The sequence below is a fragment of the Artibeus jamaicensis genome, unplaced genomic scaffold, assembly GCF_021234435.1.
Source record: "Artibeus jamaicensis isolate MK-2021 breed Jamaican fruit bat unplaced genomic scaffold, CSHL_Jam_final scaffold_1019, whole genome shotgun sequence".
Lineage (NCBI taxonomy): Eukaryota > Metazoa > Chordata > Mammalia > Chiroptera > Phyllostomidae > Artibeus > Artibeus jamaicensis.
This window is the reverse complement of record NW_026522025.1, coordinates 15196623-15438649: the sequence shown is the minus strand read 5'-3', so window position 1 is coordinate 15438649 and position 242027 is coordinate 15196623. Positions and strand designations below refer to the sequence as shown.

Below are 242027 nucleotides of genomic sequence, written 5' to 3'. Positions count from 1 at the left end.
TGGGTGAAAAATGTTAGGGACTTGGCTGGACTGCAGCGTTTATCTGATTAACCTCTTTCCTGGATTCCAAATCCCTTACCTATACTTTTTCCTCCTCATAAGAAGGCTGACTTGAAAGGAAAGGTAAGAAGGCTTCTTAGGGTGCAAACCCACCGTCTTCTCAGATCCCCAGCCATCTGAGTAAAGCGCCCATTAACCAATTCAAACCCTGTCTCTGCTGATTGGATTTGGTGGGGACAGGCAGTATCAATGCCTTTTCCAGTTTCAAATCAACCTTCTAGTTGCATGTGCTCGTGCACATGAAGAAGGAAGAGAACATATAAATTCAAATGGACTCCAAGACAGGGAGAAATAAGCGGCAGTAAGCAAAAGCAGCGAAAGGAACTAAGAAAGAACAGAAGTGGGCAGAGGCGAGACATCTGAGTGGAAGAAGTGAAAAAACTGGCAGAGATTAGAAAAAAGAGGCTAAATTTGAAAAATGAATAGGACTTTATAATAAATGTGGACTTTAGGAGAAATTATTGGTCATTCAAAGACAGTAGTAGCAGATAATCAAAACTTTGAAAAGAAAAAAAACAAGTACTCTGAGGTATTATATTACATTGGGGAGCAGAAACTGCTAAAATATGTGCTCAATTCTTCAGAAAAACAGGTTCTACAGGAAGAAATTGGACATCAAGAGTAAGCTTCTATGATGGGTCAGACATCTTACGAACACTCTCCCCTTCATTCTGGATGGCAGGAGCAGAGCACTGATCACCGGTCAGTGAGAAGTCGTCTTCATTACTAGAATCGTTTTTACCTTTGAGAAAACCGAGGCTCAGGACACTGACCATTTCACCTACTGTCACACAAAGTAAAGTAAAGATCCAAAGCTCAAATAAGATGTCTGTCTGTCAAACATGTGTACAAACAAACAAACAAACAAACACAACCCCAGCCCAAAAGCCTGGATCACATTGCTGTTCAGGACAAATGAGCTCAGAAGACAGCCAGCCAAGGTGGAAGGCAGCGACTGTTTGAGGGACGTGGCTGGGGGACCAGACCACCTCTGCTGCTCGTTTAAACCACACACGGGAGGGTGTGAGAACCAGGTCACGGGAGGTGGAAGTGAAAGTAGCAAAGAAAATCTGAGGTAGTGGGTAGAGGCCACTTCCTTAAAAATGTGGGAGCAAAAAAGCATAGTAAGTTATCAATAGCTACTTAGTACTGAATTTTCTTAATGCACTTTTTGAAATAATATCTAGAAAGGTCAGGTAACAGTCCCAGCAAACAGTTTACTCTCTAAAATGCTAGATTTAAAACTTCGAATTTCTCAATTGTTGTTTTTTCAGTCACTGCCCTCTACTGAATTATTCTCAAGAGCTTTTTAAAAACTTTAAAAAATAATTTTATTTATTTATTTTTTAGATTTTATTTATCTTTAGAAGGGAAGGGAAAGAGAGAGGGAGAGAAATATCAATGTATGGTTGCTTCTCATGTGTCCCCTGCTGGGAACTGGCCTGTAACCCAAGCATGTGCCCTGACTGGGAATCAAACCACGATCCTTTGGTTCGCAGGCCCGCGCTCAATCCACTGAGCTATACCAGCCTGGCCTCAAGAGCTTTTTTAAAAAAAAAAATCAATAAACTGACGTAGTGTTTAATTTCCCAGCGCATAATCTACTGGACTGTATTGTAAGGGCCTCCTAGAATGCTTTCTTTAAAGTTCTTCTATTAACCTTGACAACAGACAACAAACAGCACTGATATTTTCATTCAAGATGCTAATATATTTCTGAGAGAGAATCTTTACATTTCCTTTGATGTCTGATAACAAAGACGGGTCATACAGAAATTTTTTAGAGTGAAGATCAAAAGGTAAGCATCATTTAATTTATTTGGGGGGAAATTTTTCCTGTTGATTTTGGGAGAGGGCTTCCTGCTAACATCTCCAGGGTTAGCTGAATTTTCCGTAATTTCCTCTTAGTTCTGACTGTGCTGCTGAAGCTGCTGCTAATGAATATTTTATAAAGCAGGAGGACGATGTTAGGTCTCAACCTGGGTGACTGCCAAGTCAAAATCTCTCACCTTGATGCTGTAGCTCAGCTCCACTTCCACTATTTCAGCTGCCTCAGAATATCTCTGTCTGAATGTCCCATTATCAACTTAAATTCAGCAAGTACAACAAAGTCAGACTTCGTATCCCAGTCCTCAAATTCTTCCTGTGACTTCCCTGTTTTTGCTGACAGGACCATTGAGGGTTCTAGTTGCCCAGACTCAAACTCTCAACTGCAATTATACGAGCTGCTTTCGATGGAGGGCTTCCTATCAGGCACTGAACGGTTAAGAGCTCAGCGAACATGTATTTTCACTTGTTTTTAGCAAGCAGAGGCAGTGATGCCCCTCTTGCCATCCCTTTGACCAAGCGCTCTGTCTCATGGGGCTGGCCCAGACAACAGCCGCCCCACCATCCTGAGCCTGACTCCAAAACCCTGTGAGGCGGGTACCAGCATGATCATTACTTTAAGGTAGAGAAGCTGTGGCTCAGTGAGGTTAATAATTTATTTAAGTTCCCTTAACTAGTGGCTGGGATAGCAGGACTCAGAGCTGAGATGGCAAGCATCCAGGGCTCAAAACTTCCAGCAACTTTGTCCTGTTCCCTTAAAGTCACCTGACTTCTCCTTCCCCTGTGACTGATCACGAAGACTTGGTCCTTACAACGTCCCATACAGGAACTGTCTTCTGCTTTGTGTTTCCACGACACCTCTTAGTTCAGCCTCTCATTATCTCTCACTTCTCCTGGGCGGTCTTTCGGTTCTCTTCTGACAGTTGATTCTAAGGACTCACTTCACGTATACAATTAGCTGAATGGAAATGAATGGCAAGCCTTCCATGACTACCCATCACATTTTCTAACCCAGACACTCAGGCTGTCCTCCATGGACCCTGCAGTCTCACCGCTTATGTTTGTGAACACTGCTTCTCACCCAGTCCGCACTTCCTCCTGTGCTCCGACCTCCTCTGTCTCTTGAAATTCTACTTATCACCTTCGTAGTCTAGACAAGTACTATCTCCTTCATGAATCTTCCCCGGACTCCTTTATCTAGATAAAGATATTCTGGAATTTTTAAATAAAAACATATTGGAGCCCATGCTGTGGTCATGTGTGTACTTGTCATCCCTCGAATACCCTGGTTCCTCCAGAGTTAAACTCTGTGTCCCTAGTATCTTTGGAGTTTGTAGTTAGATGGTATAGCTCAGTGGTTGCACATGCTTCTTGCTTGGAAAGTTAAGATGTGTTCGATTTTACTGTGAGGTGCTGTCAGGATGTGTGGTCCATACATTCACAATGTTTTCAGTCTAGTAAGGGGAAAAAACTATTATTTAAAAATTAGCTAGAGAAGAATCAGGAGGAGCTCAACTGGGAAAGTGATGAAAGAAGAGAGAACGAGAGGAAGGAATGGCCGGAGGAGGATTTTGAGAAAAGGTGAGACCTGGGTTTAATGCCGAACGTGCAGAAAGTTGCTGTAAGTGGAAGGGAAAAAAAGGCGGGAGTGAAGGCAGAGATGGGTGTGGCTGGTCTGGGAAGAACACCTGTTGAGAGAGAACAGTACCAGGGAAATTCAAGAAGTTTCAAAGGAAAACTATTCCCTCAAATTTAGAGTGTCATTTCATTTTTTAAAAGCTTAATTTAAAAAATTGATATAGAATTAACATTATGTAATTTTAAGGGGTCTTGTGCTGATTTGATACATTTTTATATTGCAATTTGCTTACCACTATGGCGTCAGCTAACGCATCCATCAGATTTCCTACCAGGAGGTTTTTTGTGATAACTAGTGTTCTTCCAAGTTAGCTACCATTAGTGAGTTTTGACTGTATGTTATTGTTCATTACCAACTATCTGAATTACATATGGTACATGGCGGTGCGCTGGGAAATGGCTTCCTTTTTGCTTTTTAATAGCCATCTTATTTTAAGGTTTGATTCCTAACACAGCCTGGGACAGATGGGAAGAAAGTATCATGGATAAGAGTTTAGAGCTCTAAAAAAACCCCATTTTTATAAAGAGGTTTCTACACACTAAAGAATGTTCTTCATTCTTATTTAGTCTTGCAACGTTGTTCTATGATTTCCCATTATTACTCCAAGAGAGGAGGTGTTTGCAATTGTGCGATGAAGCTATGAAGCTCATTTACTTACTGTGTTTATGACACAAGCAGGTTCCAGACTGGTCTGGGGAGGCTGACAGCTACTGGTTTTGATAAATTATTACACAGACGTAGTTCCACTAAGGCAGTAACAGAAAAAAAATAACAAAAATTGACTAATTCATTGTGAAAAACTCCCTTAAAAGCCAGAGCAAGCAGAAGGACAGGGATTTAGAAAGTATATGTGGTTTTACTACACGCCATTTTGGGGAAAAATAAGACATCAATATATTTTAAAACACTAAAGCACTGCCTATTTTCCCACTTGTTAAATTTGTTTTGATATGACTTACACATCATCCTTTTCTTAGAACTATCGCGTTGCTAATTTTCTCCATATGTGTACAATTTGCCTTTGACCTTGAACAATGTCCTCTAGGCAGTCCACTTACCGTCCAGAAACAATGCCACAGAATCGTTTTACCTGCACACAAATGGCTGAACGCCCCATAAAAGTAAATGATCCATGGCACAAGCTGCACTAACCAGCAGAATAATGAGCTGCCTCAGCCCTGTAAATTTTAGTGCTGTCCATTCAAAACCACACCAGGTCACTCAGTACTGGACTCGTAAGAACAAAATAGTAAACATGCGTTTTATTTGTTAAGCAGCCAGCTATGTGCTTTGTGTAAAAGTTGGTTAGCCCAGGAAAACTGGTTCGAAGGCACATCAGGCAGTGTATATTCAAACCCAGTGTCTCATTTGAATACATGATTTTATGTGTTACAAATACACTTCCTATGAAGCATCATGTATATTTAATACCACGGCGATTACTTCAGTGCCCTAAAAAGGCTTTGTTCATTTTATAGTTCCCATTATTGAAGAAGAGCCGGCATTCAGTTCTCCCACACTTTTGTAAAGTGCAGGTAATCCACAAGAGCTTCTACTTTTAGCTAGCAGCCCCATGGGACAATGATAATTGTTATGAAATCATTAATTCTACCTCAGCAGTTTCAACTGTCAGGTACATGTAACCGTAATTGCAGCTAATGAATGCTGCTCAATTTATTAACTAGAAAATGAAAGCCAGTATTCTTTTATATGCAGCACTGAGACATATGAACATTTACATTTGTGTATGCCATGTTGAATATCCTACTGCCATTTATTGGTCAGAGTATATAGCCATGTTTAAAAAAAACTTCTCATTAAAAAACAATGTGGGAAATTCTAACTTTTTAATTGAAGAGTAATCAAAATAATTAGGACCAAAAGTAATATTTAATAAGAATCTATGTCTATGGAAAAAGATCCAAAAGAACAAAAACTTAGTTCCTTCTTGAGGTAAACAAAATTCTTCCTTGTGCCACCCTCCCCTCCCCCAAACTTTACAAAAGTACAAAGAAAATCCAAAATCTTCCCATTGTTTGAAGTATCAGCGTTTCTTTCTAAAACTTTTAGTCAGTAAAACTTGTGTGCACTTAGGTATAGCCTATTTCTTGATTTAAAACAGTAATACTAGATTTCTTATTTTCAGTTACTCAAAGTAAACTGCATAGACATTTGCAAGAGCAAAGAGTGAAGAATTTCTAAAAACATAAGATGCGAAGTTATCACTTTCCGGGGTCCAGAGGCACCGGCTCCCAACGAGGATGCTCTGGCCGCTCAGTTGCCCGATGTAAACAATCACTATCAGCTTATACCGTGGGATCAGCAAGCCCTTCACCTGCGCTTTAATGACCTAGAATTTAAAAGGAAAAAAAGGCTCTCATTTACTATACCTACACTGAAACTTAAGAATATCAATCTTTGTCACAAATATAGTGTATCTGATTCAGGAAAATGGTATAATCCACTGCAGGTACTTTCAATAACTGTTATAGAGCCACAACTGTGATTTGCTTCAAGGACTGTCCTCACAAGATAGGACATTTAGGGGCAAAGTAATAGCACCAGCAATAAATCTACATTTTCTAAGGCACTTGAAAAAAACTATCATCCAGAAAGCAGAATTGAATAGGTTTATCACATTTTTTGAAAATCTTGTTAAGATGGTTTCCCTTCAAGAGATGTTGGCATTAGTGTTATGCCATCCGGTTCACGTCTCATTAAGAGCCCATATATCTGGAGTCCCCTGCAATATGATTAATCATACATGTTTATTAAAGACTTTGTTATAAAAAAGCAAGCAGAGAAGACTTGAGGGAGTGCCAGCATCTTAGTTGATAAAAATGGAAATGCATTTATATGTCTGTGGTTGGTGGCCATTGAAGCTGCCTTGGTGGAGAGACATGATCATTAAAATATTTTAGTTTTTATAATGATTTTTTAAAATAAATGGGCAGTTTTATACATTTTTAACACAAAAAAACATGTAAATGATGTATATAATGATTGTTTTAGACAAAGGCTTTTTACACGCACATAGAATATGACCTAATAAATATTTTAATAAAATGAAATATAAATAAGCAAATTTTTTCCTGCTACTGCAAATTAATTGCCTCCTTCAAAAAGTAGGGGGTTGTGCTTTTCAGCAAATACTCTAGTTACAGTTAACACTTTAGGCAAAATCATACATTACCTCAGAAATCGTTTTAGTCATCTGTCTGCAGAGCTCTGGTTCATATTGTTCTTCTTGCAGAGAGTTAGTTAACACATCCTTCAGAATATGATTGACAATAGCCACAGGAAAATGTTTGCTAGGGCCTGAAAATACAGACAGAATTCCTTTCTAAGAAGTTGTTTCATATTATCCCCACCCACCTCATTGGCTAATCAAGAGTACTGAAACACGAAGAGACAGTCAATCTTCCATGTGGCCTTCATTTAAGGAAAGAAGTAGCTGTAGTTATGTTTCCAGTCAGTTCTCTGGCAGAAGACAAGACAATGAACTCATCCATTTACCAGACTACCTAAAGAGTGTGCTCAGCCATTGAGGGCTCACACGGGCAAGTATCTCCCTTCCCAGTTTCCACTGTTAACGACTGACTTCCAAGTCTCAACACCTGTCTCCCCCTTCAGTCTATCTACTGCATTGCAACTAGATGGATTGCTCTGAACCCCCCAGCTCCTACTACGATACTCCCCTTAGCAAGGCCTAACGTTCAGCAAACACCCAACCCATAGCCTCTTCTCCCACCATCACGGTTCTCCCCACGGAGCCTGCCTCGTCTTGTGGACTTCAGCTCTCTTCTAAAGGATGCTTGTACATTGGCGCTTGCTCTTCTTTTTAAATAGAACACCCTTCCCATCTTGTTCATCTGAGAAATAGCCATTGTTTCGAGGCCAGCTCAAAAGCCTTCTCCAGGTAGCCTTCCTTCCTCTTCAGCTGAAAATCACTCCTCTCTTCTCTGTACTCCCAATGCAGCAAGCCCCCAGTGTTATCCTGGCTCCTGATCTGCCTAACAGCTAAGGCAATACCTCCCTGCCTTCCCAGTGGAATGATACGCTAGGTCAGATTTTATCCTCTTCAGAGTCTAATACAATGTGAAAGACACAAGAAGCATTTAGTATATGATTTCTGAAATAAAATAGAATCAAACACTTATAGATAACAATCATGATACAGATCATGGCCACTTTTATTGAGCATTTTCTACATGTTAAGCATTGCAAGAATTTCATATTCATTACCTTATATAATCTTCCAGTAAATCTCTGGGGGGAATCTGTTATCTTCATTTCCCAGGTGGGAAAACAGGTGGAAATGCATTGTGTAACTTGCCCAGAATCAAGCAGTTAGCAGAGCTGGGATGTACTCTCAGATTATTCTGACTCAACATTCTTAACCACATTTCATCCACATACAGAAGAGAAGCTTCAGGTGGATCTTCTTTATCCGGCAATCTTACCCGTACCCCCTGGGAATATTAACCCAATAGTCTCCCATGTAACCACACGGTACAACACATGTGTCCAGGCAGGCCCTGGAGCACAGAGACTCAACCACTATTTGCTGAATTGATACAGATAGAGGAATGAGATCAAGAATTATATTTAAGTAGTAGTCATCAGAATCTGTTAAGTGTTGATTTTTAACTACTGTATCAGTCAGGGCCTAAGGGAACACAGGACACACTCAAGGCAATTCCAAGAGGATCTGTAATAAAGAGACCACTGAGAGAAGCCGGAGCAGGATACAGGAAGTCACAAAGGAAACGACCTCTTGGCTGGCGAGAGTGAGGGTGTTGCCCTCACCCTACCCCAGGCTCCAGGGATCTGATGGAGGAACTCTTACGAGGTCCTACAAGAGGCATGTGAAGTAGACTCCCTTCGGAGCAGTTTGTGTCCTTCTATGGATGGATGAAAACAGCCTGACATGAACCCACAGCCAGGGTGGGGACTAAATACCTAGCTCACACTCCCTCCACGCTGTGACTCCCTACTGAAGTTTCCCATTGGCTGAACTTAACCAGACAGTTACAGCCCATGGTTATAGTTGCGTCGAGTCAGCCTCCTGAGGCTCAGTAAGTAGTATTTTAATTTTGATGATTATATAGAAATTGTTCAGTTAAATTTATATTAGTGTAGGGAACGAATCTGGACATGTAAAACAGAGTCATCCGATACAATGAGTGAGATGACCGATCCCAATATTTAGTGGGCAGGAGTCTCTGCTCTACAGGACAGACGTAAGCAGTTACCTGCCTGTGGGCGGATGGACCCCATTACTCCTGCCTCATGGGGTCAAAGGCAGAGCACCAGTCCCTGGCAGCCCTGCGGTGGCTTTCTGTGGATCTTTCAGATTTCTGCTCAGAGATTCTAGTGAAATGAGGCTAATTTTGGGGGTGATTCTCCCCCTTCCTATTTAAGAAATTCTAAAATATTGCAAGTTTGGACTAAACTTCTCTTTTTCACTCCCTCCTAACAAGTACTCATGTCCCACGTACATTCTGTGACCTTCATCCCTCACATGAAACTTGATCTAGTCGTGCGTTAGGGTGACCACGGGCATCGCTCCCTTACCAAAGTGGTGCATTCCTTCCGCGCAGGTGTTTGTCGGCCTCGAACACCTGCCTGTCCTCTGGGAGCAGCACCTCCCTTTCCAGGAGCAAGTTTGACGGACCCAGCAGCGGCCCTTGCCCCAGGCCAGGCCAATTAGTCCTTTCCTGGAATTTTTATTTCACACTGGAACTAAGGAGAAAGAAAATGTCAGGCTCTTTGTGTGGCAAAGTTATGATGTGGCCGTGAGCAACGCTGGAGGCCGAGTTCCTCAGGGCGGGAGGAGCGTGCAGTGCGGTGCCGGGAAGGGAGAATCCTGGTGGCTCTCCGGTCCCAGTTTCTAGAAGCTCCTGTTGCTCAGCTGCACCAATGTCCTTCTGGCGCTTCACTTAGTTTTTTTAAAATCTCATTAAGCAGGTTCTATTCTGAAGATATTTTGAAGTACAGGAATGAACTTTTCTTGCTTCTATGTGACTCTCCCCTGTGCAGCCAGAATCAGCACTGCCTTCCTTGCTCGGGCAGGGGTGCTGAGGAGCGAAGCCAGGGAAAGAATCAGTGTTCAGCCTTTGACTTCTCAAATACGCCCCTGAGGCTACTTTCAGAGTCGACTGATGTGAATGCCAAAGCTTTCTTTTCTTTTCTTTTTTCTGAACATTGTTTTTTCTTTAGGAGAAAAAAATTGTTTTGGAAGTCAAAAATTAAGGACCTGAAGATCAGATGAATAAGAAAGAAAGAAGGCGAGAAAGAAAGAAGGAAAGAAAGAAAGAAAGGAAGAAAGAAGAAAGAAAGAAAGAAAGAAAGAAAGAAAGAAAGAAAGAAAGAAAAGAAAGAAAGAAAGAAAGAAAAGCTTGTCAATAAAAATAGATTTAATAGAGAAGAGCTAAAAATTTGGTTAATATATCTGTGCTTCAGCTTCCTCAAATTGAGGTAATAAGAATTTCCACATTATTTTTTGTTAGGGGTAAATGAGGTAAACTATTTAAAGTGCTTACAAGCACTTACACAAAACCACTCATTAGATACATGACGTTTGTACAGAAAAAGTCCAGCCATTGTTAATATAATGAGAATGGTTTGCACAACACCAGTGTAACCTGGCAGCCAAGGAGAGGGGACTGGAATGCACAGGCATGAACAATGACGCCTTCACTGTACTAGTCAGTGGGGGAGGTAGATGCCACTAAGTGAACAGGTGTATTGTGTGGCCATCATACTAAAATGACTGAGCAAGTAGAACAATGAATCTCCATCAAATTTTGCATTAAGCTTGAACATTCCTCCACGGAAACTATTTGGATGATTCAGAAGGCTGCAGCTATAGGCAACTGGTGATTAGCTGCTTCATCACCATAATGAACCTGTTCCTGTAGAGTTTTTTTGGCAAAACAGCAAATCACTCAGGTGACTCACCCCACTTACGGCCCAGATTTGACACCCTGGAACATCTGGCTTTTCCCAAAACTAAAACCATCTTTGAAAGGCTTCCCTGAGTCTCGTAGATTTCAGAGCATCTGTGAGACTCAGGAAAATACAACTGGGCAGCTGATGGCGACCGTAACTGTGTGAGGTCCCAAGATGCCTACTTTGAAGGGGACTGAGGCGTCACTGTCCTATGTCCAGGGTTCCTTATATCTTGTATCTTTTCCCATAAATGTCTCTATTTTTCATAGTGCATGGCTGGATGCTTTCTGGACAAGCCTCATACATTATTGTTGTTCTTGTCACCTCATTCTGAGGGAGGATGGGGGAGCGCTTGTGCTTTGAGAAAGCAGCAATATCGGCGAGGCTGTGAGTAGGGAGGAAGGGAGGCCTCTGCACAGTGGGGCAGAGTCAGTGCTGAGAGACTCCGAGGCTCCGTCCAAGGCAGTATCTCGTGACAGGGCCCGACTGTCTCGTGGAAGCTGAATTCAAACGCTGAATTCAAGAGCTGAATTCTCTCCCTTCCTCTTCATCCTGAAGTTCTATTTTTCACTGTGTTGGCTTCGTTTTCAGGCAGGCACCTTGTCTCCGCGTGGCCATGCGCGTGGCCACCGGTAACTCACACCTGACTCGGTGCTCACAGTCAGTGTTTTTCAAGAATCAAGCACCCTCTTTAGTCTTTGCTCCAAAACAAGTCTTCTGGAGAATAGAAAATTGTATTGGATGTCACTGAGGGCTTTTCTTCCTAGTGATTCAAGGTAAAGTCTCAGAGTCAGTCATTTTGAAAAGCAGTAACATAATGAATAGAGAAGCAATTTAAATACATTACAGCATTTAATTCTCAGAGTATCCCTATGATATGTGGATTATTCCTGTTTACAGATGAAGAAACTGAGATTCAAGGATACCGAATGCCTTGCTTGAACATCATTTATTTAGTTTTAGCAGAACTAGTATTCAAATTCAAATACATTGGATCCTATAGCCTGTATTTTTCTACATGTATGTTTCAGTAACTAATGAGCAAATGTAAATGGTCATTATAATATTATAAGAAATATACTTTCATTTTTTCCATTCCCCATTTTCCTTCATTAATTTACATTCATGTTTTCTTATACATACAATGTTTCTTGTATCTTGTATCTTTTTCAATAAATGTCTCTATTTTTCATAGTGCATGGCTGAATACATTTACATTCATTCTTGGTGGCTATAATTACTCAGATAAAAGGAGGACAAATATGCTGAACATTTAAGATATGTTTAGATGATACAAATATTATTGGATAGAATGCAAAAAATTACACACCATAATGCTGGTGATTGATGATTGCCCCTCCCGTCCCACACTATTCTGGTCAGTAGGGCATTTTGTGTATATAAAACATCTTTACCAAAGGCCCATAGAGTAGCTTTCAGATACAAAACAAACCCAAAGTAGAAGCTGAAATATGTTTTTGGTTTTAATGAGATGTTAGTTGAATATATTTTAATAACATAGCTTAAAAATGTATTTCAAGCAAAAACTTTAATCTTAAGAGAATAATTCACATGACCTTTTACAAAAAATTAAAATACTATGTATAATTTTATTATATATATGTATATATATGTGTATATATACATACATATATATATACACACACACACGCACACACTCACACACACACTAAGGTATTCGGAAAATTACTTTTCTAACCTGTTTCAACACCCATTACTGCTAGAACTGATGAGACAATTTAGATTGTTTATCTGAGGAAATAAGTTATGAAAATATATCTTAGAAAAAAGAAACACTTGACTTTCTATTTCAGCTCCTTTATCTTATTGAAATCGGATCCCAGCCCGTTCATTATGCAGAGCCTGGAATCATAGGCACTGAATGGCTAAGATCTTTCCGTTATAAGTGGCGACAACCTCACCCAAACTCAGCTTGCCTCACTAAGACGGCGGAGAGTACTTGGGATCCAGGACTCAAACGATGACACCAGGGTTTAGTTCTTTCTCCATCTCAGGCTTCACGTGAGGGCAAGAGAGCAACAGCTGCCAGAACGCCTACGTTCTTTCAGGTTTCAGGGCCTGATCTCCGTCTTCACCAGCTGAAACAATGTTTCCTGAACTGAATACGGAGGCTTTGATGGACTTGGCCAGTCGAAGGGTTCTATGCCACCCCAGAATCAGTCACTGTTATGTCTCTGAGGCCAGTGTCAGCTTCAGCAGAACGTCATGGACCCAACGTGGTCACGATGGGTTCCCCTCCAAAACTGGGTAAGGTCACCAGAAGTAGCATAAAAGCATACTGGATGGCAGCAACATTAGCTGTCTAACCGTAGCACTGTGAAAATACCAGTAGACTGACTAATTACGGAGCCTCGCAATCCATGTAGTCTTTGGGGGTTACTGTAGCAAACTCACTACAAGGCCTAACAGGACGCGCTGATGGTCTGTAATTTTCTTGAGGTTACCTGTCACAGGTGGAACCACTCTGGCCCACGGAGTCTTCCTCTGGTCATTGGCAAAGCCTCTGTGGAATTTCTATATAGCAGTAATTACATATCTATTCAGATAATAGTGGGCAGGTACACACTTAGAGAAAACAAGTAGGTCTATGAGGAAACATCCATGGGAAAAGATAGTCACTGCGAACCCCCCGGGGAGCACAGGGGCAGGTGCAGCAATCTTTGTTTTGAAAGATCTAAAGCCTCGGCTGGAGGGATAAACACCTGTCAACAGGGGACTAGAAATCACCCGCCTCTGCCTGCGAGGCTTTCTCCCCCCCCCACCCGGCCACAGCACTGGTTGGTTTGGTTGGATAAAACTTGCATGCATACCTCTTTTATTTCAAATTGTAAATATATGCTTCATTTCAAGTATATATAAAACAGCTCCCCAAGGTGACCCCCAAATACTCAGTGAACTCCTTAGTTCCGTGACAAGAGTGCGTGTCAGTGCCTCCGGGGAGGGGCCTGGTGTTGAGGAAACAAGGACAGAGAAAAGTAGGCGATGGGAGTTGGCCCCATTTTGCAGAGGAAAAAAATTAAAGCAGCGTCAGGAGTCAAGTGTCTAAAGACCCACCCCCAGGTCCAGTAGAGGGCCAGGCAAAGGGGAGTCCCCCCTGGGTAAATAGGGGGCCCTCTGACCCCCTTGCCTGGCCATCGGACTCCTTTTAGGTGCAGGAACTGTTCAGAGTCAGGGAAGGTAGAATGCCTGACCATGGGAGAATGCAGGACACTTCGCCGGGTGTTGCAACACGGGTCCTGTGCTGAACTCAGCTTTGGCTAAGGAACAAAGACAAGTGTTTACGTGATATGGTTCTCAGTCCCCAAGCACGGACTCCTTTGCTGTTGGCCACAAATCTTCCCCAGATCAGCAAGCACCGAGCCCCGACTGCAGGCCCAGCTCTGCCCCCGACAAGCTGGCACGCAGCTCCCTCATCTGGAAAAGGGAAGGGTGGGTGATGTGAGTTCTTCCTGACAGGGACCTTCTGAGGATAAGGCGTGCTAGGTGGGAAGGACTAATGTAGATGTAGGTGTTACTTCTCCCTGAGCTGCGGCTTTCAGTGTCTTGCACCCTGGCTTTCCAAGACGCAGCACGGGCATCAGGCCCACACTGACCCTCCCTTCCCTGGTCACGGGGGCCCTGCCAGCTGCACTTCACCTTCTGGTGACCTCAAAGCATTTTCACGGTTGCCTCCAGGAGAGCAGGTCAGTAGTTCTGCATGAGCACAAGCAGCCCAGGAGATGGGGTGAAGGGATCCAGACTTGACCTGTCTCCACATGTGACCCTTTCAACCCCCCATATTTCTTTAAGATGCCCCCCTCCATTTTTCCCTATTGGCTCAGTCCAGCCTCTTGGGGGTGGGGGAAGCTGATTAGGACTCATGTAGCATTAATCAACTGTGAATTGTTGGGGTTGGGGGCCTCCTAGCCTCAGCCCCCAAGGGTGAGGGGGTATCTCGAGATTCTTCCTTGAGAAAAGCTCGTCCCCAGGTCTTGCCAAGGTGCTCTCTGTCCAGCTATCTCCATGGAGACAGACTGCTCCCTGGGGAGAGACCTGGACCTCCCGCCCATGGAGACCTGCAGCCTCAGTGCCGCAGAGTTCAAGACGTAAAGAACCCTCTGAAAGCAATAAAGTTTGGGGCGATGATATGTAAAAAAATGGAAGGCATCAAAGCAGCATCAAATCACTCAGTTCATTAAGATCCCTAGCAATGTACTAGCATTGAAGATAGTGCCAGATTAGCAGATATTAGCTTAAGTAAATGTCATTCAGGAAATTAGAAGTTTATGATAAAAGCAAATGATAAAATAACACACCGAGATGATAGGTGTTTTCCACCTGAACTGTAAGGCGAGAGGCAGCATCACACTGGCTAGGTTCGTCCATGTAAGACACAGTACTCAGAGAGCTAAAAGCAAGGAAGAAAACAAATTGCAATAGTTATTACAACAACAATAATAAAACACAACGTTGCTTTCAGCAAAAATGTTACCAAGGTAAAATTTTCTCTAAAAAATTTCAAGCCAGTCCCATCTAGACATCCTGGTGATCTGTATAAACCATTTGAGAAACACTGAAGTGTGAGGAGGTCTCAGTATAGTGTTCGAAGCCCAGTGCAGTGCTTGGGGCGTTCGATTGTTAAGAAAGTGTGCCGGGTTGGCCTGTGGGCAATGCAACAAAATCCGCATTTCAAAAGCCATTGAGAACTGCCTCTCTAGCAGGGACAAAAAGGTTCTCCTCAAAGTGGACGGAGCTCACAGAAGAGAAATGGGGAGTGCATGTGGAAGAAAGCTTAACGTGTTGGGAAACCACTCTGTATACAAAAGGGGGTTGTAAAGAGTGCTCTATTCTATGTCCCTCACAAATCCCTTTAGCAGAAAAAAGAAAAACAAGACACTCGTCTGCGTGGGGAGAGAAACCACAATTCACCCAAACTATCGTAAATCAATAAGCATCAATCACCCTTTTCAACGTTAAGAAAGGGTTTAGGCTTGGTTACCAAGGCAATATAAGCTTATCCAGGTGCTGCACAGGAGACCCAATTCAAGAGGAGCCCCTATGTCCCCCAGGCGCTACTTAATTCGACTTAATTCAGAGGCGACCCAGCTGCCACCAGTGGCAGTCCCGGAATGCTCTGCCCCCAGCCCTCTCCACCTGTGGAAATGGGGGTTGAGCCAGATGTCATTTCAAAGGAGGAGATATGATAGTTTGTGTGTGTTTTTGGAGTGACCACTTTTATAAGCAGACTGTGTTTTTGCTTTAGTTAAATGAGAAAGAGATATTTGTTCTTAATCTTCTGGGATTTTATCTTCTTCTTCGAGGAGTTTAACACACTTCGTTCTCAACTGTTTGGAATCAGTGAGCTTCTTGCAAAAATATGTTTTAAGACAATCACGGGTAACATATATTTTAAAAATCCTTTAATACAATAGAGTTTACACAATAAATTAAGGTTTACCCACCCAGCCCAAGAAGGTGGTGCAAGAAATTACGGCTGCCTTTTCACGATGGATTTCTGGATTAGTGATTGAGTCTTTATTCTTGTAGCACCTGCTGTCCTCAATTTTTTGCTGCCCTTTGAAGTAGCAACCAGCCCGTTTGGTTACACTGGCTGCAGGTGTTGTGGGCGGTGCCAGAGACGAAGGCTTCTGCTGAGAACACCCAGCATCGCATACGACCCTTGATTCTAAGATAAGCCAGCCTGTCCCAATATTATAAATGCTACCTTTAACTTTGCAAAACATTTCCTATGATGATCTTATCTTACCTGCACAATACTCTTAGAAGTAAAAGGTCACTATTCTACCCATTTCAGAGATGCTGGGAACCAATGCAAAGGCTTACTTTCATACATGTAGGAAAGGCGAACTTATTTCAAATATCCCATTTACCTCTCAGCGACAGAGTTGTATCTGACAGAATAGAAATAGGAGTAATGGCTACCTGAAAAATGAGTTATTGCAATGAAGACTTGCACACACATTAAGAAGGTATTAATTAAAAAATACGCTATTTCTTTCTTACTGAATACCATACTAAAAACTCACAGAAAAAGAAGTGGAGTTGGTACAAGCCAGCAGGATTAGAAGACAAAGATTAAAAAGCAAATAAAGATTTTTACAAACAGTCCTCACGATTGCTTTGGTCTTACCATGTTACTTAATTGATATTCACAGGTTTATAATATTTTCAGTATGAAATTGGTGTCAAAGGACAGCTTAAATCCCCCATTGGCTGAAAACTGTGTGCAAATAGAAACTTCTGCCGTGACTTTTTGATTTACTGAAGATAATTTCATTCAGTGTCTTTTTATTTCCACGGTAATCATGTGTAGGGTCATTGTAAGAACAAAGTAAAATGACACAAAAACCCTGCTAGCCTGCCTTCCTTCCTTTTTTCCTTCCTTTATAACAGAACCCTAAGTTTGTAGGAATGTTTCTCTCTAAATTAAAGACAAAATCTTAGACTTTTGTGGTGCTGTTGGGGCCATGGGGCTTGGGAGCCAATGAGATGTAAGTGAAAGTTTTGGGTGGAAGTTCTGAAAGAGCTTTCTTAAAAGAACTAATTCAGCCCTGGCTGGCATGGCTCGGTGGACTGAGCGCGGGCCTGCGAACCACAGTTTTGCGGTTCGATTCCCAGTCAGGGCACATGCCTGGGTTGTAGGCCAGTTCCCAGCAAGGGACGCATGAGAGGCAACCATACATTGATGTTTCTCTCCCACTCTTTCTCCTTCCCTTCCCCTCTCTCTCTCTCTCGGAAAAAAAAAAAAAAAAGAACTAATTCAATCAAGAGAAGCCCTCTGTGATGACTGGAATATGGTAATGATGGCAAGAGTTCAGCAACTATCTTGGGTCTTGAGGTGATATTATAGATTACAGATCAGAAAAATAGATGTCTAGGTCCCTGAACTCCTCCCCTACATATTTCTTATGTAGGAGAAAATGTATTTCTATTTGGTTTAAGTCACCGTTTTTGTTTTTTTAATTATTATTATAAGAAGCATTAGCTCTAACTGATTCAAATTCTAACTGACCCAGAGTTCGTTTCTTGGGAGTGGGATGCTACAAGTAATGGAACACAAAACTTGGAGTTAGTTAGTGGAGGACAGAAGGCTTCGGGGAGGGACGTTTCAGGAATTCTGCTGTACGCCTGCTGTCTCTTGTCATGCAGAAGGTAGATATTTGGTTACGCTATCAATTTCTCTACCTTGGATGGCTGATCATGTCCAAAACTTCCTGGAAAAATTATAAGAAATTATACTATAAAAAATTCCTATTTATGGTATTTTTTTGGAGCTGGAACCTGATAGTTCCAACACTAGGAAGAGATGGGTTGAAAGAGGGGAGAGAGAAGAGTAAAGAGAAGAATAAAGTGAACAGAAAAAATAAGATATTAATTCCTTGTAAAAAGACGAAATATTAAAAACACTTTCAATCTGGGCAATTAACATTAAACCAGAACACGAAGTCAGTACATTTTCAGAAATAGGAAAGATCCTATATTTGAAAATTGGGAATGACAAATGTCAATTCAGAATACTGACTCAGAAAGACATACATATTTTCAATTGAGAGACAGCTTTACTGAAGCCATTGGAAATGTGAGATGTTCAAAGAGAAAACTTATTTTAATCACCAATTTTTCACACACGGCACAATACATTTATTTAGTATATGTCACAACACTGCAAGCAGGGGCATTTCAGTTATGTATGACCAGCCGTTCTCTAATTTATAATACTAACTCTTCTAGAGCCATGATCTCATTGCACAGGGTGTGCTTTAATTGATGTTATTTTTTTCAATGTGAAAAATGTTCTTGCAATTTGTTTGTCATCCCCTTCTTGGCATAAATGAAGAAAAAGTTCAGTTGGCAAAATGTATGCAAGAGAGCTGTAAAGTTTTAGAAAAAAGGTAGATTAAAAGTAAATGCAGGAGACCCTGGCTGGGTAGCTGAGTTGGTTAGAGTGCTTTCCTGATACACCAAGGTGGCAGGTTTGATCTCCAGTCAGGGGATGTACGAGAAGCAGCTAATGAATGCATAAATAAGTGGAACATCAAATCAGTCAGTCTCTCTCTCTTTCTCTGTCCCCCTCCCCCCTCTTGAAAGTCAATTAAAAAATGTAAATACAGGAAAATGGTAAACCTAGTGTAAATGGGTCACAACACTGAACAAATCAACTAAAGTTATTGTAGAGAGAAGAGTAACAATAGATAATCCAATGAAAATTTCAGGTAATACTTGTTGTAATCATGTGTACTATTGCTGAGACAGACTTGAAATGAACCTGGATGCAGAAATAGCTGCTTAAACTTGGTCCACACAGATAAAAGTAACCCTTGCGTGCTGTACTTGACTGATTGGAAATGTGCCATTCTAAACCAACAGCCTGGTTCTGATTACACAGAAAAGGGGCATAACCTAAAAAAGTTAAATAGCTAAGGAATTGGAGTATATTTATTCTTCCATGAAATTCAGTTTCCTGAAAACATCTTAAATATTTGCTTGCTGACCATTCCACACAGAATAAACACAAGAACTCATGTCTTGTTCTGCCTGTTAGAGATAGCAACATTATTTCTTGAAATCTCACCAGCCACAAATACTATGTAATTATTATTGAGAATTCATTCCCAGACATTTTCACTGCCATTATTGCTTAGGAATTTTGAAACTGCAGTAAAAGAGAACATTTAAATGCCGAGGCAGCCTTGGGGCCAATAACTTAGCAGATTAAGAAGGTCAGAATATCATCTCTTCCTTTTATTTGTTACCATGAAATACCTGGAATTACATATTTTGAATATTGTTATTTAAGCATGACTTTTTCCTTAAAACTCATTATTAAAGTCAGGTGCTGCCCCCCAGTGGAGACATTTCACAGCACATGGAGTAAAAACAGGCTCCAGGATACAAATTAGCACTTTTTTGTTTGTTTTTGTTTTTTCTTTATTCTTTCAACAAATATTTCTTGCCCAGAATGTGGCAGGCAAAGTAGGAAGTACTGGTAATACAAAGAAAAATTACAGTTCTTGTGTTTGAGCAACAAGATGTAGAAAGCAAGATAAAATATGCATCGCAATGCACTTACTTAAGAACTTCCCATCTCAAAGTTTCTACGTACAATTTTATGTATGTTATGCTTAAAAGCAAAAGCATACCTACTCTACTCCCATCTGTAGAAGCTATGTTACCTGGAAAGGTAATTTAGTTTTATGATCATTTAATCTATAGTAAATTTGCTGTATTTTTATGTTGTGTTAAGGTATTTTACTGACATTATCGGTCCCATCCAACTACTGAGAGAAAAGTTAAAGTATAAACAAGAATCAGAATATTTTTTTCAGAAATTAAAGAGAAGAGAAAGACGACGTGACCTGTGTTCTTGTGAAATACATTTTTAAGAGGAGGAATGATTCTAAAGGACAAAGAATGAACCACGGGACCTATGAATCATCGGGCTCCAATGTGACTGAAGGTAACCTAAGAAAGGCAATTGCCTACAAAGTAGAACCATTTTTGAGTGCATAGAATAGAAAATCAAAGTGTCTGAAGTCTGTTGCGCTAATGTTCATCCAAGAAAAGGTAAGGGTAAGGTCCATGGCAGCTGTTGAAACTTCCGTTGCAACTCCCGGAGGAATGCGTAGTTTCAACGTCGCATTGCCCCCCGCAATCGGCAGGGAGGCGAGGCTGAGGGTGTGGGCAGCACAGCCGCCTCTGCAGTGCTGGGGTGATCATTGCAGAGAAGTGGGGTCTCTCTCTACAGGTTTTCACCACAGGTGCACCATGGAAGGATTCAACAAAGAGGTAAAAGTAGACCTTGTTTTAAAAATGTGAAAAAGCGCTTCTCCGCTTGCTGTAAATGCATCTTATGTCCACAAGATAAGAGCCATTAGCCACTCTGAACTTATTATAACACACATATCGAACCTGTGAAACTAACCTGTTTGTTAGCAAAAGAACTTGCTTGTTCATAAATTAGGCTAATGTACTAATTATTCCTTCAACTGTCAAAAAATGCTCATTGAAGTCACTGCTATGTGCCAGGTAGTATTCTGGGTCCTTGGGACACAATGGTGAAAAAAAGAAAAACGAACATCTCTGCCCTCATGGCACTTAGTGAGAAAAACAGACAATGAACAATAACATACTAAATAAGTAAACTATACTTTATGTTAGCAGGTGATAAATGCTACCGAGGAAAGAAGAGCTTAGGGAAGGGAAGCGGATGGGGTTGGGGGTGCTGTTAAGGTCTATATAGGATTCCATGAGCAAGGAATGGGAGGAGGGGAGGAAAGAGCCCTGTGGGTATCTGAGGGAAGAGGCTTCAATGGAGGGCGACCCTTGCACAGGCGTGGGGACGAGAGGCTGCCTGGTGCTTTGAAGGACTGCCGGGTGGCCGGAGTAGCTGGAGCGGGCGGGCAAACAGCAGGCTGCAGGAGATGGGGTTACCAAGGTGTCAGGTAGCTGCTAGACCATGTAGGACGTTGCCGGCCTTCGTAAAACCTTGGCTTTTACTCTGATAAAGCAGGATCCTGTAGAGAGTTCTGAGCACAGAAATAACAAGATTCACTTCATATTTTATAGTGATCACTTCAACTGTTGTGCTGAGAACAGACTGCAGGCTGGCATGGGTAAAAACAGGGTGAGCAGTTAGAAAGCTTAAAAAGTAATCTAGACTAGGGAGGACAGCAACTGCTAAGGGCTAAGCAGTGTCTCATTAAAATCCACGTGTTGAAGCCTTAACCCCCCCCGTGTATTGGAGATGGGGCCTTGAAGGAGTGGCTAAGGTTAAATGAGGTCCCAGGTGCGAGGCCCTGAGCAGGCAGAACTGGTTTCTTACAAAAGACGAAGAGACACCAGGGGTCTTGCTCGGCCATGTGAGGACACGGTGGAAAGGTGGCCATCTGTACGCCAGGAAGAGGGCCCTCACCCAAACCTGACGTTGCTGGCACCCTGACTCCAGACTCTAAACCTCCAGAACTGGGAGAAGATAAATTCCTATTGTCGAAGTCGCCCAGTCTACGCATTTTGTTAACAGCAGCTCCAGCTGATGAATCCACTGACTGAGACAGAGATGGCAGCAGTTGAGGGAAGTGGTCGGGAGTCGGGCCCTGGATATATTTTCAAAGTTGATCCAGAAGAATTTCCTGATAAATGGGAAGGAGTGCCATAGATAAAGAGTTAAGTTGTGGGCCCGGGCCAGGTAGCTCAGTTGGTTAGAATGTTGTCTTGATATGCCAGGGTTGCAGGTTTGATCCCCAGTCATGGCACATACATAATTTAAAGAGTTAAGTTGTGAGAATGTTGAGTTTGAGATGTATACTAGGTATTTTCCTTCACATGCTGAGCCAGTGTTCTCCCAATACAATCTATCAAAATCCATCATTTCCTCGTTGCTTACATGTTATATTTTCATATACTTATGCATCTATTTTTTAAAAAATTAAAAAAATACTTATCCAAAGATATGTTTATTGATTTTAGAGAGAGCAGAGAGAGAGAGAGAAAGTGACTGATGGGTTGCCCCCATACATGCCCTGACCTGGGATTGAACCTGCAACCTAGATACGTGCCGTGGCTGGAAACTGAACCTGCAACCTTTTGGCATATGGGACAACATTCCAACCGACCGAGTGACCCAGCCAGGGTACTTATGGGTCTACTTCTAAAATTTCGGTTCCATTGGTCAATTTGTATATTTCTGCATTTATTATCATTTTTAGTTACTACAGCTTTGTGGGCATATCTGAATATCTGATAGGAAAAATCCTTCCTCTACATTGATTCTTGAAAGTTAACTTAGTTATTTAGAATTCTTTTCTTTCTTTTTATATAATCTTTATCATATTTTTTTCCATGACCACTTTGCCCCTTATATCCCTCTCCCCCCCACAACCACCACACTGTTGTCCATGTCCATGAGTCCTTTTTCCTCCCTCCCCCACTAGCTTTCATCTATTCTCCATCTATGAGTCTGTCTCCGCTTTCCTTGTTAGTTCAGTTTGTTTGTTAGATTTCACATATGAGGGAAATCATATGGTATTTGTCCTTCTCTGACTGGCTTATTTCACTTAGCATTCTTTTCTTATTTATAAATTTTTATATTGTTTGCTGAGGACTTCTGGCCAAGATGGAGGCATAGGTAGACACACTGCGCCTCTTCCCACAACCAAAAGAAGGACAACAACAGTTAAAAAACCAAAAAACAACCAGAACTGACAGAAAAATGAACTATATGGAAGTCCGACAACCAAGGAGTTAAAGACACATTCGTTCAGACTGGTAGGAGGGGTGGAGATGGGCACCTGGGTGGAGATGGACACCCGGGTGGAGAGGACTCCCAGCAAGTGGTGGCTCGCGGACCCAGCAAGGCAATGGATTGAGGACTGGGAGGTCCCACCTTTGCGTGCAAATAAACTGGGAGAAACAACAGCGGAGCACAACAGACCATGCAACCCAGGGTCCCAGCGCCGGGAAATAAAGCCTCAAACCACTGACTGAAAACACCTGTGGAGTCGAGGGGCTGGAAGAGACTCCCAGCCTCACAGGAGAGCTCGTTGGAGAGACCCACAGGGTCCTAGAACATATGCAAACACACCCACGTGGGAATCAGCACCAGAAGAGCCCAATTTGCTTGTGGGAAACAGCAGAAGTGACTGAAATCTGGCAGAGAGTGGAGCAAGAGCCATTGTTCCCTTTCAGACCTCTCCCCCACATACAGCATCACAACGCAGCTACAGCTATGTGAGTTGTCCCACCGGGGTGAATACCTGAGGCTCCACCCCTCATTTGTAATAGGCGCAAGATAAAAAAAAAGGGCCCAAATGAAAGAACAGATCAAAGCTCCAGAAAAAATACAGCTAAGTGACGAAGAGATAGCCAACCTATCAAATGCACAGTTCAAAACACTGGTAATCAGGATGCTCACAGAATTGGTTGAATTTGGTTGCAAATTAGATGGGAAAATGAAGGCTATGCTAAGGGAAATAAAGGAAAATGTACAGGGAACCAATAGTGATGGAAAGAAAACTGGGACTCAAATCAATGGAGTGGACCAGAAGGAAGAAAGAAACATCAAACCAGAAAAGAATGATGAAACAAGAATTCAAATAAATGAGGAGAAGCTTAGGAACCTCCAGGACATCTTTAAACAATCCAACATCTGAATTATAGGGGTACCAGAAGGAGAAGAGGAACAGCAACAAGTGGAAAACTTATTTGAACAAATAATAAAGGAGAACTTCCCCAATCTGGCAAAGGAAATAGACTTCCGGGAAATCCGGGAAGCTCAGAGAGTCCCAAAGAAGTCGGACCCAAGAAGGAACACACCAAGGCACATCATAATTACATTAGCCAAGGTTAAAATTAAGGAGAGAATCCTAGAAGCAGTAAGAGAAAAGGAGACAGTTACCTACAAAGGAGTTCCCATAAGATTGTCAGCTGATTTCTCAAAAGAGAACTTGCAGGCAAAAAGGGGCTGGAAGGAAGTATTCCAAGTCATGAAAAGCAAGGACCTACATCCAAGATTGCTCTATCCAGCAAAACTTTCATTTAGGTTGGAAGGGCAGATAAAGTGCTTTTCAGATAAGGTCAAGTTAAAGGAGTTCATCATCACCGAGCCCTTATTATATGAAATGTTAAAGGGATTTATCTAAGAACAAAAAGATAAAAAATATGAAAAGTAAAATAACAGCAAACTCATAATCATTAACAACCACACCTAAAATAAAAACAAAAGCAAACTAAGCACAGTAGAACAGAAAAAAAACCACAGTTATCAACAGGGGAGTGACAGGAGGAAAAGGTACAGAGAATAAGTAGAATGGAAGGTAGAAAATAGGAAGGAGGATGGTGAGACTAGTATAGGAAATGTAGAAGCTAAAGAACTTATGACACATGGACGGGGGGAATGTGGGTGGGAGAGGGTGTGCAGGGTGGAGGGGAGTGAAGGGGAAAAATAAGACAACTGTAATAGCATAATCAATAAAATATATTAAAAAAATAAAATTGCTGAGTTTCTCAAAAGGTACAAATAAGTTTTGATTGAGATATGTTGACTTCATAGATTAATTTGAGAGGAATTGATATTTATTATTTAAGCACCTTCATCTATAGATTATTTCTCCAGTTCAGATCTTCCTTAATGTGAATGCTTTTACCTGGGATCACTTTCCTAGGCCAGCTTTTACAAAGATGCCAGTGAAGGATTATGGACAAAGATGTTCCCCATGGTACTGCGGGCTTTGGCAGGGGGTGAAAGCCACCTTTGGTGTTCGTCCTTCGGGGAAGGATAAGAACACGTGGGATGGATGGAGGTTAAGGACCACTATGCAGCAGTAAAAAGCGAGGAGCTAGATAGCCATAGTTGCATGGATGAATATATAAAATGCACGTGTAGACTGAGATATATGAGGCTGAGAAAACAAATGAAATTTATAGCACAACACCATTTATGTTGTCAAAAATGCTTATCTTTGATAAGTATTTGCTGTGTATTCTTTTATGAGATGGTCAAGTCAGGTGCAGCCACTAAAGAAGACAGAGGAGAGGCCCTGGTAAACATTAGACTCATAGGTCCTAGAGACCAGGGTCATGCTGTGTCGTGTAGGGCCACATAGAAAAATACCAGGTGGTCAGGATGCATGACAGGGGCAAGGGAGAACCAGGGAGGGAGCCTTTACTGGGGTTTCTGAGGGAAGGGCCAAGCGAGGCAGGGGAAACAGCTCAGGACTGGCTGGTCTGAATAATTTCTGGGAGCTCCAAGTCTAAGCTACAGGAGAGGTTCCTGGATGCTGGCACTGGCTCTGGGAGAATGAAGGCAGAGGAATACTGCCTCCTTCAGTGTGGGGTGTGTGTGTCAAGGGGGCACGGTTAGAAGAGGGCTGGCTCTGCATTGGTTAGTTCGCATATCAAAGGTACAAGGCGTATTCCCTGCTGGAGACCTTGACTGTCATTAACAATTGGTTAAGCCCAAGAGGGGAGCAGTTTCCTCCCATTCAGAAAGGTTTTTTTAAGATGTCAAAATATCATAATACACAGTAAGTAAATGAGTATATATGTATATAACACAGTGCTGAAATATGTACACGTGTGTTCTTGTAGTGTATGTGGTGCTGCCTGTATGAACACGGGTGCCCATGGGGGGAGGAGAGTGGGAGCGAGAATGGGAAGAAGAGGGTCAGTCGGGCAGACACAGGGTCTGGCCCACACTGACGGCGACAGTGTGCTGTGAAATAAGGGGGTATGTTCAACTCGGCTCTGCCCCAGAGATAAATAAGGTGATCAGTGAGATAAATGGACATAGTAAAATTACCTTCTGTTCTTAATCCACAAGGTTTTTATGAGAATCAGGTGGATGTTGTATGTGAAATGGTTTCAAAATCTAGACATACAACATAATATTAGTTATTGTTGTAGTTTAATCTCAGAAGAGGAACATTTCGGTTTTGCTAAACTTCTCTTTGGTGGGGAAGTTGTATCTCATGGAGATCCTGTTGGGGCTTGAGTTTGATTTAGTTGGCAATAGAAGTTATCGCAGTGAGGAAACAGGCTGGGTAACATCACGTTTAATGGCACACCGTAGAACGAATTCAGTAAATTTAAACACACTTGTTTACTGCCTTTCCTACCAGACTGTAAACCATGCAAGCAAGGATTATTTCTGTGTGGTTCTCCACTTAGCAAGTGCCTGGAATGTTCTCAGAATCAATACATATTTATTTCAAATCAAGTGATGAATACAATCTTTTTTATTTTTTACAGAAAAAAATTACCAGATGGTGTTTTGTTTACTTAAAAGATGAGCTTCTCCAGAGTGGAACCCTACAGTCGGTCGCCTTTACATGCCTAGCGAGGCACAATAATTCACACAGAGTACAAGCTCAAAGAACTTGAATAAATGAATAACTGAAAGAATATGTGTGTTAGATGCCACCAGTGGGAACCATATTCAAAGCTGTTGTAACAGGACATCACTGTAATTTTGGTCTGAGGCAAAGGAGAAACGTTTTCATCATTAACCTTAGGCCTGACCTACTAGATCAGATAATAAACCTGGATATCATGTCACATGATCCTGGGAAAGTAACTCAACCTCAGGCTTCAATGTCCATTTTAGGAACATGAGAATGGCACCTCTGTTCAAATTCTGTTTGAAGGCTGCTAAAGGCTGCTGAAGGCTGAGCTTCCAATAAGAAAGATGTCAGCGTAAGTACCTGCTCTTACCCGGGGATGGGAAACAGAAGCTCTGTTTCTATCATTCTGGTGAATGATAGAAGGCTTTCATCAATGCAAGTTACACAAAGATCGCCACTTTTCAAAGAATGCAAATAAACTTGACCATAAACAAAAGCCCATTTTGCCACTTCCTAATTCTGTGGCTTTGGAGGCTCACCCTCTCGGCATGCTTCCTCATTTATAAACTGGAGGTGATAATAGCATCTACCTTATAGAGCAGGGATAGAGAGTTGGCAAACGTTTCTGTACAATTCCATATAGCGATGTTTTCTGGCTTTCTGGGACCTATGGTTTCTACAGCAACTACTCAACTCTGTAGTTCTAGTGTGAAGCAGCCAGAGGCAATATACACATACAAAGGCATGGATACGTTCCAATAAAAATGTATTTATGGATACTGAAATTTGCGTTTCCGATTATTTTCACATAACAGAAAATATTACTCTCCTTTGGATTTTTTCCACCATGTAACAACCACACTTAGCTAGGGAACTGTTCAGAAACAGGTGTCAGGTTAAACTTGGCCCTTGAGCCATAGTTTGCCATCCTCTGTAAGAGATTCTATGAGGCTTAAGTGATGTCATAGTGAGGGCTCAATAAATGTCAGCTATTATCGCCCTTATTACTATTAATTATGTAGAAGAAATACAGAGTATGATGACAACCATGTAGATACATATATGAAGAAATTGTGACATGTTAACAGTTATATTAAGATAATAAGATCCAGCTTAAAATGTTTTTTAAAAATAAAACATAAAATTATATTAGAACAAAAACATAATTTGATTAAAAACACCCAACCCAAAAAACTTCTAACAATAATTATACTGATTATAAATTCTATCTTCCTTTCACAATTCAGGGGTCTCCTTGGATATCCATTATGCCCAGGGATCAGTGTTATGTATTAATTACCACTGTATAAGACAGTAGACATAGAAACCATAGGGTTAAATCTATGCTGATTTTATACCACACCAAAGAAGCTCCTTTCCTAGTAGATCTACATTCTACTCTTCTTTGCTCCCCTTATTTGTGTGTTTACTGTTATAAAGGAAAATAAGTCTATAATCTAAAGAGAGAGAAAGAAAAACACGGCCAAATACAGCACCACAGAGAAAGGGAAAGCAGTTGGAAGAGTGGCCAACCCAGTGTGGGAGGGCAGGTGGTTGTAGGTGGGTTGCTAGAGAGTTTCCTGGAGAGATGGAGATGCAGCTAAGTTCTGAAGGGGGAGAGCAGGATGCCAGAGTGTGAGAAAATATTCCAGATAAGGGTGTCCCATGGGAAAGCACCACCAGGCAATGGCTGGAGGCAAGGCAGGGCGCTGAGGGACTATAATGTGGGAGTTGGGTGTGGCTGGAGAGCAGGTGCGGCAGGACAGTGGGGAAGACGGTGCTAGAGAAGCAGGCGAGGATCTGTAGACTTTCTGTGTCAGCGATTTTCAATGGGTGTGCTGCAGGAATACCTAAAACATGCAATATCTGACTATTCAGTCAGGGGCACTGACCTCTAGTTCTTTAGATTGTCAAATAAAGAAAATGACAACAGCCAACACAAGAATAGCCATCTGGTGTGAATGAATAAAAATATACATATTTTTGGTGTGCTACAGACTTTTAGTAATCAGTTTAGGTGTGCCATGAGGTGAAAAAGGTTGAAAATCTCTGCTATATGCCACACTCATGATTTAGGATTGTATCCTAGTCATTAAATTGTCACTTGACTCCTGAGCTCCAGTTATTTCACAGTAAGATGGTAAAAAGGATGTCCACCTAGTAAGACTGATGCTGGGAGATGAAAACAGATAGTGTATTAGGTCCACAATATACTTTAGGGTATACTTCATCCTCCTGAAATCGATCTACTCAAAAATTGTTGTGAAATAACTTTCAACTGAAAGGTATATGCTTTTCCATAAAATATTGCAGTTTCAGAACGATGCCTGCATTTGATAGCCTCTAAGCTTTCAGAGTTGTTCTACAAGCTGATGACGGGTTGTTCATGGAGGAGAATCTCCTGGGCAGACTGGCCTAAGATGAAGACAGTGAAAAGTCTGCAGCAGCTGCAGTGGGGGGGGAGGGGGCAGCCTGCTCACCGGCCTCCGAACCACAAGGGGGCGTGGGACCCGTTCACAGTGCTACGTAAGAAAAGGTGCTAATAGAGGATCCATTCTGAATGTTTTGCTTGAGAGTTCAAATTTCTACTTTGTAATATATCAAAATAAATTTATCTATTAGTGAGAAATCTATCCTAATATGTTGATAAAATTATTTTTGTTATTTGTGTTACTTTAGTTTTTTATATTTCATCAATAAAGAGCTGTCTCTAATTCTTCAAACGGGGCCATGTTTTGATTCTATATGAGTTTCTAATTTGCTTTGAAAAAGAAGAGGTAAATGAAAATTATGTAAATAGGGATTATGGTTTAATCTTTGGATGGTAGAGGTTGTTTTTCATGAATCATGGGAACATGATTTATGTCAGATTGTTATTATAAATATTTTCTTGAAAAAAGTTGGATATGAGCTAACAATTATTTAAAAATAATTTTTAAAAGAACTGTTATGGCCCTGGCCAGGTGGCTCAGCTGGTTGGAGCACTGTCCCATGCATCAAAAGGTTGTGGGTTCGATTACCAGTCAGGGCACATACCTAGGTTGCAGGTTCAACCCCTTGTCAGGGCACATACAGGAGGCAAGCAACCAATATTTCTCTCTCATGCTGATTTTTTCTTTCTTTCTCCCTTCATCTCTCTCTAAAATTAATAAACATATCCTCAGGTAAGGATTAAAAAAACTCTTATACTTAAATATTGGAAATAGCATTCCAAATAGCTAGGGTCAGAAGCAAAAGTTACAGAGATTAATCATTCTCCCAGCTTTACTTCTGACATGCTAGGATTGCTACTGTTTTATATTTGTCGTCTATAAAAAAGAGAGATTGTACTTGTAAACCACAAACATCCAGGGTTAGAAAGTGGAATTTTAAAGAAGTGCATCAGTACATTCTTTCTTTCTTTCTTTCTTTTTAGATTTTGTTTCTTTATTTTTTAGAGAGGGGAAGGGACGGAGAAAGAGAAGGAGAGGAACATCAGTGTGTGGTTACCTCTGGCATACCCACCACTGGGGACCTGGCCTGCACCCCAGGCATGTGCCCTGACTGGGAATCAAACTGGTGACCCTATGATTCACTGGCCATCACTCAACCACTGAGCCACACCAGCAGGACATGCATCCATACACTCTGAGAGAGGGAAGATTCGGTTTCAGAGTCGTCATGTAAATCTAGTCCGGCGCTTCCGGCCTCTGTCCCACAGGACACCCTGGCTCTGGTTCCCACCCAGAGGGACTAACGCACCACACCCTTCAGTCCCTTAGAGACTGTTAAGAAGGAAAGTCTGTTATCTGTTTTCTCAGTTAATTGATCTCAGCACTGAATAATTTGTTTTGTTTTCTTCTCAATGGCAGTCAAAAAGAAATGGCATGAAAATATTAAAAAATTGATTTATCTCTCCAGGAGACCAAATGCAATATGCAACAAGAGCCAAAAAATGTAGTTATTACGTTTTGCCCAACTAATTCTACTGGGAAGAAAACAAGCAGAGGCATTATGCCCTGGAAGAGACAAACAATGGAAACAATCTTCAAATGCCCAATAATTGGCTACAGTGGTTAGATAACCCAGAATTATAAACCGACAAAATATTATGCAGCTACTTAAAAGGACACAAACAATGGCTATGGAAATACCTTACACGATGTGTATAAAATAATGCTAAATGCATTGTATATGTATATATTGATTGCAAAATGCAAAAAAACTTTGTCTTTATATAATACTGAAGATCAGAATTCAAAGTACTATGAGAAGTAGCCAGTCTACATTGTATACGGTGTTTCTTTTCAGCAGATGATTTGGGGGGTGGGTACTCTTTCAAATAGTGAAAAATGCTCCTGAAAACAACATATCACATGTTTTCTTACTTTCTCTTTCCTTTTAAAAATATGACCCCAAAAGGTGACCCGAACCTTGTATTGTCTATTTTCTCTCATCTTATTTCCCAAAGAAAATGTTTTATTTTTCTCCTGATAAACATTATGAACCTGTTTATTCAATAATTGAACTTAAGTCATTAGACATTCCGTTACTCACTCTTTGATGCGCCCAGGAAGTTCCTTCCTGCTTAGAGAAGACACACTCTCCCTTTTCTTCAATGAGTCACCCTTTCTGTCTTTAGCAATGTCTGACATCATCATAACCTATGGGAGAAAATCCCGTTGAAACAGCAAATGAAAGATCTGAAATCGTGTCACTTAGTATAACACAGAGATTCATTCTAAATAAAGTACACAGCTACTTTTCTACCATTTTTGAATGGAGAAGTGGGGTTTCCCTAAGAGTGATTTTTAATGTATGCTGTTATTTTGGACAATACAACTAGAAATATAATGACCCTGACGACTTTTATTTATGCAATAGTATTCTTACTTCACATAAGCAGATATTAAATCACAGCAAAGACGCTAAACTGCAGAAGAGGTTAAGATCATTGAGAAAAGAGAACCACGTGTAAAAGAAAGATATTATCCCACACCAGAAATCTCTAATTTTTATTGCCCCTTTTATTCTTGAGACAGTTTTGCTAATTAATATTTGTTGTTGTTGCTTTAAAAATTAAAATTCACTGTCTTCCCCAAAGGGTATTTTTTCAAGCAACCATGATTTACTTTGTAAAGAGTAAACAGAACTTTTAACTCAGTAATTTACTGGAACACCTACCTTCTTCTCACAACTGCTTGTTTAAAAGCTGGTGGTAGGAATGGACCTCCCAGACCTTAGACTTGACTGCCCTACTGCCTATATATGAATTTAGATAGTCGTTACAATTACTTTATAATTTTATCTGTAACTCTGAGGGCCCTAACAAGGAGACACTGGGCCTAACACTGAGACAGAACGAGGACAGCGTCTCTGCCCTGGAAGAGCTGGCAGCCCAGTGGACGGAGAACATGACCTACAGCCCAGGCACCCAGCGTCGGGGCAGAGGCAGAGGAAGGGTTCTGAGGGCACAGGAATATGGCAGAGGTGTATCGTGTCCTCGGAAGGGAGCCAGTGGTCTGTGTGTGTGTGTGACTGTGTGCCTGTGTATGAGGGTGTGTACTCTTTGTGTGTGTGTGCCTGAGTGTGTCTCTCTGTGGACATGTGCCTGTATGTGAGCTTGAGTGCACATGAGTGTGTGAAACTGTGTGTATCGGTGTGAGTGTTGTGTACATGAATACAAGTGTGTGCCTGGGTATGCCCCAGAGCATCTCTGTATGCACATCTGTGTGAATGAGTGATTATCTGTGTGTACCTGAGTGTGTGTGCCTTTGTATGTGTGAACCTTTGTGTGTGATGAGTTATGTGCGGAATGTGTGTGTGAACCTGTATGAGCATCTCTGTGCATACATGTGTGTGCTTGTGTGTGTGGATGAGTGTGAGCATCTGCATGTGTACACATGCCTGTGTGAGTGTGTCTATGTGGGTGGAAAAGACACTGAGAACAAGTGGGCCATTCAGGTTCCTATCCAAAGGGACACCAGCAGACCTCCATCTGCTCACCTCCGTCTCTCACCTGTTTCCCAGGCTGCCCCGAAGACTGGAGTTGCAACCTGGAGGCCCAGAGGGCGGCTGCCTGCAGTCGCAGGGTTGGCCTCTGGAAGACTTGAGCAGAATTCGGCCGCCGGTGAGCAGGCCGGGCTGGACCGCTCTGCACTGGGCATCACAGTAAAGCCCAGACATGCAGGGGGGGAGGGTGGGGGAGGGTGACCAGAAACCAGAACCCACTTCCAGTTCCCAAATTGGAGCCAAATTTGAGACCTTTTCTTATTTGTTGGGGGGCAAAGAGGAGTAAGGCGTCACAGAAGTCGTGGCCAATGCACCCCGGCCATTTCTCAACTCAGGGCCTTCCCTCTTCTGTCCCTGCGGTGCTCGAACTTGCAGTCCTCTTTTCCCTCAGGCTCCTGCGCGGGTGCGCTGCGGTAAGGGCGCGCGGACTCACCTGCACAAGGCCACAGCTGCAAGGGCGCCGCGACCGGGGTCTCCCACACCTTCTGTTCCTCCACTGCAGACACCGGCGCTCCTTGCTCCCAGGCCTTCCTTGCAGCCCCTTGGACTCCGCGGCCTGTCTCCAGGGTGACCTCCTCCAAACAGAGCCCTCCCCACTCCCCAGGCCGAAAGTGCCTGCGTGGTCCTCTAAGCTGCACAAGGGATGTCAAGGACTCATCGTCACCGCCCAGAGGGGGCGCCCTAAACCCGGCTGCGCCCTGGAGTGGATGCGAGATGGAGGGGAACCGGTTCGTGCTAAACCGAGGAGGACACCTGAAACTCAAGCTGCAGCCCCGCAGAGGCTTAGCCCAGTTCTTTCGCCCGCAGATGTCAGCAGCAGGAGTCGGAAATGCTGCGGTTTCCTATGACCAGAAATCCAAGGCGCAAAAAGTAAAGCAATGCCCCCACAGTCCTGCCGCTGCTTTCCAACACCCGCTTCCAAGGCATAGTGATAATTTAGTAAAAATGTACAATTACCTGATTCTGGCACAGTTTTTGCTTTATTTAATCTTCCCAACAGCTCTGTCAGAGAGCTGTTCTCCCTTTACAGATCTAGAAAGTGGAGATTCTAAGACATCAAACAGTAAGCCCAGGGCCCCCAGGAACTCGCGGGCTCATCTGTGCTTTGCAAACTGAATTCCTCCACATCACTCTCCCCAGCCTCTTAAAGGTTAAGAAGCTTTGAAATGGGGGTGGTTTGGGCTTGAGGACCTACTTGACATAATTAACAGGCTCTTTCCCCTTAATAACTTTCCCCTCCCTAACCCCAGAAGCCCTTCCCCAACCAACAGCAAATGAAACCAAACCTAATGGATCCTCACGTTTCCGGCCATCAGTGCAGGAACAAATATGGTAGCGCTTCCAAGCACCTAGCCTGGCGTGTGCCCCTTGATGAGTGAGTGCTCAATGCAGTTAGTATCAGCTGACAACAGCAATGCACCGAGATTGCAGTAGAGCCGCTAAGGGTTATTATGTTAGTGTTTGAGAAAGGACATTAACGTTTTCTGGCCTATTGCAGTCCCTATTCACAGAAAGATGAGAACAGGCAAGGATTGTTTATTGAAGATGTACTACACACTAGGTAGGAAGGGCGAGGGGACTGATAAATGTTATCTCATTTAATCTGTTCAATGGCCCTATCATAAGGGGACATTAATAACTCCATTTTTTAAGGTAAGGAAATGAAGAATCAGTAACAAGCTCAAGTCTTTCATTAAATTACACACCTGGGGTTTGTCCCCCTACAAAGCCCTTGCACCATGCCAGGCTTTTTTCCCATCTTGCCAACCTTAAACCCGAAATCAAATTTTCCAGAAATGTGGGCAAACTTGTAAGAGACTGGTATAATAAAAAAGGTTCACAGCTGAATTTATTTTTATGTTTCTCATTTATTTTTTCAAAAAAAAATCACATTTCAATAACCACTTACTCAGATATTTCATCCTGTTCTTGCATATAATTTAAACTTTGTTCTGAAATGGGAACCCTAGTTGCAATAACATGCCAAGATAAATAATTGCATATTTAGGATTTTGTGACATGGGTGATGGGGGAAATTATGAAGAAAAAAACATTTGTAAAATCATTATCTACGTAAAAACAATCTCCGCACCTTTTCTAATTTATAAGGGGAGTAATGTTGAAATGTTATCATGTTATCTTCAATGAGTCAATACCACACCTGCCTATCACCGTGGCTCAGCAGGGAGCCTTGCTGCAGGTCTGTTGGGGAACAGGCAGCTGCCAGCTTTGTCGGCTTTGCCTTGAGCACAGTAGAGAAGTAGTGAACCTTCCATCACAGGCAGCGTGGTCACGGCTGTAAGAATCAAGCATTCTCTGCTGAATTGTACCAGGAGGAAGAACAGCCAGCCATCGACATTTTAAGTCTAAAAAGCATACTTGAGCGTTAAAACCCACAATTCTCTTCATAAATATTTTATACCAAGACATTTTGTGGAAATTATATGCCCCATAACAAGGTCGTAAATTCAGTTAATGTTTGCTTCGAAGATCATAAAGAACTCTCAGTAAAGGCCACCAACTCAAAACATGGTATATACTAACAGCATTTTCCATAAGACAATGGACTGAGTTTTATTATGTTTACAAACACAGCAAAATTCTTCAGAGATTCTTTTCTGACTTTCTCTTAATTGTTTAAAAACAAAACATGCCTTACACTGTCACTGCATAGGCATGAAAGTTAAAATTTGATCATTTCATTCATACAGCTTTTTCTATACAAAGTGAAAACATTTTAAAATAATTTTATTGAAACCCAACAATATTCAAACAGTTTAAAAAGCCAGTTCTAGAAATTACTGCTTGCCCTGTAGTCCTGCTCATAGATGTGATTAATATATCATCATATGGACACTTGGCTTTTTCGAGTGTTTCAAAATTATTCAGCAGCAATTTTCCAAATCCCTTGTACTGAGAGATCAGACAGGAATGAATCTCTTTCACTTAATAAAGCAAGACTAGACACTAACCTGCAAAATCAACAGAGCTGTAAGAATCATCATTCTAGCATATCTCACAGAAAAGATAAAAGTATGGCTTTGGACTGTGGGGCATTGATCCCACAGTCCACCTGGTGCATCATCTAAAATAGTTTGAGCTAAAGATGTGTGAATAACATGAAACCCTTTTTGGGTTTTGCCCCCCAAAAAGAAAAAAATAAAAATGTTAGTGAAAGAATATACAACTGGACAAGTGAAATGGAATTAACATTTGCATAATACACTCACTCTATTAAATATTTTAAAATGATAAAAAGCTTGTGATCTACCAAGCTGCTTTAGAAACTCTGAATTAAACATTGAACTATATTTAGAGAAATATAGTTATTCAGCTTTACTCTTTTCTGTCTGAAAACAATTTACTCAGAAATTTTTTAAAGGAACTTTGTTGACTGTTTTGGGTAAAACAATTGATTTGAAGAATAAAGCAAAGCAAAAGAAATTGTGAAATGCTCATTAACAGAGGACACAATCTGCAGAATCTATGCTAACCAGTATATTCCTCATAGCCTAACTGTTTCTCCTGTCATTTCTAACGGGATTATATAAAGATACTGTCAGCATTAATCTATCATGATTTAATTTCTTAAAGCTGTTTCAAAAAATATCACCAAAGATTGCTCCCAAACGTTAATTCCACCCTGAAGGATCTTAGAACATGTTCAACAGGTGGTGGTCTGATGTGGTCATAGGTGCAGAACTTGAAAATGATACTTAAAATATTAAAACTGTTTCATTGTTTTGTTTCAAATATTTTGGGTGATAAAGTTAAATTTACTCTGATATACTATTGAAAGGATGTTCCTGCCATTTCAAATGAACTTAAATATGCAATTTAAGTTCATTTGAAATGGCAGGAACATCCCTTCAGGTTGAAATAAAAAACTAGAGCATCTATTCAAAACATTGCTGGCTATATCACCTGCAGTTGTTGAAAAATATGTAAGCTGGCATTAAAAGAAAAATTTTCTGAATTCTTCAAGGTGTGTATAGGAAAATGTCTTCCTGACCCAATAACTTTCTCAAGTTGCACACACTAACATTTATCATCAATGTCCAAGACATGGAGACTATCATATAGAATCATTTATTCTCAGAACACAATGAACATTTGCCAGAACCAGTATAACTGAACATGGTTTGGAAAATACTGGAATGCTGGGGATACAGCAGAAGCATCCTTGACTTATTTTCACATAAAAATATATTTGCTTTTCATTGAAATATCCTTTACGGTTAAATAGGCAATGTATTTAGAACAGACAATGTTACTCTAGGGATAGACAGGGGCAATCAGAAATACTAAATCAAAGGGAAAATAACCTTGGAAATTAAACCGAGAGAATAAATTTTTATATCCAGGTGAATGCCAACAAGGAGGTGCCTTTCTTTCATAGGAATACTCATTTGGCTATAAACCAGATATTAAATATAAGGGACAATCAAGAGGTCTGATCATGGTCAACTCAACAGATACTAAATTTTGACATTTCTTCAGGAAGAATATTTAGATTTTAATTATATATTAAAAATGCAACTCTAGCCTACAGAAGACAGAACATAAATGCCACAACAAAAGAGATAAGCTAGTGGGTTTTTCATTGTTGTTTTTGTTTGTTTTTAATATTTGGAGACTTAGACATTGTATTCCCAGCCCACTTTTCTTCCACACATTTCATGCACCAAAACTAATGTAATTACATTCAGTTCAATTCATGAATGAGTGAATGTCATTTAAATGTTATTTGCCAAATGAAAAAAAAAAGGAGCAAGAAAATACAACAAAGCTTCCAGAGAAGTGCGCTCAGTCGAAAAGGGTGGGCGGGTCATCTGAATAGAATCTTTGTTCGGTGTAACTTGAATTGATGTGTTTATACCACAATTTGACTCATTTCAAGAAAACATGTTTACTTGTAATATCAACTTCTAAAGCAATATCCAGAGATCACCCTTATTTTGATATCATAAAAATTATGCTTCCATTTTAAAAAATTGATAACCCTAAACCATGTACAAAGTGAGTACATTTGGATTGAATGGAACTGTGTCAAATGCATAATCTTTTGGGAAAAAGAAAGCTTAATAAAAAACAAACCCACACACTCATCTCCTTAGTAGATATCTGCACATTTTATGGTGTCATTCACTTTCATTGATAGCCTGCAATTGTTTTGGGGAAAAAAAAAGATTAGCACAACGCTTTTCGAAGGACACTAGTTCATGCTTATGAAGCTTCCAGTTCAAATGTCTGCAAAATAAATGGGTCCATTTCCAAGTTAGACACCTGGGTTTCCCTTGTGAGGAGGAGACATTTGTTAGGACTTTGTGTTCGGAATGAACCCCTGCTTACAATCTCCCTGCTGCTGCTTCTACTCTTTCAAGACATTGAGGAAAAGGAAACACAAAAATGAGAGGAGGCATTGTAGGTCACTTTGAGACAGCATAACAGGAGAGCTGTAAGGGAAAGATAAGAGATTTTCCTGGAAAAACCCCTTTCTACATTTCTAAGATTGGAGGATCTTCAATGGGCTGAGAAAAAGAAATTCACTAGAAAAAATGGTATTTGACTTAGAACTGAATGTTTAAAATCTGATATAATGTCAGAACTTAGAAGGGCCTGAGAGACCTGTGAGGGCAGTGATTCTCAAATTTGGGGGACTTGTCAAAATACATATTCCTAAATCCCCTTTCTAGAGATTTATTTATTCACTATAAATTTATCAATGCCGACTATTGCTGGGGCTCTGGGGATATAGTTGTGAGTAAGCCAAAATCACTGCCCTTTTAAAATACATGATAATACAAGTGATCCACATATCATACTTTGAGAAACACACTTTTCCCAACAGTTTTGCTACTGAGTTATCCTGATTTTGATACTAATTTTTCATAGCATCTTTACCTTGTCATTCAAGTAGAGTATGTACAGTAAAATAAAACAAAAGAATTTAGCTGCATCTGGCTGGTGTAGCTCAGTGGAATGAGGACTGGCTGGCAAGCTCAAGGGTGGCCAGTCCAGGGCACATGCCTGGGTTGTGGGCCAGCTTCCCAGTAAGGGGTGTGTGAGAGGCAACCACACATTGATGTTTCTCTTCCTCTTTCTCCTTCCCTTTCCCTCTGCCTAAAAAAATAAAATAATAAAATAAAACAAAATAAATAAAACATAAGAATTTATATCCCAGAATGAATGAGGAAAAACAGGTCAGGCATTCCCTCTGCAGTCAAAATAACTGGGCTGCTTCCGGCTGCTGTGTCACTTTGGGCAAATTAATTCCTCTGTCTGGGCCCCAGTGTCACCATTTGTAAAAATAGAAATTAAAAAAGAGTATCTACAATTTTGGGATTAATATAAGCATTAAATGAGCTACTATCTATAGTGGCTGGTACATGGTAAGCACTCAAGTAAATATTTTTTATTGTGTATCAGTTAGTTACTGTGACTGTACAAGTGTCCTTGTAAAGTCCCCAAAGGTGGATCTATCTGAGTCAACTAGAGTCACAACACTTCAGAGGTGGCAGAAACTTGACAGAGCATTGGAGGGTTGCTATGGTGTTGAAACAGTGCTGGGGGGTCGGCTGGGAGAGGGGCTGCGGGGGCAGATTGAAACTGCTGAAGGAACTCCTTCGTTGTTTTGGGCTCTTTTGCCTACCAGGACTCCACGAGCAATTCTAGCAGAAAAACTTCCCACAGTTAAGAAAAACTTGAAAACCACAGGTAATCCCCATCCCTCATTCTACGGATGCTGAAAAGGGCCATGATTTGCCTAAGGTCACAGCACAGGTCAGTGTCAGTGCTAATGCAGTTACCAGGCTTCTTTGAAAAGGGGAAATGAACATATGTATAATTACGGCTCCAAACACTGTAAATGGAGACGGAGTAAAAACACATGAAACATTTGTAGTCTGACTTCCTGGGTTACTCTCTACAGCCCACTTGAAACAACTGAAATGTGGCCATTCTTTCCTTACAGGTGAAAAAGAGTCCCAAATGCCATGCAGTGAATTTTCATTTTGGCTGTAGGTGTAGAGGAGAATAGAGCTTTAAAATAATTAAAATTTTAATTCTTAGGAATGATAAATTCCAATTATGATAAAATTCAGACTAATTTGTGATTAAGAATTTATTTTAAAAATATCATGAAAATATGGAATTTATTTGAAAAGAAAAACATATTTTCCATTTTGCCAAAATAAAGCAGTATCATCCATACTTTGTATCTTGTTAGAGGAGAAACTTTTGAAATCATTATGCTCAGGACATGGTGTCCGGTTAACAAGAACCCTTTTGATTTTAATCCACAGTATTGAAAATCTTGATAATAGCAGCCCACTTTGTTCTGTTTCAGGGATTGATTATAATAAACCTGACAGTGTTTCTTTTATAACTGAGACCCTTGAGTTACCTATAATCATTTTTTCTAACAGGAATTCTTATTGTACAGTACTAACAGGAGATTATAAACTGTATGAGTAAAATAGAAACACCCAAATCTCCCTGACATGAGTTTATTGTGTTATTCTTACACTGTTTTTCAAAAGGATGGATGGATATATCCTCCACTGAGGTTTGAACCAAACCTCAAGGGTCAGTAACTCTGAAATTGCTGGCTTTCATTCTGTTTTACAAAGACCAATTAAGGGCTTATAGGATGTCTTCAAAGTTTCAAATTTTAGTTCCTAGAAACATGTGGATAGTGTTAGGGATGATAGTAATCTATGTTTTAAAGTACAATTTTACAATATCAACAAAACTATTCTTTGACAGAAAAACCTTGTGCTGAATTACTAATTCACTCCAGAACTATATAAAATAAAATAAAATATAAAGAGCAAGACATGAGAGCAGTAATATTTACACATTTTTAATATGAGTTTTGTGTTAATTTTCAATATGTTTTTTCCATGAATTGATTACTTAAAAACACACTTTTATGTTCATATACTGGATAATTCTCAATTTTCTGCTGCATACTTTCCACTGGTTTTAGTGTTTGAAATTTCCCCATGTTTCCTGTTGTTTAAAAGTTTGTACTTTCTATTTTGGTTTCAAAATCAAATGGAATATCTTTACTCCAAATGAGTATATTAATTGTTTGTTTAAAAAACTTCAACATAAGACTTGAGGAGCCAATTGAGAGTATTCTTCTCATGTAAAACAGGGCAGTTCTGGGTAGCAAACACTTACTGAGAAGTGCAAATATTAATTTTAAAAGTTCCACCATAAACAACTGTCAGTCACATTCTCATTTTGAGAGTAAAACTTAAAAATTTCAATGTGATCTTAAAATTTAAAGGGGCTAAAGATTCTGTGTCAAATATGAGTAAATAGAAGGTAAAATTTAGCAACTAATGATAAACAAGTTAAAATTACAGTTATTTAATGGTAATAACCTAGAGTAGAAATTTGCTTATATTTAAAATAAATTCTATGACTTGAAGGAAGATTCACGTTTTCAGATTGTAAAGAAAGAAGGTTTTACAACCCGGATCCCTGAAGAAGTGCTTCTCTATTCTGAATTCCCATATTGCGAGGCCAAAGTCAGTAACTGAATTTTTTATTATATCTTGCAACAATGAAATCATAGCACATTTTTGATAACTCTTTTTGATTCCCCAAGAATGACAAAGATTTATAATTTCATACAATGAATCTTATCTAAAAGGAATTTATTGCACAATTATGTGGATAGAATTTCATTTATAAAGCTTATTTTCTCCTTCCCAAATGTTATAAATAATTTTGATTAAAATTCTCCCTCTGGATTTAAACAGGGGACAAATTTTTGTGTGTGAGATTCCTAGTCTCAATCTTGGATTCCTGTGGGTAAAGGGGCAGATACGTGGAACCATGCTGCATGCTGGATGGGAGAAATTCTGTTTAGAGTGATTGTGCAAAAGTTGTGAACCAGTTCCACTATGGAAAGTCTCGATGTTTTAAAATCACAGTTTTGGTTGTAGTCTGACCAATTATTTAATAGCCTCTATGTCTGCTAAACTGTAGAGACGAGGGAAGTAGTTAAGATGTCAACATCTTCTTTGCTCTTGATTATAATTTCATATACTTAAACTTTAAATATGAATTGCTTTCCCTTTTTACACAAGTTATAAAAATAAGAGGCCCTGTTTACACAGTTTGCATTTTTATGAAATTTGCAGTTTGAAAAAAAAGCTTTTTAAAAAGTGGTAATTAATGCTTTTCTTTGAATATGCTGTAACCTTAGAATTTTTTTGAAATAGTTTCTGAATTTAACCCACTAAACATCTGAAGATAGAATTTTTATTTAGCACTAGAATAAAACATACTAAGGACTGAAGAAAAGAAGTTTTTTTTCCTAGTTCCACTTAGTTCTCTTTGTGCGTGGCACCCCCTTTATGATAGCTATCAATATTATATTTAAATTTTATATATTGACAAAATTCAGTCTACCTCTGTAAGCACTGTGCCATTCAACAGTACTACTATTAAATTTACATACCACAGTTTAAATTACATCCATTTCAGGAATGGTAAAATGCTAGAACTCGAGTGTCTAACGACCTTACTGGAATGAGTACAATTTACAAATACAATAATTACATTTTAAAACCATAACAATATTACACCTAGAAGTAAATACTGTAGAACTGGTCGTCATGGTACTGTGTGAGGGAACCAGTGCTGAAAAGTCATGGACACTTCCAGCAGCTTTATCCCAAGTGCAGATTTTGATTTGTTTTCATCAAACCAAAATCGAAACTTGTGTCTCATACAATAGTTCTCCATTATAGGAATCCTCCAAATTCTTGCATAATATTTTATTAGTTATCTGCCAAGTATTTTCCTGCAAAACAAAACAACATATCAACAGGTTACCCATTAGCTCAGTAGTGTGACTAACTACATGTGGCTGGCGTTTCTATACCCCCACCTTGCTTCCCGGAGCCACACGCTACATGCTTCAGGGTGCAATGCTAATATAAGAGGTATCACATTTTCTAAGTTTTCAATTTTCCAGAAGCTAGTTGCTTTTTCACATATCCACATTTAAACATTTTTTGCAGAAGTTTGAGTTTTGCCCAGAATAGGTTGGGAGATTTGTTCCCAGATGTAAGAATCCAACTTATTATTATTAAGAAGAGTGGCCATATAATTACTTTCCAACCTGGGTCATTTCTGAGAGTGAAAGGGGTATAATTAGTGATTATATCAATATAGCAGGTGCAAAAACAGGACTTATCCCAATAAATCATTGACAAGTATAAGCACCCTTGTATAGGGAGTCCCCTGCCAACAAACAGTCTCAGGTGCCAAAACCCTGTCTCACAGATCACATTGGCTCATGGGTGACAAGATTCTGTGTCTGATATTCAAGGTTCCTATTAAAGAGGAAGCTGTATCCTCTGAAATCTCAGCTGAGCCTGACAAATCTAAACTCTATGAAGTTCTTTCTATTTGAGAAGAAACGTTTTCAGGTAAGAGATAATTGCCAAGGCAAAGAACATTTATCTTACTTGTCAATATAACCAACTTAGGATTTACTTCATTACCTCAGTGTACACATCTGTACAATGGGAATTACTGGTTAGCCCCACATAAGAAACAGAGTCACAGCTGTGATAAGTAGCTAGGGCCTTCCTAATTCCTAATTTCTAGTCCACTGTCCTAGTTTCTCTTCATTTAATGATTTGCTTTCTTGGTTTGCTTTCTTGGATACAGAGAGCATTCTGATGGCTGCCAGAGGAAGGGGAGTGTGGGGAAATGGGTGCAGAGATGAGGGAATTAAGAAGTACAAATAGGTAGTTACAGAGTAGCCATGAAGATGTAAAGTACAGTATAGGAAATTGAGAAGCCAAAGAGCTTATATGAATGACCCACAAACATGGACAATGGTGGGGGGATTGCCTAAGGGAGTAGGGGGTGTTGGGTTGAGGGAAGCGAGGGGAGAAACATCAGGTCAACTGTAATAGCATAATCAATACAATATAATTAAAAAAACAATCAGTTTGCTTTCTAATAAGGATGGAAAATGGGGATTGGGAGTGGGGAAGACAAATAGGAAAAAGATGAGAAAATCACAACCTATTCCTTCTTGAGGAACAGTAACTAAGGCAGCATTATATTTACAAATGAAATGTAGAAGATACACACTTACCTGCAGCAAACCTTTTTTTGATGAGTGAAAATCGATAGCCTGCTCCAACAAGTTCAATGTCACAGCCAGAAAGGGTGCTTCCTTCACTTGTAAACTGTACAACCAGTGGGGAAGGCTTGCTTGGGCCTTCAGATAACTGAAATCTTGCCAGCAAAGAACCCACGCCTATAAAAAGGGTATAGTATATTTCAAGAAAATAGTCAACAGCATTCTGGATATAACTTTGGAAATTGTATTCAAAATTTAATATACAAAACTTGACATTAGGGGTAGTATATGTTTCAGTGACATAATGGACATGGATAAGACTTGTCATTACATATTATAAGCGACTCCCTTTTCGCATGCAGATTCGAGTGTAATCAGTCAAATGGTACTTCAAAATTTGGGAGCATGCTACACGGAAGGTAATGGATTTTCCAACCTATGACTGGTATCAGAGGAAAGTGAAACATATCTAATCATCAGGGTGTATAAAATCTGATACAGAGTGGAAACATGCCTCATTAACAGCTTTTCTTTACAGAAAATATGTTCTATTTGATGTAGGGTTTGGGGCAGAAAAGAGGAAACAAGATTTATTGAGGAGTTATTTCCTTTTATTGGTTGAAATACATACATATGAAAATGAAGTAAATGTTTTGCTTGTTTTTAGTGCTAATGTGTATTTTGGTTAATAGTTGCCTGATCCTTGCAAGTTACTTCAGCCTTAGATATTAAATAAAGTAAGCCTGTGATTACCTTACCTCCATTTTCTGACTTCTGAGAAATGTCGGGAATTTTCCACAATATTCTTTGTTGTTCAGCATTCCTAAAAGTAAAATAGGTAAAAGACTTTTGCATATGTAAGGTGTTTTGTTTAACAATGCCATATTTTTCCAGATATCTATCTATCTATCTATCTATCTATCTATCTATCTATCTATCTATCTATCTATCTATCTATCTAATCTATCTATCTATCTACCTATCTATCTATCTATCTATCTATCTATCTACCTATCCATCCATCCATCCATCCATCCATCCATCCATCCATCCATCCACCCAGCCACCCACTCATCCATTCACACATAAATTCTCTCCTTTCCTCTTCTTTATTGTAACCAGCCACAGCACTGGCAGATAAGAAAATATTTAGAGGACAATGCAGTTGGCTCTTTAGAGCATATCTACTGAAAAAATAGGAAGGGTTAGTCAATCAGTTGATTCGGGTAATTTAGATTGGAGCTGTCACATGGCCGATATTCATTTTCTTTAATGTTCTATTTTTTGCTTTTGACAACCATATGGAAAACCTAGAGCATTTTTTCCCCCTAAAAGAGTAAGTCCTCGCAGCTCCTACTGGTACTCAGTGTCTGCTCAGTTTCTGTTCCCGCACCTTCTCTAGTGTGCCACTTTGTAGTTCAGAGGCTACAAATGAAAGGCGTTTCTCAGACTCCCCTGTAGTTAGGGCCCTAGAGGCAGGTTAGACTTCACCAGTTGCATGCACTGCTTGAGAGCTGGAGGACAGGAGGGAGGGCGAGGTCATTCTCCTGGGGCTTTCTCAGCCCTTTCCTGCTGCCAGCAACCTGAGAGGTGGGATCTTCTAACTGCAGTGCTCTAGGCCAGTCTCCAGTTTTGTGGGTGCTGAAAAGTAGTAAAGGTGGAGCCAGCAGGAACTCTCTCATCCTTGTCAGAGTGACAGTGAGGGGTTCTTGAATTCAGTAGCTCCACTGGTAGCCTTCTGATTCTTCTTCTTGGTTATGCCAGAGGTAAGCAGCTTCTCTGGCCACCAGTTCCACTGTCTTCTAGGAAACATTCCTTACGATCCCCCCTGCATCTTGTTTTTCTAGCGCTTCCACCATATACGTGGGAGCATCTAAATCCCTGTGTTAAACCATTTTTCTGCTTAAAACAGGGCCCCTGGTTTCTGTTTCCTCCCCTGAACCCTGACACACAGGCCTACTGTGACCTCCAGGAAGGGAACACTCGTGCTGAGGAGCCTGTAGTCCCTTTGTCCGGAAGGAGCTCTTTGGGAAGCAGAGGGGGTTGGGGTTTCTTACCAGACTGCTGGGGGGAGCACAGCCTGGAGCTTGGTCACTCCTCCGTCTATGGGGACCAGGAACTGCACATTGTTGAGGGCCACGGCGGTCGTCATTGCATCCGTGTTGTATTTGTAATCTATGCGCAGGTCAGTGCTCGCAGGCTCACACCGCCAGTTCACTGCCAAGTTCAGGGGTGTGGACTGAATGCCCTGGGCAGACACCTTGCCAAATGACAGGAAAGAGAATATTTAAGGCTTGGTCATTAATCTGAAACAAACCAGAAACTATGATTGTCCCCCGCTGGAATATTCTTAGATATCAAAAGGTCATCACATTGTTTGTGTTGATCACAAATGAACTCCCAGTAAAAACAAACCACTGTGAAAGGTGCCATGTGAGAGAGAGCTAGTGCTTTGGGGAAATTGGTACAGATTACAAAATAAAGTAAATTACTAAAATCGCTATAGCAGTTTAGAGTTTAGAATGCACTTTATGTCAGGAGGTGGTAGGAGAGGCCAAGGCGTTAGACAATTCTGGGTGTGAGTTCTGATTGCCACTTACAAGCTGAGTGATCCTGAACCCACTACCAAATCTCTCTGAGCCTCAGTTATTTCCTCATCTGCCAAATGGGAATAATAACAATAACATTTACCCACAGAGTTGTCAGGCAGACTGAAGGAGGTATTGATGGAGATGTTACTCTCCTGGACTTACTCTCTTAGGAGTAAGTCTTACTCATGGAGTATGAGTTTTACTGATTTTGAAGACTATAAACAGCTCTCTACTGGCCTACCGATCGCACGTTTGGACATCACGGGGGAGCGGCCCAAGGGCAGACTGAGCTCACAGGGCGGGAGCACCTGCTGCAGAAACAAGCCCAGAAATGGGTTCTTTTATAAAATGACAGGCACGGCTTTTGAGGACAACTTTAGTTAGGTAATCATTATAATTTAAAACTTTAAATATTTTTAACAGCACAATCCTCTGCCAGTGAACTTTTATTTAGGAACCTATTATATTTAAGGTGAATCAAAAGTAGGGCCGCCTCCTGCTGTTTCTGCACGCTGCTCTCTGCAGGGGTTTGCAAGTGGACTATTCAGTGAGATGCTTTCTGGCTACACGAGGGTGTATTTTTGACTGTCTCTATTACTGGGGGTTGGGAGGAAGCTACTGGTGACCAGAAACTAAACAAGCTGCCATTTCAGGGCAACCCCACAAAAAACTCTAGCTGTGCCTCAGTTCCTTACATAGTCGAAAACAACACATTTCAACAGAGATTCCTTAGAAAGGGTCTGAACTCAAAAAAGACAGGCCTAGGACCACTTACATTTTCCAAAGTACTTTGAAATATATTAGGCAATTAGCTCCTCACAACAACCTTGGGGGGAAAAAAACTAGGTAGGAATCATAATTATCTTTAACTGCAGATGAGGAAACTAGGGTTCAGGGAGATAAAGTGCTCAAGGTCGGTGACTAGCAGGAAGCTGACCTAATTCCAGAAATTAGTCTCTTGCTGACATTTTAATATTTACACACCAAGCTCATAGGTGAATTTTATTTCCTAGGCTCACTTAATAACAAATATGGATACTCCTGGCTGGTGTAGCTCAGTGGATTGAGCACGGGCCTGCGAACCAGACAATTGCAATTCGATTCCCAGTCAGGGCACATGCCTGGGTTGCAGACCAGTTCCCTGCAGGTCAATTCCCAGCAGGGGATGCATGAAAGGCAACCATACATTGATGTTTCTCTCCCTCTCTTCTTCCCTTCCCCTCTAAAGATAAATAAATAAAATCTTAAAAAAAAAACAAAAAACAAAAAAACAAATATGGATACTTAAAAAAAATCTCACAGGATTTAAAATTTCCAAAAAAGATTAATCTAAATTGAAAATATAGATGCAAGATTTGAAATGAAAGCTCAGTTTTAGTTTCACTCTTTTGGGCATAAGAACTATGCATGTAATTTAACTTGTTATCAGAGAAAAATTACATGGAGTTCCTTTTACCTCACTGCTTTTCATTTCTTAATGCTTTTCATTTTCTTCACTGCTTAAAGCAATTACTAAATGTGTTACATGTTTTGGGGAAAAACAGTTAAATAAAAATGCAATTTTATATTATATTTAATTATAAAAGTGATGTGTTTTTGTGATATCATGTGTTTATTTAGTATTACTCATAAAAAGCTTAGATAATCCTAGCCTTACAGAAAAAACATTATAGTCATTTGCATTTTTGCAAAATGCACCATCATATAAACACTTCACTTTCAGTGGTTTTCAACCTGTAGGGCGTATTAGAACCACCTGGAGAACTTGTAGTAAATGCAAAACCTGGGTTACCCCCCAAACAATGAAGTCCAGATTTCTGTGGGTTCAGGGCCCAGAGGGGACCTACGTCTGGGTATGTATCTACACATCTACTTCTATTTCTATGTCTGCCTATAAGTAGATTTTAATACAGCTATCTGTATCTGTACATAATCAGCACAAGTTCAGAATCAGTGTTGATGTACAAGTTCTCTGGAGATTATAGAGTCATGTTTAAGATGCACTGATTCCTATTAAAATGCAACTGTAAGCAATAATATTTTTTCCTTACCTTAAGGAAAATAACTTAAACTTATTTAATTACAAAAATTAGAGTACATTAAAAATAACCTAGGTGATTAGTGGCTGGGAATCAATAGGATGCTCAGGCCCTCTAAGATCCTGGTTTGAAATAAATTTCTTTAAGGTCAGTAATAATTGGGGATAAGGACAATTCTAGACACAAAAAGAAAGTTTTCATATACTATATTGTTTTGTACCAACCAGTCTTTTAGTCTTTTAACATTAAATTATTTCTTACCATAAGTTTTATTAGAATTTATTTTACAGGACCGCCATGTTAGAATAAAACACCAGATTACTTATATTTAATCATTTTAAATAAGAGATTTTAGGATTATAATATTCTTAACAAAATTACAGTGGACTAGTTCATCAGTATTTATGATCTTAACTGATACAATTTTCTATAGCTTCATTTTGTGGCATGTTTCTCTAATTTTTAAATAAGATATTTTACTTGTAATTTTAACCTAAAAATAGGTTTGAATATTCTTGTCACTATAAGACCACAAGTAGTCTTTTAAAATTTATATTTCCTATTAATGATAACTTTTAAGTATTAAAATAAATGTTACCTTATTTACTTTTATTTGATGTTAGAGATGATGGACTTCACCCCGACCACACACACAGGCTTACCTGATATTTCAGCATGTCCACGTTATAATATGTGGCCTGTGGCTTTTGTTCGGACACTTTCTTTAGGTGAGTCATCAAATTTGGCATGTTTACCCAGAATTCCTTGGTATTGGCATCATTTTGGGTATTATCGCTATTCAATTGGGAAGAAAGAATGACTGAGTATGATCTTGTGACAAATATAAATGACACAGAAAAGCATCTTAGTAAATTGTTGTCTGACTTCTACGTCCGCCTTTGACAATTTGCAGACATTGTATTATTAATGGTAGCATGGTTTTAACTCAAGTGCAGTTGTGAATGGTATTAATAGATTAATACCCTTAGAGAGGCATTATTGTTTTGCTATAAATCTCAGTGAGAACCCAGTGGTATTAACCAATCATGATAACTGGTTGCTTTAAAGAATGAATTATTTATTAGCCTAAATTTAATAGCTCTTGCTATATCACCACAGTTTTCTCTGACTTAGTCAATGCAGTCAGAGAGCCGAGTACATCGATTTTCTTTTGAATTGACTTGAACAGTAGTTTCTCAGAAATGTCTGTCATCAGTGGAGGAGAAAAGGGCAATACTAAAATTACCTTGTTACATTTTTAGCATTCACAGGATTTCATCTGAGAGCACCTAAATCTTAAAGTCAATTCTCTTATGAAATGACCCTGGAATTTAAATGCTAATTATCATAGTAGTTACAATAGACAATTGCAATCTTGATAAACTAAGAAATTTTGCATTCTTATGAGAAGCATTAGCTTTGCTCAGAGGCCTGTCCGCAGGTCACACCCAATGTATCTTGAAAATGCTTGTCTCAGTGACAAAAAAAGTCACACAGGAGGATGAAAAGCATCAGCTCACTTCCCACACAGTGAGGAAACTGAGAACCCAAGTGATTCAGTAATTTGACACACAACTCAAGTTTAGTGACATTTCACTTCGACCAGCCTATAAGATACAATAGTGGCTACAAACTTTTGAGTACCTATTATGTGCTAGGTGCTCATAGATACCTTAGAAATATTTCATTAATATCTACCTGCAAAGGGAGAATTATCTTCCTTTTTAAAGGTGAGGAGATGTTATAAAAAGAGAAAATTAGAGGTTAAGAAGACAGAGAAGTTGTAGTGATAATGTGATAAAGGCAGGTCAAAAGTAAGTTATTGTAATTCAGCCTCCAGAAGTCTGACAAATCCAAAGAGCTGAGTCAAAAGACACCAGGACCTTAAAATTGCTACGGGTCTGCTGGGAGGGAGTAGTTGTGGGGGCCAGGTCTCAGCATGACCCCTGTGGTTCTGCGGGGCCCTGGTCTCGGATGGTGAGGACACAGCAAAGGTATATGACAGGAGGTACGTAGGAAATGAATGGAAAAGAATCCAGGCCCCTGAGACTCTGCCTCTACTCACACTGAGCTAAAAATGCTGATAAGGGCTGTGTCAGGCATCAGTTACCCAGAGCTTCCAGAGCTGGAGCTACACAAGGAGGCCAGGGATAAAAGTAATAGAGTCAGTGAAATGAAGTAATTTGCCTAAATTGGAACAGCTAATAAGTAACCGAGTCGGGATTCCAGCTCAGGTCAGTGTTTCTATGGGTCATACTTTCACGTTATACCACAACAGAGGTAGATAATTAATATCCAGCAATGTGTCATTAATTTGTACTAAATTAGATCTGAATCATTGGGAAATTTTCAATTATGCTATTTTTTAAAGAAATGCATTCACTAAGTTTAATAACAAAATAGGTCACATGTCTATGATAATCCCTCAGAGAACTTTCTCTAATAAATGTTCAAGGAAGTTTTGCCGATCAAATGCTTACACAGAGATGCAATTCTTAAATGATCAAGAAGTCTTGAGAATTCTCTAGTCTCGTAATTGTCTTAACAATTGTTCCTGAAAATCTTTTACAAGCAAACCCCTTTCATAAAGGAAAAATTGGTCCATGTCACAAGGATCACAAACCCAAACGTCTCCAGAGGCCAAGCTGTTAACCTACATGAAGCCTTTCAGTAAACATAAATGAGAGACTTGGCCTGGGGTGAGACCGTAGACTTGATGAGCCTGCACGGCATTCAGGAACACGGCTTGGTTACACTGCCCTTTAAAGATGAGGGGGGCAGTACTGGCGGTGGGGCAGTGCTGCACCCCAACACCAGATAGGCCGCGTGACTAACAGGTGACCAATCACAGCCCGATTCAATGATCGGATATTTAGAGTAAGGTCCAAATTAATTAGGACTTTTGTTTGTTTGTTTTAGCAAATAATAAAAGACTCTATATAATGTGTTGTTAAAGAAAAATATTCTGAGTGATATTTAATTCAATTTGTAAGACAGATATATTAATATAAGTATAAAATTCTTGCATATATGCCTAAAAACTTGGCAACATAACTACCTGAAAATGTAACAAAAGCTATAACTATCACACCAGTCACACTTACAAACACACTGGTGAAACTGGCGAAACTGGGGAGTGAGACAGACAGTGCAACCCAGGATCCCAGTGCTGGGAAATAAAGCCTCAAAACACCGACTGAAAACACCTGTGTAGGTTGGGGTGCCGGGGGAGACTCCCAGCCTCACAGGAGAGTTTGTTGGAGAGACCCACAGGGTCCTAGAATGTACACAAGCCCACCCACCTGAGAATCAGCACCAGAAGGGCCTAGTTTGTTTGGGAGAAGTGGAGGAAGTGACTGAAATCTGGCAGACAGTGGAGCAAGCGTCATTGTTCCCTCTGGGACCCTTTCCCCCACATACAGCATCACAACGCAGTGATGTGGGTTGCCCTGCCTGGGGGAGGAACACCTAAGAGTCCGCCCCTCACTATGTAATAGGTGTGACAAGACAAGAAAAAAATGGTCCAAATGAAAGAACAGATCAAAGCTCCTGAAAAAATACAACTAAGTGACAAAGATAGCCAAACTATAAGATGCACAGTTCAAAACACTGGTGATCAGGATGCTCACAGAATTGGTTGATTTTGGTCTCAAATTAGATGAAAAAATAAAGGCTACACTAAGTGAAATGAAGGAAAATGTGCAGGGAACCAATACTCATAGGAAGAAAACTGGAACTCAAATCAATGGAGTGGACCAGAAGGAAGAAAGAAACATCTAATCAGAAAAGAATAAAGAAACAAGAATTCAAAAAAATGAGGAGAGGCTTAGGAACCTCTAGACATCTTTAAATGTTCCAACATCTGAATTATAGAGGTACCAGAAGGAGAAGAGGAACAGCAGCAAGTTGAAAAGATATTTGAACAAATAATAAAGGAGAACTTCCCCAGTCTGGCAAAGGAAATAGACTTCCAGGAAGTCCAGGAAGCTCTGAGAGTCCCAAAGAAGTTGGACCCACAAGGAACACACCAAGGCACATCATCATTACATTAGCCAAGATTAAAATGAAGGAGAGAATCCTAGAAGCAGCAAGAGATAAGGGGACAGTCGACTACAAAGGAGTTCCCACAAGACTGTCAGCTGATTTCTTAGAAGAGACCTTACAGGCAAGAAGGGGCTGGAAAGAAGTATTCCAACTCATAAAAGGCAAGGACCTACATCCAAGGTTGCTCTATCCAGCAAAGTTTTCATTTAGAATGGAAGGGCAGATAAAGTGCTTCTCAGATCATGTTAAGTTAAAGGAGGGTATAATCGCCAAGTCCTTATTATATGAAATATTAAAGGGACTTATTTAAGAAAAAGAAGATAAAAATATGTACAGTAAAATGACAGCAAACTCATAATTATTAACAACCACACCTAAATCAAAAGCAAACTAAGAGCACAGCTAGATCAGGAGCGGAACCATAAAAATGGAGATCACATGGAGGGTTAGCAATGGGGGAGTGGGAGGGGGGAAGGTACAGAGAATAAGTAGCATAGACGGTAGGTAGAAAATAGACAGGGGGAGGGCAAGAGTAGTATGAGAAATGTAGAAGCTAAAAAACTCATAAGTATGACACAGGGACATGAACTAAATGGGGGGAATGTGGGTGGGAGGGGGTGTGTAGGATGGAGGGGAGTGAAGGGGGGAAATGAAACAACTGTAATAGCATAATAATAAAATATATTTAAAAAATTTTTTTAAATGTAGGAGAGAGGCAATACTGCATGCATGGAGGGAAGGAAGAAAGCAATTGCAGTGCAGCAAAATGACAGAGGTCATTTGGATAAGGGAGGTCACAATAAAGGGAAAATGTGGTCACTTAGAGAGAAATTTTTATATGAAGTATCAGGACTTAATGCCATTGCCAGTAATTAACTTGTATAGTTGGTCATTTTTAATAGCATGTATGTGTGTGTATGTTTGTGTGAAAGTACCTGTGTGTATGTATGATAAGGACATCATATTTAGATGTATTAGTAAGAAAATTTGAAGTATATCCAAACAAATATACATTATCTTCTTTGATATATAAATGTACAGTTCCATCAAAACAATTACCATTACAATAAATTATATTTCACAGAAAAGATTTTCATACTCATGTGAAAAGTAACTCACAGTTCAAGTATCATTTGACTTTAAAGATGCTAATACAACAAATTAATTTTATTCCTTTTATTGGGTTCATTTCCCACCATCCTCATCCATTGTCTACTGATGACTGGTAAAACAGACAATAAATGAATAGTCACTAATACAGGTTTTATTACTCTAACTGTCTCTCTAGCCACTTGAAATAGTTGGCCACTTAAACACATACATGCACGGACACACACTCAACCACAAAATACCTTGACAGCCAGTAAATACTTTGCATCCACACACATATCTGAGTAGCAGTGATTGCTTTACGGTGTTACTCCCTTGCTACGGTTTATCCTTCCCTCATCTAAGTGTAAAGTGCTAAGCTACACACATGTCTAAAAAATTTGTACAAAATATATTTACCAGCAGAGAAGTTGGGGATTTGGCAGGACGTGTTCTAACCTGCTGAAATTTATCACTCGAAATGTCAGGGCGGCTGGCGATGGGTTGTTGGCAAAGTGTCTGGTGATGCCGGCAGGGAAGGACAACACCATTTCTCCAGTAATCTTCACGATACATCTGGCATGTCAGAGCATATGAGAGGAAAGAGAGGAAGCCCAGGTTAGTATGCTGTGAGTCAAAACAGCTGTGAAAAAGCGGAGTTATGTAACAATATTACCCGGCAGAAGAGATGAAAGGTAAGCTCTTGCAATTCCACTCTTAACTATAAATCATTTCTAAGACTCAATGGTTTGTTTTAACACTTATCCAAAAAAAAGTGGCTGTTTTGTTGAATGTCTTTTTAAACTATAAGAAGAAAGGTGTAGCTTTTCTTTTTCAATAGAAAAGTCTATATGGTCCCCTCATAAATAGAACCATCTATTCTGCTGCTTCTCTCTCTTTCTCTGTGATTTCTGAATTTTTGGCAGCACATTTGAAGATATTAAATTGTACAATATTTGGAGATACTTAAAACAATTAAAAATGGGTCTGCCTTTTGACCCAGTGATCCCACTTCTGGGAATATATTCAAAGGAACCCAAAACACCAGTCTGAGAGAACATAAGCGCCCCTATGTTCACTGCAGCTTTATTTACAATCATCAAGATATGGAAGCACCTAAGGGTAACAATAGATGAGTGGATAAAACAACCATGGGACCTCTACACAATGGGATACTACCCAGCTGTTCAAAAAAAAAGAAAATTTTACCCTTTTAGACCACTATGGATGGACCTGGAGAATATTATGTTAAGTGAAATAAGCCAGTCAGAGAAAGAAAAATATCATATGATTTCACTCATATGTGGAATCTAATGAACAAACTGAACTAACAATGAAAATGGGGACAGACTCAGAGATGAAGAGCAGATGCTAGCTAGTGGGAGTAGGGAGGTGCGGGGGTGGAGGGACTGAGCACAAAGGAAAAAGGATTCATGGACATGGACAACAGTGTGGTGGTTGCTGGGAGGAGGCAGCAACCTCCTCCTATAAGGGGACTAAATGGTACTAAAAAATACAACAAAGATTCAATCATTGCCAAGTTATTTAAAAAATGAATAAATAAACAAATTGCTCAATATCACCACACTATTCACTGGGACTTTGGTTCTCTTGATGACATGACTGCTGCCTTGAGCGAGATCTTTTGTGTACTCCAGAGATAAAGCTAAGCTTCCACCTTAACTAGGTCCTCATTCCATTAACTTCCTGTTTGGTTGAAATGTTAACACCAGCTAACACATAAGTTAACACAATAGAATAATAATTTAGGAGGAAGAATAAGTCTTTTCTTTTTAAAATAAAGCTGTTTTTGCTATACTGAATGGGATTTTTTCTTTGAGTTCTGCTCCTGCTGATTTATTGTTAGTATACAAGAATGCCTTTGATTTCTGGATATTGACTTTGTAACCTGCTGTTTTGCCAAATTCATTTATTAGTTCGAGCACTTTTTTGGTAGAGTCTATAGGATTTTCCATGTACACTATCATGTCATCTGAAAACAGTGACAGTTTTGTTTCCTCCTTTCTGATTTGGATGCCCTTTATTTCCTTTTCTTGCCTGATCTCTGTGGCTAAAACTTCCAGTACTATATTGGATAGAAGTGGTGAAAGTGGAAAACCTTGTCTTGTTCCTGATTTTAGTGGAAAAATATTTGGGAATAAACCTAACCAAGGAGGTAAAAGACCTGTATGCAGAAAACTACACAACACTGAAGAAAGAAATCAAGGAAGACACAAACAAATGGAAACATATACTGTGTCCATGGATAGGAAGAATTAACATCATCAAAATGTCCACACTACCCAAAGCAATATACAGATTCAATGCAATACCTATTAAAGTACCAATGGCGTATTTCACAGACACAGAACAAACACTTCAAAAATTTATATGGAACCATAAACAACCCCGAATAGCAGCCTCAATTTTGAGGAACAAAGTAGGAGGGATCACAATACCTGATATCGAACTGTATTACAAGGCCACTGTAATCAAAACAGCCTGGTACTGGCATAAAGACAGGCACATAGACCAATGGAACAGAACAGAGAGCCCAGAAATCAACCCAACTCTCTACAGTCAATTAATATTTGGCAAAGGGGGTAATATCATAAAATGGAGTTAAGATAGCCTCTTCAACGAATGGTGTTGGGAGAACTGGACAGCTACATGCAAAAAAAATGAAACTTGAGCACCGACTTACACCATACACCAAAATAAATTCAAGGTGGATAAAAGACTTAAATATAAGCCATAAAACCATTGAAGTCCTAGAGGAGAACAATGGCAGGAAAATCTCAGATATTTCACGCAGCAACATTTTTACCGATATGTCCCCTAGAGCAAGGAATATAAAGGAAAGAATAAACAAATGGGATCTCATCAAAATAAAAAGCTTCTGCGTGGCTAAAGAAAATAGTATTAAAATAAAAAGAGAACCAACTGTATGGGAAAACATATTTGCCAATGATACCTCAGACAAAGGTTTAATCTCCAAAATATACAAAGAACTCATACGACTGCACTCTAAGAAGACAACTAACCCAATTAAAAAATGGGAAAAGGACTTGAACAGATACTTCGCCAAGAAGGACATACAAAGGATCCAGAGACACATGAAAAGATGCTCAATATCACTAGCCATCAGAGAGATGCAACTTAAAACCACGATGAGATACCACTTTATACCAGTCAGAATGGCCATCATAAACAAAGCAACAAACAAGTGTTGGAGAGGTTGTGGGGAAAAGGGATCCCTAGTTCACTGTTGATGGGATTGCAGACTGGTACAACCATTATGAAAAACAGTATGGAATTTTCTCAGAAAACTAAAAATGGACCAGCCTTTTGACCCAGCAATTCCACTACTAGGATTATATGCTAAGAACCCTAAAGCACCAATCCCAAAGAACCTATGGACCCCAATGTTCATAGCAGCACAATTTACAATAGCCAAGAGTTGGAAGCAACCTAGGTGCCCATCAGTAAATGAATGGATCAAAAAATTGTGGTACATATACACAATGGAATTCTATGCAGCAGAGAGAAAGAAGGAGCTCCTACCCTTTGCAACAGCTTGGATGGAACTGGAAAAGCATTATGCTGAGTGAAATAAGCCAGGTGTTGAAAGACAAATACCATACGATCTCACCTTTAATAGGAAGCTAAACAACAAAACAAACAAGCAAGCAAAATAAAAACAAAGACACTGAAATAGAGAACAGGGGGAAAGCAACCAGAGGAGAGAGGGGAGGGAATTTCAGGGGAAATAGGGGAGGGATTTAGAGGAACAAGTATAAAGGACACAGGGACAACAACTAAGTGGGGTGAAAATGGGAGGGAGGTGGGGAGCACAGGGTGGGGTAGGCTGGGATGGGAGTAATAGACAGAAAACTGTACTTAAAAAATAATTAAATAAAAATAAATTTAAAAAAATAAATCTTTTTTGAGGTATAATTGACATATAATAAATGACATATTTATCATGTAAAATTCCATAATTTTTGGCATAGTAAACATGTATGAAACCCCCACACATTCAAGATAATGACCTATGCAACTCATGAGTCTTTGTAATCCTGTCTCCTGCCCTTCCCGATCCTTCTACTCCTCATCCTTAGACCGTTGCTAATATGTTTTCCAACACTGTACATTAGTTTGCACTTTCTATAAATTGAATAAGAGAGTAAGTGATTTTTCTTTGGGTTTTGCTTTTTCTACTCAGCATAAGTGTTTGGAGAGTCATACATGTAGTGTATGAAAGTGTTGTGTATTAGAGTGTAGTGTATGGTCACATATAGTGACCATCCATAGTTCATGACTTTTTATTGTGGGGTATCATGTGGATAATACCATAGGTTTTTGAAAAAAATCCATTTGCCTGTGAACATTTGAATTCTTTCTGGTTTGTCCAGTTATAAATAAAGCTGTGATGAATGTGTGCACAAGTCCTTGTGTGGCCGCATGCTCTCACCTCTCCTATACAGGAGTGGAATCACTGGATCACATGGCAGGTGTACCTTTAACTTTTTAAGAAACTGCCAAACTGTTTTCTAAAGTAGAACATATAGCTGTGTGTGAGTTCCAGTTCTTACACATGCTCACCAGCACTGGGTAGGGTCTGTCTTTTTAATTTTTGACATTCTAACAGGTGACCAGTGGCATCTTACTGTTGTTTTCATTTTTTCCCCTAATGGCTAATGATCTTAAGCATCTTCTTGTGTGCTTATTTGTCATCAGTTAACTACTTTGGTGAAATGTCTGCTCAAGTTTTCTGTCAAGTTTTAAATTTGAGTCTTCTGTTCTCTTACTGATTTTGAGTTCTTTATACATTCTGGATACAAATCATTGGTCAGATACATGCTTCGTAAAGACTTTTCCCCCAAGTTTGTGGCTTGTTTTTTTCTTTTTCTTAAGCGTACCTTTGAAAAGAAGTTTTTAATTTATCTATTTATTTTTATGGGGTGTAGTCAATCAATTTACTCTTTTAGGGTCCTATCTTTGCCAAATCCAAGTTCACAGAAATTTCAACTATATTTTCTTCTAGAAGTTTTTTTAATTTTAATTTTTACACTTAGCTTCTTGATCTATTTTTAGTTAACTTTTGTATAAGGTGTGAGGTATGGATCAGGTTTATTTTTAGTGTGTGGATATGGATATCTAATTGTTCTGGCACCATTTGCTCTAAAAAGACAATTCTTTCTTCACTGAATTTCTCTAGCTGGCAATTTTGTTTAAGTTCAGTTGTTCATATACGTGTGAACCTTTTCTGGGTTCTCTTTGCTGTCCCATTGGTCTATTTTGTCTGTCTTTATAACAATACTATACTGTCTTTATTACTATGGCTTTGTAACAGAAACCATGTAATGTTATTCTACCAACTTTGTTCTTTTTCAAAGTTGTTTTGGCTATTGTAGGTCCTTTGCACTTCCATATGAAATTTAGAATTACTGTGTCAATTTATACATAACATCAGTGTAGCTCCAATTCACCTTTTACTGACAGCTCCAAGAAAATTAATAATGGGCCCTTTATATATATTTTTTCTCTGCCACAAAGCACCATGTTAAACTTTGTCAGTAGAGGGTGGTGGAAAGACATTGCAGGAGGACAGGGTTTTTTTTCTGGGTCCAGTGTGCTTGCTAGGCAGGCTTCTGCAGTCTACACGGTTTATCTAGTGCTGGACCCTGCAGTGCCTGTGGGACCCTCAGTGCATGGGTACTGCAGCCTGCAAGCCTTTGCTGGTGCCAAGCAGCACAGTAGCTTCCCTAGCATCTGACTCCTGTAGGGCATGTAGCTGGTCTGCCCCAGTGCCTTGATCCTGCAATGCAAGTGAATTTTTCAGCTCCAGCCTCCTGCTGTGTATACACCTTTTCCACAGCCAGCTCCTGCAGTGCATGGTGGGTAGCCATGCCACTAGCTTCCTCTGGCACCCCCCTCAGTCAGTCTTGTAGTCTCAGTGAGACACGTCCCCATGAACAGCTGGGCATCTGCTGGGCAATCCATATGCCATGGTCTGGACACTCTCAAAGATGTAAGCTGTGCCAATTGTGTGGCAATACCTAATCCCTCTGGAGTCACTGCCCTTTGCAAATGACTGCTTTGTATATTTGTTTGCTTTCTAGGGGTTTTCAGGTGGAAGAGTAAATCAGTCCCTGCTACCCCACCTTGGCCAGAAGCAGAAATCTCAAAAGGATTGTTTTTCTTTGGGAAAGAATAAACATTTAAAATGAATGAGTTATTTATAATTTCTCCATACATCTGGATAACTGACTCTTGTAGCAGTTCTACAACTTTAAGTTCAGAAATGTACTTTCCAGGGAAATTGAGGATAGAGAAATCTACTTGTCCAGTGTCACTCTGTATACTGCACAGCTGTGTTTGGAGAAATACATGTGGCTCAGGTGAGGTGGTCCTGTGTTAGAGTCAAAATAGCTTATGTGAAGAACTGCTATAGGCTTGTGTATATAGGGCTGGGTTTGGGGTATATAACTGTACATTACTCTGAATGAGGATTTTCATTGCTGAAAGTTTGTACCTCCTCTCTTCTGCAGACTATCGATGAGCTCCCAGTTTTGGTGCTTGCTCTACAGGCTTCCTTCTCTCTTCATTAGATCCATAAAACCTTGCTTGATTTACAGGTGCTAAACTGGTACAGAGCCTGCACTTCCTTTCAGGCAGAGTCTACTCTTTATGTTTTATAATATGTTAACACACAGAATATCATCTGACAACATGTACAATTAGAGCACTTGTTAAATCAGACTTCAGCATGTGGCATCACTGAGCATATTGTTGTTAGCAGTGTTGGCTCAAACACTTTTTAACTGGTAGGAAGACTGCTCAGTTTCTTTTCCAGATTGCTCAAAATAAGATCTAGGCAGTATCTCGGTGGGGTATAAATTTCTCTTTAAAATCAAGTCAGTGAGGGGTGGAGATAAGTCAGTAAACGTTTACTGACTCCTGTGTATAAAGGTTTTTAGTGCGGAGGTAATTAAAATACAAGCAAACAGCCCCTGCCTTCAAAGGGCTTACGGTGCTGGGTGAAGAAGGGCAGCAGTCACCCCGAGGCGGTCTAAGAAGCACCCAGCCTCCTCACCTCCATGACATTTCTGAACCACATCCGAAAAGTCTGTCAGAGTCAGATTTTTGCTGATTTAGTAATCCATGCACTGTCAAAGTTGATCTGAAATTTTCTATATAAAAGTTAATGTTTTCAACCTATATTCACTAAAGGAAAATATTTTTTTTTAACCTTAACGATTGTTCCTATCAGTACACATTTCATGTGAGTTTGAATTATGAGATCTAAAATACTCATTAGAGAAATATTAACAAACTTAATTTATGAATAAATTTTGAAGTCATGTGAATCCTTGCAAAAAAACCATTTGTCCACAACAGCAAAAGTTCAAAGTCAACTGGCCAAGTGACTTATGAACTGGGTTCTCCCGGAGGCAGTGCCACGTTAGCCTGTTGGAAGACGTGCTGGCCGGTTTTGACCAGGGAACGTGTGGATTTGATTTCTGTGAGGTCACCAGAAATGCTTTCCTCACATTAAATGTGACTTTTACGTACTGCTTTGATAACTAAGCCCATGGTCTTCTTTTCAAGCAAACATATCTCTGTGTACATGTAGCTTCCCTTATAGTCCCTTTTGTTGGCTTAGGTACTTGGCAAACTCCTTTTCACATTTCAACACTCAGTTCAAAAGCAGGTCTTTCTGAAGCCTTCCTTAATATCCTCTCCATTCAGCCTTTAAAAATTTTCTTTTCTCTAGTTTCCATAACTATCTGTACAGATTTTTTTCTTTTGAAAAATATTTTGTAGTTTCTTGCACATATCTTACCTACTATTGTGAAGACAGGTAGTATGTCTTAGGTTCTGGGACAGCAAATGTATGTAACACAGAAGCCAGTGCAATTGTTCGGTGTACTCTGATACACAGGGGGCCTATTTAATGTACCGGGGATAATGGGATGCACTACAATGGGCAGTGAGAAACAGGACGAATGTGGTCCTTGCCCAAACCTCCATTTTAAGCAGGGAGACAAACACGTGAATAACTGAAATAGGATGATGAAGGAGGAACAGAATATAGCTGAGAATCCTAAATTTCTCTAGGGGATTAGAGAACTAATCTCTAGGACCAGGGATATTCATATAGGAGCTAATAATGGGAGATGGGTTTTCCCAGCCAGCAGCAAAAGCCAAGGAGTTCCGTGCCTATGAGCTACTGAGAAAGACTCAGATGTCAGAATACTTGTTACAGGTATTCTAAATACTCAGGAGAAAAGTACAATTAAATTTAAGTGGACTGTACATCACAGTATAAAGTAATTAAAGCAGTAGATGTCTGTTTCCAGTGTATTGCCTCAACACAAATGGGGCAGGCTTTACGCAGGACGAGAGGGAACCACAGGCAACAGCCACCCACATTCCTTTTCTGCATCACCGTGTATGTGGTGTTGTGTTTGGCTTTGACCTCCTGCTTCCTTCCTCTCTCCCCCATGATCAAACTTTTGAACTTGATTTATTTCCTTGAAAGTGAATAACAAAGGAACGATAATAAAGTGAGTCACTGCCTGGAGATGAAATTAAATTTAGAAGAATGTTACTTCATGATCTGGTCATAAATTTTAGATCTTATAATTTCAGTGAAATATACTGTATTTCCTATCCATCAATATATAGTATATACTACAACTGTTTATGGCAATATAATTGAAAACAGACTATATACGCAGTCATCCACAAGTCAAAGCCTCGGTTCATATTGAAAGGCATAGGAAAAGCACTAATATTAATTTGGCTTGACTGCCAATACAGGCTTCATTATACTAATTGGGCAGGTGACCAAACCTTCAGCACTCTGTTTTACCTATGTAGTATATATACAACATAAATCATGGTGCTTGTGTGCTCTAACGGTTCAAACCCATACATTTGTATGAGGTAGGTTTTAATTTCTAATGATATGTGGACAAGGCGAATGAACTTCCTGCTTTGAAGATGACGAAGAAAGGACATGTGATAAAGCGGAGTGCTAGAGACTGAAACCTAATGCTCGGTGTGATAGTATTTGCAGGTGGGGCCTTTGGGAGGTGATTAGGTCATGAATGAGATTAGTGTCCTTAGGAAAGAGACACCACAGAGCTCCTTAGCCCCTTCCACAATGTGAGGTTATATGGCAAAAGACTGTCTATGAACCAGGAAGCCAGCTTTCATCAGACACTCAGTCTGCCAGCACCTTGACCTTGGAATTCCCAGTCTCCAGAGCTGTAAGAAATAAACTACCCTGTGTATGATATTATTATAGCAGTCCAAATGGACCAAGATACCAAAGTCCACAGTGTTTGTTATTCTATAATACTCTGGGCTTAGAATAAGACCTAAATATTTAAATACACATGACCCTTAGGATGGTTGACAGATCTTAGAGGTAGAGATCTATCAAGGTTTATCCTTTGTTTATCCATGAAATTCAGACCCGAATTCTACTAGTGACACAGGGGAACCTAGTTTGCCTTGGGTATTTAGTTTTAGTGTAGACCAATGATCACTCTTAACTGTTTTTTCTTTCCTCTTTTTCATGGCTCATGAACCCCTTTGTGATACTTTTTATGGATAAATGCTCATATGCACACACACATAAGATAAGCAATATAGTTCCAGGAAATCCATAGACTTCCTGAACTTTTTCCATGGAACTCTTTATATGGAGATAAAATATGTAATTATATCACATATACACTCAGGTCAAGTCCCTCGTCAATATGTCCTGATGTAAGTGAAATCAGGTTCTTGTAAATAGAAAGTGGTGCATTTTCCTCTACAGTATTTATTTTGCTGTGATTATAATTTTTTTGGCCAGTTTTTCCTTACATAGTAAAGGTAGCATATAACTTGTTCTCTTCTCTGGATGTTATAGGACATTTTAAAAAATATTCTTATTCCAATGCACCATCATTTTAGTTTATATGTAAGTGATTCCAGTCTAGAAAAGATGAGGACAATAAAAGACATAATCTGGATATTTAGTTTTGTGAGATAATACATTTTCTCATTGTCTACAGGGTTGAGTTAGGGTTTTGCTGTTGCTTGCAAGCAAAACTAAATCAGAGATCTCTGAATAGTAAGATATTAGGTTATTGAAAATTTTGGATCACTTTTTAAAAAGCAGTGAATTAATACTTCTAATTATATTTTCCCTTCCATTCTAGGTACGCCATTTGTTAATGTCAGCTGAACTTCTGGTTTTCAGACACAGAACTAAGTAGTTGTACTTCGGGTGTTCTCCACTGAGTAAGTCAGAGACTGGAAATAATACTGGACCAAGCCCTGGACTTACTTGCTTGGATCTGCTCCTTTGAAGTAGGCGTTGACTGTTTCTGTGAATGCTGCTGCAACAGGCAGGGTGTCCTGGGCCCCCATGGTTAGGGGGCTGGGCCCCCTGGAAGAACCTGCATGAAATGAAAAGCTTTCATGAATATCAGTATAAGAGGCATTTTAGTATATGTGGAACTATACTAAAGGATTAAAGACTGAAAACTACTACTGAAAAAAAGGAATGTACTAAGAACAATAACTCTGTATATTCAACATAAAGCTCAATTATTGAAAAAAATATTTGACTGGTTTACAGACACACACACTTGAAATTAATTCGGTTGTGTATTTTATTACAGGAAAAAATCCCAGCAGAAGAATAAAGTCCTAGGGGTTTTCAATGTTTGGCATAAAGCATAAGGCAGTATTTGCATGACAGTTTATACAGCAGGTAGTTAATAAAGAAAATTATTAGCTTCCTATATGAGCATTCACCCTATGCAATTGCCTGTAAAATTTTTAGCATTTCTTCATGTTAAAGAGACAAAAAGCCAGGGGGTACTATGTAACACACTGTCCTTTTCTGGAGTATTTCCATTTCAAAAATTCTGGGTTGTTTCCCAATTACCCTCAGATCAAGTAGGCTTCAGCTCACATGTCCAAAAAATGCACAACCAAAATGTACACCTTGACTTAGCACAAACATGTAAATGCAATGATTAACACTTTAAAAATCACAGCAGTGCTCATGTTTATTGAACACCTACACTGGCACTGCACTGGATGTCATACACGGATAATATCATTCAACCCCACATCAGCCCTGTGGGATAAGCACTACCACTCCTAGTTCACAGAATAGAAAACTGAAGCTCAAAGATGTAAGTGCCTTGCTCAAGACAATAAAATTAGTTAAGTGGCAAAACTAAAATTCAAATCTAGATTTGCCACCCTATAGGGTTCATGTTTTTCTTATGTCACAGTTTGTTTAAATGAAACATTTTCTTGTATGGTTTTAATATAACTTGAGGTTTCTTAAAGGAACAAGGTTTAGGATTGTTAACTTTGTCATTAATCTCTAGGCATGGTGCTGAACAGCACAGTTTTAGTAATTCCTGAGTATTTAATTACATCTCATACTAGCACTTCGTCCCCACCCCATCACAGACTGTATGTTATGCTTTTTTCTTTTATCGTCAGTAATTTAGGCACCTCTGTCCTATTCTCTAGCTATGAAAAAAATCTACCCTTTTTATATCTCACTCCTCAATAAAGTTCTCCTTGATAATTCTAGTTCATGCTAGTCTCTTCCTTTACTAACTTCCCTTGCTTTTTAATGTCTAGTACTTGGTAACTCTTTTTCTTCCTTACTGTCTTGCTATGTAAGCCAATGTGATGGCTATAGTCTGAATGTTTATGTTCCCTCAAAATTCATATGCTGAAAACCTAATGCCCACAGAGATGATATTAAAAGGTGGGGCCTTTGAGAAATGATTAGGTCATGAGGGTGGAGCACTCATGAGCAGGATTAGTGCCTTTATAAAAGAGGCCCCAGAGAGCTAGCTTGTCCCTTCCACCATGTGAGGACACAGTGCGACTTGGGCAGTCTGCAACTTGGAAGAGGGTTTTCTCCCAAATCCAATGGTGCTGGCATCCTGACCTTGGTCTTAAAGTCTCCAAAACTATGAGAAATCAATTGTCATTGTTTGTAAGCCACCTGGTTTGTGGTGTTTTGCTATAGTAGTCAAAACAGACGAAGACATGCAGTCCGATCCAGACCTACCTTCATGACCCACCTCCTCCCACCCCAGGAACTCTCTCCTCTGCTATAGTCACTTCTATCTGCACTCCTACAGGGACTGTAGGAGATTTATCAGTAATGTTGGAGGAGAAAATACCCAAATTTCACAAAGAACCCCTTTATCTTAAAGGATCCACAATTTAAAACTAATTTCTTTCTATCCCTTTGCATTGCAATTGATATGCCTTTTTTTATTTTACTTCTTTCACTTATTACATAATTTTCCTTATTTCTATCTGTTCTGCATAACATTTTTGACAAGTATATATTATTCTACAAATATTCTCCAAACACTGAGCCATTTCTAGGTAGCAGTTATTCTAAATCCATCTTTTTATAAATTGGTCTCCTTTTTCTTTTTAATTACTTTCTTAAGATATAGTTTTATTACTACAAAGCAGAATAACCAAACCATAGGCACATACATTTTGACTACTAAGAATGACAAATTATTTTACATAGTTAATTAAAATGCCATTAGTAATAAATGAATGCCTCTGTCCCCCTGCAGTGCCTTAGAGAGTCCTTGTTAGTACTATTATTAGAAAACTGGTTAAAACCAGAATAGAATCTAAGATGGAGAAAATTCAAAATTCATGGCCTTAGTGGACTAAGAGGGGACTAGAAACTATTTTCAAATATCTGAAATAATATCCACACATTTACTCAAGGGACAAGAGTTCATGGTCATGGATCAGCAAGTTAATAGCATTGTGACCCTGGGCAATTCAATTAACTTTAGCCATAGAACAAAGGCAACAAAACACATAATATCTGTGTTTTAAAATTCTATAATTTTAAGTTGTTTACAAGTACCTTAAAAATTTAAACAGTAGGAACAACTTTCTAATAGAGAAATGAGCTGTTTTGAAAATAGTATCTCTTCATTGGAAGTTTGATGGGATCTGTCAAACATTTACTGAGCCTCTACCATGTGCAAAACAATGGTGGAAACACAAATAAGTAAACTCTCAGGAAATAAGACATAAACAGATGGGAAATTTTATAACAATAACATATGCAAACAAGAGCTTAAGTCAATAAAGTGATAACACTATGAAATTTTTTTTTACTCAGGATTATTAGCCAAATAAGCAGTACAGGGGCGCTGTTCTGTGATTTAACAAAAGGAAGCTTGGTCCCTGAAGTCACATGGACTTAGCTGTAAATCCTGGTTCCTCCTCTTAACAATCTGGATGACCAGGAGTAAGTTATGTAATTTCTGTGCTCAGTTTCCTCATCTTTAAAACAGAATAAATAACTGTATCTATGTTAACGGCTTGTGGTGAATATCAAATGGGATTATTTGTGAAGTCCTTAGCATGGCATGTACTCGAGAAATATTATTATTGTCATTTTTGTAGCTGTTATTTTTTCAGGGTAAAATTTACTCAGGTTGTTGAATTAAAGCTGGTTCGTTGAAGTCAACTATTTACTTTGGTGGGAAATGATACCACAAATGGTTTTCTTTAAATGCACATGGAGCTACTCTAGAACTTTCAGGTTTCTTCTACCACCAAAATTCTGTTATCAAAGACCAATGAATTTTATGCATTTATGCTTATTTTTTGTATATTACCTAGGTGATTATTCTATTTCTTGAAGTTGGTTGGGTCAATAGGAGATAAAAGTTGAGTGAATGCATATTTGTCTTTTGACCCATTCAGGTGTGAATTCCTGTAATAATTAATTGCCCTAGTACCAGCACCTGGTACTAGGTGCTGAGGGACACACAGAGAAGTCTAACACATGCCCCTTCTTTCACAGAGCTTACAGTATGGAGGGGGACTATAAGATAAAGCATGATATAAAGTTAAAAAATAGTTTAATATTATAATTTTGATATTATAATTTTTAAAGAATTCAAAGAAGAAACAGTATTGATGATGTCAGCCCTTTAATAAAATAAAATATCAGACACTAATATAGCTCTATGTTCTTTACAGATTGAAAGGATAATTAGGTTCAGTATAATTATCTCTATTGCATTAGCCTGAGGTTACTCTGGTAGTAAGCGAATAAGCTGAAAATCAATCTTAGGTCTCCTGACTCTAACAAAAACAGTAGTATCAACAATAAAACTTCTGAAGTTCTTGCCAAGAATTATTCAAGGAGCTTTACTTATATTAACTCTTAATCCTGATAATACCCCTATAAGGCTACTATCATTACTAACCTTGCTTTGCAGATGAGCAAACTGAGGTTTCACATCATTCAGTAGCCTTGCCCATAGCCACCCAGTTAGTAAGCAGCAAGAACAGAACTGGGATGCCAATTCTAAACAGGAATGCCTGACTCTGGATCACACATTCTTGCCTGCTCTGCTCTAGGAGCATAGAGTCAGAACGAAATTATATAGGCATCTGATGACGCATTTGAAGTAGCTCAGAAGGATGAGTTGCTGCCCTCGGCTTGTGGAGTTCTGACAAAATAGCAACTTCAGAATCCTGGAAAGCAACTGGTATGCACCCTTAGGGAGTTCTGAGTAATGAAGAAAAGCACCCAGAGTCTTCAGTGTATGACGATATTTTCTGAAAGGCATTTTTCTGTGACTCTCATTACCAAGCAAGATCACACACACACACACACACACACACACACACACACACACACACCCTAAAGCTAAAAAAGAAATTCCTAATAATAGTATAAAATCTTTAAAAGATAGGTCCTTAATTTGTGAAAGCATTTCCAGAGTAGTCAATTGAAATATAAAAGTGGGTATGGAGTCTAGACTGTGTATATAAAATGTTAAAGGAAAAAGAGAAGGGAGAGAAATTTTTAAAGAGAAAGATAAAAAAAAAAGAAAATATAGCAAAATACCCAGGTACATAAATTGAGTAAAAGTACATTAAAGTTTACAAATAAATGAATGTTTGTGTCATGAGTTTAACAAAGATGCCTCATCTGACACCCCTGCTGGTCACTGCATGAAAGTGAAGCACGTAATAAAGGCAGCCGAGTGAATTCACATCCTGGAGCAAGAGTGCTGGAGATGGAACAGATAGACATAAGCAACAGGAAGTTCAAGAACACATAAAAGAAGAGAGAAGAATAGGAGTGTATAAAGGAGCAGAGAGTGGAAATTGGGTTAGCTTTAAAAAAAACAGATCATATTAGGTGAAATTAATAAAATAAAATTATATTCAATTCTACAATAATTTATAGAGTACATTCTATATAAAGAAGTCATATTGAATTAAATTTGAATCCTGACTTCATCATTTACTGTGTGACCTTGATTAAATTACTTAACCTCTCCAGAGTTCAGATTCATCATTTTGTAAAATGGAGACAGTACCTTCTATATATGTTGTGAAAATTAAATATGATATAGGATATCCTTGTTATCTAAGGATAGTCAGTAGGAAAAAAAGTTGCTTAAAATAAATGTACTTAAACAGCTTCTAAAATTTCATATGTAGTAATAAAAGGGTTGATTAGGACTCAAGTTCTCATAAACTGTATTTGTATCTTTATATAACACATGAGCAAATAACTAATGGATTCTTAGAACAAAAATGATTTGTGTTGACATTTTGAGGAAGGGCATATTCTTCCAACAAAATTGTGTTATAACTCTGCACACCAGTCTATGTTCAAATTTGGCTTTGAATCACAATCATTATGTGAGCCGTCATTGCAGAGTTAATTGAGAATTTTGTAAACTTTCCTAAGGGCTTCTCAACTTCCTGATTTTCTTTTGAAGTGGCTATGATGTAAGCGTCCATTTTTCCTTCTTCTTCAGTTATTAATAGTTTTATTGTTAATTGACAATGTCTTTACCCGAACACTTTCATTGAGTTCATGGAATTCTGTACGCTTTCTACATATTACAGATCAAGAAACCAGGTCTGAGAAACGGTAGTCATTTTCCCACATTTTCATGGAGAGTAAGTGGTGGAGTCAGGATTCAAATGCAGGTCCACTTAACTCTATGCTCTTTCCATATAAGGAGCCACATAGGTATCATCTTGATCTACAGAGGCACTGGATGAGTTATGCCTGTTACATGGTTTTCAGTGTGCAAGGCATTTACCTTCATGAAAAGGAGGGTGGCATACTTAAGAAAGTCAGTAACCATAAAGCAGAATGAAGTATATTGAATTTCTAGGTATGAAATGGGATTAAAGTTTTTTTCAGTCTTCCTCTTCATTAGTCCCTGCTTACCTGTTCTAGAGATATATCTATATACCTACATATCTATACATATCTGTATGTAAGTACAGATATGTATAGATATATATGCCTGTATTTATTGCTTTTCAAATTTCACTATGTCCAGAAACATGATCAGCTGACATTTTTGTTGTGCTTTATAGAGAATTTTCTTCAAACTGGGTCTTTGCTTATAGTTCCCAAACTGTCATCCAACATTAATGCACTAATTAATTAATATCTTAAAATAATGAGTCAGAGAATGGAAAAACTAGTTGTACTTTGTTTTCATCATTAAAGTCGCATCAAACAGAATCAACACAAGGACTGTTGTTAAAAGTGGACATAAGGGAGGAGACAAAGCCATAATGAAATGTCTTTGGTATGAGGACTCACATGACCAAATCTTAGACAATTCCATATAAATAGCACTGAGAATGTATTTGTTCAAACATTTGAAGCTAAGCCAGATAGAACATGGTTCTACAAAGAATATAAGTAATGCTATCAAGAGGTGATTTATGTAGAGCACTTATGTGATGGCCACTGTGTTAAATACTTCGTATGCATCTGTCTTCTATTCTCAAAACATCTCCTCGAAGTACACACCATTATATATATTCCATCACTGAGGAACTGAAGCTCAGTGAAATTAAACAGTTTGCTCAAGGTAACTTGATCTCCAGTAAGTGATGTGTTGGGAATGAAAACCAGACCTAACTTCAATTGTATTATTAAACCCTACCCTGTCTTACGAGTATTTGCCCATTCATGTTAGTATGCTTTGGTCCCCGATCCAGCTGAATGCACAATAGGTATTCTCGGTCAAGCTGTATCACCACAAATGAGGTGAAAATTGGTTCTTGGAGGAAAGTAAAAGAAATCTTACTTTTAAATATATAAAGCACACAGATATACACACAGTACATAACCAGATGTATAGAACATCTGTGATATTAAAATTCTAGTGGGGAGCAACATGGAAAAAGAAAGTTCTAATAAGGCTTCCTGGGTCAGAGAGGGTGGATAAATAAAAAAAAAAACTTTGAGAAGCAGTCCAAAAAATTGTGGCTCAAAGGGAGGAAGAGATCAAAGCCCCGGAGCCAATACTTTTAAGCGACCAAGAGATAGCCAACCTATCAGATGAACAGTTCAAAACACTGGTGTGATCAGGATGCTCACAGAACTGGTTGATTTTGATCCTAAATTAGATGAAAAAATGAAAACTACACTAAGTGAAATGCAGCAAAAATGCACAGGGAACCAATAGTGATGGAAAAAAAACTGGGACTCAAATCAGTGGAGTGAACCAGAAGGAAGAAAGAAACATCTAATCAGAAAAGAATAAAGAAATAAGAATTCAAAAAATGAGGAGAGGCTGAGGAAACTCCAGGACATCTTTAAAGGTTCCAACATCCGAATTATAGGGGTACCAGAAGGGGAAGAGGAAGGGCAACAAGTGGAGAACTTAGCTGAACAAATAATAAAGGAGAACTTCCCCAATCTGGCAGAGGAAATAGACTTCCAGGAAGTCCAAGAAGCTCAGAGAATCCCAAAGAAGTTGGACCCAAGAAGGAACATACCAAGGCACATCATAATTACATTAGCCAAGATTAAAATGAAGGAGAGAATCCTAGAAGCAGCAAGAGATAAGGGGACAGTCACCTACAAAGGAGTTCCCACCAGGCTGTCAGCTGATTTCTCAAAAGAGACCTTACAGGCAAGAAGGGGCTGGAAAGAAGTATTAGAAGTCATGAAAGCCAAAGACCTACAACCAAGATTGCTCTATCCAGCAAAGCTTTAATTTAGAATGGAAGGGCAGACAAAGTGCTTCTCAGATAAAGTCAAGTTAAAGGAGTTCATCATCACCAAGCCCTTATTATATGAAATATTAAAGGGACTTATCTAGGAAAAAGAAGATAAAAAATATGAACAGTGAAAGGACAGCAAACCCAGTTATTAACAACCACACCTAAAACAAAAACAAACTAAGTGGTCAGCTAGATCAGGAGTGGAGCCACAGAAATGGAGATCACATGGAGGGGTAGCAACAGGGGAGTGGGAGAAAGAGAAGGGGGGAGAAGGTACAGAAAATAAGTAGCATAGACGGTAGGTAGAAAATAGGGGGAGGGCAGGAGTAGTGTGGGAAATGTAGAAGCTAAAGAACTTATGACACATGGACATGGACTAAATGGGGGGAATGTGTGTGGGAGGGGGTGTGCAGGGTAGAGGGGAATGAAGGGGGGGGAATGAGACAACTGCAATGGCATAATCAACAAAATATATTTTAAAAAGTTTGAGAAGCATTGGTTTATAGTGTTAAAAGGGCCATGGATGTTCTTGACCTTATACACCTCATCAGCTCTTCTGGAAGAAACACTAAGGCAATGGTCTTGCTGAAGGATAAAGGTTTCTGTTTTTCTTCAAGCTTACACTGAGTGTATAATATCTGTGGTGCCATAGTTATGGGTGGTCTAATCAGGACAGCTGGGGAGCATATCTAGTGAGGACCATACAAAGATACAGAGTACAGGAAAGGGAGGCTTGAGAGCATGGTCAGGCCAGGAGAGGTGTTCTCCCGTGAGCAACCTGGGCCGTCCCTGAACTGAGGCAGGAAAGGGGCACATACAGTCAGGGAACACAGTCCTAGAACCCAGGGCAAGCCTGGTCTAGGCTTCAAACTGAACAGAAGCAGGGCCAGAATACAATGATGGGGGACAGTGACACAGGTCCATGAGCACCAAGAGAAAAACCGAGGAATCTGGTTAAGGAGTGGGGAGAAGTCAAGCTTCTAAAATAGACACCCAAGCATGTTGGGCAGGTGGAGTATGCTCTTCTGTGAAATGTCTGGTGTGTATTTCCAGAAAAATGGCTGCTATTTTAAGGTATGGCTTTGGAGTTCACAGCACTAGCATTATTAGCCTGTTAGAGTTTTTAATAAATGGGAGACATAAACACCTTTAAAAAAGAACAAAATATTCACTGAAGAACCATAATTAATACAAAAGTATAAAAACAAGTTGAGCCTCAAACATAATCAAAGAAATGTCACACAGAGAGAGAATGTTTAATTTTTTCAGATTAGAAAATATCTGAAAAAATACTTCCTGCTCATGAGAACGTAATGAAATAGGCACTGTAACATAAGGGTGGAAGTAACCATTGGTATAATCTTCTAGAAGACTGTGCGGCAATGTGTACCACAAACGTCTGAGTTTCATAATTTTAGCCCATAGTTCCAATTTTTAGAATTCACTGTAAAAAATATTTTAAGGCCAAAGAATCACGATATGTGTGATGTTCACTGCATGTGAGACAACTTGAAGCTATTTACATGACTAACAGTTGAAGTGAAATAAACCATGGTTTATGACAGAATGAAATGCGGTGCAGACATTTAAGTTTTCAGTAATTAACAATGAAGCCAAAGACAGTTACATATTGCATTTCCTCTATTAGACTGGAGAAGGTGGAAACACTGACATAACTCAGCGTTGATAAGGGCATGGAAAACTTGCTAGTCGTAATGCTAGCATGAACATTTTGGAGTGAGGTTTAGCAATACGTAGTAATATTTAAAATACGTACCCCTTTAACATAGCAATTCCATTTTTAACAACTTATCTGTAGGACACATTCAGACACATACATGAGGATATAGGTTTAACGCTGTTCATTGTACCATTTGTCAAAAAAGCCAAAAAGGGGGCTAAAAACCTAAATATCCATAATAAAAGTACTTATTATATGAATAGGTACATTCATATAATATGATATTGTGGAACCATTAACATGATTACATACCTATATGTGTATATATGTACACATGTATATACACACACACTGCATACAGTAAATTGAAATGGCTACTATTGACTGACAGTTACAGAACAGATTATATATTCCATTTGCATAAAACTGTACATAACCTATTTCCTTTATTATAAAAGACATACTTTTGAAAACATTTTAACATCTCTGAAATTGAGACATATCTTATAATCGATGTCAGAAGAAACTTGGTAGCTGCTAACAAAGCATGTTCCACTCCCGCCTCTGCTTGTACTTGTGGGAATTATCCACACGCAGTTACCAGCTCATCTCACGGTGTCCTAGGTCAATTTGAACTACTTGAACTGACAACCTGTCATGTGAGTGAATTTTAACTTACATTTGGACCCTTCCCCTCTGAATGTTTTTTTTTTAAAGATTCCATTTGACGCAAGCAATAAAGTGAGAAGTTATTAGTATGCAATGATAAACTGTCACATGCAATGTCACGCAGAAGAAACTGTCACAGTCTTTGAGATCTAAAGCACAGAATTTGAAAGGTGAGACAAGTAGGTTATGACTGAATTACGCATCACAAAAGAATATATAACTCAGGTGTTGAAACTGTATCTGTCAAAAACTTCTAAGTGACTCTCAAGATTAAACTATCGCTGTCAAAGAGGATAAAAAGGTCATTATTATGAACATGAGGAATAAAAAGCACCGAGTCACTATGACATTAAACCTAACTGCTGATGCCAGAAGGAATCCAGCTATATCCTGAATTTTGAATATAATATAGGTTTAGACTTGATTTCTGATGGTTATACTAAAGATAGTGGTGTGCATTTTGTCTGCTATTGTTAGAAAAAATGTTTTTCTATGGTTATTAAGGTTTATTCTGAACCTGAAAAATTGTTATTAAATGAATAGAATATATTTCAGTGGATGACTTCTTGCATGACCTTCAAATAAATGAGGTGTGTGTGTGTGTGTGTGTGTGTGTGTATGTGTGGGTATAGATATATACAAAAAGAATTTTATTTATAAATTTTCACCAGGCCTAGCCGAGTAGCTCAGTTGGTTACAGTGTCATTCTGATACACCAAGGTTGCGGGTTCTATCCCCAATCGGGGCACATACAAGAAGCAACCAATGAATGTATGAGTAAGTGGAACAACAAACCAATGTTTCTTTTTCTCTTTCCATTCCTCTTTCTCTCTAAAACCCAATTAAAAAATTTTTTCATCTAACATTAAAAATGTTATCCTTACTAATTTCTCAACAATGTACTCTCATGGTTGTAGTTACTTTTTTTTTAAGTTCCAGGATCTTTTCTTTCCTTCACCTTTATTGAGGTATTAACTAAGAAATCTAAAGAACTTGGGACACGTGGTCATAAACTAAAGGGGGGGGAATGGTGGGGGAGGGCATGTGCAGGGTGGAGGGGAATGAAGGGGGAAATAGAACAACTGTAATGGCATAATCAATAAAATATATTTTTAAAAAATTAAAAATATATAAATAAATAAATAAATAAATGAAAGGATTCTTCCCATTTAGTTAGTTAACACATCCATCACCTCACATATTTTTCCTTTTTTGAGAGAACATTTAAGTTACGCTCTCTCACCAAATTTCAGTTGTACAACACAGTGCTGTCACAGTGCTATACCCTGCACGCTCGCATTAGCTCCTCAGACCTCACTCGTCCTACCTTTGCAAGTCTCCCCTTTCACCAACCTCTCCCCATGCCCCCGCCCCTCGGCCTCCGGCAGCTGATTTTCTACTCTCTGTTTCTATGAAGTTGACTTTATTTTTTAGACTCAACATGTAAGAGATGCCATATAGTATTCATCTTTCTCTGTCTAATTTCACTTAGCATAATGCCCTCAAGATCAATCCATGTTATTGCAAATGGTAAGACTTCTTTCTTTCTCTCTATTTACTCTTTCATCTACCCTTTCCCATATTGTTTGGATTTTTAAAAGTCATGTGCTTAACTCAATGTAATAATTAAAATAAAGCAAACTATGGGCTATTTTCAAATGCATCTTAATAGCACGGGGGACATTACTATATGTTAAAATAAAAGAATGCAGCCCTGGTTGGTGTGGCTCAGTGGACTGAGCACTGGCCTGTGAACCAAAGGGTCACAGGTTCAATTCCCAGTCAGGGCACATGCCTGGGTTGTAAGCCAGGTCCCCAGTTAGGGGCATGCTAGAGGCAACCACACATGGATGTTTCTCTCCCTCTCTTTCTCCTTCCCTTCCCCCTCTATCAAAATAAATAGATAAAATTAAAAAAATAAAAAGATGCATAATTCTATGCTGTATGAAAATATAAAGTACATATATACACAGTCACATATGTATGCAAAATCTTAGGAAGGAAATAACCAAAATGACAGCAGTAGTTTTTTATAGTTATTAAATTATAAATTATTTCATTTTCTTTAAACTTTTCTGTTTTTCTAATTTTCCTATAATGAGCATGCATTATACTTTCATATTGTGACAAAAATATTAGAAATAGAAATCTCTCCTTTAATTCTTGAATGGTTCCTGTTCTTACAGTTAAAAAGTGGATGCTGGATATTTTGAATGCTACTGAAAGTTATTCCCCCAAGGGGTTGAGATTTATGAACAGAGAGCATAAAGAATACTGTATTATTGCCTGAAATCTTGCTATTTGAGCTGCCAGTTTCATGGGGTAAGGGCTGTGAGCAGAGTTCAAGAAGGGCAAAAATCTAAGGAAAGGAGTAATCAGCATTAAGTACTCATTATTCCTCTTCCTGGACTCACCCTCTCCAATGATGACTACAACTCTTCAACATCACCAAAACATCCTTGAAAAACGAACATCGCCCTTGCTTAGTTACACTTCTCCAGAATAACCTTTTGTGGTTTTCTAGAGGCATATGTCAAGCCTCTAAATCATACTGCAGGGGCAGCCATACATACTCATATCCTGGAGACTTGGTACAGCAAATCCGGAAGAGGAAGAAAAAGTATGAAAACCGGACTGCTGAAAGTGTAAGCTCTAGCAGAAATTATCGCCACATACATGTTTGAAGATAAAGATACAAAAGTATTAAAATCTTAAGGGCAATGATTTATCTTAAATGCTATGTCTTGATGAACCCAAAGCAATCTTTGATTTAATAAATGAAGCAATGAATAGAAAACTCTTGGCACATATTAAGTATTCATTAATGATAATTATTATTTTAGGAAGTGATTATGTTTGTATAGTACTTTATAGTTTATAAAGGCTTTTCACAAGTAACTGACTAAAGCCTGTTGGGGTATATATGGTATTGATTAAATGTATTTATTCAATGTACATTAAAAGAGCTCAGAAATGGGAAATTCTCCTGAGTCTTGACATCACGTGTTTGGATAATTTTCTTCATTCATATGCCAGTTCTCCCTAAAGGGGCAGGTCAGAATAAAGAATATAGTGGGGTGGGCACCCTCAGTCAGTGGACAGCTCGCAGAAGACACATAATAAATAGCTGTCCTGTGACGAAGGCTAACAACCACACAATGTTAAAGCAGTTCCCCTGGTGATTCTTGGCTTCTCTATTCTTCTCTCAGGAAGTTTGAAATTACTTGTCAAATCTGCTGAAATGCCAAGATTTACAAATCCTTTAAAAAAAGAGTTGGTAACCTTTCTTCCACATCTTCCATCAGCATTAACACACTCCCCCTAACCACCCCTGCACCCCAGAGTGTATCACTAGGCAGATCATTAGTCTCAATGAGTCAGCTGTAATGACAGGCTCTGGTGGAGGCAGGAGGGGGGCTGCACTGCAGGGAGGAGGCATTCTGCTTCCAAATCATTCTCCTGTGCCACAAGCAGCGAAGAGAAGTCTGCTCACTGACCCTGATGGTAAGCAGGGAGGCTGTGTGGCAGCTCAAAGTAAATCAAATTGCCACATGTTTTATGGGGAAGAAGACCAGAATGCTACAACCCAGCCTGCAAAGCAGGAGGCCTAAATAAAACACAGCCATGTTACAAGCAAGGGATGTGTGAAGTTGGACAATAGTGGTCAGAGCTGGTCATTATTGGGCACTTCTCATGCACTGACCTCAGTAGTGAACTACTTAACCTTGACTATAACCCTGCAAAATAGATGCCACCACTTTTCCAATTTCCAGGGAAGGAAACAGACTTAAATAACTTACCTCAAGTCACACATTGTGCTGAGGCTATAATTTATTTATTTTTATTTTTAATTTATTTTTTATTGTTGTTCAAATACAGTTGTCTCCACTTTCACCCCACCATGCCCCCTGCCCCTGTAATTTAGATGCAGAAGGCTAATTCCAGAACCAATGCACACTCACACACACAAGCTTCCCCTTTCTCATATATTCCACATTTTCCTCTATCTATATGTATGTATATGCATGTCTATGTACGTGCATGTGTACTCAGAGTAAACTGATATAAATTGGCGACTCTTGCTAATATCTAGGATAATACCCAATATACATTTAGGTTAGCATGTATACATTATGTAAGTATTTATACTAGGACCCTAACATAACAACATTTAAAATTTATTCAAAGCAGACTCTGTACAAGTTTAAATGTCACTTGTATCTCTTTCTTTGAAAATCATCCCTAACTTCTAGAACAGGTTAGGTCTCCCTGTCAGGCATATCCAAAGCACCCTATTTTCTTAATTATAACATTCTCTACACATTATTGTAAGTACTTGCTTAATGTCCAGCTGTGGCACTCATGAAAACAATAACATCTCTCTCTTGTTCAGCAGTATAACCCCAATATCTTTTATAATACCATGCACACAGTATGCACTCAATAAATACTTAATGATTAAATGAATAGTCATAATGACATTGGTCTTTATATATTATAAAGACCAATATTATCAAGACCTTATTCTACAAATTTATTAATTGTTTTTCCTCTCAGACACCTACCAATGGCCAAACTGGTAAAAACTTGGTCATTTTATAGATATTAACGAAAAACAAATTTAATGGAAATTAATACAAGTTAGTGGAAAAGCACACATTTGTTTGTGCTGCCATCATAACCGATTTTGCTCACACAGACATACGCATGCGGAGACAGTCCCAGAGAGCACTGACACACACACACGCCCCGCATGTGCCTGCTGAAGTCGCCATGAGGAGTACTTCGAGTCAAATTCTGTAAGGTCACAGTGGACAACCAATTCCTTCTTTTGAACATAACTTATATCTCTGTAAGTTTACTGTGGATGTAGGAAGGTAACATCAGAATTTTTCTAAAGAACTACTACTACATGAAAAAAATGAAGTGTCCGCCCTGACCAGTGTGGCTCAGTTGTCTGGGCTTGGTCCAAATTCCAGGTCAGGGCACATGCTGGGGGTTCGGGTTTGTCCCTGGTCCCGGTGCCTATAAGAAGCAACTGATTGGTGTTTCTCACATCAATGTTTCTCTCCCTTTCTCCCTCCCTTCCCCTCTCTGTAAAAAAATTAATAAAATCTAAATAAAAGAAAATAAAGTATCTTATAAAACAATTTTCTCCCCATTTATAAGAAACAAAAAATTTATTACTCAATGATTCTCAAGATTTATCCAAGTCATTACATTTTTGTTTGATATACACATGAGTACTACAAATCCCTTTGGTCTCACATTATGTTCAGTTTTGAGTGTTTATGTTTATATGCCAGGAGGAAGGAAAAGGGGAAAGGAGAAAGAGATTAAAACATGCAAGATGGATAAGAAGGATGCACACCCAATAGATGATGAAAGGCTTTGAGGGCAGCTCTTAAGTAAGCGGGGCAGCGTACCATCTGTACGAGAACTTGTGTTTACAACAACAGCCATCCAGAAGCTGGTATTTTTCTCCTAGGCTTGATGTCCGCAACTTTCCCACCCGGTACTTAGGTTAACAATCATACTTGGAGTGCAACAGGTCAGCCAGTTAAACATCTCAAGTATGGACAACAGAGAGAAAACAGATAAGCTAAAGATATCAATTTTTATATATACATATGTATATGTATATACATAGAATTTATTTTTAAACTATTTCATATATTCCATAAAATATAGCTATTGAATATCATGCATTCAAAATTAATCACTGATATTTGTGTGGCTATTTAAAGAAAAAAAAATACTGGAGGAATTTTCAAGTTCCAATGCTTTCTTTTCCCCCATATGGCTCCCCAATGCAGGCATGACCCAAGGTTAAACCCTCACCTCCATGGATGCAGCCCTTATCTCTAAGCAAGTGATTGTCAATTTTCCAGTCTGTTTACTCCTGACGCAGACTACATAGGCATGGTGTGCAGGATGTCAAAGCTGAGGGGTTTCAAAAGAGACTTATTTTTCCTGACCAAAGCTAACACTGCCGGAGACTCCTTTTTCCTGGTTGACAACAGCCCGCCTCTCCCTGGGCTGCAGGATGGAAGCTTTCACTCCTTTCCACAGCCTATTGGATGTCAAATGTTTTTCCCTCAGTGTTTTTCAAATCTCTGGATGAAAACACTTCTACCAGTCCCTTACTTCTTCTTTCAAACTGCTTTAAAAAATCTTTAAATTTCTCACTGTCTCTCATCCTAAAAATAAAATGACCATACCTTTCTCAAAAAATTCTCAAATTTCCACCTTGCATTGAGATTGTAACTCAAATTCTTTCTCTCAGTATTTATAGACCTTTAGAATATAATCTCTACTTACTTTTTTTTAAAAAAAGATTTTATTTATTTATTTTCAGAGAGAGAGCAAAGGAGGTGGAAAGAGAAGGAGAGGAACATTGATGTGCAATTAGTTGCCACTCGAACTGGCAACCTTTCAGTTTGTAGGCGGCTCAGTCCACTGAGCCACACCCGCTAGGGCTAACCTCTACTTACTTTTTAGGATCATCTTTTAAAACATTCCTTGCCTCTCCCAATGTTTACCACCCCTCAACAAAACCTGGATATCACTCACCCTAAAGCCTTTGCTCTGGTCATTTGTTCAATTTGGAACACTCTGAGCTGCCTGAAGTCTTCCCGGCCCCTCGATGCCCTACATAGGCATGGTGTGCATGGTGTGCCCAAGCTCAATCCACTGAGCTACACCAGCCAGAGCCTACATTTTCACAATTCTATTATGGCACTTACTGCAGCACATCTTTGTTAGGAAATTCCTATCTCTTCCATTTCTTGTGAATTCCTAGAAGGCAGAAGCCATACCATTTTACCTTCACAATTCCTACATAGGGGCATTTATAGACAAGAGCTCATGGAATGCTTGTGGATCACTGAATAAAGAAAAAATGAGTGAATATGCTTTAACCTTTTAATTCTATTCATAATGACCCTTGTCCCCTTTTCCTGATAGAGGAAACTATTTAACTTCTGTTTTGGGTTTTGAAATTGTCTACGCTTAGTAACCCTTCTTTTGGGGGCTTAAGGGTATATGCTGTTCTTGTTAGTTTCCCAGATGAGGAGCTCCAGTCAGATAAGAAATCCTGTTTTATAATCTACTTCTGCACATAGCCAAGTGTGACTCAAACTCAGGGTTCATCTCCTGGGAGTCGGAGGCTTCAGTCTTGAGGAAAGCAAAAGCTGTCTAATATTTATACAGTTTAAAGTTATTGAATTGCATTCTTTTTTTTTTTTTGAGTGAGGGACACATTAAAAAAAAACAACTGTATTTTAGACTGTTATGGCTGTACAACTAAGGAAATATATCATCAGTGAGTCTGATGGAGGTTTGAGAAGTAGCTCCTGAGTTTCATCATTACCAGAGACTCAGCGAGTCACTTCAAAGACCAGGAAGATATTAGATATAAGAAACAAGTACACATCTTGGGTACGGCACCTTCTTGGTCCCTTTCCTTAATTCTCCTTTTCCAGTTTGAATGCAACCACAGAGTATGAATAATAAAAACCTTTTCAGAACTATCAAGCCATGAAAAGATACAGAGAAACCTCAAATGAATATTCCTAAGTAAAAGGAGCCACTCTGAGAGGGCTACACACTATATGATTCAAACTGTATGACAGCCTGGAAAAGGCAAAACTATGGAGCCAGTAAAATGATCAGTGCTTGCCAGGAGTTGGAGGTGGGGAGGGAGGAACAGGTAGGTAGAGGATTTCGAGAGCAGTGACAATACTCTGCATAAAACCATAATAACAGATATATGTCATCATGCATTTGTCCAGACCCACAGAATATACAACAGCAAGAGTGAACCCTAATGTAAACTATGGGCCGTGGGAGATAATGATGTGTCAGTGCAGGTTCATCAGTTGTAGTACAGGGACCGCTCTGGTGGGGGGTGTTGATAACGGGAGAGGCTGTGCATCTGTGGGGGGCAGAGGAAGTCTCTGTACCTTCCCCTCAATATTCTGTGAACCTCAAACTGGTCTAAAAAACAAAGTTTTAATAAAAATAAAACAAATAAAAATGTTCATATTGTATAATGTATTAATAAACAAAAAATCTATTTTATTTGATTTTCCTAATGATCCTGTCAGGTAGGTATTATAACTTCCACTTTAAAGATTATAAAATGGAGACTCAAGAGAGATTAAACTTTCAAGATCACATGGTTATTAAGTGTACTGACAGATCTAAATATTACAGTGGTTAGAAGCATTAGTTTTATAGTGTAATACTAATCCTAACGCGTTACATTATAAATTGGTTCATTGGATAAAATGAATCAATTTATCCATTGATGAGCGGTGTTATCTTGGAATATTTACCTGAATTCTCAGAGCCTGTTTACACATGTATAAAACTGAATCATAATAGTGCCCACTCCATTCCGCTGCTTTGTGTATTACTTGAATTTGTGGATATGAAGTAAATTGCACGGGATGTGTGTGGTCCGTGGTAGGAGCTCATCAGTGGCATTGCATCAGTAGTGTTAGTATCAGCAGCAGCACCCCAGATGTGCTAGGTGCAAATAAAATGATCCAGGTGCCCCTTGCTTGGTGACTCAGGACAGAAGTTACCACTTACTCTTAAGCTTTCCCACCAATATTTAATTGAATGAGATTCTGATAGGAATTCTGTACATTCAATGTCTCCCCAGCACCCCAGTCCCACAGTGTGGCCTAGGCCTCAGGCCCCCCCTTCACTGTAATATTAAGAAGTATATGTTTGGTCTTTGTCTCCAGTTCCTGGCACCAAACTTCCAAAACTCTCGTGATTTCCTGAGTGACAGAGGTGAGAGGGGAATTTTTGTTTTTCATAACAGTCCTCTTTCCACACCTGAGTGCATACTAATGACACCTCTAGGAGGAGGGGGGCTCCTTGACAGAGGAACCCACCACGTGGGTAGAGCATTGGAACTGTCTGTCCCATGCTGGGACCTCTGAGGAGAGGAGAGGGCCTGGCGAATGACTAAATCACCAATGGCCAACAGTGAAATCAATCATGCCTATGCCATGAACCTCCAAAAAACCCGTGAACAGTGGGGTCTGGGGAGCTTCTGGGTCAGTGAACACGTGGAGGGACTGGAAGGGTGGTGCACGTGGGGAGGGCTTGCAAGCTCCGCGCCCCTGGTCCATGCCTTGGGGTATGCGTCTCACTGGGCTGTTTCTGAGTTGTTTCCTTTTTAATAAATAGGTATTAGAAATTAAAGGGATTTCCTGAGTTCTATGAGCCATTCTAGCAAATTATCAAACCCCAGATGGGAGATGTGGGAATCCCCAATTTATGTCCAGGTGAGATGATGTGGGACTTTCAACCGGCCTCTGACGTGGGGATGTGGGGGCAATCTCGTGGGACCGAGCCCTTAACCGGTGGGGTCCGTGCTAACTCACAGCAGTGCCAGCATTGTTAATGTGAGGAAAATACCCCACACATTTTGTCAGAAGTGTTGTGAGTAGTACAGAGCAAGAGATTTCTGTTTACTGGCTTTCTGTTCTATGACCAATACACATGAGACAGGGCAACCATGTCAGAGAACAGGAAACCAAAGGAAGTATCAGCATATTGGTCAAGCCCAGAGATTTTCTTTTTTTTTTTTAAAATATTTTATTTATTTGGAGGAGAGGGGGGTCGAGAAGAGAGATTTTCAATAACAGAAATTAGTTACTTCTTATGAAGAGGCAAAGTGAGTTCTAAAGCCCTCAGCAGATATGCCTGGTATTTCTCTCATGCTCCACTTGAGTCGTCTTAATATGTTTAGGCTATTAAAAAACACCGTGACCTTCAGTTGGTTTAATAGAAAGGATTCTACATTTTATACTTGTAGTATAGTTTACATATAAAAATTCAGGATGGATAGGGAGTGTGATTTTAATGTTTTTAGTGGAGACAGTCTCATATTATGCTTTTTCCATTTCTGTTGCCTTCCCCACCCTGCTGTTGAAGTGCATGCTGTTGAAGTGCATGCTGTGGTTCAGGCCGGGTCCTCAGTGGCTCTTTTGCACCACTGACCGGAGAGGGCCTGCAATGAAGCAGGACACTTCCCACTCGAAGAATATCATGAATTTAGCTAAACAGTGGCTTCCCAGAAAACTGGCCACACTTTCCAAATTTTCTTTTTTCTAGTTACTCTCAGGTGAATGAATTGATACCTTTCTGGCTACATGTGAAAAATTGGGTGTTTGTTTTTTACAGGGTGTTATTGCTATGTCAGAATAAGGAGAGTTGAGAGTTTCATGTCTATAATTGTGTCATGCCAATTAATTACTAAGCAGGTTATACCAATTAATAACCTGCTGAAGGAAGTCAGAAGTTTAAAGTGCCAAAGAGTTTTTTTTTTTAACATAGTCAACGTCATTCTAAACAGGAAAAAGTTCCTGGTGTATAGATGATTAAAGTCCTTACAGAAACATTTTTCCTTCATGGGGGTCTAATCTGGGAAGAGAAAAGAGCTTGAGTAGTGAACAGAATGAAAATAGTGGGTGGATATGAGACCAGAGGTCTCAGCAAGGTCAAGGACAAGATACGATCAGGGGATTGGAGAACAGGTAGGTTAGGAGATTAGGAAAACGCCACCAGCCACCTGCCTCCAGGGCTGCTGCAAAGCCTGAAGGTGAGAGTGGGCGCAGGGCAGGCTTGGTCCTGGGGAGCGGCCCAGCGGGCAGGATGCCACTCTCCGCTCTGCCTCTTGCTGACCAAGTGGTCCTGCAAAAGTTACTTTGTTATGTTATGTTATGTTATGTTATGTTATGTTATGTTATGTTATGTGGAAATTATGTTAATTTCCTGATCAGTAAACTGTGCAGCTGCAATGAGATAACAGAATGTACTTTGCACTAGTTAGCACTGGTTATTTATTATTATAGAACCAGGTTAGTTATTATTCATTACTTTTATTACCTCAGGTCCCCTATTGAAAATTACAACCCCAGTATGTTTCATTCTACTTTCCTGTTTTATTTTTTCTCTAGAACATATTACCATCTCCAGTATATTTTACTTATTTACCTTATTTTTGACTTGCCACATTACAATGTAAGCTCCAAGCGACAGGAATTGTTTTGTTTTGTTTACTACCAGGGCCTGCCTAGGAGAGTGTTAGTGTAGGCAGAACTGAATATGAATTTGTTGAAGGAAAGAATCATGGCCTAATGTAGAGGAGGGGTGACCAATTGTTAGTTACAAATAGCCAAAATGACCCATGGCAGTGGGGACCATTTTCAAAATATGGCCAGAGGTGTGGGCTGCTGAATAGAGAGGAAGAAAAGTCTGTGGGAGCTGACAAAGTCAGAGAGGCCCGGAGCCAGACAGGCGGAGCTGCAGACTCTCCATGGAGAGGGCCACAGGAGGCGCGCTGGTGCCCCGGGACGGCTGGGGGGTAGTCAGGGAAACAGGTGGGTGATTTTGGCAGAGAGCCCTACAGTGTAGAGAAGGGTGTCACGGAGGAGGCGACATTCCTGAAGGGGGGATGGGAGTAGGAGCAGTAAAGAGGAGCACAGAGGATGGAGCTGACATCGACACACGGACACTCAAGAATGTATGGTTGCACAGTTTGTTTTTTTTTTTCATCACCACATACAAGGTGATTTTTTAGTTAAATCAGCTAAGCAAAGAGAAGGACTGCACCTTTCCGGAAACATTTTGAGGGTAAAATGCTCTCGGAAACTGTTCAAATATGTAATGGTCTCGTTTCCTACTTGTCATGGAAATATCTTTCCCTTCCTCTCATCTCAGAAGGATAATTGATAGCTTCAATAGGATATACTCCTGGGAGAATGAGTTTAAAAAGTTACTAGTTTTTGTAACCTTGACTTTTTTTATTAACGTAATTTACGTAGGTTAAGATTTCAGTGAAATTGTTTATAAAAGTAGAACATTGAAAAAACCTTTGAGACAACAGCGTGGTGATGGCCGGAGGGAAGTGGAAGGAGGCAAAGGGGGTGGGGAATGGGGACATCTGTAATGGTATCAATAACAAAAATAAAGGGAAAAAAAAGCTTTGGAACTCTTGTGAGTCACAACTGCTGTCTAACACTTTCCTATGCCTCTAGTTCAATTAATTTGGAAAGGTGAAGCCTCTCACATTATCTCCAAGGAAACTTACAAGCCAGTGTTCATTAGCTGGTCAGTCAGGGGCTCAAACCCTTACCTGGTGACTACGATGCTGAAGCAAAGCAATGAATAAGATGGAGTGAAGTTTTGAACACTATAAATGCACCATTTAGAGGCCAATGAATAATAATTTAAACAAATTTAGAAAAAGTGAATTGTTTTTGACATGGAAATCTTTCTTCCTTTTCTACATTCCCTGAATGAAGAATTGAAGATGATAATTAATATTCATAACAACAAATGTTGGTAAAATCAGAGTGCCCTAGAAGAATATGCCAGAAATGCTATTTAATAAACCATGTTTAATGGCAGTCTTTTGGGAATACAAAAATTTGGGAAGGGGCACTATTCTCAAGGCACTTGAACATGCCACTATTTCTATGTCATTTTATGATCCCAGCAGAAAAAATTTAAAATCCTTTCAGGTTGAACTAGCTAAAAATATCTGAGACTAACGTTTATAATTAGTGAAAACAAACTATCTCCATTCTTAAAACATAGTCGTTCTTGCTCAGGTGGCAAGGTGTTGTCTTTAGTTATCCCTGAATTTTCCCCTGAAGTTGATTCTGAGGCACTTTTATCTCTACAAGCATTCCTCGGTGAGATAAGGAGGGACTCACTTTAGTGATATGGCTGTTCTGGAGTCCCCTGGGGAGAAGCTCTGTTTATATTGCCCAGATTTGAGCAAAGTCCAAATAATGATAACCCAGCCCTACAGATGCCAAGTAATTCCTATAAAAACTTTCTAGCATGACTTCTCTTGGCCCAAATTGAGGTGCTTAAGGAATTTGGTTCTTCCTAATTAGAATGATAATGTTACCAAATTTAGACAGACAGAAATCTAACAAAGATGATATTTTCTGAATGTAAAAAATGTGGTCCACGTTATGTTATTTTGCATTTATTAATATTTATGTTTGATGGATAATACACATTTTAAAAACAACCAACCAAAAACTGTCTTTAGAATGGTATCTTTCGAGAAAGAATCTCTCTCATTTTAAAGAAACCCCAACTAAAACACAAGCCAATGAGCCAAAGCAAACGGCAACAACACGAAACCTGCCAAAGTTTTTTTTTTTTTTAACTCAGACCTTTATTGAGGAGTGCTGGTAATGTCTTGCCTGATTTCCTGGTCAGAACAGGGCACACCGAGCTCTGAGGGCAGACTGAACCAGACGGAGTGAGGACCTTTACATGTGCAGGTATTTTGGGCACCTCAGGATTACCACCTACTCAGCCCACTCCTTTGGAAATGTGCTGACCAGTAAAAAGTAAAAAGACACCTGGGCGCTTTTTAATTCCATCTTATTCAAAGAGCAAGTACAGAAGGTCATGTTTGTAGATGTTGCATCTCGGTTACTATAAAGTTAGATGACCTGAGACCATCATGTCTCCCAGCATCATGTGAACAGCCTGTCCTCCTGTCCTCTACCTTAGCCAGGACAGCAAGTCAGGTAACTGGAAAGTTTTAAATCAGACCATATTTTTTGCTGCTATCCAAACTACTGCAAGCTAAGGACTTCCATTTTTAGGACCATCCTGTGAGGAAAATGCACTGTTCACAGAAAAAAGCCACGCCACACACACATGACTGAAGAATCTATCAGTGATTTCCACTTTTAAAACTGCACAAAAACACACATCAAGTTTGGAGTGCTTTCCTATTGTCATGAAACACAGATACAAGTTCAATATTTAGATTCAATTCTAGCACAGAATAGTTTTTGGCCAATTTTTGATCCCTGAATATATTTAGCTATTTAAAGTGACAAAAAAAAATAGGGGCTAAGTGATAAATATTTCTCTATAAGATGACCCATCAATTAAATTACTTCATTTTCCTTCCATTAGTTTAAACGGGCCATTTAATCAAATTGCTGGGCCAGTTAAAATTATTTAGGATTTAAATATAAAATAGGTGAATGTTAATCTTTAATGCAGAACATAAATTACCCAACGCTGAAGTTAGATATCTCACACATTCCTGTGTATTTCCCTTAATCTCCCAAGATGGGTCCGGCGAGAGTTGTCCACTGCACTGCAGGTCATTCCTGTGTGGTTTCAGGAGATGTAATGCAACTCACTAAAATACACCCCTACTTCTTCCTCTTCCTCATTTTTCTGATCTTCCATGTAGCTTCCTTGTTATAAGGATATTTATAGATGTACTTACATTTTACAATAATGAATGTTATATCTGAAATATTAATTATCCGAAACAGAGTTAAATGCCAATTCCAACCAAAAATGTCTTTATATTTGTTGCATTGCATTTGCAAAAGTATGAGGAAAGAGCCCTGGTTGACAGAGTTAAGTTCCTTGGACAAAAAGGTATGTTTTTTTTTCAATTTAACACAGTTAATTAAGCCACCAATATTAAATGCAAATTAGCTTTAATTTTTAATATGAAAAAATTGGAGATCCCATACAAACCAAATTCATGTAATATTTCTTTAGTATTTAATATTTTCTAAGTAGCCATAGCATCTTTATATAGAGACTAGGTCTTCTGAAGAGAATTGGGATTTTGAAATGCAGATGGGGGACAAAGGCTGAGGGGACTACAAATTAGAATCTGGTGTGCTATGTACTACTTACCTTCAAAAGTCAAATAAAACTTTCCTCTGTCAAACCAAACGAGGGAAGGCTGTTCGTTCTCTGTATGGCCAGGAGTTGAAGCGGGATGGGAAAGGTTAAGGAGAGGGAGAGAGAAGGACACAGTATGAGTTAGAGAGCAGGTCATTAATTTCACTATGGGGGAGGGCAGAGGCACTGCATGCCATTCGCGTGCAGGGGAAAGGGAAGGCTGGCCATCTATGGGGTTTTGTTTTCGTTTTTAGTTCAGGAAACAGAAAGCAAAGCAAAGCTATGGAGGCCTAAAGGGATGGGCAAGTGTTGTTGGTAGCTTGATACTGGGTGCTTGTGCGCATGGAGCGGAAGTCTTCCTGGCCATGCAGGGGCGTCAGCATATTTTAACTGCACTAGTTTGCTGCATCCATTTCATCTTTGATGTCTACCCCTTCTATGTCTTCAAAAAGATAAATGCAGTTCCGGGTCATATAAACTTAGTTTAGGTTTTCAATGACAACAGCATTGCATATGTCAATTCACTGTTCCTGGAAGATGCCATATAGCTTCCATTCCCTCCCCTGGAATCACGTTAGGAAGCCAGACACAAAACACCTTTGGCCTATGTACCAAAGAGGAAACAAGATTGCTAACAGTGCTCTATTCTTTTTAAAATTAAAAAGCAGTCACTGGACATGTAATTCTGAGCAGTTAAATTATTCCTTCCTTTATAAATTCATGAAGCAATAACAGCATCTCACCTTTTTTGATCCTTTTCACTGAGAAACTGTCATGCAACCTGCTGCTTTCTAATATGTTCACTTAAAACAATTCAATGGCACGAGGTCCACAATGAACAGGAAACAGACAGGGTGCATCTGAGAGGCACTGGACACTCATGAGGTGCGCAGCATGTCCATGAAGTTTTTGCATTCCGATGGCATAATGGCTTGGATTTTTCAAGTCTAGATATCTAGAGATCACTGGGCTAGCACCATACCTGCAGGGGTTTCACAGCGCCTTTCAAATGAGGGCAGTTTGTCATAAAAAACATCATCTTCTGACACTACGAACCAAAGAAATATAAAGGAATGGAAAACAAAAACACAAATACAAATCCCAAATGAAATCAAGCAGCACACTTTACTGATCAAAACTCAGGAATGATTTTAATGGAAAAAGGAAACAAAACCTAGGATGCTGGGAGTATGAGTAGGACATAACAAAGTATGTGCTCATTTTATGATAATTCTATGAGAAGCAATTATAATTTTTTTAAAGGCAGGTTTTAGCATCTGAATTTGGCTGAACTCAATCCCATGGAAGAAATCACGCCCCCACTTTTTCAGGGAGTTGTTAAAGGCACTATCATTAATAATTGACTTGTGCAAGTGTATCTCACTCAGACACAATTCTCAAAGGGCCAGATATATGTCCATCAACAGAACCTTGTGACAGCCTCACAGAATCACCCAGCATGGATTTCCCCCACGGGGAAAGAGGAAGCTTTTAAGAAGACCATGAAAAAGCAACAGTATAAATCTGAGGTCTTTGAATGAAGTATCTCATTTCCACTTCATCAATATCCAAATTCAGTTTGCCTTGTACCTGTCTTTGGCAGTTATGGGCTGTTTATTTTGAACAGCACTATTATAATTCCATCTTTAGCTGTAGTATCCAGCTGTGGCCAGCTGTCTTTGTAAATTGGTCTCAACAGTTGCTTTGCACTCCAAGTGTTCCTGATCTCTGCACATGGTCCCCCTTCTCACCAACTAACAAATGCAGGTAATTAGAGCATTACTCTATCTGATACAAAAAACAGTGCTCCATGCCATAGGTCCTAAGAATATTATCATAAATTTAATAGAAAAATTGAGTAAAATCTGCTGTAAAAAGACCATTAAGAGAGAATCCCTCCTACAATGTAGAGAAGATAAGGAAATGAAGGAGGGCAGGAAAACTATTCCATAAACAATGCTTCTTGGCAAATGTTCTACTGGCTTGCTTCCTAGACTTAGGGAGTAAGGTAGGGAAACTATCCTTTTGTCAATTCCTAAGGTTCTAGGAAATCACCTGTTAATCAGTTTTTGTTATACATGTGGCTCCGCTGGTGGCTAGAACAAGTTAATGCAACTCCTATAATACCTGCAGAAGAGCAAGAGGACGAATGGAATCTGCACTAAGGAGGACATTCTATAGTCTCTAAAGAAAACAGGAAGCAAAACAGTTACCTTGGCAGTAACAATGTAACAGTGCCTTTTCATACCTACTAGTGGGAGATAATGGAGGGCTTTCCTTTTTTTTTTTTTGAAGCACTTATTTCCTACTTACAATCTCATTCAAATGAGAAGCCTCCAATACTGTTGTTTGTTCTTTGAGATGAAGTTGCAAGAAAATAGTTCATAAAGTTTGAAGAGCGAACATCTGATTTATTTCATAGTGGTTGTGGACATTGAGGGCTTATAAGAAAATATCCTAAATAAACAGGAGAACTTGAAAAGTGAGTCACTGGATAGCTCTGTGCTTTATTAAAATAAGGGAAACACTCAAATTAAATAAAGAAGAAAAAATTTCCTTAAGGACTAACGACGGTGATAGTCTCAAATTGATAATACGGTAGAGAAGCCAGTACTGAAGACAGACCTTTCTAAAAACTAGCAGAAGGAAAAAGAAAAAGACTAAGATTACATGTGGGGATTTTTAATTGGGATCAAGAATATCCATGTCCAACTGCCTGTTTCTTTTTATGCAGGATAATTGGCATTAGTGCATGTATTTTTAAAAGAAATCTAATTCAGAATTAGAAATCCAATTCAGAATTGCCTTCCAGCTTAGAGACAAAAGTTTGGAGGAAATATTTTAAGTTTTAGATGTTATAGTTAACACCCCAGTACTCATACCAATGACCTTTGCTCAAATTTCTACACCAAAGGATGCATCAAAGTTCATGAAGGCTTCCTTTGTTGCCCACAAGTGATTACTTGTCTTTCATTACAGATTCCTGGATCTTAAAGAGGCAAATAAAAATGCATAATTAACAGTGAAGGAATATAATTAACAGTAAATTTAACAAGGAAGAAAAGTTGTCTTTACTTCTGTCTTTTTGAATTGGGGTCTCCAGTGAAGATTCTGCAAACACCTAAAAAAACCTGACCATCACCCATAGAAATAAGAAACAAGTAATAAAAATGGGTATTTACATTTAGAGATAATTCCTGGTTTATTTCTACCTCAAATGTCTAGGAGTTTATTTCTTATAATAGAATAACTGAATATTTTCTCCATTGCCATAATATTAATAGATTTTTCTCCAAAATCACAGAACGAAGGCTGTGAGCCGTGGGGTATTCCTAAGTACAAAAGTAGAGTACTGGATTTCACTGACCCTAGGGTGTGTACATTTTCCCATTTTAACCTCTGCAACTGGAGTGGGTCCTAAAAACATTGTGATAAGAAAGCATTGCACCTTAGCTCAACTGGCAGAACCTTCCTTCCTTTCTTAGTCATCTATATGGTAACTGTATCTTCTAGTGGGTATCTTCAATTCAGCGGAGGAGAGTTGCACAGAAGCTCTCCAGTATTTGAGTGTGACAACACACCTGTTTTCAGGTGTGGCATCAGATTTACTGCTTTATAATCACAGCTCTCGTGGAAGATTTTATGTCTAAAGTCTTACAGGGGCATATTCTTATATGAACTGTCACGCAGGAAGATTAAACTTGCTCTTACATTACATTAAACTTTGCTTATTGGTTCATACCACACCTGCCCCAATTTTGGCTCAAGTGTCCCAGAAAACATCAAAAAATATCGTGGTGATGGGAGGGGAATGCTGAGCTACCAACTTCAGAGAATTTGCTGCTGAGATTCTCTATCTCCTTGAGCCACCTGACCTCATTAAGCTGACATTCCAAGATGGTAGGGAATAGTTAGTCCTTTGGTGCTAAGAGCCAAAGCACATCCTCTCCAAAGAGATAAACCCCAGCGCACAGCTGCTGGGCAGTGGGCCACATGACAATGTGGTTACTTTAGTGAGAAGTGGCTGTCAGGTGACCTGCAGCAGCAGGAAATAAAGAACAGGAGAGTGAGGAATGTAGTGGAAAGATGAAAACTGAATTAAAAATAACAAAAACCAAACAGATTAAATCAGAATGTTCCTCAGCAATGAAACAATGTGACTATCCTTTCAGGTGGCTTTTTAAAATAAACTCCTCTGTGGTTCATCCTGAAAGAATGCATGCTAGATGTATTCAGAATTGAAGTCACTGGTCAGGATTTGAGATTTCTGCAGCAGGGAGTATAAAAACACATTTATATTTGTGGAAAATATGGACACAGTTCAAATTCCCTGCATGTGCAATTTTCTCTGTGAATCTCAATGAGTTGAAAGAACATGTCAGAAGGTCATCTGAGGTCACTGAGGTTTGCTTTCTGAGTGATAGTTTATTCTTTTTATTCTTGTTTTTCTCTTTGACCAACCAGGAAAGTCACATGGAGTAGGTTGGACAAATGATCTTAAGAACAACAACAAGTGAACAACAAAAAACCAGAGCGGGAGTGGGGAAAGTGGCCCTAATAATCAACAGTATTAGAGAGAGTTCAAAAATAAGGTTGGGATGTTACAGAAAAAAACAAACCAAAAAGCCAGAAAGAAAAGAACTAATAGGCATATAAAAACAGGAAGCTCCAATTACCCCAATTAATGATGCTGATAAAGAATAGAGTTTATATATATATATATATATGTGTGTGTGTGTGTGTATATATATATGTGTGTGTGTGTGTATATATTTATATTTATATTTGTATAAAATGTTAAATATCTGTTTTACTGCATCATATGAAATTGGATAGCTGGCTGTATTTTCACCAAATTTGAAGGATTCTTTGGGCCGGCCTAATCAATAATGTGATTAGTTGAACTCCTCTCTGGGGCTCCTAAGAGGCACACCTTAACTTATTCCACTGCAAAAGTGGAGTTCTTTTCCAGAAGAGCTTCTGGCTTTGATCAAGCTACTATTCACACGGGCAACTCTGTAACGTGCTCTTGGTAAGTATCAGGAATTTATTTAGCTTTGGTTAGTGATTCTCCCAAGCAATGCAGATGGTCAGCTGGTTTATAACATGGAAAACTTGGGAGGGAATTTCCGATAATAAAAGAGAACAATGGGAAAACATGGCATGGGGAAGCCCCAGGTCAGACGCCGTGCAAACAGAAGAGGTGGCAGGAGCCTGGGGAAGATGGGTGAAGACGCACAGAGAGAGACCAGCCTTGGGAAAGGGAAGCTGCTCCAGGCAAAAGGAGGCATTTAGACCGGGAACACATCCGGCTGAGCAGCCCCTCTCCACTCTTCACTGTCATCACACCACAAGGAAAGAGGCGCAAAGGCATTGACTGAAAATGCCAGCAATGATTTATTTCTCAGGGAACACTGACCACAAATCACTGAAAAGCACTAGAAAAAATGTTAAAAACTTTGCTCAAGTCCCACAGTGCTGATGTGTATACCATCTGTTAACATAAAAACTACCAAAAATGATGAAGAAATTAAAGCTTCAAGAAAATAAAAGTTGTAAATTTTGTGATTTTTGATGTGTTACATGGTTGGAATTTAAATTAACATTCCCCATCAAAGGAGATTATTTTGATTACAAGAAATAATATCTAAATTACAGGACCTTATTTGACAATTTCTTCCTTGCTTTTATAAATAGCTCTGTATGAAATAGCATAAGAGAATTCCTGCACTTTGCCTCCTTTGCTGAGAAGGTGCTTTTAAAAGAACAGTCAGATGATAGTAGCAAAACGCACAGCAAAACAATTTTGACCAGAAACATAAGTCCTCGGGGCTTCCAGATAAACACACAGCCAGTCAAAACCACAAACAGATGAAAAGAGAGGAGAGAATTTTTACCAACTGTGGGAGTGGTGGCCGCACTCAAGGAATTGGTGGACGATATCGAAGAGGTGCTTTCAGCCCGGGCTAGGGGTGCTATCGGAGGAGGGCTGGAAGAATGCACGGGAGGGCTAAAGGGTCTGGGCTGCAGAGAGAAGAGGGGAGATGGAAGTTAGACACACAGGTCATGGTGCTTTTCCTCTACATTCCTCATGTCTCCTGGCCCCCACCACAAGTCAGGTGCTGAAAGTACAGGTGACACTATTTTTACACTGAAATTGATTACATCGATACAGGAGCTTGTAGATGGAGCTGGAGGAACCATAAACCGCAAAGTGCTGCGCTCAGTCGGTGTATCAGACTTGGAGAACCTGAGGTCTGGGATGCAGTCAGTGATGTTCTAGGACTGTGAACTCACACACTCTCAGGGACTAAGCATGTAATAGAATCGCAGAGTTTAAATCCATTTCAAGACATTTAAGTACAAAACACTGTAGTGTGCACCTAAAACAAGTGTTAATAACATCACCAGTCTGTGGCTCCTGTTCACAGATACCAAAGAAATTTACTTCTGCCAGGAGTCTCTTCATTGTTCACACAGAATGTTTTCCACCTCTCAGCCTTAAAACACGATATAAGAAACTTCCAGAACAAACTCATTGGGCCACCCTCTCCCTTATAGCTGTATAGCATATCTACCATCAATAACTTCTTTGTAGTCTGGGGATAGAAATAAAGACTTGTCCTCTTTTGGGGGTCTTTCAAAACCAGACAGATATGGTGAAAAGAAATACCTCCCTTTCTAAAGGGTTAGCACCATTGAACATTACTGTATTAATCTGCATCAAACCCACTGCGGCAGACCTGGGGGCCCCAGAGTGCCTATTCCTACCATTTAGAGCTTGGCTTGAAAGGTGGTAGTACTATGAGGAGGGCTGAAATGTACACCCATACCACAGTGGCTGTCTTTCAGATTCCCCCTGTCAGGGCCATTGGCACAAGTGATCTAAGGCTTAGATCAGACGTTGAGATGGCTGAGCAAGCCAGGGCTGAAGGGAACATACCACATCTCCGACTCCAGGTTTTCCCGGAGGTGGCTTTGGCCGAGATGGAGGCCTGGGAGGAGGTGGAGGTGGGGTAGTGCTGCTGCAGGGAACCAAGGGAGTGGCTGGCCGAGCAGGGGACGATGCACCTGAAAAACAAGCTGCTGTTAAAAATGGTTGGAAGCACAGGTGGCCAAAGTGCCAGTGTCTCGAATCGCTCCTTCCCCATTCTCGCAGTGCAATGCCAGTCCCAGACAGTATTTTTTCCTTCAGCCATTCGTGTATTCAACACTGTAGCACACGTTTTGTTTTGTTTTTTTACAGAAAAAAACCACTCAGTTGAACTATGGTTGATGGCAGAAGCTGAAGCTCATTGCCTTTTGTTGTCATGTGACACCCAGTGAAAGGTAAATCCTTTTCTTAGAGACAGGAAATATATTTTGAAGCCTCTTTTGGCTGGGTGGAGGGTAACTTTCATTTTGAACACATGTACACCAAACTTATAATAAATCTTTTGATTTGCATATTTGGAATTTATTTATGTCCAAGATGAAAATGGAAGTTAGAACTTGAAGGAAGTTGAATACATTTTCTCATTATATATATACATATATATGTATGCTTAAGAGATTTACACTGTTTCAAGATAAGAGTGCTAATGTTATAAACATAAGCAAACACTTGATGTTAAGCAAAGGACAAAATATAAGAAGGTAAATTAGATGTTGCATGAATACTTTGTGTTTAGAGTTTTAATAAAAGAAACACATTGACTTAGACATTCTGATTTAAAGGAGGCTGCTTAGGAATCTGTTCTACATTGAGCTTGTCCACTATAATGTTTGTGATGATTTTAAAAGAGCCTCTTGGATTTACTTTCCTGGCTGTCAATGACAAACATGTGAAACACAGAAGACACACAGAGGCCAGCATGCACACCGATCGGCACCCCAGCAGGGGCTTCAGACTCAGGTGTTAGCCTATTGTCACTCATGTATCTGGGATACATAGGTAAACTACTTGGCTAAAACCCCTCAGGAAGTTAAATCAATATTCCACACAGTTCTTGTTCAGAAAAGTTTCAACTACTTCCACATGTTTTGTACTTTAGTTAAAAGCACAGGTATCAAATCATTCCAAGAAAATTCTAAAAAATCCTGCGGCAGGGAAAAATCCATCCCTCCCTGCCTCCCCTCCAATATGTCACAAAACTGGGTTCCCTGGAGAAAGGGACCAGCATCTCCATCTCCAGATTTGCAGATGCTCCAAGAAGGTGTGCAGCAAACGCATCTCAGCACCTGCTCTCATCTTGTAAGAGTCCCTGGGGGTAAACTTTGCTCCTCTTGTTTAAACAACCTGAAATCTTGAGCATGTTGTGTTTCTCTGTGTTGTTAATGAAATTCCAGCACATGGAATTTCATTAGTGAGAAATCATACTAATTATTATCATCATCCCATCCCTACATCTGCCTCATCTCTGTAATTACCACTTTGCTACTATATTCTTTTTATTTTATCGGGTCAGAGTGTATGCTAGCCATCATCTTATTTTATCTGCACAGTAAGCTTTGCACAGTAAGTGGGGTATTGTTACTGTTTCAATGGAAAGTAAAACTCAGAGATATTCAGTAACTAGTTCCAGGTCACACAGCTCAAATGATCTATTTAACTCCAAAGATCAAGCTCAAATGCAATGTCTTGTAGCTTTAAGTGGACTGTAGAGTTCAACATCTTGAATGGGCAGCTACACACACCTCCCTCAATATAAATCTTCATCTTTTTGGCTAATCTTCTCTTGAACAAAAAAAAATGGGGTATGTTTTGACAGTCTCACTATAAAGTTTTCTTTCAAGTTAATAGATTTACAACTCAGGATGTTTTCAAAAAACAGAAATGACAGCAAAGAGATGGGAAATAAACTTTTAAACAACAGTATCTTTGTCAGGAGATCTCCTGGGCCTTTTGTGGGGGTTCTATTTTGCTGGAAAACCATACATAGGAATGGTTCAAAATGTCTGTTCAGGGCTCTATTTCTAAGAAATAGTCTTCTGAATGAATCCCAGGGAAAGGTCAGCTGCTTATCCTTTTTCTACATGTTCCAGGAGGGAAATTTAAAGACCACTTGCAGTCACGCTGGGGAAAGTAGTAAGGATTGTCACCACAGCTGTGTGGAGTACTGGAAAAACAGGATGAAACAACAGGTGACTCTGGCTCCGAGCTTGGGCCCGGGCTGCCTCTCGTGGGCCTGAGCCTCTCTGAGCCTTGACTTCCTCTTTTAAAAAATGAGACGTGTTTCTACCTTATAAGGCAGTGGTAGCAATCAAAATGGAAAATGCTTATGAAAGTGTTCCCTGAACTATAAAATGCTACAAAAATGGAAGGCAATCAATGTTGATGATGATGGTAAAGATGTGTCTTTCGATCAAGATAGAACTAAAAGCCAAGAAGGAGAGACTAGTTAACTGTTTTTCTTCACGGACATTTGCTTTAGCCCACTTTTCCCTCGCCGAATTAACAATCTGTTATGCAGTTGGAAGGCACTAGGGGAGCGCCGAAGAACTGAACCCCACCTGACAGAACCCTCAGGCAGAGGGTACCCAGGGCCTGAGGGGTGTTTCACAACGAAACTAAGGCTTTACAGGGTTACTACGGCTTTTGTGAGATTACAAAATTGTTTCACATTCTAAGAGTGTAGGGGTTATTATTTGTACATCTCTATCATTCTCTGATCTTCAGTCATACTTTCACTTTCTCTGCAAGCACTGTTTATGCTCAAGAAAAGTGATAGAAAATAATTGGACAGGATCACCTGTTAAGGCTTAACTTTAAAAATCCTATGTACATTATCTGAGTTTTGTGAATCCGAAAAAGTTGGCAACCACTGACACGTTCTCACTTCATTTGCTGCGTTCACCTGGAAGTTCTGCCAGGGTTTCTCCGCTGGCCCCTGCCAACAATGGGCCTGTGGCTTCAACCGCCACCTCTCTGTGGGGGTGGGTGGGTGGGCAAGTGGGGCGGGCAGCGGAGGCACCTGGGGAGGACAAATGACTGGAATCCAACAGACCTGGGGCCAGATCCTGGCTCTGCTACTTACTAGCTTTGTGACTCTGGCCAAGTTCCAGCGCTGAACTTCTGTTTCCTAGCTGTAAAGTAAGGCTAATATACCACAACGCTGTGGGGAGAATCGAGTGACAAAATATATGCATATCAAAGTATGTCAGAAACTACACAGCTTTTTCCAATTGTGGCTTTTAGAACACAATTTGATCGTTTATTTGAAGAAAGTACTAAGTATGTGTGGGAATGGTTATGTTCTGTGTTTCCTTTTCTGGTGACCGGCACCTCACAGGCCCTGAAACGTGCGCGCGGTGGCGCTCTTGGCGATGACGGGAGTGGCCTGGGACGGGTGCTGCCCGAGGGGGCAGACAGAGCCACGGCAGCCACTGGGCACCTGGATCGTGCCCGCTGCCTCTAAAGAACTATTTCTAATTAGTTATAATTGAGATGAAAATAGTCACACGTGGCTAGTGGCTTCCATACTGGAGAGAATTAACTTGGGTTAATTCAAACTTTGGTAACTCAAACTCATTCACTTATAGACGTGTGTGCAAGTGTGGTGTCTGTGTATAACATCCTTGAATGTTGCTGTAGGAGCCCAAGTTGGAAAAGTGTGCTCAAAGACCATTCTGTCTTTACCAACACCTCCCTTTCCCTGGCCTCCGAACTTGCTGCGAGCCATTGAGTCTCTTTCTCCTCCCCATCTCCTGGCACACAATCCACGAGGCCTGTGCCAAGAATCAGAGTCCGCACTCCAGGAAAGCTGTGTTCTGGCCAAGCTAGGTATTTTTAACTTTTGCCATAAGAAAATTGAACTTTTTGGACCAAATTCTTAACTTCTGTTTTTTAACAGCAAGTAACTCTTTTGATTTACAAAGCTGTGAGAGCTGCCTGAAGTTGGTGGATGAGTTACCTTGCTTTGAATGAAAATTTTAAAAGTGAGCATAATGATATTTCACTAAATAGAGTTTGAGAGGTACAGGAAAAGTTAGTCTTATTGGACTAAGTGACATGAATAGCAAGGAATAGGAAGCATGGCTAATTTTTAAAAAACAAGAGGCCATATCCTATTGTAATCCTAAACCTACATTTCTGAGAGTCTGTGTATATTTCATCAATAAAACATTAAGCAGCAAATAAACTGGGACTTAATTAAGGAGATAATGGTGCAGTTTCATTTATTCATGAGCTTCACTGGCCCAGTTCAATCTTCCACTTAGAAATTCAATCCTTTAATACTAGCAAAGTATAGTTTTTTCCAGCTCAATTATTAAGAATCAATAGTTTTTACTGGCAATATTTTAAAGTAATTTCAAATAAGGATAAGGAAGCTAAACATTAGCAGTGACAACAAAACTCCCAAAGGCTCCAGAAAGACAGCCCAAACTCCTCTCTCCACTCACTGTAACAGTGGTCATTTCAACTAAACAAATGTCTCCCAGAGCCCTGTGGAAGGTGATGGAGGGAACAGAGATGAAGAACAAAGCTTCCCTGTCCTTCCCGCCCCCCAAAAGAGCTTAGTGGACTGCCACTGGAGAGAGGGCACTATTCCTTAAAAAGCCCTTTCAGAAGCCTGAGAGGCTGGCCCAGGAAAGAGAACCCCATGGAAGCGACCAAAACGTATTCTTCTTTGATAATGGGCTGTCAGACTCTTTGGGTTTGAGGTCCAGACAGAAGGCCCTTTACTAGGGGCCCTTCACTACCTTTATAGAGAAGTAAGGAGCTTATATCCCAGAAAAGACCTATGAAAGCAACAGAAGATGAAGGTGGTGCTCTAACCTTCGAATGATAGAGAAGAATACTGAGGAGTATATTGTGAGAGAATGCCGGTGACCTTGTTGATGATACAGTGGCTTACAGCTGGGTGTCAGTCATCGAGTAAGTTTGAGATATTTTGTAACTAAACCTTAGAAGAGTGCCTGTAGATAACAGCGGTTATGAATTCGGGCTCTGGATTAGACAGACCTCAGTATGAATCCCAAGTCTGTCACCTCTAGCTGAGTAAACTTGGGCAAATCACTAGATACCTCCGAACCTGTTTTCTCATCTGTAAAATGGGGGAAGTAAGAGTACCTACCAGGTGAAGTTGTGAGGATAAAATAATATGCATAAAGCACTTGGCATGATGCCAGGACAAGAAATATATCTGTTGCTATTACTGACCAAATAAAGGCCCTCAGAGGTCCTATGGTTAAAAAAAAATTCCGCTTTTGCTTTAACACATTTCCCAACTTATCTGAGTGTTGAATAGTTTCCCTATTTTAGTGAGAGGGGGAGCACAGGAGGCCCACTTAATGTTATAAACACTGATTCCGCGTGTGGTACAAGGGAATCCGCAGCCCTCTCCTTGGTCAGCTTGGATGCTCTCATTTAAAACACACAGGAACTGGCATGCTCAGAGCAAGCACTGAAAGATACTCCACCGAAAGTGGCAGAGATGATGGCTGACTGTTAGGATAGAGATCGATGCCTTTCTTTCACTAGATCTAAATGACTTCAACTTGGTATCCTTTTTCAAAGCAAATAAAGAATCAGCAGCGCATGGCACCCCCAGAAAGGGGCATAACTGACCCCATGGGCACCAGAGAGTCTTGCCAGGCAAACGCGTGCACCAGTGGGATAAATAATATAGAAGGAGATGCATTAGAAAAATCTTGATTTTTCTTTGGTATGTATGGCAGGGATTCCCATCCTTTTGTAATTACAGAATGCAAAATGAAGCTTTGCATAAGAAAAACCAAAAAATCAGACTCAGTGTCAACATGTGCACAAGTTGTTCCAAAACATACATTTTTGATGCACTTTCCTATCACCTGTCACCACTCTTAGAATTGACATGATAGGCTGACGAGCACATCAAAAGGAATCAGAGAATAATGTGTCTTTAGTGACAGCTTGATTAGGTTGGGGATGCAGTGAGGTATTTCATTCTTGCTGTCTCCTAAAATCTCCTTTGCAAACTCTTTTTTTCCTGAAATAAATTAGAGGGTTCTCTCCTCACAAAAAAAAAAAAAAAGCAAGAAAGGAAGGAGAGAAAAATAGAAGAAAAAAATCCCCACATTGATTTATAAAAACCAGGGTCTTTGGGAAAAAGAAATATAAACTTTCAGTTATAAGATAAAAAAGTTCTGACAATATAATGTATAACCTGGTGGTTATATTGTATCATTGATAACACTGTATTGTATAGTTGAAATTTGCTAAGAGTATAACTTAAATGTTCTCACCAAAAAAAAAAAAAAAGGTAGACAGGTGGGGTGATGGATGTGATAATTAACTTGATGGGGGAGTCCTTTTATAATATACATGTCTATTGCATCCTCATGTTATATACCTTATCTTATAATTTTATTTGTGAATTATACCTTAATAAAGCTGAAAAGCAAACAAATTAAAAACAAAACAAAACAAAGCAAAACTAGGGCTCTTGTAGAAACATCTGACAAGGAAATCTGACATTTAACATGAAACTTACTGGCTGTGAAATCTGTGTCTCTAGAACTTGCCTGAATTCCAAACAATGACATCACAGCTTTGTTTAAAAACTTATACTTCCTAACTGCAGCGGGGAGGGTGGGCACTCCTCAGGGCTGGGAGGGCAGGGCAGAACACATCCACAGACTTGCACTATGACTGCCAGCATTCGATGGGCTAGGACATGCCACAGGGCCACAGGACACCCAGACCAAAGGAGGGATGACCGAAGCTCTAAAGCCAGCAGCCAGGCAGGAGGGCGTGCTCAACTGCAGCAGCCACAGCCATTCCCGGTCACGCGAAGCACACTCAGACAGTAAGACATACCACTGGTGGTCCCCGTACCACTGCCCGAGCCAGGTCCGGGGGACGAAACCACAGTTCTGTAGGTGGGTGGTGGAGGGGGAGGCGGAGTTGCTCTCTGTCCCAACCCAAAATCTTTAGGAGATGAGATTGTTTCTAAATAATCATCTTTAATGAAGCTCTGCTCAGCAACTTTCTTCTGGACTTCTTCTAAATTGAGTGGCGATGGTACATTTCGAGGAGGACCAGGGGGTCCTGGAGGACCTGGGGGGCCTGGAGGGCTCGGAGGGCCCAGCTCTGGGGAGTCATCTGGGTTGTCTGATGCAGCTGGTGGGGACACAACCTTTTCCCTTGGAGTCAACTCCGGAGTAACGTGTTCCGGGGACGTATCAGAGAAATGGACCCACTTTTCTTCAGCATTAACAGCAACAGACTTGGGGGACAACACTGGGCCAAAAATGCTGTCCAAGTCATTGATTGATGGTAGCTTTTCAATTTTGATCTCTGTGGCTGACCGGTCATCTCCTGTGGTTGAAGTAGTTGGTTTTGAGCTTTAGTTGATGTTTGTAAATATCATTTGTATGGAGGGTGAGGTGGGAGAGGGTAGGCAAACCTGGTAAGTAGACTGCCTTTCAGGGCACCTCACTGGGAATATTTCATGAGGTAAAAATATCTTGATCAGAGCTGAAGGGGAGAGGAGAGCTCACATTCCCTCCAGGATGTGAGCATCATTTTTTATGTGATTATTTCCCTTTTTGCAGGGTGACCCCAGTTAGCTACTATTTCCCTCATCGGAAGTGCTGAGCACGCTGCCGCTCTCAAGGGCTGCTCAGGACAGAGCACTGTGATCACTTTGAGAACGCAGTGCTAGGGTTACAGGGAAGTATAGGCTTTGGAATGGCAAATTCCAAAAGGGAGGTCCCTTGTGAAAATCTGGCCCACTGAAATTCATATAATACAATAAAAATTAGATAGCTGAAAGTCACCCTCATATTTGAAAATGATTATCTACTCTAGCATATTAAGTTAAAATGTTTGGCAAAACTAATTATAATATCTGCTAGTTTAAAAAAAGTTGCACATCATAGTTAGCTGTGTATCTTCCACCTTAAGTATACCAGAAACACAGTACAAAGGTTATGTAAAGGGATATCCCCCCATATGTATTTACATACCCATATATGGGTATTTACATACCCCACATACAACCCACATATAAGTTATTGAGAAGACATATACTGCTACTTATTAGAACACATATACCTATTTAACAAGGAAGAAAACCATAAAAATATCTGTATAATTTTGTTATCACACCTAATCAATTAACATCAGACGCATAGCTGTGACACATATCTGAAGACATGAGGCAGAAACTTATGTTTTGCTTAAACGTTAGCTATTCTTTTTGTCTTACCAATAATATAAGAAAAAAGTAAAAACTACCTTCTATAGCTTGGCAGGAAAAGATTTGATAACAACTGCTGTGTGGGGAAGTATATTTTTTAAAAACTGAGGTTATTCAAATTAAAAATTATTACTTAAATAATTACAAGGCAATGAACAGAAGCCACTTTACCTTTAAATAACCCTTTGGCTACAAGAAGCAGCTTAGTCCTTCCATATTCCACATTTGAAAGGAGTTAACATTCAAGTTTCCAAGGCTACAGATAGCAGTTTGCACAACCTGCAATATTTATAGTTTTATAGTAGTTTTATTTATATCTAATGTATTAATAGAAGAGATCCAAGGGGCCAAAACAATCTGAACTTGCAAATACCTTTCCTATGACACCCTGGATGACTGCCTGTTGGGTCTGAGTCAACATAAATTTCATAAATGACTACGTACTACATTTGCTCTTGTTGATAAATAGCCCACTCTGCAGCTATCGAACTCACCAGACTGTGCAAATAGTAAAGGATGAAGCTGCAACAGAAGTCCAAAGGTGATAAAGAACCACATTCTACAAGCCCAGACACATGAAATGACTATCACTGCTTTTGACTTGGTAGCCCAGTAAGACCAGGTAGATTATAAACTGTATGAATATTTAGTATTGATTTTAATAGAAAATAAAGATGTGCCTTAGAAATTATCTATCTAAAGGCATGCAGCAATTGCTTGCAATATTTCATCATCTTTGCACACCTTTTTGCCAGGGGATAATAAGTAATTTTATAATTACCGGGAAAAAAATTTCCTACCACCCAAGCTTACCAGTATAATGCACAGCCTGGGAACCATTTTATATTTTGGTAGACTAAATCATTTTAATTCTGGAAAAAAGTTTATCTGTTCTTGGAAAATTACAAACTATGTCTTGAGACTATTAATTTGCATATGATTAAAATGAGATCCAATGAAGTGACAAAATTAAACAATGACTTTTGATACTGAGGTTTTTGTCTTTCATTTTACAGGTAAATATGGCCCTCATGCAGCAATAATATACACAGAAAGATTAGTTGGGAAAGTGCATCTTTTTTGTGAAACTTGAAAGTAATTCTTTAAAATGGGTCTTCATGGTAGATTGTAATGGAAGTAAATAAAACTAAATGCAGATATTTTCATGTTAGTCTAGTCTGTAGCTTTCAACACATTTTGGGCATGTTGAGGTCTGGGATACTGTTCTGACTGCCACATCATCCCAGAACAGAAAGAACTACAGCTTACCTGGTCCGACCGTGAGTGGGGAGCCTGTTCGGGGTGGGGTGGCTGGGACATTTTTCGGCGGCAGTGGTGGAGGGGCTGCAAAGAGAGGAGGAGCCCGGCATTACTGGTTACTTTCTCCGTCAGTTACACAATATTCTGCAGAGAAGCAGGATTTAGGCTTGCATTCATATTCTTGTTCTTGGAAGTGGAATGGCCACTAATAGTGTAATTTTTTAAAAAACTCAAACCTAAGGAACTGATACAAGTCCCATTCACATTCTTCTACTTCGCGATAATAATAATTTACCAAAAAGGTTTAAGATAATAACCATAATAACATTATTATTTTATTCTTTCATTACTTTATTTGACGAACCTCCTACGTCACGTACTAGGAACTATGTACACAGGGTTGAGTAAAAGGAGTCTCTGCCCTCAAGGAATTTCTGACTGGACTATTGAGTATCATGTTAACACACGATTACAACCCATGTGTGAGCACGGAAATGAGAACAGCTTGGGAGGGGGCTCCATGAGAGGTTTTTAATACAGTCAGGATATTATATCCAGTCTTTGCAAAGACTGGGTCACATTGTTTTATATGGATTGAGTCTGGAAAGATTTCTCTAAGTTATATGTTTTAAATTTTAGTATATTTTTGAAAGCCTGAAGCAAACTGGTTTGGACCAAGGAAGAACGAACAAGTTACTTTGGTAAAAATCACAGCTGAAAAACCCTTGAAGATAGAAAATGTATTGTATTATGGCCCCAACCCTTTTAAACTGGACTTGTCATTTTGTGGGCAAAACTGGGACTTACAGCTTTAATAGGTACATTTTTTTCTTATTCTTTCTTTAAATGAATGTTTTCTTGTCACTGGCCATATTTGGTATATCCAAAGAATTCATGCCACTAGGGTTCTAATCCTTTGAAAACACATCTTTGAAAGTTCAAGTTTAAAAAAATTATTTATGTTTTTCCCTATTTTATGAAGGAAATATCCTTGGAAAGACTGGATTATGTGGTTTATAGCAACATATCCAACAAAAAACCTCTTGTCCTATTGATTAGGAATCCTTGGTTAATCCCTATGACTATTTTTAGGCACCAAAAACAGAACCCTGGGGGTGCTGAACTGGAAAAAGTATTATATTAATTGGTTTGTGTTTGCTCTTGTGTGTGTGCTCCTCACAGAGTAAAAATATCCTCTGTATCCTCCCTCCACCCTCAAACACCTTTCTCTGGGATCCAATCTTCCTCCCATGAGATTTTTAAGGCGTGTTTTCTACATGCACATTCGCTATATTAACTCCACTGAAACGAGAACTTGATAAATCCATCAGACCGGTGGCTTGACTGACTGAGCAATCGGCTCAGTCCAGATAACCCCGCCCACTGCAGGGAAAGGGCTGTAAAGATCTTCAGCATCTCCTTTCCCGGCTGCCTGGAGTAGAAGAGGGGCATGCTGGAATGAGCTGGGCTGATAGCCCTGCTTTGAGATTAACTTGTGTAGCTCTCCCGTCTCAGCTTCTCTCTATCATACAGCATCATTTGTGTTGCTCTCCAATTATCATTCTTCCCTCTCCACGTGTCCTTTCTCTCCTATGCAGCCTCAGTTATTCTGCGTATCTAAAAGAAACCACACCTGACTTGAGGCTGTGTGATACCTCTGTGTTGTGTGATAGCCCATGCCTGGAGCATAGTAGGCTCTTTAGTTCACTTGCTTTTCCCTCTTACATATACATTCTGAATGAATGACTAAATGAATGAATAAGTAAGCCTATGAGATGTCAGAAGAGACTATTATCCAAAGTTAATAATTTTACTTTATTAATGTTATTCTGCCTTGACAACCTGCCCTTGGTCCATTTAACTCTAAAGCCTATTAGAATAATATCTCTTCTGAATATTATACATTCTGAGTGTTGCTTACGTAGACTTTCTAAGAGTTGCCTAATTTCACTATGCAGACAGACAGTAAAATGAGTCACTTATTTTTCCAGACAGAGCAGGCACATAACTTACTTCCAGTGGGAAAAGGCCTTGTTAACTTTGGCGACTCGATGTTCGGATTAACTGGTTGGCCTGAACCCCATATCTCAGGCTGATCTAAAAGAACTGGAAACATAAAAAAAAATTTTTCCAGGGTGAGTTTAAAAAGAAATGCTCCTAGATTTTAGAAGTTAACATTTCAATTTAAAATTGAGCTTCACACAATTATTTCTCTCCTGCCTCAGGACTAGCAAATTAATTTAGGAATGTGCTGCTTCTTGTTCTTTTCGAGCAGAGAATGGAAATAGGAGTGAGGTGTGTGTGTTTGTATGTGTACAGGAGGGTGTCTGTGTGTTTACATATAGCTAAATAAAAATTGCATTTTCTTCCCGCTTGGTCACTTAAGGACATTAGGAATGTACTGGCTCAGCCATTTGAAAATCCAGGCATTGACCCCATGAAAATGAGCCTTATGTTGGCTTATCTAAAGTTTGTTAAGAATCTGCTTCAAGAATTAAAATGCCTGGGTTCTATACAGTGGTTTGTATTTTTAAAGGACCTTACTGGGTCTTTAAATAAAACTTTCACAGCATCGTGGAGAGAAATTAAGTTAACTAAGAGTATTTGGTGAATATCTTAAGAGAACCAGAAAAATAAGCATGTGCTTAGACATCTAAAGTATTGCCAGTTAAATCATGACACTTAGGCAGTGAGCCTAAGCATATTGAATCTAAGGTTCTTTTTTTAAATATTTTGTTCATTTATCTTTAGAGGGGAAGGGAAGGAGAGAGGGAGAGAAATATCAATGTATGGTTGCCTCTTGTGGGTCCCCTGCTGGGAACTGGCCTGCAACCCAGGCATGTGCCCTGACTGGGAATTGAACCACGATACTCTGGTTCGCAGGCCCGCACTCAATCCACCGAGCTACACCAGCCAGGGCTCTCAATCTAAGGTTTCTTATATATATATTTTTAAAATCCTCACCCAAGCATATGTTTTTATTGATTTTAGAGAAAGAGGGGGATGGATGAATAGAGAGACAGACAAACACAGAGAAATGTCTATGTGAGAGAGAAACATCAATCGGTTGCCTCCTGTATGCACCCTGATTAGGGATTGAACTTGCAACCTAGGTCTGTGGTCTGACCAGGAATACAACCCATGACCTTTTGGCGTATGGGACAGTGCTCCAACCAACTGAGGAACTGGCCAGGGGTCTTCTATGTCTTTTGTCTCCTCCTTTTGATTTTTTAAATTGCTATGATAACCCTGTAAAGAGCTATTCCCAGCACCTATCATGTGCCAGGAGCTACGTAAATACTGATTGTAATTCGTTATGTTATAAAACACAAGCTGGAGAGTGAGTTGGATGTGGATTTGAATCCAGCTTCTACATTTACTGTAGACTTTGGGCAAGTCCTTTAACTTCTGAGTTTCCCTTCCTTTAGTGTATTGATAAGAAGAGCAATCTCAGAGAGTTACTAAAAGGACTTTTTAAGGAGGATATAAATATGATATATACAAAATGTACATAAAACATTTACCATGAGGCCCACAGCTATTATTATATGTATTTAATCTTCACAACACCACCACGTAGTTGGTATTAGTACCATTTTCAGAGAAGAAACCAAAAATTAAAGCAATTAAATAACTTGCCCAAGAGCAAATTAGGGAAGCTAAGATCTGACTCCAACCATGCATACTTGACTCCAAAATACATATATTTCCCCTTGTCCTTTTAAACTAGTGATAGAAAATCAATCAAAAGAAGTGAGAGTGTGCAGGTATGACAGGTAAGTGCTGGTATTATAAGGGTTAGTGTGCTTGTTGCAAACGCTGGAACTTTAGAGAATGTCTGGGGCTAAAACCACCCAAAGAACAATTAAGCCAGGGTCATGGACAAGTCCAGGGTGCATCTTTCCTCTATGATGAACTGCAAAGATGGTCTTAGCACTGTTTTGTTTTAATAGGAAAGTAAACATTCTTTAAAGATGTAAAGCAGCATTTCTTAAATTGATTCGATGTCAAACCCCACCTTGATTTTTAAGAACTGTTTTCTATTTTGTATATCTGGTTTCCATGTAGTTATGAAATTCCTATAATAGGGGGAGTCAAATGACACAGATCAAATCCTGTCTTCAGTCACTACATAATCATGTCTATAAGAAGAAGATGATCACGGTAAGTTAGTAAGACAACTGCTAACTTCATTGCGGGAACTACATCGTAGACAATTCACTAAGGAGGATTTAGGGGGTTTTTTGGTTTATATTCCTGAGTCATTAAAAAATGTCCAGGTATGGGAGACTGTTAGCTCTTTTCCAGCATATTCTCTCCATTTCTTCCTAGTTAAAGAGTGTTAGCTGGCCCTGCGGCACTAAATGGTCTATGATGGGCTCTGGTTGAAGTGATGTCTCTTCCAGATTTTGCTCTTCCAGGAAATGGCAGCAAGGTCCACTGGCCCTTCCCACCCCCACCCCCTTCCTTCAGACTGGAAGACGATGAGAGCTGGAGCAGAGATGAAGGCCACATGCTGAGAACAGCAGAGCAGCCCTGCAGCCCCACGTTGTTCGCTCTGAGACCGTTAACGTGAAACGAACAAAACTGTTTGAATTCTTGTTGAATTCCCTGTACTTTGGACATCTCTTTGTTACAGTAGCCTAGTGTTCTCATTATGTTTTCAATTATTATCCTTAATGCTTAAATTTAATTTACCTCAACAATGGATCCTAGAAAAAATAACATTTTATCATGTATGTACCATAGTGCTCTTAAATCAAATGATATTTTAAAAACCATTTTATATTACCAAACATAGCTACTAGAGATTTGATGCTACATTAAAAATATTTCTCAAAACACATATATTTTCTTGAGGAAAGCTAATGAAAAGAAAGAAAGTCTATAGATAGATATGTTTTCCCTACCTTCTGTCTTCTGTTCATCAAAGGCTGATTCTAATGGTGGGCCAAAGAGGGGAGCTAGGGCCACAGTGTCATCAGGAGGTTTTTTGCTAAATCATATACATTAAAGCAAAACAGAGAGAAAAGGAATGTTAATGCTGGGAAACATGTACAAGCTTTCATACCCTTTTCACAGTAAGGCAGCAGGTGTGTGTGTACATGTGTACTTGTGTAGGTATATATGCATGTATGTAAGTTGCTGTACATCTGGAAGGTATGTATAAGGATGTCAAAAGTATTACAGACAAGAGAATTGATAGGGTATGAGATCCCTTGTTCTCACTGGGGGACCATGGTGCTGATTCAATAAGCTGGAGGAGAGAAACTCTTTCAAAGCATCATGATTCTCCACACCTGGAAGAAATAACACTAGAGATAAGTTTATTGCAAAGCACCTTAAGATATCCAAAACCACTGATATTTGTCTTTACCACATTTCTGTGTTGTAGGTAACGCAATTTATATAATAATTTGTGAAAGTCAGGCATGGGGAGCCTAAGTGATAAGCAACCCAGAAAGTTCATGTTTGAATAAAAAACTGGGTCTACCAGCTTTTAATGGAATCTATCCCTCCTATTCAACAGATCAGTTATATATAACCTCCTAATACCTTAATACAGCACATCTCAGAAAGAAAAAAAAGAGTATTGAGAAATCAGGGGGAAAGGAGGATAAATTAAACTCTCATTCTTTCCCCACATTGTTACTTAAACAGATTATTAACAAGAGGTTCTGTAATCTTCCCTATTTCTTCCCCAGACTGATCCTAATGAGTTCTCTGTGTTGTGGTGGGAAGTAAGAGGTAAAGTGGGGAGAGGAGAGGCTGGAGGAAAGAAAATGTAAAAGATTCAGTTTTTAAATAAGAGTATTTTTGAAAACAATGTCCAGTTGTACAGTACATGCTTAATCTAATAAATACACAGTATAAAATACAATGTTTTGCCAAAAACAAAAACAGAACAGAAGATTCCTTTGGTGTGTGGCAGATGGACTGTATCATGAAATTGTACCCAATTAAACAGGCTACTCTTCATAAGGAAATGTAATCATATTTCAGTTTAGCATTTGAGATCCTAAAGGACTTCTTCATATAGACTTTCAACCCTCCCATTAGTGAGGGGACTGCACATTCTGATAGACAATTACCGTAGATGACTACAGAGTATTTTCTTAAAGGTCTCCCTCAGGCTGCATTCATAAGAAATGATAACGTTTGAATCATGCCCTGGACTTACACATATGGGTAGTTCCTTTTCAAAAGAGGACCTGAGAGTTCAGCCCAAATGAGATTGGCTAAATTGTTAACAGTCAGGACGATGCCTTGCATAAAACACAACCAACATCTTTCACATCAATCAGAAGAAGTGAGAGTGTGCAGGTATAACAGGTAAGTGCTGATATTGTAAGGGTTAGTGTGCTTTCACATTTACCTTATAAGTTCTGGAGTTGGTGTGGACCGCCTGGGTCTGGCCACTTCTTCACCTGATGTACAGGACAAAGAAACTTTTTAGGCATATTTTACCATTTCTTACTTATCTGTCTTATGAGCTATGTTTGGAAACACATAGAGATTTGAGTCCCATTAATAAGCAACTCAACATGAAAGCTTTGCAAAACAAATCCAGAAAATAAACACTCACCCCCAGCAATTCAACAATCTCATATTAGGCCTAGTAGTAGCATTTTCTCTGGCATTTGTAAAACCTAACCAACCAAATGAATTTCCATGATGAGCCATCAAATAGATGATTTGAATAATGTAGAGCTAATGGAGTAACATGCCATTCTTCAAATGTCTGCTTCCCAAGTACCATAAGACACTGCTAAGCCAGGCCATATGTATGTAGTACATAAATCCACCATTCTCTGCTTGTCCTTTGCTTAAAATGCCAAGAAAATGTTATACCTTTAACCAGGAAACATGAATTTAGAATCGCCTAGAATGTGCTGTATGCAGCCAAGGAAAATCATGCCCTATATATATTATAACCTATTGCATATAACCTTGGCTGACTAAGATTTTTATATCAAATAACACAAGAATGAGTAATTGTATCTATCTTCAGTTCCTTCTTCCCTCTTCCTCTTTCTACCCCTGTGACCAAGTATGTACTTGGTAAACTTCATTTCTAAAGTTAAATGATACAGCAAGAGTTCACAAATATAGGAAGAAAATAACAAAGTTTTCCAAAAACATATTCATTTTCAGAATTTAAACATTAATCATTCAGACCCCACAAAACCCTTTATCATTACAAGATTTCTTTGCTGTAAAAGATATTTGTAAGTCTTAAAAATCAAGCCCCAAAATATATAAGTTAAATGTATATAGGCTCCAAGATCCAAGGAACTTATTCCTTTTTTTAAATTATACTCTACTTTTGGTATACTTACTGGACAAGTTCCTTTTAATTGCACCCTAGAATTAGAAATAGACACTATAAGGTTTAAGACCACATATACGTTATGTACAATATGTATATTTCTGTTATTGCAATTAAACTGAACTCAAAGAAATGCAGATGGTGAAAAATAAAATTTTTCTCAGAATCACATTCAAGTTGGAGATTGTAGACACATTCATATAAATCAGTTTTTCATTTTAGTTAGGATTATAGAGAGAAAGGGAGAGTAAATCATGTCTGCTGAACTATAAAAATCCCTTACCTGTATAGATTTGGTAAATTAATGTACATATTAAATATTCTATTAAAATACAATACAGAAGTTTAGCAGATGAGAAAGTAAATCCAAACTTAATTTACACTTAATGTTTGAAAGTCATAGAATATAGTAGGAGTACTGTCTGCTCTTATCAGATGGGGCCCATAAGTTAGTAGAAATAGTCATAGTTTACTAATGCAATTTTTAGTGATATAAGTGGCAAATGTCACTGGAAAGGAAACCTTCGGGGCATTGCCACTGATTTTGCAGCTGTTTTATGCAAGGGCCAGGAAATTCCATCCTCCCCTCCTGGTCCCCCAACCCCAATTTCTTCCACTTGCCTGCTACCTGGCCCACTGTTCTACCAGTTGGGGGTCATTCCTTTAGCTCAAGGCACTGTGATACTGCTGGAATGCAAGTAGGCCAGACACAAGTAACCTGAGAAGGCCATTTATACCTTTTATATTGCCCTAGGAGAAACTTATTTTGATAACAGAAGGACTGATCACATAAAAAGGGTTGATTAAAAAACCTCCTTGAAAGGTTCTTAGCATGAGGTGCTTCCAGAAAAATAGACCCTTGAACAGGTGGAACCATGGGTGGGGCGTGGCTTGACAGAGCTGCTTAGGAGAATGACAGGGCCCACAGAGCTGTGGGGTTTCGGGGCGGAGTGAAAGTCTAGGAAAGTATTTCCAATGGTGTGACCAAGACTTTGGGCTGGGATGGGAGTAAAAGACAGAAAACTGTACTTGAACAATTAAATAAATTTAAAAAAAAGACTTTGGTGAGTGGTCATCAAACAAACATTCTTTTCTACTTTCCTACTTTGGTGAAGGCTCTGCCTAGTGGTTAGAGATATATATTTTCTTGCAAATGATAACATCAATAACAGGGCAAGATATAGCAATACAAGAATCTTCTTTCTCTTTTCCCTAAGGGTTTTTCAGAACTTTTAGTCTTATTCTGAACTCATTTATGATAAAGGAACAGTTTCAATCTGAATAAGGATCCACTAGATGTTTTCTTAATGAGTAGCCCAGTCTCTCAAACTGTATTTTCTGTCTTGTCTTGCTTAATAACACAACCTGTGTGTGTGCCACATAGAGAATTATTATGTTGTGAGTAACAATTTCTAAAATACAGTTCATTTGTTTTAACAAATTAAATATGTAACTATATAAAATTTATTTTAATAAATCAATAAATTTAATTATATTAATATGTATTTATTTACACTGATAAATAAATACTTAAATAAACATGGTAATTTATACCAGCTATAGTCATTACAGGAGTTTGGATAAAGGTTGGCTTTTGGAAAATAAGACTGTATAGACAAAAATAATAACACATTGTTTAAGTGGCATTAAAATGTTTTTCTAGGTATGGAGACTCAGCTGGTCATATTTTTATTACTAAGGTCTGAAGGAAGAGGCCCGGGAGCTCTAATTTTAAGTAGGCAATCATGAGGCTGGCACTGAGGGAACGGTGCCCCTCTAGTACTGGGGGACCTGAGATCCAGGAAGTAGAGGGCTGCAGAGGCGGCACTGAAGAGCTTTCAGTCTTTCTGTTTCACACCTTTCATTAAAAATGTGGTACTTAGTGCTCGCTTCGGCAGCACATATACTGAAAATGTGGTACTTAATGACACCAAGAAAGGAGCAAAGCTTCTTTTGTATTCATTGATTCCTGGTGTATCCATTCAATAGAGTTACTATTAGGAGGCCCTACACAGAAGCCCCTGTAACATTTTTAGTAAATACTTCTCATGAATGAACAATCACTCATTAAGTGCAGGAAGACATGGCAGAAATAGGCAAGAAAAGTCTTGTTTAGAAATTAGGAAGAATAAAATAATATCAATTTAGAAAGAAACAAATATTTGACTGAGCAGCAGCAAGTCAGCAGCAACAGAAAAGAAAGTCCCACTGTCAGCTGGAGCTGGCACACAGGTTTTGATGGCGTCGATGTTGCGGCGTGACGAATCCAAACCAAGGTTAAGGTGATTTCGACCACACAAACCACACTCAGGAAAAAAGCCCATTGAATCAAAAAACCTTCTCCTCACCAAGCGAACCCGTTTTCCTTCCAGTGATTAACATTATTGGTAGATTGTGAATAGATTTCCTTCATTTTGAGTTGGTTAATTCACTTTCTTTTTTTTTAAAAAAGAGTAATTTATAATCTGAGATGTTACCTGAGATGATCCACACCTGCAGGTATTGTTTTCTTTGATCCTCAGCCAAGTGGTTCAAACAGAGAACTGCCAGTTTCTCAGCTAGAGCAGAGTGTTTGCCTCAAATAATAATTGATTAATTGAACTGACACAGACCTAGGGATATTTCAGAAGGCATGGTTTTCAGTTCCATTTCCTCTTTCAAGGGACTGACCAGACAGATGGGGGTCATTTCAAACATAGCAAAGACCCTTATTTTATTGCTTTGAATACATCATATCCTTCACACTGAGGAAAATGACTGAGATTTTATTTTGAACAATGTAAACTAGTACTGATTTGTCTTCAGTGATGACATATAGAATTATGTGACAGTCCAGGCATATTGACTTGTAAGCATATCTAGTCCTCTCAGATGGAAACTGTGATTGTGCATTATTATGTACCAGTGTATACTGAACGATGAAACTCATGGTCCAGGGACTTATTCAGGCTTAAAAACCATGTACTTTAAAAATTATTTCCTCATTTCCTTTACAGTTTTCTTAATCTTCAGTATCACTTTGCTATAAACTTCTATGGTGCATTCTGGCCAATCTCTACACCTTGCATATATACACACATTTCTGAAATTTAGCCCTAGGAGTTAGGATATATTAATTTAGTTTGTTATGGAAAATTGCTCTTATAGTCTTAAACTATGTTCTTGACATGTATAGTACCAGACACTTCCAACCAGTAAATGGCATTCACCTGCCTCATTCATTCATACTGAGCTATCGTACATTTGATGAGAAGCCAACCTGACCACCTGGCCTTGGCAGCAGTTTTCTCTACACACATTTAAGGTAAAAATGTTGAGAGTTCTTACCGGGCTGCGCCTCTGTGATCAGCAAAAAGGAAGAGAGAACAGACACCTAGTCAGAGAATGATGGATCAGTCAACAGGCTTGGGTAACAGAAGGCTTCCTAAACAGCTAACCAAACATGCACCCTAAGTAATCAGGCCAAAGGAAGATGGGTAGTTATTGTGTTTGTGGCTCACTGAAAACATAAGGAAGTTCTGGAGAACTCTAAAGAGAATCTGTCCATTGCATCTCAATACAACTTTGTTCGTGGAGATGTACTAGTTTCAAGTTATGTGCACACAAAGACAAGGTGGATATGTACAGAAATTTTGATATCTTCACATAAGGAGTTTTTAAGGAGGGGAGTTTTGGACAATAAGTAATAAAGGGAAAACTAATCCCTCACACAAAAGGGTGTTAACAAACATCATAAGAATAATGCATTTCCCTCATAATTAGGGCCTAAATTGGAGTCTCCAAAAGTCAGCAACCAGGATTAGACCTCTTTTTTGCCTGACTCTTTTCCTTACTGTTATATGGAATGTGTGCTGATGAGGACTTAATTTTAGGTGTTCTTGACCTGGTGGTTTGGGCAGCCTCTACCAGTGAGTTGAAATGTGATGGGAAAGATGAGGTGCCCTGCGAAAAACAGATGGGAAATGAAACTGTCCAGCACCAATAGAACACTGGTGGACCAGACGATGTCTGGAAAACCACGAGCAGCAGACATACTATTTCTCTTTCATTGCTTACACTTTGACAATGGTTATCAATTACCTCAACAATCTCTGAGAGCTCTCCCTCCTTAGAACTGATCTGTAGTAACAAGAGTGACTACAATATGAGTGAGGAAAAAGATGATGCTTCGAATTTCACTTTCAGAACATGGGGCTAACACATGAATTTACCAGAGACTACCTAGGACCCTCTATTGGCTATACCTCCAAATCTGGGCCAGGAGCACATATATAAAAGTAACTAGAAGGTTGCTCAAATAAAGAGGATGGCTCTACTCTCCAGAACATAGGCAGGAAGTGAAAACCTATAGTTTTTATATCGGAGAGGCCTCTGTGGATATCTAGGCCAGCTGCGTTGATCATATAAGGGGGAAAGTGAGGCTCTGCTCTACACAGCCAGCAAATGGGTACAGTCAGAGAAAGAATTTAAGGTCTATAATCTTCCATTATCATGTTCTTCCTAGGACACCAAGTCTGACATTGTTGGAGGAGTTTTAAAAGGCAAAAGTCCTTGTGGCTGATGTTCAGGAATGGTTACCTCAGATGAATTTTGTAAGTAGCCAAGAGTTTAGAAATATTGATAGACTTGATTTTCCTTGTAAGAGTTTAGACTTTATTAATTGCCTTACTTTCCAACATTGCTCTATTTTGATTCTATCTCTCTTATAAATCTGTCTATGTGCATAGATGTAATTTAAATAAAATTAGGAAAAAAGGACACAGTATCTATTTTTAGGCTTAAATTCTTTCACTAATTTTTACTGTATTTTCAGAGAAGTTTAAATACTCTTTTATATGAAGTTTTAGGCTTTATAATTCTTGAATGACTAGACTCATATTCTCCTTTAAGAATGTGGGAATTTATAATTTTAGCTTCAATTTCATAGCAAACAATTCATTCTTTTTGTTTTTTTAAGATTTTACTTATTTATTTTTAGAGAGAGGGGAAGGGAGGCATAAAGAAAGGGAGAGAAATATCAGTGTGTAGTTGCCTCTCATATGCCCCCAACTGCGGACTTTGCCTGCAACCCAGGCATGTACCCTGACTGGGAAATTAAACCAATGACCCTTTGGTTTGCAGGCCAGCATTCAATCCACTGAGGTACACCAGGCAGGGCAACAATTCATTCTTAAAAATAACATAAAATAAAGCAAAAGGGAAGATTAAAAGTGACACAAGCTCCCCCAAGAGAAAATTATGAGAAATAATGCAAAATGAAGTGCTGACTCTAGCCATATAGAAACAGAAATTAAAAATGTTATTGATATAGAGAGAACACTTTTCAAAATAATTTCAATGTGTTAATCTACCCAATTATCATATCTTAATCTCTAGTGACTTACAAAACTAAATTTTAATCAATAGTTCCTATATTTTTTTCTAGTAGAAGACAACCTCATAAGATAGCATTTTGGAAACTCTATTTGCAAAATGCCTTCCTCAAAGAACAGATGTTCAAATTCCTGTGGTCACATAGTCAAGTTCATTAGCCAGAATCCAGAAGACCCACTAGAAGCTAAGGAAAGGTCAGATGCAGAAAGCCTCAAGGTCCATAATTAAGAGTATCTGAAACCTTCAAAAGAAAGAGATCTCCAGAGGTCAAATACAAGGGAATTATCTACGTTAATTATCACCATTAAGGAGCATAAGCTAGCATAGGCACTGCCAAAGTTAAGGACAGCAAAATCTTTATCAGCCAAGAAACGAGGGTCTTTGCCTGTTAAAAATTTTATTTTACCGTTTCTTCTGTCATTTTCCATGACCTCTGAAGCCTTTAGCATTCTGTACTTGTTCCACCAAGAGATTTTCTTCAAAGGTGGAAGGAAACTCATTCAGTATCTGGTCTAAAACTCGGATGTATGTAGGGCAAGGAGCAGGGCTGCTGTGTGTGAGGGCACGTGTGTGTCACAAAGCTCTGGTGAACTGCCCACTACTCGGGTGCACTTGTGCCCGCCATGCAGAAACATGGGCCTAGTATTGCCAGATACTCAGAGTTATTGAACAAAAATGCACCATATTGTTTTTTCCTAATTCAGATGTTCTGATTTTTAAATGCAGACCAAACTTGTTTTTAACTGCACAACCAAACAAAACACTTACCCAGGCTCAGAATCTGCAGGTGGCCAATTTGTTTCTGATTGCAGGATTTTATATCATAAAATAAGCTCTCTGTAAATTTCATCTGCTGTTTTTATTACTTCACTTGATTACTCAAAGTGGTCTATTCCTTTTTCTGGATAGATTTCTTGCTTTCCTAATTAAACATTCACTGTTCAATTCCAACATTTCTCTTGGTTGTCTTATAAATTTGGGAGGTTTTGAAAAACAGTTTATTTTTCCCTTTACTTTTATTTTGGTGTTCACCTCAGAGATAACTTTTGCGTTTTGTGTCTGTTTTAAAGTGAGCAAATACTACGTAAGTTATAACTTGATCTCTAGAATACAGATATTTGGTTGTATTTGTAAATGTTTCATTTGTAAAATTTATATAATTTATAATATGGATGTAAATCCCTACAGAAAATACCTGAGCCCATGTCCTTGCATATAAATTCAGTTAACTAGGATAGTTTAGTTTTAGCTAATGAAGGTCAGTGTTTTCAGATATTTATTTTTAAAAGTAGCCAAATATAATCTGTCTTGCTCATCAAAATCATTAAATAACCAGCCCCAGTGTTTGAAGCTCCATCCTCAGTGCCAGGGAGAAACAGAAAAAATGTGTGAAAAGCTACAAAACACCAAATAGATATTTTAAATATTCTAGTCATAGCAAATTCAGTGAGCCATGTTAGAGAATTTCCTATGAAAGAATTAGTATATATGATCATTTTATTATTTTGATCCTAGCCAATATTCCTATTTATTTTTAAAACTTTAGGGTGAAGACAGACTCTCTGGCAAGCCTGTCTTCCATCGTCCCATTGGAGGTGTTTGTCTATATTTCAATTTGTTTCTATTACATGTATTCAAATTATAGCTATTACAAGTCAGATTACAATGAATACCTATCATGTCCAATAGAATTCGGTTGAGTTGATCTTCTGAAACTCCATTTGGCAAGAGAAACCAAAAGATGACTAAAAAAAGATATCACTGCAAATTGACCAGATTAAGCAATGAATAAGATGACATTTCCAAAGAAAAAACAAGCAAGGGAGTGGGAGGAGGGCTCTTTCTTGAAGATATGCAGCTAAAAATGAAAAGGAGTACTTGCAGTTACAACTGCTCTCAGGACAACAGGAGGAAAATCAACAAAAAACAGGATTTGAAAAGGACCCTGGGTGAATTTTAGGCCACACATCCTTGTCATTGTTTGAAGTGACCAAATTTGGATGATTCAGAGAAATACTCAGATGAATAAGAGAAATTGGCAAAATATGAAGAACAGTTACTAAAGTGCACCAATAATATCATATGCCACATAGCATGTGATACATAGTTGACTCTCAATTACTCAGAAGTGGGCCATTTAGTCTAGTAATAATAACAATACTAATAACTGGTGCTGACTTTATTTTGGGAAACAAAGACATTGGATCCATATTTTGATCCCATTTTTGTTTTTCCTGTGTCTTTTGCTCCTCCTCCTTCCTATCACATGGCCTTGCTACAAGTGCGTATCCTGTAGGCGCTTCAGAATATGCCAGGTTTGGGTCAATGGGAAGGATGAGAGGTTTGGCACTCACTGGAGCATCCACTTAAGGTGAGTTACAGAGAATCATCCACAACTTTGGTGCTTGTTAACATGGAAACAATAGTTTTATATTTCCAGTGGCAAGGTCATCTGTGTCATATCCCCAATAAGCCAGCAGCTGAGATGAGAATATTGAATTTTTTTGTTTTTGAGTAGAAAAATTCTCAGAATAAATTTTCGTTGAATGTTGTTTTAAGGTTTAAAAAAGCTAGAGGTATATCATATCAGAATTGTGCTGCCACTAAAATTTATCCACTGGAACTAAAAAATAACATGCATGAGGTAATTTACGCTTTTATAAAAATCCTCTTTTTCTGTCTCTGACAACCCCAGAAGGTGATATTTTTTTCTTTAACGGGTTTGCTTTATTTTTCTATATTTATTTTCTATATTCTTATCATTTGCTCATTTCTTTTTTTTTTTACATTTTTAAAAACCGAATTGATTGGGGTGACACCAGTTACTGAAACCATGCAGTCTCAAGTGTACACTCCACAACATGTCATCTGTCACAGCATCACGCACTCACCACCCCAAATCCAGTCCCCTGCTGCCACCATTTACCTCCCCTTTGCCCTCTTCCACCTTCCCTTACTCCTCATTCCTGCTGGCAATTATCCCATGAAGATACTTTTCTGATTAACTGGAAAAAAAGGTAACTTCCCTTTTCTAGGCCAGATTCACAAGCATTCATACAAGATGGATGCTATCATGTCGTATATTAAGAAAAAATTAACAAAAAATTTTTGCCTACCTCATGCTATGTACATGCAGCTTGACTAATTCAAGCAAAAGCTGCAATAAATGAAATAAGTACCTGAAATATTTGGTCATATGCCTGTGATTGAGGCTGAGGTAAATCTTTGCAAAATTACTCTGCGGTCCTTTATAACTAGCTGGTGAAATCACTTAGCAATCGACTTCCTTTTTCCCCCATAGACCTGCTCCTGGTTCACAAAGGTTTGTTTTTAACATTCAAAATTTTGTTTAGTTGTTAAACACAGTCAATTATTAAGTATGCAGATGATGAAAATAAACAGAATAAACAATATTTGGCCAACATGTGGAAAGAAATTATTATTTCTTACCGGACTTTTCCTCTAAAAGTGTAAGCATGGGGAGGAAAAAAAAAACATGAAAGGTGAAATGTATTTTCAAGAAGCAGCAGTTCAAGGCTCAGAATAACCTTACACACACATCAGCTCTCTGAGGCATTATTGCTGTCACAAATTCTCCCTGTGAGGGTCTGATACAGTCATTCCTAGGCTGCTGGCTTAACTTGAAGGGCAGAAGCACAGACCACCCCAAAATATTCCACTTAGGCATACTGATTATCATAAACTGTAGGTACTTGGCTTCCTCTGAACATCCTTAATTTGCCTAAAGATATTAGGCAAATATCTCAATAAGATATTATTGAGATCCTTTTGGATTAATCCTTCTCCAGGGAGTTTTCATCAAATGGGGAGCACTGGCTCATCATGAGACAGGGTAGTAAGAAGCTAGGAAAATTTCTTGGCAAGTGGAATAGGGAAACTGAAACAGACAGCTGATCAAACTGGCCAAGCAATTTACAGACAGGTGCAGATGGTCACCAGGGCATAAGGCCCTGAGTGCTTGGCAGGGGGCAACATTGGGAAAACAAGAACCTGGCCTCTAGGGTGAACTTTCCTCCCTGGAGACATCATCTAGGCCTCAGCTGCATTTCAGCTCCAGGCCCAGAAAAGCAGCAAAACCAAGAGGGCTATGCCAGGTCCAACTGCAATGACTAAAGACCCCTGCCCTGCCACTGACCAATCAGTGGAGACCATGACCCTGAAAGGGCACATGTGGAGAACTGATGAATATTCTGCTGAAACCCTCCATTGACTCCCCTAAGATTACAGCCTGCAAGAAAGAGATAAAGCCTCAAGACAAAGGACCCAGTGCATGTTTTTCATGTTCTCCCTTTCCTTCCTTCCCCCCCAGTCACTTCTTTCTTCACAGGCATGCAGCTTATCCTAAACTCTAAGGCAATGGGCAGCTGACAGCGTGTCCCAGGCTAATCCCCTGCACCTGTCCCCAAAGTCGTCTTTTCTCTGACTTCCCAGTGAGCTAAGGCAGCCCAGTCTAGGCTCTCCTATTGGTTCTTTTATGCTAAATCCTCCCTTGTTTCACTGTCCCCAGCTTTAATAAATGTATCCTGGCCCTGGCTGGCGTAGCTCGGTGGATTGAGTGTGGGCTGTGAACCAAAGGGTCACTGGTTCCATTCCCAGTCAGGGCACATGCCTGGGTTGCAGGCCAGGTCCCCAGTGGGAGCCACGTGAGAGGCAACCACACACTGATATTTCTCTCTCTTTTTCCCTCCCTTCTAAAAATAAATAAATAAAATCTTAAAATAAATAAATTAATCAATGTATCCTCATACTTACCTGTACTCATATTGTAAAATCATCTTTCCTACACAAAGTCAAGAACCTGCACACTGGTCCTGAGCACACCCACTCAGGGCCAGGTTCCTGTCCACCATTATCACAGGAGAGGAGACCAGAAGCCAACATCACACCCAGCCAAACTTTGCGACAAACTAGCACATAAACCATTGATTCTTCTAAGGGTATATTCATCTTTCCTAAAAATTATTTCTTCTCCCCTATGAGGGCCACATCCCCTCCCCTTTCCCTATAAAACAATATATAAGGTATCTCCATACTGCTTTCCACAGTGACTGCATCAGTCTGCATTCCCACCAACAATGCAAAAGTGTTCCCCTTTTTCCACACGCTTGCCAGCACTTGTTGTTTGTTGATTTATTGGTGATGGCCATTCTGACAGATGTGAGATAGTATTTTATGGTGTTTTTAATTTGCATTTCTCTGATGATTAGTGACATTGAACATCTTTTCATATCTATCGGCCATAGGTTTGTCCTCTTTGGAGCGTTGTCTATTCAGGTCCTTTACCCATTTTTTAATTGGGTTGTTTGCTTTTTTGGTGTTGACTTTATAAATTTGGATATTAACCCCTTATCAAATGTATTGGCAAATATGTCCTCCCATTCTGTGGGTTGTCTTTTTATTTTGTTGACGTTTTCCTTTGCTGTGCCAAAACTTTTCAGTTTGATGTAGTTCCATTTGTTTATTTTGTTTCCCTTCCCTGAGGAGATACATCTGATAAAATATTGCTATGAGCAACGTTTGAGATTTTGCTGTATATGTTCTCTTCTACAATTTTTATGGTTTTGGGTCTAGTATTTTAAGTCTTTAACCCATTTTGAATTTATTCTTGTTTGTGGTTTAAGAAAGTGGTCTAGTTTCATTTTTCTGCATGTATCTGTCCAATTTTCCCAATACCATTTATTGAATAAACCATCTTTTGCCCATTGTATGTGCTTGCTTCCCTGTCAAATATTAGTTAACTATAAAAGTGTGTTTATTTCTGGTCTCTCTATTCTGTTCCATTGATCTGTGTTTATTTTTATGCCAGTACCATGGTGTTTTGATTACTGTGGTATAGTTGCATATTGGGTAGCATGGTTCCTCCAACTTTGTTCTTCTTATCAGGATCACTGTTTCTATGTGGGTTTTTTTGTGGTTACATATGAATTTTTGAAATATTTGTTCTAGTTCTGTGAAATATACCATTGGAATCGATAGGAAATGCATTGATTCCAGATTGCTTTGGGTAATGTGGACATTTTAATAATGTTAATTAAATCTATCCATGAACATGGTATGTGCTTCCACTTATTTGTATCTTCTTCAATTTCTTTCTTCAATGTCTTATAATTTTCCAAGTATAGGTCTTTCCATCCATGGTTACAACATTAAAAATGGATATGCCTTGTGACTCAGTGATTTCACTTCTGGGAGTATACTGGAAGGAACACAAAACACTTTTTTGAAAGAATATAAGCACCCCTATGTTCATTGCTGCATTATTTACAATCATCAAGATTTGGAAGCAGCTCAAGTGTCTATCAGTAGATAAGTGGATAAAACAATGATGAGACATTTATACAATGGAATGCCACTCAGCCATAAAAAAGAGGAAAATTTTACCTTTTGCGATAGTATGGATGGACCTGAAGAAGGTTATGCTAAGTGAGATAAGCCAGTCAGAGAAAGATAAATGCCATATGATTTCACTCATATGTGGAATCTGATGAACAAACTGAACTAACAAGCAAAACAGAGACAGACTCATAGATAGAGAGCAGGATAATAGCTAAAGGAGGAGTGGAGGTGAGGAGGGGAGGGATTGAGCAAAAAGGAAAAAGGACTCATGGACATGGACAACAGTGTGGTGACTGCAGGAGGAGAGAGGTATAAGGGGGCTAAGTGGTAATGGAAAAAAAGACAATATAAATAAATTTAAAAATGATATTTAATCCTGAATTCTAAGTCATCTCTTTGAGTTACTAATTTTTCCTGGGTGTCTTTCAGGCATACATGAAACTTGCTTATTAATAAATTTCTGTATGGTTTTCTTTTATCAACTTTTTTTTTGTTAGAGGTCTAGCTAAAAATCTAAGATGGGTAGAGGTAAAGTTTTGCCTCTCCTGTAAGTTCAAGCTACAGAGGGCATAGGTGTGGGCTCCATTTGAGGGCATTCTAAGCTCTTTTGAATAATTTGCTTTTATCAAATAGATTTGTGTCTTGAAAATAGAAAAATATGCTTTGTAACACTGAAAGGAGACAGAAAATGCCATTAATATTTTATAGCCAGGCATGATCCTGAAAGTAAAACATGAGATTTTCCAGAAATTCCAGTCTTATCAGGGAACCCAGTACCTATTATCTTCTCAAATACCCTGGCTCCAACCATCGATTCTTTCATTCTATCTGTCAGTTCCCACCACTCCCAGTAGACAACAACAAATTATTTTCCTGGTGAGTAGGTCTCTGGCTCTTTGGAATGCTCTTTCATTTCCTCAGCAACTTTCTTAAGCGAGGACTTCATTTCTTGAAGTACTCCACGAGCTTTCTATACGTTCTTCCTAGTCTATGGTCCCCATGTCCAGTTTCGCCCTCTAAATCCATCCTTTGGCACTATCCTCAGAATTATTTTAAAAAAGAGTGAAGTAAAACTATTACTCCATCCTTCATAAACCTCCCTAGTATTCAGAAAATAGATTGCAGGCTTCATTCTATCACCTTGTGTCCTCACGATGGGCTCCAGCTCACCTTCACATCCTCGTCTCCCACTGTGGTCTGTATGAGACCTACATGCAGCCACAGTCTCCTGACATCTTCTGAACACGCAGGTGACACACACACTCCCCTGCCTCTGCTCAAGCTGCTTCTTCAGCCTTCCATGCCTCCTCCCTCTCCCTCAGTTCCAGCTTACTCATTTTTCAAGGCCAGTAACACTTCCTCCCTGAGGCCTTCCCCAAGCTTCTCAGTCAGAATAAACTGTTCCCTTCTCTGATTTGATCACAGCACATTCCTTTTGTTCACAATAATAAGCCCATATTGAAGGTCTTTTTTATTTGCCTGGCACTTAATTACTTCAAGGATAACAAAGGTACATGTTGTAAGTATGTTTTTTGCCATTCATATTTTGTTCTGTGCTATTTAGGTATTTATTTCCATTGGATTATTAGCTCACAGTGATGGTTGTGAATGGACTTGCTATCCCCAAGCATAGCGGGCACTCAAAATATGCTTATGAACTCCACTTTGGGGGCCATTAAAAACTATAAAATGTTTGAGGTGCAGTGTCTTTTACAATATAGAAAGATGCTTTGCTCTCTGAAATAAAGCTGGATTATATATCGACCAAGTGATATAACCCCAGTTGTAATGGTTCCTTCACCAGCATCCATAAATGTTTTACTTAGCTCTTAGCTCTCAACCTGTTATCTGTCTGCCCATTAGTGACCTCAGGTACTAACACAGGTTACAAAGTCTCTAAGAAGGTGTAACAGTGGGGAATTGTAATAGTGAAGACCTGTAACCCACCCCACCATTCTTTTGACATTGTTGCTGTGAATGCTGACTCTGACTAACATGTAGCTTGCAGATAAAACAGCATGATTGTATACGAATCCTAGGAACTATTACAAAGATACAGACTCCGATCTTCAGACATTCCAGTTCTGGGGGACTTGCTGACCTTCAACAGTGGAGCCAAGGTACACACCAGACCATCACTTGTCTTGTCAGAATGGACTGTGCTTGTCTGTGTGTAGAGAACTTTCCGACCCCTCCCCTTGATCTCTTTGTTCTGCTTTCCCTCTCCCTCCTTACAGAAACCTCTGCTTGCACTGAGATGTTAAGATGGGCTTTGAGACATGAATCCACGATCTTCCAGATGGCTGGCATCTGAATAAACCTCTCTCCTTTACAATAGCACCTGTCTCCCAAGTACTGGCTTTTGGAGTGGCAGGCAGCTGGACCTGCATTCAGTTACCAAGGTGGCACAGCTCTGTACAAACAGTAGTGTAGAACTATGTGATCAGATCTCCAGGGTGAAATTTTCTCCTATAGCAAAAGCTAAATCTTTAGAACTGAGGACCAAGATAGAGGCCATGCACCTGGTGTTGCTTTTAGACCCAGACCCTTGGTAAGTAGTACAAAGAAATGAAAATTATTAGGGTCCAAGTTCTCAACCTATAGACAAAAAGAATTTTAGGATTAAAACCAAATAGCTTCAAAGGGATTGTTGTGGTTGAGGGAGGAACATGAGTTTTTATATATTCAGTTAGCTTAACCCCTATTTTTTGAATGCCTTTGAACAAGTTACACTGTGCCTCAATTCCATGATATGTAAAGCAGTGATGCTTGCTACTTCATTGAATTGTAAGGATTAAAAGAGAGGGTGATATTGACAACTAGCATATATTGAAAACTTACTGTTATTGTTTTACCTTAGGTGGCTGGTGTCATTGCTAGCTTTAATTTACCAATGAGGAAAAGGAGGCTCCGAAAGGTTCCTAGCTCACGCAGTTGCAAAGGTGTGGAGGTGGGACTCGACCCCAGATCTCTAACATAAGAGAACCTGGTCAAGGGTGGGCTCGTGGCACAGCCCAAGTTCCCTACTTGGATTAAACTCACTTTCAGGGCCTTATCAGCACTGGGGTCTAGAAACAACAGCGCTAAAAACTCATGGCTGGAAATGATCCTGGACCTTTCCAATGAAAAGAGCTAACTAGATCATGCCTATCTATCACAGCAGGTCTCAAAGAACAAGGGTTTCAGAGAGTGAATTTATGTTTCTAGGCACGAATTCAGACTTTGGAATTAAACACTAATTTTAAGGTAAATTTCTCAGCTTTTTTCTAGAATTAAATGAATATTATTTAGATTCAGAGTAATAAGCATGAATACATAATGATATGGCACCTCTCTTCCCCACACCTTTTCATTTGGCTACATAATGGCTAAATCATCTTTGTTTAATATATTGTGTTTTTTTAATTGTTAGTAGCCACCAATACTAAGAGGCTGTAGCCTCTTGGCTTAAGGGTTTCTCCAGAATATTTAACAAACAAACAGAAGATGACATGGCAAGATAATTCTCCTTTTTAAAATGAACTAATAGCATCAGAGTTGATTTTTAATAATGGAAAAATAATAAGAGCACTGATAAAAGATGTGTACCTGCCCCACATTAGTACTTAGAAACAGACCAAGTGAACTTTTGGATCGGACAAAACATATACCTAAAATATAACCACTGCATCATCTCTAAGTGCAGGGATTTCCCTATCCCTATCCCATGGCCTGGGAAAAGGTAATTCACAAATCTTGTTGAGAGGTAGCTCATCCTTAAGATCAACAGCTTTCCCAGGCACAAGTAGACCCCTGCTCTCTGTAGCTGGAGAATCTCTATGGGGCTGCAGTTATCCCAAATCACTTTCTAATGCAAGTAGTCATTCAAGTTAGGTCTTGTTGAAGCCTACATTTCTGTATGAGGGGCTAGAAATCAGCAACACTTAAAACTGAATTCTGTTTAAGACCCAGAGCAAAAGCTAATAAAGGTGAAAGAAGAAAATATACAGCAGAGTTTCAATGATCCTTATATGGAAGTTTTGTGCTATAAACACATTCTTGCCTCTTAACAAGGAACAGAGTTGCCATGGGAATTTTTGGCATCCAACTTTATAGAGTGGGATCAATAAACAAAAAGCCAGATCTAATCTATAAGCCTTTTCAATAGTCTACAATTGTTTAGCCTTAGTGACAGAACGGCTGTATTTTAAATCTTTATATTTCAACCAATGAGATTTTATTATAAATATAACCACTTTCTATCTGTTATTTATGACCAGTCTTAACAAGGAACAAAAGGATTATTTATTCATTTATAAATCATTAACAGATATTTATTGAGCACCTAATAAAGACTAGAAACTATTCTAAGTATATTGGTGAACAAAATAATAGGAACAATAGATAAAAAAAGCTCCAATGAGGTTATTTTGGGGAGGAGGGGAAGGAGACAGATAATAAATATGCAAACTATTTACTCTGGAGATAATGAGTGCAATTCTAAAAAGCAGGCAAGTAAAAAGATTTGGAATGCTGAGACAGAGTTCTGTGATTTTAAATAAGGGTATCAGGGTAGGCCTCGCAGAAAGCGACAGAAGCCGACACCTGAAGCTGGGAGGGACGTGGCAATGCAGCTACCTGGGGAAGGGGGCCCGGCAAGGGGGCCCTGGAGGAGCAGAATGAGAAGGAAGAGTGGCAGGAGGTACTCTGGGGGTTAGCAGTGTCCTGCAGAGGGGCTTGAAGACCACTGTGAAGACTGTGGCTCCACTCTGTTCCAACGCAGCCTGTGGCTGTTATTTATCAGGAGTTCTCAACTGTGGATGTTCAGTAACTGTGGTTGCTGAGAAGAGGCATAGATGAAACAGATAAAACGGTATCAGACAACACCTGGATGTGACATGTGCTGTCATTTGTCATTACTCTTTGGAAGCATATTTTGATTCCCTATGTACCATGTTAACAAAATAGTAAAGATGGGCTTCAGATAAGAGGTGGGAAGGGTGTTTCAACTTGGCAAAACAGAATGAGACCAGTCCATCTTCTTGCTTGCTCTTGGCCACACTGGGACAAGAGGCTCTGACTGAGGTGCTTGGCTATGCTATGGGCCATGGGCAGTAGGTGGCTGTCCTTTAGACAGATGTAAGAGATAGAAAAAAAATCTCACCTTAATTCTGTTTAAAAATAACATTTTCTCCAGTTGCCAAGGGAACATTTTTCTGACATAATTAATGTGAGTGATTCATATTCTTAAGATTTTTTTTCTAAAACAATTAAAAAGTACATTCATTGCTGTAGATTATTTTTGGCACTAAAACTATTCTTCAAAGGATAAAGGGATAAATACAATTTATACTGTAATACTTATTTTTACACTATAATTCATACATATATAGAAACTACTTAGTATAAAAACTACTTATATAATATAGTAGTATAAGAAAGACAATAAAGTATTTAGCCTTCACCCTCAAGGTCAAGTGACTGAAACCTGAGACTTTAGGTGAAAAAACAGACATCTCACTGGGAAGAGAATTATGGTAGAAAGCAGCACCCACAAAAAGAAGAACACATTCATAAACTTAAAATACCCTATAAACTCTAAGAGACGATACAAAGTTATTGTCCATATTTTTCATCAGTTCAGTAATGGAGAAAAACTTCATTAAATAGAAGGGGAAAAGATCAAAGAAATTCAGAACCCTAAACATGCTCTTTCTATAAAATGGTGCAAGGGATATAAGTTGCATTCCATCACAGCAAAACACCAAGTTCCACATAGTTCCCCACAGTGAAGATCACCCACTCATCCAATCACACGGTCCTCAGCACCTACTGTGTGTCACTCAGTGCTGTAGGCTCTTGAGGAAAGGCTCCACAGAGGAAGGAGTAAGGACCTACAACTTCCAGGTGAAAGATTAGTTGTCACAAACCCAGATTTCCTCAGTTGTTCACAAATGATGCTTCTGTTACAAACTTACTTTTGAAATTGATTGCTTCTTTACAGAACCTGTTCTACTGTGATTATGGCCATTAGTTAATATAGTTTCAAATTATAAACTCCGTACCAGTAGAACTAACATGACCAAGGCAGAACACCTTAAAGATATTTAAAATATTAGTGTTTTCAAATATAATTAGCATTATAATTAAAAGCATATAATTCTTGAATTTGCTACATCTTGTTGAGGATATTCTAACATTTTATGTTTCAATATTGTGGGTGTATTGATTGTCTCATCCTATTAGATTTTAAGTTGGGAACAGAAATTGAGTCTCTCTCTGACCCAGGCGATCTGGTTTCTGGAACCCTCAACCAGAGCAGGTTGCCTGAGACAGTAGAACATAAAGAATTTGGAGTTATGCAAGGAAATCCTTTTACACCTCACAAAGGGAAGCAAAACACCATGTACTCAGAGGATACAACCAGTTTTGGTTAGAGAAATAATGCGAAAGGTGATCCAGATGGAACTCATATTCCACCATTTTTGAGGATATCAAAATGTACAACTCAGTGATCTACTCTTACTAGAGGAGAGTGGGTGGGCATGGGGGTTGGCTGGTGGGAAACAAGGAAACAAAAGCAATAGAGAATTCCCCGGGGGAAAAAGAATTAGTAATGAAGGGAAGAAAAACACAAATCAGACATGAAACTAATTCATCTGGAGGCAGTCCATAGCTTACTGTAATGTAGGAAAGCGAACACTACATTTTGAAAAAGTCCCACACATTTCCCCATCTATCTTTCTCTATAAGGCTTGGAAAAGAGTTAACATCTCATGTGCTGACATTGAAGATTTGGTCAGGCTGCCTGCAGCTTTGTCTCAAGGCTTCTCAGCCTGCATCTGGAATCTGGGATGGAGTTGTAATGTCTGCTAAAGGACTGGAGGGAGGAGTGGCAGCTTATATGTCCCCTGATTGATATCCCTGGTCTATATTCAACTCAAATGATGCTTGTCCTGTGAAGTTCTCCTTTGATGAGCAGAATCCAAGCCAAGCCTCTTCTAACTCTCTACATCTGAGGCTTGGACTGAGCACTGGGCACCAGAGTGCACATAATCTTTAGCCTTCCCTTGCACCCGTACAGTGTTTCTACCAGGAGCAAATGCCATTGTGTAGGAGATTGGAGCTCTCCTCCCCCGCCCATGACTCTGTTTTTACTGAACTCAATGGGGTGCTGAACCTTCTGCCAAAGTGAGGAAAGGAAAGGGGGTGGTGTTACCAAGCAGCAGCAAATTCATGGATTTTACTCTCTGGCAGGCTAATTTGGAGGTGGCAGGGTGGGTGGGCCACCTGGAATAGGCAAAAAGTACCAGACTGCCTCTAGTTCAAAGCTGTCTCCCCCCCCCCATATTTTTTGATTAAATGACTCTGTCATGGATTGCAAATCTCTAGGAACAAGATTCAACTAATTGCTCCTTCATAACTCCCTGTCATATTTATGTCTTGTATCACTAGATTTTATAGACAATGGGAGGAGGCACTAGCCTATGTGCTGGGGGGGGGGGTGGACACCTACTCTCACATCATTTCTATCAGCCCCCTTCTTCTTGACTTTGCACAAGATCTCCCTTGCTATTTTTATCTTTCTACCTCCCACAAGTCTCTTAAGTGAAGGAAAAGGCAAGCAGAGCTGAAAAGGCAACTGACACTTTATAGGGCTTGACCTGGGCATTTTGCAACATTAGCTCATGTCATCTTTACATAAATCCTGAGAAGGTAGATATTCTTGTTCCCATTTTACAGATTTAGAATCTGAGGCTCCAAGTTAAGGGACCTGCCCTTGGACACATGGATAATAAGATACAGACTCAAAAGACTGTGCTCTTCCTATCTTACGGTATACTTCAAGGAAATGTTCTTTTTATTGGTTGCCTTGCTGTGTCCCCAACCTGCTTCCCACAGACTCAGGCAGAAAACACAACGGAGTGTTAAAGCTGACAGGGATCTGAAAGACAATTGAATCCTTTACTTTGCAGATGAGAAAACATTGTGGTTTTAATATGGCAGAAGGAGGCTGTTGCTAGAGTCCTGTCCCTTGAGCCATCAAGAGCCTCTTGTCTTTAAGTTACTTTCATCTTTGAAATGGGGCGATCATCATCTCTCTGCCTGCTTCATGGTGTTGCTTCACCTTCTGACCATGCCGGCATTTATAAAATGTAAACCATTATTACGATGAATCATTGATATAAAAATGCTTGCTGATTGATTGAGTAGGGGAACTGAAATATATGAGTCATACAAAGATGAGGTGTTATTTCTTAACACTTTAAGTGTTCATGGAGTCTTAATATAAAATGAGAGACTTTTCATAAACTAGAAACCACATAGTGCAGCACAAATTCAGCCTGGCTGGCCTGTTAGCTCCGCCTTGCTGCCTTGTCACCTGGAAGGACATTTGAAGTACCAGACTAGGAGTGTCTGTAGGCTGGCAAGGAGAAAGCTCAGGGGGTCAGCTTCTGAGCAGGGATCACGGGCCCTTGAGGCACCATCAAAGTGACAGCCTTCAAAGGGTTGCGAGTACTCAGAAATTATACATAAAATGATTTAGATGAGATACTGATTTTTTCACTTTTCCTCTGGAAAAACAGCCAATAACTTTTTACCAAAATAGTGTGATGGACTGGTTAAGAGTTCTGCATTAGATACTAGACCTTCTGAATTTAAATCTCAGCAGCTTCATTTACTAGCTATGATGCTTGAGGTGAGCTAATTAATCCCACACCTAAATTTCCTCATCTGTAAAATGAGAACAATAACAGTACCTATCCCATAGCACTGTTATGAAGATAAGCAAGTTAATGTATGTCAAGCATCTGACATCCAGTCAGCCCACTAATTTTCACAGCTGCTTATAGTTAACAACAACCTCTCAGGGGAAGTCAGCAGTGATTTTTGGCTCACCAAAGAACAAAAGCGATTCAATCCACAGCAGAGGGTGAGAAAAGGATATTGTACCAATAATTAGGCCATACCATTTGTCTTTTCATTTCCACACAGCTATGGGAACCACAGGTTTTAAGGTGCCTGGTGGAGTAAACAAAACACATGGCTAAAGACGTGCCAGAGATAGGGCTCCCTGTGGATCCTGGGACAAATGGAGATGTCTACACCAGACAGCCTGGGAGGGGAGAGGAGGCCGGAAGGCTCTGAAATGGAAGCCAGAGGTGCAGCCGACCTAGAAAACTGTATTTGCAATCAGGAAACTGAAGTGAAGACAGGCAGGGGTTTGGACCACAAGAGGAATTTCAGCTTCTGTGTGTTGCTAGAAACACTGTTATGTTATTTTCTGATAATTTCTAGGCAGTGTTAGCAAGAAGGTTGGACAAAGTCTATACAACTTAAAAAATATTTTGTTTATTTTTAGAGAGAGGGGAAGGGATAGTGAAAGAGTGGAAGAGAAACATCAATGTGTGGTTGCCTCTCATGTGTCCCCTACTGGGGACCTGGCCTGCAACCCAGGCATGTGTCCTGACTGGGAGTGGAACCTGCAACCCTTTGCTTCACAGTCTGATGCTCAATCCACTGAGCTACACCAGCCAGGGAAGTGTATACAACTTTTGATATTAGTTCTCAGTGTCTGCTATATGGAAGGTGCTTGCCATTATTTAGTGAATTGATTTGAAGGATGAGAAACAATGTCAATTCTCCATAAAATAAATTTTGGGCAGTGGGGACACACAGTATAGGATCCCACTGTGAATGTTACCTTTCAGTTCAGTCTCCACATTTATTCAGGGGATTTTATGTTACTCAGAACAATTAAAGAATGCTCCTGGAATCATCTTCAAAACTAGTTTCTAGGCATAACAAAGAAAGTTCTTTTATTAATTTCCCCGTTTTGTGCCCAGGGTAATTACTGGTCTTATCTCTAAATGACTTGTGGCTATTTGGTTTTCCTAATCTACCACTATTAATGATATTCTTTAAAATGTGCCTTTAGGCTTTGCAGATAATTCTAACAACAACAATGTACTGTCTATTATGAGTACTTTAAATGTATTAAGTCATTTGATCTTCACAATAGCCCTATGGAGTAGGTATGGTGATTATCTTGATTTATAGATGAAGAAACAAAGGCATAGGTTTTGTAACTTGCCCCAGGCAATCCAGTTAAGAGGTACAGCCTGGTCATTTGAGTAATTTTAACATTATTGGAATAAGTGTCTATTTCCTTTTCCCTCAGATTATCTTAACTGGAATTGTATTCAATTATAAGTTGACTTCCCATTTGGTTGTTTGTGTAAGGGCATATCTCCTATATAGTTTGATCTTGCACCATTATTTTAGTTAGCCCCTTTCAAAAAATAATTTGTACTTTTTAAGAAGAAAGCCATTCTTGGAAGACATAATGGAGGCTTGCTGCTACCCTGAACGCGGGGAGTGTGGCACGAATGGAAGCAAACATCCTTTCTTTAGGAAGATTAATCTTTACGCTGTACTCATAGAAAGAGATGGACACCCCATAGCCAGCTTGTAAGACAGTGTTATTGCTATTTTAGACATGAAGATTCTGAAACTCAAACAGGTTTAAGAAAACTTTTCTAAGCAGTACTGTTGGCAAGAAGTTGAGCTCAAGTTTATCAGATTCTAACACCTTTCCCACTACCTTCCAGTTTTTTCAGCAGATAAAGACCAAGTTTCTATCTGTGTTTAAAGAACTATTAACCACAAATGTCCAGTATAAAAAAAAACACCTGACTTAAAACTAGTCCATCTAAAAGGCAGATCAGAGTTGGTTCAGAATTAATGTCTAGGATAGGCAAGAGAGCCCAAACTGCTTTAACTGCCTTAAAGCTTTGACATGTAGACAGACTACATACCCCAGGACAGGAAGACACAGAATGCTTTCTGGGCAGGAGACTGGAAATGGGGAAGCAATAAGGGCAAAAAGTTAAGTTAAAAAATATATATATTTTTTACTTGTCAACCTGACTGGCCATGGGGTACTCAGATCAAATATGGTTTCTCTGTGTGTCCTGAGGGTGTTCCTGATGAGATTAGCATTTGAATTGGGCTACAACAATGTGGCTGAGCATTATTCAATCTATGAATGACCTGAACAGAACAAAAGGCAGAGAATAAGGAGATATTCACTCTCTTTTCCCCGTCTCACTGTTTGAGATGGAACATCTTATCTCCTGCCCTCAGACTGGGATTTACACCACCAGCCACCCTGGTTCTCAGGCTTTTGGACTCAGGCTGAATTACCCCACCAGCTTTCCTGGGTCTCTTGTTTGCAGACAGCATATTGTGGGATTGCTCAGCCTCCATAATTGTGTGAGCTAATTTCTTGTAATGAATCTCTTGATATATGTATAGATGTATACATGTATCCTGTTTCTCTGAAAAACCCTAATGTAACTAGTAATAAAATGAACAATTTCAAAGTGCCAATTATGCATCAAGGAACGTTATTGGGATCTTCTGTATGCTTTGTTTATTCAGACATTTATTAACTCTCTGAAGGCCTAATGTTTGCCATGCACTGTGCTAAACCAAGCAAGGCAGCAAAAAGTCAAATAAAACATGGCCCTGCCAGAGACTGAAAGTAACCTGCACTAAATTTCTGTAAGGACTGTTATAGTCCTCACTCTATGAACGAGGAATAGAAGCTCAGGACAGTTATGGGGCTTATCTAAGGTTGCACAGAGAGAACATGGCAGACACGGGCCTGGCGCCCAGGCCTGTGTGAATCCATGTGTTACGCTCTTGCTCCACTACACAACTGCTTTACATTAACCCCAAATTCTAGAACAAATTATTTCAGCAGATGACCTCAAAGCACTTGGAAAAGAAGGTGGTAATCCTAGGTGACAATGCAAAGACATGGTCTAACTAAATGGCAAAATAAAGCCATCACTTCCTCTCAGGTGGTTTCCAGTCTGGTAAAGCTGTAGAAATTCCATGTATCTCCAATTCAGTGTCATATTTAATGACATTTTCATCACTAGTCTAAACAAAATGGAAATATGTGGCCAGGATGAAGGCAGTGTTAGGGGAATCAACGTATGGTGAAGGAGGGTGGCCGAAGCAGGTTACTGATAGATGGATGTAAAACTAGGTGACAGTGACTTGCCACAGTGCCCTGTCCTTGGCCTGGTCCCGTTCATGTATTTGTTTACACACACACACACACACACACACACACACACACTAATTTATTGAGTGGTGATGATAAAAGGCTCTCTATCAGACACAAGGTATTTGTAGGGAACACCAGCATGTGACATATAGATTTCTTTTCACAGGAGCTTCTCATACCAGCCATTGAGGGTGCTACTGGAAGACAGCCTTCAACTGTTCACACATTGGGATCTGCCTCAACTGCAAGGTCATTCCCAAGGTCATGCCCTTTTTCCGCCTGCCCTTATGGGAGTGCTGATTGATGTAATAGTAAAGGTTATTCATCTTAGACAAACTCAGGTCTACCCATGAAGGGTCATTTCAGCTCTGGAGCTCCATTGTGATCAGTTCAGCTTAACTTCTCCCTCTGCCCATCCTACCCCACAGGTGTTGTAAACCAGGTCATTCCTTAATAAACACCAGGTCATTCCTTAATAAACACCTTAAACTTAAACTTCAAGCTGGAATCAGTCTGCTTCATGGAAAACCCATTGTGAAAATGAGGGCTTTGTACTTTGTTCATCCTCTAAAGAGCACAGCTACTACCAAGGACAAAAGTTAGCATTTTTGTCCTTGATAGATAGATAGCATTTGCATTTAACAATTTTCTTTCAACAATGAAAGAGCCTGCCTCAAAAAGCACCAAACTTTGTAAGACAGAAGAGTCTTTCAACCAAAAAAGTTAGCACTTTAATTAAATTTGGTGCTTAAATTTGTTTTTGTTTATCCTACTGCTGGTTAGCACACAGCACAGCATCACTGGCATTTAGATATTAGTAATAAGAAAATTTTAAAAGAAAACTTCCTAGATTTTGGGAATACTTTGAAGGTGAATGGGAAAATAATTCCATTTTCCAATGAATTTCAAAAGCAATCTGAGATTATTTAAGATGTAGTAGCAAAAACGGACAATGTGCACACCAATCTCCCATATCTAATTCCTTTGTCTTTTAGTAACAGAATCCTGAATTCTAGCTGGTAACATGTCTATCCAGCCAAAGACTACATTTCCCAGACTCCCTTTTAGTTAATGTGACCATGTGACTAAATTACATTCAATGGGATCTGAGTGGTGGTGATGGGTGCAATTTCTGAGTTAAACCCTTAAAGAAAACCACTCGCCTTTTATTTTCTATTCCCTCCATCCTGAGGCTGGAACATGGTGGTCATTGATGGTGCTAAGGCATCAGCACCCTAGCAAAGGTGGAGCAGTAATACAGAAAGTCCCTGGGTTCTTGAATGATCCCTGGAGTAAGACTTTATGACTGATCTGGACTATCTATCACCTTTGACTTTTCTATGGGAAAGAAATAAATCATATATTCTGTTTAAGCCACTACCATTTTGTTAAAGTATCTCTAACAATATTCTAACTTGTACAGATGCCAAATCAACAACTAAAACATGGGTGATGTTCAGTCTTGCCCTATCAGCATGGTATCTTACCAGGAAACTACCACATGATAAGAATAGAAATTAACTTCTTTTACCTGTTGAGTTTATCTTAAAATTCTTTAAAAAGAAATGGAAATCCAACATAAACCATAGTTATGAATAGCTCACTGTTTGGAATTTCCTCTATTTCTAATTAGTATATGTAATGACTGATGATTATGTAGACTAAGAACAACAGACTAAATGCAATATTCTAGTATGTCACTAGTGTAGGCTCCATTTCTCTTTTTCTCACCTGAATTAAGTATAGATATATAAATACTCTGATTGTTTTAATAGAAACATCTAAAGTTGCACAACTTATTTGTCACTTTTATCATGGTACTAACTGAATTACAGAAGGTTATTGCTACATATCTGGTTTTAGAGATAATGTACCGGATGCATGAAATATAGGTACATGTGGATTATCTAGATGAGAATAAAGGTTCTAAAGTGAAGAATATGTTTTTAGTTATACTGTTCCTTTACACTTATGTATATCCAGAAACATGCTTATATTTTCCTAAGGTAGCTCATTCTCCTATACTAAATATAATAAAGTCAAAAATATTTGCAAATCATAGTGATGACAAAGCCAGGTTCTCACATTAGAGAGAACAAGCTGAAGGTGCAGGGATGGTGGTGATACAGGAATCCGAGGGTCTTTCAGTTTGTGGTGTTGCTGGTATGCACAGCCTAACCCTACCATTACTTTTCCTGAGTGTCTCTCCTTTATTTTCACACTACTTTCCCAAACATCTTTTTAACAGGATATTAATCACATCATGCCAATATATCACCTTTAAAGGAGGTGCTGGGAGAGCTCAGAGGAAGCAGCCACTCTTCTTGCCACTTCCTCAGCAGCACTTCTGGTTGGAGGAATATCCAGCAGGTGACTTGGGCATAGATATTCTTTTTGATAAAGGGCATTTCTTCTTTTCTAGGTTCAACTAGCTTTCAGCATATATCTACCATGTGTCTGGCTATTCTAGTAAGCTTTCTTTCCTATACATTTGTTCACTTAATCCTGTGAACTTGCCTTTCACACTTAACCCAGGAAGCTTCCAAATGCCTACGAAGTTTATTATAACCCATGGAGACGTGGATATAATTTGGTTTCAGGTGCTTAAATAGATTTTTACAATTGATACAAAAATATTCAATACAAGAGAAATGATTTGAAAGATGTCAACTGAAAAATAAAAGTATGTGCAATTTAAAACACTCCCATTACTAGAAATCACTGGTACTATAGACCAATATGTCAGTATCACAGACCAGTATGTGAGTATAAAATCTGCAACTTCCATGTGGCAGGGAAAGAACACTAATATTCTTCATGTCTCCCTTTCTAGGAAGACATCCTTAAGGTAATAAGTGAGCACATGATTAAAAATTACCTGAAGTATCACTCGCTGTGGTTGATAACTGTTAGCGATCCTTTTAGTTGTCACTAACAGTAGCAATAAAGGTGATTATAAACACTAAGCACTGAAGAAGGTGTCATAGACTTTTTTCATCCCAGGCAGGCATCTATCAAAGGATAGATGATTATAATCCCTTTAGAAAGGTTAGTTGGGCTATTTCCAGAAGCATCACAAAAGTGGTTCAGCATTTGTTAACTACTTCATTAGAGGGAATGCTATAGGGAGATCACATCTCTCTGAAGAAGGTGCCAAGAACACATTTGCTGCTGGTTTGAGAGCCTTCAAGTGTTCTTCATAACTATTTTTAGAAAACAACTGTAGCATTTATCAAACAACAAAGACAAAATCTTGTAAATGTTGGAACTTAGAATTCAAGAACTAAAGAAATTTAATAGATGGGAATTGGAGGAAGGAAGTATAAATTGTGGAAAAAATACCAATTTGAGTGAAACAAATAAGGCATACCTGTATTTGAGGGGCCTAAAAGATAAAGTACTTAAAATAATTGATAATAAAACATAGTGAAGATTATGATTTTAATATATTTCTAGACTATGATCTATGATATTATAGTAATATATTTTTGAAGCATAACAATAAAAAAATTTTTAAGAAAAGTAATTTTCTTGGTTTTCTTCCTAGGAGTTTCTATATGTTATATCATAAAAATAGACACTAGGATATGTTTTTAGAAATCACTGTCAGTATATATGTAAACTTTATATTGTTTTTAATTGCTTCAGAAGTAAGTCTAGATAATCTTTTTTTTCATTTGCAAATACTTTCAGGAAAGTAAGTATAAAAAAAGAAATGGGGTCCTATGCATTTTTACCATTTTGAAAAGCACAAGAAATGCAATGCAAAATGAGCATAACTTTCTATAGCTAGAATGAACTATTTACGGTTTGTAGAACTATAGAAATTGGTGACCACATGCAGCCCTTCAGTTTGAGGAGTTCCTGCTCTACTTAATGCATATGGGCAGAACACAGCTCCCTGTTCAACCTCACCCAAGCTTGACATAAAAAAAAACCACTCACCACCGGTGATGGGGAAAGTGCAATGTTGCCTATCGATGCCTTCAGTTCATCTACAGTGGCAGCATTCTTAAGAATGTCTTTAGATTGCAATGGCTTAATCTTGATATTAAATTTCTTGTGTGATTCTTCTTCTTCTTCTGATTCACTTGAAGAATAAAAGTGCTTTCCTTTGGTAGGTAGAACACAGTTAAAGATACATAACTCTTTTTTCTACTGTAAGGCAGTGATGAGCATAAGACAAGAATGACTGCACCTAGAGGCAGCAAAAATATCCTTAAGGTGGCAGCTAATCAAAGCAAAACAACCACGTAAAAGAGTAAATCAGGCAAAGGTTAGAATTTATTCACCTTTCCTTGGAACATGATTGAGGACGGTGAATTTCAGGGAGCAATAGTTATAATGTGCTACAGGTTTGCTGCAGTTGGATATTTGGTGTGTCACACCAGTACGCACATTGACAAGCCCTCTGCAGGGAGAGGAAAGTCACCCTAGTGGATGATTTGTGATGAGGTTTAAGTGTTTCAGAGTGTGACCTGTTCTGCCCAGAGATGATTTGTGGGGAAAGCACAAGTCACAGCTATTTGCCAGTCATGGAAAATGACACTATCACATCAGGCCTTCACAGACAACCCAGTATCCACAATTTACACCATTGTTTTTCAGCACATTTTTCTCTTTTCCCTTCCTCACTTCTATGAATAGATCAAGGCCAAATGCCTGCTTGTTGGTGATCAGTCTGTTCTCTGTGCTGTTTATTCATTGCTAATATTATAGAAGAGGATTTGGGAAGCTTGGGTTATTTCAACACCTTTTTAAAACCTGAATTTATAATACTGCTTTATGAGACAGAATAAACATTAAAAGAAAAAAGATAAAGAAAGGATATAGCCAGGTTCCTCAGGTCTGATGCTGTAGCCTTCTTCATCTAGCTCAGGTGAGTTCTGTAAAATACAAGTACACATAATGCAATTATTATCCTGAGAATAGTCAAGGAATTACTCATTTTTCTTCTAGAGCATTCTTCTTAAGGATGTAACTATGTCTCTTATTTTCGGAGGTAAGGATTCTAATTTTTTGAATTGAATGCTCAGCAGTATATGTTTAGATATTTACTCAAGGGTACTTGGGGAGTCTTACTACTGGGAAAACAAACTAGGAATCAACAATGATCAATGAAAGGAAACATTCAGAGAATTTATCATGCATTTTCTGTAAGCAAAGGACTGTGATAAGTAACATGAAGAGATATAAAATGAAAATTAATTGTCCTTTGGAAAGTTGAAATATATTTTTGGAGGCAGAAAGTAAAAAAACAAAAACAACACATCAGTGATAGGAGTCTGAAGGAAGAGGAAATTAGTGAGATCGAAAGAATCGGGGATCTGCATGTGCCCTTTGGGTTTGAGGGAGAAGGCAGATGGGGCTCACTGGTGAGGAAGAGCCTATATTGAGACCCCGTGGCAGAAACTGACAGTATTCTTCAGATGGCGTGACTGGGTAAGAAGCTGGACAGTGGAAAGCAATGGGAAATAAGACCATGGGTGGCCAACATGCCGGGGGGAGATTTCAGACTTGGTATTGCTACTGCAGCTTCTCAATCAGGGGAGGATAAGCTGAAAGAAGCCTCTTAAGGTGTTTAGGAAGTACACTTCAGGATAGACTGGGCACAGAAGAAAATGAAGAAGTGAAAACTAATTCAAAATACTTGCATTATGCCAGTAAAACATGCTGAGAATATAGACAAAGTTGGTGGTGGTGGGAAGGGATAAATCAAGAACATTTGAAAGGACAAATTGTTAGTTCTTGTTAACAGATCTATCATAAAAGAAAAAGGAGAGGGAAGGGTCAGTAAAACTCCAAGGTTTCTACCCTCGAATCCTAGGAGATCACTGGTACTTCTGGCTGAAGTAATTGTAAAGCAAACAACTAACATTTTTAGGAAAAAGACAGTTTGCATGATTAGGAATAGTTATCATATTTTAGTTCCTATTATAAGCACTATGACCTACACTTTATTTCACTGAACCTTCATAACAATCATATGTGGAAAGAATTATTCTATTCACCAAGAAGGAAATTAAGAGAAATAAGATGCCATATCTCAAGGAATTTACCCAGCAAATGGCAGACCTACTCCTTGATCCCAGGTATTTGAGACAAAACCCTACATGGTGAAAGGGAGAGTGGGAAGAAGGTGAACAAGAGCTCAAGGGTGGCCCTTTTTAAGGTGAAGTAATAGGCCTGGAAGTTAGAGAGAACAGAGCTGGAGGTAGAGATTTTGGAGTCACAGAAGCAATAAAAGTGCCATGACCTTGGGGAGAGAAGAGGATCTGAATGCATGGAAAAGCCACCTTTATTTATTTTGTAGTTTCCCTCTTGTCCTTCTTCAGTACTCAGCTTACTTTTTTTCCTTTTCAAATACAAGTGTATTAAGGTCACTTCCCTGCTAAAAACTTGTCCCTGGCTTCTCACTGCATTCAGAATAAAAGCCCAGTGCCTGGACGTAGCCCACCAGCCTCTGCAGTGGCTCCTGATCCTCTCTCTAGGCTCAGGCCTGAGATTCTCTTCCCTGATCCCTCTCATCCACAAGGCCTTCTTCCCACTGTTAACTTTCATGATTTGAATGCTGCAAGTTCTCTGCCCCCCCATTTCAGAGTCCTCACAAATGCCATTCTCTCTGCCTGGAATTCCCTTCCCTCAAATGGTCAGCCAGTCAACGCCAGATTATACTTTAGGGCTTTGCTTAAAGGTCATATCCTCCCTGATATCATCCCTGCCAAAAGCAAGATGGTATCATGTGTTAAAAATAAAACTCTTCTTATTACTTAGAGGGGTTACTTCTTATTACTTGGATATAATTACTTATTGTATCTAATGTATTAATAATTATAATAGCAATTCCTACATGGCCTTATTAGTTTTTAGGAATGAAGAAATTTGAGGCAGGTTATGCTTCAGTTGAGCACTTCCTGTTGACCAGGGACAGCACTGGGGTTTAGAGTGTGTGTGCTGAATGCGGGGGTAGGAAGTGCAGCAGGACTTGATGAGTAATTTGGTATTTTAATTATCTTACTTCTTGCTTGCTTAGAGTATCACACTAAGGCATATTTAAGAATCCTAGAAAATTATAACAAGAGTCTCTGTAGGTAAAAAGAATTAATTTTAAAAAATCACCCTTTCTTAATATCTCATGGCTTCTCTTATAACATTATTTATGAACAAATAATGAGTTCAGTAAATCCTTGCAACAATGCTACAAAGCAACTACTGACTTCATTTTAGTTGGCTAAGCAAATAACTATCCCAAAGCCACACACAGCTGACTTGTGGAGGGGCTAGGTCTTGAACTCATATCCAATAACCTCTAGCACTTTCAAACTCTATACCATGTAAATGTGTCAGGTGCTTCCTGATGAGATGGCGTGTTCACCTATTTCTATGTTCTATTTTAAATATAAGAATGCCTCAACTCATTTTCAAGTTCTGAAATACTTAATAAAAAAACATCTTCTGATACTCACGTATCTTTCCCAATCAATTTCTGCATAAAATCCATTTGGCGCCCCATTGCTTTTCTTCTGTAATAAATTTGAAAATAAATTTAGAAGAGAAACATTTGAATAAAACAAAAAAGGAATCAAGAATACTTAACTTTTATTTTATTTAGCAAGAGCTATCAAAATCCAGGGCTGGAAAGACAAATTAGAGCAGCCTATTAAGCAACCACATAGGTGTAACTGAATGATACACTGAGTTGCTGTTGATACTGCATAATAGAGCTCACATGCTTATTTCACAAAAGACTGTAGGATACCTAAGCATAGGATATTAACTACTAGCCATTCAAACTGTATTCAGTTACCACAGAATTAGAAGCATGTACATTATAATTGGATCCTCTATACTTTCAGTGGATAAAACCATACATATATATTTAAATGAAAACATTTTGACTTCCATTTGCTCTCATATGCAGGTAGTTCCAAAATATCCAAAGAATATTCATCTAAATTGTTAACTAAGCTTTTAGCTTTTCTAATACTGACTCAATTTTTTCCCAACCAACCCCTTGATAAAGGAAATCAGCTCCAAATTAGTTAATTCAGCTCCTAGGTATTAAAAATAGAATTGATATTATTTACAAGTGCTTTTTCTTAACAAACTATTAAAATAGAATCAGAATCAACTGTGATGCCTGCCATCCATGTGTCTGATGCTTTCACGAACACTCATCATCGAAAGATGATTGGATAACAGCATTACTCTCTCTGGAGTATCTTCAAGTTCTATTTTGGCCCCTAACACAACTATGATATATGGCAACAGCACTTGAGCAAGGATGTTGCCTCATCCAAAGAGAGATTACTAGGATTCAATACTTTTCTTTTTAAAGATTTTATATATTTATTTTTAGAGAGAGGAAAGGGAGGCAGAAACAGAGGGAGAGAAATTTCATTGTGTGGTTGCCTCTCATGTGCCCCCAACTGGGGACCTGGCCCACAACCCAGGCATGTGCTTTGAGTGGGAAATGAACCAGCAACCCTTTGGTTCGCAGGCCAGCACTCAATCCACTGAGCCACACCAGCCAGGGATAGGATTCTGTAGTTTAAAAATATATATTTTATTTATTTATTTTTAGAGAGAGGAAAAAGGGAGGAAAAAAGAGAGGAAGAGAAACATCAATGTGCAAGAGAAACACCAATCAGCTGTCTCTTGGTGACAGAGAGTCACCAAGCTGTCTCTTGGTGACAGAGTGGGGCACAAACCCCACTGGGGACCTGGCCCACAACCCAGGCATGTGCCCTGACTGGGAATCAAACCAGTAGTTTGTGAAAGGATGCCCAATCCACTGAACCACACCAGTCAGGGCAGATTCTCTAGTTTTTGGGAGCAAAGGACGAAAACACGATTTAGGTTGGTAACGGATGGTTCATTCAACAGCATTCCGGTATGTGGCACACAGAGAGCAATGGTATGTTACTGAGCACTAGCAAATCCCAGAGCAACACATATTAAGTGGTGACACATGAGGCTTGAAGACGGGACCTCTAATTTCGCAATCACAAATGAAGGCCACTTGGACCACAATGTGAGCAGCTAACAAAATCTGACAAATAGGTGGGAGCAGTAAGCTTTTAATGTTTGCATGTAGGACCACTAGAAAACCAAATGAGAGGTAATTTAGTAACCATAATTACTGATTAATACTTACTGAATGTTGACTGGGCATTCTAAGAACCAACGTCTTAGTAAGGGTGAAGAGTGTATAAGGAACTGATAATATGTTCAAGCCCTCTTTCTTCCCTATGTGTTACCACTGCTCTACAGTTCAAAAGTGCAAGAACTCTGCCAATGTTTCCACAGACCAGAACCCAGCAACACAGGCCTTTTGCCCCTCCTCCTTTTTCCTGCTCTTGAAAAAGATTATGTACTCAGACTACATCATTTTAACTTTCCCACATAACTGCCTTCATTAAATTGGTACTTCACTGACATTCTTTCTACTTTGAGCCAAGGTTGCTTTAAAAACATGTAACATCAACTTTGCCCCTGTATAAGCTATAAAGCTATTGTTGAGGACATGGTCCATTAAATAATGTGCCACCTTAATAATATAAAATCTCTTCCATGGGGAATGGGCATGGTTCCTCTTTTCTTTTTGCCATGTTTGATTTCTTTTTTAATTCCTACTTTACCAATTTGTTTGCAATATCTTTGCAAAAATTCTCCAAATCCTTCTTAGACAGTATATAGAATAAATTTAACACACAAACTTAACCATAATAATGAGAATCAAATGAACTAAGTTGATCCCAAAGAACTAAACTCATGAATTTTGTGATCAGTATAGTACTACTATTAATAGACCTTTTAGTTCTTAAACAATTCTTCAATATGAAGGATTGTTATCTAAAATCCAAAGAGATTATGTAATAGTAAATTACTGAGTTCAGAATTTTCAGTTCCATATTTTGCCTCCATGATAATTTTGTTCCATAACAATGCCCTTCAAAACCAAAACTGATGATGTGTTTAGATGAACAAACATGTGTTTCTTTTCCTGACAATATAGATAGATCCAACCATATAGATTAAAAAGTCCTGAATCTTCTGAATATTCTAGATCTGGGCTAAGTGAAAACTTCCTTGTTTCCATAGAAACCAAAAAAAGATGAGATGAAGAACAAGCAAGACCTATGAATTTTTTTCTTTTAAAATAGGAACATTCTAAACACAAATACTAACACTAACAAAATATATTCCTTTTGGCAGATAGGTATTCAAAACATACACACAGAGCTTTATTAGAGAAATTAGCTACTTGGCCTCATTTGTGCTAGTGAATTCTTACAAATATATTTGGTTTCACAAGTGGAAATTATCAAGTTAATGGTAGACAGAGTCTGGCTGAAATTCTTTGGGTAAACCCCAAGAGTGAAACAATTCTCCTGGTTTAGCTACTTAAACAAGTGTAGCTCATAATGGTAACAGTGAAGATAATGGCTCTATTGATTTTCAACTGGAAAACTTTGAATAGGCAAGGAAGAAGATAAGTGAAGTAGGGGGATATTTAAAAACTAGGCTTAATAGCACATGCAATATTGGCTATTCACCAACATATAAACAGTGATTTTTTTCCCTTGGATTTACACATTATTTTACTTTTCTCTTTTGTGTGTGTTCCAAAATTCAATACTTTGCATAAGTAACCTTTATTAGTTGAATATATGATTATTATTTAAAGATAATTGAAGCTCACAGCAGTGTTAATTTTGCTTTAATAGGTAATTTGGTCAGGCTTATTATCTGTTTTCACATAATATGATGGGCTAAATCAATGGATGTAGTAATAATTGTGTTTTATCATACATTCATCAAAGTTCTTAGTTTCCACTGTGAGTTTTCTGTGTCAGCTCATGGCCACACAATGATCTGCAGGTGAGAAGTATTCAAGACACAGGATGTACTACCTAAATATTATCTTTTTGCCACTGAGGTTGACTTGACTCACTTTTCAAATAATCCTACAGAACAGCACCGTCCAATAGCACTGTGTGGGAAGATGGGAATGTTCCATATGTGTGCTGTCCAATATGGTAGCCACTGGCCAAAAGTGGCTAGGGAATACCTCAAATGTGGCAGTATGACTGTGAAACTGAATTTTAGAGGGCAGAATGTGGTTGCCATATGAACAAAGTCATTGCATAGCCTGGGCAGAGATCAGCACCCTTGACTCCCCATCCCTTTGATAAAGTATACTGTTTACCACAAGCCAAGGTCATGCCAAATTCCTAACGTTACAAAGATAATGCTAATCCTAATAAATGACTACTCAATTTGTATGGTCATGCTTATGTTAGAGCCAAATATTTCTTATGAATAAATATTTTAAAAACTCTGAATACATTTCCTTTGTCTCAAAGGAAACACATATCTTTTATGCCTGATCACTCTTTAAAAGTATATTCAGACCAGTATATACAGCCTACCTGGTTAATTTAAAAATTGATGCCAGGTTATTCAGAAAGTAATTTGGAAAGAACTAAAAAAGATTCTTCTTAAGTGGAGTAAATAAATGCTACTTTTTTTCTAAGTTTCAAATTGGGATTTTACCCACTGTTTCTACATACCCCTTGGAAATTTTAAACTAAAATCTGTTCCCTTACCAAAACTTTTTCCCCCTTCCCACACACACCCTGCTTTGTTACTGTAGGGTGGCTCCTGTGGGCTAGGCTGCTGCAGTTGATTATTTTCATGTAGAAAAAGCTGTTAAAGGACTTGTTTGTTCTTTCAGACACATATAAAGAATCACATGAAGTAGCAAACATACCATGGAAGAAACTCCTAGGCCAGATTGTAGGGCCGACCACTGTTGCAGGGTTCCTTAAACAAAGAGGGGACTTGGGGGCCATAATGAGGCTCTATTCAGCAGGCCAGTGTAGGTAGGTCAAGAGAAGAAGAAAGAAGGAGGAAGATACAACCCAGGCACTGGGGATTATGTGGATCTAGTCCTTATTCAGCCAGCACTTAATTTACAGGTAGAGAACAGAGCCCAGGACCCAGTAAGACTGAATAAAAATGGTTGTATTTCTAATCAAAGTATGAAAGGCCTAGCTCTACCATATTTTACTCTGGGTCACAACCTTGCTAAGGGTCATTAATTTATGCTGCACACACAGTTAACAGCTCCAGATTTGGGCCCTTTCCTGCATACCTACTCAGGATGAGCAGAAACAACGCTCTCAGTCTATACATAGATGAAAATCTAAACTGCTTAGGAAAAAGTTAAAGTGTATCCTGCACAATTAGTTTGTCTCTGGGTCAAAATGCACTGTAACACTAGCTGTCCGAACTCACAGACACCACGACAGACAGTTCTACAGTGGACAGGTACCTTCAGCCACGTGGGAAGCAAGGTAAGTCCACTTTCATACATGGAACCCTGCCATGAAACCTCTGTAGATGAGTCTGCAAAAGCATTGTCGCTGGAGATGGGCTTCATTGGATTTTGATAAACTGAAATATGCTTAAGTACATTAAACCTGTTGTGTAGCTCTGTTTTAACAGTCATTTATAAACATTAAGAGGGGTATACTACCACCTATAGTTTGTAGAACTACGTCAGTGAAACACAAATTTCAACTTCAGTCATCCAAAAGACAATAATTTGGAAGCTAAATCAGCCATGTAAAAATAGAGTGGGTCCACAGACACAAGGTTTTAAAGTAATCAATCTGAGTTTGAAATAAAATCAGGTTCAGGTCTCTAAGGACTGAATGCAAACAGCAACTTGGATCCCTATAGCACTGGTATAATAAGGAGTTTTCAAATTGGTGACCACAATTAGTAGGGAAAACCTGGGGAACATTTCCAAATAGTAAACCTAGCAGCTGGATAATAATTTCCAATTGCCCATGAAACTGCACATCCTGTTTCAGAGAACTAGCATTCATTTGAATGTAGCTTTTTTCAAGTGGGTCTGCATTATTTCCTGAGAAATCAAAATTTAATAATTCCCCTTTCCTAATAATCATGACCAGAGATATTTATGGTGTTTCCAATTGAGAAACAAAGAGGGTACAAGCACTGATAAATAACTTTATATGACTTGGAATGGTGGTGGTAAAGGAGAACCTGGGGAGCTCTGGTACAAAGCCCTGAGCTAGAGTGGACAAGTCTGCAGACTCATAGCTAGGTTCATCAATGCAGCATGTGCTTACTCCATGCCAGCAATGCGTCAGGCCCCTGGGTGCAAGCTACCAGACATTTAAACTGGTGGTCCCTAGGAGAGCAGAAACACTGAGGTGGCAATGGGGCCTCACAGACAATGAGGGTGGGAAGGGCTTCAGAGAAAGGAAAAAGGACAAGACTCAGGGTGGCAGAGGGAAAGAAGCAAGAAATAGCAATCCAGCCTGGGAGCAGCAGGGAGAGAAAGCAGAGGATAGCTAACAGAGCCTTGTGGAAGTTGGAATGGAGGGGACAAGAGAACCCAGGGAGGGGACCCGGACAGAAGCAAAGAGATGACACAGAAGTAGAGAGTACCTGAGACAGAGTTAACGAGAGGGCTCTGAGCCAGAAGCAAGAGGTGAGGAGAAGCTGGGTCTTCTGAGTCTTTTTTTTCCCCTGCTGAATAGAGCCTTGATTATAGTGTTACCCAATGTCTGGTAAACTTCAGTCTATTTTCTTAACATTTAATGCAAGAACTACATGAATGCTACAGGCACCCCAAAGCTAGGAACCTTGAGTCAGGTGTGGGAGAAAACCTGCTATAGCTGCAATTAACACCCCAATATAGGTAAAGTATTATAAAGGGTGATTTTTCAAAAAAATATTTTTAACCACCAGGTTTATTTTAGTTCCCACTCCAGCCCAATGAGCCTAATGTGAATTCTTTTTTTCAGTAACAGCTGTTCTTTTGGACCTTTTGAATAGGCATCTGATTTAGATCTGAAGGAAGTCATTTTCGAAGTGGGTGTGGACTCCCATAAGCACAACTTGAATAAATCCAAGCCGAGGCACCAGACTTCTTAAAAAATCAAGAAATCTGGGGACCAGCAAGGAATCAGAGTTACTATTAAATCTAAATCCTTGGTGGACACACTTTCTTCCTTCGGGCTGTAAATTCAGGCATAAGTGATTTCAAAACCATTTCCTCCTTCAGGCTGTAAATTCAGGTATAAGTGGTTTCAAGACCATTCCCTACTTGTGAATTTAATATAGAAAATGTATCTGCAGCTCAACTATAAAAGGGGAAAAGCTGCTTTCAGTTTTATTGGATCTCAGCTCCATTATGACTTTGCGGCCTCTGTTGGAAAAAAACATTCTCACATAATGAGTTTTTATATAATTAAATTGGAAATGAAATAACAGTTGATGGCAGCAGCCTCTGCAGAAACTGTCTGGTTTTTGACCCACCATATTGATGACTAGTTTGCCTGCCCAATCTGGGGCAGGGCTTTAGGTGAATGCCATAAATAAGTTTAATATAATCAAGACTGCATTTATGTCCCATGCAATTATTACAGAAAATTATAACAATGAGAGGTCTGAAAAACCCTTTAAGCTATTTTTTCCCTAAGAAAAAATGGGGCTTTAGGAAATCTAACCATAGCTTATATTAAAGTGCAAACTACTGAAAATGATTGTTTAAATACTTACAATTCCATCTCTATCCGGTGAACCTCTGTAACAAAAAGAAATTTGTAGCTATTAGGAAAACGAATTGTTCTTGCTACACAAAGCATCTTAACAAGAAGAAACATTAAGCACCTCTCTCCCCTTTCCCGCATGCACAACACAGTAAACCTATCTAATGCAAACTACATCAAAACACATCATCTAGTGGTATTTGAGTGTGGGGTGTGTGTATGTGTATACAGGAGGGAGATTCTCATTAAAACTTGAAGTCCATGAGGACAAATTGCTGGAGCAGTGTTTTGGTTGCCTTTTAGAGAAGAGCTCATTAAGCGTCTGCCCCAGTCTAGACGGCTCCATTTAAAACTGTTGCAGGGAATGCAAACCAGTTTGCCCTCTCTCATCTTCTCCCCTGTGAGGGGTCTTGAATTTCTACCCTGAGAAGGAACTTCTATGGTGTTGTTGAACTTACTTTGAGAATCTGTATTTTCTTCCATATTTCTCTATTGACTCTTCCTTTGATTATAGGAAAGTAGGAAATGGAGGGCAGTGTTTCCGAAGGGCTCACTCTGATGACCGAAAGGTAGTTGGAAGGGTAGCACGGTGGCACTGTGCTCCAGATGCTTCTGAGTAAGGGCTCTAGAATAGGATGAATCTGAGTGTTCAGACTCTGTCCACCACTTATTATTTCTGAGACCTCGAACACATTACCTAACCCCTGTAAGCCAGTTTAAATAAAATAATGTATAAAGAATTTATAAAAGTTCCTGATACACAGTAAGTATTCAAAAATGTTGGCTATCACTGTTGTTTCTTCTGTGACGTCTCTGCACTAGGAACACGAAACTGTTCATCTGCAGCCACATTAGACTTTGTAGCAACAGAGGAAGGCTCTCATTATTGTTATTTTGAAAAACTGAATTGGAGGAGCCAGAGGAAGGGAGAAGCAAGAAGGTGGACTGTGAAATCTTGAGGAGTTTGGTATGGTTGAAACTTTCTGTAGGAGGTGGGACCAGGTAATGAAATTATTTATTTATGGCTTCAGAGGGTGGGCAGAGAGAGAAATGCAGAGAGTTAGTGGGACATCTCCCAGGTTTCAAGATGGGACAACCCTTCCTCATCAATAACCCCTTCTACATTAGCAGAATATTTTTACTTGGGTTACAAAACACTTAGTGGAGGTGCATCATTTTTCATAACCAGTTCTGTGTTCATGTGGATGAAGAGGATAGAAGCAGAGAGGATACTGACATTGAAAGACCACTGGAGTTCAAAGAGGGTCTTCTAACATTCCCTGGCTATGAGAATTAGTTAAAGAAATTTCATCTAAAATAGAAGAATAGGAAGAGTCTTAACTGATAAAAGTTATATCTCATTGAACAAATAGTGAGTGCTTATAATGGGCCAGGCACTAGGCTAGGGTCCAGGGATAAAATAAATGAAGACACGCTCATCATAGATGAGAGAGGCAAGTAAGCCAGTGAGTTATCATGGCCACAATAGGCTCAGGTTGGTAGGAAAGCACAAAGGAAAGATACCAACTCACACTCACTAAAACCAACTTTTCTTTTCAGAGCTATTGGGTTGGCCATAAAGTCTGTTTAGTTTTTTTCCATGAAATAAAAGACACATGTTTCGTTTTCACCAATAACATTATTGATATGGATATTTTGAGTATGTCGGCTATCTCCCACATGGTAGAATGTTGATTCTTCTCAATTCATGTCTTGATTTGATCACCATTAACTTCAACTGGTCTACCTGACCATAGGGCATCATCCAGTGAGAAATCTCCAGCACGAAACTTTGCAAATAACTTTTGATATGTTCAGTCATAGCACCTTCTCCACACACTGCATAAATCTGTTTTGCATTTCAGTTGCATTTTCACCTTCCTTGAAATAATAAAGCATAATATGCTGAAAATGTTGCATATTTTCTTCCATCTTTGATATTAAAATGGCTACAAAAAATTCACCAATTTTGATAAGTTTTTAAAAATGCATGCTTATATGACAGCTTCCACAATACAATCTAACAAAATTGTTTCAAATGAAGTTAAAGACAACTAGGTGCTACTAGAGCCATCTTACAGAAAAAACAAATGAACTTTCTGGCCAACCCAATGTATGTAGCGAAAACGAGCATTTCTTCCTCGAATTTTAGCTTCTGCTAAAGGAAATGATTGTAGCAATTTTTGCATAGGATAAACCCAAAGGCACTGAAACTTGTGGGGATATCTTTGGGGGTAGTAAGTAATAGACGGGGAAAAGACAGTCTGTGGAGACAGGCCTGGCTGTAGTGCTGCCCTCCACTGGTCCAGATACAAGGGCATATCCATACGGGATCTTACATGAGAGGCCACTTGATCTCCTGCATATTGCCTCATAAGGATGGCATGTCAAAATTTTAAATCAGAATAACTGTAATTGTATATAGCAGCGTTGGTGTATTCTGATCCTTTGTCTTACCTACTGATAGAAATGGGGCTGGTGCCTCCTAGTGTGGTGGCAGTCAGCATGGCAGGTAAGAGCTCTGGCTCTAGTGCCAGACACCTGGGTTCAATCAGCCTATATTTTGTAGCTGTACAATCTGGGGCATATCACTTCACCCCTTTCTGTCTCAGTTTTCTCATCTATAAAATGGCCATGGTAATAACATATACATACACCCCAAAGGACAAGTAGAGAATTCAATGAGTTCATATAAATGAAGAGTCTTAGATAGTGTTTAGAAGATAGTAAATGCTCACTAAATGTCACCTAGGGTAAAATCACTACATAATATGACCTAGGATGGGGCACAGAGAGATTTTAGCAGCATCAGACGCTTGGGCATGCATTCTCAATTCACTTCATAACCCTTTTTACGAAATTTCATGTTTTATTTTGAAATGACTTAAAAATTGAATAGCAGGCCCATTATATTTATTGAGTTCTATTTTAAAATTAATCATCGACCATGGGCCCTTTGCCTTTGTTTTAAAAAGTGCTAGTTACCTCCTGCAACTACTGCCTTTTCTCTGTTATCTTCTTATTGGCCTTGATGATAATTTTGCCCATCTAGTCTTTTTCTTCTGGGTGATATAAGCCTAGGCACTTGATTCTGGACTAAAATACTGGTTTCAAATCTTATTTCTGGGTAGCATTCAGCAAATTACTTACTCCCTTTTGGCATTGATTTCTCACCTCTAAAACTGAGATATGATTTCTAGCCTTACTGAATTACTGTGAGGATTAAAAGGAGTATCAATACATATAATTTATCCTGCACAGGGCCTCCCACTTAGCACAGGCTCTTTCTTTTCCTCTCTCTACCAGGCACTGTAATGATGATTAAATCAGGAAGCTCTGGTTCTAATCCCACTCTGTATCTAAGGAGGTAGGATTGGCTGAAGTGGGGGCTGGTAGTACCAAGTAGGTGGTGTGGTAACCCTGAGGGGGTTGCAACAGCTCTGAAAACAGTTTGTGTCAACAAAGTTTCAATGATGGCAGGCTACCCTTACCTAAAGCTAAAGGGACGGCAAACTTCCAGAGCATTTCGCCAACCTTTTGCAAGAATGATATATGACCCAATTAGAGATCAGGGGCTCAGGAAGAGCAAAGGCTTAGACTAAAGTGTTGGTCCTCTGACTGTCATTGCCAGTGGAACCAATTTTCTGGCTAATTTGCTATCATATAAGTGTTTTGGGGTGCTCCAATGATAAGTTAAAGAGACACGCTTGGGATTCTACAAGCAAACGTTTCATCAGAGTATTTCAGAGAGATATTGGGCATCCACCCAAATCCATGAGGAAAAATTCCTTATTTCCATACCTTTAGAAATGGTAATGGAAGAGCAGTGCTTTGGCCATAAGAAAATTAGCTCACCCTGCTCTGGGGAGGCTGTTTGACCTCCTTTCCCTTTTGAAGAAATTTTTTTTGTTTTTTAATTTTCTTCACACACCAGAGATTATGTGAAGTCAGTTACAGACACCGTTTTCAAAGAAAAATAGATTTGGTTTCTGCTAATGTTCTCCTGAGATGTGTCTAATGATGTCCCACACAACCCATGGCACGTTGTAGGTGACAGCAGAAGTTACTGACAGACTGTACAGGGTCTGGCTCTTTGGGGAAACTGGATTCTGTCTAGTGTAACCAAGGCCACGGAAGGAAAAGTGGACTCCCAAGGCTGTGGGGATGTTGGCAATGCTGGAAGCAGAGCCGGTCTTCAGACTCCAGTGAAAGGACCATCACTTGTTCGGCGGGTTGTTTAGAGAATGGCAACTTTCTAAGAAATAATAGTAATTATGTTGTCCTTAAAAAACTCCTAATTCAATTGTTCAGAAAAACAGGACTAGAGTAAATGTGAATTCCATGAAATAATTTTTTTTACTAAAAGAAAAAGCACAAGGAAAATTAAGAACAGGTAGCTTAATATTTGATATCTAGATTTTAAAAATTGCTTTTATTTCCCCCAATCCTTTACACTCTCTGGCAAAAAAACTTTCGAGGGGTCAAGGTTGCCCACTGCCTGCAGAAGGAAGCCCAGACACCACAGCCTGGCACGTCCTCTCTGGTTCTGATCTGCTTTCCAGACATGCCCTTGGTTTTCAACTTTACCTGTAACTGACATGTAGGCAAACTGCTTATTTTGCATTAAATACCAAAAGACTTTTCCACCCTCCTGCTTTGGAGGTTGTTGTTCCTTTTGCGTGAAATGCCTGTTCTTAAGATGAAGGTCAAACTTAAAGCTCCTTCCTCCCTAAAACTTCATTGATCATCTGTCCAAATGTGAGCTTTCCCACCTTCAAATTTCCATGAATTCCATTTTTAATTGCTCACAAGGAACTTATCACGTTTTAATTAGTATTAGTAATATTAAGAGTAGTAGTTGGTGCCATTTACTGAGCATTTACTAAGTACTAGGTACCATACGAGTAATTTCAAATGTCATCTCATTTTGTTATATGGAAGATATTTCAGTTTGTGTGGTAGATATTTTATTCCATGAATTATAAAATCTTGGAGGACAAGGACACAGGTGCAATGCTCACCTGTGCATGGTAAAAATGTAAAGAAAGAAAAGCTAAGGGCAATAAATAAATGTAACCCTCTTCATTTTCAGCTGTGCCCAAACAAGTATTGATTTTCCCATTTTCTAACTTTATTTCATGGATTCCAGCCAAATGATGGGTTTAATGTCTCATTATTTTGATATATAGCAGACCACACCAGCTCTTCACTTTTACATGGCCACAACCCTGCAGGTGAGTAGTGGTGTTCTCCTCTCACTGGTCTTGCGCTGGACTCCTAAGTTCTTACCCATCCTACTTCCCATGTGTGAGTTACCTGCCTGGCTCAAAAATGCACCTGAAATTGTGTGTCAAAGCTAGATACTCTAAAGGAGAACCTGAGATGGTCAAATAAATGCAATAAAACTGCTGTATCATTGGAGATTTTTGAGATGGCTTTATCAGTGTCTATGGGCAATTGGTTATCTTGGGTGTGATCATTTAAACGTGTAAAAGTATCTACAGGGTTGTTTTTAGCACTGGCTTCTTATTTGCAGAGAAACAGCCTATCATTCCTGTTCATTCTGTTGGTTGATTTACAGTTCTGCTTGTACAAAATCTTGGCATCTCAAGCAAAAGCTTTGGAATGTTATCTAGACTAATTTCTGTTTCTGGCGTGGTCTAATCTATCTAAACAGGTGTTTGCTTCTTCATTTCAGTTGCTTGGGCAACCCCAGAGGTGTAAATGAATACTTTTAGTCCCCACAGAAGTTATAATAACACTTCCTGCCTCCCAGGACTTCTGGAAAGTGTAGTTATCAGGTTATAAAATAATAACATGATGAAAAATTAAACACCTGATGAAAAGTCTTTGTCTTTGTAGCATAAATCTAAGAACTGTTTATGCCAAACAGCTACAGTTTGCCCAGAAATAGAATATTACATTTTATCCAAGAGGACTCTGTGTACTCTAAAAATGACAATGACAACAGCATTCTTTGTCAAATAGCTCCTTTGCGGAGGCAAACTTTTAAGGTACTTACGTAGAGTCAGTGTCCTTTTCTTTCTTTCGTATTCCAAAGGCCTTCCTTGTACGTTTTTTCAATCCTGTGGGAAAATAACAAAGGGTCAAAGAAATCTATTTTCTATTTGAATGTTTCTGGCAATATTCATATGAAAATATTTTTAAAAGTTGCAACACATCCCTTAAATTCAAATGTTCAAAAGCAGTGAAAGATCCTTCAGTTGGATGTATATGTATCGTGAGTGCATGCATATGGTTACTATTGTTTTTTTTCAATCGATGTCTATCAGAGATTCAGCACTGTAAGTGCCCAGCACCATAAGCAACTTAAGTATGTAAAAGAATGAAAGGGAGATCAGAGCATGGTATTGAAAAAATTGCAGGCTTTTCTTAGAATGTTATTATTCATTACTCTAATTGGTCCTGCCAAGAAACCAAATTCAAATGTAGCAGAATAGTGATTTCCAGGTTAGTCACATTCTTGAGACAGGTAATTCCAAGACACCAACTATGTAAACCATACCAAGAGAGCTACACTGACCTGACACATATTGGTATCCCATATTCCCATCTCATCTTTTTCTGTTTCCTCAGTTCTGTGGCTAGACTGAATTATCAGCCATTCTTTGACTTACCCCAACATCTGTACTCTAGCATCCCCTTTTTCCTTTTCCTTACCTCTGGTTGAAGTGCTTTTCCTATTTTGTTGCTATTCAGAATTTTAATTCAACCTTCAAGGCCTAGCCAAATGTCACCTCCTCAGAGAGGATGTCTCAGTCCTAATGGTGTAAGAAATGAATGATTCTGTGCTTCCCCAAAGTGTTGCTCTTATATGTATTGTAATAGATCAAACTGTTCCACTTAATATTTCCTGTATCAGCTTCCCTGATAGGCTGTCAGCCTTCTTATGACAGAGGTCAAGGTTCCTACATTTGTATGTCCCCTACACGTGATACAAGTATTAGGTCCCCTACACCTAACACTAATACAAGTATTTGATTTATTCATTTGAAATATCTTCCAGGCAGCATTGTTCAGGCAGTGCTGGGGTACAGAAGACTCCTTTCTTCCATCCAGGAAACACAGGCCCAGTCTCGATTTTGCCATTCTTAAGGATAAGAAGGGCTTTGTTTGAGATTCCCATTTCCAGAGCATTCCATAGTTACTTCTGTGACTTATGTTTCTTATGTTAATGAGCATTACTCAAACATGCTAAATGCCTATATATTCAAAACCTTAGTTTTTTTTCCGGTGATTTGTAAAGTCTTTTTGACAAATTGGATTGGAAAAGTAACTGAGTTTCAGGATTTGTTTGGCACTATCAGGTGGAACAAAGGGGAAAACATTGACAGAATGAGTGATTTGATGATACCTTCTTCCAAAACATGTGAGTCAGCCCAAACTGCTCAGATTATCTGAGTCATTCATTATTTGGCTTTCAGGGTACTACTCAGATATAATCTCCAAAATACCTCTGTTCTGATTTTGTACTTTCATAATCATTTTATATAAAACATTTAGGTCTTTAAAATGTCAATGTTTATTTTAAAAAAAACCTCCCACATAAAAACTATTTTTCATTTCTCTACACAGGAGAAGTTTTTAGAAAAATAAAGTTATTGACATTTGAAAAGCTACTCACCCATAATATTTAGGAACACCTTCCCTCTCATCATTTTTTAACTTTGATGGTTAAAAACTTTCTTCCCTCTCATTTCTAATTGTCTTATCTCCTTACAGGGACAAAAATATCAGTTACAATCATCATTTTTTCCTTTAATTTTCCTTGGGTTTTGAGTCTCTAAATTGGTTTCTCCATGGTCCCAATTTAGCTTTGGTTTCACAATGAATGCCATATTCACCAATAGCTACTGGTTTTTATGGGGCCATAAAACAAATTCTATTATTATCATGTTTTCCAATCACTTTATTTTTTATAACTTTATCATGATTAAGAAATAGCATGTCCTACCAAACAGATCAGAAAATACACATGGATTCCAGTAATTCTTGTATTAAATTAGTAACAGAGCAGGCAATAGTAGTTTTCCATAGACTGTCCTGTTTTTGACCACCAATTTGGACAATAGCCAATAGGAACTAGGTCATGAACATCACGAGTTGTCCATTTTCCAGTGAAAAGTGTACTGGAGTGGGATCTAGGAGACATAGGGTCCATTCCAGGATCATTTCTAATTGTGGAGCTGAATACAAGTTACATTCATTTTGCATTGTGATCTCTCATTCTATAACAAATCAGCCAGTAAAAAGGATCAAAGAATTTACACACATTCCCAAAATGCTATGCTAATCCATAGCTTTATTTTCATTGAAAGTCATGTTTTCCATGCACAGAATACAGCTATACGTGAAAGGTATACAAGGATGCACCAAAGATGTGACATTCCAGAAAATCAAAACAAATCCAATTGTTGAATAAAAAAAAAAAAATCACTGAAAACTTTCCCCCTTAAAAAATGGAAAGGTTTGGGAAGTTTAGAAAAGCAGAAAAAAAATATAGAAGACAAAAGCAAACGAAGTATAAAATGTAAAAGTCATATCTCAGCGGCTCTTTGAGAAAATGAAGGAAGAAATAATCATACCCCGGCCAAGATGGAGGCATAGGTGGAAACACTGTACCTCTTCGCACAACCAAGTTTAAAGACAACAAAAATTTAGTAACAAAAACGGAACCAAAACAGACAGAAAATTGAACTATACAGATCTGACAACAACGAACCATTCAGCCACACCGGTAAGAGGGGCGGAGTCAGCGACTGGTGGAGTGGGGTCCCCACAAGGAAAAGCAGCAGGACTGACCCAGGCCTGCAGGTGGCAGTTGGTGGATCCCAGGTGTGGGGTAGCAACGGGCAGACCCAGTGAAGGTGAACAGCGGCTAGCTGACCACGGTCACACAGTCACACGCAGATAAACCAGGCAAAGGAGCGAGCAGTGAGACAGACAGCACAGACCAGGGCCCCAGCCACAGGAATTAAAGCCTAAAAGCACCAACTGAAAAAACTTTCGGGGGTTCAGGTGCTGGGAAAAGCTCCCAGGCTCACGGAGAGTTTTCTGGAGAGACCCACAGGGCCCTGGAGGGTGCACAAGCACACACACCCAGAACCAGTACCAGAAGGGCCCAATTTGCTTGTGGGAAGTGGCAGCGGGGACTGAAATCAGAGAGAGAGCAGAGCAAGCACCATTGTCCCTCTCTGACCCCGCCCCCACATACAGCATCACCACCCGGCAAGTGGGTTGCCCAGCCCTGGTGAACACCTAAGGCTCTGCCCCTCATATGTAACAGGTGCAAACAGACAAAAGCATTATGGCTGAAGAAGAAGAACAGCTCAAAGTCCCAGAGCCAATACTTCTAAGCGACCAAGAGACAGCCAACCTATCAGATGCACAGTTCAAAACACTGGCGATCAGGATGCTCACAGAACTGGTGGATTTTAGTTACAAATTAGATGAAAAAATGAAGGCTACACTAATTGAAATGAAGGAAAATGCACAGGGAACCAATACTGATGGAAAGGAGACTGGGATTAAAATCAATCGAGTGGACTAAAAGGAAGAAAAAAATAACCAGACAGAAAAGAATGAAGAAACAAGAATTCAAAAAAATGAGGAGAGGCTTAGGAACCTCCAGGACATCTTTAAATGTTCCAACATCCAAATTATAGGGGTACCAGAAGGAGAAGAGGAAGAGCAACAAGTGGAAAACTTATTTGAACACATAAAGGAGAACTTCCCCAATCTGGCAAAGGAAATAGACTTCCAGGAAGTCCAGGAAACTCAGAGTCCCAAAGAACTTGGACCCAAGGAGAAACACACCAAGGTACATCATAGTTACATTATCCAAGATTAAAGATAAGGAGAGAATTCTAGAAGCAACAACAAAAAAAAGGAGGCAGTTAACTACAAAGGAATTCCCATCAGACTATCAGCTGATTTATCAAAAGAGACCTTACAATCAAGAAGGGGCTGGAAAGAAGTATTCCAAGTCATGAAAGGCAAGGACCTATCTCCAAGATTGCTCTATCCAGCAAAGCTTTCATTTAGAATGGAAGGACAGATAAAGCGCTTCTCAGATAAGGCCAAATTCAAGGAGTTCATCACCACCAAGCCCTTATTATATGAAATGTTAAAGGGACTTATCTAAGAAAAAGAAGATAACAAAGATGAACGGTGAAAGGACAGAAAACTCACAGTTATTAAGAACCACACCTAAAACAAAAGCAAACTAAGTGGACAGCTAGATCAGGAGCAGAACCATAGAAATGGAGATCACATGAAGGTTTAGCAACAGGGGAGTGGGAGAAGAAGGTACAGAGAATAAGTAGCATAGACAGTAGGTAGAAAATAGACGAGGGGGGCAAGAATAGTATGGGAAATATAGAAGCTAAAGAACTTGTGAACTTGTGACACATGGACATGAACTAAAGGGGGGAATGGTAGGGGAGGGGGTGTGCAGGGTGGAGGGGAATGAAGGGGGAAATGGGACAACTGGCATAATCAATAAAATATATTTAAAAAGGAAATAATCATACCAACTGTGTTAAAGTGAATGAGGAGGTGTGCACCTGTCTTTTGAGAGTTTATTTTAAAAATTCAAAGAAAGTCTTTGAAAAAAAAGCAATGACAGTCAAAGACCTTCCAGAAATAACAAATTTAAGACACTATGATAACTTGATAAGCTTAAAAAAACACACTGCATCAAATGATTCATTCATGACCCTAGAACTCCATAAAAAATTTAAAATCAGCCCTGGCTCAGGAGGGAGGGGGTGCAGGGGGAACAGGAACCATATATTGATATTTCTCTCTCTCCTTCCTTCCCTCTAAAGATAATAAATAAAAATTGGATTTAATTTTTCCTTTCTACATTGTAATTTGTCCTGGGCTGGGTCGTGAATCTCTTGTCAACTATTTTTTAATAAACATGGGAGGGAAAAATAGTGTTTTTGAGAAATGAAGTGACTTTTCCCTTGCCAATATCAAAACAGAGAGCTGAAAAGGGTAAAAAATGTTACTGTTTTTGATGATCTGGGACTAGAAGGACTCTTTCCCAAGCTGTGGAACTGAGAACTTCTTTCTTATGCATCCAGAACTGCTGTCTTAGATATTGGATTTAGATAAATAGACATTAGATTTCTGCAAGAGCCTGTAGGTTCCATTTTTATATATGTAATCAAACTAATGAAGGTATGCCCAATCATTTAGTTTAAATTTTTTCTAAATACAATGCCCCTTAAAAGCAAATCATTCTCCATCAACTGATAAATGAATAAACAAATGTTGAATACCCACACCATAGAATATCATTCAGCCATAAAAAGGATTGAAGAATTGATATATACTATGACATGAATGAAGCTTAAAAACAGTATGCTAAGTGAAAGAAGCCAGGTATAAAAAGGCACAATTAGTATGACTTTATTTATACAAAATATCCAAAGCAGAATATTTCATTGGTACAGAAAGCACATTAGAAGTTGCCAGGGGCAGGGTGGAGGGGACACAGGGAATGGATGCTTAACAGGTAGGTATAAAGGTGATAAAAAGTTGTGGAACTAGGTAGTAGTGATGATTGAATAACATTGAAAATGTACTAAATACCACAAAATTGCACACTTTAAAATGGCCAAAATAGGAAATTTTATGTTATGTGTATTTTACTACACACACGAAAAAAAACACAGACTAGTTCGAGCCAGATGCTTCTGTGATAGGAGGGGGGAAGATGAAAGAGAGTGGGGAAGGAAAAAAAGAAACAGAATCTGTGGACACGTAGAAGGGAGCAGAATGCACGGCCTTCTTTGAAATCCAAAGAGCTGGGATCAAATCCCAGTTTGACCTTCTGCTGGTTGTAATTTGCAGCAAAATTAATAGAGAATCTATGAGGTATTGTGTTACTTTTTATATTAGATTCATGTCCTCACAGGGCATGAGTGTTGGAGAGACAGACTTAGTTTCTTTCTCTGTAATTGCTAGGAACACGGGGAAGTCAGCGCTTGGTCACTGAGTGCCTCATATATGCCAAGCACTATGCTGAGCACTTTACACAAATTAACTCTTTCAACAAGCCAGGAAGGTATTACTGTCCCCTATTTTGTGGATTAACAAACAGACTTGAAATGCTTCAATTCCTCTTCCGATGTGACTACTCAAACAAGTGATAAGACCAAGAGTTTGAGTCAGGTTTGTTTGGCTCCAAGCTAAGCAACTTCTTACAGGGTGTTCATGATGATTCTCACAGTACCCAGGACAATGCCTGGTACACAGTGGATACAACATCGGTGTTTATTTAGCAATTTTTAAAAAAGGCATTGAAAGTTTATATAATAACTAAAAAAAAAATGAATGACTTTTCCTGATGTTTGCAGTCTATATTCCATTGATGTTGAGTTTTTCAATATTCATTTTTGTATATAGAATTACTAAGGAAGGAGAAGGAGCCCCAAACTACAGAGGACAGACCTATTTGAACACATAGGTATTAGGCCAGAGACCCAGGGTGAGGGGTGTGCTGTGACCCCACCATGTTTTTAGGTGAAGAATGTACACAATGGCACATTGAAAAGCTTGGTTTAGCACAAAACACATATTACAAATAAAAATGAGTAGATATAAATTTATTAAGTACACTTACACTGTTTTAAAAAAATATGTCAGGAACTTAGCCCAACACAATCTTATAAGGCAGGAGCTATTATTGTATTGAGTACGCACCTACTGTGGAGCATGAGGAGTAACTGGTGCCCAGTCGCACAGGTGCTGACTGGCCAACCACTCCTTTAAGTCCCTCTGCCTGATTCCGGAGTCAACGCCCTTCATGTCTTTGGAATATCTTTCTATTACTCATCATAATTCATTTTTACCTCTTATTAATGACAAACAAATATACATGCAAAACAACCCTTGATTTTTTTAAAAATTGGGACATATTTTTAGAAAAATTAGGCTGTATGTATCTCAAACATAAAGACTATATTTTGCATACTTATATCTTTTAATGCTACCCAACTAACACAAAAAGACTCAAACATGTTTGCTAAAAGAATTATTTCTATAATAAGTATAAATTTTTTGTTTGAATCTTCATCAGCTTGGAGGGTTACTCGAAGGTGAATCACATATAATGGAATTACTTACTTTCTGCAAGAACCCAGGCCAAACATTTGGTCTCAGTAATAAAAAACAGGCAGATTTAATTGTCCTGGACATAATGTGCATACTGACAGCAACTCTAGATGGGCAATATCTATTCATTATGTTGTTCAATGTATTTCTGTCAGAAAAGATCATGATGCTTTGCATATCAGCTCTTCCTCTAAGTTTTAAGTATAGGTACTAAAATTTAATTGATATTCTTTGTTATAGAATCTTACAGAAAGATGTAAGCCCGGTTAGGATGAAGGCCAGTCCCGCCCATAAATTTTTAATGATATTCACAATTTTAGACTAAGATATGGAATATACTGAATTAAGGTGAGTACCAGGAAATATGAAGAGTTGAGTTCAGTGTCTAGCTATACTTGGAACATGGTAGTCACTCAACAAATGTTTCCTGGTTGCTCTACATATTTGTAGTTCTAACCAAATTGTTTAAAATTGGCGGGTGTGCAGTCTTTGGTCTCAATGCTTTATCTTCATTTTTATGTGACTAAAAAAAAATAGTCCAGGGGATCTTCATACCTAGCAAGAACAAAGCCTCTTTAGAAGATGCTACCCCAACATTCTGAGCTAAGCCTATTGGGAGAAATGGGCATCTTGGCACACTCCATCAGTACCGAATTGCACAGCAGCCTGATGCTGAGAGCACTTTGAAGTTCACATTCGATATATGGAAGTTCATGTTAGTCCACTAAAATGGAAATTGCTAGGAGGCAATTATGACTTTTAAGGGCTAAAAACAGTAACGACTTTTCTAAGAAAGAAATATTTAATCTTTTGGTAACATGGAAGAAAATGTTAAAGATGGTCATAGAACAGGTTTGTCACATAAAGGACTTAGTGTTTGCTATGCCAATGTTCATGTAATGAAGGAGCTGGAGGAATTAGGAAGAATTCTAAGCAGACAAAAGTTTCTATTAAGCTTTAAGTGCAGGAACAGGATCTATGGGAAGCAGATGTAGTTATAAAGAAAGAAGGAGCTCTGAGCTCTGTAGGACAGGACTGCTTCAAATCTCACCCTTCACCACCTCCTGGGGCCAGTTACTCAACCTCTCTGAACCTCAGTTTTTTCAGGTATATATCATAAAAGGTTTTGTAAAGTTTAAATCACAGCTAAACAACATATGAACTATATTACACATCACTTTATACAGATTTCTTTTGTTTTGTAGTTTTGATTTATAAAGCAACTAGAAATCAGTTATTTTAACTAAGTACATAAGAGTAACTAAATGCATGGTTTTAGCACTTACAGCATCTCCATAGCTTCGTTCTTTTAGAAGCAAAAATACATCGAAATTAGAAAATAATCACAGTTCCAAAATTTCAAGCTTTTCTTGGTTATAGGTATAATAATAACAAAACCAAACTTGATCTCAAGAAATGTAATTTAGTAACTTTTATCATTAAACATAAATGGGGATTAAAAGACTCACAGTAAGAAATAAAACTACGTCCTGTAGCAGGAAAATACAGCATTGACTAAACCTTAACTGTGTACAAGTCTATTACAAACTTTAATTAGCTGGTCTTCCCAGCATGATTTGAAAGTAAGTCTATTCTATTGTACTGGGGTTACTTCTATTATACTTGGGTTAGTATATATAGAATTTGGAGCTTCCAGCTCCCACCTGGTGGAAAGACATATCACCTTGCTTGGAGAGCAACACTTCAAACACCAGTGAAATTAATTGGACCTGTTAATGAGAGCACTGTTCTGTAGAGCAGTTTCTCTCTCATTCTTTCTTTCCCTCTGTCATTCTCTCTCCACATTGATGGAGTCTCTTCTCTCCTCTCATCTCGAGACCCTCCCCAGCCTGACAGTGACATGTACACAGAACCAAAGTTAATGATCCAGCTCAGATGAAATCCAGTTTCCAGACATAAACACATATATTCAACTGAATCTTAATTCTCTAAATTTCATTTTCAAAACATTCCATTTTCAACAAGAAAATAAATCTAAAAGAAAGCAAACTGGAACAGAAACGCTTTTTGTATGCCCTTGCCCTTTTATGTATCATCCAGAAAGAAGCAACTAAGTTGTCACTATATATACCTGTTAGTGCTGTCAGTTAAATTCTTCAAAGGTGGATTTAAAAAGAAAGCTGGAATGTGTCCTACATAGAATTGTTCTGGTTTAATTCTAATCTGCTACATGGGAGCAGAGCAGGAGGCAGGGGAAAAAATGTGATTAGCATGGCTGACCCAGCACGCCACAGGTTATTAGCCAAAGTTATCTAGTAGGAATCATGAAACATCCTTCCAAAGGGAAATGGAAATGGTTAAAGTTAAAAACATGTAGACATGGAGATACTTTTTGAAAAATCAGTTATCAGATAAACATACATAAAATAAAGGTTTTAAAGGGTAACTAAATAAAGAATTTAGCACTAAGTTCTTTTGAGAGGCCTTAAAGGTCTCTGGGATGCATATGGATTGACCCTGCTTGCAAAATTTATAGTAATGATTACGATCATCCATCAATTTATTTACCTTTCCTCCATCTATCTACCTTTCCATCTGGCCACCTACCCACCAACCCATCCATCTATCCTTTGACCATAAATTCCAATAGGTAACAAAGTTCATTGTCATGAAATTATTCCTGTTAGATAATATAAATCTACCAAGTTGCAATGAAAATCTGCTCTTGTTTAGTCTATTCTCTTTGGAGGTAGAAAATAACAATTCAGCCCTCCTGGAAAAAAAGCATTGGTAGGCTTGCAGGTTTACTAAGCCATCCCTTCAATCATCTTCTTAGGCTATATGGTCATATTATTATTCCCTTTCTTTGAATATCTTATATTTCAAACATTTAAATTCATGTTTGTTACTCTACTAATGATTCTATAACTCTAAGTCCTCATATTTTTCTAGCATGCTCAGATGTCAACTTTTCCTATCACTGGTCAGTGTTCTCTTCATCAACCTCCCAGTATTGGGCAGGGATATAATTCAAGCCTTTTATTCAGTGTGTAGAGTAAGCAAATTCCTGAGTATTTGGGATCATTGTCAGAAGACACAATATCTAGTACTGCCCTTGAATTATGTGAGATCAGAGATCAGTTACAAACCCCCTGAAACACCTCCCTTTAATTAGGCAACTATCACACACTTAAGCTCCTCCTTATCTACTTATTAACACACATGCATAATTGTGTGGTGTTTGAGATAAAGAGTGATGTGAGATGAGAACGTCAGGGGCCAGACTGTACAAATTCTTGAAGGTCAAGTTAAGGACTATAGATTTTAAGTGCACTGGGAGGTCACTGAGAATAATGGAACAGGAAAGGAACATCATCTAAATACTTCCCCAATCAGCAATATTTATTACCTAGTACCAGAAAGTTCCAATAAAAATTAATTTTTGTAATGATCACTATGATGTGCTCCATAAATAACTTGCCTTTTCTAGATCATCAAAAGACAACATAATATTGAATATTGTTTTAGTGTTATAAGTATTATGCTGTAGTAATTATTTGAAAACCATTATTTGAGTTAGGTTCTATATAGAAAGTCTAACTAAAGTATTTAATTTACTAAAACAGCAGAATACCCGAGTCTCTCTTACCACTTAAGAGTTTAGCATTTGTAATAGTATGTAAATACAACAATTTTGACAATACTAATTGAGATTCAAACTAAAAGCCTTCTGTTTAAACTCCTATGAGTTTAAACTCCTCATAGAGTTCTGTTATGTTTGTGGTCAGCCCCCAAATCATATAGTCTAGCTATACCACTAACGAGCTGCATGATGTTGAAAAAAACTCATTTGATGTCTCAAAAATTCAGCTTTCCACTGTAAAATATCTGCTTCACATGATGATAAATAAATGCTATCCATGCAAAAATTGATATTATTTATTGGTATAATTATTGTCATTTTAACTGAGAGTTGAAAACAGTAAAGTATAGCAGTATATATCATATAAAAGTAAAGATCCAATCCAGTGCAAATAGTAAAGTTTCTCTCTTCCCTGATTAATATGAAAAAGGAAAAAAATCAAATTTCCCTTGTAAACCAACTAAGAGTATATTTTCTAATATCTTCTGTTGGATAATATTAACTCTAAGGTTCTATGAAATCTTGCTTAATTTTCAACACTCTACAAAAATAATGATAATCGGTCACCTGAAGAACGGGTACTCTGAAACTGAACTTCCTCCCAAGCTAGCTCCTTTCCCAAGGGCTCCACTTACAAGTAAAATGGTGCCCTCATCTCCTAAGATGCTCCATTCAAGAACCTAAAAAGTACCTCTGACTCCTCTTTTTCCTTTTTCCCCACAGTGTTGTTCATGCTTTCTTATATATATCCATTCTATTCATCCAGGCTACTTTCACCTCAGGAAGTTGTCAACTTCAAGACACGGCCTCTAAAATTGCCATGGAGGGAAAATAAAAGCATGAGGAAGTCACCTGGAATACTTTACCACTTCACCCAGGAAGAGACAGAGTTTTGCTCATATACCATTAACTTGTATATCATATGGCCTCACCTAGTTTTAACAGATGCTGGAAAATGAAGTCCCTGGCTATGAAGCCACTTCGCAGCAATAGCTCTGCACCATGGAAAGGGAACTTGGCTCTTTGGAAGTCAACTAGCTGTATCTTCCGATGCCTACACGGAGAAGCTATATCTCTCATTATCATTTATCTGTAGCCAGGAGCTCTAATCCCACATAATTAACTTGTTGCCACTTGCTGCCTATGTTACTGTGGATAAATTTGTATCTCTCTCAGCCTCAGTATTCTCTTCCATTAAGTGGATCTTATTTCATAGGACTGCTATGAAAACAAAAGAAATGCATATATGTGCTTAGCAAAATCAAAGGCTTGTGATAATATTTTCTAGAAATTGAATAGGAATATAAAATGGATCCTAGGAAAAAATTTAAAAATTGTTTGGCCAGGGCTAAAACCTCACTTTTTATGTTTTTAAAATCTAATATGTATTACATTTTATATATATGTATATGTTAAAACTATAACTTTTATCTCAGAAAATTAAATTCTGCAGAGTAAGATAAGCCAGCCTTAGGCTAGCATCTACTCAGTGCCTGCCAATGGACTTTTCATGCATTATCTCATTAAAACTGACAGCACCGCACTGTGATGTGGGTATGATCTTCCCACTTTACAGATGAGGAAGGGACTTCTCAGACCATGTCCAGAGTTTTCCAGCACAGAATGGATAGTGTGTGATGGGTCAGGGGCCATATTTGTGTTTGTTGGACCCCAGGGCCTGTGCTCCTGACCCATACACACACATTGCTGGGTGGCTGAGAGGAGTGGGGGGGGTGCACACAGCACTCTGACCACGTGCTTGCTCAAATTCCTCAGAGCTCTCCACCTGGTTTTTGCCCTGGCTCGTTCCCTAGTCTCCTCTCCCAGCACTCCTGGGAATACCTTCCCTACATGGTCTACTCCATCCTCTTGCTAGCATTATTATAGAAAAAAGAATTTTATATTCAGGAAAATAGAAAGCAATATCAATAACTAAGTCAGTAGTTGGTATGTAGAAATGAAGTATTTTCTATGCCACCAAGTCCTGACCTGTTGAATAGGCTTTACCTCTGGAGAAATTGAAGAGATTGACCAGGTATCTTTGTCACAGGTGGTCTCCTAGTGGAGGGGGTACATCCCTCTAGGCCTTTTAGAACTCCTATATGATAGAATAGGTTCAGCCACACAACCAAAAGGCAAGGGAAAAAGATACTGTTTCTATCTCTGAATACCAGTTTTAATTTTATCAATGGTGATAGTGTTCATCTCCCCTATTTCAAATACTCAGCCATCAATTGCCAGCAAAACCCACTCCACCATTTGGTGTACCCTGTGCCTCTCAGCTATACCCAATGGTAGGTCTTGCTTGAAACAGCTCACTGTATGCCATCTGCTTAAGAGTGATCTCCAGTAGAAAGCAGGTTTTATGTATAAGTTGTGCAGGTTCAAGGCTGGTAGGCAACCTGCCCACTGTGTGTGGTAACACTCCAAGACCTGGTCCCTTATGCTAAATGAACTTCTCATTTGAGATAACAAATGAGTACTTTATTTAGGAAATATGAGAAAGTGATTGGGGGAAAGTTAGAAGACTATTATAAACTTAAGCATGTTTCATGCACAAAGTAAAACTTGAAATGTCTGAATTCTGTTGAGAAACAAATGTAGTAAAAACCCCATTAGAAGATAGTATAGTTCATAGAAAAACCACATGGCTCCAATCCTGTTTTCATCAGGGTGTATGTTTTAGAATTCCAGGAAAAACACATGCATGGAAATGGTCTCTCTAGCTGTAACAAATAAGGTCTTTTACACATAGGAGTGACTCTTCTTTTTGGACAGAGACCCCACCAAAAGTCTAGTAACAGTTATGGATCTTTTCCCCATAAAATATTGACACTCACATTATCTACCAGAGTGTAAGCACTATGCCTGAGACTTTACAGGCTACCTATGTATCATGGACTCCAAGTTAAGTCCTTCCCTTGGTACAAAGTCAGTTTTTTAAAAAATTTTATGCTGTGTAACGATAATGTATAAATACATGATTTTGGCAGAGATGATTCAGCTATTCTTAGCATTATGGTGACTCTTCATCAGAAATTAAATAAATTCCTTTACACCTCATAAGGAATCAGAGCCTCAGTCAGGCTTAGAATTCAGTATCTGTCTCTGGACCCATGAAGATGGATGCTCTGAATTATCAGCCGAGTCCTCTGTCATGTTCTCGCTCAAGGAGCCTCCCTATTTTTCTTCTGGATGGTTCAGTCATTCCTCTATTCTATTACAAACAGCCAGTGTTGGCAACGGAACTGCACCTTTCAGAATGGAGTGAAAGGAGGAAAAAAGCCTAGTTACTTCAGAGCAGAAATGGATACTAAAGAGCTTGGTCACTAACAATGAAAATGAAAGAAAAAATAAATAAATGTAATTCCTATGTGTGTGCTAATTACAATGTTAGGCTTTCTCATGTACTTGCCTTCATTTATTTCATAAATCATCCTGCTGGGTAGCTATCATCCACCCACTTCTTATATTTGGGTAGTCAGAGGCTCTAAGAGATTATATAACTTCTGTGAGACTCCATGGTTAATATGTTGCATTAATATTTAAATATTTTTGTGTCTGAATCTGAGTCTAGAATTTTCCTACTATATAATGCTTTTTAATATACTTATTAAAAATATGAGATCTAACTCCATGCTTCTAGTATCTTACAATTATATATGTCTGAGAGACCTCAAAGTTTTCTTAGCTAGAAATGTATGCACGAGGGAAAAAGGTGACCTATACTTCCTAGAATACTCAGAAGAACACTTCCAACACTAAAGTCACATGGCTCTGGCTGAGTGACAAGGTGATTGAAACCTTATGTGGAGCCCTGGGCTTCCATCCAAGAGCATTCAGACTCAAACATTGTCCCCCTTAACCAAACAAAATAGGTTTCAATCTCCCTTCCTAGTGGATGCCTGAAACTGCAGAAGAGGTAGGAATCCTATTATTATAGTATCTAATATATATTATCTTATTATGCAGCATGTATATTACTGTTTTTTCCTGTACATACATACCTATGATAAAGTTCAGCTTATGAATTAAGCACAGGAAGAGATGAACAATTATGATTACTAATAAAATGGTACAATTTTAGCAACATACTGTAATAAAAGTCATGCAAATATGGACTCTGCCTCTCTCTCTCTCTCTCTGCAATAACTGATCTGATAACCCAGATGGCTACTAAGTGACCAGTGAGCAGGCAGAAGTAGCATATACAGCATGGGTACATTGGACAAAGGGAGGAGGGAGAGGGGTGGTGTGAGATTTTGTCATGCTACCCAGAATGGTGCAAAATTTAAAACTTATGAATTGTTTACTTCTGGAATTTTCCATTTAATATTTTTGGACCACAGTTGTCTGGGGGTTACTTGAAACCATGGAAAGTGAAACTGAAGATAAGGGGAGACTACTCTACTGCCTTTTCTCTCAGTACATGGCTAATGCAACCACAGGGACAATCAGTGGTATTAGGCAGCAATGATGAAACTTCATATCTTCTTTCCACTCACCCTCAGACACCAAATTAGTCTTCACCTGTATTTCCTTCCACATCAAAAGCAAATGTCTTTATGAACTGTCATGGCTGGAATACCAGGTTGTTTGAGGCTGGAAAAGGGTCATGAGTCATTATTTTGCTACATGTTTAAGAGCTTCGGGACACGCCAGGTAACACAGTAGGTCTGTAACAATCTCGAGTGACTGGCTTCCTCCACATTTCACTGAGACATAGTCTGGCATAAGGACCATGGCACCAGGCTCTTTAAATTCTTAAAAGTATCTCCTAAAAAGTATCCAGGTTGAAAACAAAGCCACATTAAAATTCTTTAGGGTGCTGTCTCTGAGGTGTTATATCTCTTCAGCCTTCTTTGACAGCTTCCCATTCCTACACCTCCTTTCATTTCTCTGCCTCTTAGGCAAGGTAGCTGAGAGGAAGGGAGCAGCCAGTCTGGGGTCTGTGCATTAAGAGAGCCCTGCCCATGGGGCTCCACCTGGGGAAGGACTGCCATAGAGCAACTGTATAGTCAGGTAAGAAAGCCTTTAATGTCTGCCCTGAAGATGTCTTCCAAGGTCACGCTCAGAAATGACTCTGGTCCCCTCTCTTGGTAAATGCCTACTGTAACCCACATGAAAACTTGGTAAATTCATATTGATCATTCACTATATGCTGAAGTTTATTCTAGATATTGGACTATGGAGGTAAATATGATAGAACTTCTGCCTTTGAGGAACACTACTTAGTTGGAAAGAGAGATTTATAAATGTATATTTAAAATGCAGCATAATACTAGCATATGGTTCCATGCAGTAGTTAGGGTCTATGAGAGCAGAGAGGAAAGGCACCCACCCCAACCCAGGATCGGAGGGAAGAGTCCCATCTGACATGCACAATGCAAGTTCCAAAAGATGAGTAGAGTTAGTCTGGTGGGAACAGAAACGTGGGCTGAGCATTCTAGACTGAGGAAACCACACAAACACAGGCAAAGAAGGATGAAATAGATGACATATATGGACAACTAAATGTAATTTACTATTTGTTACTAAAACTAAGTAAGAAGGAAACAGTGACAGGAGATGGGGCTGCATTGGCAAGGAGCAGGTAATGGGGGTCCTTTATGCCAGAAAAAGTGATGAGAGCTTCATTGTTTAGGTTACTAGGAAGCAAAAGTAGGCTTTTTAGCCAAGTATTTATATGTGTGTTTAGATTTGTATGCAGCAGAGAAGATGGACTGAAAAGTGAAGAGAAGAAGCAGGGAGACTAGTTTAGAGACCACTGCAACAATCTGGTAGAGAGACAGGACAAGGGCCTGAAATTGGGTGGTGTCAGGGGGATGAAGACAAAAAAGAGTGGATTAAGGATTTATTTAGGAGACAAATTTAGGGAAAAAAATGGGGACTGATTGCATATTGGGTTGAGAGATGGGAAGAACTCAAGATGATGTGTAGATAGAAATAAGAAGCTAAAGGTTGACCAGGGAAGACTCAAATGTCCTAGACTATACAACCAGCTAACTGTGGCTGATTGAATGCAATCATTCACTCTTAGTTACATAGTGGTGATCATTTATAAAGTAGATATTCATCACAATCATATATTTTGAGCCTCCCAACTGGCCTATGCTGGGGGCGGGAAATATTTTGTCACAGGTGAGGAAATGGGCTCAGAGAAAATTAAATGGACTTGGTCAAGATCATATAACATGACACTGGTAGAGTCCCTGGTTTACACAAGAAATAAAAAAAATTATTTAAGTTTTTAAGTTTTACTATATAAAATTATTAACATTTGACCATTTTGGCTATTCTGGTAACTTCATATGGTTCACCCTAACACTATGCTATGTTCTTCGATGGGTGAATTTCACTGTCTGAGACCTCAGTGCAGAAATGGAGACTTTCTCCTCATTCGTTGTTTCAGAATCTTTGTTTCTTTAGCCTAGTGATTTTCCTGCACAGACTGTTCTGCTACACTGTGAGAGGAAAGTCAGAACCGTGGGAATAAATCCAAAAAAGAAGCATTATAGTCCTAGTAACTTCTTTGATCTGTAGAAAAGTGCTTCTTTTCTAGCACTTGCCCTTCTTATACATCTCATCATATTTACCTTACCTTAGAGGCAGCTTTCCAGAGACAGGTTTTAGCTGTCTCACTAGGTTCTCATGAAGGTCACATGAGATAATGCATGTGAAGAGGATTTATCAAGTGTTGCCCAACACATAGTACTGTGTTGTTAATCTTGTCAGTAATGGAATGTGTTGTTAATCTTGTCAGTAATGGAATAAACGGGAGGACAAAAGACTTGAGTCAATATCCTTCAGACTCCTTCCTGATTCATCAGCACATTCCAACGTTCAAGCAACCAGGTGTTGATTACATCTAGCTATACAAAATTTTAAAAATATGCTATAGTCACTTTTCTTATTAAGATATTGGGAAGAGTTGGAAAGTAATTACTTACACATAGGGCAACCAGAGATAATGATCTTAACCAACCTGAGTATTGCTCTCTTTTTCTATTTCTTTTCTTTCCTTTCTAGACCCCACCTGAAATATTCTGTCGAAAACGGTTAGGTCTTGCTACCTTAACTGAACGTTTACATTGACTTTTCAATAAAGGGCCTCAGTGTGCTTCACAGCTCTAGTACAATGTGGTGTGGGATTGATTCTCCTTTTTCATGTGTACCCTTATACTTCAGATGCCCTATCAGAAGCCATACAAGTGAATAGTCTAATTCCAGCCCTTTAGTTTCAGTTTTTAAAATCTCCTTTTTACATCTAAACCATTGCAAAAGCACTAAGTGATCATTTTTAAAATGGAAATTTAACTCTTGTGGGCCACTCTGCATAGTCTCTGAATTTACTCACCCAGAAAATATGGGATTTAATATATAAATCCTACAAAGGATATGATATATATATATATAAATCCTATTATATTCCTTTATTAGGAAATGAACATTTTTACTTGTGAAGCAACTGAAGGCTTTTTCACAAATAACTTAATGCCTTCAACTCAAAGACTGAACACTCTATCCCCCATTTCATTTTCCAAGACAAATGACTGTCAAACAACATTAGCTTAACATTTAACACGTATTTCAGGACTGATTCATTTAGGGTTCACCTATGATTAAAATATAAGATATATTTTCTCATATCAACAAACAAACCTTACAATAGTGAAAAGAGAGATCTATGTAAGTTTTATTAAAGTATAAAAGTTTCTTTTAGCAGAATCATTTTACTTTTTTTGAGCAGGAGCAACATTTGTGCTCTTAAAGGCCAGGCACTCCCTTTGTGTTCACATTGAGGGAAAAACTTTCACTGGTAGGGAAAGTTTTAGTTGGAACACTAAATCACAGATTGTCAATGGTAAAAGTCTAAAGAAATAAGCTTTTACTATGAACATAGTATTTGCTATACACAATCCCAAGAAGCTAGGTACTGTGAGAGGAGCTACAGAAAGTTATACTACCTAAACAATTCCTGCTAGAAAACAATAAAAAAAACCCTAAAAACAAACAATAAAAACAAAAAAGACGACCAGGGAAATGTCAGTGGTATTAACAATTAACATGATAATTCAGTTCAGGAAGCATGTAGTGCAGACCAGTCCCTGCTGTCTGGGCTTGGGAAGGCGAAGAGAGAGCTACCAGGAGATCTTACATGTGTCACCTTGTACTGTACAAGTACTTAGAGATGTCCCTCCAGCATTTCCCCTTGTATCCAGATTTGCCAGGGTGGTGGTGATGGCAGTGGTAAGTTGTAGAAGTTAGTGAGGGGGAGAACTGAGGAGGTGATATACCAGGAATAGGAGACAGAATAAACAAAGACATGGAGGTAAGAAGTAGTATAGTGAGTATAGGAGTCTAAAAGCTATTCAGAGCAACTGGAATATAAAGAAAACCAGGAAATGAGAAGCCACTGAAGGGTTTTAAGTAGGGACTGTTATTAGATGTCTGAATAGTAAACTCTGATGACCATATGGAGGAAAGAACTGAGTGGGGAAAGACTAGAGTCCTGAGACCAAATGCAAGAGACTCTACAATGATCCATGTGAGAGAGGAGGAGGCCAATAACAGTTGAAATGGAGATGAAGAAATAACATAAAAAGGGGAAATAAGCTAAAATTAGCAGGACCTTATTGAATGGAGGCAGAAGATAGACTAAAAGATTGCTATTTTAAGTAATGAGGATAAATAATGGTGCCATGTACTGTGCTGGTAAATAAGTAAGGAAAACAGGAGAGTAAGTTTAAAGGGGAGTTGAACTGTTAACCTGTTAACTTTGAGATGTGAGAGGAATCAGTATATGGACATACCCAGTTGACATGTGGATCTATGGCTCTGAAGCTCAGGGATAAGAGTGTCACAAAATAAGCAGTGCTGCCACCTACCATCAGGGTAGATGAGAGCCAAACCTGAAATGAGTGCCTGCTAGACTTTATAACAACCATGTAAGATAGGCCATACTACCCTTCTTTAAGAAATAAAAAATTTGAGGCACAGAGAGATTAAATAATTTGCCCAAGGTTCTACAGTTAGAAGCAGAATAGGACTCCAATCAAAGTCTGACTGCCAATCTTCAACTCTTTCCACTATGCTTGAGAAGCATAGTGTCCACTATGTCCTTGAGAAGGACATCAGGGAAAGATCTAACCCCTGGGGGATGTGGCCATCTGAAAGGTGGGCACAGGAGGAAGAGCTATTTGCTCTGTCGTGTTGAAAGACTGATCATGCTTCTGATGCCTCATAAAGGAGAATGCTATAAAGAGAATGTTGCAAATGGGGCATCAGCCATTTGGATTACTTTTTTATTTTTTTAAGATTTTATTTATTTATTTTTAGAGAGAGGGGAAAGGAGGGACAAAAAGAGGGGGAGAAATGTTGATTGGTCACCTCTCATACATGCCCTGACTGGGACCGAACTCGAAACCCAGGCATGTGCCCTAACTGGAATCGAACCAGTGACCTTTTGCTTTGAGGGATGATGCCCAACTAACTAAGTCATACCAGTCAGGACACAACCTGAATTCTCAATATAACACCTTAAACATATTTTGCAGTAAAGTGTAATAAGAAAATTAATTCTTACTGAGTAACTACTATACATTAGGCATGGTACTCATTGCAAGATTAAATAATCTTAGATAATCCTCACCACTCTATGAAACATGATTAGTTATTGGCCTTTTATAGACCAGAAAACCAAAATTTAGGGGAGTTACAAAGCCTGCTGAAAAAAAAGAGCACACACATAGATAGTACTCTAGCCCATGACTATGAGACTCTAATGCCCATGGACTTTCCACTTTTCATATCGTGTGGCCTTCCAAGTGAGGTATTAGTGAAGGCACTAGAACCAGTCATGCAGGAGGTGGTCAGTGAGTAAACAAGACAAGGCCTTGAGCGAATTCAAGTAGCTGAAGTCGGTCCATAATGCTCTTTAAAAAATTACTTTAAGCAACATGTAAATTCTTCTCACAGATCTACTCTAAAATGCAATTTCCAACAAGGCCCAAGAAGACTAGTTATTTGTGTCCTATTCAGTGACAAGTCATGTTCATAGTTATTCTGAGAGGCTGCAAGACCCAGAAATAGACTTTCCTGTTTCAGGTTTCTTACCTATTCTGAGCTATTCTCTACACTGTTATGGAGGGGTTTATTGAAATCTGCAAATCTGATCATGTCATGCCCCTGAATAAATCCATCATAAATCTGTACCCTTCTTTTCCTCATAAATCTGTGCCCTTGAGTGGTGTACAAGACCATTCGTCATGACCCTATCATCTACTCGCTGGCTTTGTCACCTGCTGCCCTCCCTGTGCCACTACCCAGCCCATGAATACTCAACTTGCATCCTCCCTCATAACTCAGTATTTTAGCCCCCGGTTTCTGAGCACTCTCCTTTCTACTTTGAATTCCCTTTCTCAACATGTTAACCCATCAAAATTCCTACACGAACATCAGGATAAAACACGATAACGACCTCCTTTGTAAAGGTTGCATCATTTACATAGAACTGGTTACTCTGTCAGCCATTAGAACTTATGAATGCCTATTATTAATGCCTCCTTATTGCAACTACTTCATGAGTACAACTTTTCACCTTCATGACTTCCATTTATAGGATGGAGCCTGTTTGCTCCCCGCTTTGCAACTGTTGTTTCTAGCAGAAAAACTGGTAAATAATATATATTTGATAAATATCTGAACAAGTGAAAGCTATTCAAATCAGTGAAAGATTAGGTCTTTGATACAAATTTTAATCTAGATATGAGTCATAATCACACAGGTTTCTAATGATCTTTTTTAAAATTAAATATCTATATATTGAAATGAACCCAAAGGCACAAAGACTGACTGTTCAGCATACTGTTCATAGACTGCATGTTAAATGCCACTGAACAAAGGCAAAGCAAAAGCTCACTGAAGCTCTGGGAAAACTGTGTTTTAAATACCCATTACAATAGAGGCCAATGTGTCCAATCTTGTAAAGGCTTTATCAGCATTCATTGGACCTTGGGGTTTAATATTGTCTTCCCCTCTGGGCTAAAAAGATGGTATCGGGGATCCGTCTTGTGAAGGCTGATGGGAAAATCCAGACTCTCTTCAGTGTTAAATTGGAGCTCACCAGGTTGAAAATAGATCCCAAGTGTCCAATTCCCTGAAAGACAGGCTCAGCCATTTAACTACAGGAAACCTGAGGAGAGGACAATGTCCTCTGAAAGGCCTCAGGGTCTCCGTGGTTACAGAAGCCAAAAGTTGTATTTATATTGCTTTAGTGTTTATTCAGACTGAACTTAAATCCTCACACCATAATATCTTGTACATTTTCCTCACATACTCAAAGTAGAGAGAAGCGGCGATTATATCCGGCCAAATATTGTTGTAGTTAAATAAGATAAGGAGAATGGAAGTACGCCCCTTTGTATTGTAAATTCAGACTTGGAAGGAAGAAGACAAGTGAGGGTTTAGAGAGAAAACCTGGCACTGTGAAAGGCATCCTGAAGGGGAATCAGGACGCCAGGATTTTGTTTCAGTTCTGCCTCTGATTTGCTGTAAATTTTCAGGCAAGTCACTTTGCCCCTGCAGCCTCAGTCACTTACCTGAGGTTTAAATTTTGAAAAGTCATTAAAACTCTGTGAGTCTCAATTTCTTTGGGTATAGAATTAGGCTGACCACACCTACTTTGGGGGATTCCAGGAGGCATAAATGAGATAATGTAGATGAAGTAGGTTCCCCAATGCCCTAGGACAGAGGTTTCCAAATCCATTTGTTGTCTCAGTAATATTTTCACAAAAGAGAAATACCTAACTGCTTGGTTTTTAAGTAGTCAAGGTACAAACAACTTGAGTCATTTTTTTTGCCCTTAACAACTAAGAAATTATATGAAAAAGTGATAAACATAAATTGAGAGAAAAAATTAGCAATTTTATTGTATTTACAAATAACCAATTACCTACAATGGGATGGGTGTACTTGTGCCTTGCACAGAATACTGCCTCCTTCATTGCTTATCCCACACTGATTTTCATACTATACTTATTTTTTTCATCACAGTAATCATCTAAAACTCAGCTTTGCAAAGATATGAATCATCTGAAGGAATGTAGCAAAGTGTAAGATGGAAAGTGTGAAGTAATTGAACTCATCTTGTGTCTAACAGATATTACTGCTTCACTTGAAATTTTAAAGTATTTTACAGTGCCCATGTTTTTGTTATTGTTGTTGTTGACAGTTGTCATTTCACTGTTCAAAGTTTTGATCATCTTCTTTTTCTATATAAGTCCCTTTAACATTTCATATAATAAGGGCTTGGTGATGATGAACTCCTTTAAATTGACCTTATCTGGGAAGCGCTTCAGCTGCCCTTCCATTCTAAATGATAACTTTGCTGGTTAGAGTAACCTTAAATGTAGGTCCTTGCCTTTCATGACTTTGAATACTTCTTTCCAGTTCCTTCTTGCCTGCAAGGTTTCTTTTGAGAAATCAGCTGATAGCCTTATGGAAACTCCTTTTTAGGTAACTGTTTCCTTTTCTCCTGCTGTTTTTAAGATTCTTCCCTTATCCTTGATCATGTGCCTTGGTGTGTGCTTCCTTGGGTCCAACTACTTTGGGTCTCTCCGAGCTTGCTGGACTTCCTGGAAGTCTATTTCCTTTGCCAGATTTGGGAAGTTCTCCTTCATTATTTTTTCAAGTAACTTTTCAATTTCTTGCTCTTCCTCCTCTCCTTCTGACACCCTTATGACTCAGATGTTGGAATGTTTAAAGTTATCCCAGAGGTTCCTATGCCTCTTATTTTCTTGAATTCTTGTTTCTTCTTTCTGTTGTAGTTAAATGTTTATTTCTTCCTTCTGTTCCAAATCATTGATTTGAGTCACAGTTTCCTTCCCTTTACTGCTGGTTACCTGTGTATTTTTTTGTTTGTTTTACTTTGCATAGCCTTTACTTCTTCCTCTATTTTGCAACCATACTCAACCATTTCTGTGAGCATCCTGATCACCAGTGGTTTGAACTGTGCATCTGATAGGTTGGCTATCCCTTCATTGCTTAGTTCTGTTTTTAGACCTTTGATTTGTTCTTTCATTTGGGTCATATTTTTTGTCTCAGCACACCTACTACATTGTAAGGGGCAGAGCCTTAGTTATTTGCCAGGGTGGGGTCACCCACGTCACTGCATTGTGGCACTCTATGTGGGGAAGGGGTCTGAGAGGGAACAGTGCCAGTTGCTTGGCTCTCTGCTGGCTTCCAGTCACTTCCCCTGCTCCACACAAGCAAATTGGGCCCTTCTGGTGCTGATTCCTGAGTGCATGGGTTTATGTACATTCTAGGACCCTGTGGGTCTCTCCAACAAACTCTCCTGTGAAATTGGATGTTTCTCATGCTACCACAACACCCACAGGTTTTTACAGATAGAGGTTTTGAGATTTTATTTCCCTGCACTAGAACCCTGGGTTGCGTGGTCTGTCTTGCTATCCAGTTGTTGCTCCCAATTTATCTGCATGTAAATGCAGGACTACCTGGTCCACCAGTCGCTGCCTTGCCACAAATCCTCTCCACCCAGCTGCCCATCTCCACCCCTTCTACTGGTCTGAATGTTTCTTCTTTAACTCCTTCATTGCTGGACTTCCATACAGTTTGATTTTCTGGTAGTTCTAGTTATTTTTTGTTTTTAAATTTCTTGTTGTCCTTCTTTTGGTTGTGCAAGGAGGCAAAGTGCATCTACTTATGCCTCCATCTTGGCTGAAAGTCTGAAATATTTTCTTAAATTAAAAATTTTTAAAGTTGTTTATTGATTTTAGAAAGACAGGAAGAGGGGGAAAAAGAGAGAGAGAGAAAGAGAGAAAGAGAAATATTAATGTGAGAGAGAAACATTGGTTGTTCCCCATACATGCCCCTACTGGGATCTAAACCTGCAACCTACGCATGTGTCCTCACCAGAAACTGAACCCTCAGACTTTTGGTGTACAGGATAATGCTCCAACCAACTGAGTCACACTGGCCATGGCAGATCTGAGATATGTGAATTATCTCTTCAACTAAATAATTCTATGATTTGTTAGTTTTTATTGCTTTCTTATACTAGTCTGGATAGAGTTCATGCAAAGACAATAAATTTAAATCATTCATTTACCTCTTTCTTCTGCATTAAAAGGCACCTTTATCATAGAAACAAGAATCTACCAGTAATTTTTGAAACTGAAGGTTGCTGACATGTACTGATTATTGCAAAAAGGGACAAATATTTATAAAAACATACATATGCCCAAGAGAACTTATTTTCCACTACAGTTGTGATCTCTTTCTGCTTGAACTGTGAAGGATTTAAAATTTGGTGAATCACAATTCACCACTGCATATGGCACCACTTTTTAAGAAATGTTGTATTTAAATGTAAAAATACTCAATTTGGGGAATTTTTATTTATGAAAGCATTTCAGTAAGCATGTGACTCACACTTAGATGAGGTGAAGCTTGGGGCAGAAACAAAACATTACTGCATAAAATACTTTCTGTTTGGCATGAACTGGGGATAGAGGACCCTAGATAATCCATCCTCTGAAAGGATAATAAGCACATAAATGCTGACTCTGGGGCTCCATCTTGTGTCAGTGGCAACTTACTTACTGTTAATGGCTGTCTGAGATACTACGTTAAGAAAGATCCTGAGGAAAGTTTAGACTCTCTAAAAAATTAAGTGTGATATTTGTTATAGATTTAAGAAGAGAGACTAGAAGCATAAATGCCACGTTTGCCATATATATTGATGCATTAATATAGAGAACTCTAGAACACTCTCTTTCTCCCACTTTTAAGGAGGAAACAGCCAAATGTCATTTTGCTTACTTTACTGTTTTATACTAGAAATCCATGTTGTTTCTATTTTTGTAAGTTGTTACAGTGTCTTGAACAAGCAAGGAACATTTAAAACAAAAATTTTTATATTAAAAAACAGAAAATAAATAACTATTAAGCAACTCTCAAATTTTAAATAAGGTCTAATAGAATGTTAGATCAACAATTTTCTGCTATAATAGAGATGGCTTAGGTCGGATGAGTGAGCAAATACATCTCTGGGAACAATCATCAAGGTAGAAATATTAGAAAATATTATCACCACAGCCAAGTTAGGTTTGAAAACATCTGAGCATCATTCTCTGCTACTATTCTGAAGGGAAAATTCCCTTAGTTGATACTGAATTGCTGTAAGATGCAGTTGCAATCCCAAAATGCTCATGGTAGATCTTTTAAAAAACATCTTCCAAGATAATTATAGATTTACCAGCATTTGTAAGAAATAACAGAGACCCTTATAGTCTTTAGTCCAGTTTCCTATTTTGATGATAAATTTTTCCTGACTATAGTACAGTATCAAAACCAGAAAATTGGAATTGATATGATCCACCCAACTATTCAGATTTCACCAGTTTTATGTTCACTCACATGTATTTGTTTTTAAAAGAGTTTTATAATGTAGATTTTTGTGATGGCCACCAGTGTCAAGCTATAGCACAGCTCTATTACAATGATCCCTTGCACTAACCCTTTATAGCCACAGCCACCTTCCTCCCTCTGCTCTTCCCAATCCCTGGTAACCACTAATCCCTTTTGCATCTCTATAGTTTGGTCATTTCAAGAGTATCATACAAATGGGGTCATACGTTATATAACCTTTGAAGACTGTTTTTTCAACATGGCATAATTCCAAAGATCCATCCAGTCTATGTGTCTGTTCTCAGTAGCTCATTCTTTTTGTCACTGGGTAGTATTCTAGAATATGAATTCCACAGAATGGTTTAACTATTTATATAGCTTGTCATAAATTTTATAAGGCAGTCAGGAAAGCAGCGAATGGAAGGGCCCAAAGCACTAACTCTTTTTCACATAAAACCTGACAGTGGAACTCAGATGATTACCAATATAAACTTTATCTTTATCCTCTCATATTTTTGTGTGGTTGTGGAAGGTATATGTGCATGGTGAAAATCTGATTAGTGAAAGCAGCACACAGTGATGAGAAATAACGTGTTTAAAAATAAAAGCAGGGACTGCTGACTTCACAGTGGCCTATTTCCAGAGTGGCAAATACATTTCACTTACAGTAAAAACTATGAGCTATTAGTAGTGACTGTTGGGAGGGCTGTGAAGAGAATTCACAGGATGAGTCCAGGTCCAGCAAGAGCAGAGCCTAGTTGGTAAAGAGAAATACTTGTCACATCTGTGCCAACTGTTTGTCACCAGCGGTGTTAAAGATTAAGAAGGCCCACATCACCTAAAATCTCAATGACCAACATGAAATATATACAAACAAAGCTGGAAAATAAATCTGGTGAGGGTGTCCCTGGCATTGTTCAAGCAAGAAGCTCCCAGAAAGCAGTGTCATTGGAAAATTTATCCTTATAGTGGGAAAGGATAGTTCAAGCCAGCAATACTTTCATTACCATCTCCTAATGCTTTTTTATCCCACCTGTACACACATTAGTGAAATAGCTCATTTTGAGGAAGACCAAAAGAGCTAAAAGTTTTTCTTTTCCTTAATATTTGAGTGTTTAGTAAGTGATAAGCAGGGTATTAATGCATTTTATACATATTATCTCATTAATTCTCACACAAACTGAAAATTTTGGTCCTATTATTTTTTTCAGTTTTTTAAAATATTTTATTGATTATGCAATTATAGTTGTTCCATTTCCCCCCTTCATTCCCTTCCACCCTGCACACCCCCTCCCCTGCCATTCACCCCCTTTAGTTTATGACCACGTGTCTTAAGTTCTTTAGATTCTATATTTACCATACTATTCTTGCCCCCCCATCTATTTTCTATCTACTGTCTATGCCACTAATTTTCTGTACCTTCTCCCCCCTTCTCCCACTCCCCTGTTGCTAACCCTCCATGTGATCTTCATTTCTATGGTTCTGCTCCTGATCTAGCTGTCCTCTTAGTTTGCTTTTGTTTTAGGTGTGGTTCTTAATAACTGTGAGTTTGCTATCCTTTCACTGTTCATCTTTTTTATCTTCTTTTTCTTAGGTAAGTCACTTTAACATTTCATATTTCCACTTACAGATGAGGGCTAAGGTTTAGAGAAGTTTGGTAACCCACCAGACTAGGAAAAGGAGGCTTTTGTATCTTTCTCCACTGCCTTTCTTTCCCTGGACCTTTTTTCCTCACTGTAAGTTAATAAACTAGAATTAAGCTTAATAGATAACACTGCATGATTGTTCCCATATTCCTGGAGCCTGCTTACCTCTCAGCATTGGCAAAATCAAGTGCTTGGATCCTCAAGGTTAAGGACAAGATCTGGAAATGGAGACTTGAGGGAGTTTTCTGAAGCCACTTAGCTTCAAAAAATGACATTTCCCAAAACAAGTATAAAAAATTTTTTTAATTTGCCAAGTTTTCTTATCCTTATTTGACCGAATAATATCCTTTTTATTTTGATTTAGATGTGATAGTAGAGGGAACACCAAAAACTTTCTGTACCTAGGGTCTGTTGAGGTCTTACTCTTAATTTCTGTCCCTAAGGAATTAAAAAATTCAATGGGGAGGCAAATACACAAAGGGAACATAAAAGAGAATACGCAGCATTCTATCATCACATGGCAAACTGTGTGTCTTTGTCTACAGACACAGTAGAAATTTTATGAGACATTGGACAACAGTGTTATGGAAGAGATGAGACTTAAGTGAGGCCAGGAGATGTGGAATTTTTATACAGCCATGGAGAGTTTAAATAGCCAGCTATTCCCATGACTTTTGAAGATGATTCCTTTTAAAAAGTCTTTACTTACAGATTATGTTTTAGGAATTTGTTATCAAACACCCTCACTTGCTTAGGGTCACTAGGCACAAAGAAAAGTGGCACCAGGAGAATGTTTTTCCCGGGCATCTGAGTGTTCGCTACAGGAGTCCTTTGGACCGTAGAGGGTGAGAAGGCCTGAAGTCCCATCACAAGCTCAAGAGCTTCTGGGAAAACCCATCTTCAGGGAATTCATGGCCTAGAAAGACCAATAATCTGAATTTGCTTTAAGGATTCTTGACCTTCTAGTGCAGTGTTTAGAGAATTTGTTTTGTTTTAAGAAAAACTGGGGTTAATGACAGAAAATTACACCCAAAAGACTTAAGAAAGCAAGGCCTAAAATAGACAGGTCTTAACCTCTTCAGCTAACATTAAATGAATTCATTCTATTTCCTTCCAGTCATGAGAAATCCTTGAACCCTTCCCTTCTCTTTACCCTCACTCTTATCTGCCCCCACAAAAAAGTTACCATAAGTACCTAATACTTTAAGTATTAAGAATCTAAGTAAAGAAAGTTAATGATGACATTTGAAGCTAAACAGAACATAAGACATGATTTCAGATAGATTAAAGCAGGCCTATGTTTTATTGTGGGGAAAAAAAAGGTGAGGATTCTGCTTCTGTTTATTGTGTTAAGCAGGAAAATTTTTCTTATCATATTTCTACCAAATTTTACTCTTTTAAGTGCCAGAACCCAGGAGGCAGTATATACCTCTTATTTTAAAAATGTAAAGGATATTTAATAATGATAGTGCTTTGGTTACTTCTAAGAAAATGTTCAACTGAGAATCTGTTGCTAATAGTTTGAAATGCATACAGCACAAATTAAGTATGAAATCAAAAGGCAGGTAAGAAAAATTACACTTAAAGCTTTCTAAATCACAACCTAGAGTGAAATAAAAATAGAGGAAGACCAACTAGAAACAATGAAAAATGAATTGCCTTTGATTAATTCTTATTTCTTTTAGCAAATTACCATATATTATTAGACTGAATATATCTGTGCCTTGGATCACTAGGCCTCAAATACTAACAAATCCTGCATAAACCTGTCCTTCATAGAACACTCAAACACCATTGCTCCACTTATTTGTCAGTGGTTGGATGAAGTGGGAGAGGGTCTATCATTTTCATATTTTGCTGGTGAAGTCACTAAAGGAAGGCAAGTACCTTCTAAAACAGGGATCCCCAACCCCCCAGGCCACAGACTGGTACTGGTCCTGGCCTGTTAGGAACTGAGCCACACTGTAATGAGCTTGAAACTGCCCCCCCCCACCCCCCACCCAGGGCTCCAGATCCATTGTCTTCCCCAAAACCAGTCCCTTGTGCCACAAAGGTTGGGGACCACTGCACTGTGAATGAGGGGCAACTCAGAGCACAAGTGACAGAACTTGCATATTATTTTATTACTGCACTCTAATGCTTCAAGGGGACAAATTTATATATAGTGATTCCATTTTTATTCAGTTTGTGATAATAAAAGATGATCTCCCAAGCAGTAATTTTCCTTCCTTCGCAGAAATCATAGTGGGGCAGACAGGAGCCGGCCATGTAAACAAAAGTAATACCATGAAACGAAGAAATATTCAGAAGCAAGACACCACTAATCGCTGCTTGGTGAGAAATAGGAGGCCTTAACCAATAATGTAAAACAAAATGCAGCTGAGACAGTAGAAGGGTTTCCTCTTTAGGCCACTTAATGAAAGGGTATTTGAGTTCAGAGAATTATGCTTCTATGTACTTAATCGCAAACTGAGGAAGTCATATTTTTACAAATTAGGATAATCAATTTCTGCAAAGGTGAAACCCAGCCTCTAAGCAAAGTCAGTCCCAGTGGCTGACATATTTTAGGGTACATAGGGATAAACCAAGGAACTCATTCAATGCAGTTATTGGGGTTCATTCCCTGTGATTCAGTAGAATGGAGTTAATCTGAATTTGTAATAAGCGCTTTAGGTGATTCTAGTGCAAGTAGTGTAGTTCCTGGACCACACTTTGAGAATATACTCCTAACTTGCCTACTACTTTCTGGAGCTGATGGCTCATCTCTTGCACAAACCGATCATCAGGTCTCATCAAAACCACTTAGATTTTTTTGGCATGCCATTATAACTAGGTATTTTCATTGAGAAACCATATATAATTTGGAATACTTACAGTCATAATTGTCTCACCTTCTCCAAAGAACTTCTAGGCAACATGTAAAAAGCTGAGTGTAATTTATGTATTTACTAATCAATTGATATCAAACACTTCAGAGACTTGATGTATCAAAAAATTAATAACTATGTGTAATATAAGGTTATTCCCTAATATATCTTTTCATAAATCTGAGTGTAAGTTGGATTTGCTTTAAAGTAACACGTACCTATAAATTAATAATCTTTTTCTAGCCTGGTACACCGGGTTGTCACTCTTAAAGTAAACAAAGATCTGGGGATTTAAGAATGAAATCTGCGGTCTTATTTTGACATAATCTTAGGCTACTGAAGGCAAATTATCTTAGCTTATTTTATGCACCAATAACTCTAATTGCAGTCTCTGTCTTTGACTGGAAAGAGTTAAGGGCTCTCCCACCAACATAACTGAAAAAACCTTGACAAAAATCATGTTCAGTCCATGAAGTGTGTTTTCTCCTCGTTTAATAAAAAACTTAGAGGTCAATGCCTTTCTCCAGGTCTCCTCCCCCAAAAATGACTTTCCATTCATACTTATAGGTCTGGGACCTAACCTGTTTTCATACAAAGTATTCCTAGAAGGGATCTTGAACAGTAAAGTGCTTCTATCTTCACTTGCCAGTTCATCTGGCCACTTCTGAGGAAAAAAATACCTCAGAGCACAGCCATTCATTCTTAAAGTCACTATTACACAATAACAAATGTTTTACATTGTCTATCCCATTGCTATTCTAGTACACTTACTCTCATTTAGAATTTATTAGCCCTTTTAAAAATCAAGATGACCTTTTCCTAGATTTCTAGGTAACTCATCACCTCCTTTGCCAGCTCTACAAGCACAGCCAAGTGGAAGGAGCAGTGAATGGATTTGAGGAGACAGGGATTCCTCAGATCCCGTCTCCTGTGATCGCCACTAACTAACTAGGCAGTCCCCTCTCCTTTCTTCGAGATGAGAGAGTCAGATTCCATCATCTTTCTCTCTGAACCATGGTCCAATGTTTATCATTTTCTTTTTGTATAATTCTTCTGATGCCAAGGTAGTTGGTTGATCTAGCTTTGTTTTCCAATAAGACACCAATTAGTGGGAATGCTGCAACTCTTCAAGTAACATTGGTCGCCACGTTCCACATTGTCTGTGACAAAGGCCCCAGACACAGAATGCGAAGTTGAATCATATGAGTGCATGTGGACCCTATAGGTGGTGTGTAGGCAACTGATGCTTTGTAAGGCAGATTAGGTCACAGTACAAAAGGATTAATTGAATCATAAGCTATGTATTTATCTCTAATTAAGGTCATGTGTCTTTATTTGCTGAAGTAAAATTAGGTAAAAAGTTTCTGGGCTTTTTTAATGGTAAAGTGTTAGTGTTAGGACCACACTTGTATCTGATGCCATGTATTGGGAAGACAACCATCCTTTAGTTCTCAGCAGGTACACAAAATAAAGGTCCACTCAGAGTTTCCTAATGAATATGGGTATAACTTTGCATGGGCTGAGCTGAGGATGTGCCAGGCAAAACATTCTAAATTTAAAAGGATATATGGACCTAAGCAGAGTTTTATTTTTAGAATAATTTTAGAGTACTTCTCATAGTTTTAATTTATTCCTTGAGTCAAGATCAGCAGGACCTACTAGGAAACACCTTGTTGACTGCTATATAAAATTAAAGTTAGTAAAAACTGTATTCTATAATGATAATGACAGTAAGGATATTGTGAGAATAAATATTTTTTTAGGACTGCAACAGGAAGTGTAAGACTGGGGATGTCAACAGGGCCCAATTAATGAAGCTTTCAGCCCTGGCTGGTGTGGGTCAGTGGTTTGAGTGCTGGCTTGTGAACCAAAGGGTTGCTGCTTTGGTTCCCAGTCAGGGCACATGCCTGTTGCAGGTCAGGTCCCCAGTAGGGGGTGTTCAAGAGGCAACCACTCATGGATGTTTCTCTGTCTCTAAGAGTAAATAAATAAAATCTTTAAAAAAATGAAGCCTTTCATGTGTGCCCTTGATTTTATAGGTACCCTGGCACATGCACAGAATTTGGGAACCATGGTCTAGATCAGTGTCCAATCTTTTTCATCACAGGGCACACATTAAGTAACTACTCAAATTCTGCAGCACAAAAACACGATGTATTTTTCCAATCTGACCAAAAAAAGATATAATTTTGATTCATTCACACCAGATGGCTATTGTTGTGTTGATTGTCATTTTTTATTTGATAGTCTTAAGGGAAAAGAGGTCAGTGCCCCTGACTGGTTAGGTATTCATGTTTTAAAAATTCTTGCAGCACACCAGTTGAAAATCATTGGTCTAGATGCAGAGCCTTAAAGTTCTTTCTCATATGAGGCCTGCTTTCTTCCATGATCCCATGTTGATTTCTTTTTCCTGATCCTATACAGCTGCTCTAATCTTGTAGAGATCTTTTTCTGTTTTGTGAAATGTCTATGTCTATGCCTATTGTTTTAAGAAATCCTAAAAATCTTCTGATATTGAAGATCCCCGTGTTGACTATCTTACACCTATCATCTTACACCTTAATGCACGTCCCCATGAACACTAGGATGAAGGCTGTGCTGGTGAGAAATGGGGGAAGCCGAGCCTTGAGAAAGCATGCCGGGTACTGACACAGTGGGAAGACAAGACAGCCCCTGCTTCTCTTTGCATTATTTAGCTTCTTAAAAGAGAATAAAAACAAACAACAAACTTGACTAATCCTATCTGTAAATATACATACAATTTTAGGAACCCCCAAATAAGCAGAAGTGAAACCACTCTCTTAGGAAGAGAGAAAAGTCCTGTTCTTTTTCTCTTATTAGATTTTCATCCAGATAAGCTGGAAAATCCATGGTTACAGATGTGTCTCTGGATCATCATTGTCATTTGTCTTGCAGAAGCACCCACAAATCTCTATTTTTGCTGTTTTAGATATTTGTTTCACCATGAACAAATTCTTAAATTCTCAGTCAGTTTGTTGAGTAAATGGCATAGTATTTGCAGTATCTGCAGTATCTGAATCTGGGCTTTGTCAGTTGATTTCTTCATTTCAATTCCCATTAAAAATTACAATAAAACAACTCTTTTACCTATCTCATAGGAGGAATGAAGTACATGAGAGTACTTTATAAAATACTCTAAAAATGGTAAAGCACTTTAAACATGTAAATTACATATTTCACAATATAATTAATGTTTGTGAGTTATTTTTTCTTAGGTCTAATCTTGCTGAGCAACTTATAAATACCTCTGGGTACAACCCAATCCTTTTACCCCAGTGGTTTTTGTATCAGTTGTTCATTAGCCCCATTTGACAAACTTTTTAAAGACATACTCTCCCAAGATGTGACCCATCCCAGATATCCTGACTCAGAATCTCCAAGGATGGGCTCAGGAATAGGGGCTCCCAAGTGACTCAGGTTATCGGTCAGATCGGGGGACTATTGTTACATGACGTTGGACATCCTCTACCCCAGTGATACCCAGTACCTGTGCATAGAAGGAACTTATAATATCTCTGATAATGGAGAAAGATTAAAAGACAAATGTATCTGCAAGAAGGAAGGTCTTGAAAAGTCACATTAATTTATAAATAACAATGGGATATTTTGGTTAGAATAGGTCTTAATAGGGGAATGACTTCCAGAAACCAACCTTGAAGCTAAAATTAATCATCTGGTCTTGAATACTGACTTCAAATAGGAAGTACAAGTGCAGAAGAAAAGGAAAAAAATTTCAAAATCTAACCTAGGATTCTAGGATTGAGCCTGCTGCCATTGTGTCCTTCCTACTTCCTTTTCTCTTCTTTTCTCTCTGGATATACAATACTCACTCTCTCTCTCTCTCTCTCTCACACACACACACACACACACGCAGAACTGCATTAGTATCACTTTCCTATAATATATTGCTAAGTAAGTTTGCTCATCAGATTCAAGTTCTTAATCATTTGGGCACCTGCTAATTTCAAAGCCTCATTTTACGTGGAAAAACAAGTCCCTGCACTCTTGCTTAGATGACAGAAATAAGATAAGTATAGCTGTCACTATAATACAAGTGAAGGAAGGTAACACTCACCAGTTAAAAGACCCCTCTGACCTCTCTCCTCTTAAGTATTTCCCTTGTAACCAGACTCACATGCAATCAAAATCAGAAGCCAGAGGGATAAAATTAATTAGTTAATTTACACGTTAGGGTTAAAGTGAATAAAGGTTTGAGAATGGTTAACAAATCAAGATGCAAATAGATGAAAAGAAACTGTTCAAGTCAGTCTATGAATGACAAGCATTCTTCAAGGGGTTCCTTTACATGAAGAGGCCCTGGAATACCATAGCAATTAATCAAGGAGACGTAATACAAGTCTCTGCTACAAGCATATGCTATGAGCCAAAATGGTAAGGGAGTCTTGAAGAAAGACCAAGAAAGGTCTTGGAGGAATTGATATTTGCAGTGGACTTTGAAGAATGGGAAAAACATATAATAAGCAGAGATGGTGAGGAGGACAGTCCAGTGGCAGCTTGAATTTTATCTGGGAGAAAACATGTCCTGCTAGTCTATGGCAGTTCGGTAGCTAAGACACTTGAGTGTTCCCCGACCCACTGGCAGTGCCCTTCTCAGAAAATAAAACGGGGCTTTCTCAGCTCCTGACAGCTGCAGCTGCACGCCAAGCACCGGCATGACCCCGCAGATGCCGCAGCCCTGAGCAGGCAGCAGCTTCGCCTGGGGAGGAGGTGGGCGGGAAACTGAGACAATTGCTCTCCTTGTCTATCTGTAATCACTGAAGAATAATTTCCAAATCCCAAACTCCAGATCCCAAACACATGGCTAATGTGAAGGTATCCTCTTTCAAGTAGTTTGGCATATGGCCACTACCCATTCCTACCAACTCTGAGAAGAGAGATGAGAGAAAAGGAGGAAGAGTTGAGGAAGAAAAGAAAGAGAAAAAAAGAAACTATTTGTCCCTCATAAATAGTTTCAGAAAATTTATACAGATGAATTTTAGGGGGAAAAATAGTAAAGCTAGGAGGGGCTGGTCCAGGAGATCTTGGAATATGTTAAGCGTGTAGTAATAAAACTAGTTATCAGTTCCTTGAACGTGTACCATGAGCACTGGGTTCATATCTCTAAATCCTTACCATGACCCTATACTCTCATCTCCATTTTATAGATAAGGATGCTAAGGCTTTTGAGGATAAACAACTTACAAGCTTTTAAGTGGCTGAGCCAGACTAAACCAGGTTATGGACTCCAGAACCCACACTCCTTACGCTCATGTTAAAGCACTTAAGTTACAGTGGTGGGCTGCTACCTGGTTACATTTGTTTGAGTTCAGGTAACAAAGTCAGGCCTTCTTATTCTTCCTCATCTTCTGAATTGATTCTGAATTGATACATACTGCATTAACTCCTCCTTTTCAATGCTAATGCTAATACAGTACCTCCTTCCTTGTTAACAACTTTAAAACAATATTTATCTTTATGGCTCCAGAAGGACCCAACCCCACATCCCATCTCTATATTGTTACTGTCAATTCTCATTTTTTTTCTTCTTGCTGCAAGACATAAACCAATATCGGCCCACTTTGGGTCTCTGTACCTTCACTCCCAGCTCCAGAGCCCACAGATTGCTGGGAAGAACAGTCCTGGAAACTAAACTGCACATAGCTCCTGGTATAATACTAAAACTGCCATGGTCTGGAGAAGCCTGGGTCTGTTCGGAGCATGAGTAATTGATAACAAAGGCAAGTTCTCTCTAGTTGGCTTTCCAAGACACCCAGGTGGTTTCCATTTAAGCTTTAAACACACAATACATATTTTATTTACTTTGCAGTTTGTCAGAATCTAACTGTAGACAAAAAATAAAACCACTGACATGATTTTTACCACAAAGTACATAAGCACCAGGCAAAAATAATTCAGTTCATCCAGTGTTAGAAATGAGGAGACACTAGAAATCAGTTTGGCCCCATTTTCATTTGCTAGTAATGCAAACTGAGGCCACAACAGTTGGCGTGACTCGCATGAGGACCTCCCTGAGCCATGTGCAGGAGGGCAACACACACGGCTTTGGTAGGGTGCACACTTACTCCTCTGTGCAGTGGCTACTTGGGTTCAGTTTTGAGGTTTTTGATTGCTATTCTTTTTTTTAAAGATTTTCTTTAATTATTTTTAGAGAGAAGACAAGGGAGGGAGAAGGAGAGGAAGGGAAACATCCATGTGAGATGAACACATCAATTTGCTGCTCCTCACATGTGCCCCAACTGGGGACCAGCCCACGACCCAGGCATGTGCCCTGACTGGGAGTCAGACCAGTGACTTTCTGTTCTGTGGGATGACACCCAACCAACAAAGCCACATTGGTCAGGGCTTGACCGCTATTTTTAAGTGGCTCATTTCTGAAACGACAGCAGTAGAGAAAATTTTAAGGTACGTCTGCAGGTAAGAGTAAGGCCAACTTGAATCTAAGAGTGAGGAAGTTGCCCAAATGAAACGAGTGTTTCAAATGTACATAATGGACTTGAACATGCTGCCTCCAAATATGCTGCTTTGGCATATTGATTATTTTGATCTGAAGGCACTTGAGAAGAGCAGATGCAGAAAGAGATCTTTGACCTGTGCCCTTCTACCTAAAACTAGGTAAAAAAAATTCCTGTGAGAAAGATGCCCTCCCTGTACCAGGAAGAGAACATTCTTCTCAGAGACTGGGAGCTGACAACAAAATGAGCCCTTTCGAACAAAGCTACTAAAATAATAACCCTGATTTCCATTAGTTTCTCTCATGTATTTTCTAGTCGCTGTCCCACAGTTTACTGCCCTGACCTGCTTTGTCTTGTCACACCTCCAAAATGTATTTTTCTTTGTTATTCTTATATGTAGAAAGGCATATAAGCTTCTGGGCCTAAAGTCTTCTTTGGGTCTTCATTTTCCTTCTGAAGACTACTGTCTACATATAGACATTAAATAAATTTAGATTTTTCCCTCTATGAATCTGTCTTATATCAGTTTAATTTTTAGGCCACCGACACAACCTATGAGAGGAAAAGGACAGACTAAAGTTTGCACCATAAGCTGTTCTTCCATCATGATCATTCCTGCGAGAAATTGATGCATGACCCAGCTCTCCCACCCTCTTCTCAATACTCCCAAATTCCTGGGAGATCCTTCACTCTTATCCCCATCAACCACATACAGACACAAGCCTTCTAAGCAGAAGGCCAAAACTGCACACCATGTGGAACGATACACCTTCCTAGTGTTCTGTGAGTGGCAACTCTATAAAGTTTTTCCTCATCTCCTTCTCCTTTAAAACACATCTCCTTTAAACACCATGGCTCTCAAAACTCACATTTCTGACAAAGTATAAGGTCAAGACTGTTTTAGAATAAGAGGACTTTTTAAAAATAATCAACTAGTACCATGGCTTTATGAAAGAAAATATTATTTTAATACCTCCTTTAATAATATTTTATTATTTTAATATTTAAATATTAATATATTTTCTTAGCTTTCAATTAACATTTGAATATTAATTGATACACATTATTAACACATTTAATATTAACAATACAGAAGTATTATTTTAATATAGAAGGACATAATCTCCAAATAAATTTCTTAAGCAAGGACAGTTGGAAATCTTAAATCACACACACACTCACATACACACACCACCTTCTTATTTTGATCACTTCACTATGGACTAGTAGCAGTCAACAGACTGACATTTGAAAAACACGAAAAACACAGCTATAAGCAATGGAAGCCATTAATGTTCTAAGAAGAGAAATAACAAGAATAGATCTGTTAAAGGAAGATATGTCTGATGGCAAAGACAATGGACTGAGGGGTGAAAGAATAAGCTGATAACTAACCCCCGTGTGCTGCAGATAAAACAAACCATATTCTCTTGCTCCTTAAAGATGAAAAACAACCCAATTTTTCTTGGGTGTATATTATATATGAGTATGCCTAATTAATAGCTGAGAATGGAAATTCAGTACTACAGATCATATCGGGTGATGAAAAAACATGAAAAGCAACTAGAGATAAGCACAGATAAGTTGAGGAAATGGGAGAGAGGATGGAGAGGACTGGGAAGTATGGGAGTATTACAACAGTGACTGGAGAGCCCTTTGCTAAACCAGTTTCCTCTTCTTCCTGGACACACAACTCAGTTACATTCCCAGAGTCCCTTGCAATTAGGTGTGCTATGTGACACAACAGAACTCAAGTAGAAGCAACAGTGGGTACTTCTGGGTAAGAACGCCCCTTCCCACCCTCTTTCCTCATCTGCCAGCTGAATGCAGAGGACTCTAAAGCCCTAGAGATCCACAGAGATATAAGACAAAAAGAACTGAATCTCTGAATGAATGCATGGGAGGCTTCCCTACCTACCAGTTACTCCTGTTTATTCCCTAAACAGGAGTAACTGTTACATAAATGAGATAATACATTTGCTAGTGCGAAGTCCCTCTCATGTTTGAGTTTGGTTGTTACACCAGCCAGCATTACCCTAAAAATAATGTATCCATTTCTCATGCTTAACTTTCAAAGATAAATAACAGCTTTATTGAGATATAATTTATATAACTTTAAAATTTGATGGTTTTTAGCTCATCAAATGCATAGAGCTGTGCTAGTTTCAGAACATTTTAACCACTCTATAATGAAACTCTGTATACACTAGCACTCTCTTCTCATTGCCCTCCGACACTTCCAGTCCTAGACAACCACTCATCTTTCTGTCTCTATAGATTTGCCTCTTCTGGACATTTTCTGTAGATGGAATATTACAATATATTGTCCTCTGTGATTAGCTGCTTTTCTTTAGCACAATGTTTTCAAGGTTCATCAATGTAGCATCCATTAGTATTTCATTTCTTTTTATTGCCAAAAAACATTCCATTGTATGGCTAGACTATATTGTACTTGTGTATCATTAGTTTGTGACTCATGACCAAGCTCTTCTTATTTTTTCTGTAAGTTTTTAAAAATATTGTACCACCATACTGAAGAGAAGATTCATTTATCTAGAGGATGCACACACACACTCAAAGTCTTACAAATTAAAACCATCAAGATTTTACCAAAAAGTAGTTTATTTGACTTAAAATCATTCATAAGATTTGAAACTCTTGTTTGAGTAATAACAAAGTCCCCAAGAGTGAAAAAAAAAAGAGGAACGCACATGGTTTTATACCTTTTAATTCAAGAATTGTAAAGAAAAATAATGTATTGCAGCCAGTCTGGCTCTGCCTCCATGAGAATGTACTTTGGGGAGGAACCCAAGGAACCAAACCTAATATCAACACAAAGTAATTAAGTAAAAATTAGGTATTGCTGGGTCAGGAGAAAAAGCTCATTAAAGAAGTCAAGTCTCAGTGTTTTTCTAAAGATAAATCCCAGCTAGTCTAAAAATCATTAGATCTTAATGACAGGATCGATTTGTTGGTGGTGTTTACAAATGAAATAGTAACATATTTCTGTGGCCTGTAAGTTTAGAATTGTGATTGCTTTTCCATGTTAGAGAAGTTAAATTTCCGAGATTTACAAGAGAGGAGAAAAATGCTGAAAGACAGAAAAATGCTGCTTCTGTGTTCGCTCTCTTTAGGTCATCAGGAGGACATTCACAAAGAAAGGATTGACTCTGTATGTACTGCATTCATGTGATAGGCACTTACCAAGCACCCTTTGTTTCCCAAGCATGACGGTGGGGCTGGAATATAGAGATATAGGCATGGACCATAGTAAGACCTATAGGAGAGTCATGGATAAAGGGGAAACTGGAAGAGAATGACTAATTCTGACTGAGCCCCTTGTATTGATGGAAAATACATTGTGTTGGGTTTTTAGGGATGAGTGTGTTTGCCAGGTGAGGAAAGCAAGGGAATTTTAGGTATTAAGAATGGGAAGCACAGGACTTGGAGTCATGAAAGGGCACAGCAGGTTTAGGAAACAGGGTTACGTAAAGCAAAATTAAAGGGAATGCAGAAGAAGGCTGAACACTAGTTCGGTTCAACCTTTAAAGGGACTTGTGTGGCAAACTTCTAAGTTTATATTTTGTTCTTTAGCCAGCAGAGGATTAGCATTCTTTTTTTTTTAAGCAGTTGCATGGCTAAACTATTTTAAAATTTTTTACTATGACAAATATACACACAAAATAATAATAGGAAGTTACCATATACATATTGGCCACTTAACAATTGTTAAGACTTTTTTACTTTTGCTTTATTTATTTTTTTAAGATTTTATTTATTTATCTTTAGAGGGGAAGGGAAGAAGAAAGGGAGAGAAATATCAATGTATGGTTGCTCCTCATGCATCCCCTTCTGGGAACTGACCTGCAACCCAGGCACGTGCCCTGACTGGGAATCGAACCGTGGTTGTTCGGTTCACAGGCCAGCACTCAATCCACTGAGCTACACCAGCCAGGGCAAGAAAGTAGATCTTAAATATCCTCCTCATGAAAAAAAATTTTTATTTATCTGATGTGATAGAGATGTTTAATTAACACTACTGTGGTAATCATTTCAAAAGACTTAAGTCTATCAAATCACTACACTGTACAATATTTGTATGTAACATAAATATACATCAACTACATTTCAATTATCTGAAAAAAATAGTTAACTAAACACATTACAGGTAATGCAAATGGTGCTGCTTACAAAAACAAAACTTGAAAGAGTTACAGGTCACAAGGCAAAGCCTTTGGTCTTTCATCATGATGGTATTTTCCCATTTCCTTTCTTCAAATAACATTTTTTCTATCTGATAGACTACTATCTCTTCTGTTCTGAATTTTTAAAATATCTGGTGGGGTTCTTGTTAGTAAGGTAGGAAAGTTTTTATAATCATATTCCTTCCTTTCAAATTGACAGCATCAATTATCATTAATAGCTACCTTTCAGTGGCTTAAAAGTGAAAGGTTCATATATGTTTTATTGACACATATTTTAAAAATCCTTCCTCTCCTCACTTACTAATTAGAAAATCTGATTCAAACTGCTTTAGTGCAAATTGGGCATTTGTTGATTGACACAAGTGAAAATTCAGGAATGGAACTGCCTTAAGACGTATCCTGCAGCAGGGACTCAAACCACACAATCAGGGCACCACGATTTAGCAAAGGATTCTCCTTTCTACGTAGGGACTTCCTACTCAAGGCTCTCTATTTAGAAACTGTGGCCTCAGGTTCCCATCTTCCTGGGTTCAAGTTCAAAAGAACAGAGAGAGTACCCCATTCCAGTAAAACTCTCACATAATTTGCAGAATTCTTAGATATTTCAACCATCTTTGATCCAATCACTGTGGGAATTTTATTTGTATAAGCTTCATCATTTCATTGTGATTGGCCAGGTCTGTGCCACATACTCTGTGCCATACAGACGAATGGCTAGTTCCTAAAGGACATTTTGGATACTTATACTAGAAAAAAAGTAAATGCATTCTAGGATGGCAAAAAAAAATGCTTCTACAGTTATCCTGTTGTCATTTTCCTCCCCATCTTACAGATGAAAAACCAAAATCCACCAAGTGATGTGGTTAAGGCTGAAACTCAGGTCTCCTCTCAGCTTGGAGTTATTTCACTCCATTAGATTATGTTACGTACTAGGATAAATATTCATTAGTCTGAAAATGAATGAAAGAACTCTTCCCCCCAAAAATGTGTACTTTTTCTTGCTAGATAAAATAAAAGATTTTGGAGGCAAGATATAGAAGTTTTTATTTTTCCAATTATCAGTTGTTATTCCAACTATCTCTGAAATCAAAATGATGAAGGAATACAAATCAGCTCCTAATAAAGTTGATGGCCCTAAGGGACAATAAATGCTCATTATGCACTTCAATCTTAAAAAGGTCCCATGATTCAAACAACAAAATAGCTCACTGAGTGTGCTAAGGTGGCCTATTTAGCATTACAATAATCACCTTAATGCTCATCTAAATAGTTTACATAGCTTCTGGTTTAAGTTCCAATATATTCTAGCTGAATGATTAATTTACCCCAATAAAAGGAAGATATTAAAACAGACATACCTTTTATTCAGTATAATGACCTGGCCTGGGTTGAATATAACTCCTGCTATAAATCCTAGAATAATTTACCTGAAATAAAATTTGCTTTGACATAAAAGTGGACTTATTAATAGAAATAGGATCAATATTTAAAATCCAGCCTATTCTATTTTAATACCTCCCACTCTTTGATTTTTGCTAGAAGTGCAACATGGTAGAACCAATGACTTTTTCTTGAAAAGCTAAACTTTAAGTTGTACAAGGGCAAAGACCTATTGTACCCACTACCTGGCATCTACAAAGAGAAAAGCACAGAGAAGATTAAAATAAAGTGTGCTGAATAAATAAGCAAGTAAATGATTTAACTTCCGCTCTTGGATTCCACTGTGACATACTTTGTTTTCTAGAACTCTAAGCCCAAATCTCAAAAAGTTATTCCCACTGTCACCCCCAATTTTAGAAATTACTTCCCTTCTCAGAGCTATATTGTATTTTCTGCCCATGTTCCTTTCACTTAGAATTTATTGCCTCATCATTTTCATGTACCTTATAGTCCTCAATTAAACTAAGTTTCTTGATGTCTGAAACATAAGTTTATCCTTTTTATACTCCCTATGACTTAATATAGTCTTCAAATGCTTAAGAATAAATTTTTACTTGTTTCTGATCACAGGGACAGTTTTCAGAGAGACAGACTAAAGAGAAATACAGTATGATGTTTAAAACAAAAAAAAATAAACAAAAGCTAGGCCACAGAAAATAAGAGTCCATAAACAGAAGGAAGGGATAAATTCTTTTAGGGTTAATTAGACAATTATACTTAGACAATAAGTTGGTTTCAAGCTTTCCAGCACATAAAAAGAAAGACACCCAAATTACATGTCAGAAAATTATGCATTGGCACACACATTGTTTCCTCTAAAATTAAACCCAAGTAGAAGTTTACCAGGGGCTATTGTAGTAGAAAATAAATGGGCATTGGAATCAGTTGGTGCTGGTTTTATAATCCAGGGCATGTAAAAACTCCAGCCCTCAGTGTCTTCATCTGGAAAATGAGGACTTTGATAACTACAAACCCCTCAAGGTCACTGTAAGGAGTATTATTATTAAGCTAGTCAAATCATCATTATCATCATCATCATCTCAATAGTATTGCATGCATACTATAACTGTGCTGAAATCTCTATGTGTAATAGTCATTTCCCTGTCATTCCCTCTTATGAGGGAGGCAACCGATGTAGTGGATGAAATAACTGGCCTAAGGTTCCATGGCTGGCCAACTGTGTGACTGTCAGTGGGCACTGGATCAAAGTTTATTCCCTTTTCCTTGCACCATCACATTTTTACAAAAAGAATAATCAGTGTAGCATGATTTCTTACATGCATCATTTCATCAGGGCTATCGGGCATCCTTGGACCATATTTGGACCAATATAAAGAGTACATGGCAGATGACACAGAAATCTCAAGTATCTCAAGAATTATACAAAATGCTTTCTGTGTGTTTTATTGGCATGTTTGTATGCATTAGTTTAGATCAGTCAGGTTAAACCACAGCTTTCTCAGACTCAGCCTCACTAAATTTTCCCTGGTTACTGAGCACAGTAACATATTGTCTCCAGCTTCATCCCATCACTCTCTGCCTCCAAGATCTTAGTACCAGGAGAGGTGGAAGTCAAAAAAGCGTTTATCACTTAGTGAGCTATAGGAGAGTCAACGGACTGAGACCAAAGAGACATCAGTTCAAGTTCAGGCATGCTACTCCTGAGGGATAAGACCTTGAGAAGGTCATTCTAAACTGACTGTCTCTATTGATAGAGTGAGTGAGTAAGATGGAGAAGCTTAGTAATCATCTGATTGCTTCCTTAGGGACCTCTCTCAGGGACTCGGGGACTGCTACTCCAGCATAAGCAGGAGATTAGGATGTCCTTAACTACTAGCTTAATCCTGAGTGGCTCCAGTTTTATTGGCTTTTATTTACTGGGTGTTGACTTCAATTTCGTTTAAAAGGGGCTTCTGACCCAATGAACTAGATGATTGATAATGGTCCTGGTTCAATAATCTCTGAATGCACATCCATTCTTGGCTGTACTGACTGCACTGTGTGGGATCTCTGCTGTTACAACTTGCCACTAGTAGTAGGTCTACTAATAGAAGAGTTAAGATAGAGACTTTCTCTTTGCTAACTTCTGACAAGAAGTAAAATACTTCAAATGATATTCTTTCTCTAAAATTAGCAATGAGATGGCCAAAGAAGACAGTGCTTGCGAGAGCAGATAAATTGGAAAATTATCTACTTCTTCCAACAAATTAGCTGGATGAAAAAAGAACCCTTTCTCCCCTTTAGCATTGTGCAGAGGAAGTAAACAAAACATTCCATTTGATGTGATTCATAATTTCCCAGATGCTAAGCCAGTGAGCCCACTGGAGAGCTCTAAATCACTAGGACTTTCCCAAAGCATCCTCAGGGCACAGAGTCATCTCTTATGGAAAAGTCAGGGACAAAGTGAACTTCCCACCAGGCTCACAGTCAGGAGATATGGTCATGGTCTCCTCTGCTTGTCATTGTTTGGAATTGGGCAAGTCACTTTCTTCTCTGGTCTTGATTTCTGAAATGAGTTGTAGCCCCTTCTTGCTACTATGAACATAGCGTGTTCCTCCAAATAATCTAGGAGTCAGCCTAATGGGTAGCCCTAAATCCTCAGGATTATGTCACACTTCTCAATATTGAAGTGGAAATACCTCAAGCCCAACCCTGTAGACCAGCAATTTTCAACCGGTGTGCCACAAGAATTTTTAACACATACAATATTTGACTATTTAATCAGGGGCACTGACCTTTTTTCCCTTAGATTGTCAAATAAAAAATGACAATAGCCAACACAACACTAGCTGTCTGGTGCAAACGCCCTATCTTGGAACCGTAAGTATATAGGTCATATAATAAAGTCACACTTTATTAGTCATATCATGTAATAAGGTTATGTCTCATTGTGTAATTTTTGGTACCAGAAATCTTTATATACAAGAATAGACACCTCATTTTTTTTAAGTCACTTTGGAGCAAAATGGGTGGGTAATTACTATTACTGTTTTTGTAAATAAATCAAAATTATATCTATTTTTGTCAGATTGGCAAAAAATGTAATATAGTTTTTGATATGCCACAGAATTTTAGTAATTAGTTTGTGTGCAATGAGGTATACAAGGTTGAAAATCACTGTTGTAGACCTTGATATACCCACTGACCCTCCCTTCAGTGCCTTCAAGGTTCACTGGGTGGGTTATAGTCCTCTTAGGCATATTCTGTTCAGATGATTCATTTACACTGAATTCTTGAGGCTGTGTTTTCCCTTTCATGGTTGAGTTTTATTTTGCTCTGTACTTCATGCTAATATTTCAGGACATGTTTTCTTTTTTCCAATTTCCCCTAAATATCACATATTAAGGAGTGGTGGACAATAAACATTAACAATAACAACAAATAGGGAATAATAAAAGAAGGGAATAATAAAAGAAGGGTTTCATTATGGCAAAGTAAGTTACTTAAAACTGAATTGTAAATATTTCTATTCTTAAAAATTGCAGATCATTATTTTCACAGAGATTTGCCAAATTCCTGTATTGCCCCTCAGCCCTTCACTCTGCTACAAATCCTTGCTGACTCTCATCCTTTCCAAGTCACCTCCTGGGTAATTCCTGAATATTTAAATTGTTTCCAACTTCATTTTATAGAGTAATTCATCTCTCTCTTCCTTTTCATAATGATTTTCCTTTGCCATGCCCTGAGGCTAGTTTTCCACAGCCAAAAAGGCCAAAGTATTTTTTCTAATTGCTTTGTTCTTTAGTTGATCTGTAAAATGGGAAAAACCATACTTTTGTGGGTTATTGTGAGGTTCCAATGAGATGACTGCTTTGTACCCCAAATAGTGCCTGGCACATTGTCATAGTAGGTGCTCAATTTAATGTTAGCTGTTATTCACTACTGGCATTTGCAGTACTAGATGATCTTTTAGGATTGTTTTGAGGATTGGAGACCAAGTGTGTAATGCAGGACCTGCCTCATTGAAGGAATATACAAGCATGTAAATGTGTTAATATTTACAGAGGGTTTACTTAATGCCAAGTTCTGTTCTCTTTATGCACATCTAATATTCATAGCAGCCAAGAGAGATAGGTGCTATTCTTATCCTCATTTGACAGATAAGGAAGCTGAAGCAAACAGAAGTTAAGTAACTTGCCTAAGGTCACACGGCTGCTTAGTGACATAACTCAGATTTAAACTAGGGCAATTAATTGGACTTGAGAGCCTGTGAATTTATCCATCAGTTTGTTCTGCCTTTTCATTTTTTTTAGCAGCATTCATAAATAAATGAAGACAGAAGTTTCATTCAATGCATGTTTTGGCTGTAGAAATTTGTATCAAGGACAAATTCTCTTCAGATACTTTTAGAAGCACCTTTCTGCAGTTCACTGGGTCTTTCAGGAATGTTATCAAGAAGTCTGGGTTTTTTTTTTTATTATTTACTGTAAAATTCATCTAATGTCTAAACAGAACAATGCTGCCCAATGCTAAATTATTAGATTTAACTGAAACAAGTATTGGACTTCAGAGTTCCCTCTATTTGTTTAGATGTATTTGCTACAAGGATGGCATTACTAATGGAAACCACAGAACCAAGTAAATCCAACAGCAAAATCATTCTGGTACTTATTTTATAGTTACACAATTGTTCCTGTCCTGCATTCTAAGTAAGCATTCATGATCAGCTGCCCGGGAAAAAGCTGAAGTTAAGATTATTTTTCTAAATTCAAACCAAACATTTTAGAGATCAACTTCAGGAAGAACTAACCCAGTGAAGGAAAAAAAGAGGATTTGGGCCTCCAAGCTCCCTGCTACAGATCTGCAATGAGAAGGCTTACTGCCCTGCTTGAAATGAAGGCCTTTTGTTGGGGAGTGTGTGTGAGTAGATACTTGGTTGCTTGCCAAGTCAGTACCCATTCCTTCTCTCCCCATTGGTAACATATTTCTTCTGTTCAACATAACCTGGACTTTTTTCCTCCACTCATTCATGTGTTTCAAGGAACACTGACCTTCCCCTCTCTGCCTCCAGCACGTGGATCCTGACTGTTCTGATTAAGTTAAGCCATCCCAGTCTTCTTGTTCTCCTGGTAAATCTTTGAGTTAGAAATAGACTCCTGAACTGAAATGTGAGATGTTTGTTTGGGGCTTCTGGGGAACTTATCTGGGTTCTAAACAGAGACACCCCAGAGACAGCTCCTTTCTGCCTCTGTTTTATTTTATTTGAAGGTAATGCCTGTACCGCTCATAGCCATTTTGCAATGCCGAGGATGGCAGAACAGAGAGAAGAAAGCCTGAGTCTTTGATGAAACTATGAAGTCATGTGCATCTGCTCCTAGAGCCTGTTTTTGGCACCCTCTGCTTTTCTACTGTGTAAGATAATAAATCTTATTGTTTAATGCAATTTGAGTCAGATTTTTATCTTGTTTGAAGCTCTGAGCATTCTGTCATAGCATGCATGCATGCATGCATGCACTTGTGCCAGTATGGGTATTAGGATGATAGGGTAAACCAGACTGCTTTTAGGGAAAGAAGGTAGCTCTAACATACGCCAGGATGAAACAAAAATTTAGGATCTGCCCAAACCTGAAACATGGCAAATCTGTCAGCTTGCTACCCCAAGTATGGTCCATGGACCAGCAGCACTAACTCCACCTATGAGCTTATTAGAAATGCAGAATCTCAAGCCCTACTTCTGACCAACTGCATCAGAACATGCATTTGAACAAGATTGGTAGATGTTTCCTGCACACATTAAAGTCAGAGAAGCATTTATCTATCATAGGATACTTGGGTACTGGGAAAAAAGCAGGAGAATGGGGCCCAGTAACATGGTTCTCCAGGGAACTCTTGAAGAATTTTCAAAACTCAGCTTTCTTTTCCTTTCCCTTGTCCCTAGCTTGGACAGAGGGCCTGGAAGTCATTTATATGTACTAGCCCCTCCCTAGCTCCTTTTTTCTAAAGATTATGCTCATGGATACTTTGAAGCCAAATTATAATGCCTGCATGGTAAGATTCTGGGCTATTCTCTGAAGCCCAGGCAACAAGGGATGACTCTCCTTGCTATGATGGCTGCTGTAGAAGGCTCTTATTAAACCAAGGGAACAACACATCTCAAAAATAACCATTACTTATGAATTCAAGTTGGGGCAAGAAAAGCCAAATTGGAAGAACATGCTAATACATAGCTGCCAGACTAACATACTGGACATAATAAGAGCTCAGGCAGAATCTGGTACATAATTTGTGGGGCTAGATGAAAATTAAGAATGCAGAGCCCCTTGTTCAAAAATTGTTAAGAATTTTAAGAAGGTAACAACAAACAACTAAAACAAATGCAGGGCCCTTCTAAGCCTTATGCAATTGCACAGGTTGCACACCCATGAAGCCAGCCCTGCTGTCAGGATAAAATGAGGAGGAAAGAAATGAATGCAGTTGTCCCTGCTTTCAAGAACTTTTTGAAATGAAGACAAATCATCATTGGAACAGGTCTATGATGGTTCATGGTAAATAAGACTCTATGATAAAACCATTCACACTAAAATAATTTTTCATTTCTTTAAACTTACTACATGCAAAGCACATAACTAGTTTCTTGGATACTACTACTAATAATAAAAACCATTCCCAAATCATCATGGGGCTCACACTCTAGTGGGCATACTAACATTAAAATAGGACTATAATCTGAGGCAGCAAATTATTTAATGGAAAAATCCAAAAAGTATTAAGAATTTGAATCCGAATCACAAATGCATTACATCTAACTGTCTTCTATAAATTAGTAAAGTTTCCTTCCTAACAAAAACCATTTCTGTATGGGCAAACATTTTTTAATTTTATTTTTATATTTATTTTTTATTTAAGCATAGTTGGTATATAATCTTATATTGGTTATATTAGTTTCAGGTGAATGCTGAATATAGTGATTCAGCATTTTTATACTGTACAATATGATCACCCCACTAATTCTAATAATCATCTGTTGCCATGTAAACCTACCACAATATTATTGACTATATTCCCCTTCCCCTTCTTACCCATCTCCTCACCCCCTCCCTTCTGGCAACCATACCTTTGGTCTCTGTTTCCATGAGTCTGTTTTTGTTGTTGTTGTTGTTTGCTTTGTTTTTAGATTTCACGTATCAGTGAAATGATAGGGCATTATCTTTCTCTGCCTGATTTACTTCTCATCATGTTATTCAAATGGCAAGATTTCATTCTATTTTATTGCTCTATTATGCATATGTGAGTGTGTGTGTGACCTGGAAGTCACACACACACACACCTATACATCTTTATATGGATAAAGAAGATTTTACATATATTTTTATAAAGATTTTATATATAAATATACATATTACATAAAAATAAGATTATTTATTATATATAATCTTTTAAAAATATATTTTATTGATTATGCTATTACAGATCTTTTTTATCCATTCATCTCCTGATGGACACCTAGGTTGCTCACATATCTTGGCTATTACCAATAAGGCTGTAAAAAACATAGAAGTACATATATATCTTGGCAAATTTGTGTTCTCATTTTCTTTAGATAGACAGAAGTGGAATTGCTGAGTCACGGTTTATCTATAGTTTTGGGGGAATGGACATACTGTTTTCCATAGGAGCTGTACTAGTTTGCAGTCCCACCAACAGTACACAATGGTTTCCTTTCCTCCACATCCGTTTTAAACGAGGTCAAGAAGTAGGCTGTTCTAGGTTTCTGGTTTTTGGATTTCTGAGTTTCTGGTTGTTGGATGAGGCACATAGTTTTTGTCCACACAGAAATGTTGTTTGGTGTGTGAGTCTACCTATTTTTCCCCTGCATGGGATCTTTCTGCTACTCTTCCTTTTCTTCACAACATCCCCCAGAAGCATCTATCCCAGTCCCATTTCCAGAGATGGGCTGACAAAATGAAGTGACCTGTTTTCCTAATATGTTTGGAGAATGCCTGGCAAGAGCTAAGAGACCCAAACATATGTAAAAGAGAATGGAGAAATCTGTATTTAATATCAGGCTCAAATTAGAAATAGAAAAAAAAGAGGCAGCCTATTTTAGACCTTCCAAAGTCCAGAAATAGTTAGCAATTTTCACATTTTCAAGCACCAAATCCAGTGAACCTTTTGTGAGGAGTCAGATCCAAGGCTGCATTTGGGCAGTTGATTGATTAGCAACATTGGCCATTAGCGTGGAGTGGGAAATTCGAAAGTCTTACGTCACAGCCATTTAAACAAAAATCTAAAGCTATTTCACTGATTCAGATGTAGAGTTTATTTTTGCCATCTGGACAAAAATCCCTAAATTATAATGACTACTTCCGATAACAGCACGTGTTGTGACACGGTTGCTGGACACTCGGCTACGTATATTCTTTACTTGACCCCACCTAACACCCTACCTTTCCCATGTGGGCAATTCATATTCACACGGCACGAAACCTACATGCTACTCCGTGTTGTGTGCCTACAATGCTCTTTATAAACACTGGAAACCTGAATGTTAAACTTGTAAATATCAACAAACTACTATAATTGTCATTGGTCAAGCACTGATTCAGAAAAAACATAATTTAAGCAGGCTCATATCTGCTTAGCTAACTGGAACCCACGTGATCAAAATCGGAAAAACCGATTTTCCTCGGTTTTTCTGAGGAAAACCTTTTCAAGTAGATCAAATAGTAAGCTTGGAAAAAACAGAGAAAGACGGTTTAAGGAATCTCCCGTTACTCCTCATTTTATCCACGAAGAACCCACTCACCCTTTAAAAAACACTTCCTGGGTGACGACTGGGAAGCAGGGAATCGGAAAGCGAACTCGCAGTTCCCAGCATTCCTAGTGGGCGGGGCTTCCCTTTGACCCCTCGCCTGCGTGCTACACTTCCGGGCTTTTGTTGCTAGCGAGAGGAAGATGGAGGCCGTGAGAGTGTTGGTTCCGGTAGCGTGGATAAAGAACTGGGAGAAATCAGGGAGAGGTGAATTTTTGGATTTATGTTGGATCCTCAGTGAAAATAAAAGCCATGACAGTTCGGCTTACAGAGATTTCCATCGAGCTCTCTATGAGTTATCATACCATGTCATAAAAGGAACTCTGAAACACGAACAGGCATCTAATGTTTTTAATGACATCAGTGAATTTCGTGACGATATGCCCTCCATTCTTGCTGATGTATTCTGCATATTAGATATTGAGACAAATTGTTTAGAAGAAAAAAGCAAGAGAGACTATTTTACGCAATTGGTATTGGCATGCTTGTGTTTAGTTTCGGACACGATTCTAAGGGAACGCCTGGATCCAGAAACATTGGAATCATTAGGGCTTATCAAACAATCACAGCAATTCAATCAAAGGTCAGTAAAAATCAAGACAAAACTTTTTTATAAGCAGCAAAAATTCAATTTGTTAAGAGAAGAAAATGAAGGTTATGCCAAGTTGATTGCTGAATTGGGGCAAGATATATCGGGAAATATTACCAGTGATTTAATCTTAGAAAATATAAAATCTTTAATAGGATGCTTTAATCTGGATCCCAATAGAGTTTTGGATGTCATTTTAGAAGTGTTTGAATGCAGGCCTGAACATGATGACTTTTTTATATCTTTATTAGACTCTTACATGAGTATGTGTGAACCGCAAACACTGTGTCATATTCTTGGGTTCAAATTCAACTTTTACCAGGAACCCAATAGAGAGACTCCTTCACCTTTATACAGAGTTGCAGCAGTGCTTCTACAAGTTAATCTTATTGATTTAGATGATCTTTATGTACATCTTCTTCCAGCTGATAACTGCATTATGGATGAACATAAACGAGAAGTTGTGGAAGCTAAGCAAATTGTTAGAAAACTTACAGTCGTTGCATTACCTTCTGAAAAAAATGATAAGCGAGAGAAAGAAACAGAAAAAGAGGAGGAAAAAGTGGAAAAGCCACCTGACAACCAAAAACTTGGTTTATTAGAAGCCTTATTAAAGATTGGCGATTGGCATCATGCACAGAACATTATGAATCAGATGCCTCCATACTATGCTGCTTCACACAAGCTAATTGCTCTTGCTATTTGCAGGCTTATTCACATAACTATTGAGCCTCTCTACAGAAAAGTTGGCATTCCTAAAGGTGCTAAAGGCTCACCTGTTAATGCTTTGCAAAACAAAAGAGCACCAAAACAAGCAGAGAGCTTTGAAGATTTGAGGAGAGATGTTTTCAATATGTTCTGTTACCTTGGTCCTCACCTTTCTCATGATCCCATTTTATTTGCAAAAGTGGTGCGCATAGGCAAATCATTTATGAAGGAGCTTCAGTGTGATGGACACAAACAAGAGGATAAAGAGAAAATGGAAGTTGTCCTTAGCTGTTTGCTTAGCATTACTGACCAGGTACTACTACCATCTCTTTCTCTGATGGATTGCAATGCTTGTATGTCTGAGGAACTATGGGGAATGTTTAAAACATTTCCGTATCAGCATAGATATCGCCTATATGGCCAGTGGAAAAATGAAACTTATAACAGTCACCCACTTTTAGTAAAAGTTAAAGCTCAAACAATAGACAGAGCCAAATATATTATGAAACGTCTAACCAAGGAAAATGTGAAGCCTTCTGGAAGACAAATTGGGAAGTTGAGCCACAGCAATCCAACCATTTTGTTTGATTATATCTTGTCACAAATACAAAAATATGATAACTTAATAACACCTGTAGTAGATTCACTGAAATACCTCACTTCATTGAATTATGATGTCTTGGCCTATTGCATCGTTGAAGCTTTAGCTAATCCAGAAAAGGAGAGAATGAAACATGATGACACAACCATCTCAAACTGGTTTCAGAGTCTGGCTAGTTTCTGTGGTGCAGTTTTTCGGAAATATCCCATTGATCTTGCTGGTCTTCTTCAATATGTGGCCAATCAGCTAAAGGCAGGCAAAAGTTTTGACCTGCTTATATTGAAAGAAGTGGTACAAAAAATGGCAGGAATAGAAATTACAGAGGAAATTACAATGGAGCAACTAGAGGCCATGACTGGTGGAGAGCAACTAAAAGCTGAGGGTGGCTATTTTGGCCAGATCAGAAACACTAAAAAATCCTCCCAGAGATTAAAGGACACATTATTGGACCATGATCTTGCTCTTCCCCTCTGTTTGATTATGGCTCAGCAGAGGAATGGGGTGATCTTTCAGGAAGGTGGAGAGAAACATTTAAAACTTGTGGGAAAGCTGTATGATCAGTGTCATGATACCCTGGTACAGTTTGGTGGATTTTTAGCATCAAATCTGAGCACAGAAGATTATATTAAACAAGTACCTTCAATTGATGTGCTCTGTAATGAATTTCATATACCCCATGATGCAGCATTCTTCCTGTCTAGGCCAATGTATGCACACCATATTTCATCCAAGTATGACAAACTTAAAAAATTAGAAAAAGGAAGTAAACAGCAACATAAAGTTCACAAGTACATTACAGCATGTAAAATGGTGATGGCCCCTGTCCATGAAGCAGTGGTCTCCTTACATGATTCGAAAGTCTGGGATGACATCAGCCCTCAATTCTATGCCACTTTCTGGTCATTGACAATGTATGACCTTGCAGTTCCACACATCAGCTATGAACGGGAAGTCAGTAAACTCAAAGTCCAGATGAAAGCAATTGATGACAATCAGGAAATGCCTCCAAATAAAAAAAAGAAAGAGAAGGAGCGCTGTACCGCCCTTCAGGACAAGCTTCTTGAAGAAGAAAAGAAACAGATGGAGCATGTACAGCGAGTTCTACAGAGACTGAAATTGGAAAAGGACAACTGGCTTTTAGCAAAATCTACCAAAAATGAGACCATCACAAAATTTCTACAGTTGTGTATATTTCCTCGATGCATATTTTCAGCAATTGATGCTATTTACTGTGCTCATTTTGTTGAATTGATACATCAACAAAAAACACCAAATTTTTCCACACTTCTTTGCTATGACCGAGTGTTCTCTGACATAATTTTCACAGTTGCAAGCTGTACTGAAAATGAAGCCAGTCGATATGGGAGATTTCTCTGCTGCATGTTAGAGACTGTAACCAGGTGGCACAGTAATAAAGCCACATATGAAAAGGAATGTGGAAATTATCCAGGATTCCTTACTATACTACGGGCAACTGGATTCAATGGTGGAAATAAAGCTGATCAATTAGATTATGAAAATTTTCGACATGTTGTACATAAATGGCATTACAAAATAACCAAGGCATCGGTACATTGCCTTGAAACAGGAGAGTACATTCACATCAGGAATATCTTGATTGTGCTAACAAAAATACTTCCTTGGTTCCCAAAAGTTTTGAATCTGAGTCAGGCTTTGGAAAGCAGAGTGCTTAAAATCTGCCAAGAAGAAAAAGAGAAGAGGCCTGATCTATATGCATTAGCTATGGGCTACTCTGGGCAGTTAAAAAGTAGAAAGTCATACATGATACCTGAAAATGAGTTTCATCATAAAGACCCTCCTCCAAGGAATGCAGCTGCCAGTACACAAAATGGGCCTGGTGGTGGGTCTTCTTCATTGTCCATAGGAAGTGCTTCTAAACATTATGACAGCACTGCTGAGGAGAATGATAAATCAAAGGAGCGATCCCAGTGTGGTGTGAAAGCTGTTAATAAAGCATCTTGTGCCATACTGAAAGGGAATCCAAGCAATGGAAACAGTGGCTCTAATAGCAACAAAACCGTTCAAGAAAATGACAAAGAAAAAGAGAAAGGAGAAAAGACTCCAGCTACTACTCCAGAGGCCAAGGTACTTGGTAAAGACGTTAAAGGAAAACCAAAGGAAGAGCGACCAAATAAAGATGAAAAAGCAAAAGAGATGAAGGAAAGAACACCTAAGTCCAACAAAGAGAAAGACAAATTCAAGAAGGAAGAAAAAGCTAAAGATGAGAAATTCAAGACCACTGCCCCCAATATAGAATTAAAATTGACTCAAAAAAGAGAAAGAGAGAAGGAGCCATCCAAAGAAAGAGATCTAGCAAAGGACATGAAGTCAAAGGAAAACGCCAAAGGAGGAGAAAAAACACCAGTTTCTGGGTCCTTGAAATCACCTGTTCCCCGATCAGATATTACTGAGTCTGAAAGGGAACAGAAACGCCGCAAAATTGATACTCACCCTTCTCCATCACATTCCTCAACAGTAAAGGACAGTCTCATTGAACTCAAGGAGTCTTCAGCAAAGCTCTACCTTAATCATATTCCTTCACCACTGACTAAAAGTAAGGACAGAGAAGTGGTCAAGAAAGATTTGGACAAGTCAAGGAAAAGATCTGGAGAAAGAGAAAGAAAAGATGAAAAGGACAGGAAAGAGCGGAAAAGGGATCACTCAAACAATGACTGTGAAGTGCTACTGAACTTAACCAAGAGGCGAAAAGAGGAAAATGGAACAATGGAGGTTTCAAAACACAAAAGTGAAAGTCCATGTGAGTCTCCTTGTCCAAATGAGAAAAATAAGGAAAAAAATAAGTCAAAATCTTCAAGCAAAGAAAAGGGCAGCGATTCATTTAAATCTGAAAAAATGGATAAGATCTCCTCCAATGGCAAAAAGGGTATGTACAGACCCTTAAGCTGAAGGTCTCCCAGAGGAAGATGCCAAAGCTCAATGCATCACTCTCAGAATGATATTTCCCATAAGGAAGAGCTTCTGGTGCTGTCCATTTACTGGGAATCTGCTTAAATCTGAAGATGAATATAAACCACCATCCTCTTGACGAGACATTCCAAAGTAACTGATTTTCAGAACATTCTTTTCACCTCCAGACAATTCGTTGCAGCAAGGTGACTGTGTATACATTTGTTTTACTTGAGATTCGCCATCCAGAAGTAGCATCTAATGAAAATTAGCCACTAACTGTTTCAGTTCATCCTTTTTTCTCAGAAAGGAGAGGAGATTGTTTCCTGGAACCAGTTCATTTATGAGGTAGATAGACTGTATTTATGTGCAAACTCCTGTAAGTTTGACAATATTGAGATGATTGTATTGCTTAGGAGTTTGGTTTCTTGTAAAAATTGTCATTTCAGTTCCTGGGAAAGATCATCTTTACATGTTTTTTTTCCCCCCTTTAATTGTCCTCTTGTGCCTTTAAGAGCCCTCAGGACAGGATATGCCTTTAAGAGCCTATATTCAGAACAGCCTCTCTTACACTGAGAAAGAGACTGCTGTGTGTCCTGTCAGACTCCCCTGTTACAACTGAACACAGGGGAGCAGAGAAACCATAGGCCAGGACAAACACCTTTACATGTTTGAACAACAATAGCAGTTTTATCCTTTATTATGTATGCTCTTAAATATGTCATCAAATTTTCTCTATCTCAGTAATTCTATTGTCACAACTTCAGGATTGATACACCATTTCTTATTCTAGTTATAGCCATACTGATACCATGATACTCTTGATTGGAACATTGACCTTTTTGCCATTTAAAAAATTGTGATAAAATTTACAGAACATAAAACTCACAATTTAAAAGTTTTTTTTAAGCATATTCACTATATTGTATAAACATCACCACTAATTTTACATTTCTGTCACCCCAAGAGACTTCACACCTGTTAGCAATCACTCCCAATTTTCCCCTTCCCCCAGCCCCTGGAAACAATTACTGTACTTCCTATCTCTAAAAAATTTTCCTGTTTTGGACATTTTATAAACATAGAATCATGCAATATGTGGCCTTTTGTGTCTGGCTTCTTTCACATAGAATAATGTTTTCAAGGTTTACCCATGGTAATGATTTAGTATGTATCAGAACTTTATATCTTTTTATAATGGAATAATATTCCACTGTAGGTACGTGTACCATAGTTTGTTTATCCATTCATCAATTATGGACAGGAACAATGATTTTAAGTATTAAAACTGTAAGTTCAACATTAGTGTATCCAAAATTATCATTATGGTGATCTCAAGATTATACATGGTGTGAACAGAATGCTGTATAGAAATATGTAAATTATTTTCAGCAGTTCATGCAATTGTGATGATTTTCTAAGGCTCTTCTAGCTATGGCTTTATGAAATATGTGAATGTGAGTATTTTCATCTTATAAAGTTTAATGCATTAAGCATTAGTTTTAAAATGAATGAGAAAAATGTTAGGCAGATAAGTTATATGCCACACATAATGATCATGTTTTGAATTTATTTTAGTATGCAGTATTTGAAAAATGTCAATACATAAAGGAAAGAAAAATGAGTATAATTAAGTCAATATATTTTTAAAGCAATTTTTATAATTTAGCAGACACTGCATCTTAATATGTCACTATTAAAATCATGCCCTTGTAAAAATAAATAAAAAACACTTTTTGATCTGCACGCTCATTTGAACAGGGTCCAGCTGGCATCAGAAGTAGGGCATTTTGCACAAATCACCCTGTGACTGGTGGGGGAGGGGGGTTCTGGAGCCTTGGTTTTAAAGGGTACCACTAACACATATCCAATGCCAGGCTTTGCAAGGAAGCTGGGCACACAGTCTGCTTTCCTCCATCTCCATTGGCAGCCTGGAAAGCAAGCCTGTCTATCCTTTTGTGAATCTGAACCTGCATCAGATTGAGCCAACTCAATCAGTGAGGAAATACAAATGCCCACTTCATTTTTATTCAGCTGCTCAGAGGCTTGCAGTGCAGTTTCCTAAGACAGCATGCCAGAGAAGCTCCAGGAAGTAGGGCTTTCTTAAAGAAGGCACATTCTGCCATTAGCCATGTAGCATTTCAGAGGGACAGCAAAGACCCTTTAAAGGAGGGAAAAAACGGCTTCAGCTAGGGCAGGGTTGTTATCTTTTAATAAGAGCACAACTAGTTATAAACATCTAGGAGCAAAACATAAGTGTACAACTAGTTATAAACATCTAGGAGAGCATCTTACTAGGGATTATAAATAAACAAGAGCTAAATCTAAAGGGCTATCCATTCCTAATAAGAATATATTATGCCCCATTGACTATAGAGTCTGACTTGGGAGGTTTGGGGTTTTTTTTTTCCCATTCTCGGGGTTAGTTTGGTGATATAGTCAATATTTTCCTGTTTTGTAGTATGTGAGAGATACCATGGTATAATGCTCACGATTACACATTCTGCAGCCAGAATGTCTGGGTTTGAATCCTAGTTTAACCATTCTATAACTTTCTTATCCTGGGCAAGTAACTTAACCTCTCTGAATCTTGGTTTTCACATTAGCAAAATGGGGATAATAGCAGCTACCTCACGATGTTGTTGTAAAGGGTCAGTGAATAAATACTGACAGAGCACTCAGAGCAGGGCCTGCCACACAGGAAGCACTTCCTCCTCCTCCAGTCTGTAAGCAAAAGAGCCAGGGCTTGGATTTGGCTAGTTTAAAACCTTTGATTTCATTGACCTTATTCTTCCTTAATTGTATGAAAATAAAGCAACTCTCTGACAGTATAAGGCCACAGAGCTGCTAAAATGGTGCCATCGGGGTTTAAGAATCTTGATACACATGTAGGATGGTGTAGTCAAGGATACCTTTGTGAGAGTCATACCTTAATTCAACAAATGTTTACCAAGTGCTCATTATGTACCTGGCATTGTGCTTGTGCTTCAGAATATGTGCTTCTTGATGAACAAGAAAGACAAGGGCTTTTTTTTTTTGGTATATATTTAGACTGGACCTTGAAAAACTTGAATGAGTTCTGTGAAGGAAATTGTAAAAAAACAGCCTTGGCAAAAGTTCAAAGATAAGATAAAGATGGTGGACAAAGGAGAACAAAAAGTTTATTTGGGCCCTTTCTGCTTATGGAAGCCTGAAGGACTTGATACCACAAACATCAGAGAAGGAATAATTGAAGTCTTGGATAAGAGCAAGAATTGAGCAAATATATATATATATATATATTTGCTGGGAGAGAAATTGGGTAGATCCTGAAAGTATAGATAGCTTATAGTTTATTTCAGGATTCCAGGATTGAAGTAAGGTCTAGATTTACAGTGGTGGGTGACAGAAGGAGGAAGAAAATACAGAGAGGCGTTTTGAAGAGAGAGCTAATAGTATTTGGTGATTGAACCTATGAGGTAAAAAAAGAGAAGGTGATGCCATGTTTTCCTAATCAGTTGAAGATGATTAAAGCATTAATGTGGTTCAAGGTGTAGAATGTTTAAGATGACTCAGTTTAAAGATAATCAATTTTATAGGTTGATTTTATCAATAAAGTGTGTCTTAACAAAACAGCACACTGAAAATTAGTAGCAAAGCTGGAATGAAATTTCCAATCTGATGCCCCTTTCTACTGCTACACCAAGGGAAAAATCATGGTAGTGACTATATTAAAAATATGGGCAGACTCAAATTTGAATTCTATGCACAAGCTATGGAGCCTTGTTCTGTCTGAGCCTTGGAGCAAGTACCTAATCTTGGAAGAAGTGCCTAATAAAACTATGAAGAACAAGACAAGAGTTACTTAACTCAGTAGAGTTCAATGGTTGTTGGTTTCCCTCTCTTCTACACTTGACTGCACCCTTGCTTAGACTCTCAGGAACACAATTTCTTCTGAAATTGTATAAGATTGTGGATCAAGGGAACATTTACTCAACAACTACCAGAAGAGAATTCTTGAAGCTCTGCTGGATTCCTAAGAGGATGTGCTTACTGATAATGGAACAAAGTGTGCTTGGTGGGTACAAAAACACGCTAATGGTAGCTATACAGTGTGATTCAGATGCAGAGTCCCACACAGCTGCAGCATAAACCAAGCAGCCGTAAGCAAATGATGCCTGTCTGTACAAATTCAGATGCACACTCAGTGCTTCTAAACTTAGATGCCAACTTGGAGTGCCAGAATGTCACCCTGCAAGGAAAGGAAGGGGAAGAGCTGGAAGGGAATTCCAAGTCATCATGCCAAACCCTGTCATTTTACAGATGAGAAAACTGAGGCCAGAAGAGAGGAGGGAGCATGGGAAGGAGGGTGTATGCCAAAGTGAAGCGGAATAGGACTGTGCTGTAAATTAGAGCACAGATGTTAGAATCAGGTAGACCTTACTCAAATTACTTACCCCTTTTGGCTTCACTGTTGACAACCTAATTTTTTCAATAGAAAAAATAATATCATCTGTATGAGGAAGCTGTGAGCATCAGATGAAATGGTTCATGAAAAGTACTGGGCACAGCTGGCTCCAAGGGTCATTTTGAATTCTTCTTTACACTAACCCCTCCCACTTGCACACAAAGGTATCATATATGCTCTGATGCATGACTTTTGTGAGGCAAGGAGACAGCCATTTTCCCCTCAGCTTTCTGCCCAGTTCCCTAAGACCATTAGTCCCAAGTTAACCATGACCCAAACATGAAGCTATTGCCAATGCCCTCTGCATTATAAATACGGGTGGCAGGGATTTGGTGAGACAGGAATTGCAAGAGTTAAGAGAAAAACAAAGCTTGGCTAATGTTTTGGTCTATGAGGTCCCAGTGGCAGGCGGCCAACATGCTTTGTTGTGGCCAAGGGGAACTTGAAAATGAAGGAATGGGAAACACCTTAAAGCAGGAGCTTTTTTTGTTTTCTTTCTGGAGGAAAGGTTTTCCTTGTAGTAATTGAAGTCATTTCTGTTTCCACCAAGTGATGGAGTTTTTTCTAATATAAATTACCCACCATTATGTAAATTAAGAACAAAATTGATTAGGCGAGCAATTACTCTGTGCCAGGCACTAAGCTAAGCACTTTAGATGTGTTAGCTCATTTATTCCTCATAACAACTCTATGAGATAGGTATTAGTATAGTAACATTGATTTTAAAGTTGAGAAAAAGATTTTAAAACAGACAAAAAACACAGAGAGAAGTGAATTAACCGAGATCACACAGCTAGAACTGAAGGGGTCAGGATTTGACTCAAGCACCCAGCTCAAAAGGCTGCATACTCCTCTTAGTGATGCTGCTTTACAGCCACATAAACTCAACCTGGGGGCCACTGGAGAGGGGTGGGAAGGACAGAGATCCCCAACAAGAACACAGGAACCTGCAGCACAATGCAAACCAGGTAAGCCAAAGTGAGAAGAAAGGAGGGAAGAGAGAAGAGGGAGCAGTGTAACAGTGGAAAACAGTACACAGTGCAAAAAAGGAGGAAGCAGAGGAACCACGCCTCACACAGCCTGGAAAGAGTGTTGCTAAATGAGTCTGCTAAAGTCAGGAAAGGCTTTTTAAAATGCATAGTTAGCAAAGCAAACGCACTCAAGAGCTCAGTTAAGGCAATAAGTGGGGATAAAGAGGCCCCGTATAAAGTCTTTGTTCTTAACAATGGACAAGGGCCTCACCGTCCAAGCTTCCTCAGACAAGCCCAGGATAGTGTTTGGCAGTCATTAAGCACAGTGACTCAGAAATCACAGATTTTGGAACTCAGTGGTTCCCTCCTGCTCTGCCACTTCCTACCTGTGCATGAGACCTTGGGTCTTTTTCCTCATTAATCAAATGGAATTAAGAATAACCCTCATAGGATTATGGTGAGATAGGTGATGGACCATTTATATAGTCCCTCAGAGTCTGGAATATTGATAAATTATGCCTAGTAATAATAATGACAACAGTTACTACCAACCTTGGGTGACTGTGGCCCACCTTTCTATGAATCAATCACATTCAGAGAGCATACAGTCTTGAACTTTTGCACACTTTGGGGGCCTGTGACTTATGCACCGAGTTCATCAATACTGCTGTTTTTCCTGCTCTGACTAAAGCACTTGTGATGAGAACAAGAAACACAGCATGCAGGTAAAAACTCAGTGCCTGAGGGCTGTGTTTTTATTTGCTGCAGAGTAAATAGCATAAATGTTCTATCTCAGGTTTATAAATAAAGTTGTTGAGGATCTGCAAATTTTTACACATTTTATTATAGTTATTCAGGATTGAGCATCTGGTAAAAATATTTAAGTTGAAAGCAGTGTTAAGCCTTAAGTATAATGAAGCTATTGATATGGAATTGGGAACTACAGCCCTTGCCACCAGACGGAATAACTTCATTTCTTCTGTTAAACGAAAGTCAACGGATTGAATTGCCTCTGAAATGCAATGAAATAAAAATTCTATTAGACCTGAAACTAGGAGATGTGTCCAACAGATTGTTAAGCAAAATGAGAAAATGGATTCCTCATTTTGAAGATATTGAAGATATTGAAAATTTCTCTGAAACCTTCAAGATAGTTTATTAATGTTTGTTTTAATATACAGTATCTATAGAAACCCCTAAAGTAAAATGTAAAAAATTAGAACCAATTTAATTAAAAACAATGATAACAAAGACATCCTGGAGAACAGTTCTGTTATCTCTACAATCATCTACTCATTTTTATCAGCCAGAAACTTTTATGTGAGTTATTATTAGAGATGTTTTATGATATTATAGAAACTGAACAGGAATCTTCTCAAATTTAATTTTTATCTGATGGGAAGAAATAGGCAGGCATGCTATAATAATATCACTTATTGTTAACTATCAAGTATTGTTGTACAAATGATATCACTGGGCTTGCCCTTATGTGGAATACATTAAGTATAATTTCTCAAAGGTGAAAGCTGAGAGGCAATATTACTTCACAGTTTACAATGTAAGTTTGGGATTCGGATCAGGTTCAAGTCTTAAATATTTGGCCAAGTCATAAGTTCTCTGATCCTCAGTTTTCTTATCTATGTATCAATACCTCATAGTATCAACCAAGTATCAATCAATCTTCAATCAATCAAGTCCTCATGTTACCGAACAAGAGGAGGTCCAAGGGAGGGGCAATACAATATTCGGCCCACCTAGGGATGCCCAAAACTGCTGTACAACAGGGGCCCCTCCCAAAAACCAAAATACTAAAATCTACTGGGCCCTTCTGTCCGCCGCCAATTGGAAACACATCTCTTAATGCCAGAGATTTGTGAAAAGGAAACAAAATGTTTATTTAATGCTATTCAGGCCTAATGCCACCACTAAAATATCAAAGTCCTTTAGGTTGTACACCTACACCCACACAGCGCTCCCCTTCTCCCTCTGTCCCAACTCCGAGTACCGTAAATCAGGAAAAGAGCACACGTCTGTGTTGCAGGCCGCTGGCACCGTCAGCTGTGTCACCGTGCAGGATCTCGAGTTAATCCAAAGTACTGTGGTACCCTCTCATGGTCCACTGGCAAGAGTCCTTTGTACCCAGTTCCAGTCAAAGTCTCTGTTGCTTTTCAGGCCCTGCGGCCAAAGGGGGCACCCCAAAGCCGCGTGGGCCTCTTCTCTACCAATCAAGTCCTCATTTCTTTTTTTTTCTTTTTTTTTTCTTTATTCTTCCCATTGTTCCCCCTGGGGTTTTTGAATAGTATCAATCAATCAAGTCCTCACAGTATCAATATCATATATTTGTTGCATATGTTAAGTGAGATTAATGCTTATAGAAAATTTAAGAACAGTTTCTGGCACAAAGCAAGAAGTCAGGAAATGGTAGTTATTTTTATATTAATAAATCTGAACACTTCCTCCTTTTGTTGGGAAGGGGGAGTGATAGTTATAGCTGTTCCTGCTGGTTAAGAGGAATTACGGAGCACTTCAGAGAGAACATTACTCTTAGTCCTTCTAATTATGCAATATCCAGGGATCTAGGGTTGTTCTGGGGTAGCTATCTTTTAGTAAGTTACAGGGCAGCAGTCTTTTAGTAAAGTCTAATGAGAGAGTAGGAAGGAAAGGAAGAACTAAATCAGTTATAAGCAACTCCAGAAGAGCAGACTCAGAGGGTACTTGGCCATCAAGAGCTATTCCTCTCACCAATCAGTTGCATAGATACATGTACCGTACATATACTTATAGTACCATAATTTAAAAATTATATTCTCACAGCCTTTGATAGGGAGAAATGGCAATGTCTGAGGATTAGGTTTATGGTCTAGACTCTAGGTCAGTGATGAATAAGAAAGACTTTCTGGTAAGCAACGGGAAAAAATTGCCCTCAAGTTCATAACTGAGCCAGCATGAATGCTTATAGTGCATAGTAGGTCTAGCAATGGGGTCTTCAAAAGGACTTAAACAGAGAGGGAGATACTCTCATATTCTTTCAGAAAATTTCCTGAACTTTCCTCCTTTCTTGTGGAACAGCCTAGTATGAAGGCAGTTGTCATGTTGAGATTTGGTTAACTTTCATTTAGGAGATAGAGCAGAAGATCAGAAGCCTTCTAAAGAATCTGGGACAGTCAAGGCATGGATGGAAGCTGAGATATGAGCGGCAAGCCCCAGGAACTGCTTAGATACCAGGTCAGAAACTAGGTAAGTTGGCAGCAGCCAGGGAGCACAGGTGCAGAGCACAGCCAGTAGATGTTTGTGGAGCATCACGTAACATGTTCTGGAAAGCTCACAGACGCAAGGATATACATCGGCATGGGGTGTGTGTAGTACTAACAATGACGACAGCAATGATAACAATAGCAACAGCTATGACCGATTGGTATGAAGGTTACAGAAAACATGTTAAAAGCACAGTGCCCTGTAATACTTGCAACAATTTTGACTCACCCCTACCTTATCAGGTTAGGTCTCATATTTTTTAAAAAGCTCTTTGAGAATCTCATTTGGTGCTTCTGTCACGAGACTTTGCCCACTTATAGTCACTTAAGTTATCTGTATTTAATGTCTTTGTCACTTTACTGTAAGTTCCACATGCCCGTGTTCATGATGTTCGCTTACCATGTACACCTAGTACTTACTACAATGTTTGCAGCCTCAGTAAGTACTTGCTGATAATTTGAAGAATTTGCAATGGATTAAAAAGCTAACAAACAAACAAACAAAAACCCCTGCAGCTCAGGTCTGCCCAAAGGCAACAGCCAGTATGTTGTAGAGGCAGGATTTGAATCCAGGTTTGTTTTGGCTTTCAAGCCTGTGCACTTACCTCTATATAAGCACAATAATAATTAGGAAAAAAGCCAGAATTCTTAGTATAAAGAAGACTGGAATGGGAACGAGTCCCACATACAGGGAACCCTACATATTTTCCTCTGGGTTCCAGACACACTTACAGCATAGACAGTTTCAGCACCTGCAGGGAGCTACAGAGTTAGAGGGCTCTAGTTAAAGGAGATAGTAGGGACCTCTGTCTTTGAAATTCAGAGAGGACCTGAGGGTTTAATGGAAACATGAGGAGAAAACTGAACACAGAGAGGTCGACCTTTGTCAACAGCAAGATCTCTTAAGTGCAGCTACCTTTCTGATCCAGACTAGAGGGAAAGTGCTTCAGTGATGAGAACCAACCTAATAAACAGATTCAGTATCAAAATGACTACCGGAGAGCTCAACTACTTCAAAGCCATTTAAAAATGAGTACATAAAAACACACATAATAGACTTGAATCTCTAATGTATTCATTTTTTTTCACCTTGGAAGAAATCTAATACCAGAACCATTTGGGTTAGAAAAAGAGTTTATTCAATAGTTGAATTAAAGCTTCACTTTGAGCCCTCAGCCCTCAGCAGTGATGGGGCCCAGTGGTTTTGGGAAGGGCACCATGATTCTTTCCAACCTCTCTTAGCTTTACTGAAAGTAAATGTAAAATTTAAATATAATCACATACAGATTCAAGACAACTTTCTTTCAAAAGAAAAAAAAACTCAGAATGGTACCTGGAGCTACTCAAGTCCATGTCCATCCAACATCCCAAGTAATTGTTTAGAGACAGACACAGAAACGTGACCTTCTCCTTAAACCCCACCCAGTGGCTTTCCTTCACCTCCAAATAAATCCAGTCACCTCTGTTGCTCATAAACCCCTGCCTAACCGGAATCTTGCTTTCCTTTTCTCCTGTGTCCTTCTGCCACCTCCACTGGTCTGCAGTCACACTGGCTTTCCTTTTGTTCTTCAAGCTTACCAAGTCCCCAGACCCTTTACCTCTGTATTTCTCATTTCTGAAATACTCTGTTCCCAGATCTTTACATGTTACGATGTGAAGAAGTCTCAGCTTAAATGCCTTCCCTGATGAGCTAATGTACCTTTTGCTGCCACTCCCATTCTCTTCCATGACTTTTATTTTGTTTTCTTCCCCCATAGTTTTACCACCCACTGAAATATCAGGTTCATTAATTCGGTTTGTTAGTTTTGTCTCCTCTTAGGGTTAGAATGCAAGCTCTATGAAAGTGAGGACTCCCAGGTGTTTTGCAAACTTGTACTCCATATGCAGAACCAGGGCTAACTCATAGCATTCCACTGTCACTATAAATATCCTCTGCGTCTTAGGCAAAATTTATCAAGACAGCAACAAACTCTCTTCTTCAATGAGCCAACCTGAAGTGGGTTGCCACAAAGACAGAAGATAGCAGAAAAATCAAGAGAAGAAATTCAGATTAAATGATTTGATATGGCAATTAAATTGAGTGAATTGCTGAATTTATGTAAAAAACAACTGTATTTGGTTTTATAATTAGGCCAAGATAGAAATCAGTTGAACACATTTTAAAATGTACTGATTTCACTCATATTCAGAATCTAATGAATAAACCGAACTGACAAACAAAATTGAGACAGAGTACATAGGTAGAGAATAAAATGACAGCTAAGAAGAAGGGGGAAAGTAGGGGGTAGAAGGACTGAGCAAAAAGGAAAAAGGACTCATGCACATGGACAACAGTGTGGTGACCGTGGTGGAGGGGGTGGTTGGTATAAGGGGACTAAATGGTAATGGAAAAAATACAATAAGACTAAATAAAATAAAAGAAACTATATTTACAGTTATCCTACCATGTATTCATTATTGAAACAACATTGTTACCAAGTTTAACAACATTATATATAGCATTCCTCATCCAAGTAAATAAATTAATCATATTGGGAAAGGTGGTTCTCTCCTGGTATCTGGAAATGAAGAAAAACAGTTGTATTCATGAAAGGTAGAAGGTATGGGGAGAGGGGTTAACTGTAGTGGGGATATATCCTGAGAGCCCAGTACTAGAGCACAGAATCTTAAAACTAGTTAGCACCTACAAAATCATCTAACCTAACCCTTTACTTCAAAACAGAGTTTCCAAGATACTAAATGTAATAATAGCCCTAATATTACACTTTATTTATAGAAAGATTTTATAGCTTTCAAAATACTTTCTCATATATTTTGTACTTTGATATTTATAACCCAGTGAGAAAGGCAGGAGAGCTCATATCACTCACCATTGTATACATAGGAAAATAAAGAGATGGTGAGCTGCCCAAGATACACAAGACGTTCATAAAAAATCAATTCCTACTCACCTGGCAAATTCTTGGCCTCATTATTCTTGGCCTTTATTAGCTATGATAATAGCTAATAAAGAATGGTACAAGGAGATGTCAGAATTTTTAAATTAAAATCCAATTATTTTTCTACTACTTTGCTGTCCTCTCCCAATGTTAAATAGCTTGCTCAAAGCCATTCAGCTGTCTCGGACACTAGAACCCAATACATAACTCTCACCCCCTCACCATACTATCTTATGACATGAGAACCAAGAATTTTTACCACACCCCACAACTCAATAATATGAGCCATTCTAGCTCAGTATAAAAATCAGTCTCCGGCTAGCAGTCTAAATGTCTAACAGGAGAATAGTAAAATATATTATTATGGAATGTAATATTATACAGTCAATGAAAACAATCCTTTGGAAGACTTTCATGACAATGATAATGATAGGTAACATTTTTATAAATAATTTAAAAAAATTTTTAAAGATTTTATTTATTTATTGTTAGAGGGGAAGGGAAGGAGAGAGGGAAAGAAATATTAATGTATAGTTATCTCTTGTGCTGGGACCTGGCCTGCAACCCAGGCATGTGCCCTAACTGGGAATCAAACCACAGTCCTTTGGTTCACAGGCCTATGTTCAATCAACTGAGCTACACCAACCAGAGCTGATAGCTAACACTTTAAAAAATATATACATTTTGGATGATTTTATTTTTATGTATTTATTATTAATTATTTAATTGATGAATTTATTTTTGATACAATAGCTAATATTTCTTCACTGAGCATTTATTCTGTACTAAATATTGTTCTTTATGTATATTATATATTACATACATAGTGTATGTCACAATAAAATAATAACTATATATTAACTCATCTAATCCTTATAATAATTATGAATAAAGATTATCTCATACAGAAAAAGAAACTGAGCCACAGAAGGGTTAAATAACTTGCCTAAACTCACACATTTGGGAAGGGTAGAGAGATGAGGATTTAAATTTGGGAAGTTTGTCTCCTGATCCCAGATTTTTAACAAATATACATGCTGTCTGAGATAATGGTTACAAGCTAATATAAAGTGAAAAAGTCACGTGTATCTATATGTACACACATAGATATGTATTCATATGTGCATATTATATGATGAGAAAATTGGGTTCTTTGACACAAATATATATTTTGAGCATAAAGCCATTAAGAGCTGGCATTCATTGAGTGCCAGGTAAGAAAGTGCTAAGTGCACCCACATATTATCTTTTCTCATTTCCCCACAATCTTATGTAGTAGGTATTATTCCACCCACTTTACTGATGATATTGCTCAGCCTTAAAGGGGTTCAGATCACCTGTCCCCATGTTTTACACTCAACAAATTGTGGCAGTGGTTGGTTATTTCATAATAATGAGATTATTGGTGATTTCTATTTCTTCTTTGTATCTTCCTATTTTCCACATTCTCTACAGTGAAATCTGGTTTCTCTTAGGATGAGAGATATGATCTCACCTTCAACAGGAAGCTAAACAACAAAACAAATAAGCAAGCAAAATATAACCAAAGACACTGAAATAAAGAACAGGTGCATAGTGACCAGAGGGGAGACAGGAGGGAATTTCAGGGGAAAAGGGGAAGAATTTACAGGAACTAGTATAAAGGACACATGGACAGCAACTAAGGGGGTGGAAATAGGAGGGAGGTGGGGAGCACTGTGGGGGTGGGTTGGAATGGGAGTAAAAGACAGAAAATTGTACTTAAACTATAATTAAATTAAAAGAATAAAAAACTGACAAAAATAAAAAAAGATGAGAGATAAACAAAGGAGTCAGGCAGAAGGTATATGATACGGGATCAACTGCACGGACCTAGAACCAGAATGTGGCTTTCAGCTGGAGATCCTGCACAGCAGACGGACACTTTCCTGCGGTGGGGGGGGGGCACAATCCTGGCACTACCGGGCAGCCAGGAACTGTGCTAAAGCCTTCAATGTGCCTAGCAGAGTAAAAATTAATTAGGTTTACTATGGACCAAATATGCTTCTAAATGTTTTGCATATATTAACCACTTAATTCTCATAATAACCCTATGCTTGACGGCTTGAATATCCTCCCTACCCCTGCCGAAAGTCTGGGATCCCTTGACAGGGTTTATTCAATCACTGAATATTTATTTAGTGAGCACTTACGCAGGCCGCACACTGAGAATACAAAATAAATAAGACATGGTCTCTACTCTGGCAGAGTCCTTGGTCCTTGGGGGAGGAATGAATAAATTCAGGATAAACAGAAAATAGCTATGATCTTTTGAGGACTTAACACTTAGTCTCAAGACTATAGCATCAACTTCTATCTAAACTTTCAGGCTGCCAGCTTGCCAGGCCACTCTATGGATTTTGGACTTGCCATCTTGCCAGGCCAGCCCCCCACAAGTCATCTCTCTCTCTCTCTCTCTCTCTCTCTCTCTCTCTCGCTCTTGCTCCCTCTCTCTTTCTCTGTTGTATATCTCTGGAGAACTCTGAGTACTACAAGTATACTTTCTGATTTATCCTTCCAGCTGTACATGGTTGCACATGAAAAAGAGACTGATTATCATTACCATTTTCAAGAGGAGGACAGGTTCACTAACTTCTCAGGGTCAACGGGTTGGGGTTTAACCTAGGTCAGTCTGATTCCAAAGCCAGTGCTCCTAAACCTTCTACTTCATACCCTTTGGAGAATGAGAATTGAGAGATAATAAGCACTTCATTTTCAACTTGGGGAATGTGGGAAGGCTTTGTTGGCAAGGGACGCTTTTGTTTGACCTTGAATGATCAGAACAGACTGTTACCATATAGAGAAGGAAATGAATAGCACATGCAAGGGAAAGAGAAGGCGGAAGAGCTCCTGCCTGGCCTGGGTATGGAAGAGTTGCACAGCACACTAAGGCATTCAGACTTTATCTGAAAAGGATTGGGAACAGTCAAAGGCAGACAACAAAAGTGATCTCTTTGATGGCAATGACACGGATAGGCTGGAAGATAGAAGCAGCAAGGTCTGACCAGGAATGGTAGCAGAGGATGAAAGGGAGAGAACAAAGTCATGAAAATCTATTGATGTGAGGCAGAAAGGAATAAATCCAAATACCAACTGGGGCTTGGTTGTCTGGTAGATACAGTTTTTGAATTGGGACACAAGGAAGCTAAGAGATACTTGATGGTTAAAGTCAATAGCTCAGGAGAAGAGTCCTACCTGCTGTAGGGCTTACCGACCATTTCTTTCCATTGCTATCAAAACAAGTACTGTGAGCAATTTTTCATATCATTTTTCAGTGATTCATTAAGGTCATTTGTAACAGCTAGATACACAGGTATACCATCTGTATTCTGGTTTTATTCACTGTGTTTCAAATCTAGGAAACTGCCTGTGGTAGAAATAGCAAAGTAGTATTATCTCATGTGCCAACCCCAGTCAACTGGCAGAGGTGGCTGAGAATGTGAAATTGAGACAGATGCGGAGGCCAGTGAGAAAGACAGCTCTGATTGATTAGTGATGCCTTCCATGGTTGAGAAAGGGGTAGTATAGCACCTGGACCCTGAGAATAGAGAATGATAGAATATGCTAGTAATTAAGGGCAGTGTGTTGAAAAGAAGAGGAACATCTGTAAGGCCTACCTGCAGCAAAGATGCAGCAGTAATATACTTGGAAAGCAAGACAGCTAGCAATAACGTCTAGCCACTGAATGCTCATAATCCCACATGGAACAACCAAGCTGAGAGAGAGCCATCTGAGAAAACAGCTGGCATTTGTGCCATACTTTTGCAGATGCTATAATATTTATTACCTCATCCCGTCTTCACAATGACTCTATGAGGGAGGGAGCCAGCATTATTACTACCTTGCAAATGGGGAATCTGAGGCCAAAGCAGTTCAAGAATTCACTTAAGATTACACAGCCAGCCAGGAGGTACAGCCCCTTTAAATCCTGGTCCTTCCCTCTACACAGCACTGACTCACTGACAGCAGATCCATGAGCCATGGAAACACAGGAATGAGCTATAAATGGCCACACTGTATATTCACTTAGTAGAGCAACAACCCTGGGGAAACATTCATTTGTGCATCTTTGGGCAGTCACCCAACCAGCCTCAGCACCTTTGAACGGGAAAGACACCACAGTTTCCTTTGTTCCAGTAGTGATTCCAATTGTCTTTGTCTATTCACGTTTTTGGAATCACTACTAAAATAAACTTGACTTGTTCTCTCACAGAGAGAACAAAAATCCTTGGGTATGTTATTTCACTCGGCTTTGCTTTCCTCAACTGCAAAACGAGGTTGGGCTAGATTGGTTCATCTTCAATGGTAGCCCACACCATCATGTTTGCATGATAACGGCCAAAGCTTTCACTGAATGTCAGTGAACACCAAGCTGTCCCTCTCAGGGAGAAAGAGCTTTTGTTCATAGTGGGAGCCAGGCTTTCTGATAAAATGTTTCGTAAAAGGTAAGCTGTGAAAGTTTAGAGTGCAATGGCCTAGTGATATCACATGTCCCTTTTCGTGGTATAATTCTAGGAAACCAGTGATTGCCACCAGAAGGAACCTCCTGGGATAAAACGCTTCAGGCTAATGGCTGAAGGATCATACCCTGCTAATAAAGTTAACCTTCTTAGTTATAAAGAAGGTTTTTTAAATACCAAGTCAAATTTAGATGACCTCTTGTTTGCTTGTCAGCCAGATACCCAGTCCAATATGAGCAGGACTTCCCAGTTCCACCATTATGTAAATAAAGAGCACTTGACTAAGAGTCAAGTTTGTCTAATAAATGCTGCCTCTGCCACTTGCTAAGGTGGTCATCGCTTAACATCATTGTGTCCTAATTGCCTCCTGTTTGAAATAAGGATGGTAATAGCTATTCTTTCAGCCACACAGAGACAATGTGAGAATAAAATATGTACATGAGTGTGTAACAACTTACAATAGACTCAAAATTTCTGAGGATGGAGAACACAGCTGCTCTTTTTTGCTGTCATATTCACAGTGCCTAAAACAGCAGCCATGACTAAGGAAAAAGCTCTAGATATACCTTTTGAATGAATGAAGCATTTTGGAAAATTTAAAGTGTATGCAATGTCACACAATATTTTCCACATTATACTGTTTGATAAAGATATGCAACATGAGTCACTCTGGATGCCTCTTTAGAAAATCCTAAAATACTAGTCCTGATGAAAGTTGTATATGAACCAAAAATAAAAATAATGATCTTTGGTATGTAGTCAAAATATTTGTGAGTTGATGTGTATGTAATTCTGATTCTGAAGTCATCCTTACCATGGGGCTATATCTCTTGTATGGAGATGCCCAAGCCTAGAGTTGTAGCTGAACTCTCGGCTCTGACTTGGGACCAGAACCTAAAACAGGAGTGTGGTATTAATTCATTTACTTAAATATGTGGGAAGAACAAGTCCAGGAGGCACTATCATAAGGCAGAACTAGTATCAGAATGCCAGGTTTCTGAATGCCCACCTGTTGCTGGACACATGGATAGCATAGGCTTCATGCTGACTGATTTCTGCAAAGGAAACTGGCTTTCCTTCCATTGAAAGGGAACATTCCCCTGTCCTTAGTTCCAGATACACTGGCCTCATTGCTGTTCTGCCCACATTTGAGCCTTTGCACTTGCTCTTTTCCCTGCCTCTTCAGACTCTTTCTCCAGCTAACCACATGGCTCTTCACTCCCTCCTCTCCCTCAAATCTTTGCTCAAATGTCTTTTCAGCAAAGTCTTCCATCACCACCCTATTTATGACTGCATCCCATCTACTCCACTCCTCCCACTCGGTTCTTCTCCAAAGTCTTTACTCCCATATAATGTACTTTGCATATTATTTTATCATCTCTCTCCCACACCCAACAAGAAGCTCCATATAGGCAGGAATTTTTGTTTTGCTCATTAAAGAACCTCTTATACCTACACCCATGCCTAACACCTAGTATGCATTCAGTAGATCATTTTTGATGAATATATAAACAGTTCTATGCCAGAAGCTGTAGAAGAAAGTTTGTCTCCCAATACAGCAAAAATGCAAAACTAACTTGTGGCATCCATGAAAAGACCAGTAGAGGAAGATTAAACCAGGAAGGCGGTAACACATTTGAATTGTTTCTGTGTCAGGGACAAGTTGTTTTGTGTTGGGAGGAAGAGGAGTTAATCATTCAGATTCAAACCTTACAGGGAGTAGATGTGAGGAATCCAAATTATTCAGTGAATACCAGAGACTCTCAGAGCTAGAAGTTCTAGACACATGGCAGATCAATTCTCTCATTTTATTTGCAAGGAAAGAGAACCCCAGGAAGGTGAAGTAAACTTCTCAAGGCATACAGTCAGACAGTTGCAACACTTAGACTCAAACCTAAGTCTGACTTCTGGACCCATGCTCTTTCTATGAAAAATATCTAAACTACACAAATTCTCCAATTCAGAATTCTTTGGTGTGTAAACAATCTCACCTACCATCAAACTGTCACTGTATGCACAGCTATATCATACAACATCACACTCATTTATTTATTTAAAAATACTCTCCCAAATCCCAAAGTCAAAAGTTTTAGCTCTATATACCCACCATTTTCATATTTGGTCATGAACAAGAGAAAAGAAAAGAAACACCCTAGAAAGGGAAATGTGGGAAGGAAGAATGAAAAAAGTGGAGAAAGGAAAACAGAAGGGAGAAAGAAAATAATGTACAGAATATTGACATTGCCTCTGGATTTTCTGGAAAATTTTTTTTAATAGCTGTGCTATACGTTGTCTCTTTTCATTGTGAAATCTTTTCCTTGGAGCTAACCACCAAAATAATTCAAGCTCAAGTACATCATTTCAAATGGATTCTTTCGTTTATGTAATGTCCATCTCTCACAATTTAGCACTCCATAATACATTATTTTTCCTAATTATTTCAGTTTTAAAGTTCTTGTTTCCCCAGTGAAAGTATGTATGTATATATATATATATATATATATATATATGAGCATATATTTTTTATATCCACCATACTGCCCAGAATAATTCCTTATAATATATAGTTTGAAGTCATCAGAGTCATTTATATGTGGTTGTATTCATGTATTCCATATAAATGTGCTAAGAGTCCACTGTGTGTCAAGAGCTAAGAACACAGAGGTGGCTGTGATAGACCGGATTCCTGCTTGCATGGAGTTTCCCTCTGAATGAGAAGTTCAGCCAGTGCACCATTAAATGACCATGAAGCACAAATTCACCTCTGAGGAGGGAGAAGACTAAGGTGGACTCGGTGGCCCAGAGTGTGTGCTAGGAAGTTTGGGATGACAAGAATGACCGAGAAGGACTCCTGAGGAGGTGGCAATTCTACTGGAACCACAAGAGAATCAGTTACTCTATGAATTGCCAAAGCATGGTCTAGGCAGAGCCAAAGTCCCAAGGCCAGAGATGATTTGTTCTAACACCTCTGGGACAGGTAGCAAGGCTGCCAGTGTTAGCGAGGCATTAAATAAGCTTGAAGTGGTACAGAGAGCCCGCATGTGCAGGCTCTTTTATGCTGTGGATTTGGAAAGAAATGAGAAGGGACAGAAATAAATTCTGTATACCTCATACAAGGAAGTATGTTTAAATGACATACCTGTTTCAAGATGGAGGCTCACCCCTCTGTAAGTCTAAACCCCCTCCCCCACTAGCTATCCAACGGTAAGCAACCCATCCTATGCCCATAGAAATACTTGGTACTTAGCATATAAACCAGTTAGACCCAATACCTCTGCCCCAAACCCAACTTTCTCCTCAAGGGGATCCCCACCTTCACCATGCTCCCCAATTTTCTTTTATCTGTGATCATTTACTCATTCAATTAGTTTTTTCTCAAGTACTTTTTCAGACACGAACCCAAATTCATTATAATGCCTTAACCTCTCTTCTCTCTTCCAACTTCTTTACAGCAACCTCAGTAAGTTCTCTTTACCTTTCTTAATTCCACTTGTGAGATTACATAATGAAAATAATCATGACTTAATGGCAATAGATATGATAAAATTGAATTGAGAAAAGTAAACCACCAGTATGGTAGTAAAATTAAACGTAATTGAAAAATACAGTGTCATGAGTCTCTAAAACGTCTGAAAATATACTAAAAATCCCCTTCAGTTTTTTTCCCCATCTCCTCAGTGTCCTCTAATTAAACCTTCTTTCGGTCAAATAGCAACATTTGAAATTGAAAACACATTTAATACCATTGTGCTCTTCTGGATAATTACTATAGTTACCGTACTGTTCTTTACACATTTCATAGCAAACACTTAGTATTTCAATTAGATAATGGGTTTAATAGTCTTTGGTGGATGAGTGTGAGAATCCAACCATCATATCATTATTCCTCTGGGAAAACTTGTTTCGAGAGAGCAATTCACAAAGTTTCAGGAACATAAAAACTGAGTTGGTGACTTCCTGCAACTTGTTCATTTGAAACACGGATTGGGTATGTGCCAAATTCAACAGAAAGAATTATCCAGGGTCTTCTAGCATGGTTTATCCAAGCTAGTTTTTTTAAAAAGACTGCATGTTCTTTTCAGAGATTTAGAGTTGACGCCTAGAATTGGATGGAAACAGACATATAAGGAGGTTTTTTTCTGACACAGAACCTTGAAAAAGGAGAGAAATCACATAAACGATAGAGCGTATATTAGAATCGTGTAGGCATGCTTAAGATTTTCCAAAATAACTTCACTATTTCTAGGAAGGAAATCAGTAGAAAGTTAGAAGTGTTTCTTTAGAAACTTCTTAACTATAAAGTGAACAGTTCCATCTTCAAACTGCACTGTTCTGTTGTAATCACATCAAAGAATTTTCCAAATAAATAAAACTCCATTTCTACAGACGGAAAAAAGAGGCTTTACTCTTATAAGGTTCATTTAACAACAGGTCAGTCAATCTAAAATTGTTAAAAATTTTTTAAATGATGATTTTGGAGATGTAAGGCCTTAAGAAGGAATTAAAAGGCATGACTCTGTGAGTAATCAATCATATTTAAAAGAGGGAGAGGCAGAATATGCCACCAAAGAAACTAAGTCTCCTGGTTTCCTATTAGGTTAACATGACCACCTGATGCAAAGTAAAAACAAAAGATTCCTATTTAAAATATTATGATAGGTAAAAAATATGAGTAATGTTGTTTATGAACTTGGGTTCAAATTCTATTCCATCATATTTCTGCCTCAAAGTATTATTTTTTATTTTTGCAATTTAGAAAAAGTACAGCAAACATATTGCATACAGAATACACTTATGTACAGGTTATTGTGAATAGTAAATATAACAACTTTTAAATCATTCTGTACATTATAATTAAACCCAGTAAATCTTTAAATATGCTTGCTAATTTAAAAATATGTTATGTAAGATGAAATTATTGGGCACTGAAAAACTGTCCTTTCAGTGTAATACCTAAGAACCTGAACATGAAACTGAAAACACAAGCACTTTCAGTGTAGTTCTGCACTGACGAGGGAGAAGTTCCCAGACAGCCTTATGGACACACAGATGTCCGAAGAAATCCTGACTTCGTTTTACTTACCTTAGAAGGGGTAGCTAAATGCCATTCTCAGATTTTCATAATAACATATGAAAAACAACAGAATCCTTAATCTGTTTCCCTAATCACATGGACTGTGTTGTATGCTTAGATAATATATACATCATTTAGCAAATAATTCCCTTTGTTCACCCTCTTTCCCTTCACATTTATACTAGATACGGTTCCATATCATGTGGCATTCTTTAGTAAGACACAACTCAATACCAGCCATTACTAAAAAATGAAGAATGCAGGAATCAACAAAGCAATTACCTTAAAAGTACATTTTTAATAAAACTATTTGGAGCCACAAACTACTGGTAACCTGCTTGAGGTCCCTAAAGAATTATTTTATTGCTTTTATGACATTAGGGTCATGGAGGAGGTAGCAATATTCTTCACCTATAACAAGAATTGCCAATAGGCATAGAGTAAATGGAATCTATATCCTGTTCCATCAAGACAAGAACACAAAACTAGATTATGAGCCATTCACATGAATATTTGTTTACTCTTGTTTTACACAAAGTAGAGAAGTAGCTTTCGACAGATGCCTTATCCATGCTTTTCCTGAGCAGCAGACTCAAACACTTTATTGGATATACAAATATATATACACAAGTGCAAATATAGGTTTTTCCCTTTCTAGAATGTACATGTGAGGATGACTCTGTGCATGTGTGAGAGACAGAGAGAGAGGGAGAGAGAGAGATTGAGAGAGAAAGATGAGATGAGATGAGATAAGAGGAGATACAGGTGCTCGTTAAGAAGAGACCATTTTAACTCTCCAGATGTCCAGTAAGACATTCTCAGAGCCCACTAGGAATAAGATAGGTGGAAATAATAACTGTTATCCCATATTTTCAGAGTAAGAGCAATTCAGAAGTGAAATTCTAGGATGCAATCAGAAATATGTATGTATATACTGCCCCCAAAACTGGCAACTAAGTTGGAAGGGCATTGATAGGCAAATTGATTTCTGGTTGAGGTTCCTACCTGCCTTTCTATGATACGTGAACCATTAGGAAAATAATTCTTGAAAGCATTTAAATAGGAAGTATGTGTAGATAAAAATTATGAATTTCATTTACATTTTTAAGTCAGTGGTAACACCTGTCCTATCTCTTTTGCGGGAATCTTACAAAAGGTAACTGTATCCATGGTATCACCTATAATTCATAGCAGCTCTAAGATAATGTCCTTCATTAGATAAATTTGGCAAATCCAGAGCAATGGTTTTAATCCAGCTCCAACACAAGTCTTTGTTACAATTCTTATTTCAGTTTAGGCAGCTCAAATAAGCTCATTGCAGGGCTTTGAACTGACATTCTGGGATGGCACACTAGACAATATCAGCAGAAGAATCACTAATGAGCATCAATAAATGTTACTTCCCTCAAAGAAGACACTTTAACTCCACAGTCTGCAAGGCAAGAAATAAAATGAAAGATATTTCATTCCCTTGTTTAAGATTAAATTGAATCAGAATGTGTGCAGATTTATTTTTAGCAAATGCTATATAAAATTAAGCTAGGGAAATATAGTACCTCTATATACAAGACTTTTTTTTTCCTGAAAAGGGCAACCAATGTACTTGAGCTTTTAATTGAAAAGTACATCAGTAATACTCTTTCTGTTTGCCTTGCCTTGTTATCAAAGATTAAATCCATTTTTAATTAATGAAAATAAATTTAATCTTAGAGCATTTGTAATCTCAGTTTTACTTAGGCCTGTATTTAAAGAACTGCTTGAGAGCCCTTTGCAAAAACCAGGCTCCATATCAAAATGATGCCCAATCTCTTTTTTTAAGTCTATTTTCTAAAATCTGTGGGCGAGAACTGTAAAAGTCTTCACTGGATCATGTTAACAATGTTTGACATGATGGTAGAGAGGGCAAAAAGAATTAATTTCTGCCAATATGCACAGGCTTCAGTGCTGTTTTGCAACCATCCTCCTCTTATTTCATTTTGGTAAATTTCTAAGGAATGTTTGAAATCTGTAGGACAGACTTTAGTTTAAGAGGTGGCCTCTCTGCCATTTTCATGGCTGATTTGAGACCCATTATGTACTGAGTTCTGCACTGTAAAATCCAGGCTGGGGACACATTTCTGCCTGTCATCTTAGGAAAGGTCAGGAGTTTTGCACCATCCTACAGTGTGAAAACAGAAAATCAAAGCCAGGGTCAGGCTGCCTGCTTCTTTTTAAATCAGCCTGCTGGGTTTTTTTTTTTTTTAAGGCAATCTCGGCTATCACTATCTTGGGCTTGAAAGGGTAATTTAGTAGAATAAAATACAGTTTAAACAACATCTGCCCTGGAAAAGTTCCTCCTTACACTTAGTATTGAATGAAAAGGGTAATCAGTAAGTAATTATTTGATGCTTGGCTAAGAAACATTGCACAGGGAACAACAACAACAACAAAAAAACCTGATAAGAACCTAAATTGGGAGCCAAGAGGCCTGGATACGTTCCTCATACTGCTCATTCTGTTGCAATGACAGCCCCATAAAACTATACCTTATGGACCAAATTTGCTGCATCTGTCACCCCAACAATCAGATGTAAATTGCAGAGATAAACATACCATAACAAGAATTTTAAAAATTTTAAACACTTCAGGAAAAATTACAGCGTGGATAACTCACTCAATGACCTCTCCTGTCTAATGTCAATTTCAGAAAACAAGTTTCCATTGTAAATGTTTAATCAGTGTAGTCCCAGGAACCCAGAGCAGACAACCTTATCTTCTCTTCCAACTTATTTGCTCTGCAAGCTCTTTAGTAGCTGTGTCTCAGCTCCCTGCAAGCACTTTGTGTTTTTTTCTCTCAAAAGAGCTGGGGGCTCTGTAGATTCTGAGCTAAACAGCAGCCCTGTGGTTTGATTGCATGAGTCTGAGCCCTGGTCCACTGCAAGCAAACTGCAGCATTTCTGCTTGCAAATACTGGCAACGAGGTTTCCAGACCGGCCACAAGCACAGGCTGCACACATTTCTTCAATGCTGTCCTGCCCAAACCTTGCCTGAAGCCTGTTAACCACAGCAGAGACCATCCTACCTTCCATCATGGTGGCAGAATTGCATTCCTTAATTTCCAAGGAGTCTGAGAAAATACAGGAGGATACGATTCCAGGTCCCAGCTAAATCCTCACAACACTGCTGCCGCTGCTGCCGGGAGATCTGCTCCGTCCGTTGCTGCTGAAGCCAAAGGAGACAAGTGTTAACCCCAAGGATAGGCCATGGATGCAGCTGCTGCTGCTTTACCTACAGGCTCCCAGGAAGATGCTGCGAGAGAAAGGGAGAAGAGCAGCCAGCCGGCGAGCTGCACCGCCTGCGCCGCCCCAGCCAATCCCTTCAGCTCTGGACCGCATCACATGGTAGCCAGCCCGCATCTCCTGACACAATACCCCCGGAGAGCGCACCGAACCTATTTCCCGTCCCCATTCCCCGCCGCCCACAGCCCCTGCCGCTGGTCGCCCAACGCACAACCCCTGCCCCACCTGGTGACGCACTTCCCCCGCCCCTCCTCTTGGTCTCCCGAAACCTATTGCAGCTGCTGGTACCCGAGATTAATTATCAGGCGCTGCCACCTTAACAGGGATGAAAGGAGCACCTAAGTGGCTTGATGCGGAGGGTTGTTTTTTTTTTTTTTTTAACTTAATTCGGTTCAGTGTGAAGTTTTAGTTGCACACTTTTAAGCTCCTATTCCCATCTCCTTTTGCCCTGAAGGAATGTCAGTGCCTGTGGCCTCGCACACAGCTGTGAGAGTCCCTTGCTCCCTCCTGTCCTCCCTCCCTTTCATTCAAGAGAAAAAAAAAAAATCAACCAGGCTGACGTCACAGCACAAACAATTATCCCCAAAGGGATGATGCAGAAGAAAATTCACCCCAGCTGCCTTCAGGAACGCCAGGGGATTCACCGCGCATGACATGCCGAGCGCTGGGAACTATCATTAAAACAAAGAAACAAAAGAACCCACCCGCGTCGGGCTCCGGATACAAACTGGCAACGCTTGAGATAATTTCTGGGGCGGGAGGCAAGAAAGTGGGCAGCGGGCAGGGAGGGGAGGCATAGCCTGACAGAAAGCAGCTGTGCACGCTGCTTCCAACCGCAGCGACCTGGGCAGGCGGGCGGCCACAGACGGGACCTCGTGGAGCCTCGCTAGGTTCGGTGTTCGAGTCCCCTGGCCCGAGCGAAGGTGAGCCGCCTGGCAGCCCCAGGGTAAGGTATGTGGCTGCTGCCACCAGCTCTAGTGCTTATAGGAGAGCAACTTTCGTTTAAATGACACGTTTTTCACTTCGGGCCACAGACGTCTGTAAACACCTTCAAACCCGTTCGTTCACCCCAGTGGAAATCTGGATGGAGGCAATTATGCTGGGTTCTGGCTGAAGGGTGGACCCCAGGTTTCTCAGCTTCCAGAGATGGGATCTGGATGTCCTACCGCTGCCTAAGTAGGAAGGATTGTGGTTCCTGGACTGCTTGGGTTGAGAACCTGTCATCTGGCTGGTCCCCAGTGACCCGGGAGCCCTTTCAGAGGGCCCCAAACTTTGGGTCCCTGGATCCTCCATTCCCTTCAAGCAGGCTCTGGCCGCTAAGGAAGAGGGCAGGTGGCATAGGTGAGGGAAAGGAAGAGAAGGAAGGGAGATGGGGAGGAAGGCAAAGGACTCTAGAGCCCTAGGGGACAATAACAAAAGGGCCATTTCTCTCTCTACAGTACCAAGAGGACTAGGAGAAAAGCCATTACATCACAGAGCAACTGTGAGCACCAAATGAGATACCTGAGAAGTAGGATGCATTACATGATCAAGATCGAGCCTCCAGTACTAGCAATCATTTGTGCTATAAATTTATCCCTGAATTTTTCATATTGCTCAGTCCTTGACATAGTCTGGTTCTTTTCACTAGAGCAAATATGAGGTACTGGTGACTAGATCTACTAAAGAAGCTGACCTGAGTGGCATATTAACAGTTAAACAAAAACTCTGCTCCTTAGCAACATAAAAGTTAATAAAAAAAAAACTCATTGTTCTCTCTGAGGACACATATATCGATGGCCTCTAAATTTTAAAATGAAACTCTCCAGGGAGATACAAATTCTTGTGCCTTTTTCTTTATATCTATGAGGCATTTGAATTTTAAAAGAAGAAAAAAATTCAGAGTAGAACTTGTCTTGAGTACAACTTACACTGCTTTGAAAACAGCGAGAGTATTATTGCAAAAAAAAAAACAACCCCAAACAAGTGGGGTGTGTGTTTCACCAAATTGTTGTAAATTGTTGAGAACATGGATCGATAATGGTGCCAAACAGACTGGGATCAAATTCTGTTCCTGCCACTTCACGAACTATGTCATTCTGTACCAGTTATGTAACTCTCTGTACCTCACAGTTTCCTTATCTGCGAAAAGATGCTGATACCATCTTCATAAGGCTATACATTGTATTAATAACAAAACTTTTCTGATGGCTTATTATGTCCTAAGCAGAGTCCTAAACACTTTGCCAGTAAATTACTTAGCCCTGTGTCTGGAGCACAATAAACCCTTCATATTAGCTTTGTAATATTAGTGTTATGACCACAAATGGGCTGCTAGAGGCACTAAAGAAACTTGTAGCCAAGTGAGGTTTATACAACACGCATAGCGAACAACTTGGTGAAAGACCAGGTGAAGTAACCAGGAATGTAACATCTTGGAGAGATCTGAGATGCTGCTCAGTGGAGGAATGCTTAGAGCCAAATGAGATTAGTTAGGGAAGGTCCTCTTACAGAGATGGAAGTTCAGAGTTCAGAGAAAATTGGAATGGACTTGAAGTGGCAGTTCTAAAAGAGGTCAGGAGTTCTAATAAGAAAAAAATGGCTTATGTAAAATCTGGAAGTAACTGCCAGCATGGAGATACTGGGATAGGAGGCGTTGTCAGAGATGTAAGGGTGAGAGAGCCAGAGAAACACTGGCTGCCTGCCTTCCCTCATTCCATGAAGTTTTTTAGCTAGAGCAAACCTCTCAGAGAGATGTAATAGGGCACACATCGGTTTTGTTTTAGACATGCAGCAAGGCAACTAGCTAGAGCAAGAGAGTTCAGAGATTCTTTTGATCACTAGGTGTTTATAAGAAAAAGAAGTGCTCAGATTGTCAGACAAGGACCAAGGAAGGGATGTGCAGTTAAAGGTTGGTAAGGCTCATCCCAAGATTGCTTTAACTCTGAGTGACTTTACTGAGAAGACATTATTATCAATTGTAAGAATATCTGATTAACAAACTTCAGTGTTCAAATAAAACATTGCTTCCAGTATAAGAAAAGATTATATAGCCTACTTTTGCCTTCTTACAGATTTTTGGGAAAAAAACAATGTTTTGCTCAGGAACAAAAACAGCACTTTTAGATTGTGGCCCAAATTTTATCATTTCCCAGTATAGTTTTTGCCTACGAACAAGTGCAAAGGAGAATTTATAGCTGCTAAAATAATGAAGTATTTTTTAAAGATACATTTATTCTCATTTAATATATTTTAATTAATTTTTTCAATTACAGTTTAAATTACTTAAAATATTAGTTTCTATTAGTCTCAGGTGTACATCACAGTGATTAGACAATCATATACATTATAGAGTATTCCACCTGATATTTACAGTATACAACTGACACCATGCATGGTTATTACAATATTATTGACTATATTTCCTATGCTGTAATGAATGAAATATTTTTTGTAAGTCAAATAGAAGTCAAAGGGTCTGTGGAAATTGTTGCACCAAAGTTCCCAAACATTGTCTAGGAGTTTAGTGTGAGTGTGTGCCCAGATCACACCAGACGCCCACACAGTGCCTGCAATGAGTTCCAGACCAGAAGACTTCATTGCTTAAGTCACTAGACATTAAAATTTTGTATCTGAAAAAAATTTTCATGTTGGTAATGCTGTAAAACCAGTTAAACATGGTTTTTAAATCAAATCCTATTATATTCTAATCACAATAGTTGAATTTCTTCACTATGCTTCAATTTTAATGTTTGAAGGGGAAATCAATTAATAATGAGCATTAAATCGCAAAGGAAGGAGGGAAAAATTAACGTAGAGAGAAAGTTTAAATAATATATTTGATATCCCTCTTGCTATTCCATGGAGGCAATTTAAATAAATCTAGAAGGGAAAATATTGTCCAAACCCTCTGAAAATTAACAAAAGATCCCATGTGAAGAGTTAGATTTCCATAGAATAAAATGGGTGAAAGAGCAATATTCATATAAACCCATATTCACTAAATACTCTTGGTAAAAATGAAGAGCTACTGCTGGAACTGTCACGGGCAGAATGAGGATTTCTTTGGGTAGCTTGCAGAATTACGTGAAGCAATACACAGTTGACAGAAAGAACAGAATACTCCAGGAAATTTGGATACCAGGACCAAGTACTCCAACTCTATTTCTTCTAGCATACCAGCTCCTTTCTTCTTACCAGCTTTTCTCCATGTGATCAGGGAGTCAGTCATTGAAATCCTTTAAGCTTACATCTAAACAAACAGCTGGCCTATCCCAAATCTACTTCAAAAATATTTCTGGGAAGGGCTCTGGTTGACCCCGCTTAGATCTCCGTTCACCCTTTGGGCCAATGAATGGGTCCAGGCTGATGAGGTCTCATGGTGGACTTATTTACACCAAAACTTACATCAGACTTAGTCACATGACCACTATTGTGACAAAACATGGGGAGGAAGATAGGCAAGTTTCTACGACAAACAATCCTTAAGAGTACAGACTCCTAATATGATTGGAAGGATAGAAAAGACATTGTCAAAGGAAGAAAAGGTAGTATTACCTGAATAAATGTGGGGATAGAAACTGAGAAGCAAAAACTGGTCACCACATTGACAACTCTCAGTGCACCTAAGATAGCACTTACAAAGGATTCATGGTTGCAGAGGG

At 38.9% G+C, this 242027-nt stretch overlaps 3 protein-coding genes and 1 pseudogene across 5 annotated transcripts; 1 reads left to right on the top strand and 3 right to left on the bottom strand.

Moving 5' to 3' along the window:
* Nucleotides 1–5521: 5521 nt before the first annotated feature.
* DYNLT5 (dynein light chain Tctex-type family member 5) lies at nucleotides 5522–32970 on the bottom strand. The gene is made up of 5 exons (XM_053655551.1): nucleotides 32783–32970; nucleotides 30895–31001; nucleotides 14818–14909; nucleotides 6720–6844; nucleotides 5522–5876 (listed from the first exon to the last, which is right to left on the bottom strand). Exons 2-5 carry the CDS (start codon nucleotides 30996–30998, stop codon nucleotides 5673–5675), a joined length of 525 nt encoding a protein of 174 aa, XP_053511526.1. The 5' UTR covers nucleotides 30999–31001; nucleotides 32783–32970; the 3' UTR covers nucleotides 5522–5672.
* Nucleotides 32971–40200: 7230 nt separating this feature from the next.
* On the bottom strand, nucleotides 40201–237544 carry SGIP1 (SH3GL interacting endocytic adaptor 1). 3 transcript variants are annotated; one of them, XM_053655628.1, is made up of 24 exons: nucleotides 237168–237544; nucleotides 156557–156620; nucleotides 150545–150569; nucleotides 149429–149509; nucleotides 143407–143463; nucleotides 140772–140826; nucleotides 139886–140061; nucleotides 112160–112184; nucleotides 111196–111247; nucleotides 109730–109815; nucleotides 106833–106925; nucleotides 104829–104903; nucleotides 102176–102676; nucleotides 95339–95466; nucleotides 94293–94419; nucleotides 89378–89443; nucleotides 88408–88467; nucleotides 63586–63697; nucleotides 53655–53810; nucleotides 48764–48896; nucleotides 45529–45731; nucleotides 44230–44294; nucleotides 43484–43648; nucleotides 40201–42172 (listed from the first exon to the last, which is right to left on the bottom strand). In XM_053655628.1, the coding sequence occupies exons 1-24, from the start codon at nucleotides 237175–237177 to the stop codon at nucleotides 42150–42152; spliced, it is 2538 nt and encodes an 845-aa protein (XP_053511603.1). In that variant the 5' UTR covers nucleotides 237178–237544; the 3' UTR covers nucleotides 40201–42149. The 3 variants fall into 3 exon arrangements, with proteins under 3 accessions (XP_053511603.1, XP_053511604.1, XP_037020802.1); XM_053655629.1 differs by lacking the exons at nucleotides 88408–88467; nucleotides 89378–89443; nucleotides 149429–149509; XM_037164907.2 differs by lacking the exons at nucleotides 88408–88467; nucleotides 89378–89443; nucleotides 102176–102676; nucleotides 149429–149509.
* LOC119063518 (THO complex subunit 2-like) lies at nucleotides 208261–212943 on the top strand. Its single transcript, XM_037164886.2, has one exon. It carries the CDS (start codon nucleotides 208261–208263, stop codon nucleotides 212941–212943), a length of 4683 nt encoding a protein of 1560 aa, XP_037020781.2.
* Nucleotides 213437–213600, bottom strand: LOC119063535 (uncharacterized; annotated as a pseudogene).
* Nucleotides 237545–242027: the final 4483 nt, after the last annotated feature.

What these genes read in the sequence shown, in the direction of transcription:
- DYNLT5 (XM_053655551.1), bottom strand. Translation starts at nt 30,998, where the DNA reads ATGATGATGTCAGACATTGCTAAAGACAGAAAGGGTGACTCATTGAAG. An exon ending in CTTCCTGGGCGCATCAAAGA is followed by an intron (nt 14,910 to 30,894) that starts GTGAGTAACGGA and finishes CCTTGCTTTTAG; the next exon opens with CTCTCTGAGTACTGTGTCTT. An exon ending in GGAAAACACCTATCATCTCG is followed by an intron (nt 6,845 to 14,817) that starts GTGTGTTATTTT and finishes CTGTATTTTCAG; the next exon opens with GCCCTAGCAAACATTTTCCT.
- LOC119063518 (XM_037164886.2), top strand. Translation starts at nt 208,261, where the DNA reads ATGGAGGCCGTGAGAGTGTTGGTTCCGGTAGCGTGGATAAAGAACTGG.
- SGIP1 (XM_053655628.1), bottom strand. An exon ending in GTTTTATTTGACTTTTGAAG is followed by an intron (nt 63,698 to 88,407) that starts GTAAGTAGTACA and finishes CATTTCATGCAG; the next exon opens with GTTCTTCCAGGGGGCCCAGC. An exon ending in AATCCCCAACTTCTCTGCTG is followed by an intron (nt 48,897 to 53,654) that starts GTAAATATATTT and finishes CCAATTGAATAG; the next exon opens with CGATAATACCCAAAATGATG.